Source organism: Lepidochelys kempii, chromosome 4 (assembly GCF_965140285.1).
Source record: "Lepidochelys kempii isolate rLepKem1 chromosome 4, rLepKem1.hap1, whole genome shotgun sequence".
NCBI classification, from domain to species: Eukaryota; Metazoa; Chordata; order Testudines; family Cheloniidae; genus Lepidochelys; species Lepidochelys kempii.
Genome location: NC_136383.1, coordinates 11,385,701 through 11,674,058, shown reverse-complemented (window position 1 = coordinate 11,674,058; position 288,358 = coordinate 11,385,701). Strand labels below are relative to the sequence as shown.

General features: G+C 41.9%; 1 protein-coding gene across 1 annotated transcript; it reads right to left on the bottom strand.

Annotated features, from left to right (window-relative positions):
* Window positions 1-49,562: 49,562 nt before the first annotated feature.
* Window positions 49,563-236,699, bottom strand: ADAMTS3 (ADAM metallopeptidase with thrombospondin type 1 motif 3). Its single transcript, XM_073340380.1, is given in 23 exon segments — window positions 49,563-51,921; window positions 51,923-52,356; window positions 57,694-57,811; window positions 59,285-59,492; window positions 61,526-61,658; window positions 62,470-62,635; window positions 63,316-63,479; window positions 65,779-65,859; window positions 70,451-70,574; window positions 71,435-71,568; window positions 73,561-73,736; window positions 74,714-74,859; window positions 75,959-76,072; window positions 76,488-76,620; window positions 78,964-79,107; window positions 80,152-80,257; window positions 81,546-81,702; window positions 84,499-84,582; window positions 98,105-98,304; window positions 168,933-169,089; window positions 224,535-224,941; window positions 234,780-234,807; window positions 236,542-236,699. Coding segments are annotated over 23 exon segments (3,630 nt in total). The 5' UTR covers window positions 236,611-236,699; the 3' UTR covers window positions 49,563-51,774.
* Between the last annotated feature and the right edge of the window lie 51,659 nt (window positions 236,700-288,358).

Sequence of the window (288,358 nt, the reverse complement as noted above, 5' to 3'; positions counted from 1 at the left end):
GGAACTCTCCCACCTTGTCTCTCTAATATCCTGGGACAAACATGGCTACAAGAACACTGCATATGGTAATGGAGTAATTTTTATAGCTCAAAGAATTTTCTCTTAGCCACACACCAGAGTCATCAGAATTAAGTCTTAATTAAAAACATTATACCTACTAATTCTCCCTATACTGTAACTTCAGTTGGTTATGGTGCTCTTCACTTTCAGAACTATCCTACTGAGTTGCTGTGCATTGTTTGGAGGGTGCCAAGTTCCATCCTAGATGAGGTTACATTTCACTGATGGATGGAATGATCTTTGCAAACAATATATACTGCAGGCTGCAATCAGTTTGTAAACTGAGAGAGACCATGGTAGAGGGGTTGTGGTACAGAGACCTGAGCTCTGTTCTTGGCTCAGGTTATAAAGACTTGCAATCAATGCTTCCATTTCCTACTCTGTAAAATGTAGATGATGATACAGTACTTACCTTGCAGGATGCTGGGATATTTTAAATCATCAATATTTGTCACTACTGCCAACTCTCATGATTTTATTGAGTTATGGAATACTTAGTGTTTTTTCTTAAGCCTCAGCTCCTGGAATCCTGTTGGGTTTTTAATTTATGTATATATGTATGTTTCTCACCCTGTATGATTGGAGGTTTTTTCCAGCTTCTCTACAATGAACCCATGGCTCAAACACCAGGTCTCTCAGAACCCCACATATATCATTTTAATCTTAAGACATTTTGACACCTGACTTTGAATGTTTTGTGAGGATTGGGGAATAGAAAGTGAAACAGTGTGCGCTTTGGAAGGCGGAGCTGCCTGTTTCCAGCCCTAGGAGGCAGGGGCACTTTTGTGTGGAGGCTCTGTCTGCATTAAAGTTTTTGTTGGATTTTGGACAATGTGATCTCACTTCATTAACTTGGAGACCTGGATTCTATGAAATAATGAAGCCTGTCAAGGATTTGGATCAATGGCTAAGAAGTTGGGGTGAGCTAAATGATAGATCCCATTGTGGGTGTTGTCTTGTTAATGTTTTGTGAAAGTGACCCTCTCCTAAGTGGGGTGGGTGTAAAACAAAGGCTCTATCTGCAGACACAGGCCAGTCATCTTTATTTTATTAGTAGATTAAGGTGTGGAAAGTAATGCAACTTTTTTGATCTGAGACTCAAGCATTTGGGGCATTTCTCAAGCCCTTAGGGCAATGTCCAAAAATCTACGTAAAAGAATAAATGGACACAAATCAGAGGTCAAGAATTATAACGTTCAAAAACCAGTGGGAGAACACTTCAATCTCTCTGGTCCCTCGATTATAGACCTAAAAGTGTCAATATTACAACAACAAAAAAGTCAAAAACAGACTCCAATGAGAGACTGCTGAATTGGAATTAAAACTGGACACCATTAAATTAGGCTTGAATAAAGACTGGGAGTGGATGTGTCATACACAAAGTAAAACTATTTCCCCATGTTTGTTTTTCCCTCCTACTGTTCCTCACATGATGTTGTCAGCTGCTGGAAATGGCCCACCTTGATTATCACTACAAAAGTGTTTTTTTGTTTTTTTTTTCTCTCTCTCCCCTGCTGGTAATAGCTCACCTTAACTGATCACTCTCGTTACAGTGTGTATGGTAGCACCCATTGTTTCATGTTCTCTGTGTATATAAAATCTCCCTACTGCATTTTCCACTGCATGCATCCGATGAAGTGAGCTGTAGCTCACGAAAGCTTATGCTCAAATAAATTTCTTAGTCTCTAAGGCGCCACAAGTCGTCCTCTTTTCTTTTTGCAAAAATCTATGGCTTTTGATGTCAGCGGAGGGAAAAGGATGAGCAGGTCCTCTAACATCAATCAATCAATGTGTAGGGATCGGGGAAATATTGAGTTATCATGAGGGACTTCAATGTGGGGGGGTGACTGCAGGAGGTCTCATGCTTGCCAAAACATGCTTGGTAAAACAGCCTTGGAGTTTCTAAAACAATTACAGGTAATTTTCTTACAAAAATGTATTGTAACCTTGTTGGGGTGATTCATGGACTCCAAGGCCAGAAGAGACCACTCTGATTGTCTAGTGATGTGAGGCAAATCCACAACCAAACCAGGGCTGCTCACTCAGGTGCCTCGCCAACAGGGGCCTGTAGATGCGGGCAGACTTGCATCCACCCACCCCAGAGCCTCAGAGGTGCCCCTGCAACAGACCTGCATCCAGCTGCACTAGTTTTCCCTTCCCACAGAGCCTGCAGTGATTCTGCTCTCAGGCACATGGGCAGCAGTCTGTCCTGGAGAAGAGCCTGTGTCAGATGACCCCCAAGGTCACGTATTTTCCCCCAAACTACCAGAGCTGCAGAGCAGTCTGTCTAGCTTCAAGTTCCAGCCATTGGATCATATTATACCTTTCTCTGCTAGATTGAAGAGCCCATAATTAACTATTGGTTCCCCATGTAGGTACTTAGACTATAATCTAATCACCCCATAACCTTCTCTTTAATAAACTAAATAGATTGAGCTCCTTGAGTCTCACTATAAGGTATGTTTTCTAATTCTTTAATCATTCTTGTGGCTCTTCTCTGAACCCTCTCCAATTTATCATAATCCTTCTTGAATTGTGGACACAGTATTCCAGCACTGGTCACACCAGTGCCAAATACAGAGGTAAAATAATCTCTCTACTCCTACTCGAGAGACCCCTGTTATGCATCCAAAGATCATTTGCCCTTTGGCCACAGTGTTGCACTGTGTGCTCATGTTCAGCTGACTGTGGCCCCCACCTGAATCTTTTTCAGAGTCACTGCTTCCCAGGACATAGCCCCACATCCTTAACATGCCCTACATTCTTTGTTCCCAGATATATACATTTAGCCATATTGTTTGTGTATACCAAGAGATCCATTCTGCATCTATATTGAACCTCATTCTGACGGATAAAGACAAGTTGACCACAGAACTAAAAGGTGATGGTTGCCTAGATGTGAGTGATCCTGAACTAATTTTCATTTGCTATTCTAGGTAAACTCAGTTCTGACCAGTTTAAAAATATATACACACACACACACACACACACACACAATTTCCCAAAGCTGAAAACAAGTCTCAGTACAATAAAAATGTAAATGATAGGAAATTGTTTAAGAATGCGTTGAGATGTCCCAGAATATTAATTTCACAATCAAAAAAAGAGAGCTGCTTTGGTTAAAAATTCATCCTGCTTAAAAAGGATGGTGAAGGCAGCAATACAAAATCACAGATCCTATGCCAAATGGAAAAATGGGGACTGTGATAGCAGTTGGTACAATTCAGCAGTTAGCAAAAGCATACAATAGTAACTGAAGCTAAAGGTATCAGTGAAAAATCTGTGGCCACAAGGGTTAAGGACAAGAAGAAGGAATTTTAACATCGGGAATGGATAAAACCTTAGTAATGGTAAAAGTCAGTACTAGCCAAGGATTTATCATAAGGCGGAAATGTCAGAAGTACTCAAACACTTCTGTTTTGTGTTTGGGAAGAAGCAGGATGATGATCATATCTTAGTGATACACTTTCTATTCCATCAGTATCTATGGAAGATGTTAGACAGCTACTAATAAACAGATTTAATCTGCGGAATCAGGTATCTTGCACCAAAAACTAGTCAGATGTAACTGAGGAGCTCTCTGAACATAACTTTGTTTTGTTCAAAAAAAATACTGGAACACTGGATAAGTTCCTGAGGACTAGAAAAAAGCCAGTGTTGTTCTTGCAGTGTTTCATTTTGAATTAAGCACTGGTTGACAGTTTGAGACTTGTAGTTGTTGGACCTTAAAATGCTACCTGACTTGCAGTGGGTTTCCCTATCACCCTTCACAGTGAATTCCATGCAATATCAAGACAGGTGAAGTTCTAAGACTCCATGATAGTATCACTGTCTGTGTTCACATAGTGGCAAATCCTGCTTCCCCTCCACAGCTGCGAAAGCTCCCCCAAAGCGAAACCAATGTGGTTCCATTGTACCATGGGGAGTGGGACAGGATTGTAGGGGGAGTTCTCACCCTTTGTGCTGAGCTCAGTTTGGGTGGGAAGGGATCCCCTGTGCACTAGCATGCTGGGAGTAGGTGGGGGTACATCCAGAGTATCCTATAATGGTTGTGAAGCTAATGCAGCCTTCTAACCTAAATAGCAGCTGCAGAGCCATGTATAGGGGGAAGAATTCTGACCTTCTGACTCCCCCATGGAGCTAGCTACTCAGCACTCTTTGCACTCAATGCCTGGCTGGATCTGTCCCTCAAGCCAGGGCACGCATTATTTTTACATATTCAATTGTATAATTTTGTGTAGGGGGTTTGGGTTTGAATGGCATAGGGATCTCATGGGAAGATGAGGAGGGAACCATCCCAAAGCAAGACCTCAGGCTCTTCAATTTCCTGTTTCTGCTTGATGTGATACTGGATGGGTCTAGGAATTCTGTTTGTTTTATGATCCAAGTAACTGTTGCTTTCATTTTGGAACAGACTCAAACATATTAAATGTCCTTGTATTGTCCCAAACATTCTTTATCACGGCAGCCCTTTAAAATATAAATATAATGGCAGCCCTGATAACTGGTTATAGATAGTATAGTAGGTGTAGAGATTTTCAGTGAGTTTTATCTTTAAATCACAATTTTTTTATACAAATTACCACTCCAATCCTCAAAACAGTTGTGCACATGCTTAGTTTTATATAGGTACCTAATTTTATAGGCTTATGAATCAGGCATTAAAGAAACAGTTTGTGGCTGTGGAAGACTGGCGGAGTTGTAACATGAAATGAGATCTCTCTCCAGGAAGTCAGTTCAGTTTGACTTCAGTTGACTTCCCATTATTGAGATCTTTGTGTAAGATGTAATTTTGTGTTTGGTTGGATTCCTGTGGTTAAAGAGGAAAGTCTATTGTAATTTAATGGACCATATCCAATTTATAAAAGGAAATAAGTAAAATTAACTCTAGAATGTTCATCCTAGCATTTCTGGTATTTCATGGGCTGAGGGCTATAGACAGCCATTGATCCACTCCTATTACTGGTACACACATTGGTACACATTAGCAGTTGAGTGGACCAATAAAGATGAGTATAGAGGAATAATGCAAGCAAGTAGGGACAAAATCAGAAAGGATAAGGCCCAAATTGGGTTACTGCATTTTCTGTTGCTTGTTAAGCGTAAGAAGAGGTTCTATAGATACATTAGGAGCAAGAAAAAGTCTAAGGAAAGTGTAGGGCCACTACTTACCAGGGAAGGAGAGCGAATAATGGATGACACCAAGAAGGCTGAGGTTTTTAATGTGCTTAACACAATATTAACAACAAGGGGGGAAGGAACATATTCCAGAATAGGAAAATAATAGATTAAAGAATACTGTATTTAGATGTATTCAAGTCAACAATGTCTGAAGAAATTCACTTTAGGGTACTTAAGGACTAGTTTCTCATGGTTCTGAGATTTCTTGAAAATAATTGAAGCACTCTATGGAGGACAGGTGAGGTCCCAGACGACTGGAGAAAGGCAGACATAATACCTGTCTATTAAAAGGGGGAAAAGGACCGGTGAATTATAGACGAGTCAACTTAACTTCAATTCCTGGAAAGGAACATTTTATCAGACAATCAATATATAAGCATCTAAAGGATAATAGGGTGATAAATAGGCTTGTAAGGAGTAAATTTTTATTGGTAAATGTCTATTTCACCTTGTACACACAAACCAACAAAATATTTCCTTAGATGATCTAAATTTACAGATAGGTAAAGTAAGAAAAATACTGCTTGAGTACTTATTGGAGTTTGAGTTAAGGATATTTACTTTGTATAATTTGATATGTCATGTTGACTATTTGTTTTAAAGTAGCAGCCGTGTTAGTCTCTATTCACAAAAAGAAAAGGAGTACTTGTGGCACCTTAGACTAACAAGCTTATTTGAGCATAAACTTTTGTGAGCTACAGCTCACTTCATCGGATAAGCTTACGCTCAAATTTGTTAGTCTCTAAGGTGCCACAAGTCCTCCTTTTCTATTTGTTTTAAGTTTTTTAACTTTTTGAAATCAACATCTACTGTCATTAAATAATTGTCTGACCTCTCCATAATTTTCCCCACCATTTAAATTGATATTATCCATCAATTATTTTAAAAAATTGAATTGTGCCACACCTAGTGATAAATAGTCAACGTGGATTTGTCAAGAACTGATCATGTCACGTTGACCTAATTTCCTTCTTGACAGGGTTACTGGCCTTGTGGATGGAAGGCTGTAAACATTATATATCTTGACTGACACAGGTCCACATAACCCTCTCATAAGCAAACTAGGGAAATATGGTAGAGATTAAATTGGTTGAAAAAACATACTCAAAGTAGTTTATCAATGGTTCACTTTCACTGGAAAGACATCTCTTATGAAGTCTCATTGGGGTCTGTCCTAGGTCCAGTGCTAATCGATATTTTCGTTAATGATTTGGATAATGGAATGGAGAGTATGCTTAAAATCTGCAGATGACACAAAGCTGGGAGGAGTTGCAAGCACTTTCAAGGACAGACTTAAAATTCAAAAGGAAATTGCTGAACTGGTGTAAAATCAAGATGAAATTCAATAAAGATAAGTTCAAAGTACTGCACTTAGGAATGAAAAATCAAATGCATAAATACAAAATAGGGAATCACTGGCTAGGCAGTTGTACTGAATATAAGGATCTGAGGGTTATAGTTGATCACAAATTGAACATGAGTGAACAATGTGGTGCAGTTGTGAAAATGGCTAATTTCTGGGGTGTGTTAACAGGAGTGCTGTATGTAATGGGAGGTAATTGTCCTACTCAACGCTGGTGAGGCCTCAGATGAGGAGTATTGCCTAGTTTTGGGCACCGCACTTTAAGAAAGATGTGGACAAACTGGAGAGAGTCCAGAGGAGAGCAACAAAAATGATAAAAAGGTCAGGTTTTCTGAACCATCAGGAAAGGCTTAAAAAAACTGGGCATGTTTAGTTTTGAGAAAGGAAGACTGCGGTGGGGCTGACAAGTCTTCAAATACATTAAGGGCTATCCTAGAGGTTGGTGTATTGTTCTCGGGGTCCACTGAAGGTAGGGCAAGAAGTAATGGGCTTAATCTGCAGTGAGGGCAATTTAGGTTTGATATCAGGAAAAACTTTCTAACTCTAATGGTAGTTAAGCTCTGGAAGGGGCTTCCAAAGGAGGCTGTGGAATCTCCATCACTGGAGGATATTATTATTATTTTATTTTTATAAGAATAGGTTGGACGAACACCTGAGAGAGATGGTCTAGGCTTACTTGGCTCTGTCTCGGGGTGGGGGCTGGACTAGATGACTTCTCGCGGTTCCTTCCTAGGGTGACCAGATGTCCTGATTTTTATAGGGACAGTCCTGATATTTGGGACTAGTACTCCCCACTCCCATCCCAATTTTTCATACTTACTGTCTGGTCACCCTATCCTTTCTTGCCCTACATTTCTATTATTAGTTCCAGTGAGATTGCAGAATACAGAGCAATGGTGGGTTACTGAAAGAAAAAGATATAATCCAAACTAAGGCCTTGATCCTGCAAGCTGCTCCATGCAGGGTCCATGCAGAGCTCTAGAGGCATCAGTGGGGCTTCCACATGGGCTCAGAGTTTGCTCCCATGGAACCATTTGCAAGATCCTAAAAAATGTTAAAAGTTTATGGCTGTTATCAGGAGAACCTCAAAAAATCCAGCTCAAAACAGCAAAAAGCTCAAATTAGAATTTTAACACTTTTAAAGTCATGGTTATTAAACTGAATTTAAAATACAAAGCAGATCATGTATGTACAGCATCTCAAGCCAGGATAATAAAAAAAGGCCATAAGGTGAGCATAGATCAGGGGCAGTCATCATCATCATGTTCCTATTATGCCTCCAGCGTTTAGGGCAGTGACAAAGATCCTCCACTCCTGTCTGCTTCTGGCAAGTCTTCCAGGTTTTTCAGCTCGGCTTCCACAGCTCTTTGCCTTGTTGTTTTTGGGCGGCCTCATTTTCGCTTGCCTTCAGGTGTCCTTCTTAGTGCTACTCTGATGATTTGGAATCAGTTTCCAGCCGAAGCACGTGACCAGTCCATCTCCAATGCCTCCTGGCAGTGATGGTTCTCAGATCCTCTTGGCTGCACTGTGTCAATAGGTCTTGGTTTGAGATTGTTCTGGGCCAAAAGATACGGAGGATTTTTCTGAAACCGGTTGTATGGAATGAAGACAGTTTGGACATGTCATACTTTCTCATTCCCCAGAATTCTGCACTGTAAGGTAGTGTTGAAAATACGCAGCTCTGATAAATCTTGAGTTTGGTTTTGGTGGTGGTTTTTAATGATTTCCAGACTGTATTTAAGCTCCTTTAGGTGTTCCTGACTTTATTGATTTTGTTGTTGTTGTTGTTCTGAATGTCCTGGCTTGTTCCACCGTCCTGGCTGATGGTGCTGCCTGTTAGAGAGCTTATTCCTTCACTCTCCCACTTCCCTGGTCCTTCTCGCATGAACAGAGAGCAACAATACCCGAAGTCCGAAGGTACAAACAATTCGATGTTTATTGGGGTGAACTTCCAGCAAGCTTAAATACAAGTTCCTTTTTCCTTATTTTCAAATCCCAACTTACTTCCTGTTTGCCCCTAATTTATATAGTAATATTCTTAGCTATACCTTAACCAATCATTCTACTGAAATTTAACTAACCAATCCTAACATATTGTAACATGATTAGCCAACCAATTATATCCCACCACCTTAATTAGTTCACACCCAGCAAAATTAATTATACAGCAGACACAAACAATCACAGAACCAGATAGAGACCATGCCAATAAACAATAGCAAAGTGGGAACTATAATGACAAAACAATACAGAAGTGAGGATTTCACAACTACATCTATAAAGACATAAGAGTTTCCCAGCTGTGTCTATTGATAAGTGAGTTCTTACCAGACAGAAAACTATCAACCTCAATTTCCTTTTACATCTTCTAGGCACTTCCCTTTCTCTGGAGGTGATAGGAATACAATCCTGTCCTGATAGTGCCTAACAGCCCAATAGCACCTTATTTCGGTGTGACTAGTTTGGAATGTGAGGATGTGACTGTTCGCTTCCCAGCTTATGGCTGCCTCTGTCGCTTAGCCAAAGGCCTTAGCCTAAGAACAGGGCCTCAGACTGTCACAGTAAGAGAAGGACCTTACACTGGCAGACAGTGATTTTGATTCTTTTATACCTCTAACTAGCCAAGTGATAAGAATACACCTAAATTCTTAAAGTACAGGCCTTTACAGACAGGCCCGAATATCTATATCCTAACACTGCCCAAGTATGTGACTGTTTCTACATGGGTGAGAACATAATCCTCGATCTGTGCTGGTGATGGCGAGGCAATATTAAAGGTCATGAGATCTGTCTTACTGCAGTTGATTTAGTCCAGTTTGCTGGCAGAATGCGCTGAGTCGAGTTGTTTTTTCTTGTATATGGTGTTGGGTATGTGATAGGAGAGCGATGACATCTGCGAAGTCCAGGTCTTAAAGGGATGAGAAGAGAATGTCCAGTTAATGCCTCTTGGCATGTCTTCTGTTCTAACGCCGCATTACCCAGTTGATGGCAATGCTGAAGAGATTTGCAGACATGACACACTTGGATCAGGGGCAGTACATAGGCTAAAAGTTGTCTAAAGCTAGCTGTGATTGCTTCTGTAGTTCATCAAACACCTTTATAATAACTCACCCTTTCAGTTTGTGGTAGTTCTGTTTGAAATAAAAATGCAATCCCACTGAGGGAATTTTCTGAGAAACTGCTTTGTATCTTGTTCTCGGAACAGAACTGCTGTGCTGGTATTAGTAGATTCAGATTATCCACCTCCTGCAGATTAATATTACATACGGCTACAATTAACCTGTTATCTGAGATGTTGATTGATGCAATGAATGCAAAGAAGTAGGTTCCAATAATCTGAAATAGAACAAACTGGCAAGTGTGGTATCCCTGATGTGCCTAATTTGCTCCCTGAAGGAATTTGGGATAGAGATGACATTCAGAAGAAGAGACGGAGGGAAAAGAGAGTGGATTTTATGGTGAGTTAAAATAGGAAAGGGGAATGAGAGCATGGGGTTGGGGGGACAAGAAATCTATAGGAATCTTGGCAATAAGACCAACTTTAAAAAAAGTAATATTGTGCCTGTCCTAACTATTGCTCATGGCTGAGATCATTGTTCCTCTTGTGTGCAGGTGACTCACTTAGAAGCAACATAAAAGGCAGCAGTAGGCTCAGCTTTATCACAGATACAGAAAGCAAAGTTCAGATGCAAAATTGGAAGGCCTCAATGATATTTTAGTCAGACTAATATACGGTCTTAATTTAGAGAGTAATTGTGCCCTTGTCTACATGGTAATGTAGCACTGTGGCAAGTGTCGCTTGTTACATCAGGATTCATAGAATATCAGGGTTGGAAGGGATTTCAGGAGGTCATCTAGTCCAACCCCCGGCTCAAAGCAGGGCCAATCCCCAACTAAATCATCCCAATCATCTTTGTCAAGCTGGGCCCTAAAATCCTCTCGGGAAGGAGATTCCACCACTTCCCTTGGTAACGCATTCCAGTGCTTCACCACTCTCCTAGTGAAAAACTTTTTTCCTAATATCCAACCAAACCTCCCCCACTGCAACTTGAGATCATTACTCCTCAGTGGTGGCAGATGACAGAATGAGAACAGTCTAGATCCATCCTCTTTGGAACCCCCTTTCAGGTACTTGAAAGCAGCTATCAAATCCCCCCTCATTCTTCTCTTCTGCAGACTAAACAATCCCAGTTCCCTCAGCCTCTCCTCATAAGTCATGTGTTCACTAGCGCAGATTCCTGAATCTCTCCAGAACACAGGGAGTTGCACTAGTGAATCTTGATGCAAGATTAGGATTATTGACAGTATATAACCTCACTCAAGTTCTGTCTGAATTATCTTGTTGTCTTGTGTTTATACTCGGACTTCTTCTGTAGGGTCAACATGAAAGGAATTGAGCACTGGAGGAGTGAAAATGGGGTAGAGACTGTAGAAGGAAAATGTGAATCCCATTCTTCTAATTTTCCTGACTCGCATGTGAGTGGTCAAAATGTTAAACTTATGCTATAACATAGGATTGGGGTTGTGTTGTTTTGTTGTTTTTTTTTAAACTGGGCATATGGAAATGCGTCGCTGGCTCCCTAACTAAAGCTCTACAAAATACACTTATACTCCTGCTCCAAAGGAAAGAAATACTGAACATACCCCTGGGGAAGCCAAGCAGTGTTGATGCCACTAAGAGCTGTGCACTAGTTACTGGGATATGCCTGCCCAGCTGTAAGGGCTTCAAATGAAAATTCTTAGAGCCAACAGAGTGTCACCCCAGGGAACTGAGACCCAGGGTAGGAAAGCTGTGTGTATGGTATCTCTAAAGAGAGGCTGGATCTTGGAAATGTTATGGAGGAAGAAGCAGTAGAATTGAGATCTAGCTAAGATGTCCAGGCCTAAAGAGGATGGAGTCATAGATGGCTCCCAGATCCTGCTTTGCTGGAAGACCGAGGACTCAGTGCTATTCCCACTCTCACCAGTTTTATATTATACAATACTATACTCCATTGACTTCTGATTTACACCAGTGTGAGGGGAATCAGGCTAAAATATGTAGGAAAGGCTTTTTAAAAAGCATCTAATACTTTCTAGACTCAGGACTATAAACCACCTGACAGATCCGAAAGTCTCTTTTGGGTGTCACTTCCTTGGCACCTCTTCCAAATCTGCACAGAAACACTGTATATATTCCACATAGAGCTTGGCAAGAGCCAAAACATCAAAAGCTGTGAACCTTTGGGTCCTGAGCCTCAGGTTTGGCTCAGATGTGCTAAATAAAGGAGTGATGGAAGTGGCTGCTCACCACCTTCGAATTTCGTTGATCCATGGTGCTTCCAGGGACCAATCTGAATCTGGCATTTTGTAGCCCCTTCTTCGGACATTTTTTCCCCTCCTCTGGCAGGTGGCAGCTGATGTTCTGTGCCTTGCTGGTCGGTTTCCCAGTGGGCCAATCAGTGATGTGGAGTATATACACATTCTGCATGTAACTTTTTTTACTTGCACATGTACACCAGTCTTAAAATGAGATCATCAAACAGCATTCACAGTAACTCCTTCTTCCAGGAATCTCTGCCAAACACCAGTGTCCAGTTCCCAGAGCGCAACTCTGCCTCAGAAATTGACTAAGGACTCCATTTGGAGATCAAACTCTTGTAGTTTCCATGCTACACGGAAAAGACAGGACTCGGGTGTGGTAAACAAAAGGCTTTTTTAAAAAATTTTATTTTTATTCAGGCAGCTCTTGGGCTGTCTAACTCACAGAAGGCCTGGTCCAACTCTCATTGAGAGCCTTTTCACTGAGTTCAATTTTTGAGCCAATCTTCCGAGGCAATCCAGTACCTAAAAGACAAAAATAAAATCAGTAATTGAAAATGCACACGCACCCTTTCAATACTAAGCTATGGGTGTGTACTCTGTACTGTTCTGTCTAGTTTAGGAGACCAGGACTTCTGCTTCTACATCTCTAAAGGCTCTAGGCTCCGTGAATTTTTGGCCCCGTCAGAGAGCTGCACTGAAGGCTCCAAGGAGACCCCTGGCATTAGAACAAATGGCTGGATAATGCGGACTGCAGAGAATAACTTCATGAGATAGAATGAATATAGTATGTATTCTTTGCACTTGTATAACACTGCTCATCCAAGGTGCTCTTGGTGCTTCACAAACATGAATGGATTAAGCCTGACAACATCCTCACCTGAAGGGGAGTGGCTTGTCCAAGATCACACAAAGCCAGAGATAGTAAGGAATATAACCAAGGTCTCCTGATTTCTGTCCCAGTGCTTTAACCACTTGACCATGCTTTCTGTCATGAATCCTAGGACACCTGTGCTAAACAGATCATGGTGAAATTCCACCAAGAGGGGAAAACAAATCCAGAGCGATCCAAGGAGAGGGAATGGAGTGATAACTGGGAGAGTGAGTGAGGCAGGAACACTGAGCTGCGTCCAGAATCCTTAGACAAAGGCCCTGTACAGGGCACTCTGGGGCAGAGTCCTCTTCCACAGTCACTCTATTGTGGAGCAGAATGGACTTGTAAAGACAACCTACTGGAATGGTGGGACAGAGGGAATTAATTACCATGATACAGAACATGGCAGCATCTCATCTACATAATCCTATGCCCTGCCACCTCTGCCCCATCCCCAAACAACTGCTCTGCAGGTTCCAAGCCCCAGAGGTCCTTGCCAGCAGCTGGCACATTGCATTGAGGGAACTGGGCAAGTCTGTCCCAGTTCCCTTGTGCAGGTGGCTCAAGAGCAGATTGAGCACTGGTTTGCAGTGAAGGAAAGTCTCCCCGGGGCGATCCCATATGTCTGAAAGGGAATGAGGAGAGTCACAGGACAGGGCAAGAATTAACATGAAGCCCCCTTTCTCCAGGATCCCTCTCCCTTGTGGGGCAATTTGAGGACAACCTCTTTTCCAGCTGCTGGGATTAAGAATTTGGCCAAAGCAACAAGGAAGGGGAAGGAAGCAAAAATTTGTTTGGATTTACCTATTCTAGAGCCTTAGTGTGGTGACGAATCATTTTTATAGGACTACCCAAGTGCGATGCATTTCTCAAGCCACCAACTCCAGGTGCACTGCTTAGAACTGAAGCCAGTAGCAGCAACAGGATAATAAAAATGCAAAGAAACCAAACTTTAGAGAACTCCTTGAATTGTTTACTCAAGAGATTCTCCAAGGGCACATTCTCACCATATGTGAGGTTCCTACTAATCCCAAAGGATCAAACACTTTTATCTCCAGGTCAATCTGAATCTCAGATCTTACCCAAATATCATGCTGTTAGCCAATCCTTGGTAAACTAACTAAAGATTTATTAATAACCATTTGTAACTTTTGTTAACAGATCACATATTAGGTTTCTAGTGGTGATGGAATAGACTGCTGGCTTGCAAAAGTCTCTCTCTGGTAACTTCCAAAAGATTGGAAGGTCCTCAGTCTACAGTTCAAAATACTCCTTTTTAGTTGTAAATCTCCTGCTCTAATCCTTTGGACTGAAAAGAGGCAAAATGGAAGAGTCTTAGGGGTCTTGTATATCCTTTGTCATGTGCATGGAAACTTGCTGTCCAAAACAAACCCCACAGACCCTGTGTAAGGGAAGTTCCTGGCTCATGATGGAGTCCAAGATCACATGACCTTACATGGTTTGCTGAATCACTGGGGTGGCCATTGGCTCCTCACTGTCTGAGGCACTGAGGCATCCACAGGAAGACCTCCTGAGTGAGATGAGTTTCTTCAGTGGCCCATTGTGAGAGTGGAGTGTCCTTAATAGGTTAACACATAGGTGTCTAGCCCTGATGTAAATCTATGGGGGGGGTGTCGCCCAGGAATACAACACATGTTTAAGATACAAGTATGTAGCTAGTATTCATAACTTCAGATATACAGGTGATACGTGCATATAAACAGGATAATCCTACTTGGCAAGTCATAACTTTTCCATTGATACCTTACATGACATACTTTGAACAAGACTTATGGAAATTGTGTAATCGGTAGGGTCCTATCAATTTCACAGCTGTGAAATGTCAGGGACCATGAAATAAGCCCTTCCCCATGAAATCTGACCTCCCACTGCTGCTGGAAGCACCCTATCTTGGGGGAGGAGGGCTCCTAGCTGCAAGCCCCTGCTGCGCTGGGGAGGGACAGGATTCCTTCCCCTGCAGGGCTGCGGGGAGGGGGCAGAGGTCAGACCTACCTCCAGGTACCTTTTGGGTTGGGACCCACAGTTACAATACCATGAAATTTCAGATGTAAAGATCTGAAAATGTGAAATTGACAAGTTTTAAAACCCTCTGGCTGTGAATTTGACAGGGTCCTAGTAATAGTGGTAACTGATATAGTCACCTTTCTTATACACAGCATCACACCTACATTTCTTCTGGCCTTAAAAATCATGAGTTATAAGGCCATCCTTCTACTTGCTAGTCAGGGCCTTTCTTTACAACACAAGTCTTCTTAGCCAAACTTAAACTAACGTTCTTTAATTTCATATTTATCCTACACTGTAAGGAGGGGCGCGTGTCTGTCCCCTTCTGACAGGGCAGGAGGCCACGCCTCTTCACTGCTTCTCAAGCAGGGTGCAGCTCACAGCTAGTGAGCCCTCCTGGTGATTAGTCCCATTAGCAGTTAGTCCTTCTGCCAAGTCCCTCAATCAGGGCAGTGAGCAGGCCTGGCCATCAATCAGCCCAGGCCTTAATTAGTCTCTCCACCTGTCCCTCAATCAGGGCAGTTCAGTTTATAGCTTAGGCGGAGTCTGTACGATACAGCCCAGCAGTTCAGGGTGAGGAATTAGCTCCCAACTGGGAGTGACAACAAATGTGCCTGGCACCTAGCTCTGGCTGGCCTGTTCACAATAACTCCACAGCCAAACCCTATTTGGCATTCCTGGACTCCTTCCTACCCTCCCCAGTTTGAGGCAATCTGGGGTGGTCCTCTGTCTCCATGGGGTAAACAGCCAATGGCAGTTCATCAGCGTTGCTGGTCTCCGGCAATTCAGGTAACTCCTCTGGTCAGTCAGTGGTCTCCTTCAGCTCAGAGCCCCAGCAGCAAGGAAGAGAGATCCTGCTGCTCTGGCCTTTTATAGTCCAGCTTCCTGTCCCGCCCCTCTGCTTCTGGCACAGTGGACACAGGTGGCCTGGCGATCTCGGGTTTATCCCCTTCTGACAGTGCGGGAGGCCGCACCTCCTTGCTACATACATGTTAACAGCACATTCTATACAGAAGTGATTCCGGGGCTTAACATGAATGGTAGACTCTGCAGTGTGGGGTTAGTGTATTGGATTTGGGTTTACAAGAGGATTGAATGGAAATGATCTATTGAAGTAAATGTTTCCTCTTATTTAGCTCTATCCCACTTATCTTTCCTTGCCCTTTCCACATCCACTTTCACTGAAGTTTTGTGTTTGAAGGAAAAGAGAGGACCTATTAATAATGATGGACTTGAACTTCAACTGGTAAAAATCAGCCTAGCTCCATTGAATTCAGTTCAGCAATGCTTCTTTACACAAGCAGAGGATCTTGCTCTGTGCTTTGTCCCCAAAGCTTTTGGTATTGAACACTGCTTGTAATTTGGTAGCCTGTGAGGAGGCGGTGAAGAGAACAGCTGCATCTATTGGGAGTGAAAGAGGGGAGTGATGAGTGACCTCAATGGAGTGCTGACCAATAGCAAAACTATTAGTTAGGACTATGGTGTATGGGCAGAGCTGGGGACAAGAGTAGGACTAGACCAGCAGGAGTGTTAGGAGTCCAGTTTGAGGGGCAGTGTCTGAGAGTGGGAAGCTTGTGCAATAGCTGCCCGTTTGCATTGGCTGGGCCCAGCCAATGCTAGGATGAGTCCTTCACTTTTGAGGGCTCAGGTCTTCTCTTACCTTTTCCCCCTCGGGATTGTCGTCATGCAGGTGGATGGAAGGTGTCCCAGGCTGCTCTTTACCTGCTTGGATAACACAGGGTTTCTCAATGAACAGACACCGCCAGGAAAGTGAGACTCATGCTGCTGCTCTCCTGCAGAGATCAAGCCCAAAAGGGTTAGCAATGAGAGGCTTTCTTCAGTCCCTGCCCAGAGTGGATGGATCCTACTTATGAGCTCACCCGCTTTGGAAATCCAGCTGTGTTGTTCTCATCTGACTCTGGAATCTGGATCTCCAGAGCCTCAGCTAGTCTGTTTCCTGGATCATTCTTGATTGCATTGGAACTAGATATGTTTTCTGGAGGAGCCAGACGAAGGATTTATCCCAATTCAATACGCTCTCTTTACTGCAAAACATCGTGTGACACCGACACAAAGGTCAAGAGCTCTCCATACCCCTTTGGAAACCGATGTCCCAGAGTGCAAGATGGCGCTACCTGCGCATGCAGCTGAGTTCCCTGCATAGATAGCAGGACACCAGTGCTCTGCAGTCTGCATTGGCTCCCATCTCATTCCAGGTACTGGCTTTCATCTGTTAAGCCCTTTAATGGGTGGGTCCCAGGAACCCAATACACAGCTTGCTCTAGAATTTCTGAGGCTGGGCAAAGGAGTTCTCAACTGGGGGCTTGGCCTCTAGAACTGGATCCCCCCCATCAGGCTCCGGGCGAGACCTGTCTATTTGCTGAGGCACATGGCGGTGGAGGGTTCAGCAGCAGGCAATTCTTACCAGTTTGGGTCTCAAGGTGGGGGAGGTTTCTTCTCTCTCAATACTTTACATGTTTGTATCTTTACAGTTTAGGGCCAATTCTGCCTTTGCAGAAAGGTCAGAAATGGAGGAAGAGGGCTGGGAAGGGGATTTGAGGGGGCTACAAAGGCAGAGAAGTTCCTGGCCACTGACTCTAGACTGGAGGAGGAGCTAAGTTGCTTCCCAGGGAGTGTTAGAGGGGAAAGAGGAGACCGAATGGAGAGTTTTTTTTATAGCAGACTCTCACAAGCCCTAGATTGCACCATGGCCTGCACAACTCCAGCAGGGCCAGATACATTCTCATAGACTCATAAGACTGATCATCTAGTCCAGTCCCCTGCACTCAAGGCAGGACTAAGTATTCTAGACCATCCCTGACAGGTGTTTGTCTAACTTCCTCTCGTGTCTGAAGCCAACATCCCAGAGCACAGGGCTGTAGCTGTTGCCACATGCTCACAGGGCAGCTCTTCTCCCTGCTGGAGGATCTCAGCTGCCTGTTGAATCCCAGAGTAACAAGTATTCACGACCGAGCAATCCAGTCCTTGGGAGGGTCGGGGGGAGCCCTGAGGCTGCTGACCCCGTTCCCCCCCTTATGTTGTTCAAAGATGCTCCGTGCCTGGGCAGCTGTGGCAGTCTGGTAGACGGGGCAGGTGCTTCAACGCTCCTACCGTTGCCTCCCAGAGGCGGCTAAGATTGTAGGATCACAACAGGCCTCTCAGGAAGATGTCCAGAATCCTGTCCGTGGGCTTTCTGACCTGTAGACAAGAAATTCAAACCTATTCTGTTTAATGTGACCCTCTGGGGGACTTCCCCTGTGAATCACCAGGTTCAGAGTGGTTCACCAACAACCTCAGCCCCCTCTTCCTCTCACATTATATGAATGTTTCTCCAGGGGCTCAGCCTGACAGAGCCCAGAGCAGCATCTACCCCGCACTGGGCAACAGGGGGAAGCAGCACCTCTGCTCTGTCCCCATTTCCAGGCAGGGTTCCCCTCTCTCTGAAACAGCCCATCCCTTAATCTGTTGCTCTGACTTCTACTATATTGTGCTACTCGGTGGTTGTGTAGCTAGAGAACCTGTCCAGACTCACCACCTTGGGACGTGCGCAGGTAGCATGGCCCAGCACTTGCAGCCTAGATATGTGCATGGAGAGACAGGAGGGCTTCAGCTCTCTCTAGCATGGCTTTAAATACCTGCTCCCTCACCACCGCCTCGGTGGTGACGACTAGGCTTACAAATGTACTTTAACTGTAAGTGCAATTGTAAAAAGTAGTATCTTATTGTATGTGAAAGTTCATAACCTATAACAAATCTTAAACTACAAGAAAGACAGACTAAAATAGTCTAAACAAGAAAGCCATGTTAATACAATGCTGAAATCATGTTTGGTAAAAACAGAATGTGGAACCAGAAATTAATGAACCAAAATGGGTGTGTTGGGTATTAAGCCTGTTTCGTGGACAAAATTAACGATGGTGGGTTATTCTACCAGTCGCTCCCTTTTGGGGACCTTAAAGAAAGACTTTAGAGGAACAGACAGATTACTGGAGCAAACTTCACCATCCTAGGTGTCACTCCCGCTGTCTCCTAGACCACCTTCATCCTAATCTGAAGAGATGTTCTGACCAGGCACAGAGGGACCCAAATAACTTCACCACCCCTACCAGCTACAGCTGACTCCCAAACACTACCCAAGATGAAACAGGATTGGACTTGAACAACAGCAACTACTCCAGCCCATCTCAATTAACTCCTTTTACCCAAAAGGACTGTTAATACCAGCTAAGAGACTGCCAAACAAGGGGGATTTCCTTCGAAAAACCCTTCAACTAAAGGGGAAAAATTGTTAAAATGAAACGCTTATTTAGTACTTTACATTTCAAATGCTTTAACTTTTTATTAAAGAAGGAAAAAGACAAAACCATAGTGTTTTCCATAACAGTAAGCAGGCTGAAGTCCCTGTGTACTGAACCTTGTTTACCGCTGTTTAATGTTAAATAACACCTTTATGGTGCTTAATTTTGTAATGAAAGAGGTACTAGTGCTCAATCAATTTTTTTATTATTATTTTTTTTTTGCTTAACTTTCATAACTGATGCAGCAAGCCCAGGGGTGCCAGGGCTATGAACTGCCCAAAGCTCAGCCCTGGCACAAATTAAGCACTGCATCTCTAGCCCATTAATTTTAGATGGAATGCATCCAACAGCTCTCATGAACTAGAGAGACCAAAATACAGCCCTCAAACAGGCTGCAAGCTGGGTAGGCCTGATCCCTGCAACTTTAGTCTCCATCAAGTTTGGATTAAGAGTTACTAAGGGATTGTCTTTATGAACACTTAGTTTGCAGTTAGCTGAGGTGTAAATCTACACCATACTAGCCAGCTGCACCCTAAAAATTCCCTAGTGCACTTCAATCTATTCGCATTTCAAAACAGGATAGCTAAAGTGCTCTACTGAACTTTTAGTACGTCAGCAGTCTCCTTCCAGACACTCACTACTCAGCAGGATGGTGGGTAGACTCTAGACCCCAGCTTTCTGAGAAATGAGCATTCATCTAGATGAACGCTCAGGGTCTAGAGTAGGATTCGACACAGAACTGCATTTTAGTCAGAGCTAACATGAAGTGAGCTCAACTGAGAGGACACAAGCTGGTTGGAGAGTGAATTCTAGCTCCATCTCTGTGCTCTCCAGCAAGAAGAATGATTTATACCCTTTTCAGCATCAGAAGCAATTCTCATCCTTGTGATCAGGCCCCCCAGACAAGTCACTCTTGTCACTATAATGACAAGAGTGACTTATGCAAGCTAAATTAACCCTTCCATGGCTGTCATATACACCACCAGACTCTCACCTCTGCAAAGACTGCAGCCAAGGCCACCCTGCATCCTTTCATAGCAGAGTTCAAGTTAGGAAGCCAGTGTCCCATTAGGCTTCTGGGGAAACTTTTTTCTCCATGGCTTTAGAGGGAGGAAAACAGTTCGGATGAAAGGGTTTTGGAGAAAAGTATGACTCGTCCGTTTCGATTCAGCTCTCAGCCTGCCACACCAACTCTTGACTCGATGTCTGACTGCTCTCCTGCTCAAAAGCACAAACCCAGCAGTCTCTGTATTTGACACAGTAACTGTCAAGCTGTCTGGAGTGGCTGGTGAATATGGGTGCCAACCTCAGGGTAGACAGTTACAAACCAGAGCATAAATCCCAAATTGGTTGTGGGTTCTGTACTTAGATTTCACCAACTAAGTATCAAGTGTGAACGCCTCAAGTACTAGAACAGCCTTACCATGGAGTCACAGACAGCCCCCTTGGGCACTCCAGTCTATCTTGCCACCCAGGCAAGCCTGCCTTTATGAAAGATGGTCCCTTGCACCAAAAATCGCAAAGAGTCCTGTGGCACTTTATAGACTAACAGACGTATTGGAGCATAAGCTTTCGTGGGTGAATACCCACTTCTTCAGCTGCATGTCAGGTTACTCCCAGTCGCAAAGAACCAGTCACTCACCCCAGCTCAGTTGTACCTCAGATCTCAAACCAAAGACAACGCTTGTAACTAATCCTGTAATAAACTAACCAAACATTTATTAAGAAAAGAAAATGAGCTATTTGCAAGGTTAAAACAGGTAAATGCATGCACACACAAAAAGTCTTAGGTTTCAAAAGGTAGTAGAAACTGCTTTCTATGTCCATTAGAGCTAATCCAATGTTACGTTAGGGATCCCTTGCTTATGCTGAAAGTATTGACCTTTCTAAATTCCTCGCAGCATAGTGATCCAGTTTCTTCTGGTCAGGGATTTTTATTCCCTTCCCCCAGAGTTCAAACTGATAGTTGGAGACAGAAAAAGTGTCTGCCCTTCATGGGTGTGGAGGGGAGACCGTCAATTTTTGGTTTCAATGGGCCTTCTTGTGTACAGAACCAGTACTTTACATTCATTAATGCTGCTTTCCTGTTTGAGTTACACAATTTTAGAGGTTTGCAATGGAAACGCTCCACATAACTTTACATCCTGGGCTACAAATGATATAAGTGAGCTCAATACACGCAGCATCCTACAAACATTTCATCAAATTTACATGCATTCATATCAACTTAACATCTCTTTTAACAATGCTAACACACAGGTGTCAGGTTGGTTTCCAGCTATGCATGTTGGCATGAGCTGGCACCTGGTCTGCCAGCATCATGGTAATTTTATGAAGGAGTAGTCCCACCAACTTCAACATGAGTAGTTACTCACATGGGTATGGGAGCACAGGGTCAGGGTCTAGGTTAGTAGTGAGTGCACTGGATCAGAAAATGTTTGTTGTGCTTTGAACAGATATGGTAAGGGAGATGCACAGTGTGCTGAGCAGTGAGGCTGAAAATTTCATCATGAGAATTCCAATAATTTAGACTTCTGAGGTTGTCTGAGTGTTTTAAAACAATTGGCCAGGTCCTCAGCTGGGTGTAGACTGATGTAGCTCTAGGGCTTTCAGAAAAGCTACATCAATTTAAAGCAAATGAGGATCTGGCCAAGCATTTTATAGGCAGCATTTGCAGCTGGTAGACACTGATCTTATGATCTAGTATTGGGCCTTTGTGTCAAAATAAAGACATTTTAAAATCCCCAGATATTAATTATAAATTGATATCTGTGTAAGTCTGCATTGCTTTGTCCTGATGTCAGTAATGATGGTCGCCGAGTCATTTAAATCTCTTGCATGTTGCACTGGCATTTTTTGGGGTTTATTTTATTTGTCATTTCTTTTCCTGAACTACATAAAGGGACACAAGGAATTTTGTTTTTTAAGTGAAGGTTAATAAACTGTTGCCCTAATATTTGCTGGTTCTCCAGCAAATAAACACCCAGTATATTATCAAAGCTCTGCATAAAGGGGAAACGACAAGCCCCAAGGGTCAGAGCTAAGCACAAAGAATCCATAAGCCATGACTATAATGTGCTAGACCAGTTTTAGTGCTTGTTAAAACTGAATGGTGTGGTCATAAAAGGTTATAATGGTAATTTAAAGAAACATACGCTGGATGAAATAATATTCATTTAATAAATCAATGTTTTTCAAAGGGAGGGGTGCACACTCCCTGAGAGGGTGGAGGGAACATAGACAAGCCAATCTCTTGTTCTCCAGAGTCCATTTGAAAATTAGTCTCTAGCCCTTATAACTGCAAAGAAAACCTTCAAAACATGAAACCAGTGTAACTGACACAGAGACATCTGCCGGAATTTGCAGAGAGCCTGAATCAACAGCTCTGAGGTGTGACCTGCCCTGTTTGTTTAAATGAGGGCCAATTCAGTTACCAGTGATGGTACTTACTTCATTGCTCATCAAAGCATCCAAGAAAGGAGCAGTCTCCTATTATGGTGATTTACAGCACTGTTTCCCAAAGTGAGAGGGGTGCACGAAAGAGTAGCTGGGGGATGGGAGGGACTTGGAGTATTTTGGTGTACGCGGTGTAGTTGTAGCTCTCCTATTAGAGATAGAAGGTGGGTGAGGTGATATCTTTTATTGGACTAACTTCTGTTGGTGAGAGAGACAAGCTTTGTGGCTCAAAAAGCTTATCTTATTTAAGATTAAGATTCATGCTAATTTTTATAACAATTCAATAAGTCTACTACGTGCATTCAAATGGTGCTGCATGATATTCCGAAGTATAATTGATCAGGTTGGTTGGACTCTTACCACAAGGAATAATGTTTCTCAGAGATCTGCTAGCACCATCAGGGATGGGATGAAAGCTCCCTTTGGTGTTCTGGACAGCTCACAGCTGCCCTACTTCCTTCTTCTGTGCTGTTTAAGCAGCAATATGAAACTTACCCAAGCTGATGTATTTACCTGTAAAGTCCCTCCGGTTGGTGAAAGCACAACTAACTGCTGGAATGGCTTAGGTTGGCGGACACTGGGTAAGCAGTAGCCCTGGGTAAATAAAAAGGAATCTGGGCAGGGAGTAGAGAGGCAAGGGGTAAGATGAGAGCAATGAAATGGAAGAGGAGGCAAAGAAGGAAACCAGGGGGCAAAGAAGGAAACCAGGGGAGTGGAAAAGAGTAAAGTGTGAGGAAAGGGGGCAAGCCAACATAAAACAGGGAGTGTATGCCCTCCTACCTGCCTATAAAACATGGCCAAATGCTGATCAGAAGATCGCTTGTGGCTCTGATTGAAAGATGCTGGCACTCTCCTCAGTGCTTGGGATCTGCACAATGGCTGTATCTCAGGTAGACTGGAGAAAGCTGGGCATCAGAGGAGCTCAGATGAAAGACCAAATTCAGATCTGATACAAATGGGTCCAGCTTCTTGAAGCCAAGAGGGTTGCTCAGACTCTTATCAGGTCTGGTTTTGGTGCACAAACATGCACGCTACAAGAAGGATTCAGGAGAAGGAGGAAGATGGGATGGGAAAGCAAAAGGAGAAACTGGAGCAACCAAGGAAGAAAAAATGGAGACTAAAAGGAAGGAGAGGGGGAATAAAAGAGGGATGAAATCCAAGCATGCCATTAGCAGTAGCTCTTACCTGATTTAATTTGGAATGTTACGAGTTATTTAATACACTACTGGTTAATACTTGATGCTAATGTTGCCTTATTCTAGGTAGGTTGCTAATCAATACTGCTGCAGTCTTCACAGTGAGATGGTGACCAGCCTCTATGGGAAACCAAACAATTCTTCCCCCGCCCCCATCAGACTCATATCTCACTATTGGGATATTGCAGTTTTAACAGTATTTGACTCCAGCTCAGAGAAGCTGTGAATCTGCTAGTGACTCTGCCACGTCCAGCCTCGCTCAATAAATCCTCCTAGTACTCAAATTATCCATGAGAAATGTGAGCATTTCCTTCGGGGGCATTGGAGTAGAACTGAAAGAGGCAAAGGGAATTTTACGTAATCACAGTGAGCTGGAATTAGAGATCTTACTGAATGCCCAAACCTGGAGGATATTCAATTAAAGAAGCCCTTGCTTGCCATGCACAATTTCCTCCGCTCTCATGAAGGTGATTGGTGCAGAATATGCTTATCCCCTCTACTCCTTGCCAAGCTTCATTTTCCTAAACCAGTGCCTTTCCATTTGTGTGCTAGCAGGCCCCAATTTTACTAGAGCGAATGAATTCAGGCCCCACCTTCCTGCATGCTACAGCCAACAAGGAACATTTTCAGAACACTCAAGTGACTCAAGAGCCTAACTCCCATTTTCAAAAGCTAATGGACAGATTTTTTTAAAGGCATTTAGGTGCCTAAAGATGCAGATAGGCACGGAGTGGGATTTCAGAAGGACCTAAGCAGGTTAAGTGCTTAACTCCCATTGAAATCAACAGGTGTCTAATTGATGCATGCCCAGCTGTTTTTGGAAATCCCACTAGGCACCTCTTGGCCTCGTTAGGCATCTAAATGCCTTTAAAAGATCTGGTCTTTAGGCTCTTAAGTCACTTAAGCACTTTTGATAATTCATGGATATCCACTGTTAATGCATTATGAGGATGTTGGTGCATAAACCACTAGACTAGCCTTATGGGTGGCCTGGTGTAGTTCAGTGAGCTGGAGGAGCTTGCTTCTGAGTGCACAGCTCCTCCAGGGGTGGAAAGTCTGCCCCCAACAGGAAGGGCAGAGATACCAGTGGGTCTGCCTGGGGGACAGGGCTCAAGGAGGCACAGAGTGGGTCAGAGGCAGAATGAGGGGGCAGGAGCTTCAGGAGGAACTGGCTGGGATGGACAGAATAGGGGTGCAGGTAACAGCAGTTTCAGAGGGACTGGTGGGCAGAATGAAAGGGACAGAGGCTAGAGAGAGGACAGAGTAGGGGGCCATTTTGGGGGGCAGGGTCACAAGGGGATCTGCCCTCTCTCCAGTGTGTCCCACTTGAACCTCCAACACCCCCATTCTGCTTTTTTCTCATCCTCCACTGCAGCAAAGCCCTCAGGCAGCTGGTGGCTGCTCCATCCCCCACCTCCAGAGTGGCAGGGCACCTGCAAGGGGAAGCCCCTCGAGCAGACTGTCCCCCTGCTCTCAGTGCCAGCATCTCCATAGCCCCTAGTGGCCAGGGAGATCATTGCAGTCCTGCTGAGTCGTCTGAGTTGGAATACGCACACGGGGGGGAATCTCTCAGAAAACCCTGGCAACTACTTATTGTAACTTAAACATAAAACAGTGCCACCCACAAGCTACCTAGGTGCCGTAATCTGAGAATCCTTGATGTGAACCACATCCTTGACATTCTGCACTGAATGCTCACCGATACACGATGGAGAATCATCTATAGTTAGAGGTCAACTACAGCTGACCAAGTAAAAGAATAAAGGTGCATTTTGTGTTGAATTATTTTTGCTTTTTTTAGTCTAATTACCAACACTCTGGTAGCTTGTAGGTCGGTTGCATGGCACTTTTGTAGCCGGTGTTGCAAGGTATTTTCGTGCTATATATGCTAACCATTTGTATGCCCCTTTGTGCTCAGGCCACCATTCCCGAGAACATGCTTTCATGCTGATGATACTCATTAAAAAAAAATGCATTAATTTAAATTTGTGACTGAAGTCCTTGGGGGAGAATAGTACGTCTCCTGCTCTGTTTTACCTGCATTCTGCCATGTATTTCATGCTATAGCAGTCTCGGATGATGACCCAGCACACGTTGTTCGTTTTAAGAATGCTTTCACTACAAATTTGACAAAATGCAAAGAAGGTTCCAATGTGAGATTTCTAAAGATAGCTACAGCACTTGACCCAAGGTTTAAGAATCTGAAGTGCCTTCCAAAATCTGAGGGGGACAAGGTGTGGAGCATGCTTTCAGAAGTCTTAAAAGAGCAACACTCTGATGCAGAAACTACAGAACCCGAACCATGAAAAAAGAAAATCAACCTTCTGCTGGTGGCATCTGACTCGGATGATAAAAATGAACATGCATCGGTCCTCGTTGCTTTGGACCATTATTGAGCAGAACCCATTGTCAGCATGGATGCATGTCCTCTGGAATGGTGGTTGAAGCATCAAGGGAACGTATGAATCTTTAGCACATCTGGCATGTAACTATCTTGCGATGCCGGCTACAATAGTGCCATGCGAAGGCCAGTTCTCACTTTTGGGTGACATGGTAAACAAGAAGCAGGCAGCATTATCTCCTGCAAATGTAAACAAACCTGTTTGTCTAAGTGATTGGCTGAACAAGAAGTAGGATGGAGTGGACTTGTAGGCTCTAAAGTTTTACATTTTTGTTTTTGAATGCAGGTTTTTTTGTACATAAGTCTACATTTTTAAGTTCAACTTTCATGATAAAGAGTTTGCACTACAGTACTTAGGTGAATTGAAAAATACTCTTTTTACAGTGCAAATATTTGTAATAAATATAAAGTGAGTACTGTACACTTTGTATTCTTTGTTGTAATTGAAACGTTTGAAAATGTAGAAAACATCCACAATATTTAAATAAATGGTATTCTATTATTGTTTAATAGTGCAATTAACTGCTATTAATTTTTTCAATCGCTTGATAGCCCTAATTACAAGTGATTCCAGTTGTGGCACACAGCAAGGTCAAGCTCTTGAAAAGACAGTTACTTGAACAGTATACACTGTTGCATCGTATTTGTCTGCAACATCTAAGGGCTACATAAATATTGCTTTTGGATGTTCATGGACCGCTCTTATTAAAGGCACTGGAAGTCACATTTGTGCAGCTGGTGAAGGAGTTTACCTCTTAGATAACATCGCTTTTAACCCCACTGCACTTTGTAACCATTTGCCGCTCAAACTGTGCAGCTTTAGAAAGAGCCATATGATTTTTACTCTATTCGGAATGATTTCAGCAATTTAGTTTATCATTTATTGCTTTCAAAATGCATTTGCCTAATATAAAACGGTCTCTGTTTTAGCAGATTTACTATTCTACTTTCACTGACTTATTGGGCAGCCTATTTCCCAAGAAAAATAAATCATGAGAACCTCGCAGGGTAATTGGCTCCTAAATTGGCTGCTAAAGAATAACATGAGTCAAGGCGCTGAGAAATGGGCATAAGGTGCAAAAAACATGGGCTTGAGTCTGATCATGCTTATACTGGTATTAAACGTTATTAAATTCAGTGAAGTCAATAGAGGACACAGTGTAATACTGGTGTGAGTGAGAAGAAAATGGGGACCTTCTGTCAAGCATTGGTGGCTTTTGGTAGTTTTGCTGTCTTCTGATTTTTCATGTTAGCATATTGCAAAATGTAGATAGTTTGCCACATGCTAAATGGATTCTTCATTTCTTAAAAAAAAAAAAAAGCTTGCCTATGGAAAGCTAATAATAATCTGGTAATACGCTGTCAGTTGGTAGTTTGGACCAGCAAACACCATACTAAAGTGTTTGAAATTAACTTAAGCAGTAAAAACTGTAGTCAGTCATGTTGCAGTGTTTCCAGAACTGTGCAAAAAAAAAAAAAAAAAAAAAAAGACACTCATTTTGGGTACCACTGTTTCACCTCGCTAATAGGCTTATGGCCCCATTTGACAGCTCCACATCCTACCTCATCTAAACATACATTAAAAATGGTTTCAAATGATATGTGCATGTAAGGCAGAGGTGGGCAAACTACAGCCTGTGGGCCACATCCGGCCCGCCGGACCATCCTGCCCAGCCCCTGAGCTCCCAGCCAGGGAGGCGTGCCCCCGGCTCCTCCCCCACTGTCCCTCCTCCCCCGCAGCCTCAATGCGCTGCGTCACCTGCGCTCTGGCTCGCCGCTCCTGCCAGGCAGCGTGGTGGCATGGCTGGCTCCGGCATGGTAAGGGGGTGGGGAGTGGGGGGTCCCAGGGGGCAGTCAGGGGACATAGAGCAGGGGGCGGTTGGATGGGGTGGAGCGGTCAGGGAATGGGGAACATGGGGGGGCTGGATAGGTGTGGGAGTCCCGGGGTGCTTGTTAGGGGGAAGGGGTGTGGATAGGGAGCAGGGCAATCAGGGGACAGGGAGGGTTGGATAGGGGTGGGGGGTCCTGGGAGGGGGCAGTCAGGGGAGTTGGATGGGTTTGGAGTTCTGAGGGGGGCAGTATGGGGGCGGGAAGTGGGAGGGGTCAAATAGGGGGCTGGGGCCAGGCTGTTTGAGGAGGCACCACCTTCCCTACCCAGCCCTCTATATAGTTTTGCAACCCCGATGTGGCCCTTGGGCCAAAAAGTTTGTCCACCCCGATGTAAAGGATGGGTACATTAAATGCCAAAAAGCTAGCCCTTTTTGGAAAATTGCCACATGTCTCTTAGCGCTTCTGTATGCCAGGTAAAGGGTGGGGGCAGGCTCTTATGCCCCCGCTACCCCCTGCACTTCGTAAGGGAGCAGGTGTGACCAAAGAGGAAAGAATAGCACAGTATACAGAAGGCCAGTGCTTAATTCATAATAAAACCCTGCCAGAATAACATTGACTTTTTTTCTGGTCCTCAGGAACTTATCCAGTGTTCCATGCTATTTTTTTTTTTTTAACAAAACAGAAAGTTTAAAATTGCTCATAGAAATGCAGAATAGCCTGTTAATTCAGGCCACGCCTCTCAGAATCCTGTATCCTCCAGTTCTAAAACTTTAACTGCAGACAAATGAGTGCTCCGTGGGCCAAATTCATGCCTGGCATTACTCCCCCTTGGAGATCAAAGGATGAACTTAGCCAGCCTTAACTTCTGGTCATCCAGAGAAACATTGTGCTTTGGAAGATAATTATTAATGAGATTTTTTGCATTCAAACTGAAGTGACTGGTGTTAGCTAGCAACCCACTGTCCATTTCTTTCAGTGCCATTACAGATTTACCCAGATACATGAAAATTTTCTCACGGAGAGCACAAAGTTAGTATTACATGCAGAGTTAGCTACATCACCAACACACTATGAAATCCTGAGCAGTGTAGTTCACTGAACAGTCACAGGTGCAAATTAATGCATATTAAAGTGCTGATTGCTGCCACTGGCATGGTACTTCAAAGTGAATTTAATCTGAGCAGATTCAGTATGAAAGCAGCTCTGCAGTATAGCAGATCAGGTCAGCAGAAAAGAAAAACAGGACTTTGTCACAAGGGAAGGGAATGTACAAACTCAGGGCCTGAGCCAAAGCCCACTGAAGCCAACAAAGTTTCATGTTGACTTCAATGCACTTTGGATCCGGCCCCAAATCAGTCGGCATCAATAAACTTCAACTTGGATGTTTGATTCAAAAAGAATTTCCTTTTCAGAAAAAGAACTGCCGTACTTCCAAATAGCTTGTTGTAAAAATACATACTGAGGGTGTGAGGCCCCAATCCTGAAAACACTTAAACGTGTGTGTAACTTTACTCCTGTAAGTAGATCTATTGGACTGTTTGCAGGAGCGGAGCCTAAGAGTATAAAATAAATAAATAGCCACCCTACGTTCATGAGAAAAAGAAGAGGCTGGAGCTGCAGTAAAGATAAGAGGAGAGTCTATAGGTCATCAAGGTTTAAAAAGCCTTTAAGATCCCTCCAGGGGATGGATGGATTGATGGGTGTAGACTTGATGAGGTAAGACTCCTCAGGATTGCTGTGGTGCAATTCCCTCTACAATCTACAGAAGAGAGTACTTTCCAGATGGAAATCAGCTCCAGCTTGTCAGTGCTTAGTGAGACCTTGGACTGATCTCAAAGGCTTTCTAAACCTCCATGACCCATAGAATCTCCTCTCGTCTCTGATTCATCTGTTATCAGTAATCCTAGTGCCAAAGAGAGAGAAGAGACTGTGACTTCACTACTGTTGCACTGTCTGACTGTAACATCTGCTCTCCCTACCAGGTTTATTATAGCTTCTCAATCATTTAAAAACTCTCTTACTTCTATCAGACACATTTGCAACCCTCTCTGTCATGCAGCATTGCTATAGGGAATGCTAGTGCTGAGGCCATAAGGTACCTCATATATCTCACCAAACTGCTTTGGTAAGTGATGGAGACAGCATGATTTCCTGGTATAAAATACCTTCCTGTTTAAATCATAATGCCAAATGCAAACAGGAGTTTTGTGAAGGAGTTTACAGAGGGAGTGAGAGAGGCAGATACATATAACAAACATACTCTAAACTTTGGCCAATTGTGTGCCCCTCCCCCCAAATCCATTCAATTACATCAAATGAAGGCAGAATACTAAGTATTGATACATTTTATAAGTGCTTTTATGCAAATGCTAGAAGTCTAAATGTTAACATGGGTAAACTTGAGGGCCTGATATTAAATGAGGATATTGAAACAACAGGCATCACAGAAACTTGGGGGGAAGAATGATAATTAATGGGACACAGTCATACCAGGGTACAAAATATATAGGAATGACAGAGTAGGTCGTGGGAAGGAGCACTGTATGTGAAAGAAAGCGTAAAGTCAAATATAGTAAAAATCTTAAATGAATCAAACTGTACCACAGAATCTTTATGCATAGAAATTCCATGCTTGAATAATAAGAGTACAGCAGTAGGAATATACTATTGACCACCTGACCAGGATGTTGATGGTGATTGTAGACTGCTGTGATTGATTAGAGAGGCTGCAAAAACAAAACACACAATAATAATGGGGGAATGTCAACTATCCCCATACTGACGGGGTACATGTTCCTACGGATAGGATGCAGATAAAAATTTTCTAGACCACCATTAATAACTGCTTCTCAAAGCAGCTAGTTCTGGAACCCACGAGAAAGAGGCAATTCTTGATTTAATCCTAAGTGGAGTACAGGATCTAGGCCAAGACGTGAATATAGCTGAACTGCTTAGTAATAGCGACCATAATGTAATTAAATTTAACATCCGTAAGGGGGCAAAATGCCAAAGAAACCCACCACAGTAGCATTTAACTTTGAAAAGGGGAACTACACATAAATGAGGAAGCTAGTTAAACAGAAATTAAAAGGAACAATCACAAAACATGGAAATGTTTTATAAACACCCTACTAAATGTATACTCCAAATTAAACAAACAAAAACAAAAGGACCAAAAAAAGCCACCATGGCTAAACAACAGAGTAAAAGAGGCAGTTAGAGTCAGAAAATGCGTCCTTTTAAAAGTTGAAGTCAAATCCTACAGAGTAAAATAGAAAGGAGCATGAACTATGGAAAGTCAAGTATAAAAATATACTGTAGTTAGGCAGCCCAAAAAAGAATTTGAAGAGTAACTAGCAAAAGAAACAGAACCAAGAAGCAACATTTTTTTTAAAGTACAACTGAAACAGGAACCCTGGCAAAACCCGGAGCTCTGTGGAGAAGCTCAGTGAATTCTTTGTGTCAGTCTTCAGTGCAGAGGATGTGTGTGGGATTCCCATACCTGAGCTATTATTTTTAAGTGACAGTTGAAGGAACTGTCCCAGATTGAGGTGTCAGTAGAGGTGGTTTTGGAACAAAGTAATAAATTAAACAGAAATAAATCCAGATTAATACAAGACCAGATTGTATTCACTCGAGATTTCTGAAGCAACTCAAATATGAAATTGCAGAACTACTAACTGTGGTGTGTAACCTATCGTTTAAGTCAATCTTCTTTCCAGATGACTGGAGGGTAGCTAACCTAATCCCTATTTATAAAAAAAAAAAAAAAAAGCTCCAGAGGCAATCTTGGCAATACAGGCTGGTAAGTCTAGCTATAGCACCAGGCAAACTAGTTGAAACAGTAGGTCCCACAGGAACGGCTCTAAAGCAAGGTAAGCAGTCATGGGATAAAAGCAAAGGTCCTCTCAAAGATCAGTAACTGGTTAAAAGATAGGTAACAGGGTAGGAATAAGTGTTCAGTTTTCACAATGAAAAGAGGTAAAAAGCAAGGTCCCCCAAGGATCTGTACTGGGACCTGTGATAGGTTTGGTCACAGAGACCCGCTTGGGACAGTCACCTGACATGCTGAATTTACCTCTGAGCCCGTTTTCCCTGCCAGCTTGGGACTCCAGAAACCTCCTTGTTGAGCCACACATGCTAGCCTGCTGCAACACAGACTCAGGGTCTGAACCATGCCCCCAAAGCTGCAGGCTTTAACTGGAAACCACTCAGCAGGTCACCTATCTCCAGCACCCAGACACCCAGTTCCCAATGGGATCCAAACCCCAAATAAATCCATTATACTCTGTATAAAGCTTACACAGGATAAACTTATAAATTGTCCACCCTCTATAACACTGATAGAGAGATATGCACAGCTGTTTGCTCTCCCAGGTATTAATCACTTACTCTGGTTTATCAATAAACAAAAGTGATTTTATTAAGTATAAAAAGTAGGATTTAAGTGGTTCCAAGTAATAACAGACAGAACCAAGTATTTCACCAAGCAAAATAAAACAAAACATGCAAGTCTAAACCTAATACATTAAGAAACTAATTACAGATAATATATCTCACCCTCAGAAATATTCCAATAAGCTTCTTTCACAGACTAGACTCCTTCCTAGTCTGGGCCCAATCCTTTCCCCTGGTACAGTCCTTGTCCGTTCCAGCAGACATCTTAGATGGAAACGAGGGGTTTTCTCATGATTGGAAGCTCCCTTTGTTCTGTTCCACCCCCTTTTATATCTTTGTCACAAGGCAGGAATCCTTTGCTTCTCTCTCTGGATTCCCCCCCTCCTTCTAAATGGAAAAGCACCAGGTTTAAGATGGATTCCAATATCATGTGACATGTTCACATGTCCTGTGAGACTTTATTACCCACTGGCTGGCACGCACAGTACACAGGAAAGCTTACAAGTAAACAGAGCCATTTACAACCAATTATCCTAGTCAATGGGAGCCATCAAGATTCTAAACCCACCATTAATTGCCCACACTTTGCATAACTAGAATAGGGGATGGATCACTCGATAACTGCCCTGTTTTGTTCATTCTCCTCTAAAGCATCTGGCACTGGCCACTGTTGGAAGACAGGCTCCTGAGCTAGACGGACCATTGATCCAAGCCAGTATGACTAGGTCCCTACCAAATTCACAGTCCATTTTAATCAATTTCACAGCCAGAGGGTTTTTTAATTGGTCAAGTTCACATTTTCAGATGTCCCATCCCCAAAAGTACCCAGAGGTGTGTCTCATCTCCCCTGTCCCGGAGAGCAGCCATGCTGGGAGATTGGACCCACCTCCGCAAGCCCCCTCAGCCCCATCTGCCCAGCCCCAGAGCGTCCTGCAGCGGGGGGCAGGTGCATCTGGAGGTGGGTCTGATCTTTCCCCCAAGAGCGGCCATGCAGGGGAAGTACAAGTCCTGTCCCTCCCCAGCCTGGCTGGGTCTCACAGCTATGAGCCCCTGTCTGGGGCACTTCCAGCAGCACAAGGGAGATCAGATTGCATGGGAAAGGGCTTATTTCACAGTTTGTGACATGTTTTTCATAGCCATGAAATTGGTAGGGCCCTAATATGACCAGTTTTATGTTCTTAATCTCTCAATTTACTGGGAATTTGGACAAATCAATCTAAGTCTGGTCTAGCAATCCCTTATTTATTATAAATCCGAAGGGTTTTAGTAGACAAACATTAGATCTCATTGGAAAACTTTATACTTCTTCTGAAACTCTAGCAGTTATAGTATCAGTCCACCTATGTTAACAATTTTGTTCCCAATGTAAAGTTTCCAGGCTCTGTAAAGAGCCCAGTTGAATGACAACATTCATTGCATATTTTGGCATTTATTCTTTAAATAATTATTAGTGAATACATTTTTCCATTGTTTGACCAACTGAAATTGTAAAAACAAACGTACTTAAAATTAATGTGCATTAGGAGTCACAAACATGTCTTCCTTGAGTCTGCAGCCCAGACCCTGGTTAATGCAAATTTCATCCTATAAGATTCTAAAGTGTCTCATTAATTTAAAAAAACTAACTACAAACAAAGACCGGTTTATCAGAGCACAGCTAACAGTCCGTAACAGCCTTAGCTAGGATTATTCTAAAAAATTGGTGCTTCATGATTTCAAAAAATTGGTCCTTTGATCCACAGGCCTTTGTAGCTGCAAAGGATTATGGGTTTGAGTCTTGGGAAGAAAGAGTGGGAGGTTCTGGGGCTTTGTGGTGAGCAGAGCTAAAAAGGCAATACATATTTTCCTGTTCCTACCTCAGAGCAGACTGGGGAACGAGGGGGTCAGTCCTGCTGATGCGGAGGCTGGAGCTTGTATGAAGCAAGGTGGGAGGCTGGTGGTGGTGTGAAATGGAATCTGCTTTGGTGAGTGTCTCTGCTGGGGAGCTGAAAGCAAGGAGAACAGAAAACCAGGTATAATGAAGAAAAGAAAGAAAGACAGTAGAAATGAGAGGCCAGATCCTCCTTCGGTGATTTCAGTGGAGTTAGGATGATTTACACCAGCAAAGAATCTGGCCCACTAAGGTCTCCCGCTGCCCCCTTTCAGATGGGCGTCTTTATGGTAAATAGATACCTTAGCAGAACATAGTTCACTTGAGGTTAAATGTCTAGGCGTGTACAAGGTGCTTTTCCATACCTCATTTAGGAATCACAGTCTAGCATTTTCCCCACAATCCTCGGCTTTCTGTTCTCCAGAGACAAGTTAACAATACAACATTACTTTTTCTAAACGATCCAAACAAGTTATTTTCTCTATCCCAGTCCAATCCATCAACCCAGTCTTATTAATCTAGTCCCTCTAATCCATCATACTGCTAATGTGCTTGTAACCTTGGCATCTAAAACAGTCAGGTTTGTATTTTATTCCGATATCATACACCTCATCCCTCATTAGAGCTGACACAACTGATGTGCATTATGAACTTGAGATAGTTCAAGTTATAGAGAGAGGGAGCCTTCTGTTTCAAGGACAATTATTGAAATATGGATGTTTTGCTTTGTAGATATGGTATAAACCCTTGATCCAGCAGAGGGATTTAATAATAGTTCTCTCTGCCATCAGTATGGGTCTCCCTAGCTCTTGATATTTACGTTAAGTCAGAGCAGATTTTGCTTGGAGTCTGGTCTTGCTTGAATGACACTGAGTGCTAGCATGGAAGAAAGACAAATGGCAGCTGTGAAATTGGCAATAAATTGCCAGATATATATTAGCACAAGTCTTGAAAAGTTCCTTCTTAAAACTTGGGTGGCAGTTAGTTTTTTTAAATGTGAACCACTAAACAACTGATTGGCCCTAAATACTGATATCAAAGAGAACCCATTTCCAAAGCAGTGATAAAACCTTAGTCCTCTAATGAAAGTAGAATATCATCTTAGATGGACTTTACTATACTGTGTGAACACATAGCATTTGAGAAAAAAATCTTCTGGTTAATTTTCAAAGGTAAAAGCAACGACCCACGTTTGTGCTGATGAAATGTTTTATCCCACTTAACTAATCTGGCAATTAATTCAATTTCATGCTCTTCTGGGTCTTTAATTACTGGAGGAGAACCTCAGAACTTTTGCCAGTGGATCTGAAATTATTCTAAGTAGATATAAAGTGAGTTAAATTGTACATTAGTGTTTGCCATCTTTCAGAATACAAGAACTCTAATACAAGAATAATGAAATTGAAAGGCAGCAAATTTAAAACCGAGGAAGTGCTTTTTCATACCAAAATAATCTGCTTGTGAAACTCATTGCCACAGGATATTCTTGAGGCCAAGGAGTTTATCAGGATTCAGAAATGGATCAGACATTTTATGGGTCATGAACTTCCAGATTTACATTAGTAAGAATTTTTTTAACCCCTTAAAGAACATTAAGGGTTTTTGTGGCCCAAAATTTAGGTTTTATGACAACATTTTAAGTAATATCTAAAGCCAATTTTGATTGATTGATTGATTAATATTCCAGTGGAAGAAGTTTTGTAAAATAAACAAAGCAGTCCCTGCACCAATTGCGATGCAAACTTTGTAGTATTTGTTGAGTACATGGAAACCCAAAAGTGACTGACTGGAAACTGATGAAAAATACATTAAACTTTAAAAGCTCTCCCTTTTGGTAAACTGAGGGTTATCTTTCGGACCTGGAAGGCAAGACAGCTTTTTAAAGATTAATGTGTGTGTGTATAGAAGTTATTACTAGTTCTCTCACATGTTCTCTATAGAATGGGAATACAGTGATCTCTTGTGTACTGGCAACAAAAGAAAAGAAAACTTTTTAAGAGCATCAAGCGTGGGTGTGGGTGTGTAGGTGTAGTGGGCATTGTTAAAATGTTTTCTTTTGCTTTTTAACCAGTAGATAAGTTATAATTGGTTCTCATGGATTTCTCCATTATAAGTATAGGAAACAACTGATTGAACCAACATCTTACTTCCTGGTAAAAAGCTATAAGACTGCTTTTCCCACTTTACCCACTTAGACAAACAATATCATTCTATTGGTGTATGACATGGAAGGATAGAAATCTCACTAGTCCTTCCCTTATGCCTGCTGAAAACCCTCTGTGTACACATTACATATTTGAGGACTTCTTGAGGTTGGGGAGACATGGCCACGAGGAAGGGGGTAGCAGGGGACAGCCCTTCTATACATTATCATCTCCTGTCAAGCTTGTGGGGAAATTCCTGTGGGATTAAGGTACTAGCTGTATCCACTAATATAATTAACTCCTGCAGATCCAGTTCCCAGTAATTTAGCCCACACTGAACGGAGTGATAGGGAGGCAATGGTATCCTGGCACTGCAGGGGCTCTATTACCGAGAGGGAAAGGATCTGGGAATAGTGGGATTCTCTAAGACCACTACGATTCCCCCACAGATCTCGGCCCAAGCCCCACACTCCTCCTGGATGTTGGCTCATGCTGTTCTCCCACCCCACCCCGATGAGACAAGTATTTGAGAACACCATGAACTTCAACTTGTTGAGTTTCTTGAATCATTTTCACCCTCCCATTAGCTTTTCAATGATCGGACACAGGGACTTTTATTATTAATTATTATTATTATTTTTAAAGCTACTGTTAGGCTCTCGGCCCAGTAAAGCACTTAAGCACATGCTGAATTTCTGAACTTTAAGCCCTGGAGTAACCCACTGAAGTCAATCGGCCTACTCCTGTGTTTTAAATTAAGCACATGCTTAAGTGCTTTGCTGGATCAGAGCCTTATAAAGTTATCTTTGTTCTGATTCTGTACTTCACACACTCTGATGCAGTCTACAGCTGAAGCTAGAGGTGTGATTCCCAGCTCTCATCCAGGTAGCGTGCTAAAAATAGTAGTGTAAGCCCACGGGCAGTGGTGAGCAGTAGCATGCTAGCTGGCTCACGGACAAACCCACCAGGGAAGTACTCAGGACAGCTAGCTTGGGGCACCACCACCCATGTTACCACGGCGACCCTGCTATTCTCAGTGCACTAGCTCAATGAGAGTTCGTCTCTGTGAGCTGGGAATCGCACCCCAGCTCCAACAGTCGACGTAGCCTGAAAGTGGAGTTCTCAAATCCGCTTTTTATTGATGTTTCTTGGTGAAGTGAAACCTGTTCACACTATTAGCATTGCCTGCAGTCCAAATTCTATAAAGTTATTCAGCCAGAGGCAGACCTGGGGCTTGTGCATAACACCCACACATTGAATAGTACTGGGATAAATTGCATGTATCAAGCCCTTTAGCTGCTTTACCGGCCCTCTGCCTATCTCTGCTGAGATTTTGTCTTAACATTCCAAACCTCTAAGCTGCTTCCAAGAACCACCATTTAAAATCAACAGAGAAGTGTTTCCTTCTTTCCCCCTGAATTACCTTGGTTTGAGGTGCTGACCTGTTGCATCCTGTCTGACATGCAGATTGTGAGTTCTCTGGGTCTTAGCCTGTCTCCCCTTTGTTTTTTGTACAGTGCCTAGGCCGCACTGTGCTATGTCCATGACTGGTAGCACCTAGGGACTCCATAGTAACTCCTTATGCTCAAATAAATTGGTTAGTCTCTAAGGTGCCACAAGTCCTCCTTTTCTTTTTGCAAATACAGACTAACACGGCTGCTACTCTGAAAAATGTCATAGTAACTCCTGTTACTAATAATGCAATACTTTTGGCTTTGGGTGGTGTTTCAAGGAAATAAAAATCTCTTCAACTGTCACCCTTATGCAAAAAGAAAAGGAGGACTTGTGGCACCTTAGAGACTAACCAATTTATTTGAGCATGAGCTTTCGTGAGCTACAGCTCACTTCATCGGATGCATACCGTGGAAACTGTCACCCTTATGTGATCTTGTTTTGGGATGGTTGAGAAGGTTCTGGTGAGGCAGGTCTGGTTCTATCTAGAGGACCAAGGTTTTCCTGATCCCTTCCAATGTGGTTTGAGAGGTAGTACTGTCTAGTGGGTAGGGCACTAGATCAGGACTCAGGAGATCAAAGCTCTGTTCCCAGCTTTGCCACTCACCTGCTCTGTGACCTTGGGTGAATCACTTTACTTCTCAGAATCTCTATTTTCTCCTTTTATCTGTCTTGCCTATTTAAAGGGACAGTGTAAAGCTCTTCGGGACAGGTATGGGCTCTTACTGTGAGTTTGTACAGCTCCTGACACAATGGGGCCCTGATCTCAGTGTGGGCTTCTACTGGAATACAAATAAATGATATTTATAATAATCCACTCTCTTGGACAATTGGTACCAAATAAGGGTTCTCTTTTTAAAAAAAAAAATCAAAAATAGGGGACAGTCGTTCATATTGTCAGGGCTAGAAATGGCAGATTCCCACTGATGAATAAATCACCCAGTGAATTTATGAATAATTTAAACAAACTATTCAAAAACTATGCTTTATTTAAAAAATTATTCACCCAGCTCCAGTCCTGAGGTATTGGACTGTAGGACAGTAATCTTATTACAGACCTATTTTAAGCTATGCTAAACTATTTTAGGTCATATTTAGAGGTTTTTAAAATTTACTGTTCTCTTCCTTCACCATTTGGAGCAATGTGACCATTGAAACTCATGTTAAAAAATATTTGCAAAACTGTCATGTATTTTTATGCCACATATTTTACACATCATCCACTATGCTACATACGGTCTTTGCTTATTCATGGGGATTTATATTGGAATAGAAACATAATATTGAAATTCAAATTCAAAACAAAACGAAATACAAGGGTATGAAGGGGGACACTCACCTTTTCAGTGTCTCCTGTCAGCTGGGTGCGGTGCTTTAATCTTTTGTTCCTACTCCTGGTGCCCCCGTTAGGTTGCCACCCACCTTGAGAAGGTCTTCAGTGGCTCAGGCCTCTCACCAAGTCACACGGTCAAAAATGTATGAACCTCTTCTAGGATGCAAAGAGTTCAACACACTGTCTGCCCTCACCAGGATCTTCAGCCCTGGCTCTGGCCCTTTAAATTCAGCTCTGCACTCGGGCTTCGAAACAAGCCTTGTCCCCTTCTTGGGGCTTCCGCCGCTTTCCCAGTGGCTGGTGGGGGAGTCTGGGCCCACCCACTACTCTGGGTCCCAACCCTGGGACCCCATAAATAGCAACCACATACCACTGCCTCCAGTTCGCTGCTGCTATTCCCTGGGCCTTTTCCCATGTAGCCCATTTCCCTTCACCCTGACCTCAGGACTGAATTTCTCAGATCCTCGCTGCATGCCAGTGCCACCAAACCCCATCTTCTAGTTCCCTATTGAGCTCCTGTGACCAGTAAGGAGCACTCTTCCTTGCCCTCTGGCTCCCAGCCAGGAACTGACCTCCAGCTTCTTTTATCTGAGCCTGCTGGGCTCTGATGGCAACTTCTGTGCATCCTTTCTAGGTATGCCTGGAGCAGCCACCTTCACATCTCCTTCCTGGGGCAGGTTGTAGTAGGACTGTGGGGCCTCCAGCAGTAGACCACGAGGGGCCAGGTACACCCTGTCATAAAGGGCTATTATATAAAACTAAAACAAAGCCTATTCCCTCACCCATACCAAGATCTCTATGCCTGAAAAAAAAATTAATCTGCCATTACATTGTCTGCATGTTTTACTTCTTTAATTAAAAAGTGAGAGAAAGGGGAAAACATAAACTTTCCTGTATTGTAGCTACTGTAGAAGGCTCTGATCCAGCAAAGCGCACATGCGTAACTTTAAGTATGTGAATTGTGCCATTAAAGTCAATGAGACTACTCAAGGACTTAAAGATATTCACGTGCTTAAGTGCTTTCTGGAACAAAGGGCCTAATTTCTCCATACATAGATTAAGAAGATGCATCTCACAATGGTTTTTAATGTAATTTCAGAGTTTTTAAGTTTGCAAAATTTGTAAGGGGGGGGGAGGAAATCCAGATTCTCCAACAAATATGCCTGATCAGTTTTTATATCTACATAATACCTTTCATGTAATGCTCAACGGAGTACATCAGAAAGTTTCATTCTCCTCAACTAATGGCTAAAGCTATCTTGAACCAACTGACATATTTGGTTTATAAGGAAACCATTATTGTACTATCTAGTGCAGCTGCCAAGTGGCTAATTGGATCCACAATGCTTTTCCTTTCCAACTGCATGCAGACTGAAAGGAACAATAAATTAGAAGGATCCTGCAATATAACACTGAGAAGAATGACCAAAGTAATTTAGAGCACAGTCCATTAACCATAAAGCAATCTATACCCAAGCATTATGAAAAGATGAGAAAGGAGCTGAGACGTGCTGATACAGAAAGCATTTTACACTACAGTTACATAGATTCAGCTGTTTCATTGATTTCTTCCTTCAAAGCCAGGGAGCAATTTTCAGAAAAAGCTTACAGTTCTGAATATAGTTATATTACATCAGGGTCCCATCTCTCCACTCCCTCCCCCCCCCCTTTGGTTTTGTTTTGTTTTACTTCTTTCAACAACTGCATGCCTAGAGACTAAGGCTTTGTCTACACTACGGGGGGAGATAGATCTAAGTTACGCAACTTCAGGTACATGAATAACATAGCTGAAGTCACCGTACTTAGATCTACTTATGGCAGAGTCCACACTACGTGATGTCAACTGCAGAGGCTCTCCCGTTGACTTCCCTTGGGCTTCTCGTTCAGGTGAAGCACAGGAGTCAACGGGAGAGCGATCTGTGGTCAATTTAGCGGGTCTTCACTAGACCTGCTAAATCGACCCCGATGCATCAATTGCTACATGTAGAATCCCCGGTAAGTGTAGACAAGGCCTAAGTCAGTATATTTACACCTAGTTTGGCTTTCCTCAACCTAGTTGAATAAGGTATTTAGTTAATGAGGACTTGATTTAACTTGCCTTAAAATGAACTGAAATTCAAACAGTGATGGCCATGCTTATGGGGAAAACTAGCCAATAAAAAGGGGAATTATCTAGGGGCAATTATCCTCATCTCTTGGAACTTGCTTCTATGAGTGAAACTCAGGGTGATCTTGAGGTTAAAGCACTATACTGACTTGGGAGATTGGAAGAACTAGGAAATGAACCCACAGAATTCCTATGACACCTTGGGCAAGTCTTAAGAAGTTCCGTCTATATAGCACATCAAAGATAAAGTTAAAAAATAACTTGATCCCAGTCTATAAGTACTTGCATGGGCAGAAGATTTTTCATAGTAGAGAGTTATTTAGACAAAGGCAGAACAAGGTGCAGAAGCTGAAGCTTGACAAATACAGACTAGAAATCAAGTGCATATTTTTAACAGTGGCAGTAATTAACCATTTACCAAGGGGTGTGGTGGACTCTCCCGCACTTGAAATCTTTAAATCAAGATGGGATGGCTTTCTAAAAATTAGCTTCTGGTTGAGCTACAGCATATGAGTTTGATTCAGGAATTACCAGGTGAAACTCTGTGCTATGCAGCAGGTCGGATTAGATCATCAGAATGGTCCTTTCTATCTTAAAATCTATGAATCTATAAATCTCTTAATCTTACTGTACCCAAGTCCCCTCCAGTTTCTAAGATGCTGCTCAACACCACAGGGATGCTGTGAAGATATGTTTGTTAGTGTTTGTGAGATGCTCAGAGTTCAAAGTGATGGGAACCATCTAAGTACCTAGAGAGATCCTGTACAAGAGTAGAAAGTCACTCATTGTCTACAAAAACAACGAGGAGTCCAGTGACACCCTAAAGACTAAGATTTATTTGGGCATAAGCTTTCGTGGGTAAAAACCCCACTTCTTCAGTTGCATGGAGTGAAAATTACAGATGCAGGCATAAATATACTGACACATGAAGAGAAGGGAGCTACCTTACAAGTGGAGAACCAGTGTTGACAGGGCCAATTCAATCAGGGTGGATGTTGTCCACTCCCAATAATTGGTGAGGAGGTGCCAATACCAAGAGAGGGAAAACTGCTTTTGTAGTGAGCCAGCCACTCCCAGTCCCTATTCAAGCCCAAATTAATGGTGTTAAATTTGCAAATGAATTGTAGCTCTGCAGTCAGAAAGTTGCCTTTGCAAAGTGGTGTGATCCCATTGTGTGGGGCATTCAAACTGAACATAAGAATGACCCTACTGGGTCAGACCAAAGGTCCATCTAGCCCAGTATCCTGTCCTCAGACAGTGGCCAATGCCAGGTGCCCCGGAAGGAATGAACAGAACAGGTAATCCTCAAGTAATCCAGCCCCTGTAGCCCATTCTAGCCTCTGGCAAACAGAGGCTAAGGTCGCCATCCCTGTCCATCCTGGCTAATAGCCATTGGTGGACCTATCCTCCATGAATTTATCTAGTTCTTTTTTGAACCCTGTTATAGTCTTGGCCTTCACAACATACTCTGGCAAGGAATTGCAGAGGTTTACTGTGCAGTCTATGAAAAAATACTTCATTTTGTTTGTTTTAAACCTGCTGCCTATTAATTTCATTTGGTGACCCCTAGTTCTTGTGTTATGTGAAGGAGTAAATAACACTTCCTTATTTACTTTCGCCACACCACTCATGATTTTATAGACCTCAATCAGATCTCCCCTTAGTTGCCTCTTTTCCAAGCTGAAAAGTGCCAGTCTTATTAATCTCTTCTTATATGGCAGCTGTTCCATACCCCTAATCATTTTTGTTGCCCTTTTCTGAACCTTTTCCAATGTATGTTTTTTGAGATGGGCGACTACATCTGCGTGGGTGTATTTTATGTGAGTTTATGTGGATTTATATAGTGGCAATATGATATTTTCTGTCTTATTATCTATCCCTTTCTTAATGATTCCCAACATTCTGTTCGCTTTTTTGATTGCCACTGCACATTGAGTGGATGTTTTCAGAGAACTATCCACAATGACTCCAAGATCTTTCTTGAATGGTAACAACCAATTTAGACTCCATTGTTTTATATGTATAGCTGGGATTATGTTTTCCAATGTGCATTACTTTGCATTTATCATATTATTTATCAATTATGGATCAGAAATTGGTAAATATAAGGGCGGGACTAATCAAACACTTGTAAATGGCCAGATCTGCCTTTAATTTCTCTGTTTGCAGTGTTCTTATAGCTGTGTTGGTCTGGTGATATGAGCAAGACAAGGTACATGGGACCATCTTCTGTTGGTGGAAGGGGCAAGCTTTCAAGCTTCACAGAGCTCTTCTTGAGGTCTAGGGAAGGTAACCAGAGTTTGTCAGCTAAATAAAAGTTAGGACAGATTGGTAAGCATAAGGGATTCATGCATGCTGTAGGAGACCACTTAAAGAAGAAGTAGGTAAATAAGGGATAGCAAGTAGTCGGCTGTGTTACAAATTGTTGTAATGAGCCATAATACCAATGTCTTTAAGTCCATATTTTTTAGTGTCTTACAGAGTTATGAATTTAAGTTCCCAGGTTCATCTGTTGAAGGTGTTATGCAGGTTTCCTTTGGGGACAAGGACTGGGAGGTCGGATATGGAGCGATTGCTTGGTGAAAAGTGTTCACTCATAGGTGATACTGTGTTTTTATCTTTCATCATTTTTCTGTGACTGCTCATTTGAGAGCATAGTGATTGTCTGGTTTCACCCACACAGTTGTTGTGGAAGCATTTAATGCACTGGATGAGGTACACCATATGTTGGGATAAGCATGTGTAGGACCCACGGATTTTGTAGCGGGGTATCGATCATCATAGCAGTGGAGACATGTCTGCAGGTGTTGCATCTGTTGTTCGGACAGGGTCCGATACCGCTTGGAGTTGGTCTGTGGGGAGCTTCCTTCTGATGATGAGCTGGGCAAGGGTGGAGGACTTGTTTGAAGGCCAGAAGAGGTGGTTTGGGAAAGAGTTCTTTCAGAATGTGGTCCTCATCAATTATGGGTTGTCCAGACCGTGGGCACAGCCTCTTAATGGGCCAAAGAATAGAATAAAAATAGGCAAATGTGCTAATTTATCATTGAAAAGCTTTGTTGTGAAGTACCCATAAATCCCATAACCAGCTTCAAAATAAAAATGTATCACCTAAAAGAAGAAAGCTGCTATAGACAACTGAATAGTTTAAAGCAGTCATGAGGCTCCTCTAATGTGCACAATAGACAAGAGCCTGCCTCAGGATCAGGGGGCAGGTACAAGGGATTCCTTTACACATGTGTTCTGTCCCTTGGTCATTGCTTTCTTTGTACTTTCATCATAGAATCATAGAAATGTAGGGCTGGAAGAGACCTTGAGCGTTCATCTAGTCTATCACCAGGTGCTGAGGCAGGCCCAAGTATGCTCTGTTTGTCTAATTTAGGCTGTAAACTATTTAAGGCAAGGTCTGGTGCTTTCATTACTTCTCTGAAAAGAGCCATGAGCCAAGAGTCTATAGGATGGCTTTCCTGGCCTGCCTCTGAGAAACATCCCGTGTGCAGAAATATTGCTGGAAACAACTGCACATATACACAGTTATAGCAAATGTGGCTGTGCTCTGAGGGCAGCTCGGCTGTAATCTCAAGGCTCTCAGGTACATCCTTATTACCCATGGTTGCTCACTTTATTTCTTGGCATCCTATTCATGGCCCTGCTTCACCTTATGGCACCACTCACTCCTTTCATGGAGGATTCAGGCTACAGCACATGGAGAGAAGTGAGGGGTTCATTATAATGGGAAAGCTGTGACTTCAAGGAATGCATCCATTTGAAAAAGAAGAAATCTGCCCTGGTGGTTGTGTGGCCCTCATCACTGCAGGGCTCAGTGCCTCATAAGCACCCATGAATTCTCTCCTCCCAGCACCCCTGTGAGATAGGAAAGTGTTCTCCCTTTCACCTATGGGGAACGTCTGAAGCCAGGGTAGATTAAGTGACTTGGCCAAAGTCACACATCAGGTCTGTGGCAGAGCCAGGAACACAACCAAGGTCTCCTGAGCTGCATTCCAGTGCTCTATCCACCGGACCAACCTTCCTACCCCAAACGCCTTTGGATGTTCCTACAAAACAGAAAACTTCTCTGAAGACTACAGTTCATTTGCCTACAAGGAAGTGTTCAGTCATCATGTTTGATCACATACCAGATGAGCTGCATCACGTAGTGGGTGGTGTCAAATACAGACAGACACTACTTGGACTGAGATTATTACTTTATTTTCTACGTACAGGGGAAGGGGAAACCAGTCCCAAATGAGAGACCCATATGTTCAGAGAAAGTTTATGGGATCCAAAAACCTTAAAGCCCTTAATATTCTCTTGCAGCCCTGCAAGTGTTATAACTCCACCAAGAATTAGAATAGCAAAACCAGCCGGCAGAATCCCTTCAGACACTCTGGGCTGGGCGATAGTCACAGGTTGATGCTGTTCAGCTGAGCTTCATGAGATGTGACTTTTCTTAAGCAAGGACTCACAAACAAAGATTCCTTTCCCATGCTGGAGCGCAAAAAAATATCTATTTGCTTTCAGCCAATCAGTCACCCTCCAGAAAGCGCCGATCTGGATAAAATAATGTTCCTTCTGATGGAGACTTTTGTCCTTTGACATCCAGACAGCACAGCAAAGGAAGGCGCACCATGCCCCTGCAGGCTGATGTTTTTACACAGACGTTTTCTCATAAAGCATGTCTGTCCCCTAAATTACAGATCGATCCTGCAGGCTGATGGAAAGCCAAAGCACTCAGGTCTCGATGTTTGCATGGTGTCCCTGCAGAGCGGCTTTGGCACAGTTTGGAGAAATGTACGCAGTGCTCAGCAAAGGGAGCAAACCTGTATGTGAGTGAGCTCTTGGGAGTTTGGCACTGGGGAGCAGAGGCGGGAAGGAGGGCAGGGCCGAAGAGGGCAAGAGAGGGCGTAGGTGTTTCACAGCAATCCAGTGAATGGAAATGGTGTGTGCAGGGAAGCTGACATTCTGCCTGGCCTGCCTTGCCCTGCAGAGTGAGTTCCTCTGAAAAAGCCTCTCCCATCCTGCATCCTGAGACCATGCTAGGCAGAGGATTCCTGCTATGTCACCTGCCTGCAATAGCCATACCCTTCAGTTAATGGATTGTGACAAAGCACCACATTCAGCAGCTTTACAAGTGTCTCACCGCTCTCACGTCCTGCAAGATGGAGTCTTAAATTAACATAGCTGGCACGATCACTCACAGAAGTGTAAACCCAGAGTGACTCCACTAAATCCAGTTTGACTCTGCTGACTTCAAACTGGTGCAAGTGAAATCAGTGCCCTTTGCCTCGGCAGCTGTTCTTCTGCCTAGTTCTGTGTTTTCACAGCCTGATGAAGACATGGATTTTCATCAACACTGGTGCCTTTATAATATTGCTAGTTAGTCCAGTAGACTCACTTGGTTCTGACGCCGCACTTCTTTACCTTAATAGTCTCTAATCATAGCTTTTCACATGGAACTTAAAGCTTTTGTTCTTTCTTCCACTATGGTTCAAGGTGCCAATTCATATGAAACCCTGTGATCCTACAGAAAGGCTACTTAGGAAAATATATGATATGTGATTTCTTTGGGGAAAAACAGGACTTTACATTAATCTTTATACAGCTTCACAGTTACCTAAAGCTGGACATGCTCTATGTAGCTTCAGAAGTCCTAAAGTGAAAGGAGTCTTCCTAAATTAGCCCTAGATGGTGCTCTGGTACCTTCCTAGGGAATCACTTAAGCTTTAGGGCACCCTGTTTACATAACCAGAGGGGAGAACATGGTCCAGGGGTTAAGTTTCAAGAATTTCTCTCTACTGCCCTTAAAGGGCCAAGAGCTAATATATCTATCCCATGGAAAACTGACTGCTGTCTTTCTGAAACTGTGACAGTTTGGGATGATAATGTGTGATAACGCTTTGAGGTTGCAAGAGAAATATTACAATTTATATTTCCCAATTCAGAAAGATGACAATTCATGGGATAGATATATTAGCTGTTGGCCCTTTAAGATGACAAATCCCAGCTATGACTCTGTTGGAGTCTCCACAATTGGAAAAATATTAAAACTTACCACCCTTGTTATTGCTAATTGCAGGTAATTTATCCTAACAGCTTGAGTGCTGGACTTTTATTAATCAGGCTTCTTAACATTCAAGCGAGGTTTTTAATGGGTGTGAATCCTTTTAAAATAAATCCTCTTTTATGCAATTGTAAATTCATTACTCTCTGCAGGATTTCAATTCCGATTAGATGCTTAGGTCAGACTTATTTGCATTGGCTTAAAACCATGAGGATCATATTTAAGAAACATCATTCATGACTGAATACAGTAGCAAACGCTTTCCCAGATGATTATATGCCGAAGTGAATAATAAATACATCAATCCAATGGTTTTAAGACTAAACCATTGCTAGTATACAACTAATACAATGACTAAGACATGACCTCTTGATCGTTTCTTTTTTCTGATTTTGGCTTTTGTTAAGAAAAATCAGAATAAATAATTGTAACCCAAATATCCCCCAGTAGAGCTAGCAAAATCAGGTGCAGATCAGTAAAGACTGTTACCATCTTTAATATATTCACAACAGAAACTTAATAGAATTGTCAGCTGATCTCACTGCTTACGTGCAGTCTGGCAACAGCCAGGATCTGTCTACTGGGCTTTGGGATGCAGTTCAAGACTTTCACATCTGACCATGTTACACCAAACATGGCTTGAGCTGTGTCTGCATTGCAGCCTATCGGTCTCACAACCGTGGCTACACTGTGTGTGTCCACACCTCTCATGCTGCCGAACCCGGTTTATTTCAGTGCATCCTGCAGAAACTCAGGCAACTGTCCGATAGTGCTCAGAGGCGGTACATATGGAACACTTGTGGCACACAAGGTAATCTCTCTTTGGGAAAAACTACATGTCAAATGAAATGCTGATTAGATGTCACACGAATGTTGAACTCAGGACTTTAGAAGTGAACATAGTTGTGAAAGATCATCAGAATTTTGCAGGACCCTCTTGGAATGCATAATTTTAGGACTTTTTTTTTTCATAGTTCATCAATCTAAACTCTAACAGCAAAGGCTGAACTAGAAATCTTTACCTCTGCAGTACTGCAGGATGCATACAGCAGTAACAACCTAAGTTTACATCTAATGCTTCCATGTTATGCTAACGCCCCCACTGTATTATCTGAATACCTGTATTATTCATTACTGTCACTAAAGAATGTATCCTCACAGCATCACCATAAGGCAGGGAAGTATTATCCACATTTTAAAAGTGAAGACGTGAGCAGCACAGAGAAATTAAGGGTTAGATTCACAATTGCAGTTAGAAATCTTTACCTGTCAACTGAGAAAGTTGGGGATTATAACATCTAAAAAGCCTCTGATCATAACCCTTGCGCACTGAAAGTATAAAAAAGGGAGAAGTGCCAGAAGGTTGAAACCTACAAATGCATCTGCTAAAAAATTGTGTGTGGGGGGGTGGGGGTGGGGTCCAGGAACTGTTCCCTGATCCAATGCCTGAGTGGTGCAAACTTAAAAGCTCTCCCTGGCCAGCTGAGAATTGTTCTGGCAGGGGATGGGTGGAGTAAGTTTAGAAGGCATGTCAAAGTGGTAGGGGTGGTACACTGGTGCTTTCCACAGACTCTCAGCTGGTAGATGGCCTAGGCTATGGCTGCATTGAAAAAAAAAAAAAAAAGGCAATGTCAGCGTGTCTCACAGCCCAGGTCAACTGGCTTGCAGGACTCTGGCTACAGAGCTAAAAATAGCGGTGTAGACATTTGGGGTCAGACTTGTCTGGGCTCTGAAACCCACCAAGGATGGTAGGTCTCTAGCCTGAGCCCTTGTCTACACGGCTATTTTTAGCTCTGTAAAACAAGCCCAACTCAGTTGATCCAGGTTCTGAGACTTGCTGCAGTGGGCCTTTTTTTGCAGTGCAGATGTACCCTTGGAGACCATACCTGGCTACTGTAAGACTAGGCTGCTCTGACTTGCATAGGGGTTGGGGCTGGTACCTGTTGGCCTACAGAGTCAGGGAGCCACAAGAAGCCTCGCTCCCTCCTGTGCTGAGCAGAACTTGGGATTGGAGAGGATCTGCCCCTACATCCTTTGTGACTGCCGTTTGGTATCCCCAGGCCTGCTGTCTAGTTCAAGGTGGCCCAGGAGGCTGGCTGTGTTTTTGAATCCATTTAAGTGAAATACGTTCAAATTCATATTTTACAAGAAGACAAAGAGCCTGATAAAGAAATAAATCTGCCTCCACTTTGTGGAGAGGAAGCTTAAGCCAAAAACCAAACCACAGTACAGAGTGGCATGTTAAAGTTTTTATTGCTAGGTGCTCCCCAATACAACAAACAGTATCAGTAGTGTACACTTTAATGAAGGAGAAATTAGCTTGGTAGAAAAGAAAGCAAAAAGGTACAAGGAGTATCTACATCCATATTGTATATATGTAAAAGATAAAGAGCGAGCGAGCGAATTTGGCTTCTGGGGAATTCCAAGAAAGCAAACACATATCCTTTTGGTCTGTTTGAGGCTCAGGGATTGTCTGTACACAATCTATCCAATGCTAATTTCTTTAGACCTTCAAAAGCCTTGCATAAAAGTAGCAGCAATTCTTTAGAGGCATCGAGTCAATACTTCAGTGGATTAGATTACAAACATCATAATGCAAAAGAGACGTGATCCTATTCTCTTTTGAGGGTTAATTTACCTACATTCTAATTTACCTTCGGGTCTCCTGAAAGAGATTTGCATTCTAACGTCATCTCTGCAATCCTGCCAAATTACTATACTCGCTTCTTGGTCTGTTTCCAAAATGTGATCCATGGAGTCCTCATATATTTCATAGTGTTTTTAGTGCTACAGATTCACTGTTTTATTACACAGTTTGCTCAGACAGCACAAAAATTGCACATCAAACTTTAGTAAACTATTAAAAAACCTAAAGATGCTTGTAATAGAAAAAAACATTTTCATAAGATATTTTTTTAAAAAAGAAATTAGATCAACAATTCATCTACAGTAGTTTAGTTAGCTTAAATTTCTGTTCTACGCATATATAGCACGTACATGTGTCTAATTACATCTCTCTATTTTATCTTGGCAAAAAAGTCACTGCTATTAGTGTAAATAGTTAGTACATAAAATACTATCAAGAATTCAACTTTTAATAAATATCTTTAGTTCTCAATCCTATATACAAGTACTTTACAGCAACACACAGGAGAGAGCATGACTGGTTGAACTGAGAAAGATGGTTATTGACATAAATTACTAGCAATTATTGCAGTCAGATGCATTGTGGTTGTGGAGATTTCAAGGTGAACCATGCTGAAAAATAAATATCTCTCTCCCCTTTAAATCCATGCTTTAAACAGGAAAAGCATCCATTTTAAATCTGGTTACAGCTGCTTCTTGTTAGTGCCTATTCTAGCTCTGTGATGCTCTTTCAGCTTCAGAAACAAACAGCTCATCCAGAACACACAACTCACATTTGTCTTGTGAACAGTACAGTACTTACAACATATACACAGTTACTTTTTCACTTACTACACTAGTCTGTCCCTCTTAGGCAAAAGGAAAATTCAGAGAAGGCACTGCGAGTTCTAGACCTAATGAATGCCTGCTAAGTAGAGGGTAGGGGTGTTAGCATTGATTTCACTGGCCCATTTGATCAGTTTCTTCTACCTGTGATTAAAGGTGTTATGCTGCTGAACAGACTTTTTGGTAGGTGACCAGTAGGTTTGGACCAGTCAGATGGCAGTGTCCCCCCACCCCCCCAAAAAGAAAGCATCACATTGTTGATATTAAAAATAAAAATCTTCCTACGGTCAGTAGCTGTAATCTATATTAAAATGGAGCTCCTCTTTTGATTAAAATGCTGCTTTGAAAATCAACTCCCGGAATGTAAGGAAGGCAGTACTCAATGGCAGGCACCTAGTAAACCTCCAGAAATGCAACATAGGTAAACAATTGTTTGACAGCACAAAACTCTTAAAAATAATACTGATTTTCTGCAATATACAGTATATACACAACAGCTGAAAATTTGCTCATACAATATTTGTTTATATAGATAAATTAGCAATACAAGTCTCGTGGATTCTGTTGTTCCACTGCAAAAATATTTTGTAAAAGTGTAAACTTTTGGTACCTCTTGTGGTGGTGGTGTTTTTTCCACCCCTACATGTGATCTTTTAAAAATAAAAACAAACAATTAGCTGATGTGCAAAATAGGCTCTGTATTAGAGAATGACCACCATACTCGGCAACTTTCCTTCATTGATGTGAATATTCTTTGGTGCTTTCCTCCCATGCATTCAAGCTAACCAGATAATGAAGTGTAGGAGGATGGCAGCAATTAGAAAGTGAACCAGCACTTTTTGTTTTTTATTTACAACTAAAATGATCTGTAGAGAGTCCTGCTTCTGGAAAGCAGCACGCACCATTGTGTCCTGAATAAAAGCTTTCTGTTACTATCCTCCTTTTTGCATTCACTTTTATCTTTCCACTGTAGATGATCTCAAAGCATGTCTCTTTTCAACATGCTTCTCATTTTCCTTTGAGGTTCTAGCTGGAGAAAGAGCACCTGCAGAAGTGTTGTTAACTGCTACCATGGGAACAACGGCTGCCAAGGCGGATGCATTATGGGGACAGATTGCCAATCTTGGTAGGTGACTGATATGGCATTGCGATCAGCCTAGAAGTCTGATTTCCTGCTTGGTAAGCTCTCCTCTGGGGAGACTCAGCACCTTTGGACTTACTATTTGATGTAGAAACAAGTACATCTATGTCCTCTTCCACAGGAGGCATCCTGCCTACAGAACTTCTGTTCTCATCAGCAACCTCTGCGTGCTGAGGTACTAAAGACGTCGGCTTCGCCAAAGCCCGATGTAGGTTACTAGGATGGAACATCACTTCCTCTTTGGTTTCAGCAGCTTCAGTAAGGTAAGGAGGCGGGAGGGTGCTGCTTCGCTTGCTACAAGACTCACAGCACAGCTTGTTGTAGCCGGGGATGGAGCAGTAGCGTGCGAGCACTTCCATTTGACAGAATATTGACTTGTCTCCCAGGCAGGGCTCATCTGCAAAACAAGCACAATATGGATTGTAAACCTGGGGAAATCATGCAGGGCGGCATTTCAAAAGTTCAGAGGCCAAAGCCTACATTTTGAAAAGTGACTGATGACCGGGGGCCCCAACTTGAGATGCTGAAAGGGGACCTGATTCTCAGAAAGTGTGCAGCGTCTTCCCTCTCAGAATCAGGCCCTTTAAAGTTGCGTACCAACAAACTGAGGTGCCCAAAATCACTGGACACCTTTGACAGTGTTGGCTCCCTTGCACAGGAAAACAGATCGCTCTGCATGTAGAAAAGCATGACCCATGCTTGGGGAAGGCGAGATACAGTATATGCAGAATATGCTATTGCATAAAATTTGGCAGCTCTTCCACACCATAGCAGATGCAGTCCTACACATCATCATAATTAGAGTTGAAATGATCCCTTCTGGTTTTGCCCTCTGTCAACAAGAGTTGGCCCAGAATGGACCTTCTCTTGAAGGAAAGGAAATCCCGGGTAGTATCTCTGAAAGATTCTTTTCATGTGTTCTTTAAAAAAAAAATGTTGGCAGTTAAATGAACCATGTTTTTGAGGTCTTCAGTGACCTAAATGTAACTGATAACCCAAGCAATCCTTTTGCCAAACATAAGCCTTAAGTTTCCTCTAGGGTTGGTGCATGAGATGTACGTTCCTGGGAGGGCTCACACAAGATGCCAGTTTTCCTTTGAGCATGCATGAGATATCTTATCAACAGAACAGGGTTATTTAGCTAGAAGTGCAAAGGCTGCAGACGCACTGGACAAAATCAGCATGATGGTTGTAAATTAGTGGAGGTCATTTTTTGTTCTCGGTCTAAGACCCTGACCCTGGAAACTTACGTGCGCTTTTTATTTTCAGAGTGGGAATAATCCAACTGAATTAAAAGAAAGAAAAGCACGTGCTTTAGCGTTTGCAGATCTGGGACTAATCCTGAGAGGTACTGAATGTTGCAGTCAGCAATAATCAGCCATATCAAGGTACAAGCAGCTCAGTAATTCTGTTATGCTGAGCTCGAATGGCTTTTAATGTTTTTGTCCTGTCTAGGGGCAGGAGCCAAATTCTTCCTTGGCTTATGCCTCTGGCAAGTCTCTGTGAACATAAGAGACAGACAGCAGGGCAGAATTCGGCCCAAGGAACCTGAAATTAACAGTACTCCTTGGGGAGCTCCAAAATCAGGAGATGGGTAATTCTCCCCCTGCCCTGTATATTAGACTAACATGTTGGTAATTTCTACTGTACTGAATTTATATATAATAGCTCAATTTCATATGCATTGATCGCATTAATATTTAGCTTACATGGATGTGTGCTGTGAAATTTCAGCCTTTTTACCATGCTGACATTATAAAATGTAGTCCTCTATAGCCAGAAAAATAATTTGAATTACACACTTCTTGAATAGGCACCGAAAGCCACAATCCTGCATTGAGAATTATGCACATAGACCCTCGGCGTCCACTGGCTTCAATGGAACACCATATAGGCCTGAGTGCAGCTCACTGTCACAGCAGGGTCGCTGGGTCTGAGCCTGCAGTGAGGGCATTCAGCAGGAGGAGTCCAACACCTTGCAGGATTGGATCCCCTTAGGCTGAGAATTTACAAACTTACTATTGTTCACTCTTGTGAAATACTTTAATGGAGAGCCAAATGAGTTGGTTGGTGCCCTAAACAACTATTCCAATGTTTTGAGAGTTACCAGCACAAAGTGTACGTTAACAGACTGCTTCCGATGTGCTACAGTTTATTTGCAATGATAGCGACAGATTTTATTTACATAGCAGAAGGCATAATTATAAGCTAGAGAGGTGACAAAGATAAAACTAAACCAAACCACCAAATAGGTGTGTTTTAGCTTTTGGTCCAACAGTCATAGTTAGTATTTATGTAGTTGGCATTTTAATAAGCAACAGATGGGGTGTACAGTCGCTTCTTAAATTAGCCAGCTGCACTGCGATATTTTTTCATGGGCGTGTGGAGGTTACCTCACTTCATGTCAACAGGGTGCTGAATAGCCATTTTAAAATTCAAAATACAAACTGTGGGCCAGCTCCTCAGTTGGCTTGTAAATTAGCTTAGCTCCACTGATTCCAATACTGGTCCGCCCACACTTACAACAGCTGAGGAGCCGGCTCATCATTCATAAATACAAGAAAATTATACAAAGTAACATCATTGACAAATTATGCCAATATTAGCATTTTCATTATTCACTGGGCTCAATCCTGACATCCTTCATTGATAAAAACTTCCTTGCTTCTAGGAAAACCTATTGTTCAATCTGCAACTCTGGCAGTGAACAATAACCCTGTCTATGAAGCACCATCATGCCTCTGAAAAGTTTTTTGAGGAGGACATCAGCATGGGAAATTAAAGGATCTTTTTTCATAATTCAAACTAGAACACTAATGTCAAAACACAAATCTTTGCATGTACACTAGCGTAGCATACACAGACCAATAATTAACAACTTGTGCTTCCATGTTATTTAAAAGCAGTTGTTTTGGAAAACATAGCAAATTTTATGTTAAGAATACATTTATAATTTATGTACTTATTTACATCTAGTTTAAGTGCAAGTTCCACAGACATCCTCGAAGAGGCTGCCAACTACATCAAAAAGTACCAAGCAATTAATTTGTTTTTACCTGCAGACAATGCACTTGATTTTTGTTCGAATTTTCTGACAGCTGATTTCACTGAAGTAGGTTTTAGAGGGTTTGGATTTATCAAACCAATTGTATAATGCAAAGATTTGATTTTGTACTTATCTACTTCCAGTGAAATAAGTACAATCTTTGAGCTGTGTACTCACGTAGTCCCTTTCTTTTACTTTTTAGGTTAATTCTGCACCACCTAGTCAACCATTTCTTATTCAGTATATAGGCTGTTGTATCCTTCTGCTGGTTTTCATGGTAAAAATTCTCCTTTTCACATTTTGTTATTTGTTTCATGATAACTAGGGGAGGAAGACGTGAGAAAGCGTATCGGCTCCCTAAGGCATCTTTATTGCTTCTATAGGATACTTTTAGTGCAGCCTAACAATTACCGTAGAAGTATTTTTGGGAATGCTACAGGTATGCTGCAGATCAGTGAAAAGGCAGCATTGTCAAAGTAAATACAATCCTCAAAGCTTGTACAGTACTTACAGACAGTGTCCCCAAAGGAAAATCTAACTAAATCCAGAAATAGGCCAGAGGGTATTTAAAGACCATGGGAGGAGAAAGTTGATGGCAGATGTCTTTAATTATGAAATACAGGGGAAGAGAAATAAAAATGTGTTACATATAGCACTGAGGTGTGTAAACAGAATGGTAATTTTCTATGTGACACCAAAAAAATCTTGAAGGGAACCCTCTGAAACTGCATGGCAAGAGTTTAATGCTCAGAAAGCGGTGACTGCTCCAATTTTAATTATGATGGAATTATCAGATATTTACGTAATAATTGCATCTATCAAAATGGCATGCATATAACGAGTTTATATCACATTCTATCATCAAATAATTGTAGTGCACAGAAACATAACTGCATAATGATTTGTAAACCATATTTAGAACTGGGTGGAAAGCAGAGATTCTATTTGAATATCTGACCCAGAGGAATAATGAGAACTATCTACTATAATGGCTGAATGAAAATTAATGGAAATTGGGCACTTAATTCCATTCTGAACCTTTGACAATCTTCCCCACAGTAAAAATTATGGTCCAAATCTTTGAGCTGGGCACACAGGCAGAATATGTTCCTGGGCATTCAGAGACCTGCAGCACGTGCAGGGCCGAGGAATAGAATCGATACCAGCTGCTTCACTTTTGCTACAGAGGGGCATGATTTGGCTGCATGTAATTATGTATGCCCTACCACTGTATAATATCTTCCTATAGTTCAGTGCTTAGTGTACATCTGCTGCTTAAATCTGTAGCACTGCCCTGTAGCTTTCCTTGCTAGTTAAGTTTTTGTTTAATAGGTGTTTCATCATGTTTTAATATACGTTCGGTCTATTCTACCTGGAGCATCAATCTAGGGATTTGTAAACCTCCCAGTGACTAACCCAGACATGCTTCATGTACTCAGCCACCTGAGTGATGGATGTATTTTAAACATTTATAAAATAAAAACAGGAAGAACTTTAACTGGGGGTGAATTTCACCCCTGCACAGATGGTCACTACAGAGTCCATTCAAGTCCCACATAAGCCCATTTATGGGGACTTATGTAGCACATAGGCCTTGGGCTGGGGATCTGCACAGAGGTAACATGTAGAGCTCAGCGTCCCCTTAGAATACAAAGCTTTTCCCCTCAACATTTGCATGTCTGACTCTTATGCTTTAAATGATCCACTTCAGAAACAGAAATGCGGTCCCCTGCTCTGCAGTTAAGTCACATGTTTAAGAAGTCACTGGAACTACTCTTGTGTAAATTTAAGCATGTGCATAAGAATTTGCAGGATCAAAGCTTCATTCTTTTATTTTGGAAGTCTCAGTCTCTAAAGAAAAAACTCACTGCATAAGGAAATATCTTTCCCTTAAGATACAGAAGAATTGTAATGCTGCTTCTCTGTACAGTAGCTAAAGCTCTGCTTCCCCCTAGTGTTTAAAGCAGGATTCCTTATTATCAGTGCGAAAGAGTCTGTAATGGGAACTTAGGTCAAAATTTTCAAACTCAATATTTAGGCACCCTCAGAGAGGAGCCTGATTTTCAGAGGCATTGAGCACCTGTAACTCTCTCTGAAGTTAACAGGAGATGAGAGTGCTCAATGGTTTTGAAAATTAGGCCAGACTTGTTGAGGAGGCTAGAAGTGGACTTTGGACACTGGTTACTGAAGATCTCAGCCATGTTTTTCCATATGGTCAGTTTCAGAGTTTAGCTGTTTTTATGTCAATTATGTGCAGGATTAAAAGTTCAGATATCAGGATCCCTTTCAAATGAAAGAAAATTCTGGTCTAAAACACCAGATATATTTTGTAGCATGAGACAATTGAAATACATGGTACCCTTATCATTTTGTAGCACCACAACACTGTATAAGCTAGGTATTCCCAAAATTATTCATCTATTCACAGTACCTATACTGCATCTTGTTTCAAAAGACCATGTACTGTACACAGTAGCCCAGAAAACACAGCTGTTAAATGAAAGCTCTGTTAGAACTTCAAATCTTTTTGTTTTGTTCTTTCAGTTAAGCCTAGAAGAATGAGATCTAGCCCTGGCATCTCTGTCTGCATCTGCCTACCTCTGTAGTATGTGGAAATCCTACACTGAAACAGGACTTCATAGATTGTTGCTCCCATTGCCCGTGCAGTTATTCAGGAAGTTTACTTACCATTACAGGGAGCAAGCTTACAAACCCTCACTGATTCAGGTTTTTCTCCATCACACTGGTCACCAGCACGGCATGTGACCTGCCTGGACTCAGTTCCTTCCCCACAGGTCACAGAACACTACAGAACAGATACAAGGTATTTTACTGTTATGCCTGGCTCCAGCAACATGCAATTATCTTACAGGTATGTCACAAAGGCGACATCGTCTGGAATAGCCTGATATGGGTGACCTTCAGGGTATGTTGTAAATTCCCTTTTTTGATAGGAGTTTTTTCAGAGGTTGACATTTGCCTCGGGGGCAGCCGTTGGGCAGAGCCGTTCCTCCTTTCCTGTAATGTTTAATTTTTACGGTCACATATTCTGAATTTTGCTAGTAGTTTTTGTCTGTTCTGAAAATCCAAGCATTAAAGGCTGGGGTACGGGGCAGCACAAAGCTGTACTGCCAAAGGGAGCAGACCGGGGCCAAATTGTGATTCTCAGAGTGAGTCCATTTGATTTTTTGTTTCCCCCTTGCTCTGGAGAAAATAACTTGCACCAGACTTTTACTTAGCACAGCTTTCTTCCCCATCTGTGCTAGCTACTACGCTAGGGAGGTGGGGGAGAGACATAACTCCCCTGTTCCTTGCACTACTCCCCCTCTTCTGTATGTTGTGGAGGAGTGGGTAAGTAGCAGCCCAACAGAGGTTGCTATATGTATCTGTGGTACTTATTTTGGCCGGCATTACTGTAGGATCTGAACATCTCACAATCTGTAATGTATTTATCCTCACAACACCCCTGTGAGGTAGGGCAGTGCTATTATCCCCACTGTACAGACGAGGAACAGAAGCACAGAGAGGCTAAGTGATTTGCCCAAGGTCAGACAGGAAATCTGTGGCAGAACAGGGACTTGAACCCAGATCTCCCGAGTTCCTAGTTGGCACCCTTACTACCAGGCCTCCTCCTCATACTGAGAGTCTCAATGTAGGAAGTCCACAAAGAGGGTAAAGGGGCATTCCCTTCCCAGGCATTTATTTCCAGCAGAAATGTAACTTCTGTTTGGTACGAATTTTGAAGAGAACAGTAACGCTGTGACCCAAACCCAGAAAAGTCAAAGGTCAAGATTATTGCTTCAGCCGTTAGCTACAGGGCTCGGTTGTTTCTTTATAAACCAAAAACTGGCAAAAAAAACTCCCAGAAAGTCTTGCTGCAGGCAAAAACAACTAAAAACTTCTGCTATCTCAAAAGCGGTGCTGAGAAGTTAGAGAACAATTTTTTTTCATGAAAATTCGTATGAAATTTTTCACCTAGGTTTGCAGGCTTTGATAGCTTGATTCTTTTGTTAATTCCAGGAGGAGTGAGAGCCCTTTTGCTTTTCAGGGTTATGGAGACCTCAAGCCCTGTGGGCTTCCAGGTCACTATTTGTGGTTAATTTAAGACTCTGGAATTCAATAAAGTTGCAGCCAGAGGCCCTTAACCCAAAGGCAGTGCTTACACTGCAGGCAGGTGGGGCCGACAAAGGTACAGCTGTTCATTTACTGCTAAAGAAAGGTCTGCCAGCTCCAAAGATATACGTATATCTGTATATACTGTAGAATACTGCTTTCCCACCTCAGCCCAGGGTCCGGCTTTCCACTGCGCAGGGCATGGCGTTCTGTTACATGGCCTGCGGCTCTCGGGGCGATCCCCACTACAGTACTTGATATGGACCGAGCGGTTTGCGCCGTCGTGAAGAGGTTGAATGCAGCGCACAGTACGGATCTGGTAACCAGAACTCCCACAGGTTTTTGTGCAGTATTCCCATTCATCTGCTATCCAGCTGGGTGGGTTAAAAACAAAAGTGCCATCATACATTAATCTATTTATCTACCACACTGTACAGTAACCAACTAGGGATTGTTTAAATTCTGCTCTGCTTGGCTTACATACAAGTCACACTGCCTCGGGGGCATACATTGGAATACTAAGCATCCCTTATGGAAAAATCCAGTAGAATTTAATAGAGAATCTTTATATAGAATTGTTAAAACCAACCTTTGGAATTCTATAGCAGGAGCATAATTCTCTTCCATCTACTGCTGCTTTCTGTTGGATTTCATTTTAGATTGGTTTCACCCCTGTTAAATTCTATGGCACTTTTCCATCAGAGTTAACACACACCCATTATTGTACTCAGAGAACAGAGCAACAGAGAAATGAGTGCTGCCAAGACTAGTTTCATTTTTTCAAGTGCTCATGAAAGAAATGAAACTGGCAGCCAGGGAGACTGCATGCATCTGTCTATTATGCACAGAGGCTGCAATCCACCCATTGTCAGCCAGCCAGCACAAGATCTCTGTACCATGTAAATCCCACTTTAGCCCCAGGCAGTGCCACAGAGGGGGATTTCATCCAGAATAAAGAAGCTTCCCAAGGCTTTCCCACTAATTTTCCTTAATCTTGACTTCAAGGGAGCACCTCTAAATGGAAGGGGATAGTTTAAACTCTGTGCCTATTCATCCTTTAGCCTCTGTACTGAGTGTGCCCCATTAGTGACAGGTGTCCATTAATAAATGAAATGAGACGACCATCAAATTCTTGGCAGCAAAACTGCCATGAGATGGAAACAACATTCTGTATCCCATCAGCAGTCCCCTAAGCCAGGCCTGGGCAAGCTTCTACCTCCACCATTTTTTCCCAGCCCATAGAATCATAGAAATACAGGACTGGAAGGGACCTTGATAGGTCATCTAGTCCAATTCCCTGCATTGAGGAAGGACTAACTATTGTCTAGATCATCCTGACAGGTGTTTGTCTAACCTGCTCTTAAAAATCTCCAATGGTGGAGATTCCACAACCTCCCTAGGCAATTTATTCCAGTGCTTAACCACTCTGACATTTCGGAAGTTTTTCCTAATGTCTCCTTTGCTGCAATTGATGGCCATTACTTCTTGTCCTGTCATCAGTGGTTACAGAGAATAATTTATCACCCTCCTCTTTATAACAACCTTTTATGTACTTGAAGAGTGTTATCATGTCCCCCTCAGTCTTCTTTTGTCCAGACTGAAAAAAAATTGTGTTTGTTTAATCTTTCCCTGTACGTCATGTTTTTTAGACCTTTAATAATTTTTGTTGCTCTCCTTCAGACTTTCTCCAATTTGTTCACATCTTTCCGAGAGTGTGGTGCTCAGAACTGGACACAATATTCCAGTTGAGTTCTAATCAGTGCTGAGAAGAGTGGAAGAATTACTTTTCATGTCTTCTTTACACATTCCTGCCAATATATCCCAGAAAGATGTTCACTTTTTTTTGCAAGTCTTACATTGTTGACTCGTATATAGGTTTTGTGATCCAGTAAAATCCAGATTCTTTTTTGCAGTACTCCTTCCTAGGCAGTCATTTCCCATTTTGTATTTGTCCAACTGATTATTCCTACTTAAGTGTATTACTTTTACTGAATTTCTTCCTATTTATTTCAGACCATTTCACATTCTAATCCTATCCTCCAAAGCACTTGCAACCCCTCCCAGCTTGATGGTATCTGTAAACTTTATAAGTGTATTCTCTCCTTCAACAACCTGAAATTCAAGAAAATCTCCTGGTTAAGACAGGCTGGTCTCTTACCATATTTCCTATCTATCCTAGATGTTGGGATCATTTGCTCTTGTGCCCTTAATGATATCTTTAAAGAAACTGCCAACTCTTTTTTTCCCTTAGACTTGCGCCCCACAAGATCTTACCTACCAATTTTCTGCGTTTGCTAAAATCTGCCTTCTGGAAGTCCATGGTCTTTATTCTCCACTTTTCCCTCCTACCATTTCTTAGAATCATGAACTACCATTTGAGGCACACATTTCATCTATCCATACTTACAGTGGCTGTGTGCATTCCTGCAGATTGCACATTCTACGAATAGGCTTTGGTTTTTTGCTGGCTTCACAGAAGCTGCGGTGAACCATTTTGTTATCACTTTTCCTGCGGCACCCATATTTCGTGTATTGGAAACCTAGAAAATATTTCAGAAAGTAACTTTGTGTGACAATTAGTAAAAATGTCCTGCCCCTTCTTAAACACTTTTGTTTAATTGCAATGTTTGTGGACTATTTTAGGATTAACCGTCCGAAAGACATTTACATTATATTTAAATACTACTGCTGTTCGTTACTATGTCAAGCACAAAATGGTTTGGGGATATAAAATTCAGAATTATCTGGAGTAACTCTACAGTATATTAGAGAGATAATGATGCTATTAAAATCATGGTATTTTCATAGATTTTAAGGCCAGAAGGAACCATTACAATCAACAAATTCTGACCACCTGGATCACTGAGGCAATAGAATGTTACTCAAGGGAAACCGAGGCGTAGAAAGGACTTACCCACGTTCACCCAGCAGGTGAGTGGCTGAGCTGGGAACAGCCCCCAGGTTTCTTGAGTCTGTCCAGGGATCTATCCACTAGGCCAGGCTGTAGTAATTCAAGTTACTGTGGCATTTATGATACTTCCCATTCGAACTGTCAGGAATACCAGCAGTGCCACAGAACGTTCATACTGCCGTGAAATAAACATCGAGATCTACATTTCTAGAAGTGATGAGCTGATTTTGGGTACCAGTGGTTTTTTGGTGCCCAATTTCACAGGACGGAGTGCAACACTTTCCAAAACCCAGACATTTAAAGTGTTTCAACTTGGGCAACCCAAAAATTGAGGCACCAAATATTTTTAATCACTTTTGAAAATGTAGGCCCCATCTTTTACTCTTTTTCTTCCTCCTAATTTAACATGAATCACGAGAAGCTGCTGCATCTCTGTTTACCTCCAGCACAAGGTTTGGAGCACTGGGACCAGCTCTTCAAAGCCCACTCAAAAGTATCTATTTCGTCCTGAAGAACGTTGTTACTGTTGATAGTGGGTACTGAATCCTCATGAATGATGTATTTGTAAGTCAGGCTAGATCTTGTGTCGTTCTCTTGAGGAATGACCTATAAAAGATCCAATAGAAATGGAGCACATATTTATTCTTTTCCGTGTCAACAAACCAGTTTCTGGACATGTGGGCGGTGCTTAGTAGCTGAAAAACGTATTGATCTTTACCTTCATATTTAGTACAAAAATTAGTATGATCAACACAGAAAAATATGCCTCTAATGAGTCTAAACTGGGAGAGTTTACATAGGACCAAATACTGACCCTTCCTAGCTCTGGATTACTGAACTGGAGCTGTGTAGACTGGCCATGCTGCATGGTCACATTCCTACTCTGCTTGAGGGAGGGGCTGGTCGCAAACACAGTTCTGACTAATATGGGGCCTGATCCAATGGCCCATGATGTCAGCGGGCACTGTACTATGCCTATGGGTAGCTTGTTACTGTTGTATGAATAAATGGGTGCTTATGATGCAGTAGTGTGGACACCGCACACTGCCTCTGAAAGTGAATGTCAGTAAAACTATTCTTAAAACTTGTTTTTCTTACTACTAGTGTGGACAGAGCTTCTGCCCATCGGCTTTCTCAAAAACCATTATACACATGCATGTTTTCCAATAGAGATTACATACTTATCCCACTCTAAGATTTAACATTATTTTTTTTAAATAAAAAGAAGTAGTTTGGCCACACACAAACACGACAACAATAAAAACCAACCCCTTGACATAACCTACCAATACAACAACAGCATCATGCAAAGGCCCATCAGTATGAAGAGTTTCTATGTCATCTTCTATGTTGTATTCCCACTCCACACCAAGATCAATGAAGGACCGTGACTTGGCCTCCTCCCCTTTCCCGTTCAGAATATAATGTCCAGTAGCCTGGTTCTTAATGGCTAAAAGGAAGTGAAAACAGTGGCAATTGTGCTTCCTGTCATGTAATCTGCAGTCACCGGGGTTCACATGAAATGAGACAAGCAGCATTCTATAAAGCCCTTTTCGCTTATTATTTTAAATGTTGCATTTTGCAGCAGGTCTTTGGGAATTGAGGAGTTTTTGCTATTCCTAATCCAAAAATACTCAAGTTCTCCTGTCTCTTCCATTCAGCACTCTTGAACCCATCTCTCTCTAGCATGCCTCCTCCTCCAACCCAAGAGTGGAGGCTTTGCCAAAAACTCATAAATCTGTGCTCAGGGAATGGATGATACTCCTTCCAAGGATCTAAAGCAGATCACCTTTGGCAAGTGCTACATTCCATCAGCTCAGGGACTGGAGCCTATACCCAAAGCTGTAATTCCTACATTAAACCCATACTGCCACTAAACTACAGTCTGGGGATACAGAGATTGACAATGTATATACTGCCAATATCTGTATCTCCTAATGCACATGGATCAGATGAAGTTAGATAGATGTAGATATACATATGAAAGATACATATTTTATTTTACAGAAGCTTAATTCTAGACTCAAGCCAAACCTTTAAAATGGCCAATTCTGTTAGTTTTCATAGAAAGTTTTGGAGGCGACCTAAACAAGTATTTTGGGTATTGAAGGGCATGTTAGCATAACAGTAACATTATACGTCTTTGTATTGCCAAGGTTGTGAAATCCATAGGTTTTGCAGCACAGTGATTAATATTTACTTTCCCTTTCTAGTACTTTTTGAAAGGTTGTTTTCTTTTGTATATTTATATTCTACCCATACATGCTAACTTTACAAACACACGCCATCTGATTCTGGGGATTAGAAAAAGGATGCAACAGATCGAACCACCATTACAAGGTAAGGGAGAACAGAACGCATAATAAAACATCTGATAACAAACAACTAAGATGTTCATGCACTTTGGGAGATATGTTTCTAGTTTCCTAGAGTAAGACGTGAAAGAAATAACCATGATGTGGATGTTATTGTTATCCTGGAAGTGTATAGTTTACAAATCATTAGTTGTTTAGAGTTTAAAAAATAATCAGAGAGAGAAAAAGACAAATCATTTTTCTAAACACACAACAAAACTATGACATAAAATTAGAGAAAAATCTTGTAAATTATCATAACTACAGTAAATAAAATGCAAAAGCCATGCATCATGTATTTATTAGCTCTATGGAGTCTATTTACTATAAAGGCAGAGTAGCTCTGTATTGAAAAGGTACACGGTCAGGTCACATCTGATCCAAAATCTAAGGTTTCTACAAATAAGCTTTCACAAGCCTGAAAACCAGCAGAAATGTTCCCCTACTTTTGCTTTATTCTAATGCAAAATTTGGTTTTTGTTTTTTTAAAACAAAATTTTCCCTACAATGTTTGCAACCTGGACACTGCAGCACTGTGTTAGGACCCAATCCAGAAACCACTGAAGTCAGTGGAAAATTCTACCTTTGGATCAGGTCCCTAGTGCATGAGAAAGGGACAAGTGACTGGACAAAAATGACTTGAAACAAAAGTGAAATTGGTAGTCACTTTCATTGTCCGAGAGAAATGTAAATGTAAACAAACAGCAAAAATATTTACGAGTTAAGAAGATTTCTTAACTTCTTTCCATGTAATGACATAAGGTGTTGCTTACAACCCACTCTACGTAAGAAATTAAAGTGTGCTAAATTATATTAATATAGTAATATCCTATATACTTTTTTAGCCTGACAGTGTCCCTTTAAATTGACTAAAAGAACAGGAGTACTTGTGGCACCTTAGAGACTAACCAATTTACTTGAGTATGAGCTTTCGTGAGCTACAGCTCACTTCATCAGATGCAACTCACGAAAGCTTATGCTCAAATAAATTGGTTAGTCTCTAAGGTGCCACAAGTACTCCTTTTCTTTTTGCAAATACAGACTAACACGGCTGCTACTCTGAAACCTGTTAAATTGACTAATAATGCACGTTCAATTTGATCAATAGCTCCTTGTTAGTGCAAAAAGTGCTAATGAGGATCAGTTTGAGTTTCTAGAAAATTCAGATGAGAAACAAACATAATTACTAAGTTTGTACAGTAGGATTCAGCCTCGTGAATGCAACTGTCAAATCACAAGGAAACCAGCAAAGCCTTTAGCTTGTTATTGTCTTACAATGCAATAAACACAATTAAGTTGACGGTTCTCTCATTTCTCAGGTTCTCCAATGCATGCCCAATTGTTTGACATTAACTTTCATGCACAAGGACCAAACCTGAGGCGAGAAACACTTACCAAGAATGTGAGGAGAAGCCTCGTCTTCTTGGATAAACACATGTCTAGCACCAGGGGGGATATCAAACATCTTAAGGTACCCTTTGGCATGTGTAGTAGTCATTGAAGAAAGCAAAGAAGAAAAACAAAAAGTAATAGCGATGGTTAGTAGGGCACTATATTATTCAGCTTCAGCTTGCAGAAGAGGGTATCCATTAACCTACAAGCAGCTTCAGATAGGTTTGTAATTGATCTGATTCGGCTGTCTTGCACTTTTTTCTCTTTTAGGGAAAAAAAAGAGACACGGTTACAAACCTTAGCCACTTACTTTGTTATGTTGTTTTAAGACCATAACAATTAACAAATTCAGGCAAAAATGTATGTTTCCTATGTTTCTCAGAATTAAAACAGGCCTTTCTGATTGCTTTTCTTTGTCACCTTTCAGCCTTATGACTCAATGGTGTTCAGGTCTCTTGTATTTGCTTAACTCTGTGAAACTCTAAAGGGTTGGTCAACCTGGCAAGGCAAAGTGCACCAGAGAGGTGCAATGTGTAAAGCACTCTAAAGTGTTGTGCTCAAAATCCCCCTGGCAGAGCCGCTAGCACACTCTAAAAGGTGCCTTAGTTCACGTTAACGTAGCCCTGTTTCAAACGGGACTGCATCTCAAGATGAGAACTGAAAATGTGTAAAATTAAAGCACGTTAATCCCAGTGTAGAGACACTCATACAGAAGTAAAGTGGTCTTCAGCCAATTTAAAAATCACACCTTAAGTTAAACTGGTGCCACTCCTCCCTTATTGGGATGCTACCTGATATTTAGAGTTAAAATTCTTTCCAAAATGATCATTGATGCTCTAAGATATAATTCCTAATTAAATCTAACCCCAAGTGAATTGTTTAGGACAGTGTTTCAGCAGGAAGAGTAATATTCTCAGCTTTCCACCAAGGGGGAAAAAACCAGTAAGAGTTATGGACATTTTTCTCCACCCATGATCAAGAAATTATGTTGCACCAGGGTTCAAATGAGAACACGTTTTATAAGAACTGAATGTGAACAAATTTTATCATGTTTAAAAATGTCAGGCATCAATGTTTTAATACATAGTATTTTTGTATTTCTTTGCCTACAATTTGACTGAGAGTTTGAACAACTTTAAATGGTACACTTGTCTTCATGTATGTACATTTAACCAAGAAAATCTTCTTAGTGTTAACATACAGCATATCCCTAAAACGTATCCATGTTTATAAAATATGCCATATAAGTAAATATATCTCTTGCTCACTCTGATATGCTGTGTTTCCAAATAAAGTATATCAATTCCAGTCCTACTACAGAATCATTGTAAACAGATGGGGAAAGAGTTGAGTTCCTAATTGCACTGAGCAAATAAAAGCTTAACTAATTCAAGTGTAACAATCAGGACTTTTGGTCCAAAGTTCCACCTGTACTCTTGATTCATGTATCTGTAGCATACCACAGATACATGGAAAACTGGTGAAGAAAACGAAGAGCTATGAATATATAAATTAACACTATAGGCTGATGGATGACAGGGTTATACTAATATGCACAAGCAGAATATACTAATCCTTTTACTTATCAGTGATCAAGCATATGAAACATAAAGCTTTTGCCTGTTCTTGCAATATGTGTAAGTGACTAGCTGGAAGTGAGAACTGTAGCAAGAATATTGCAGTTGTCGTTGATGCCCATCTTTCTGCAACCAGGCGAAACTTACCCAGAATATTTTTAGACTCCCTTGTTTCAGAGAGGGAAATATTGCGAGCTCCTTTGGGCAAAGTGAATGCTCCTCTTGTCTTCCCTTAAATAGAATGTCTTTAATTAGTGTTCTGGGAACTGAGTCTTGCTGTTTCATTGACTATAATGTCAGCCAGGTGCATTTTACAAATGCAGAATATAAATTACATGGTTACAGTATGTGCTGAAGTTCAAAATGCATTTAAAATATTGTTAGAAATATCCAGCAAATTTTAATAGTCAATGAAAGTGAGCCTAAGTATGAATGAAAAATCAGGTAGGTGATTTTAAGTTGGATACTTGCAGATTTCATTTTCCAGCAACTTGAATTCTCTTTGGCACCTCTTGCTTAAATGTTTCCCTGTTGGAAGAGTTTGATTAGTCTTTTAATAACTATATTGCCAGTTATTGTAAAGCACTAGATGTTACGCTAGCATTGAAACATCAGTTTGGGGTTGAATAATTGGCTGCCTTTTCCAAACAGCCACTTAACAACATTGATCACCCACAAGACATTTGCGTTTCAGACATCTGGAAGACTGTTTATGCTTTCTCACACAATCATACCCATGCCACAGAAAAATAAGTTTTTAAATGAAAAAATTGGGACAATTTTGACCATCTCTATTTCTGATTATTAAGAACTTAACTGTGCCAGAAATCATGAACTACTACTGATTCCAGAAATACAGAGGTTTACTTATATGGCTCCAATGTGCTGTCTTCCATCCCATTCCAATGCGTGTGTGTATTCATACAGTGTATGTATATTCCCTATGTCAATACCTTACACGTAGATTGATTTCCCCACATAATCTGTCCTGTCTTGGTTCATCCCAGCCCGCAAAAGAGGTGGAGAAAACAATCACATTTTTAAATAGCTTGTGTTTTGTAAGGAGTTTACAAAGCACGTCATTTGTTTAAAAAAAATAGTGTCTTGTCTCTCCATTGGTCTGGAGAACAGGTCGAATATTCCAAATAGATGGTGATAATTTATAAAATATTCACCAGTGGAATCCTTGCCCCATTTTATTGCCACATACACTACCTTATTTTCATCTAATTTTAATTGGGCTGTCTAGCTATTGACCAAATTCTGCAATCACCGATGCTGGTGCAAATCTGGCACAGTTTCACCGGCATCACTTAACAACATTTGAAATTGCATAGCTGTAGACACAGGTACACTACTCCTACCCCTCCTTCAGCTTCCTCCCTGCTCCTTCCCAAACCCCTCTGTGCTGCAGAACAGCCAACTGTGCTCCATGGCATGCTTAGGATACAGATCCCCGTGAGGCCTCCCTCTGCTCTCTCTGACCCGGAGGGGATGGGCAGGGTTTGCCACTAAAAGAAGAGGTCTTACCTCATTTTACTAAAATAAAAACAGTTCAAAAAACCTTAAGATGGTAAACAACGCACTGCATAATATACAGGAATAAAACTAATATTCCCTTCATTTCCTCATTACTCAGAGAACGCATCCTCTTTTAATCTTTAATTTGGTAACTTTATGGTTGGAGCTTACAATTTCACTCCCATTTTTAACACCTGGTTACAAAAAGAACTGAACCACTTGGAACTGACTTGATGCATCTATGTACAGCTGAACATTTGGTAATACTGTCTCATGTGTGCAGCAGTCATTATCATTTGCAATCATTATGCTATGAAACATCCCAGTAAAGTGACGGTCTCATTTAAATGAACTGAGACACTTCTGCACTTAGGTAAGTACAGCTCCCAGTGATTTTGGTATCAGGCATGAGTATTGGAGGACTGAATTTGGCCCATTTTATTAAGGGGAGTGCATGTCAACCTTGACATCTTTTCTGTTCAACTAATTGATCATTACCATACACACATTCCACTTCATCTCAAACCGCTACCAAAAAAATTACAGAAAACATGAAGGTGCCCCTGAAAAGTACTTGCACATTCAATTCAGAATTACTTCAGTTCCCACACAAAAATGGGTATGGGAATTTTGGTTGTGTTCATTTTTTCGCCCCTTGGCCAAGGCATTTCAATTTGGGAGTTTTCTACACAAAACCAACTTGACACCAAACACACACGTATTGACAGACCTCTGGATTTGTACACATGCCTTTTGCCACTCAATTTAAATTTCATTAGAGAAGCTTGTGAAAAAATATAAGCTCGCCCTGCTTTTTTTTTAATAGTTACCTTTAGAGAGGTTAGAGGGAAGTGTGTGTGATGAGGGAAACAGGTGCAAAAGTCACACTGAATAAAATAAATATTAATCATTAAATGGTGTTTTTCACCCCCTGAATAAATGTTCAGACTTAACATGCTAAAATACCTGTCACACTAAGGCCCCAATCCTCTATTACTGAAATCAATTGGGCCTGTTTCTCATATATACTAAGACCTCTGAGAGAGTAAAGAGGTGCTAAAGCAAGGATGATTATACCTATACCCCCTTTATGCTGCCAGAGTAGCGTAAAGGGGTGTTTAGTGTAACTGAGAAGCAGGCCCAACTGGTGGCAATGGGGCAGGATCTGTCCCTAAATCTGCTAACCAGAAATGGAAAATAATAGGGTTAGGGTCTTGATCTTTTTTCCAGGTTTCTCTATTAGCCTTACAGGTTATTTTTGTTTAGCAACGATCACATTTTTACCACTGATTAGAGCCATCTTATGACTGACTGAAAAACTAAATATGCCCTACATAGGGATATTAGATATTCTAGTTTAGCCAGGTTGTCTTAACAGGGCCTTCAAACAACAAAAACAATTCATATTTAATGTTTTTAAAACATGTGCATTTTGCTGTCAAAGAACGTCCTATTTTTGTATACAGTCTTGCAACTTTGTTTAAGCAGGCGAGGATACGTTTTTCTAACCAGTCGATATTAATGAACACTAATGACAACATGGAATATATCTGGGTGCATGAAAGTGCTCAGCCTACCGGGTTTTTTGGGAGTTCGGGTAAAGGTCCCTTTGACCGTTCGGCAATGAGAATTATCTCCACCGCAGACCCCACATTTATCTTCAACTTTGTTGGAACCGATTTCCTTGTCACAGCCCACTTTCTGGAGAGAGGAGAGGAAGAGGAGCATTGGGTTTTTTATTTTCCCCATTATAAATATCACTGTGGAAAGGAAAGTTCACCCAACAACTGATGTAATCAAATATAAAAATACTTGAAAGACTGAGATTGAATAACACAGTGAAAGCTATGAACGGATTCCTGTATTAAACCCACTACTAAAATGGATTATAAAAAAAGGAACAGGCAACAGAGAAATTCAGGCAGAATTTCTTTTCACTTAGAATCATAGAAACATAGGGCTGGAAGGAACCTCAAGAGGTCATCAAGTCTAGCCCCTACACTGTGGTGGGACCAAGTAAACCTTGACAGGTGTTTGTCCAACATGCTCTTGAAAACCTTCAATGATGGGATTCCACAATCTCCCTTGGAAGCCCATCCCAGAGCTTAACTGCCCTGAGAGTTAGAAAGTTTTTCCTAATATCTAACCTAAATCTCCCTTGCTGCAGATCAAGCCCATTACTTCTTGTCCTACCTTCAGTGGACATGGAGACCAATTAATCACCGTCCTCTTCATAAGAGCCCTTAACATATTTGAAGAGGACGGTGATCAATTAAGCTGTTATTACACACAAAAATGAATCAAAAAAGCAGTAGAAGCAACTGGCTTAAAAAGAATTATTTAGACAATCAGAGTATTTGTAAGAAATAAACCTGTAGTATAACTATGATTTTAATTAAAACTGGGGGCTCCTGGAAAATATGATTTGGTGAACATTTCATGTTCATAAAATCCATATCATATGCTGTTTGTTGAATAGTACGGTATTTGACCAGCTCTAATTATGATTATCCAATAACGCTGTACAATCAACAAAACAATCATAAGTAAATTTCACTCACCACACACTCTCCCCGCACACAAATGCTGTATGGATCTTTATAAGAACAGCGAGTCCCGTCATGTGCCAGCTGTTTCATATAAGCAACATCTCCAGTTTCTTTGGACTGGCAGTATAAGTGGCATCTTTTGTTGGCTGAATAACAGGGAAATAGTGTTAACTGTGTGTATTTCAACAACCCAAACATGCTTTAGAAAACAAACAACCAAACCCCACAAAGTTTTAAATCAGTAACAACAGGAATGCTGTATGGGGTAAATAAAAAGGAGCCTTAGACAGCTGTGAAACCTTGTGCCTGAATTCAGATGCTTGGTGCTCAATTCTCCGCATGAGGTACACTAATTATTATTATTAGCTTTCATATGTGTAATGTTTCTAGTCCTTTGAGAGGCTAAGCACCCTCAGTTCTCATGGAAATCAACTCCCTTGGACAGGATTGCACAGGACTAGGCCTGAAACTATTCCAAAAGCAGCTATCCGCTCTGATCCCAACTGAAAGGCAGGGTCAGTATAAGATATTGCTGAGTGGCAGAATAATCTAGGCCAGGAGTTTCAAAAGAGCCTATGGGAATTAGGCACCTAACTCCCTTAAGTTCCTTTGAAACCCCCCAGCTCTAACCATATTTCTAGATGTCATCTAATTTCATATTCAAAATACTATAAAACTGTATTCTACAAGATAAAACATAGAGAACAAATTGCTGGCAGCAACCCAGAGAGTTCTGTGGTACCTTTTGCTGGTCTGACAATCCAATTTTTATATTTGCATCTGCCATTGTTCACTATAATTAACCGAAAGGGGAAAGGTTAACTGGTGTTAATAATAGACAAGGTCTGCTAGGCTCTGGTTGGGGAGTATAGAAAAGTGGAAAAAATACTGAAGAGATTTTAAAGCAATGCCATTAGGACAGCACATTTGTTAATTTTAGCTAATGTGGACGAGAGCACCAGCAATGATTAGACAACGGGCATGGCTACACTTGCAGATGTAGAGTGCTGTGAGTTAAACCAGCCTTCGTGGAGCGCAGTAGGGAAAGTGCTGCAGTCTGTCCACACTGACAGCTACAAGCGCACTGGCGTGGCCACATTAGCGGCTCTTGCAACAGCCACAGAGAGCGGTGCATTGTGGTAGCTATCCCAGCATGCAAGTGGCTGCAGTGTGCTTTTCAAATGGGGGTGGGGTGGAGTGTGACAGGGAGTGTGTTGTGTGTATGTGGGGGGAGAGAGAGTGGGCTTATGGGGGGCCTGAGAGCATGTCAGCATGCTGTCTTGTAAGTTCAGACAGCAGCAGACCTCTCCTCCCCCTGCCCCCCCCCAGCATTCCAAAGTAATGATTGCTTTGTCTCAGAGCAGATAAGCAGCCGGCTGTCAGAAACAGAGCTTTCAAATGGCATGTCTGCATTCCTCCAGTGATTCCAAAACAATGAGAAGAGTGGCCACTTGACTTAAGGGGATTATGGGATGTTTCCAGAGGCTGATCAGAGCGCAGTAATGCAACACCTTGTTCACGCTGACGCCCGGGCGTTTCAGCCACTGTGCAACAAGTGTTAATCTTCTCGCCGAGGTGGAGTAAAAGGAGCGCTCAAGCCGTGGAGTCAGAGCGCTCTACGTGCCTTGCCAGTGTGGACAGGGAGTGAGCTAGGGTGCCCGGGGCTGCTTTAATGTGCTCTAACTTGCAAGTGTAGCCAAGCCCCACCTGTCACTCTCATGTAGATATGAGGGAGGGATGCACATCAGTGCTAGGAAGAGCCTTCGAGCATCTGAGCAGAACCTTGTCACACCCTAACCCTAACAGGGCTTGTGCTGAGTGCCCTCAATTCCCACTGGCTCCCACAGCAGGAGCTCAGAGCCCTCAGCACTGTGCAGAATCAAATCCACACCAACGGGAAAGCTGTGAGTAGGCTGGGCTTGGGGGGTTACAGCAGTGTCTCTGTGGTTACACCCACTATCACTTCATTCTGGACCATCATTTCTCCTCTTTTTATTCTCACCTACTTACATTTTAATACTTATTATTTCTGGAAGTGGCAGCGGCCCGACACCACCTTCAGATCCCGATGTGCTGTACAGCAGAGTGAGATCCCTGCAGGCGATGAGGTTTAAACACAAAAGTGTAACTGCACTTACAATCAGGGTGCTCATAGGGCAGCCAGTGGTGTTTGCTCGTCTGATACTCGAAATGGGCATTACGCTGCTGACACTGCTGTGCTCGGAAGTCCTCAAAGTGCTTTGGACATTCTTCTGTATTGCAAAGCTGATACTCAAAATTGACACTGGCGCAATCTTGACCACCATTGACGGGCCTAAGGGGGGAAAAGGTTTAAAAGGCTTTTAAAACCCTTGAACATCAGGAGTGGAGTGAAAAACAGCTACAGCAAGAGCAGAGGAGCGTCCCACAGCAAAGCATTCATCTTACTTTTCAGGGCCAAATTTTCAAAGGCCGGTGGAATGGGTGAGCTTGTAAAAACACCGGGAGAACAAGTAAATTGCAAAGCTACGCGTTCGCACTTGCAAAGTGACATGTGCGTGTGCTGGTCAGGTAACTAAACGTGCAGCAAGCCCATGCCCAAGCGGGAACTTTTTCAGATGCAATGGTGTGTGCGCATTTATAATCAGATAACGTAACTGAAACACAGAGAAAATTCTTGCATTAGTTGTCATCTAACAATAGGTCTTGCAGGCTGTAGATGCCACACTCCACCTTCTCTCCACTCTTTTACATTTCCTAATATCATGTAGATGTTTTTGTCAGTGATTTGTTTCTGGAAATTCTAGAATTCTCCAAAGATGATCCCATCCTCCCAATCCTCTGCAAAGAGACTGGTTGCGGGGGGGTTAGAGTCAATGGAATAAAAAGTCAGTCCAGTTCTTTGGACGGGGTACGTTGTAACTTTATAGCCCCTCTATGGTGCCCATACAAATAACTGGAATAGCCCCTCTATACAAAGGTTGCAGCACTGGCTCCAGGTAATCTCAGACCCAATGGCCACAACCCTGTGACTCCCTATGCCCTCCCCACAATGCTCAACTCACCCACTGTCTTGTGTGCAGAACTGGCATGGAGCCCAGCTCCACTGAGTTCAGGTGTGTGGCGTCCCTGTGTGCCCTATCTGCAGGTATCCACCAGCCCATGTACAGTAAAACCACTGCACTCCTGCTGCACTGCAGAACTGTGGCAGTCCCTTTGCCCAGGTATGAATGTCATTCACACTGCATCCTACACCTATAAAAACTCCAGACCAATGGGAAATGCCAGTTCAGGAGAGTCTTCCAGACTTACATTGGATTGTTGCACTGGCGTGTTCTGAAGCGAACGCCGGTACCACAGGTCCGTGAGCAGGAGCCAAACTTTGTCCAGGATCCCCAGTTGCCATCCTGTTTCAGCTGGTTAGCATTCTTCCACATACAGTGACCTTTATAGCACCACTGAGGAGACCCGGGCGAGAAATAAACAAGTGGAATTACAGCAACCTTACGAACAATGCTCAGGGCTGGATTTTCCTGTAACAATCACCCATTGTAAGGGGCAGCTTGTAGGTGCACTGCCCTAGGCACAGACTAGGCCTCAGACTCGCCGCTCTCCGATGGAGGAAGAGCCTTAAGGAGGAGGGGAGTAGCAGACCTGTGGAGGCTGCTCACCCTTTGTGCTGTGACGCGCAATACAGGTAGGCAGAGCGGGGCAGCGTGCATGCGCTGTACACCTGCTTCCTCCCTGGCTCCAGCACGTAGAGCTGGATACAATCCAGCCCTTAGTTAGCCTGACCAGACTCTTTGGTTGTTTCTTTTTGGCCTCCATTCAGCACCAGCATTTTAATTTTTTTGTTTTGTTTTGCAAGATACAACGCCAAAGAGCAGCGTAGGACCTTTTGCTCATACTGTACTGTTTCTAATGTCCATTTACACTGAGATAGAGGGTTAGTCATCCGACAGTGCACTTTTTGCTGCTGGCTATGGCATAAGCAGCTTCTCTGTATCTCAAAGTACACAGAATTTGCTAAACAAACATTTCTAGGCATGTAAGCTGCTAATTAAAAATGAGAGTTAAAAATCAGGGACCCACCACTGGAGATATTAAAAGAAAAACAGTTAATCCAGGCACATTAGTACTCCGTTAGCCACAGGATGTCTGGACCGCAAGCACCACCGTTTAAGAGTAACTACTTCAATCCCAGAGTAAGGGCAAAGTCTGCTACAGTGGCTTCCCACTGCTACTTTCTGGGCAGTTTTCAGATGAAACAAGACTCCAAAAATGTAATGCAAAGCCCACAAGAAGACACTGATGCAAGGTTAGCTCTAAAGTTGGGCTTCGATCTTCTGGCTTCCAACACCATTTCATAAAGCACACCACAATCTGAATTGCTCCTAAGATGAGCCCTGAACAGTGCACATTGTATAGTTCCTCCTTCTTCATGACCTTGGCCTCATTCCTCCCACTGAAGTCAGGGAACTTCTGGGATGAAGCCCCCACACGAGATCTATCCTGACAGTTTAAAATAAATAGATACTGAAAACATAATATACTCACTTTCCCAGGGGCACATTCTGTGCCATCGAGTGGAGGCCCTTTCTTAGTCTTACAGAAGTATGGATTGTCTGGATGGCTACACCACAACTGCTTACATGGGTCAAAGGTTCGAAACTGAAATGTATTAACAAGACCAAGACATTTATTCAATGAGATTAACGATCACGTTACTGATATTGTTCATAGCAGCAATCAGGGCATTAACTATCATCACATTTCATTAATGTTAAACACTGGTTAACACTAAGTTGACTACAATACTACCATGATTTAAACACACCACACTGATGTTCCTCCATGAGAATTACTATCAATTTTGGTAAAACTAGACATTATAGGCTCCTACATTTTCATGAACCCCCCAGAGTGGTCCTAAATGAGTCTGGATACACATTTTACTGGCACTTCAGGCTGTTTCAATTCACTCCGCCTCCCGCAGCCCTCAAAAAAAAAATTATGGCTACTGAAAAGGGTCAAAAGCAACTAGATAAAATGATTTTAATCCTTAGAACAACCACTCTGGACATACCGCTGTGCACATTTTGTAGCCAACACCAAAATCAAAGCGGCATTGTTCATCCATGGAATAATTGATTCCTGGCAGTTCAGGAAGTTTGGGCCAATCGTGTTCAAAGGGGTCATCAAGGAGACAGTCATAGGAGCTGTGGGAAGAGAAACACAGAAAGCCCATGAGAATACTCAGTGATATTTTCCAACCCACATAGTTATTACTGCTTGTTCTCATCCATTAGAATGTGTGTTCACTACAACACAGGACTCTAACTGAACAGGGGATAATAATATTGTGATGGTTCTTGGGGTACCCAGGACTGGGAGTTTCCTTGTTATCCCATTTTCAGCATGAGGGAGTCTTGCTTGGGCCTGGCTGGGAGTTAGCTCCCTAACACTACCTGCCTTTCAAGCGCTCTCCCCTGGGCTATGTCTTTGCCTTGCAGGTTAACAAGAGTTGCATCCCAGTCCTCAAGTCCCTTTGAATCATTCCCCTGTGATATCCAGCCCCTGACACCAACTACTCACAGAAATCCCAAATCCTTTGCCCTGAAGGGAGCAACGTATCCCAGTTTGCCATAAACCACTGCTTCTGTAAACCACACAGCACTTGTGAGCACTTACAATAAAACAAAAGTAGGTTTATTTAAGAAAGACTAAAGGTTTAATTAGAAATCAGAGAAAGTGGTGGAAACAAATGGTTACAACAGAAAACAAAATCATAAAATGCAAACCTAGGTCTACACTAATAATTACCTTTCCTACCTCACAAAGAAGGTTTTCCTCCAAGAAATGCAGAAATGGTTGGTTCCCCAAGAACCAGGATTCAAACATTCATGAAAACATCCCTGCTCCAGAATGGGTTTCCTCAGTGAATGGATACAGAGAGCTTTGCCCATCTCTGTATTATACTAAAAGCAGCCTTTAGTTTCTGTTCACAGGCAGGACCACCCCTGTCTTGTTGTGAAGTTCCTTTTCTTTATCTCCAAGGGGTTCTGATTGTTTGAAGTGGCCTCCGATGGCTTCTCATCAAAAATCCTAGTATTGTGCAAGGGGAAACAATTGTGCCTTGCACTGCATCACCAGCTAAACAGGCTGGGGTGACAACTCTCTCCTGCCTGAATGGGCCATCACCATGACACATTATCCCCTGGTGACTAATTTTTTACTCCCAAGTCCATAAAGCATCCTGTCAGTGTAAATACATGGTTCCTTAAATATTACCCATAACTACATCTCACAGTTATGAATCTTGACAAGTTACAAGCTTTCTGTAAATACCTTACACGGTACTCTTTATAGATAAATATCTGTAAGATATATTTGGTTTAGTGAGTTTGTCATGTCTCAGGTGAGATGAGTTTGCAGAGAACAGAGCCAATGGACCAGTTTGCGAAGCCCTGAATTAGTTCCCTCTCAGGCAACACTCCCATTTAGATCAGTGAGTCAGGACTGAATGGGAATTGTGTGAGGTCTCAGGTATGCAACAGTAAGAGGATAAGGAAAAATGTCAAAATGGCACTAAAAATCACTCTCCATCCTGCTGTGCTTTTATATATATTCATATATGTACAAATTTAAAGATTTTCCTCTTTCTCTAGCCATTTTGCAATTCCCCTTTTCTGCTTTCAGGGCTCCATACTGTCATCGTTTCAAATACACAAACTCCCACTGAGTCAAAGGGAGTATTGTATTCACAAAAATTTTAAAGTTTGCAAAATCGAGGAGCCTGACCCAAAGTCCACTGAAGTCACTGGAAAGACTCCCATGATTTCAGCGGTTTTGGATCAGGCCCTTTATGAGGAATTGTTGCTGTTGACTTAGCGCGTCTTTAAAAAAGTCAAGATGGAAGCGATGTGGCTGCCAGAAAGGAGATTTGGAAAGTGACTTTTTTTTTTGGTAAGAGATTGTACCTCGAAATGCAACTGTTGTTTTGGTTGTTGATGTTCTGTTAAAGTGCAGGCATATTCATTTGCAGTGGCACCTTTTAAGATTGAATTCCTATTTAAATTTAGAAATCACGAGCATGAATCCATCTCAAATGGAGGCCTGTTACTCTTCTCCCCAGCACAGAAGGGATCTAAAGGGCAGAAAAGGTACTGAATCTCTGGCAAGAGTCAGCAGAGAGGACGCAGCACGCTCCCTCGACAGCCATGCTGCCATTAGCCAAGTGCTCTCTGCTCCCCCCATGACATTCAAGGGGGATCAATATCCCACAGGGGGAAGATGGCATTGCAATAAGCATATCAGCCACACAGAGTGGCTCCATCTTCCAGTAGCCTGACATCTCTCCAAAACCTCAGATGCCCCAATTCCACTTGGGCCTGCAGAAAGGAGCTTTTGCAGCTCACAGGGGTCAGGGGATCATGTTGCTCCCTGTCCTGAGATTTCCCTCTTTCTCTCCTCTGCTGAGTACAATGGAAGGAAGCATGTGATCTGACAGCACAAAGTGCTATTTCATGAATAACTACACTTAGACACCAACAGGTCCTTACTGTATGTATCTTTTGAGCTCTTGGCCACTGCACCGGGACCAGTGGTAACGATGAAAGGCAGCCTGCACCAAGGGAGCCATGACGCTCCCCATAGCGGTCTCATCCCCACACCTGTTCCCTTGCCCGTCATGCTCCATTCCCAGCCTGAAACAAAGAGCAGCTGTCAGACGCTACAAAATCTGTGTTGTTCACACCAAAAAAGGCAGGGGAGGGGGGTTAAACAATTCACACACTGCATAGTTTTGTTAAAAAGGGATTTTGTTTTTACATCCTACAAATACCATTAAATGGGACTCTCTGCTAATGACAAAATACCCATGGATGGACATTAAAGAGTTCCTGAAAGACTGTTTCTTTAATGCATCTCTTCATTGATTTTATTTTTAATTAACTGAACAGAAACCAAAGGGCTTATCTACACTTGAAAGTTAATTCAGATTAAGGTAGGCTGTGAATTTAAAGCAAAATAAATATTCCTCAGTAACCCATGTGTGGACACACTTATTCTGGATTAAGAGTAAGTTATTCTAGTTTAGTTAAGACACAATGGAATAGCTATTCCTGAATAACTCCATGCGTAGACAAACCCTAAGTTTAGGATGATCCATGCTTATATTCTTGATGTTAAAACAAACAGGCAAATAGAGATAAATCTCCATTTATCACAAATAGAGGACCACTTGTTCCCAAAATCATGTGTCCACTTTTGCACACTCATTTACCACATGAGTGAGGAACCTGGACTACTAATTTTAAAAATCAGACTCTGAGTGACACTAATTCATCCAGCTGGCTAACGGAGATATTTTATTGAACAAACCATTCCAGACTTAATTCCCCGAAATTTGCCACAGCTGATAAATATATAATAGCATTTGGTGAAGCAACAGGTAGAAGTCTGTGTCGCTTGACAAACCAGTCACTGTTGAATGCAATGCATCAAAACAGTATTCCAATGCCTTCCATTTTTAACTTAGATATAAAAGTCCACCACATGGAATTTTACAAGATAAGATTTTGTCCCGCATTTACCTCTTCATTGATTAAAGCTCCTGTGAATGCCAAAGGAATAAGAAATAAAAGGAGATTTGCCATGCGCATAGCCCCCATGAGAATAAAACTGTTTTGTGCAAGCAGGAGAAGAAGCCCCGTGCTTTATGTTGCTCAGGTTGTAATAGTAAGACTTACACATGACCAGTTTCATGGGCAACTACAAAAGCTGAAGAAAACCCATCCTCATGGTTGAGAGTGCAGCTTCTTACAGGGTGACACATGCCAGTGACGGGAGCGTATCCTGTTGAGAGCAATACAGTTTGGGTTTGTTTCCTTTCATTTTTTTTTTATTAGATAACCCACAAGATTTACTGTTTTTGCCTATAAAGACCCATTGTGAAGGAGTAGTTAGCTATATGCTTCCCTGCAGCAAGATCAGGCTAGGTCAGCTGCAAACGTCCATCTGTATCTGAGTGGGAGAGGAGGTTGATGAACTTCTTTTGGAATGTGATCGTCTTGGATTCCTTCGTAGTTATTGTCTTGATGTCCAATTTCTCCACCCACTTTAAAGCAGTTTTTCTCATTAAAATGACTACCACACAGATTAAAGTGCTGTGACAAACCTAAAAGCCATGCCTGGTTTATTAGCAATCTACATTGTTCTCTAGACATTTACGTGTTTACCACCAAAATTCATGAAATGATGTTCCAGTCTAACTTGGAGGCAAAGTCTTCAACAATAGCCTTTTTTGTCATGCTGATATTAATATTTTCAGTTTTAGTCTAGGTCCCTTTTCGTGTTGTCTGTCTTTTTGTCAGCAACGTCTGAAGTCTTCCTCAAGGGAGAAAATCTCCACCTTCATCTATTAGGATAGACGTACAAATTTAGGCCAAATTTTTCAAAAGCACCTATTAGTTTTGGGTCTTCCAGTTTTTGGGAGGCTGACTTGAGACACCTTAGTCTTGGTTGGGAGAAGTGGTGAGAACTCAGCTCCAACTAAGGAGAATGGCAGATGTTCGGCTCCTTTGAAAATAAAGCCCATAGTGTCTCAAGTTGGGCATTCAAAACATGGTGCTTTTTTCATGAACAGCTATGGGTACTGGAAGTGTATTTCACCTCATGTGGGTTTGTGCTAGCCGATAATGTGAATTTTACAAAGGAATGTACAATTGACACCACAGTGGTCCATTACATAAACCACATGAAGTTGTTGCTGCTCCATGATTGGTTAACATATGTAACTAATACATATGTCTACAAGAGAAAGTTGCACTGTTAACTTGAGGAGTGATTTTAAACAGATTTAGTTGAACTGATGCAAACCACTCCAGGGAAAATCTTCTCTCTAAGTGAGGTTTGTTACCATTTAGCTTAAGTTGGTGTTGATGTTAAACTGGAATATGAGTGTCTTACAGGGGTTTGCACTGTTTTAACTAAATTAGTTCAAACACTTGCTTAAGTGCTTTGCTGAATCCTAACCTATGCTCCCTAATTTTTTCAGATCAATCAACACAACTTTCACATTTCCCCCCTTTCTTTCATGCATTATTAAAAAACAAATAATTCTGCTACAGACTGGTTGCTTTACCTTGCATACCAGCAGGCCCAAAATCTTGCCTGGTTAAAAAAATGGCATGATCATGATGCTCAGAATGATTGGGATCCGACTTCTGTTGCTGGTAGGCCCAGCGGCAAACATTCTCCAGGCTTCTTGAGGGGTTTCCCCTTTCAATCAAGCTGACAGACTAGAAGAGAGAAATAAATGCGAATCAAGAAGCTTAGCGGTGTGTTCCCTGAACTTGGCGTCAGGACATTTAAAACAATTATTTTCTCGTAAGGTTTGCCTACAAGGTGAGTTAGTGAATGGCAAGCCAGGGTGCAAATCTACAGCACACTGGCTTGTTATGCACTAACTCACCATTTGGACCGTGCTACAGTGCACTAGAGTTCTGTAGTGTCTCAAAGCACACCCTGGAGCCTTTAGTGCGCTATAGCAGGGTCCAGACACCGAGTTAGTACGCGGCAAGCTAGTGTGCTGTAGATTCACAGCCTGGCTTGTCACACACACCCTTTGGACAAGCCCCCAGGGAGCTCCTCTCAGAGCACTGAGCAATCACTCTTTTCACTCCTCCCCAGCTCATGCCAGCCTTTTGCCCCATCGAGTTGCTCCACAGCTCATGTACAATATTCCCCGTGGGCTCGATTCACCACTGTCTGCACACTGGTGCCGTCATTTGCCCCTGAGCAAAGTGGGTGCAAAAAGCCACCACATCAGAACAACGGCCTTTTACAAGGACTCTGCACAAGTGTTAATGACTACACAAAAGCCAAGGTCATGGGGAATCAGGGCAGTCAGAGAGAATCATTAACAAGGTGTTTCCTCCCAGCTGCCAGCACCCCTGGTTTGGTTGCAGGCCATCAGGCCAGTTTTGTTGGCTTGCACGTAAGGGACTTTTCAGAAAACACCACAAGTGTTTATATTCTTTATAAAAATAACAGTCTTTTTGTATAAAACGTAATGTGGAGGGCAAACACACAAACGATACAGCTAGTACACCAGGACAATTTTAATCCCACAGCTGGGAGCTGCTTACATTTTAAGCCGCTAGAAGAGAATGTGCCATTTGCTTAAGATAAACTAGAGTGCAGGGACACACACAGTCTACGGTAATCTGCAAAGAAAGTCTGAAATGATAAAAAACATACGGGACAGATCTTCAGCTGGGGCAAATCCATGTAGCTCCAATGGACCTACGCTGATGTACACCAGATGAAGATCTGGTCCCTCTGAGTCCTGTCTGGCTCCTGCTACACTATATACACAAGCTCTGTGTGTTCAGAGTAATATTTAACCAGCAAGGAAACACAGAAATGGTCTTTTCACCTACCTAAGCTTAATGCCCCATTGAAATGGAAGGATGGGAGCTTTACCAAACATGGAACAGACCTGGATGCTTCCTTTTGGCTTTTGAATAATGTAATAAGCATTTGTTGCAAAGCCCTCTAAGTGCTTTTTAAGAGGAAAATCAATGTAAAATATATTAAGATTACCCAGGGCAGACCATGGGGGAGCTCAGCATGATCTGGGGGGAAGGGAAGGAGGCACAAACTGTTCTTGTAAAAAGGAAATAACTTCCTAATTATCGACATGGCGAGGATATGCTGGCATGCTGCAAATGGCAAAGAAGACATCCTTTGCTTTGACAGCAATTGGCTTGATTCACTAAGGTCTTCTGCTGGCAGAAACTCAGTGTAATGGCGTAGCACCTACATCTCACAAGTGCCCCTTCTGGTCATGTGTCTGCAGTCTTTAAACAGTCCCAGCTCTGGTGTTGGGCTTACCCCGAGGGCTTCCTCCCTGGAGGCAATGGTTTTCCCCTCTTGGTATGTTCTGGCCACAGTTCTGCAGCTGGGCCTCTTAACAGTTCAGTTCCTCTTCTGGGAGTTTATTGCTCTCCGATTATAGGCCACTTCCCCAGTGGCCTATGGGGGGCGGGGTCCCCCAGTCCCTGCCAGCACTGAGCTGTCCATGGTGCTGCAGTTCCCTCTGGCCAGCCAGGAACACCAGCTGCACCCCTCTGGCTCCAGCGAGGGACTGTCTCTGGCTCTGCAGCTCCTTTTTATATGGCCCTCCTGGGTCCTGACTGGTTACTGCCTACAGCTTCTCTGCTTGGCTAGCCCTTTGCAGCCTCCTTCTGATTGGCCTCCCCTTGTCTCGCTAGGCTGCTCAGAGGACTTCCCTCCACTGCTCCTTTTCTGGGATGGGTGTGGCAGGTCCCTGAGGCCTCCAGCAGGGGACCTCTGGTCGTAGTCTACCCCATCACACTCAGGCAGTGGACTCTGATGAAACAAAGTCCGCCCAGAGGGGTTTGCAATCGTACAAGGCATCAGCAACCCATTCTGCCAAGGGGGCTCTTCTGCCCATCCCTAAAGTAGGTGGCACTGGCAAGGGAAGGACATAGACAGAACACATATTAGGAGAATCTCTCATGCAGCTGGGCTCCTATGAAGACTGTTCTCTCCTGGGGGGCATATCTCCTCAGTCACAGCTGCCACCCAAGTATTAAGGAGGATGCAGACTAAAACCCTCAGCACCATGTAGGCCAAATCAAGCCCAGCATACGTAGCGTGAAGGAGAATTTGAACAAAGTGGACTGGTATCACAGGAGAAGGGATATTCTGCATAAGGAGCATTTCATTGGCTTACATCCTCCCAGCTTGAGAGAGACCAAAAGTTACCCTCATCTTCCAGCTGTTGGCGTTTGGTGAGAAACGAGTCAGGAAGGGGCACAAGAACAGGTGTGTCAGCATCACAACAGGCACTCTTGTACGCGGCCTCGGAGAAGAGAAGAGAATTCACCAGTTTTGGGCTGAGGCAAACAGGTGACGTAGCTCTCAGAAACTGCCCTGCCGCTACCTGCGGTGCAGGACCCCCGTCTCCACTGCTGCCAGTCCAGCAGAAGCCACCTGCACCAAATTAACTGACACTGAAACAGAATTGTGACGATTAAGATGCAGCACTCATTGACATGCCTTTTTACCTTCGCATACCCCAGCATTATCATTCGCACCAGCACCACATTTATGTGGACACCAAGGGATTCATCGTGGTAAATTTCATTCACCTAAGAATGAGGGGAAAAGAAAAAGATAGATAAAACAAGTCACAATGAGAGGATATTAAAGTGCATGTACAATTATAGAACTCTCACACTTACAGAGTTATATTTGCTCGTAAGGAAGTAGAATTCAAGTCTTAAAATGTTTCCATGCACGTTACAATTCCAGTTGTAACAAACCTTCTCATAGAAGAACTTGATCAAAACCAACGGATGTCAATGGGATGACTACAGTTGACTTTAATGGACTTTGGATCAGGCCCATAGTGAAATTGTTCTTTGAAAAAAATGACTTGTCTAAGTTCTGAACCTGCGAACACTTAAGCACATGCTTAACTTTACTCACGTGAGTAGTCCCATTGAAGTAAATGAGATTATTCACATGAGAAAACTTCGGCATGTGCAAGATTGGGGCCTATCAGAGGGTATCACTGAGGATATTTTTTATTTTCTTTATTTTGATTTAAAACTCACAGCGGGATTGTAAAAGAAGTAAAGTTTGCAATGATATAAAACAATTACAGTCCACGGCCATAAAAATGGTTCATGTCACTCATCACCCACCAGTGCAAAAAACCCGTCAGCTGTACCTTATATCCCACAACCACTTGGTCCCCAAGCATTTTAGAGAATTGACTGTGTATAATTCATATGGCACAAAACACCCCTGGGTATATTTATTATTATTTCCTGGGGCTTTCCATCATCGTCAGAGTGGCTCTTTTGCTGCCCCATGATTTCTTTCCCCTTCCAGTCCACATGGATACCTCAAGTGTGCCATCTGGCCATTTGAACTGAGGATGAGTTCCAGCATCTGTCCCCAATTGCTTTGTCTAGCGAACGTCTAACATCAGGTCAAATGCTTCGGATTACTACATGAGTTGGGAAAAAGCTGGGGTATTTTTTATTTTAAAAAATGCACTTTATTAAAATTCTACACCCAGTGGGCCAAACTCTGCAAACCTCACTCAAGCAAATCTTGTCAATGTCTGTGAGAGGTTTTCCCTCAGTAAATACTTCAGGATTCAGCTTACTATCTGCTTCTGTCTGGAGAAAGACATGAAAAACTAGGCAGCAACCCTACACACACTTATGCATGTGCTTAATTTGAAGGGTCTGAGTAATCCTGCTGACTGCAAACTAAGCTTAAACTCAATGGGAAAAGGACTTTCAAATCCCTTAAGTGGCTTTGAAATTCTCAGCTGGAAGTTTTAAAGTCAACAGCATTGCCAGAAGAGAGAGGCATAAGCACTGCACCACAGCTGGTCTATCACTGATACCCTCAAATATACTCCATTTCTCTAAATCAACATGTTCCAGCTAAAAACCCTTTAATCGTATGAAAACATACAACATCTAAGCATTCTGGTTGGGGCTGGTCCTGCTTTGAGCAGGGGGTTGGACTAGATGACCTCCTGAGGTCTCTTCCAACCCTGATCTGCTAGGATTCTATGATTTTGGAAGATGAGTTACTATATAAAAACAACGTCTGTCAATCTATGCCAACACCATAGGCACCAACTCTGTGGATGCTCCAGGGCTGGAGCAGCCACGGAAAAAAACAGTGGTGCTCAGCACTCACCAGTCACCTGCCGATCAGCTGTTCAGCAGCAGGCGCTTGGGGGAGGAGGAGCAGGGGCAGGAAGAGGCGGAGTGAGGGTGGGGGAAGGGGCGGACTGGGGGCAGAGCGGGGATGGAGCACCCACCTGGAAAAATGAAAGTCAGCGCCTGTGACAAACACCCACCCAAAAGTGAATCTCATGATACCACAAGACTCCAGTTCCAAACGGCAGTAGAAATTACACAGGGAAGAAGTAGTTGCATTGCTCTTAAGCCCCCTTTGCAAAGCAATTTATGAATCTGCACAAAATGCCAAATTTTACTCTTGGAGGACTCTAGTGGAAGCTGCACTCAAGGGTGGGATTTTGCCCTAATAATTTCTTTAGAAGAATCTAACACTCCTGTCCATGGTTAAAGGTAAAAGAAGACAAAAAATTGGGGACATGTTATGAAAGGGATCGAGAATTATATAGGTGGGTCAAAATTTCCTTTTTCCTGAACCAATGGTATGTCTGCGAGTGTAAGGGGAGGAGGTCAAAGAAAGTCTTCTCCCACAGGTATAAATTATGGGTTAGAACATCTGCAGATCATAAATAAAGTTACTCATCCTCCTCAAATGAAATAAATAAATATGTTATGGACTAATTGATGCAAAATAAATAGCAGTGCTCAGAAGGAGATTGATATATTTGTACATAATTAAAGAGGTTTTTTTTAGTCAGGCTAAAAAGAGACATTCCTTGCACAGGGGGAAAAGAGTGCCATTCAGCGTTGTCCAGTCTGTGGGACCTGGCTCAAATATACAGTATGTGGTTCTAAAAAGCAAGACCTTTTAGGACCAGCGGAGAATGAATTGTTGGCAATGCACACAACTCACACCACCTGCCTTATGAAGCAGTTATTGAGGAGTTCGGCGATTTATTTCTCATATTCTCTCTCCTGACGAGGTGCAATATTATAACTCCCCACAATGGATTTTTGTAGTGGAACAAAGAAAGTGTCCTAGTTTCACAATCACTGATAAATGCACCAGCTGATGAACACTCAAGGAATCAACAAACAAAAAGTGATTCATGCCCTTATGCCAGTAGGTAGCAGGCCTCCCTTCGCTGACTCTAGTACTGGTGCCAAGTTCTGGATTGATCTAGAGATGCAAGACCTGTATTTATCTACAACATAGATTTAGCACGGCCTGTCGTAGTTCAAGGTCTCCTCCCCGTGTCCCTCTAATGTACATTAAACTAACCTGAAGACACACCTGGAAGGCTGAGAGATTAGTTTGAGTGTCTGACCTTTCTGCTGAGTCTGTCAACAAGAGAAATAACTAGTGCCAAGCACAGCAGTGGTTTTGGTCATGTAAAACCAGTTCTCTAGGAAGTGAAGTTTTCTCACAGGCCACCAAACACCCATGAGAAACTAATCTCTTTCTAACATTACGGTTGGGGCTGAGAGATAACCTAGTCACCTCGAGATGAAAGACTGCTTTGTCCCATCACTAATTCTTGGATGCATCATCCATTTCCCTAGAGCATGGGAAACGTTAAAGCCTTTAAAATGTACGCAGTGCTGTTGTAGCCATGTTGGCCCAGGATATTAGAGAGACAAAGTGGGTGAAGTTATACCTTTCATTGGCCCAACTTCTGTTGGTGAGAGAGACAAGCCTTCGAGCTTATCACAGAGCTCTTCTTCAGGTCTGAGAAATGTACTCATTTTAAAATGGGGCACTTTAACCTGTGGAGGATCCTTCTGATATGTTCCTTAAGAAATGTCATGCATAGGTCACTTCACACTGATTTTCCTGGTTTCCTCACACAGTTATTTTCCCTGAAAGTTCAGATTTTGCAAAAAGCTGTTGCTTTATTTTGTACAAAACATCTTTCCTATACTGTCCAGTACTCTGGAATATACGCTGAATTTAGATTAATCCCCTTTGTTCATTACTCTGTTAGGGCCAAATTCTCTACCCTTGCTCCTGTGGAGTGGTATCTTAGTCCACGCGCTGTCTCATTAAAATCATTGGGTAAAGTATTACTCCACATAAGCCAGAATGGCAGAATCTGGCCCTTAGAAACTTAACAATAAAGAGCCAGGTTGGACCTTTAAAACGTGTGCTTAGCAAGGGGCAGGAGTAGCTCTCTCCCCAGGAGCAGAGCAGGAAGGGAGCTGTGATTTGCCACATGAGTTGCAGATTACTTCACCCTCTGCTTTTGTTCAAGTATTTTAAAAAAACAGGTTCGACGGATTGTAGTAGCAATATACAGGGTCCTCCCGAAGCACTACTTGCTGGATGTCCCATGCCTCTCCAAAGACAAAGAACAGGAACATCTCATGTATGACTTAGAAACCAGTGGGAGATTCCAAAAAGGCCCCTGGACTAGCGGTGGGCCCCAGTGATCCCCTGGCCACCCACTTGAACGTACTCCCACCGAAGGTTCCTTAGCAGGGGAGGAGTGCCTGAGTGGAGAGTAGTGAGAGTGGCTGGGAAACACAGGCCCCAGCCTGACTCAGAGTCGTGACTCTCTGTCCACTGACCCAGGCAGGGCTGCTCCTGACAGTGCTCGAGCCCGGTGTCGAGTTGCAGAAGGATGCAGTGCAGCCAACGTTGCAGGCTTTCCCCTCAACCATACCGATGGACGCGCAGTTTGAGGCCGTGGAGGCTGACCTGGTACCAAGCGCTGCACTGATGTTGCTGGTACCGAGAGCGTCGTCCACCGCACCGCGGTTGACATTGGCACTGCAAGGCTCAGCAGATCTCTTGCTGCCACAAGCACCTCCAGCGTGGTCGCTAACGAGATGGTCTCAGGACCATATGGTGCTACAGATGTAGAAGATGCTCCCTCAGGCTCTGGACTCCCTGGGGCCTGCCTTGGTGCTGGGGTCAATGGTGCTACACAAGAGGAGTGCTTAAGTCTCAGTTGCAGTCTGCTCTTATCCCCAGGCCTAAAGGACCCTGGGTGGTCTGCTGAGCGGTCTTATGCCTCTTCTTCGGCACTGGGGAGGGGGAGCGGTGTCAGAACTCAGAAGCAGCTTGGAGATGACATGCAGTGGTGACATTAACACAGTGGACACAGAAGGTAAGCAAGAGGAGACTGAATACAAGATCCTGTCTTTGATCCGTGCCACCAATTCCTGTTCAAAGCTTTGTACAGTAAATTGGGATAATTGTTAACCTGTTGATTAGATTTTACCATCCAAAAATATTTAATAGATTTCAATTGGTATTCTGTTTTTATAAGTGTGATTAATCGTGATTAATTTTTTTTTTGAGTTAAGCGCAATTAATTGACAGCCCTAATATATATTTATCTGGAATCCACTTTGAGATGCCCATTTCCCTCTGTACGAGCTGAATTTTGCTAAATTAAAGCTGACTTTTTTCATGGTTATCATGGTACAAACACTCTGAAAGCTTGGAAATATACAAATAGCCCAGTGGTCCCCAAACCTTTCAGGGTCACACCTCGCCTTACCCTTGCCCATTCCTCCCCTGGAGCTGGGGCTGTGGCTCCTGGGGGAGGGGAATGTGGATGGGGTAAGGGAGACGAGGCTGGGGAGAGGGCTGGATCAGAGCTGGGAGCAGAGCAGAGCTGGGGGGCGCTCCCTCCCCGCTCCCCAGTGGTGGCCCCCGAACATTCCTCTCTGCCCCCTGGCAGGAGGCGCCTCACAGTTTGGGAACCTCGGGACTAGCCAGGCTTCATGAGAATATTACAGAGAACTTTTGGTGCTACTTGACATGAAGGCATCTTAGTCTGAGCTGTGCCAAGCAAGCACATTCAATTAAAAAATGGCAGATTAACACCCCTAATGCCTAGTATACTTACTCTGTACTCTAAGAATAGTTTATGGTCATAATGTCAGGAATGCAACTTATGACTTAAACATGCTGCCTCACAAGGATTTTCCCTACCATGCTGCTAAGGCGCTCACATTATTAGAAAAGGCTTCTCAGTGAGAGAAAAGGTTAAAGTGCTGGATTGTCATGTGAACTCTACACTAGCTGTTGAGGAGGGAAGCAAAGACTCTTGACAGAGAAATGCTTCACAATAATTAGGGAAATTCAAGTACCAGTGGTACAGAGCCTGATCTCCAGGGCCTTGCCTTTATGTAGTCATTTACAGTCGTGTAAAGAGAGTGTAAAATACTCAGTGTTTTACGTGCACTTTGTACAGGTGAACGACAGGTGCAAGGCAGCAGAAAAAATCAGCCCCACCATATTTTGTTCTCAGCTACTACTATCAATAATACAGACCACTCCCTAATATAATCTATACAGAGGCCCTGATTCTCTGGCATTGGAAGCGTGAAGCATTCAGCCACCTGAGTGTCTCTGGAATGCTCAGTGGTAACATGGATTACAGCAGCATCAGGGCTGCCATAACTTTCACTGCAATGCCCCCCCCAGGGACTGACTGCCAGCTGAGAACAGCAGGAGGAGAGTCAGTTCTGGTTCTGGCCCCTTCTTATTCCTGGCAAACCCCCTAAACTGGGGTCTAGGAAGGGGGCCTGAGCAGAGACACTTCAAGAGCTCTACGCCAGCGAGGGAGTTCCCCTTACACCAGGGTCCATTTCCAGTCCCTTTACACGGCTGGAGCAATAAAGGAGCTAGGGTGGCAAAGAGAACCAAGCCCATAGTACATCTCCATTACTGATCACCTCCTTGCCTTTTCACTTACAGTTCCCTGTGTGTACCCACAGTTTCCCTGGCACTGAATTCACAAGTCTAATCTCCTTACATCTCACCTCAATAGTTTGGGCCACCTCCAAATTATCAAAGAGGTGGGTGACAGACACCTCCCACTCCCCGACTTTCACATTTGTCCCAGGTGAAGCAAGGCTATACTGATAAGACAGGTAAGGCTCTCAAAGAACACAGGCCTATCAATGGTATCTAACATTGCATTAACCCAACACTCTTCTTTCTGTCTTCACTATACCTGTTAGGGGGCATGTATCTGTCTTTAATCCTCTGTTCTCCAGAATGAAGATGTGGCCTAGCACCTAAAGCACTAGATTGGGGCTCAGGAGAGCTGGGTTCTATTCCTGGCTCTGCCACTGGCCTGCTGGGTGACCTTGAGCAAATCACTTCCCCTCTCTGTGCCTCAGTTTCTCCATCTGTAAAAAGGAGGGAATGATACTGGCCTTTGTAAAGTGCTCTAAGATTGACCGATACAAAGCACTTAATAAGAGCTAGATATTAACAACTATCAGCCCTTCATTCCTTTCTGTTGGGCACTCAGACTCTGATCACTTTCCCAATAATTAACTTACTCTGAGGTTACATTCTTCCCCTTTCCAAAGGAAATTGAATATACGGAAGAAATCTACAAAAGTAACTGTGTTGAAGCATTCCTACTTCTATTAATTTACAACCAATTCCACTCTGGTCCATTCCTGTTTCCTTTGGCAGTTTTTGTCTGACGACTTGGGAAAACCCAGCGTTAATGACTTTCAGTTCTTGAACTGTAAAAGCTATTGGCATTTCCTCCATATCCTCAGATTCCTTTCAGATAAAATACTGACGTTCTCACACAGAAAGGCATGGTTATTAATTAATAGGGTTAACTAAAGGATAGTTGGTGATTCATACATCGATACCATCATTTAACTTCCTCAGTACAGCTCATGGCATGATGACATTTTTAAGAGGTTTTGACCTAATGTTCCTCTCCCTACCATCCCTATTTGACAGCTGTTAATCACCGAATTAATACAAAAGGCCGAAGTTGACCCTCAGGTACACCCACACAATGCCACTGGCTTCCATTAGTATGAGTGGATGAAACTGACCCACAAATATTTAACCCAAGAGTTTCCATAGTTGTGATAGATCATGCATTGTACATGGGTGAAAAACCAGTGTGAGATGACCCTGGGACTCTCACTCCCTTTACCATGCTGGTCTAGTATTTGTACTGGACAACACTGTCCATTTTTAGAAAGCTAGCTCTGAACCTGGGAGAGCTGCACAATATAACCAAGTACATTAGCAACAGCAACCCCCGTGCATCACCGGAGGGGATGAAGATACGATTACGATGATCAGGATTAAACTTCTGCATCTACAAGACATTCCACTTGGTTGTAAGTCTGCCCATGTGTCAAGTTCAGAGTACAATACCCCACAGTGCTGATCAAGATGTGGAACTGTGAAAAGCAAAAGCAGAGATTTTTTTTTCTAAAATATTCCATAATATGTATCCATCTTATGCTTACAAAAAGCCTGGCTGAGAGACAATATTTCAAGGACTTTTAGTTACTGAACACAAATGCCTTCCTTTTCAAACTGTTGTACATTTCGGGCTTTAACCAAAGACTATCTAAGGCCATGAAAAAACTCCCATTGAAATTTGACTTCAATGAGGTTTGGATCAGGCCATCACGTGCTGATCCTGCAAACACTTACACATATGTGTTTAACTTTAAGACACAAGTAAACCCCACTGAAATCAATTATGCACATGCATAAGTGTTTGCGGAAACAGGCTTTAGTTTGGTAAAAATTTTGCAGTCTTAGCTAAATTATGAGGAAAAAAAATTGAAGTTTATCTGGGCAATTAAAAATTACAGAAAGCTACACTGGTGTCCTCGTAAGCATTATTTTCAACACTAGAGTCTATTGTAAGTGAAGCTTTTATTGCAATTTCCAGTTTCAGCAGCAAGTTGATTAAAAGGTTCTTGTGACACTATTGTATCTTGACCTATCAAAATCTTGACTTCAAAGACAAGACTATTTAAAAACTATGTACTGTATATTATAATACAGAAAGAGTCACAATATTTTGTATTATTTACATAAAACTTTAAGACAATGGTAAACATTTTAGTTTAGATGTATTCTGTATTAAAAGTATACTACCAGCAGATGGAGCTATCTACATTTTAGAAAACATGAAACTTGAAACTGTTTTGAGATATTAAAATCTGTTTACAAAAAGTTAAATGTGTTTGTTTTAGAACTAAAAAGTCAATGTTCTGAAGGCATCTCAAATTAGTATTTATTATGGAAAACAACAGAACAGAGATTATTTTCTAGAGTTCATCTGTGCCAACAAGGCACTGCTTTGATTATTGCTGTAAACAAAATAACAACTAAAAGATTCCTTAGAACACTTCATATTTAATAATTAACTTCACAATATCATCTAACTAGCAGCTGAAATTAAGATGCAGAGGAGATGCCAAGGTCTAAAAATGCAACATACCAATATTGCTTATTTCAAGAATCCACATCTGGTAACATAACCAGAATAAAACTCCACCACCCATCAGGCAAGTTCACATTAAGGCTATCTAAACCATTTGATTGTAAAAATGAACCCAGGCAAGCATTGTAGGTTCTGCTAACTTAAGGAAACTTTTCAGACTGGTAACCATGTTAGTCTGTATCAGCAAAAACAAGGAGTCCTTGTGGCACCTTAGAGACTAACAAATTTATCTGGGCATAAGCTTTTGTGGGCTAAAACCCACTTCTTCAGATGCATGGAGTGAAATACAGTAGACAGGTATAAATAAACAGCACATGAAAAGATGGGAGTTGCCCCCCACTTGGTAAGGCAACTCCAACCTTTGTTACTCACTGGACAAACGCACTAGTTTTTCATCTCAGGAGACCCAAATCCTAACATGGTCATACATTTGGCAAAGTCTTCCTAGTTCTTATGATGCATTTCTCCGCATCGCAAAATACCCACGTATGTCAGCATGACTGGGAGTTGCTCCTCCAGAGAAGTCTGGGATTGGTATTTCAGAATGGTTTCAGCTCTGGTACATTGGCAGAGCTATGAGGAAAAGCTTGGATTGTACCTGCCTGCCTGTTGTCTGGCTTTACCCGTTCACTACCACTAGACCTTACTGTCACAAGCAGCAAATGTATACAAAATTCCATATAAAGGAATGAGTGCTGAATGGAATACTACCCTTTAACTCAGGAGCAAGTGGGCAAGAGAACATATCAAGGGCACTTGTCCTCCATGTCGGGATGCTGAACCAAAGAGGAAATGTAGAACTGAAAGTGTTTATTGGGCAGGGGTTGGAAATACTGGGCAGTAACTAAGGGAGAAGTGCCTTAGGTTGTGGGACCCCTTTCTGCAAGGATATCAAGCACTGAAAGAACACAGGCTACCATCCTGGTTCTGATTTAATTACATGGGTTCCTGCGACATGTTGCTATTCTGCAGAACACAAGGTAATCCAAGTTTTCCCAACCACTGTTATGTAGGTACAAACTTAGAAAGCAGATTGTCTTATCTTACAAATAAAAGGGCTGAAGAATTGCAAGTGTACATGACTGTCTCAACACAAAGCAAGTAGATGGCAGAAAATTTCAAATACATCTGATAACAGGAATTTTATTTATTCTTTAAAACCTATGTATTGAAGTGTGGGAAACTGTCCAGTGAGGTGTCACAAGGATTAATTAACCTTTTTAAGCTGGTTTTAAATACTTCTATATTATCTGATTTTTTTTAAAAGTACATTAAATTTAAGGTTGTCCCTTGTCCTTTTTCCACTGTAACACTGCAAGCTGTGGTGAAACCTGGAAGTGAAGAAAGGAATCAGTAGTAAGGGCAAAAATAATAATTCACAGAGATCTAAGGCGGGATTTTCAAAAGCACTCAGTGTTGATCAGTTCCCACTGACTTCATTAGGAGCAGAGCTGGACCAACACTGAGCACCCAACTCTAGAGATGCGAAGAATATTTGAGCAGGAAACACAATAAAACTGGGCCCAGAAAAAAGTCCTTGCTAATACATCTATGGAACAATAACCAAAAGTTATTCAGGAGGAAGGAGATACTCAGAAAGCAGCAAAGCTGATAAGGACCTAGAGTGGATAATTATCACCAAAATGGGGAAACTGGCAAAAAAAAAAGGGGGGGGCATTGATTTTGGTCAGAGTACACAGAAAGTCACCTCACTGCCCAAGGAGCTGGCAGTGCAAAAAATGTGCAAAATAATATAAATCCAGACACGTCAAAATCTACTCAAAGGTTGCTCCCTGAAACTTGAAACCCTGCATGTATATCGTTCTGATCTGAGTTACTTTAATACAGTGATACTTATCTTAAGTAACCAACCACAGAGTAGCAAGTATCAGTTGCCTAATAGAGGAGGCCTTTAATTACAGATCAAACAAAATTGCATTGAAAACCTTAAGCTACTTCAAAGCATTTATTTAAGATAACTGCATTTGCTGGTTGCTGGAAGAGATCATTAATGAAGGTTTCACTGTTCTGTATTTCATTAACTACAAAACAAACTCTTACTCATTTCAGCATCTAAAATGTACCCGATGCCCGAAAGATCTCTTTCCCCTTGGTAACAGGGTTCTTCTATGTGGTGTGGCAAGAGAGTTTAGCAATGTAAACTGAGCTTCCCCCTTTATGACATTTCTGAGACATACTAGAATATCAATGAAGAATTAATTATAAAGCATCTGGAGCACTGACCAAATCACAAAGTCCTGTCATGAAGCATTAAACAAACTAAAGTTAGTGAAACAGCTAATATGGACCATGTTTCTCCTCCTTCAAAAAGTAACAGTCAGTTAATTTGGCCACTTCCTAGGGTATGTGCAGGATCGTAAAGTCCATAAAGTTAAATCAATTAACAGTGTGCTTGGCAGAATATCTATTAAAGGCTGTCAATCAATACATCCTTCAGCATAGCTCCTAGTCTTGCTTTCCAAGTCAATCTCATGTTTATATGCAGCAATCACCCATTCAAGTGCTGTGCAGTGTCTGGATCCAGTGGGCCTTGGATCAGCCCATTACTGCATGAGTGCACTAGGAGGGAAGAGCTTCCCCTTGCTTTCTCTCCCTGCTCCACAAAACAAGGCAGTACAAAACCATCAACTCTCTGAGGGACAGTGAGGGTGGCCAATTCACTCCTGCACCAGACAGCACACTATGGGCCCAGGAAGGTGTGGTCTGAAGGTTAAATGTGTGACCCCCCATCCCCAGCCAGTAAGTCTATAAATTGCTGTCTGCAGCAGACAGTGGCTAGGGTGAACAATGCTGCGTTTCAAAGGAGCAGGAACAAGCACTTCATCATGTAGCTAGGGCTGCTCACACTGAGCTGTCCGGACTCTACTCACTGCCACACACTAATTATGGCTCCTCCCGTGAGGGGGGCGGGGGGGATTTTGCCGGTCAGAGGTAGCAAAGAGAACTGTACCAGTGAGATTAAAATATTTTGCAGGTGTGTCCAGTTCACTTTTAAACCCTTTATGAGGACCAAACATTCAATATGGGCCTGATTCTCCTCTCACTCTGTTTACATATACTGTATGTAATCCCATTGGCTTCTGCTGACTTGTACTGATGTAAAAGAGAGGAGAATCTGGCTTAAAGGCCTTCAATACAAATTTTGTACCAATTTTTTTGATGAGTATATTATTATATGAGAAATAAGAATATTAATAATTTTTATTATGAGAGAATATTAATAAATTCAGCGCGAGATTTGAGTGTTCAGTGCCTCTAAAAACCAGGCTATATTATAGTTGCCATCGCTAACATAGTGAGTCGATGGAAGAGCCTGGATTAGAACCTAGAGACCCAAGTTCTCGACATTGACTTTATACCAGCAGATAATTTGGCCCCAGAGCTCTTGGCTCCCAGTCCTGTGCCCATTGCCATGACCCACTTTTTGGTGAACACATCTGTTCCTGAAAGATTTCCAATCTAGTTTCTAAGCAAAGAAGTTTGTATAAACTTCAGATAAACATCTAGCCTTCTAAAGGTTCCTTTAGCTGAACTGAATCATTGGTCATGGGACCCACTACTGAGAAGTCTGTTGATTCCTCTCCTTCGGAGGGAAGACTCCCAACCATTTTATAAGTGAGCTGCAGTCAGGCCTTACTCAGATAAACATTTTTGAACTCTAATCACATCACCAATTCTTTCCTTCACTTGCACTTCCAATTTTTAAGGAAGGCCGTTGGAAAGGTGGTTAGAGGAATGGATTTCACTGTTTCTTTGATCTCTTCTCATTTCTATTCACATCGGAGTACTAAAGTGATGGCCAAATTCATCTTTAGGGTAAGGCAGGTGCAGCTCCATTACATCAATGAGGTTGTGCTTGTTTATTCCAATAGGGAAGATGTATTTTTCATAGGGTTAGAATGATTCACGATCATAAACTGCCACCTGGTAAACAGAACACTCATTTGTTTAGCACGTTTTATTGGGTTTTCCTTTAAAGATGTGTTGCTGGAAAGGACTTGTAGAGACAGGTATAGTCATCATGACCTGTGGTAAATAAGATAAAAGAATCCTTACAATATTTATGGTAGTCCTATGAATGCACTTAATCGTGCTACTTGTCAAAACCTGGATTCCTCTTTGGACAGGTCAAAAGGGCTCAGGATGGAGGACTTTCATAATTATTAAACTTAGTCAATTTTTAAAAATGGCTATTTTCCTTCTAGATAAATTGATAGTAAAAACAGAGGGAAGCCCTGAGGTCCTTGGCTAGCTCTTACTCAGACAAAGCCCAACTGCAGTCAGTGGGAACTTTTCCGAGGCTTTGCATTGGCACAGGGCACTTCCTGCGCGAACTGACTTGTAGAATTAGGCCCAATTGGTTATTTTGTGCATAGCAGACAGGTGCATGCAGGATCAATTTTCAGCAAGGCCCCAAGCTCAGAAATTCGTGGAGACTTGGCAGGAGAGGCATATGCCTGTAGAAAAGTTTGTGATAAAAAACGGATTAAAAGAAATGTCCACTGAAAAAGGAACCAACAGTTTGCTTGTTTTTTAAAAAGGCAATCAATTCTGATCATACAGCAGATACAAACGACCCTGTATAAGTCTGTGCAGCACCCTGCACAGTAGGCCCCTGGTTCATGACTGGGATTCCTAGGTGCTACAGCAATACAAAGAAAAAATAAATGAACACTGATAAATATTTGAAGGCTCATACTACATTTCAGAGGAAACAAGGAGGACCTGTCATAGATACTCACTATATTCATAAGGGTGAGGAGGTAGTTTTGAACATGTTCTTTGCCGTGGAATCGGACGACAGAATCATCCACTCCTAGAAGCACTTCGATGTTGTAGTCATTGTCTCCTGCATGCCTGCGTCGTCTCAGCGTTTCATTTAGCTGCTGCTCTATGTTGCTGTACATGGAATCCAGACCATCCAGTCCGCTGAGAAGAGCCGCTACAGAGAAACAATCAGGTTTTTAAATCTTTGCTTGATAAACACCCTCCTGTAAATGGGGTGTACACAAATGTCATTCCTCTGGTTCGAATAGGTCCTGAGGAAGATGTAATTTCCAGCTCAGGTAGATGTACTTGAGCTAGCTTTCATCAAGTTACTGTGATAAAAATAGCGGTGTCACCACTGTGACTTGAACAGCAGGAGGCGCTAGCTGCCCTATGTATGATCCCATCTGATACCCTAGGTATGTATTCAGGGTGACAGCCTGTCCCATTACCTGTGCTGCCATGGCTACACTGCTATTTTTAGTGCAGCGGCTTGATCAAAGCTATGGGTATGTCTACACATGCTGGAAAGTACACCTCTAATTCCAGGGTATCCTAGGTCCCAGTGGAGATGGATCATTTGGGCAGCGAGTTGGTGAAGTGGTCAAAAGGTACATGATGAATTCATCTGCCACGTGACTCTGCAATTCGTCACATGGATCTCCCCTCCTCCCATCACCACGGTATCTGAGTGTGTGGTGTAAGTGAGAGGAGATTCAGGCCAATTTTTTTTTTTTTAAACTCCGTCACCTGGAATCATTTTTCTGAAACATGAAAGCAACTCACAGCACACATGATGGTGCTGGGGTGGTGTAATGGTTTTGTTGGCACTAGTCTGGGGTGGTTTGAGCAACTCACTTGTGGCTTCCTCACGTGTGAGTAATGTGGTCATGCTGAAAAAAAAATTAATCACTCCATCGTGTATTCCCTTACACTCCCCTCTCCCCAAACATGTGAGGCAGAACCTTCCCCCTGCACTGGAGCAGCACTGAAGATCCCCTGTCCCAAATTACAGAACTGTAATATTACAGGTCCTATTTGGCCTATTAAAGTGATGGCCAAATTCATCTTTAGGGTAAGGCAGGTGCAGCTCCATTAAATCAATGAGGTTGTGCTTGTTTATTCCAATAGGGAAGATGTATTTTTCATTGCTGTTGGACCCTGTAAGAGACAGGGGAAAGAAGGAAGCATTTTTCTGACAGGCTTGTTGTTTTCTCTTTTTAAACTGCAGCTCTTTGAAACGGCCCTGAAGAAGAGAGCATTGAAAGTGTTTCTGGAAGAGATGGGTTAGTGGGCAGAGGTTCAGGTGAAGCAGACGATAATGCATGAGACAGTCTGCCATAAGGGCAGAACCACCGCAGATGGTATTATGTGAATGGGCACCTACACACACAGGGACAGATTTTTGAAGTGCTCAGCGCTGAGTAGCACCCACTGCACAGAGCTCTTTGGAAAATCTGATCCAGCAAGAGCCAAAAAAAAAAAAAAAATGCAAGGAATATGAAGACAGTAAGAGTTCAAGTCCTCTCCAAACACTGGCCACACAATATAGTATAAAATGACTGATGACTGTGACATTTCTGAAGTTAACAAACATTAACACTCCTATTCTTTGTAGAGACTGTGTATTTAATGTTTTTAACTCTATTGTTTAAGGCATATGCTCGTATGTTAGTCTTCTCAAAAAGAACGAAAGCTTCTACTTGATTTCTGAAGGAGGCATTGGTCTGAGCCAAGGTTTACAGAATCCTGTTGATTGAGGTTTTACAGAAGACATATTTTATAGTGCATCAGGCTTGCAGGTGCTTCAGCTAATGTCTGAAATCACCACAAAGGTATTTCTGCCCCCTCTTTATAGTAAAAAGAAACAACAATGGATTTTAGAAAGTTAAGGGAAGAACATGTCTTGGCTGACAACATAAAATATCAAGTTTTAGCCATATGGCTCCATCAAAATCAACCCCAGCAAATCCCTAAGTAAGAAACAAACCTATAGCAACTTATCTGATCTCTCTCAATGCAAGTCATGGGCCAAATCTTGCAGTTCTTACTCAGGATTAGATTGTTCCTGGCTCTGTGGCTCGGCACAGTGTCTCTCCTGCCCCCATCCCTGCACATATGTACGCCGGACAATCGGAGTCCCTATACTCCAGAGATGGCAGGGAAGGACTACTTCTTCTGAGAGTCTCCAGGGGTGCAACCACCCTAGAGCGGGTGGAGAGAAGAGAAGGGTCATGTCCCCTCAACTCCGGCCTGAATGTACAAGGGGAAGCAGAAGAGAGCAGGCTTCACTATCCCAAAAGATGGTACAGCTTTATGATCTATCTGTGTGCAAGGGACCAGAGAAGAGATTGTGCTTCCCTCCCCCATTAGGCAAACAAGCTGGCCTTTCACATACTATTCAGGCCAGACTTCCAATGAAGTCAATGAGAGTTTTGCCTGAGTAAGGACTATAGGATTAAGCAAAACGAAAAGGAGTACTTGTGGCACCTTAGAGACTAACAAATTTATTAGTCTTATTTTATTAAGAAAATAAATTTGCTAGTCTCTAAGGTGCCACAAGTCCTCCTTTTCTTTTTGCGGATACGGACTAACACGGCTGCTACTCTGAAACCTGTCATATGGGATTCAGGCCATTATTGCTAAATGTGCTGGACACGTACGTATACTGCTGTTCATCTTGAGCAGATTCAAATACTGGCTCATTAGTCGAGAATTCTCTCCCTCCTAAGCATCACAGTGGTTCAAATAACACATAAATAACTCTCCCCACACCAAACAGCAAGGTTTCCCCTGAGCTGTTTTCAGAAGCTGTAAACCATCAGTGTGGGTGAGAGACCAGACCTGCAAACAGCTTTACAATTCAACCTCAAGTCCTTTCATTCTCAAGAATGCAAACACTGTGATAGCACACAAGTGGGAAATTCATACACAAGCTCCGGTTCTAGAAATTGCTTCTGCTGGCAAAGCTGCCAGTGAAATGTCCAATGGAAATATACGCATAATGCCATCATATCATTATACCGGCTGCATGAATGGAATAGTCTGAATAATCATTTCAGAAAGAAAGAACTTTCTGCTCTGTACAGCACCTTTGGTTTGGCTGCCACTTCCCTCCTTAAATAGGTGGTTCTGTGGTTAGGAGGAGGAGAATCCCTTTTTTGTGTGTATGTGAGCAAAAGGGCTGCTTTCCCCCCTCCTACTTTCTGTACAGTGGATATACAGTATGTGCCATTATTCTCCCCACAGAGAATTTTCTTAGTTATGCAACCTCCTACAAAGCAAGAACAAACATCTCCCAGTCTAGAGAGACATCATCTTTGACAAGAATTGCAAAAGTGACTAGTGATTTTGGGTTCCCAACTTGAGACGCTTAAAGGGCCTGATTCTCACAAAATGCTGAGCCTCCCACCCTTTGAAACAAAACAGTGCACGGTGTCTATATGTTTCTCTGTGTTTATTTGGTTCTGTCTTGTGAATATATTTTTTTAATTGTCCCATCTGCTTCATTCCTGTCTCCTGGACCTGCCTCAGCGGGAGTCAGTATTTCTCACAGATCCTAGTTACCGCACGACTGCTCAACACAGGAAAACACAAGAAGGGAAAACAATAGTCAAAAGGAAGGCTGAATTTGGCCATTCATCAGCTAATAATGATGTAGTGAGCATTGAACTTTCCACTGCACCCTCACCCTCCATCTCTGCGAAGCTTAAGACATGCATCCTCAGCGATGTCCTTAAATGCAGGCTCTGTAATTTGCCATATATTCTTTAATAACTATTGATGAAACAGAAATTGTTCATAGATTTTCTCATTTGTTTCCCATGACCCGGAGTTTAATAACTCAGCAGACAAGAAATGAAAGCAAATGCAGAGCTCCACGTATCCAGGAAAACCCTGTGTTTACTACCTTTGTGCACTAAACTTATTGTCAACCTTACAAAAGGCTGTTACGGCAAGTGTCATGGGAGTGTGATGTGTGAGCAGGCTGTCAGAGAGAGGGAGTATGTGACTGGGTATTCCATTCAGTAATTCTGTTTCTTCATGTCACAGGCCTTGATTCAGCAAAGCACTTAGTCACATGCTTAACCGTAGGCATGTTCGGAGAACCACTGAAGTCAATGCTTCAAGCTACTCACATGCTTAAAGTGTTAGACATATGCTTAAATACTTTGCTGAGTTGGGGCCATGTTTACTATCATTCACTTCTGGTCTGTTTGTACAAGGCAATGAGTTCCTTCCAGGTCCACTGACTACAACAGGAGTTGAGGGCCCTCTGCACCTTGAAGGACTGGGCCCTCTGTGGTCAGTACAGGAGCAGTTCTTTTGAACAAAGTGTAACTGATGGCATTCCATTCAGTAGATCACATTGACGTGTTCACTACACAATAAGTAGGAAATATCCAGGCTGCATTTTGAGCATTCTACACAGAAAGACACAGACAAAGGTTTGCATCCTGACTATTCCACTGAAAAAAAGGGCCAAGTTGTTTACATTTTGGACTATCTATCATATTGGAAATAATGACAAAGCTTTGTGACAGCTATGCTTATTTTGAAGCTAAAATGAAAAATGTCTTCCACTTCACTTCTGTTTTACTGCCTTCTCCCTTTATTAGGCTGGGATTTCCAAAAGGCCACAGCATGTTGGGTTCCAAGCACTTCGGAAAATCTGGCGCTAAAGTGTCACAATGAGAGTCTGCTGGATGCTGAGCATTTGGGAAACCTGGCCCCGAATATTACCTGCAAGACTTGAATAGGTACAACCAATAGAGTATGTAAACATAATGAATTTAATTAATGCAAATGTGAACATTTTTCACTTTTACAGATTACTGGTATTATTGATTATGTGTCCATTGTCAATAGCACTACTGGTATTCATAGAATAAAAAGGGGCAAACTCAGTTTAGTATTTACTGCCCACAAACATTATTAATACAAGTTAAGGCTGACGGGCAGTGCCTCTCCAGAAGCTAAAAGGCAGCAGAAAAGAGCAGGTAGTAGCATGTTCCTCTCTTCTATGGGCTGAGGTCCAAGAGGAAATGCACAATAGTTAGAGCAGGTTGGACCAGGACCAATTCCCCTCCACACCTCCTTCTTTGGAGTTTGGGGAGGAGGAGATTTAAACTGAGTGGAAACAGTGAGTGCTTCAGTCTAAGACTGAAGATTCTGGATGTACTCACCATGAATGGTTGAATGGAAGCTCCTAGATCTCTGGGATTTGATTGTTGCAGTATCTCTCATTCAAAAAGTATTATTCCTTAGATTTGCACTGAAGTTTTGGATTTTGCCTGTGGCCTCAGTGTCACAATCATTCACCCAACTCCTGGGACAGGTACCTCAGTTAATGATAAGTGTACTGAACTGGTTAGACCAGCAGAGATCAATAAAGAGATCAAAAACTTCACCGTCTAACTTCAGACTAAACTGTTTTCTCACATTTTATTTCTGATCTCATCAATAGCAGATTTCTCTTAAAAAATTAATGAACTTTTGCTAATCGATAAAAGCCCAAAAGCTCTTGGGGCAAATCATACCACATGCACTGAACACTAGGCAACCATGATAAAAACACGGAGCCCAATTCTCATTTATACAAAAACTTCTTTACAAAGCTGTGGCAGAGCTAAGGAGCCTTAAAATAACCATAAATGCCAAAGCAACATAAAGGGACAGGGGGTAAATGGCTGTAAATGAGAATCAGGCACAGTTTTATTTTAAGTATCCTTTTACCTCAGAATAGGAGTCGTTTTACATCAGCTTTAAAGTAACCCTGAACTTTACTAAAAAAACCTGTTAGACCTCCCCCCCCACCAACTTTTTAATGCATCCGTTTAAACAGTGCAGGCAGATGGCCCCAACCACCATAATAAAGTGGCACACGAACGGGATAAAAACTGGAGTTTCATGTCACTGTATGGTACAGACAGAAGAAAAAATGTACTATAAGCAGAGTTTTCCCAGTCCTACTTCATTTTTATGTTAGAGCAAATTCATGGTTATAAACTGAAAAACCGAAACAATACATACATACATTTCCAAATTCTGTACCTGCACAACCCCAGGAAAGTCATGGGGTCAAATTAGTATGTATTTGTTTCTCTGCCAAATATCTAGCTTAATCAATTGCTAGGGTCATAAAATGCACACCACAGAGCATCCAGACTGTACAATGCAGCCAAGCTAAAGTTGCCGTTGGACCTGTAATGCTTTAGGAAAGGCAGCGAATGCAGGGTTTCACATTTAACAGACTTTAAAGAAAGCCATCGTCAAAGAGCAGAATGTCACAGACAAGCCTGGCAGCCCCTGTAAGGGCTATGGAGGGCCCTAAGTGCAGTGGAACCAGTTACACTCCCCTGCACAGACAGGAGGAAGGCTGCATGGAACATGCCTGTATCTAAACACAGAGGAGCTTTTAGTGGGGAGACAAGGGAGCTGGTTGTCCATCTGAGGCTATGTGGATTTACTGGCTAAGTCCTCCCACTGGAGAGTCCTACTGGCACCCAGAGGCTGTGGGCGTCTCTGTGGAGCAGCCCAGCTATGGCTCTGCCACCTGGTAATGGGTGGTGACAATTGGCAAATTCAGTTTCCCTCCAGAACTCCAGCTGACCTCTCCAGAGCACAGTCCACATGCTTCAGACTCAGGCTGGAGGAAGGACTTGCTCCTTTCAGCACAAGAGAGTCACAGCAACTTAGTCTAGGTGAACCATTCTAAATCCATCATCTAGAGGTGAAGTGTCTAAGTGGAGAAAACAAGGGCAGTTGAACGAACATGAAGTACATTTCTAAGGCAACGAAGTGATGTGGTGCTGCCGGAGGGTATTTTTCTCACTTACCTGTAGAGAAGACTAGTATGTTTGTAGGCAGGTTTGCAGTAGACAGACTAATCCCATATAACCTCATTCTGGAATTAGCTAGTTCATTATCTTTTTATTTTTTTGGTGATTCATCTGTCAATCAGGTATAGCTAGGCTCTGTGAAACTGAAAGGGCTCCCTGCCCATAGACCAGCTTTAAAAATTCCAGCTCCCAGCCTCATTTACATAAAGATTGCCCCTGTTGGGGAAAGCTAGTCCCTGCTCTTTTATCTCTTTCCACCCCATGAAAGGGCTATACAAGCATTTTGATAAAGAAGTAATATACATTGCAATGTGTGTGTACAAATCCATTTATCAATAGTACAGAGTAAAGTAAATGAGATTCTGTCTCCTCTGCACTGTGCAACAAGTTGGCATGGCTGGAGTGCGACGGGTGCGGGCAGGTACGTGATGGAACCTATCCTGATCAGGGAATGTGATGGCTGAGCTGAGTGCTGGCCTGGACTCCAGCGCTGAACAGCAATTATGGAAACACCTCGTGTGCTGCATATTTGGCATCTTTCCTGCCCAAAGCGGATTTCGGAACAGTAGGCAGCCACAAATTTCAGACTTTCCAGTAGTGGGCTGAACTTGTAGGTCAGTTGTAAACCCAGGTTTTTTTCTGGGCAACAGACTATTCTCTTACATTTGTGAATGGATTATAAAGTATCCAGCTGTAACATTAAAAAAACCTGATGAATCCTTTCTCTGAAAGCACAGCTACCCTTTCAGTCATCAGAATTGAAGGATGCTCCACATCCACTATTTCAGAAGGGCAAGGATAATGGGAACCTCAGTTTGAAACAGAGGTAAATCACTTATCAACCAGCGTTTTAATATATAAAATGTTACAGTGGATGGCATTATTCTGTACAAACTGAGAAACTTCATAAAAATCGTTCAAAGAAAACCAATTCATGATGTCACTTCTGAAGTTGCAATAAGTAACTGTTGTATTTTTCTACTTGTTACCATTACACGATTTTGAGTTTCCATGATCGCTTTCTGCCCGTTCTGGTTCCGTGATACTTTTTCAATTTTTTTTTTCAATTTTTTCAATTTTCAATTTTTGTTTTCAATTTTTTCAATAACTATGTTATTGGGGTGGCGGGGGTGGGGGAGGGATGCATGGCATTTCCATTAAAGTTGCCCTCTGCTTTCTTTGCAGTCTTAATGTTAGAACGTTTAATGCTGGCTTAGGACCTATCCAAGGAAATTCTTTTCTTGTCAGCAGTCGGAGTGTCTGAGTCTATTCTTTGGGAAAGGCAAAAGAGAGAACGTATTGAAGGCAGAAAATTAAGTTGCAGCTGGTCCTGCAATCAAACGCTAGGAGGAAGGTGGGGGTGGGGAGGAGGAGGGATGACTCACTTAGGAAAGGTAGATGTCAATGCCAGTGGTTATGATATTACATCCTGTAGATAATATGTTCACAATCCTTGCAGACACACCAGACACCAGCATGCCTTGGGCATTCGTCAAGGTACAAGGTCAATGGCCAAGTGCATTCATCAAGTTGAACAGTGAAGGTACCTAGAGTAATGACACATTATTTTTATAAAATATTTTTCTGTGGCATACACTAGATACCTACACAATGGGAACCATCATGGAAAAAGAACACATAAAATATACTGCGTAGAACAATTCTTGCAAGGCAAGACATTGGACTAGATATCTAAAAGAGTCTTTTAATCTCTGATGTCTACGATCATCAGTAAATTGGGTTCCTTCCTTTATATAATGTCCATTTTCAAATGAGACCTGATTTTCAAAGGTGCTCTGCACCCACGATTTCCAGCTGCCTCCAATGGAAGCTGCACCAATAGGAAATGCTCATAACCTTTGAATATCAAGGCAAAATGGATATGATAAAAGGCAGAAATATGATTTACTGATGATTATAGAAATCAGATGGAAAAGTCCCTCTAGATCAGCTAGTCTATGGAGTCAGATCAGTTAGCTACAGACCTTGTGTCAGTTATCAACCACACACATTCTATCTATACCCACATTGCACCTATTCCTACTACACTATAGCACTTACCACCACAAAATCTCTGCATTGATTAGAGAAAAAACAGAAACATAAGCAAGTGAGGTGATTTTAATCATAAGAAAAAAAAAAGATCCAGGAAAAAGCGAGATACCTAACTACTCCACATTTTATCTATGCTACATAGGGTCAGCTTTCCAAAAGTGCTCAGCACCCACAATTTAACCCAGATTCTCATATTTAGGTACCACAACACAATTTGGCAAGATTTTAGAAGAGCAGAGAGAACAATGGGAGCTGTTGGGTGCTAAGCACCTTTGAAAATGTGGTCCATGACAAACATAAGAATTGTAGTGGGTTGCGTAGATATAAAAAAGATCAACATATTCACTGAAATAAATATGTGAAAATACAGAGTTTTTTTTTTCTTATGAGGCTTATGTGGACCCTTGAACCTTAAGGAAGGCAAGGGAAGGAAAAAAATCATGTGAGCCTTATCCTGAACCCATGGAAGTTAACACTCCCTTTTAATAAACTTCCTACTGATTTCAGGGAGGGCAAAGTTTTGATGTTGGTATCCAACTAGCAGCAATCACATTTGCAATTTGCAAACACACACACACACAAAAGCCACACCCAGTTTGCTGTATGGAAGGTGTTACTAGAGGTCTGTTCTGTTTTCTTATTAGTGAATTGCCTTGGAACTTGTGCTCCTAAATCTCTTAGGTGCTTTCAAAAATCTCTGGGAGTTAAGCTTTCTTTTGTTGTGCCTCCCTGGAGATTTGCATGACACTGCACAATACTGCAGAGGTACCATAATGAATTTCTAACAGCATCTCCACTGTTGGCTGCTTAATCAGAATGAGTTACTTTGCTGATAACTGGTAAAGTGTTGATAATGCCCTGGTATCTCTCATAGTTCTTAAATTGCATTCCCCATCCCACTGTTTCCTCTTGGAAACTTGAAACTGAAAGCCAATTTCTTGCTGAATTTTTACTTTCCTTAATGGCATGTGATTACATGTTTGTTGCTATTCTTCATTACTCAATTGCTGCCAACAGAGTGCGAGGGTTGGGTTTTGTTGTGTGTTTTATAACCAAAGAAAAAGCTCTTGTTTTGAAGCTCCAATCACCAAAGGAAGGGATATAAGAAAAAAACAAACAAACAAAAAAAAACGAGGTGGGAACGCATCGTGAGATCTTACTACACCCTCCAAAGGCATGAAGGTGAGGTCGAGAACCAAAGGGGCACATACAGGGGGCTCCACACACAAATCCTATATATAAAACAGAGATTGCTTAATACTTAAACAATACGGAGATTTTTTTCAATTCTTAGAAATCTATTGCAGTTATGTAAAGGTTGGCTGATAGAGAGGAAGCTGCACTCTCTCTCCTCCCCAAAGAGGGCCACAGACAGGCTCCAGGAGCACCACTGTAGGCCTGGGGAAAAAACCAAGCTGTCAAGAAGATGTGGGGCAGGACTGCACTGCTGGTGCTTTTTATAAAGCCTGGTCCAAAGCCGTGTGAAGCCTATGGAAAGACTGCTACTGACTTCAGTGGGCCACGCCAGAGGAGATGGGATTGTCAAAAGTGCCTCCACAGCTTTCAGGGGGAGCTGGGCACCCAACTCACCCACCCCAAAGAAATACTTATTTCTTTCCATTATGCAAAATGTTAACAATTGCTAGAAGCTCTAACATCCTGTCAGCGCAGGAGACAGCGTGGAGGAGGTTTCAGAGAGTTTCCTCCTTTCCAGTTTTTTTACGGTCTCTACCATAGTCACTCTCGGCACCCCATAAATTGCGGGGGTTTGTTGTTGTTTTAAACAGGCTTTTAAAAAGAGCATTTTTCCCCCATCGGAGAGCGACTGTTGTCCGAGTGGCAGATACAGTATTTCAGAGGCACAGAGAGGCCAAACACAAGCTAACACAAACTGAAAATGCTGTGTGGCCACGTCTAAAAAACAAAAAAACTCAACTGTTGTTGACAGCTTTTCCCAGCCAAGTTTTTGCATTCATAAGAACTCAAGTTTGGGGCGCACATTGCATTTTTGCCCATAAACCACACTATTAAGACAAATCAATTGCAGGTTTTGCATAGGCACATGCAGATAGTGTACAAAAATCTATGTTACTTCAGAGATACAACCTCCTTGAGGAAAACAGTGTACAGAACTATTACTGGCTATCAAAAGGCCAGGTGGAAGACTCTTAGAAAATTTAGCCCTGGATGTTCAGCCTTGTAATACCTCCTGTCCTTTTCATTCCCTTCCATTTAAATTACAATTAATTACAACATTAAAATCAAACAGCAGGAAACGTCATGCAGTCTTTGCTCAGAAGACTATACTGGGAGCCTTGCCAGAGTAAGGAGTGCAGAATTCGGCCCGGTAGTTTTTTGGATAACAGCTAGGATGTGGATAAGAGTTTTAACCAAGGCACCCTAATTTGTCACATAACATGGGCTGAAGCTTTTATAAGCTAATTAGAATGCTCCCTTTTCTTCATCTTTTATTAAAAGAATGACATAGATAAATGTGCCTATCAACAATGATAGAATCTCTTGTAGTGGAATATTTTGTGTGTGTGTGTGTGTGAGAAATATTAAAGCTATTTGCCTGTGTCCTTTGAACACACAGTGCAGTATGAGGCAGAGAGCAATTTAAGGTTCAATGATATTTTGTAAACCTCAAAATAAAATATATTCACATCTATTTAATAAAAAATGTGAACTTATTTGTATGCCAAAAGTTAACTGAGCCAAAAGGTAATGTAAGTGTGTTTACAGAAAGGAACCTTCACTCAAGAGCAGCCAAAAATAAATAAATAAATAAAGCAGCTTGTCACATAGCACAAACATGGAAATCATTCAAAAAATATTTAAAACCTACATAAACATAGGTATCACTTTACCGTCTAAATAACACAGTGTTTAAAGTATTAACTGAAACCATTCTGTAGTTAAAATCATTTTAAAAAATAAAAACTTGAAATCAATAAAGTTCCTAAAAAAAGACAGCAGAACAGTGGACAAAACAAGAAAAATCAAAGAAAACTTTCCACACAGGAGATATTCATTTTGACAGATCTTGTAAAACAGCATGGCACAATGCCTTTTGAGTATTTGGAAGTCTTACCGAAGACTAGGGTGAACCAAGGAGGAGGTAGCAACCGTTGCTCTGAAATGCTTATGGATGTTGATTCGCAAGGTGAGAGGCTATTATTTTAACATAACTTTGTGGTTGTTTTCCCTTTAAAACACACACACACACACAAACAGAAAATACCCATCACATGCCTTCCTGTGTGGGACTGGATAAATCAATCTCTCTCTGTGCCTCAAGTCCTCCTCTCTAAAACTGGGATAATAATCCTTCCCTTCTCCTACTCTTTGCCTACCTTGTCTATTGAGACAAAGCTCTTCAGGGAAAGATCTTGTAGCTTACTGTGCACATATGGCACCTAGAACAATGAAGCTCAAACTCAGACTCTAGAGACAATACACATGTAACAGTTCAGTTCTGATTCCAGAGGTAATGACATTAAACAATATTCACCACACATGCTGAAGGAGAAGTCAACAGGAGGATGGAAGGAACCATCATTAATGATGTCTATTGTTATAAGAATTGATGGATGGGACGTGGCATCGTCACTTGGGTCTTGTTACAAACAGGAGGCAAGGAAAAAGTAGAGGGTCTATGTGGTACAGAGCACACAACTCCATACGCATTACCCATTGCACCTTCTGTAGGAGTGGAATGGGCTTACTGAGATGGTGGTGAACAGAGAACAGCAGACCTAAGTAGTAAGGTTTGAGCCCACATTTCTAAGTCTAATCTTTCCAAATGTAGAGACTACAAAGAGGGAACAGACAGTCTACAGGACAGCTTAGTTTTCTTTATCATTTACATAAAGGAATGATTACACATTAGACCAAAGGTGATGGGTCTGATACAGGAGCTGTTATAAGATCTGGGACAACACAAAAGGTAAGAAGACAGTGGGGAAAATGTGTTGGGTGAATTCTAGAATAAAGAAGGAACTGAACAGTGGAAGGGAGCCAGCCCCTCCCAACATACAGCAGGAGAACCTGAGTTTGCTAGGCAAGTCTGACTGCATCTAGTAGGAGAAATAAACATGATGTCTGACAGGCCTGGACACACAACACCACTTTGGCAGTAATAATAAGCATGAATTGGGAATTCAGAGGAAAGAGGAACTTTCTTGAAGATAACTCCAGATAAATTTAGGATCATACTATTTGTCTAGGGTTGCCAACTTTCTAATTGCACAAAACTGAACATAATTGCCCCGCCCCTGTCCTGAGTCCCTGCCCCTTCCCAGCCTTTCTTTGAGGCCCCACCCTCCACTCACTCCAGCCTGCCCCCTCCGTCAATCGCTCTCCCCCACCCTCACTCACTTTCACTGGGTTGGGGCACGGGTGTGGATGATGGCTCCAGCTCAGGGTGTGGGCTAGGGATGAGTGTTTTGGGGTGCAGGAGTGGGCTCAGGGCTGGGGCAGGCGGTTGAGGTGTGGGGGGAGGGGCTCAAAGGGGGTAGGGGGCTGCGGTGCAGGCTCCAGGAGGGGGTAGAGAGTTGGGTGCGGGAGAAGGCTCTGACCTGGGGCAGGGGGTTGGGGTGCGGGGTCTGGGGGGGGGGGAAGTTAGGGTGTGCAAGAGGGTTCCAACCTGGGGCAGGGGGTTTGGGGTGTGGGCTCTGGCTGGGCTTATCTCAGGTGGCTCCTGGTTGGTGGTGTAGCGGGGCTAAGGAAGGCTCCCTGCCCGCCCTGGCTCCGCACTGCTCCCGGAAGCAACCAGCATCTCCAGCCCCTAGGCGGAGGCGAGGCCCGGCGGCTCTGTACTGTGCATGATACCAGCGCCACCACAGCTGTGGGTGGGGGCAGCATGCGGAGCTTCCCTGATTGCCCTTGCACCTAGAGGCCAGACATACTGGCCGCTTCCGGGGAGCTGCGCAGAGCCAGGGCAGGCAGGGAGCCTGCCTTAGCCCCACTGACCAGCCTTTCAACAGCTTGGTCAGCAGTGCTGACTAGAACCGCCAGGGTCCCTTTTCCACCTGGCGTTCTGGTCGAAAACCAGATGCCTGGCAACCCTCTGTGTATCTTTCATCTTATCTGAAGGATTCGTTAGTTAATTACTGCTTAGAACCTTATTTCTATTGTTAGCCCTGCTCCTGTAGACCTGCTGCAATTGTCAGAGTTCAGAATTCACTTATACATGTGATTAAAAGAGGGTTTGAAGTGCTGTTCGTAGAAATAAAAGGCCAGTGTGCTAATCCAATGGGCCATCTAAACACATATTATGTTACTTTACAACAGTGAGAGTTTACTCTGAAAAGTGACTACAACATGTGACAATGGACCTTTCTTCCCCAAGAGATTTGCTCCCTGTGTATGTTCAGAATCATCATTGCAGACTCTAGCGACTAGTAAGAGTTTACTATTTTATACTCCCAAACAGCTCTGGAGAGCCAGTACAGCTCAGAAAAAAACAAGGACACTTTTGTTCTGTACCATCAGCAGAATTGTTTGCTCAATTTCATTATATAGCCAATTGGTTATAACTGTGCAAACCCAATGAGTACAATATTGCTCCAGGTATAACTGAAGGCATAATCTGGCCTACATAACCTTTATTATTAGTGATGATGGGTGAAAAGGAAAGACCACAGCTTGACTTTTAGGTCTCATTTTGCCGGCTGGGTAGTTAGAAAAAAAAATAACTTGTGAACTTCATATATTTTATAATGAAATCAATGAGAAACAACTAACGTGGAACCCATCAAAGCCACTTTCACACAGTAGCTTTTCAGAACAGAACTTCACTTTCAATTCATCAGAAGCAATTTTGGCCATTTAGGATGGATCTCTTTGGAATCAAGTGTAATTTTCATCACAAAAATGTCAGGAATTACTCAAGAAACTAATGTACTTAAGTTCGCAAATTTATTGAGACCCGTTCTAGGGCCAGGTAGCCACTTGGGCCAAATTATCCAAAGTGGACGGCTAAAGTTCTGCCCCATAACTTGTATTTATGCACCTAAACAGCTGATATGTATTTTCCCACACAGCTCCCACTGGTGAATTCAGCAGCTCTGAAAAATCAATGCAGTCATTATGGTGCTTAAATATAGACGTAGAGGCTTAACTTTAACCAGCCGTGATTGATCAGTTCAGCCTTGGTGTTTGTGGTTAAATTTTGTATGTTCCTTTTCCTTCCAATATGCAGACTGGTAATACAGGAAGCCAAAGAAAAACTTCACCCACACCCAGAAGTCTGTGTGACAGGTCATGTGTGAGCACTTGTACTTTATGTGCAAAGATGCTTGTTAGTTCCTCCTATGGTGCTGCTACAGTCAGACAATAAATAAGAAAAATAATTTTAGATTTATCTATAATGTAGCAATGTCCATGTCCTGTAGTGATTCCCTAGATCGGGGTGGGCAAACTTTTTGGCCCAAGGGCCACACTGGGGTTGTGAAACTGTATGGAAAGCTGGGTAGGGCAGGCTGTGCCTCTCCAAACAGCCTGGCCCCCGCCCCCTATCTGCCCCCTCCCACTTCCTGCCTGCTCACTGCCCCCCTCAGAACCACCGCCCCATCCAACCCCCCCTGCTTCTTGTCCTCGACTGCCCCCTCCCAGGACCCCTGGCCCCTAACTGCCCCCTAGGACTCCACCCCCATCCAACGGCCCCTGCTCCCTGACTGCCCCACCCCCATCCACACCCCTGCCCCCTGACAGGCCCCCCAGGACTCCCACACCTTTCCAACCCCCTGTTCCCCGTCCCTTGACTGCCCCCACTTAGAACCCCCAACCCATCCAACCGCCCCCTGCTCCCTGTCCCCTGACTGCTCCCTGGGTCCCCTCGCCCCTTATCCAACCCAACCCTTACTATGCCGGAGCCAGCCATGCTGCCGCGCTGCCTGGCAGAAGCGGCGGTCCAGAACACTGGCAGTCCGGCGAGGTGAGGCTGTGGGGGAGGGGGGATAGCAGGGGAGGGGCCGGGCCTAGCCTCCCCAGCCAGGAGCTCAAGGGCCGGGCAGGACGGTCCCGTGGGCTGGATGTGGCCCGCGGGCCGTAGTTTGCCCACCTTTGCCCTAGATAGTATGTGAAAGATTGTTGGAAGCGTGACTGCCATAGGGAACAGCAGTAGATGAATCAATGCTAAAAATGGAAGCTTCATATAAGATTTATAGGTGGGGAGTATTATGAGGCACAATATCACTGTAAATAAGTGGATATAAAAGTCACTAAATAAATCTGCAGCCTTTACCTTCCAAACGCAGTGTGGGTCTGGTTAATGTAGACCTAGCGGGAGGAGTATGTGTGGGACATGCCAGTGTTAAAGACAGGAGTTGTTTTTAGAAAAGAATGAAGCACAGAGTATGTGCCAGATCTACAACAAAGAATGCCTATGAGATCATTTCTCAAAGGCCTGCTTCCATAGTCCTGACATGATATAAACTGGTTTGTTATTTATGCCTGCTGGAAACTCCTTTGGCACATTTTATAGCTCTAAGTAAAAACAGCTGGCACCACTGCCAACCTGCAATCCGAAATACAACAAAGATTCGTGCTTTTCAGGTTCTCTTTCTCTCTTACACACACACACACACACAGCTTCAGGCGCATTCAGAATTAAAATACCAGTAGTCTCAGATATGTGAGGTTGAATTAATGGCAGTCAGAAGCATGACAAACAAGCAGTGAGGTTTAACCATCTGTTTGCGAGTATGTCATCATCCTTTATTCAAAGGGTACAGATCTCGCCTCCACAGCCAGGTGGAGACTCCAAAATCACAAGAGTATGGTAAGCTCGTCTGGGCTAAGAGTGCAGAAAAAAGGGGCAATAATAGACAGCAAAAGTGAAACCATCCATTTCCTGACTGATCGAAGCGTGTGCATAATACACACCAAGTGCCTGTGCACCCAAGTTCAAAGCTCCTACTTGAGAGATCGCGTCTGCTGACAATGAATCTCCCCGTCCACAGCAAGATCCTTGCAGCCCCCCCGCATAAAAAAGCAGCTCTCTAGTCAGATGCATGCAGGAATCGTTCCACAAAGAACTTCTCTCTCTTCTTGCTTTCAAACACCAAGCTCCCCTACCAAAAGGCAGCTTTCCCACAGAGACATCCATCGCAACTGTGCTCTTTGGCTTATTGGCAACCTCCTCTTGGTCTCATCCACTGGAAAAGAGACTTTCCCCCAAGTCAGGAGGCTGAGCCGCCTTTTGAATGGCAGGAATGAAGATGCAAGTGAAAGATGTATTCATTGCAAAGATGAACGTAATTTGTTATTGTTTCCTATTTACAATATAGAAGCCATACACAAAATAAGGAATACTGTTGCTTTTCATTTATTTTACAAAAAGACTCTTTCCTGGAATAGGTAAAAAGACACCAGGATAGAAAGCATCACACAGCATCACATTGTGACTAACAATAGCATTGACTTTGCTGTGACAGAACAGAGCCCACAAAAACCAGACTATTTCACTTGGGTAGCTAGATATTACTTAGAAGCAGCTTGGAGATGACATGTTCCACTTGCAGTGGTGACATTAACACAGTGGACGCAGAAGGTAAGCAAGAGGGGACTGAATACAAGATCCTGTCTTTGATCAGTGCCATCAATTCCTGTTCTAAGAGTTGTACAGTAAATTGGGATAACCTAATCTGTTAAGTTTTTTTTAAATGACCCCGAAAAATAAATGTAATAGCTTTATCAGCTTAATGCAATGAACTGGATTTATTGCCTGTAGTAACTAGTAAATTGGAACACTCATAATTTATGCAGCAGAAGACCACATTAACAGCTAGCCAGGTCCAGACTGCTACACTTTATGTGCACAAAGTGAAAGATTACTTACATTTTCTTTGTAGTTTTTCAAATGATGGAACTACAAACTCGGTGTTGGAATGTATGTGGGATGCACTAATAAGTTTCACAGTACAATGCATCCAATGAAGTGAGCTGTAGCTCACGAAAGCTTATGCTCAAATAAATTGGTTAGTCTTTAAGGTGCCACAAGTCCTCCTTTTCTTTTTGCAAATAGAGACTAACATGGCTGTTTCAGAGTAACAGTACAAAGTGGTGAGCTCCTAATACAAAAGTGTTGGACTATTCAAAGCATAGTGTAGAGTGCATGACTTTAGAAGTGAGACACTCTCGTTAATGATGACGGCAGTACTCATGGCTTTTTGCAGCAGTGAAGCCATTTAAACATTTCATTTTTTGTTTAAAAAGATCATATTTGAACAAAGACATAAGAGTGCTTGGATTTACATATTTTAATGATACAGGAGATTTCAAAAAAGGCCAGTGCAACTTATAATGTGGGCTCCCGTTAAGACTGCCACACTTAAGATGTAGGTGCTCTACATATAGAATTCATGAAATCAAGAATATTCAAAAGTGTTCACAATTTTGGTTACTCTCCATTTTTGCACTCTTGAGATACCCACTGTTAGGGACTCTGAAGCCTCAAGTTGGTCACTCAAAATATCAGGCACAGAGCATCAGTCTCTACTTTTGAAAGTTTGGCTGCATGACAATTTTGTCTTCAACAACGTGCAAATAGAATCACAGCCAGTACAAATCATTGCTCCTTATATTTAAGGTTACTCTGAAAAGTAACTCTGTAAAAAGAGCATTTAAGGGGTTCCATGTTTTTTGTGTCTCAGTGATACCAGATCAAAAAAACTGTACGTTATGTTTGTTTTTTTCTTACTGTCAGCCTTTCAAAATCAGCCTGGGTTCTGATAGTCAAGCTGGGTTCTCTTCTTCTCCTCATACACTTCCCTGTTAAATGGAAGGTTTTGTGGGACAAATTATGACCTCAATTACTGCTTCACTGGAATTGCACAGCAAACTGATTCGGCAATGGGGAACAATTCTGTTGGAGACAGATAAGAATTGATTGACCTTACTCAAAACAAAGGGATTTAGAGTACAGTGAATATGCTGACAGACTACTATTAGTACTGACTGCTGAAGTGCTGCTATCGTAGCAGTGACCAAGACAAAGCAGAGTGGAGGTAGATTAATTCTGTAACATCATTTTAAAATGGCTTTTAATCACTGTTTGGAGAGCTACTCTTACATACCCTATACAATTTCTGCTAGCTGTTAAAAAAATGCAGATAAACATGACCTCAAACATGTTAAAAGAAAAATGTGTACAACCAATTTGCTATTTACCTTAAATTGGTTGGAAGACCTGCTATTCCTTTCTTGCACTGATCTCAGCCCAACTTATGTAACATTTTATTACAAATGAATCCCTCCTGCTATTATCTGGCTCACCATCCCGATATCAGAGTTTCTTTCATGGTCACTGAAGCACGTTTGTTTTTAAGCACCTGTTTCCTGTCAGATGATGGATTTCTCAGCTCAATCCAAGTTGGTCTTTCAGTCGGTATTTTTCATGTATTAAACTTCTGTTTGTGAGCTGATTTGTTTTAAGGAAAGTATTGGCAAGGGTCTTTACACTATACAAGTTGTTTCCATTTCCTCCAAAAGGACACTTCTTTCATTAGCTGTGGGCCGCAGAAGAATTCTCCAAGCAAATTAAGTGTAGCATCTCTGAAGCAGTGACAGTTGGCTGTTTTCCATTCTATTGTTTAAAACCATCTCCAAGTCAGAATGTCCTTTCATTATGATGTTTTATTAGTGCCACACGAGATCTAAACTTCTCTGCCTCTACACTCTCTGCCTAGACGGATATCCATAGCTGCACATTTTGTGCACCTGGAAAAGACAGTGATGAACACACTCAGTTACCGGATATACCCGGAACAAGGTGGTGTACAGCCATAATATTGGAAGGACACAATGAATCCTCTTTTAGGCTCACTATTAGTCTTGAAGTTTGTGAGCTAGGTGAGTTTCTGGGCCTCAAATGGTTGTATTCTCAGATATAGCAGGAGTAGTGAAGCAATACAAGAAAATTCGCTACCAGACAATAATTGAAAATGCCAAGCAGCACTGAGAAGTGGATAACTCTAGGTAGCAAGAGAAAGGGGAAAGCTAAAGTTGGGAAAATAAGACTTTGTTAATCTTAAAACTACCAAAGTATAAAAAAAAAAATTCTTGGCATGGATGTTCCTGATATTTTTTTTCCTTATGCATCATTTTCTCCCCTTGGTGTGGTTCTTCCACCCTGTTTTGCTGCACTCTTTATACGTCTTCAGTTATTTGCTTTGCTCAAATGAGGTGACTGACATGTTTACGTACAGTTGCTTAAAGTGCCGTGAAAGGAGTTTGTTTCTGAACATGTGGAACCTGTTACTACAATATTAAATGTGTAAACAGTGGTATGGAATGGGACTGTTTTTATCTGTCATTATCTTTAAGGAGAGGCTCACGGTCTACCCTCAACAGCAATTATTTCCTAATCATCTCTTTATCTGCCCTAAGCCTCTAAGAGGCTGCAAAGCCAACTAAACTGTCCAGACATAACAGCAAGACATCAAGACAGAATGTAACCACACCAGACTTTTAAATGTTTGGAACAGAGGGACTTACTCGGCCAAAAGCAGAAGAATAGTAAATAAGACAAAAATCCGTTCAGTTCTTGTTCTGCAAGAACTTGTGCTTCGATAAACACCTTTCAACACTTTTGTATTCTATAATTTTGATATTTAGCTTTCCCTCTAGAAATAAACATCTTAAAAATCTCTACTTTGGGCTGGATCCATAAATGGCGTATGTTTATTGCAAAGGGACTCCATAGATCTAAAGCAGCTCTGGATCTGGCCTTTTATGGTCAAAATCCACCACCATCAGTTCAAGAAAGGTTGGGGTCCTTTTAAGGCACATTTTGTATGACGTCCTTCCCCATTTGGAGAAACAGAAGAAATGGTTTCCCCCAATGTACTTTTGTTGTGGCAGCAACAGGCCTATGCATTTCTGCCACAGACAGAGCCAAAATCCTGCACTTTGCTATCTAGCTGGAGAGAGGAGTTGTGAAAAGCTGAGATAGTGTGACTAGGTTTTTCCATTAATGTAATTGCGAATAGTGAAAACACACACACACACACACACACAAAGAATCCCAAGAGGAAAAAAGAAGTCAAATTGTGAAAAAGTGAAGCAAGGTAACATATAAGAAAAATCTACATTTCTAAGAATTCCAAAGCACAAGGACATTTAACTTGACAACATATTTGAAACCCAGAAAAGTACTTGTGTTGTGAGAGGAAACAAATATTCCTGAACATACTCAGTAATTTATACCATTGTAAAGTCAACTGCAAATACAACCTATACCCAGATAACCTCTGAAAACACGATTAAAGCAATTCAGAAAATGCCGAGCTTTAAACATGTGCATAGTTAATGTTGGTCGTTATATATTTCCTCGTATCTTACATGGCTTCCTCTGATGACTGTTGTCAAGAATTGTGATTGAACAAAGAAAGGGCCAGATCCTTCATCAGTGAAATCAATGAGAGTACTCCTATTGACTTCTCTAAGCACAGGTTCAGACCCACATTTTATCCCAGATCTCAAAGGTATTTAGGCTCCTAATTCCCGTTGAAATCAGTGAAGCCTAAACACCTTTGAAGCTCTGGGCCTTTCATCTTAATCATATCCTAAACAGAGATGTGTTTTAGAGCCAACCTCACAAGGAGTATAAAGATAAAAGAGGACATTCCACCCAGAGCCCAGTTCACATGTAATGGTGAGGCTCATGGCTCTAATTGCAATGAAAAAAACTCAGATGCTTCTTTTGCAAGAACAGTGCGACACACAGGAAGAGTTCTGAGAGATCAATGACTGATACAGCTGCCCAGATGGACAGGCTACATGGAGAAGTTAAAAACAAGGAACTTAAAGAACTCGAAAGAAACTTTGATGCTCAGTGTTAGTGAGACATAACTAATGCCACGCACTGAGAACAAGAAATATTCTATATCCCCAAATGTAACAGAAATTCACTAAGGAACATGTCTTGCTGCATAGATTCTCTGTAGTTATCAAATTTTCCCTTTACATGGACACAAACTTCTAGGGAGCAGCAGAAAAATTATAGAGATTAAAAATGAAAGAATGTATTAAGTTATGGCACTCTATCTGCCTTAAATGTAGAAATAACATGCTCAAGACTCTAGTTACTGCTATCCATGATTTTGGCTGAAATGTTTCCTGTCATGCAGTCAGAAAGAGGAAAAAAATCTCCGTCAAGGAGTGAGTGCTAAAAGCTTTGCATACATGGAAGAAAAGAATCTACATTAATCTCTCTCCAAATAATTTTTGTTGTTCCAGATTTGTGCATTCATCTATCAAACAAGTACAATATGGGCAGTGGCTGGGTATGCTTTCCCACAATGCCCTATTAACATGCTTCAGTCCTGTGCGGAGGGATCCTTTTATAGGGGTAAGGGAGGAACTTAGTCTCCATGACTGTGGCCTCTTTTCTGATCTTGCTGTAACAGGATACAATCATAATGGGTTTTTTGACCAGAACCTGCCCAGCATCCAGCTGGACACAGTTGCAGTTACATGACATTCCCACTACATTATTCAATAAAGACTCTCTGGCTCTCCAAGCAAAGCCTATGTGTGTGCTGAAGACAATTGCCGTGGATCAAATCAGAGGTGCATGTTACCTCTGTATATTTTATTTCTTATGTACCTTCTGAGGCAATGTTTGTATTATCTTGAATAATGTCATTACAGAAAGTTAGTATTTACAACAGTGAGATAGCTTCAAAAATTAGCCTTTTTATTGGCAATACATATGGTAGTGATAATTATTCATAATGATGGTCCAGGACACCCTTCCTGTCATCTAGCAAGCTGTTTATACCACTAGTTCAGTCATATCTAATTCTAACTAGTAGTGAATTTCTGCTTAACCAATATTTTTTCCACCTATAACTGGTCGCATGTAGATTTCATAGTCTAATCTGACCTCCTCCCACTTTTCTATGGGATTTAATATAACCGGTGCAGCCTCATTTCTTAGGAAAATTCTCTTTCTTAAAAAAACAAACGAAAAAACAAAACAAAAAAACCCACAAAACCTTCATCAATAAGAAAAATAAAAAGGGAAACATTCAGCTGAATTGGGTGACTGATAGAAAACATTTAACAAAGAAAAAGCAAAGTTATCAGAAATCATGGTACTGTGCTAAGGTGCCACAAGTACTCCTTTTCTTTTTGTGCTACAATATTGTAGCTTAATAAAGGGTCCCAAAAAAGTCATTCTTGAGCTTTTTTTAAAAAAAAAACAGAAGGACCTTGACCTAATTACTAATACACCTTTGCAGATTTTCAGACTTTCACAAACTTTTAGCAACTGCTTCATTCCAGCCACTGTGAGTGAAGAATAAGATGAATATAAGGAAGTATCTAATTAAGAAAGTTTCTTCTCTGAACAAGTTCAATAAGGATCCATTTGAGCATTCCGCTTGAAATACTCAATAGCACATTAGTCTCAAAAAAAGAAAAGACAAGGAAAAAAAACCTTGTAAGACCCACCCAAAGTAAGTCATGGAATTATGACATGGAAAGTACATCAAAGGGTTTTATTAAAATTCATCATGTCCAATATTTTTTCACTTTCTCCACGTATTTCACTTAATGACATAATTTTTGAGAAAAAGTTGGGTGTAAAGTAACTTGGTTGGAAAAGTTCAGGTCATATATCTGGATTTCATGCACTGGTGAACTTTACCTCACTGAGTCTGATTTGCTACTTCATTACCAATCAAAGCTCCATCCCAAAGAATACTTTTCCAGAGTAGATTGCATGTAAACTGGTATTTTCACTTCATGACTCCAAGCATGTTTCCCTACCATGGCCATAAGGGTAGCCTAAAGGTGAATATAATGAACAGACTCAACTGTCAGATGGCTTAGGCAGAGATAAACATTTAAAGGAGACCAGAGAAAGGAATTCACAGTATTCGGTTCCATAAAAGAAATAACTGAGTGTGTAAAACTAGGGAAAAAACCACACCTGTGGGGAAATATTTATGTTGCCCATGTTACCGAAACAAAGAGAACTTCAAACACCCTTCCAATGATGCCATGACTCACAGATTACTCCGGTGCTCAACAATGGCTCATTTCCTTCCAATGTCCCACTACTGAGCTCATCATTCGTGTAGTTGAAAGCATCTTTGTCCTTAGTTGTTCAGTTGTCACTAAGTGGATTCCACCCTTCTGACATTCCAGAGCTCAACAGATGTATTTTGGAGATTGGCCTTTCAATGAGCCCATGCACCTGCAGAGACACTGACCTAACTCAAGATATGGGTTCCTCAATTTCTAACAACCAACTGCCAGTCAGCATCAGGAGCCAGTGCTTAGATAAAAGTCTGCATGCACGACAGGTTGTGGAAGGTTACAGAGGTGTTTGCTCGGAACATGTACCCCATCACATGGCAACTTAGAGTATTTTTGGCAACAACAAAGCTAAAAATTTCCTGAATAGCTGAAAATCAGTTTCTCGGCTGTTTAATCTGGGATGTGGTGATTTCTGCTTAACAGTCCCCAGCAAACGAAGGGCTAGATGAACTTTTAGGTCTGTGGCCTTACTCCAAAAATCTACTGAAGTCTATATAAAGCCACCTGCTGACTTTGGGCTTGTCATCATGTACAGTGCTAAAGCGACGCAGCTGCACTGGTGTAGCACTTTAGTGAAATGGTGCTACGCCGACAGGAAAGCTGCCCTCCGCATAGTTAATCCACCTCCCAGAGAAGAGGTAGCAATGTTTACGGGAGAAGCCCTCCTCTCGACATCCTGCCTACACAGAGGTTTAGGTCAGTATAATTACACTGACCAGGGGGGTGGATTTTTCAGACCCGTGAGCGATGCAGTTATACCGATATAGGTCTGCAGTGTAGACCTGGCCTATGTATCAGGCCGTATATGGATGTATATTGTAAGGTATAAGTGCTGCATTCAGGGGTGCTGGAACAATTTTTATAGTGGGGATGCTGAGAGCCATTTAACCAAACTGTAAACCTGTATATAAATGAAACCACTTCAAGCCAGGGGGTGTGGCAGCATCCCCAGCACCCCTCGTTCCAATACCTATACCCAATCCAAGAAGCTCTCATTCTCTACTAAATCCTGCATGTTGTCACTATTCTTCCATTTTACAGAAAGAAACTACAGAGAGAGAGAGAGATCGTGTGTATATATGAAGAAAAAAATCTAGTCTACACCCCACCAGTGGAGGGCAATGGTAATCTATATACACACACATGCACTTTTTTGGTTCTGAAGATGGTTTACATTTGTCCTTGAGTGCGTTAGGGATTCTAAACCCACCTTTGTCCTTTAAGAGTCAGTAGCACGAACCTGACTTCCTTCTACATCAGTGGTCTCCAAAGTGGGGTGCGCAAGACCATCCTTGGGGGTGCATGGCAGGAGCAGCGCTCCTGGACCTTTGACTCTCCTGTGGCATGCCAGCTGCAGCTCTTTTTTTTAGTTTTTGCTTTCCTAGAGCTGGCCCTGGGGGGTGCGTGATCCAAAAAGTTTGGAGACCCCTGTTCTACACTACCGGGCATGGGAATATTCTGCTGACATTATACATACACACATTAGAGCTGGCTCTAAAAAAAACTTGTATGGAACCATTTTCTATTGGAGAAAGAAGTTCTGTTAACACTGAAACACTGTGAAATAGTGTCAATTTTGCTAAAATTTTGTTTCAGAGAAAAAAGGGGGAAACTCCTGTTTTGCCCTTTTTTAGAATGAAATGGGGTTTTTTGTACAAAATCAGAAGTTTTCTAAAGATGCTTTTGTTTCAGGTTTTGTTTTGAGTTGAACCGAAAAGGAATTCCACAATCTCAAAATCCTTTTTGAAATGAAATTTCCATTCTCTGCACAGCATTAATACATATAAAATGAGAGAACAACAACATAAATATGAAAAAATATAGTCACATTATATACACACTGAGAGGCATGTTTATAGAACAAAATAACCAATGGAGAAACAGAACAAACGTGCATAGTAATCTTGGTTAAAACATTAAAGGACAGGTGTAATGTATTAGCAGACAAGAAACCAGCTCTGTAAATAACAGATTCATAGAAAACTCTTGAGAAAGCAGATTTGTAAACAAATTAGTTCTCTACGACTCTTAGTACTTTTTACGGTGGAGATAATCCACTAAAGGTCCCAAACCCCATGACTCTCAGTGGGTACAAAAGGAATTATTTAAAATATGGGTTCATTACAAAATGGCATATTTTCTCCTCCACGATAGACTTTTACACAAGAAAAGCACTTTTCTGCCAACTCACCAAATTCCTACGAGTGAGTCAACCTTGACTGAGCCTTGCACAGATGTGTTATGAATATAAATCACAGTGTTTCACACAGGATATTTTGATCAAACCAGGTCCCCACACCCCCTACCAAATGCACAGCATACAGTAATAAATTCTCCCATTTCAACGTTAGTGTTTTCCTGACCTAAAAGATGGTACCATTTAGGTTTGCTGGAGAAAACAATATATACACACAAAGTCTATTTTCTGATATGCCTATATTATCGTCTGTGTGTTGTGTCTCTAGAGGAGACATAGAAAGTAGTTTGTCAACTGCAAAGAAATCTGTTAAGAACAATTATTTGAATACTGCATAAAAGGATATATCTTTTATCTGCAGAATGAATTTTCTTCTCCTTTACTCTTGCAGTTATTTTTCCAATTAATAAGTTAGTTAGTTTTAAGCACACTCAAAATTGCATATTTCTAACTAACTGTTATATTCAACCTAATAGCAGGAAATCTCACCACAGCATGTGAATATCTGCTGTCACATTGGAATTCTGCTCACTTGTGTCACAACATTTTTAAAGCTTTGCTTGCCCTGCATGGCTCTTAAATAGTGCATGCTCTCTCTGAAGCTGTTCCTCGAAGCCAAGGAATTTCCCTATTCGAGGATAACTGGCAACTTTCCCTATTTGGCCAGGAAGGTCCCATTCTTGAGACTCCCTCTTGATTTCCTGTACAGTATTTTATAATGAGACCTCTAGTCTGGTGGAAAACTGTCAGACAGAAAAAAAGAATATCCTGGAATGGTAGGAGACTTAGGAGAAATTTTCCATGGATCACACAGTGGACACATTTATAAATACAACAGAAAGGTCCGTCCCCTCCACCCCCAATGAAAAAGGAAGATTAAATGCCAGAGGGAAACCACCCATAAAAAATATATTTGGGGAGAAAAGTTGGCAAGCATATTATAGAAACATGGGTTTTACTTTTTTTAAATGTACATAAAAAAAAAAAACTGACCTCAGGGACCAAATATACAGTAGCTTTTTTAAAGCAAAGGCAGCCGGGTAAGAGAATCCTTTAATGAGTGTGAACTGTAAAACTTACAAATATGTTTTTCTAAAATATATGTGGTGGGAATTATTTTGGAGAAGTTCCAAGGCCTCTGTTATACAGGAGGTTAAACTAGATGATCACAATGGTCCCTTCTGGCCTTGAAATGTAGGAATAGGACTTAAAAAATGTACAGATCACCTCAAACTCAAAAAACTACAGGTCCGGTTTATGTATCATTTTAGCAAACACCACTTAATCTGGCTTTTTGTTACATTAATATATGAAGTATTAGACACATTGAAGAGTTTGTTATATTATTGTTAATTGACAATTAATTGTTGATGAAAGCAGGTGATCATCAGTCACCAGTAAACCCCACAGCAAAATTATGGAGAGAGAAAATTATTTATTAGTTGGATATTTTGTATTACAGTAGCACCTATCAGCACCAATCAGGGACCAAGGCTTGTTTCCATATTGGGCGCTTTGGGGCCCCTGACCCCAAAGAACTTACACTCTTGGTTAATGAAAAAGATGAAACAGGTGGAAGAAACACTCAGTTTGGAGAGGGAGAATGAGGTAACTGTGAAGTGACCAAGATTTACAAATCAAACAGTAGTCAGAGCTCGCTGCCTGCCTAGCCATATTACAAACTGTAGAGTAAGTCATGGCACCATGAGGCAGAGAGCAACAACCTGGGTTTCATTTTAGGTGTTTGTTTTTTTAATATGATTGCCCACTAACTTTTTCAAATACAATGCAAGAAAAATTAAGGTACAAATGCAGCCTTGTCTCAGGTATCTAGAAGCAGTGAAACGTTTGCCACATACAGGGTCTGATTTTGGGACCAGGTTTCCCAAACCAGCAGGGGCCTGGGAGTGCTGAGAACGCAAAGTGCTTAGTCTCTTAGGGGCACTGTCAAATAGCTTGAAAACTGGCTATGATCATACATTAAGGGTAATGATAAATAGCAATGCACCGACGCACCAGATTAAGGGGAGGAGGATTAGTGCAGGAATAAATGTTGGGACTTTTTTAACATCTATATGATCTGTACCGTGTATCCCTCATGCTTAAGTAAAGAGCAGTAATGTGTTAGAATCCTCTGCAAAGTCTGTGTGTGCTACATGCTATGCCTACCACATGCCTCTTGAAGAGGTACACCAGAACTGCTCACACCTTTGGGTGGAATTATGGGGACAGTGTGTTTACAGTACTGGGAAGTCAGAGGGGTCAGCACTGGTTCTAGGAGCTGGGCAGGGGACTGCATAGCATAAACTCTCAGGAAGGGCTGCTAGACAGAGGATCTACACCCTGAGAACATGCCCGGGGCCCCTAAGACTGGGACAGTGTCTGTGCTTTGTTCAGTCTCCAGAAGCATAAAAGATATGCAATTCAGTGGCTGGGTCCCCTTGTAATAGTCTGGGGAGCCCAACCAGATCCGTGATGAGGGCAAAGAGCATGTTAATAAAATTCAAAGGTAATAATAAATTGGAAGCAGTTGAAAAGACCAGCAAGGACTGAGGAAAAAAAGAGATTAGGGAAATTTGAAAAGGGGGCAGAAAATAAAAATGAAATTCACACTAGAAAAATATAAGCTAATACATCTGGGGAAATACATCTGAAGCATTTATACTCAGTGTGAGGGAGAGTCCCGGGAAAAGTAATGGTGAAAGAAACCAAGAGGTGATAGTGGAAATGATCTAATTAATTTTCTTAGTCCACAACATAATGATCATAATTTTTTAAAAATTAGAAATCCAATTTCCTTCAAAAAATTTGATATGGGTTTTGGACAGTCTCAATGCAAACAGCAATTGTACTGCAGCTTCTATAGCTTCATATATCGTATTTAATGACAGACTGAAATGATCTCTAGTGCATCACTGCTAAACAGAATATATTACATTAAGAAATATTTCTGATGAGTACAGAAATAGAACATTTCTCACTCAGCAATTCATGATGCACTTGCAAACTGCACACAAAGTACGGGGCTAGGGGATGCTGAAGAATTCAACTCTGGTGACTTCTTTTAAAATCTTTTAACTCATCACTGAAGCTAGAGAGCTGAGCTGCTGTAGTATGACCATGTGCAATAAAATAAAAAAAAAAGACCTCGTAGCTCTGTGTGTCTGTTTCCCCTCCCACCCTTTGCCAGTCTTGTCTGTTTAAATGGGAAGGTCTTTAGGACAGACGGTCTCATTTTGGGTTGCTACAACCCCCAGCACAATGAGGCATAAATCTTGATTGAGGCCTGTAGGTGCTACTGCAATACAAATAATAATACTAATTTAAATCAGTTTAGTGTCCCCAGTCTGCCCCTTCAAGTAGCCCAGGGATAAGGGACTAAGATATTTTTAATCCATCGTTTCCCCCTCTCAATTCTGGGCTGCTCCAGGGGTCCTGAACCACCCTACAGCATAATTTAGACAGCCCTGGGAGGCTGCAGAAGTTATGACAGCTGCACTGCTCAGAATCACAGCAACATGAAGTGATGTAGCTCTTTCCCTGGCACCTCCACAACAGCCCATACATCTGGCTTTGCATGGCAGTCCCTGAAGACTGCCTGCATCTGTATTCCTTACTAGTTATGCTGCAGGAAAATCTCTCCTGGCTGGACCTAGGGCTTTCAGAGGCCCTTTATACTTCTGTGTCCTGCCATAAAGGATCCACAGTGAGAGTAAGAATCTCACCCCTACTTTCTCTATTGAACATTTGTTCACATGACAAAAGCACTGCTCATACTGTAATTTCAACAACAGGAACACTTTGCTTAGGAGAAGTTTAAGTGCTAACTGGGATTCTATAGATCAGGAGAACGTGCACACAGCTGTCTGTTTCACTATTTGGCTTTTGTCAGTTTTATCAGTTTGTCACTTTTTCAAAAGCATTGAGATGTAGCCAATAAAAAAACAAGGGATAGCATTAATTTGTTGCTAGCCAACAGAAGGCAAACTTTTCTGCTATATTACAACAGAAGAAACTTGGCCACATTTTTAACCTCAATTAAAATCTAAATCAGATTAATGAATTGTAAAACATCTCCTTTTTCAATCCATTACAGAACAGCATAGATACAAGCAACAATACTCAGATCATGTAAAAAGAAGTAAAGAAGGCCCATAATTGGAATTTCAGTTCTGTCTCAAAAGTCGCCAAAATCTTCTGACAACCGTTGACTTTTTGAGACTTCTACCATTCAAAGTGGTGTACAGGAAATGAACTCACGAGAGTATTACAATATTGCTGCTCGTTTTGTGTAATACCTCAAGATTTCAGCACTGTCAACTTCAAACTCAGATCCTAGCCCTGATTCACCTGCAAATTAAAATACTAGCCTCACCTTAATTTCAATCTGGATTTGAAAATCCACCCAATTTAGCCAGTCTCTAAAAGCAAGCTGAAAAAAGTTGAGTAACATAATAGTGACAGGTTTCAGAGTAGCAGCCGTGTTAGTCTGTATTCGCAAAAAGAAAAGGAGTACTTGAGGCACCTTAGAGACTAACATTTTTTTGAGCATAAGCTTTCGTGAGCTACAGCTCACTTCATTGGATGCATCCGATGAAGTGAGCTGTAGCTCACAAAAGCTTATGCTCAAAAAAATGTTAGTCTCTAAGGTGCCTCAAGTACTCCTTTTCTTTTTGATAATAGTGACAGCCACTGGCCCATTCTGCAAGAAGAAAAGCCTATTTAATTTGACCAAATAATGCAAGAAATCAAAGGAGGTAGAAGTGAAAAATAAAAAAGGTTGAATTGTATCAGAGAATACTTGGTGGGGGTGGGGTGAGCCCACATATTTAAGTGTTAGTCATCATATATAATAAGCCTCCCTCTGTCTTACTCACACACACCCAATCTAAGCCAATTTTTGTTTTTAAAAATTCCACTGGCATAAATCTAAAGGAAAAGCTCCAACTATGAACTATTACTGAAGGCTGCTGAATTGTGATCCCTGCTTTTTTCCACAACTAAACTGTAAGTTAGCAGTCCAAGACCAACAAAAGTCTCCAACCCTCAGCAATTTCCAAATCATGTATGTACCATGTTATCATCCAAGATAATGGCAAAAATATGTAAAAAGCCATTTTTCTCCAACACCGGATAAGAAGAAAATGTCAGTGCACCAACAAAACACGTTGTTCAGTTCAAATAAGGTCTTGGTTTGAACAAATAAGGAAACAATAGATTCAGTAAAATGACTAAGCAATATGCTAATTATACATTTGAACTGAAAAATAAACACTGAGAATCACATTCTGGTCTCAATTCTAACAGTGTACGCACAGAGTAACTGTTAACTCCAATTAATCACATAGCAAGGTGCAGGTAATTACTTACCAGGTCATACAAGATAGCCTTTCCTTCATTTCCCCAACAACAATGTGATGAGCTTTTCATGGGTTTCCTCATTTAACTGCATTTAATTTAATGAAATACTGGCTGGAATCTCCTGTCCAGTTAGTGGGAGTGTTACATTTTTTTCGGAGATCAGGACTAACTTATTCTAGAGTGAAATCCTTCACGGTACAATACTTTTAAACAAACAATGTAGATTTATTTTATATCAGCGTTGGAAATATAAATAAGCAAAATCAAATCAAGGAGCACAGAGCACATGTAGACCCAATATGAAACTATTATGATAAATGATTTTGGAGTGCCCAATACATGGGATGTACAATGGCATCACAAATTATAGTAATGTCAATAGGAACGTGTAACTGGCTTTTATATTTTTTTCTTCAACGGACAACATATTTTTTAATATTCTAGGAATTACAACAGCAGGCGGTGACTGCGATCTGGGTCAGGATGGCACTGTATAAAGAAAGTAAAAGATGAGGCTAGGCATGAACAGGTAACCAATGCTTACTTATATTAGGGCAATTTTAGCCCCGGTGTAACTCTATGGGCACAAACCTGTAGAACGCTCTCAAAGTTGAAGGAATTATTTGAAAAAATTCAGCCGAGGAAAACAATTAAAACCAATAGGTATGCAACATTAACAAAATCCCAATGAAATCAAAACTCATCCTTTAGAAAGTCTTGAAATTGGCTCTAGAGATTCCAAGCACATCAGCGAAGTCCCATTAGTCTTAACAAGGGGGAATTGGGAGTCCTTAAAACTGCAGTCTAACCACTTTAGAGCATGATATGAACACCTATGAGCATGTCTCAGATTTTATGAGCAAGGCGGCAAAGAAATCTTCAGAAAGTTTCCAGCGGGAGGGCAATAAAAATTATTAGGGGGATGAAGCACATGACTTATGAGGAGAGCCTGAGGAAACTGGGATTGTTTAGTCTGCAGAAGAGAAGAATGAGGGGGGATTTGATAGCTGCTTTCAACCACCTGAAAGGGGGTTCCAAAGAGGATGGATCTAGACTGTTCTCAGTGGTACCAGATGATAGAACAGGGAGTAATGGTCTCAAGTTACAGTGGGGGAGGTTTAGGTTGGATATTAGGGGGAGGGTGGTGAAGCACTGCAATGGGTTACCTAGGGAGGTGGTGGAATCTCCTTGCTTAGAGGTTTTTAAGGTCAGGCTTGACAAAGCCCTGGCTGGGAAGATTTAGTTGGGGATTAGGTCCTGCTTTGAGCAGGGGGTTGGACTAGATGACCTCCTGAGGTCCCTTCCAACCCTGATAGTCTATGATTCTGTGGAAGTTGGAGAGATTATGGGAAATCCTATGGGATATTATGGGACAGCACCCATGATATACCAGGATACAGTCCAGACCAGTGGGAGGCTGTGTCACCCCTGCCCTGCAATCCCTTGCTGAAGTAGCTCTCACCTGGGCCGCTCACAGTCTTCCATCATGCAAGCCACACCCTGAGTGTCTGTCTGTAACTGCAACCTGCCAGCTACATTTGGGTTACATTCCGGCTCTCACCAGCCTTGGTTATACTGCAAGAAGATCCCAAAACACCCCCCATCTCAGATTTCCCCCCCAGAAATATATGTCCTGTACTGCTCAACCCTCTCTTAGACGGTACAAATATTTTAAGTCTGTTATTCCTTTAAGGGATTAACATGCCAGCTTATTATCTCAAATAGTTATTCAGACACTTCAATTTAAACACACTGGTGTAGATAAAACAGTAAAATAAGTTTAACTACAAAGTGAGAGATTTAAAGTGAGTACAAGTAATGAGGCATATAAAATCAGAAATGGTTACAAGAAAAATAAAAGAGAAAACATTTATCAATGCCTAACAAACTAAAGATGCTCACCACATTCTTCCAGCAGGTTACTGACCAAACTCTCAGGTCAAGGCCCGACCCCCAGAGTCCAACGAATGCTTCCTTTTTTCCCTACAGGTGTAGTGAAGGTGATGGGCAGGAAGAGAGAGAGAGAGAGGGGTCCCTTGGGGTGTTTGTCCCACATTTTTACAATTTCAGTCCCCCTCTTGAAAAACATTTCCAGCTGGGCACTAGGAGACAAATAATCTTTGTGGAAGGATGTTCCCTGCTGGCTTCTTCCTCACCTGTCTGAGCTTTCTTTGTTTGTTTCCCTTCCTGCTTGATGACTCTGTTTACTGCTTAAATGCAAATTAAGCAGAGCACACATTCCTTTGTTTAGTTTCTTCGCTAGGAGGGGAGTGGGTGCGCCAATGTCCATGATCATCCTATGGTCTGAGATGACTGTGCTGGGGGAAGTGATGCCTACGCACTTTCTGAACAGGTGATACAAGGGGCATTTCCCAGCACACTCTCCCCAGCGTGCAGAGGGTATTATCGCATTACAAGATATAGTGTGAAAGTGTCACAAGTGCCATAGAAGCCTAACTCACATTGGAAGTCAAGAGGATTTAAGCTCCTAAGTCACTTAAGTGCTTTTGAAAATTCTACCCATAATACTTCCAGGCACTGTGATCATACACCTCTTCTGCCTTCCCAGTAAAGCAAAACTGACTTTTTCATCATATGGAAGGCCACGTGAATGTCTTTGCAAGGGCTACTGGTTGTCATATCAACTACCAGAAATACCAAAGCAACATACGAGAGGATTACGGTGTCACAGATATTCAGATTTATGGCCAAACCCCGAAGCCTTTCCCTGAAGTCAAAAGGGTTGTGTCTGTGTAGGGACATAGGAGGTTGCCTGGTTCTACTCTCACACTAAATGGGACATGGTTGCCCTACATTGCTTTCAACTGAATCATTCCCAATTTACCCCCAGTGTAACTAAGAGCAGCAACAGGCCCAGTACATCTCCGTTATAGGAGTGAACTATACTTGATTTTATTGCAACCCAAAACACAGGATTAGATGAATCTCAACATTTCCCCACAAAAGCTCCCCAGTGATTAAAGCGCTTTTGTTTCGGCCCTTCTTGTCCAACACTCCGGTTCCAAGGAAAAGTAGAGAACTGAGTTTCCCTCCCTAAAGAAAGGAAAAAAAGACTGGAGGTGGAATAGGCAAAAGTTGCTAAGAAGAAAATGATTAATATGTTCTCCTGGAGAGAGCTTTCTACCCATCAGCAAAGAAACTGGCTCTCTGTGTCGGAACTTAGCTTTCCTCCCCAAAGAAAGCCATCTGCTGCCTCAGTGTCCCCTACATTTGGGCCAGTGGAAAAAACCTCCACTTCCCACCCAAACAGAGCAGTTTAAAAGAGGTCAATAAGCAAACCAGCTCACCCTGTGAGAGAGAGAGCTGATCAGGTTTGCACAACTTACTTCACGTGGCAATTTGTACAAATTTTGAATGGGTTAATGTGCATAGTTCTGGCAGAGACTTTGTTCATCCTCTCAGTTATCTTATTTCTAAATGGAAAAGAATAGTAGTTACCTATCTCTGGAGGTGGGGATAATAGGCACTGGTCAAGAATAAGGGTTGTGAACTGTAAAAAAAAATGTTAAAGCTAGTTAGAAGAGATGAGGCCAGACTACATGGGTTCCCATCTCCTAATTCACTGCACCTTTTCTTAGGTTAAAGGGTATTCAGTGAAGGAGGTGCTCTCTCTCTCTCTCACTTCCGATTGGATAGGGATATACCTCTCAAAATGTACCTCTATTTGAGGACTGTCACTCATTCAAGTCCCAAAGTCACCTATATTCCACAAGAACATTGGTGTCCCTTTGCTTTTATTGTTGAAAATTGACATCAGGAATGGAGAACCACGAAATTAGACATTATTTAAAAAGGATTTACATTAACATAATGACTCTCACACTATTCTGAATTTGCTGTATGCCCTCTTCCTTGGGTCTTTGTCAGATACGGTGTCTGAGACTTGGGATGAGACCTGGGCAGGTGTGATAGGGCTGTCAAATGCAGACTTGTCACAAAAGATGCAATGCTTGAAATAAAGAAAGATATCCTCTGGTAAAAAGTGTTGTCTATGTAATCACAGATATAAATATTTCTCTTGGTGAGTCAGAGGGAAATGTTATCATCATCAAACAAACAATCAGAGAATCTCATATTCAAACATTTAGAAATCAGAATCAGTGCAATAGAGTGTGGTCAAAGCCATTGCAAATGTGGAAGATTCCATTCTTTGGAGCTGAAGAAAGACTGAATAATTGGCTACAGTTTATTATATGGAGAAATGATTAACAATAAACAGCAAAAGAAAAAAAACATACTAATTATCATTGGCTGGCTTCCCCTCTCAGGGGAAATGGGGCCAGTCCTGCCTGTGCTGTGATTAACTGCATCTAAGCATGAGGGGACTGGACTAATGGGGTCAGCTGTTAAAACCTGAGTCTCATGATAAAAAGGTTTACGGGAGCATACCCAGGGGGAAGCCATGATAGGAACCACAGGGAGCTGCTTAAACTCCTGTGGGAATCCAAGAAACCAGAGAGTCCCTGGGAGAAGCTGCTGGAGTTCCCAGAGAGGGAAGCCAAGGGAAACCTGCTAGGAGGAAAAGCATCTCCAGGAAGAAGGCTCCAAAAGCAATGCTCGGTTAAAGAAGCAAAGAACAACTCTGCAGATCCACAGATGCAGGGGCAAAGTGCTGTGATGAGGACTCTAGGGAAGGCAGTTTGAGAGTCAGCTCTCTGTAACAGAGCTGGCTGGATGTAAAAGATAGCCCAGAAGGGGTAAGAGCCGATCCCAGGAGATGGGCTGCAAAAATAGTCCAAGAGGGACAGAAGTATGGTTTGTCTAGATGTTGTGTTTGACATTTAGTTGGACTTTTGTTCTCTCAGAAGGGAACGGAACTTTAAGCGGGTATGTCTGCCCAGACCATGGCAGCAAATTTGGACAGACTCTTGAGACCAGGGCTCGCATGAGTGCTCTAAAAATAGTTGCACAGACAGTGATTTGAAGTTGCAGCTCAGGCTGGAGCTTGAGCTCTGAAGCCTAGGGAGGAGGTATTACCAGTGTACCCTGGCCAAAGGGATAAGTACCCCAGAAGAGGACCACTACAGAACCAGATCAACCAACAAAAGGAACCTCTAGAAAAATTCCTGCAGCACTGCATTCTGGCACAAGGGCACGCCAGTGGTGAGTCACCCCAGGACACTAATTGGTAGAGCAGGAAATAAAAATTCTAGTGAAAAGTTCAAAGCCCTTGTTTGGAATAGATTCTTTTTCGGGGAGAGAGCAGGGACAGAGCTGTTGCATGATTTAAATTAAAAGGCCAAACCCTGCAAAAATTGGCTGATAGTGCGGTTCCCTTGATAGAGAAGGGAGATCCTACAATAACAGAAATTAATGCTAAACAGCATCAAAGTAAATACTGAATTAAGAAATACTTAGTATGTTTGGTTTTAAAATAGACTATTGAATTTCTATGAAGAAATATTAATACTTGAAACAAAAAAAGAACTTTGTATTTAATTATTTATGGCCCAGTCACACTTTAAAAAAACCAAACACATTAACTTCAGTTAGAATTGAGTGTGCATGCAAGAAATTCAGGACTGCACTCTAAACATACAACTCTAAAATTAATCAATATTTCTATTAATCTAGTTGCTTTTTTCCACTTGCAATGTAAAATTCCCTGTATTACATAAAATGACAAACAAATAATTCTTAAAAAAGCTAACATAAGAGGTGCTGTTATGGAAGACAAACAACAACAACAGAACCAGGTAAAAGCTAAAATTAAAGTAGCAGAGATTTTAAAACTTCAGCCAAATAGTAAGTGATGATCTAATTCGGTACTGTAAGCAGAAATCTACTTCCACATCTAAGGCTACGTCTACACTACCATCTATGTCGGTATAACTTATGTCACCCAGGGGTGCGAATTAGCCACCCTCCTGAGTGACATAAGTTACACCGACCTAAAGCATCGGTGTGGACAGCGTTATGTTAACAGGAGAGCTTTTGCCACACCCCTAGCCCCACCTGGGGCCTTCCCATTTTCTGGTGGCTGTCCAGCTGCAAATCCCAGGAGACCCCTGGCAGATCTTCCTCCAATAAGCCCTCATCAATTCGGGAGCAGCGGATAATTTTATGGATGCAGCTACCACTCAGGCTCTATATATTTGCTGCAACACAAGGCCATGCCAGACATGACAAACTATTGAGGTTCCCCACTATCTTGAGGTCCAGTTCTGGAGGAGACTGTCCCCCTGGTGGTCATTATTCAGGGGCACAGAGAGAGGATTCAGTTAGGCATGATCCATTCCCCGCATTTTCCCCCGATCCTTGGCATCTCCTGACTAATCATTCAAGACCCTTTCATTCAGTGGTGGGAAAAGAAGATTCTTTTCCCATTGAAATTCTGCCAATGACATAGCCAGGGACCAGTGAAGGTTGCACCCAGACCCAAGACGGTCCAACTAGGTTTGGTCACCCACATCGAAACTCTTACTGGGACAACTATCAAACTGCCCCTGATACTGTGACTATGAGGACAGCTTCAAAAAGAATGCAGAGAGCCCACTACATCAGAACTATGATGGCCCTATAGAACTCCAGCCAGTTGAGAAGACACTATTTGGGTGGATCTATGCAATGTCAGAACTTGAACTGGCAGCACTGCGGGAATACCTCCAAGAAAACCTGGCCTGGGATTCATCCACAGGTCAGCCTCCACTGCCAGTGCCCTAGTTCTTTTTTTACAAAAAGGAAGATGGCAGCCTCCATCTCTGCATTGATTACCAAGCCCTAAGCTAGGGTACTATCCGGAACCATTATCCACTATCCCTACTCCCCAAGTTGTTGGACAGTGTGGGGGCCACCTGCATATTCACTAAATTGGACGTCCAGGGAAATCACAATCTCATCTGTATCTGAGAGGGGGATGAGAGGAAGACTGCTTTCTGAACCCACGATGGTCCTTTTGAATATTTAGTCATGCCATTCGGACTGACCAATGCCTCAGCAACATTCCAGCGCTTCATTAATGACATACTACAAAGCCTACTGGACCAGTTTGTAGTGGCACACTTGGACAATGTATTGATCATCTCAGACGATTTGAACCAACACACCACTCACATCCGCACAGTCCTGGAGAGACTACAACAACATGGTCTCTACGCTAAACTCTAAACATGGGCATTCAATCAGACTTTGACTGAGTTCTTGGGTTCCATCCTGTCCTGAAAGGAATCAAGATGGACCTGCACAAGGTCCAGGCTATCCGTGACTGGGAAGCCCCCTACAATGTGTGCAACCTACAATGTTTTCTAGGCTTTGCAAATTTTTACCAGAGATTCATCCCAAATTTTTCAAAACAAATTGAGCCACTCACTACCCTACTCAGGAAGAATGCCCAATTCTTGGTCACCAGAGGCACAGCACACACTCGAACAGCTAAAGCTTGTCTTCACCACTGCTCCAGTACTGGTCCACCCAGACAGGATACGTTTTCATAATGGAGGCCGATGCCTCACGGATCCAAGCAATTACTGCACTTCATTGCCTACTTCTCAAGAAAGCTTACCTCGGCTGAGAGAAAACTATGAAATTTTGGACAAAGAGCTCTTGGCAATCAAGACTGCCTTTGAAGAATGGCAACACTACCTGGAATGGGCCCATCATCTGTATATTTACTGATCTCAAGAATCTGGTGTACCTGCATAGGGCCAAGGCACTAAAACAAAGCTTCAGTTGCGTCCTGTTCTTCTCCTGGTTCCACTTTACCTTGACCTACCACCCTGGAACTAGAATTGGCAAGGCTGACACCTTGTCCCAAAGGTATGGCCCTGATCCACAGGGCCTCAGTCTGGAATCAGCTCACATTCTCAAGTCCCATAACTTCCTCAGTGTGACTCACTGCCAGAACTTGCTCACACTAATCCCCTCTGCCTCTGGAATTCCACCCAACGAGATGGTCATTATCAACCAAGAACCACGTGACACCTGGGAGACGATCATTTTCATAATGGACGGCATCTATGCGCCCCCCAGTCCTGCGAGATTGGCAGTTCTTCAACTGTGCCATTAATCCATCCTGGCCAGACACTTGGGGCAACATAAAACCTGACAATTAACATCTCAGTACTTATGGTGGCCCTGTATGCACCCACAATAAAGACCTTTGTTGCTTCCTGTCAGGTGCGTGTCCACACTAAGCTGCCACAACAGAAACCCTGCAGCCTTCTTCAACCCCTAGGCATCCCGTCTCCTTGGATTTTGTGGTGGAACTACCTGAATCCAATGGCTTTACAGCCATCCTGACATTGGTGGATTGCTTTTCAAAGATGGCCCATTTCATTCCCTGCAAGGGTCTACCCTACGCAGGCAGTGGCGTATTAATGCCTAGGCCAACAAGGCCTAGGCCGAGGGCGGCAAATCTGCAGGGGCGCCAAATTTGTAAGAGCAGCCAGAGGCGCCAACTTCCCCCGGCGGGTGCTCGGGCCCCCTTGGCCCCGCCCCAACTCCACCCCTTCCCCGCCCCCATTCCAACCCCTTCTCAAAAGTCCCCACCCTGCCCCATTGGTCCCCTTCCCCAAATCCCCGCCCCGGCCCCGCCTCCTCCCCTGAGTGTGCTGCGTTCCCCCCTCCCTCCCAGCCGCGCGAAGCTGTTTTGCGCACAAGCACTGGCAGGGAGCGGGGAGAAGCAGGACCCAGCGACATGCTCAGGGGAGGAGGTGGAGTCGGAGCGGAGGTGAGTTGGGGGGGGGCGCGGGGAGCTGCTGTGGGGGGACGGGACACAATTATTTCAGGGCCTAGGGGTGGCAAAATCATTAATCCACCACTGTATACAGGGGAAACTACCTGGCTCTGCCTAACCAATGTAGTCCATCCTCATGGCCTCCTGGATCACCTCACCTCTGACCAGGGACCCCAGTTCACTGCCTGCTTCTGGAATGAGGCTCTATGCCTGTTATGAGCCTCTGTGCACCTGCCCTCAGCCTCCCACCCTCAGTCAAATGGTCAAACAGAAAGAATCAACGAAATCCTAGAGCAATAGCTACAATGCTATATCAACCATCACCAGGACAACTGGTCTGCACTATTACCATATGCTGAGTTATTGTGTAGTAATGCAGACCACACATCCACAGGCCACAACCTCTTCTTTGTTAGCTATGGATATCACCCCCGATTTCACCCATAACTACCGACATCTTCCCCCAACACGTCAGCCTTGGACTAGTACAGCACATCCATCACACTCAAGAAGAGGTGAAGGAACACCTTGAGCAAGCAAGGGAGGACTACAAAAGGCAAGTGGACATGCATAGGCAACAGGCCTGGCATACTCCGTGGAACAAAAGGTATGGCTTTCTAAAGAACAACTCTGCACAGACTGACCCTCTCGGAAACTAGATCACAGGTTCTTTGGCCCGTATCAGATTAAGCGACACATCAACCCGGTCACTTCGAGCTCCCACTCCCTCGATTCCTTAGGTCCACCCCGTACTCCATGTCTCACTCCCAAAACCCTACACTGAGAACACATTTCCCCATAAAGCCCAATCTCCAGCCCCACTTATGGAAGTACAAGGTCAGGAGGAATATCTTGTCCATGAAGTCCTTGATTCCAAGATCAAGCAGGGCAAATTGTGGAACCTGATTGACTGGGAATGTTACAACCCAGAGAAATGCACTTGGGAGCCAGCAGAAAAGGCTCACGCTCCTGCTTTGGTTCAGGCCTTCCATAGGAGTCACCTTGAGAAACCTGCACCCAGTTGCCTAGAGGGTGCCCCTAGGGGAGAAGGTGATGTCATGACCGACATGCCTGGAACCTGGGTTCACAGGTTTACAGGAGGAGTCATGCTGCAACCCTCTATTTGGCTGCCTGCTGACAACTGCTGACCCAGGAAGCCCAGCCCTAGTTTGAGGCTCTGCCCCGACATCCCACCGGCAGATTCCGTGAGGATCCAGTTGGACCACTGGCCCTACTTAAACCAGCAACAGGAACAGAAAGCTATCTGAACAACTGGGATTCATCTTGAGCAGGAAGCACAAGATACACAGTCCAGAGCCTCTGGCATCTTGATCTGGCTTGGCTCTGGATCTCTGTCCTCCTGGTATCCTGACCTGGCCTGGCCTGATGCTCGTTACTGACTTGTGGTTCTGATCTCTAGTCTGTCTCCGGCTTCTGACCTTCCGATATCCTGACCCAGTTGACTCCTGACTGTGGACTCCAGCTCCGATCACTTGGTCTGGCTGCCCAAGACCAGCCCTGACACATGGGGACTTCAAACCAGGAGGTTACTTTTCTCATTATTTTGGCTGACACAGAGAAGAGAGGCTATGGAACCGACTCTGATTTCACTTTTGCATTGTTGTGAATGACATTGACCTCATTGAAATCACTCCTAATTTACACTGCCGAGAGAGAAGAATCAGGCCCATGCTATTTAAAGTGCAGTTCTGTGCTGAAAAATAAAAATGGTTTTCATGAAGTTCTCGCTCTCAATGACTTCCAGACGCAGTCTGCATCTTTTTCACTTGTAAAACTGAGTTTATTCTGACTGCCAGCGCTGCAAACTCAACCTGGATTCTTTCTGGTTCACTCAGCATTAACAATAAAGATTCTGAAATTTGAACTGGGCTAACAATTCTGTTGATGATGTGGAAACCAGAATAGAATCCAGATCACTCTCCCATTGCTGTGCTGGCTCTGAAGAGCTGACAGGAGCGAAAAGTAATGAAAACATATTTTAGCCAGTAGAATAAGCAGGTAAGATTCTGAATATACACAAGGAATGGGTTCACTGAGTTAAGAAGTTTTCATTTGTAGACAATCACTTTTCAAGTTAAAAGCACACTTTAAGTTTGCAATGGAACAGTAAATTATCACCTAAAAAGGGGACAGAATGTTTGTTCCTAGAGGTAAACCCAGTTAACTCAGGGCAGAAGAGAAGCCAAACACTTTCGTAAAGAAAAATATTGATGAGGCTTTGTTTTTGTATTCTGTAAAATTGGAGAATCATTACTTGGAGAAGTCTTGTATATATATTGAGATGAAACAGCAGTTAAAATATTTATAGAATAAATAAGGACAGGCAAACGTCTGCAGGGCGGAGTCAGTGAAGACTCAGGTGGTTAACTCTTGATAACATGTAACTAACAGAACAAATACTGAAAACACTTTCTTTTTATTTAAATATGGCATTCAGACTTATAGCCCAAGAATACTTCACTTAATTTAGGACATGATCCTGCAAATCATTACCTGTAGGAGAAGTTCCATTGAAGCATATGGGGCTGTTCATCAGCAAAAGGACTATTTCCCAATAATACAGGTATGCAGGATCTGGTACCGGGCCCCAATTCTACTCCCTCTAGAGTTTATAGGAGTGTGACCACTCAGTTCAACGGGAAGAATATGAGCCTCTTTGTTTGCAAAAAGAAAAGGAGTACTTGTGGCACCTTAGAGACTAACCCATTTATTTGAGCATAAGCTTTTGTGAGCTACAGCTTTCTGTTCCTGTTGCTGTCATGAAAGCTTATGCTCAAATAAATGGGTTAGTCTCTAAGGTGCCACAAGTACTCCTTTTCTTTTTGCGGATACAGACTAGCATGGCTGCTACTCTGAAACCTTTTGTTTGCAAAGTACCATGTAAATACAGGGTGCTAAGTAAGCAATTAATAATAAATACACCAACTATATTATTAATTGTGCTGTGCTCTTCTAAAGTTAAACTGGCATTTGTCAAATATCTTCTTGCTGGTTTCAATGATCAATTCAGAAGCTTCAGCCTGGTCCATTTTTTAAAAAGAAGGCTCAGATTCAGTGTGTAGTACTTCTGAGATCAGTGAGGATTTCTTTAGCTCGTGAGTACCAGTCTCCTGCTTCAACAGGAGCTACAGCCTGAGACAGAGAACCAATCACGAGATTTAGACAGGGCTCCACATCTGAAGAATAATACTGAACCAACCTGAGTGGCAAAGAGTCAAGAGTACAAGTGGTTTGCTTTGTAAGTATAACACGCTTACTCGGTGAAGTAATAAAAATTCTGGAAAGCTAATTCAGACTTATTAAGATAAAGAGGACCCATAAACTATGGAGGAATGATGGATTCATTCTACTTTTTAATTTTTTAAAAGAAAAAATACCAGAAAAGGTATTATCTCACAAAAGGATAAACTAAAAGAACATTATAGATCTGTGGCATCAAAAGGCTGAAGAGTATGGTCAAAACCAGATATCTGACTTACAACGTATCTAGAATTTCCTTTACAACCAGCGATTATAATTTAGCTCCCCCACCAGGGGCCGGGGGAGGGAGAGGAGGAAAGAGCATGCCTACACATTTCAGCACCAGTAAGAGGTTCCTAATAATGATGTAGATGTTTCCAAACAGAAAATTGATTGGAAGCCCAGATGTGTTTTACTGTCATATTTTTCCAAGAAGCTTGATACGTTTCAGTTTTTAAAAACTAATATAAATACTGATTCTGCTATGCCAGCAGAAATAAGAAGCATTTTTGACAAAATAGCAAACAGCATATCTACAGAGATAAGAGGTTTGCAGACTTTGTCTAATTGAGCTAGCACATAAGCAATCCTCCAAGAACATGTAACGGCACTATAAGGAGTTCCTTGGGAATTTAACTGTCATTCCCTTAAATATTAGTCTCCTTGAACTGATTTATTCCATCCCCTGCTCCCTATTAAAAAGCAATTGTCAACTAAAAATAAACAAAATTAGTTCCAATAATGAATGTGTTGGGTACTATCAACTTGGAATCATTGAAGTGCTGGAAGCAATGAAAGTTTATGTTACCATGATGCTTGTTGTGTAGTTTTGCCAGGGAAAACTTTGCAATATGATTAGGACATGGACAGAGGCTCTTAAATGAGTCAAGAGCCATCTGAGTAGTAGCAACTGAGGACTAAAGTTAAAAAACAAAGAGCAAATAGAAATGTAGACACTTGAAGGTGTGTATGTATGTGAGTGAGAGAGATAGAACTGGATTGAGTTATGCAGGACACCACATATAAGGTCTTTTGAGGACAAACTCATGTTTGAGTATTTTTTTTGAATGCTCACAAACAGTGGCTTGGTAAACTGAGTTTCAGCCTATATCATATCTTTTACAAAGAAAACTAAACCTTACAATGAAAACTAGCAGAATCTCGTCAATATTAGAGTGTCAATATAACATATTAACTGACATATCTGCCATTCATGCTGCATTATCATTTCTCTTATTTATTCAATTACACTGTATTTTTCACACATTTGCAAAGTGCCTCATACCTAAGACTGAACTAAAGCAACAAATGTGCCTTAAAATTAGTCTAAGTTTGAATGTAGCAATTGGATCTACTGAAGATGTGCTATGCTGGCATTTGGTGAATAAACTAAAGAAGATTTGAAACAAGCACAGGACAGGTAAATAGAGAATAGAAAACACTATGTGGCAGAAAGGAAAAAAAATGTAAGCAAAAGTTGCAAATATGCTGCAAATATATTGCACCTGACACTATGTATATCTTGTTCTTTTAATGAAAGATGATTAAACAAGTTTAAAGGAAGGCACCTGACATGTAAGTCAGGCTCCTGAGTTCTTTATCAACTGCAAAACCAGGAAGTATAAGAATAATCAAACCAAAAGTGTGTTTCAATAGTCAAATCGTAGCACAACTTCGATTAAGGTTTTTAGAAGCTGAAGTGTCCAGAAAACCCCTATATATTTTAGGAATATTGAAATAATAAAGTTTAAAAGATTTCAACATAGATTTAGGCAAAGACCTAACTTGATCTAAAATATAAAAACATAAAGAACTATTTAGGTGAGCAAAGCAGCAGCATCCCCATACTGGCGTTCTGCAAAGATAGCATAACTACAGTGAGGAAAGAACCAGGACAATTCACCGTATTGCAGCCCACATACATTCACGAGTAGGATGTGCGACAAGCTGTACACCCAGTTTCCCAGAGTGGAGAATGTCACATCTATGATGTTCAACTCCGATGATGGCACTGGGTATGAAGGATCAAGGACCACAAACTCATTACATAAAAGGAAATACGTTACCATAACATGAGCTTTTGTAGACTAAGCTAAATTCCTTCAGTTCTGGAGAAAATCTTAAAGACATTAGGATTAGGATGAAATTATATCTAAGATTAAAATTATTCTGAAGAGGTAATGCGAGATTTTTGAGTGCAGAGAATGGCTTGTGTACTTATCAGGCTAACATGTAACAAACCTGTTTTACTCAAGGAAAGGAAACCCTGAACTGGGAACTAATCTTACAGAAAAGAGAGTTTCAAACCTAAGTAATCTCTCCCACTCTGGCCCCTTTTGCCTCTAGGAAGCAAGGAGCAATCCTCAAAGCACAATATCTCAAAAAACCCAAAATCCTAGAGCAACAAGACGACACTTCTTTTCTAGCTGAACTCAGTGAGTCAGAGCTCAAACTGACAAACAAATAATATAAAGGAAGACAAAAAAAAACCATCCACATTATTATAAAGGTAAATTTTGAAACAGTATGAAAGAGGGATCTATTCATCACAAAATGCTTGTAGGTGTCATGAGAATCGTAGTCAACTATAAAGGAATCAAAACAGCCACAAAGGCATGATAGCTCGCAAGAATTAATAAAAAGGAAGTAAGTGTTACCTTCACAACTTTACAAACTAAGAGCACGCTGTCAACGAGCTGCTTTGAACAACTCTGGAACCCCAGTGCAGGACTTAAACTGGCAACTCTTCCATTAACTCTTTATAAGATACATAAATGCTGTTTCAGTATTTTACAACACCTGGGCACATATACAGAGAGGAGTAAATACCTCATTTAAAATAAAAAATATACTTAGCTGAACATGTTTTAATAAATCTACTGATAAAACATACACTCCAGTGATTTGCTACTTCCTGTAACTAAAGATTAACATTTTCTGTTTGAGGAATAATAATTCCATTTGTATCATTACCTTGCTAATCAGATTCCATAATTCTTAAAATATAACCTATTAAATATTTTTATACATATCTTGCTTCTGGTCTCATCGATCAAATTTCTCAATAATCCTTCATTATAAGTGGCATTCTGAGTTGAGATTTAATCTTCCCTTCAGCTCATATAGGTCAACTGTACTCATTTTTATTGGTGTAAACACAAACTAGAAATGCTAGATTTGTAAGATGTTACAGGCTAAGATGTTACAGGCTAAAGAAATGAATCCCACAAAAATGCCAAGGTCTCCATGTTATTATTGTTCTCATGTCCTTGTTCTTGGGTCTTTGTCCCATATTTGGGAAGTTGAGACACATGGGACTGACATCCACTTCCGTGGAGTATCTGAAAACTGCATTTGATAAAAAGACAGTGTCATGGTTACAGGGCTAGCTACACCTCTGATCCTTTTCTGGTCTTTCTGAGTGCAACACCTGAGACATCAGACCTGATGTCTTCATCTTTCCTGAGGTGGAATTCCACCTTTCTCCCAAATCCCAATCTTAGAGAAGGGCTCTACTTACCCAGAAGGTCTGACTGAGTCTAGAGACCTATAGTTCTTCCCTTTGGGAATCTGCAGCCAGGGGTATACCATGACCAGACAGCCTTCTTAAACCAAAAACTGATTATTTTGCAGTAAGAGCAACGCATTAGAGCCAAAAGTATTTTAAAACAAACAGTCTACATACACATCTATCTTACCTAAAGGCTACCACGCCCTAATGGTAATCTGGTCAGGCCTAACTTCTTCAGGCGCCCTGAGTGGGTGTCTGTGTCTTAGTCTCGTTCCCCAGAACAAGTTCCCCCTCTCTTCAGAGAGGGACCCATTTTGAATTTGCCAAAGTTCTTTGGAACTCTGTGTGCACAAGCCTTTTCCTGTCCTGGAATTAACAATCCTCAAGTGTTTGCTGAGAAGTGGCTTATTTTGAGCCATTCCTTTTCCTTTTTGCCCAGTTTTCCTTACAGCTCCCTACTAAACTAAACCAATATAGTCACACAGTAAACATCCCAATAACCAGGTCAACAAACAGTATTTGTAAATTACAGAGCAGCTCCCATTCAACCACACAAAGCACATGGGCATGATCCTGCCTTGAAGAGAATAGGCCCACTCTGGTCACTATCAGCTACTGGCATGAGCAAAGATTGCAGGAAGGGACACTAAAATCTTTTATCTAGGGGAGAGTGTGAACAGCAAACTTTTCCCCAGCCAAAGACACTCTAAAGCGACAATCTCCTCAAGGCAATGGACAGAGGACAGACATTGCTACCTAGAGTTCTCTGCCTTCCAGAGGCCTTTGACACTGCTGATCATGAGGTGCTGCTGAGATGACTATTAGTTGTCACAGAAAGTTGGAATTGTCTTAGAGTGGTTCTTCTCATGCTGTTGTTACAATTCCCAGAGACTGTGATGGGTAACAACTACCCCTCTTCCCCAAAGCCGTCTCAACTATGAGCTCCCCTCACCTCTTCTGTCCCCCTCTCTACATAAAGGTGCGGAGAGAGACTGGGAGCTGAGACAGGCTGAAGTGCCAGCAGTATGCCATTGACCCTCAGTTCTGCATCTCGTTATCTGACCCACACACACGGCCTTTGCCAGGATCGCCTGGCAGAGATTGAGATCCAGCTGAAAGTTTAAATCGGACAAGATGGAGATGACACGGATGAACATGGACAAACCATTTTGAGAGTCCAGCATAATGTACAGCTAGCCCCACATCTGAGGCTCTAAGAGGCCTATGCAGCCAATGCTTTCTTATGCAGATGCCGGTGGAAGCCTATAACAACAAAGCAAGGGGTCAAGCAGTAGCAGCAGAGCTAGGGAGGAGCCTGGAGTGCCAGTGAATGAACAAAAGATGCCTAGGATCTGGAGGGTTTTGGCAGCCTTTATCCATGATTCCATAGCCTAAATTTGAATTATAAGATCATGCCCACTTCAATATGCTTTGTCTCCTAATACAACCAAGGGAAAGAAGCAATGTAGTCACCCATCTTTCAAAAGCCCTGGATCTTTTAAAATAGGCTCTCCCATTTTTGCACAGTTGGATATGCTGTTGCCCTAAGAGCTTGGCTATTGGTCCCAAACAAGAGTTGCATTGCTAAACGACATGTTAAATCAGCTGCTGTACACTTGTATCTCTATTTAGTAGCACACTGGTCAATTTTACAAAATACATGGACACTGTTATTTGCATTTTTTGGTCCTGACTGAGCCCCAGAGGTTTTTCATGAATTATTAGCTCATCCCCACTAGATCAATTGCAGCAAATAAAAGTGGTGAACTATGAAACTCAAGGGGAACTGACTACACAATAAACTACTGCTAAATTAACCTTCATCTGGCAGGGGGTAAGGGGGTGGGGGATCTCAACATGAAGCCCAAAGGATTAATGAGTGCTGCAGGGTAGGAAACAACCTTAAATCTGCCATTGCCTATTGCACCACTGTTCAAATTTCATAAATAATTAACAGAGTTGCTACCATTGCATTAAAATCTGTTTACAGATTTATTGGAAACCATTTTTTTTTCCTGAAGTTACAGCCTTTTCTTTTGCTGGAACACTTATTCTGCCCCAAGACAGCTGGCAATCAGATGGTATCAGCACTGCAAGGGCATATGCGTGATTATTACAGAGATCACACTGGTTATATGACCACTACACTTAACATTGTTTTAAGAAAGTTCTGAGCCCATAAAAGTGTTTTGCAGTTACCTTTTTAGCTCAAGCTTTTCGTGCCTGTTGCCTGAGTAACAGCTATTTTTAAAAAAATCTGATCAAAATCTCTTTACATATGAGAGGGTAAAAAAAATTATTCCCACTGTAAATAACAACACCTTCTGTTCATATCGCGCAAAAGACGACTAAAGGGACAGCGTCTGATGCCCTTACTTTGATTTAATACTTTACTTCTCAACTAGTTCCACTGATGTCAGTGGGACTGCTCATGACTTAAGGTTCTATTCAATGTGGATAAGGGTATAAAAAGCTGACATACATTTCAAATTTCAAAACGAGGGACTAGAGTCCAGCACTTTTACACATGCTGACTGCACCTTGCAGCAGGTATAATCCCATGGAATTCAGGGAGACTATTCATGGGGTCACTCAGTGTGAGTGCAGGCACCAAAATCTGGGTCCTGGCTGGTAAATAGGTTTTAATGAGCTGCATGTTTTCTTCCAATTTTAAGTTTTAAAAGAAAACTCTGAACAGGACTGGGAGAGGCTAGCTTGGGACTTTAGCACAATCCTGCACCATCCCAGCAGCATCCCTCCTGGTGGTGGTGGGATAATACACTACTGTCCTGAACCAGCATCAAATTATATGGCTTGCTCTGGCTCAGATGGGTGAGCGCACCTTAGGGGAGTATGTGGACTGACAAACCCCACTTGCTCCTATGTGCCTGGACCCAAAATTTAGGTAGCCCACACAGGAGCATGGGGGGAATCTTGCTCTCCTTTATGCCCTTTTGTGAACATACAGCCCAAGCCACAGTCCAGTGCAGAATGAGCAGTAACTGCAGAGAACCCCGTTAAACTCTTGCCAACACACTTAAGCCCTTATCCTGTAAGACCTAGGATAGTGTACAAGGTTGTTGCACCCCAGCACAAGGGAAACCCCAGCTGGCTATTTAATTCAGCTCTGGCAGTGCAAAGGGGATAGAGAAAGAGCAAAGATCTGGCCCAAGGACTATCCTTTATTTTCCCACAGGAAACAGCATATTCAAGGGAAGATTCTTGTTTCAATCACAAAGGCCTCTAGATTGGGCTGCAGTTTACATAGGAAACAGTCACATAAATAAAAGTATAAAATCCACGAAAGGACAAGAAAGATAAACACAACCAGACACCCTACTCAGAGCCTCTACTCACAGCTCTGCAAAGACTCTTCCAGGGAATTTTTTTAAATGCACTGTTGATCAGATTACAGAAAGGAAAAAACAAGCAAAAAAGCCCCCTCACATTTGTTTAATTTCTTAGGGGGGAGGGAGGGAAATGAAGTGGTTAATCTTCTCCAGTCCATCTGAAGGAAATGGGATAAGAGCCACAAACCTCTCCATAACTCAACATGGAGCAGCTAGTGCAGGGGTTCTCAAACTCGGGGTCAGGACCCCTCAGGAGGTCAGGAGATTATCACATGAGGGGGAGTCATGAGCAGTCAGCCTTCACTCCAACCCCGCTTTGCCTCCAGCATTTATAATGGTGTTAAATATATAAAAACTTTTTTTTAAATTTATAAGGGGGGAGGGCGGACACACTCAGGGGCTTGCTACGTGAAAGGGGTCACCAGAACAAAAGTTTGAGAATCACTGAGCTAGTGTCTTCCTGACCACATCAAATTGACAAAGACAGACACAACATCATCACATTTCGGCTTTCCTTCTGCATTCTGAAGTAAGCACAATGACAGCGATGCCCTTGTAGCGGCAGAATCCTGCTTCCTGAGACGATGAGTCTCTCTTGTCCCACAAAGACCGCAGACTCAAACACCTTCTGATAACCTTCAGAATACTAACCATCTTGACATGATTACCCCACGTTATCAGAATACTTGAAAGAATTGTCCAGTAAGGCATTCTGGCAAAAATTGCTATTTTCATAGCAAACAACAGCTGGGTCATGCTGTTCCGCTGTCGTGTCTTACCCTTGCGTTTCAGAAAGATTTATGCACTTCTGTAACCTACAACATGGAGCTGCAGAAACAGCCCACTGGGAGCAAAATAAACTGCAGAGATGATGTTCTCACATTAGTAATTTCCATATGGATTCCTATGGGTTTGCATTGCCCAATACTGTGATATCCCACATAAGACAAAACAAGATACATTTGCTCTTACTCGTTATCAATACACAGCTTATAAAAAACAAACTGAAATGTCACAAGAATTCCAGGAGATAGCTTAGTGAAGATATGCAGATCACAGTCAGCCGTACTGTACAAGAATTCTGTGTGGCCCATCCAGCAATAAAAACTGGATTACAGATGAGGGGCCAATCTCTTAAAATACCTAAACTGCTCATCTGCCAAGTCTGAATAAGTAAATCTTAAGAACCTAGGTACAAAACAGCACAAGACTATGTGGGGAAATGGAACAGAAGTGATTTTTCTAGTGACCGACGTTAAGCACAGATTTTCAAAAGTACAAATGGAAGTAAGGTGACTATGGGAACTGGGAGCCTTTATAAAACTCCCTCTTAGCTACATTATCTGTTGCGCTATAAAATTATGTAGACAATAGCTCTGCAGGGTGAAAAAAAAATAGAAATTGCCACAGAATCACAAGTGTAGGGGTAAAATTCCATGATATTGTCATTTCTGCTAACAGATGATGCTCTCGTGCTACTATATAAACAGCTACGCCTTGTATAAGTTTTCCATAAAAACGCTGCTCCGCTGAAAATACTTGAACTGTAAAATAGAGAGTTTGACAAGAAGACTGTTTTCTCTGTGTGGTGTACATTTATATGAGACATGTATAGTATTACCACATTTTAACATTAACGCATATGATGCCCTGTAAAGATACGAACAGCTAGTCATCACCCACAATCTGCTTGAGGCGTATTTTCTTATGTTTTGGACCGCTGGTTTAGATACATTCATGTTGATAAAGAGGTTTTTTTCCCCCTTCTTCTAATTTTTGTTTTCCCAGGAAGGCTCCGCACTGATACATGGTTTGTTTTTCAGCAAAGCCCTGCTTTTTGTCTTGAAGTGACTGAGGCACATGGGAGGTCAAATGACTGGCCCGAGGTTAAGGAATGAATCATTCCCTCAAGCATGATTGGAAGCTGGGATCCCCCTGACTCCCAGTCCTTTGCTGTATCACCCAGCAAACTTCAAAGCATTTTCTACTTATAAAGCTCAGAGAGCAGAGGAAATACTTCTGGCTTTCAAACAGGGGCAGTGCTTTTTTGTCCAGAACTATTTAATCTGACAGCTCAACTGCATTTATATCATCCCTCTATACAAGGCATATTAAAATAAGGAAGTACTACTCTTTGTGTACGCATATACACAATTGGAGTTGCACAGTATTGCCAACCAGAATTGTTCAAAAAAGTTAGACAACCCAAAAAATAAAATTAGCTTAAAAAAACAGTCAGGAGATTTTTAAAATATAACCAAATTATTTGCTTCCTGGTGTCTGAACTATCAGAGTATGTGCAGGCCACATTTTCAAGCCTCTCTTTACAACCACGAGGACTAGAAAGGTACTTTTTTTAAAATTTGTAATGAAAGCTGGGATTTTCATGTAATCACTTGCCTCCCAAAGCTGAGGGGCTTTAAATAAAAACACCAAACACTGCAAGACTTGCAATAAAATGACAGGAGTTGGCAAATGTGGGAACAGATTGTGACGGGCTCTTGTGCTGTGTAAGAGCCAGTCGCAATCACAGAATCTGCTACCACAGTGCAACTGGGGCACCCAGCATCCCAAAAGAAGCAGGAATGACTTGGCGGCACATGGATCTATACTCCCCTGCGCAGAACAGTGGGACACTTGGGAAGGGATTCAGCCTCTGCCATTAGCAATCCACCTACCAGGTCTTAAGAATAACCATATGAATACCACATTGGGAATTATTATGCATTAATTCCAGCAGAGTCCCCTCGAAAACAACAAGGAGTCTGGTGGCACCTTAAAGACTAACAGATGTTAATTAACCAGACTCCTTGTTGTTTTTGTTGGTACAGGCTAACACAGAGTCCCTTCAGTAACTATCAAATATTGAGAACTGGCACAGGTCAGGTGTGTGGTATACTGTGTGGTTTTGGGGGAAAAGTATGAAATCACAGTTAAGGTTTTGGAGCATACTGTGAGGAAGATCACCTATTGTGTGTACTGTTTCCTTATCAGTCGGAGGAAAAAGGAAGTTGCTAGTGACCATGTGGAATCTGTCACAGTCAGTGAAGACATGCTGTGGGAGCAACAGGGTACAGTTCAGAGGTATCCCATAACCTGGCATTTCCTTGCTTATTAGGGTTTGTGTGGGAGGGATGTCACACTTAAATCAAACTTACTCCCTTTTAAAAGGAATTTTTGTTTATGGAATATTTTAACCACCCACAATTCTTCAAATATTTTCTCCTTCCTTCCTATCTACTTTGGGAGTTTGAGGGATTTTATCAGAAACAATATTAACCCTGGAATTGCTGTTGCTGTATCTTTGTATTTGGGTTTTCACTTTTCGCCTCAGACAGATTTCTCCTTTAAGTTTTTCTACTCTGGCTGTGGGTACCTGGGGCGGGGATCATGTCTTTATCCTTGGTCTTATTTAAGAATAATTTTCCTTTGTTATTGCCAAGAATTAAAGATGACTCAAACAGATGGAGCTCCCTATTTGTATCCTGGGGAGGTAGGATTAACCTATTTGAGATGGAGATGGCATCCCAGTCTCTTTCCAACACCTTGAGTCACATCCATGCAACAGATTTTCTGGGTTTTTTTTTGTAAGTTTTATTCTGCTATGAAGTCTGGATCTTCTGAGACTCCCACTGCCTTGAGTGGGAGCAGGCTGACATAGAAGAGGGAGGAGATCTTACACTTATTGACAGTTTTATTACTGGGTAGTCCAGGGGTTTCTTCTTATTAGTGTTCAGTGACGATCTATTATTATCGCCGTAGTTAAATTAAACTAGAGCTGTAACTCTGATGTGTTACATCTGATTAATCTGATCCTTTTGGAGGAATCTGGTATATAATTTGTACATGGCTTAATGTCTACAATACAGCTGGATACAGTCAGTGATGTATTCTCTGAACTGACCAGGATTCAATTCCCACCTCTGCCACCGACCTCCTAGGTGACCTAGGGCAAGTCACTTACTCTGTGCCTACCAGGAATAGGCAGGCATTTTTCAGCTCTTCTCCCCAGCAATGCACATTTATCCTTTCCTGGTGAATAGTTTACAGGATTACTGAATGTTTCCTTTTAATGTATACTCTTTGTCTTCAAAATTATTAAATTATTTTAAAAAATGAATATGAGGAGGTCTAGACTGCTTAGCCCTGTTTGTGTGTGAAAAGAAGTAGCAAAAGAGGGGACAATGTGTTCACCCATTTTGTGCCTCAGAGAGAAGCTAAACAAAATCTTGAGTCTTGTGCACGAATGGGGAGATATTCACAGCAAGAGTGATGCCAGCTTCCCCATATGGGCCGAGGAGGGCCAGGTAGGGAAGCATGCACAGAACCCTTTCATTGCAGGAATAGAAGCCAGGAGAGAGAGTACCTGATTCAAGGACTACAGAACCAGGCCTTCAAGCTTTTATCTGTGTCTCAAACTTATACTTATAAATGTAGGGCTTGGATTTTTTTACAAACCAATTTAAGGAAGGTTTTAAGACATATTTTTGGAGTGTGACCTAAAAACATGGTAAATACCATGATACCAGCAGTCATCATTAAAATATAGCTTCACTGAACTATGGCAAGTCAAGTCACCACTAAGCTGTGTTGGTTCCTGGCATATTAGTGGGGATATACTAAGTCTGTCCTTCCGGTGGATCTAATATAGGATGGCAGGGAGAGCACCATATTACCAGTCTTCCTTGGCCTAGTCTCACAGTCCACACACCTGCCCCTGACAACGGTTTTCTTTATTTCAGGTTTAGTCTTGTCTTGTTTTCTTTTCTAAGTGCTAAAAGCAAACTAAAAACTGCATGCCAAGTGCGAATCCAGAGCAAATGTGTAAAGCCCAGCAATGAATTCTTAGTGAGAAATGACAGAAACCCATAACTGCAACATACTGGGTAAGGATGCTGCATTCTTGACTTAAGTGTGTTGCTGATTGGGACTTAAGCACATGCATAACACTTCACAGCGTAAATAGTCTTCCACTGTAGTCAGCAATATTTCTACCATGCTTAAAGTTACACAAGTCCTTAAGTGCTTTGCTGGACTAGGACCTCACTGCATTTCCTTTTACCCCTATTGCTCATCTTCCCTCCCCCCGCCATACTTTCTGAATATGCTTTTTGTCAATACACATTTTCCTTCTCATGGACTTGAGGTGCGCCTATTTGGAAAATACCTCTGTTGCCAATCTTTCCTTTGATAAAGTAAATGCTAATAAAACCAAAACACTAGACTAACAACCTCATTGTATCTTGTAATAAATGTTAAACAAGGTTTACTTGTAAGTACCCTTGGAAAAATTAGATTTTTTTTATTGGTAAAAGGTCAATTTCACCATACACAAACCAACAAAACTTATTTCCATCAATAATCATCTAAATTTACGGATAGGTCAAGTAAGAAAAATGCTGCTTGAGAACTTGCTAGAGCTTTCACTTTTTGAATCTTAATGTCTACTGACAATAATTATTTGCTGACACCCCGATAATTCTGCACACACATGAAAATTTAAAATCAATTAAAAAAATTAAAATGCTTAACAATAAACATAGATATTATCCATTGAAATTATTAAAAAAGAAAGAAAGTGGAATTCTGCCAAGTCTACTTATAAACAAAGTTCTAGCAGTTCTAGATAATGGGAAAACTAAATAAATTGGATCAAAATTGTTTATAGTATGCCACAACTACAATCATAAAGAACATGTGAAAAATCATTTCATTGCACACGACACTGTGCTGTGTCCTATAAGAATCAATTATATCTTTCCATTTACTGTTACTCAGTATTAAGTGGTATGCTGTGCTGTATCCAATGTGTGTGTTCTCGAAAGACGGGCCATGAAAAATTCTGCATAGAAAGAGTTAAGCCACCTACTGGCCCAGCTATTCCTTTACGGAACATTGGTGTGCCTGAGAAGACCCAAGGCTCTCAGAAGTAAGCAATGTTTCTTCCCGTTCTTCCTACTTCTGTTCCATAGTTTCATTCCCCAGCAACCAGGAGCAACTCCCAAATCATTTCTTACTCCTACATGTTTCCCACCTGGACAAAGACATTCAACCCTACTGCCATAGCAACCACAACAACCACACAAGCACTTTTCGTTCTTTAGGGAAAATGAAAATCTTGAAAGGAAGCTGGGAGATAAAAGCTCCCAATCCCTTGTTCCTCACTGTTAGGAAGTAATTACAAAAATTACTTTAATGCAAAGCGCTTTGTGGATGAATAGGTTGTGTGCTTTAACAAAAGAGAGAAAAGACTGCAAGTGAGGGTAAAAATATGGAAATAACTTTTACGGCATTAACATGAGTTTCAAACTAAAGGTCAGAACCACCATTATTCTTATTAAAGAGAATCAGCACCCGAAAATGAATGAATCGAAGGACATATAAATCAAACCCTTTGTGAGCAGCTCAAGGAAAGGATGACCCAAAGCCCACCTCCATAAGGGTTCAAAGCTCACTGAAGTAAATGTGAATCTTATCCACTGACTTCAACAATCAGAGGAGTAGCCGTGTTAGTCTGTATCCACAAAAACAACGAGGAGTCCGGTGGCACCTTAAAGACTAACAGATTTATTTGGGCATAAGCTTTCATGGGTAAAAAACCCAATTCGTCAGATGCAGGCATAGATATACTGACACATGAAGAGAAGGGAGTTACCTTATTGGGAGCAGACCACATCTACCTTGATTGAATGGGCCCTGTCAGCAGTGGTTCTCCACTTGTGAGGTAACTCCCCTCTCTTCATGTGTGAGTATATTAATGCCTGCAACTGTATTTTTCACTCCATGCATCTGAAGAAGTGGGTCTTTTACCCACAAAAGCTTATGCCCAAATAAATCTGTTAGTCTTTAAGGTGCCTCATCGGACTCCTCATTGTTATTGATTTCAACAAGCTGTGGATCAGGTTCCTAATTCCTGAAATCTATTACTTGGATTCTGTTTTGTGAAACTACTGGTTTAGGTTCAGAAGAACTTATAAAAAAGGACTTTATGGCGAAGCATCATGGATATTTATCCTTTCTGCTTAGGTGTGACATTTTCTGAATCTTTGATTCTTGGCCTCTCTCTGTTGTTTTAATGTGGAAAACAACTAATACGCAATGAGGCTGAAAGAAAACAAATCTGCGTATGATAGAATAGGGCATGAACTTTCATTTAACCCTGAAATATGGACCTGGGAGAGTTAAATGCACAGTTAAATGCTTCCAAAAGGAAGAGGTGAATAAATTCATATATCATAGCCATGTTTGTTTGTGTTTCAATGAAGAAGAGGATATTCCTTTCACCCAATTCTGGCAGAGTGATTTTATCATTACTCTTTCAAATCTGCCAAGTCTGTAAACATTACTTTCTGTTCTCAACTGAAAAGCTATTTTGCTGTCAAAATATTAAAGATTAATAATTTGAGGTTTAAGATTTTTTTTAATGCAGCAACCTTATAAAATTCTTGTCTGCTGGTTCCTTTATCTTTTTGTGCACAGACTATGAAAACAGCTGATATTCTCTTGATATCGCTCTCTTCTTAGCTTCATATATTTTATAAATTTTGGATTAAAAAAGATTTTGGAACACCTTTCCTGACATAAAACCAAGGGCCTGACCTTGGGAGGTGCTGAGCATTCACAAACACTGACCCCAAACAACAGTTGCAAATAGTCAAGAGTCTCTTCAGATGAAGCCCTAAGTTGCTAAGAAAGTCAAGCATGCCTACACCATATCATCCTTGGACCCTTGCTATGGAAATGCCTACAGGAGTAGAAAAATCCTTCTGGAAACTCTTCTCATGGAGTTTCCAACATATATCACCTCCAAATGGAGAGCAGGTGGCCTGCAACATCTACCGAGTGTGAGGACCCACATAGTAAACAAACCCCAGTGGCACAGATTCCCCGTCATCCACAGTATGATGAATGCAGGGCCCCTCTTCTTCCCCACCGGCATGTGCTCAGTACCCCCTGGACCACTCACTAACCTGTCCGGGGGGAGAGGGGGGACAGAGAAATTTGAGCTGAAGAACACCTATTGGGTAATAGCTCATCCTGCAAGAATCTCTCTCAACTGAAGGATATATCATCCAAATACAGGATGCTTCTCATTTTAAAATATTACACTTTAACTACGTCATTGTTTTTTCATGTTAAAGCAAAGGTTGTTACACAAATCCAAAGTACTCTACATAAAGTTTTCTGTCACATAGACAACTGTTCCAACTGCATCTTTTATTTTTAAATACAATTCTACTTTATGAAAAAATCGATTTTAAGTAAAAATAATGTTTACTCCCCAAAAGGAAATCCTTCCATATCAGGAATGGCTACAGTATTGAAAAGCAAAGCAAAGTTCTCACCCATCCATGTGTGGAACTATTCTAGAGGCTTCTTGCTTGATCACTCCCAGCAGACTGATGATTGACTTTTTAGCACTACATTATACAGCAGTGTCCTTAGATGAATAAATACAGTATTTTTGGCACTCAGTCAATTTCTGAGCTGTTTATTTGATACAAGAGGGGAATCTTTATTGCAGATGTGGATTCTTGAACTGGCTTGAATTTAATACCAGGACTAAATGCTTTTAGATTTACCAACAAGATTATTATGCTACTTTCTCTCTCAGGGATATATTCACATCATGCTGTATAGGGATTTAAAAACCTGACTCCCACTGAGAATCAAGGCCCTGTCTACTGTGCACATTTCACCCAAGTATTTTAACCAGGTTGTGGCTGATTCCACAAATGGTTAGTATGGTCCTTAACTGTGTGGCTTTGTGTTTCAATCCTGTTTATGAGGGCTCTAAGATGAAGGTTTAACTAGGGTCTTTCGCTTTGTGTATCTGACAGCCTAGCCATTTTGGTGTAACTGAGTTAACGATCTTCCAATCCTCTTGGACAACATCCAGAAGTACATCAATCTACTACTCATGGCTTCAGTTGTGGAGGCAGTATGGGAAAGCTAGGTGCCTAGACTTCCCAGAATGCAACGACATGCAAACGTGGCTGTGCAGCAGGTTGGGTGTCAATGGGCAAGCACAGCTGAAAAGTGGATGAACTGAATGCTGTTCATGTCAGCCTTGTCCCATCCCGGTTACACTCAGTATAGTTCTCGCTGCAATGTAGGTGGGGGCCTGAGAGGGCTAACTTCCCATGGATCGTAGTGAAAGTGCCCCCCTTAGAATTCCTGTTCTGAAGCAGGTTTGTCAGTGGGAGCCTGTGAAGTTGTAAGGAAACCGCCTTCTGGGCTGGCAGAGAATCACAGAAATCACGATTCACACAGTAAATTCACTTTAACCACAAGACAGACCGACCAAAATGACATTTCAAATTCAGCCACTCACAGCTCATCACTTTAACTGAAGCTCTTGATGTACATATTCTATACAGTGCCCGAAAACAAAGCTCCATTAAGCTCTCTTCCAGAGACCCTCAGTGCCTGTGAAAGTCACAAGCCGCCGTTTTGCTCTCCAGTCTGATGCTTTATGGACAGTGAAGAATTCCCCTGAAGTTTTGCACTTGGTAATACACACTCCACTTTTCCTAGAGATAAATTGAGCTAGCTGAAGCCATTTTTCTTCTGGCCATTTCAGTTTTGGATACAGCCCTTTTATAAAATGGGACTTCCCAGTTCTTCAGCCTTAGCTATCAGCCTGCAGGAAAGGAAATTTCCTTCAAGGGCCCTGTTTCCTTACATGTGGATAAAGGAGTTTCTCTAGGCTGTTTTCCCTCCCTCTATTTCTCTGATAGAAAGAACTCACCTGATTTCCTGGCTCTGATCTGGCCAGTGTGTGTAGCAAGCAGCGATTCTCTTCCTAACCAGCTACTCCCCTGGGGAGCAGCCTAACCCAAAACAATGGAGACAGCAGAGTCTCTTTTTTCTTTTTTGGTTACATTTTAAAATTAATTTGTGCAGAGGGAAATCCTATCTGAGGTTTAACTAGACTAGTGAGGGGAAATAGCCCTGTTGGTCCAACAATGATTAATGACATCCATCCACTGCAGTAAAACAATGGAAGACAGTGGAAGACAGAGAATGGCTGGCCAGCTGAAAAACAGAAAACAAAGCCTTGCATAACTAGAAAGATTATCCATACAGTATCTAAGTCCATACATGTACCCACAGGTAAAGGGAGCAGGACAAAAAAGCATAGGGGGAAAGAGTTCTGTGGTGATACGGTCATATTGCTTTTCACTTTATCCCTGCAGCACACTAGGAATTCTACCTTACCACGCCCAAAACATTCCTAGGAAGGAAGCTCAAGTCACAGGAACTCCATTCTGTGGCTGGAGAGAGGCAAAAGGCTAACCTCTTTGCTGTCTGTATTGTAGGCCCCCAAAATATGCCAGCTTCACTTCCCCTCAGAGAACTAATTTCTTCCTCCCATTTTACTTCTACTTAAAATAAAACCAGCTGAAGAGATATTTTGGCTAGAGACATTGAAATACACTTTTGGTCTAAGGCACCTCTCAAATGTAGAGGTGATATCCTGGCTCCACTGAAGTCAATGGCAAAACTCTGATTGACTTCAGTGCGGCCAGAATCTCATCCATAATGTTCACACACAGCAGAGAGGCCCCTGATTTGTAAAGTCGCATCTGGCAGTCCCACACGAAGTGAAATGCTCTGAGCTCAACATCTACCACTTAAGGACAAAATGCCTCAGGCAGAATTCAAACCTGGGGCCCCACAAGTCTAGATTTTTCAAAATTGATTCTTAGAACACTAAATCCTCTCTCACCCATCCATATGAAAACAAACAGTAAAGTTGTAGAGTAACGTGAACATCTTGCAATAAAATTAAATTCCAATAATCATTCAACATCAAATTTTCCAAATAAAAATAATACTTTTCATTTTTATATTCGAGGAGATCAAAGCACTTTGCAAACAATAAGCCTCTCAATACCCATATGACATACCACAGGTAAATATTATGCTACCCATTTTACAAGTGGGTAAATGGAGGCACACAGAAGTTAAATGACTTATCGAAGGTTACACAGTTGATCAGTGGCAGAGTTGGGAATGGAATCCAAGAGTACCAACTCTCAGTCCCCTACTTTATCCACTGGACATTATTGCCTTACTGCATTCAGAGGTTTTATGTTACACATGTAAGTTATTAACTGGAAAGACATATCTATCTACTGTAGGAAAAACTGTATATTTTATTACACGATCTTAGAAGCAGGTATACAAACCTTTAAAAAACTGTGTAAAGATCCATCATTATTTTGATAGCTCTTCCAAACACACTACCTCAGTAAACATAATAAAAATATTGTTCTACAAATATAACTACTAATCACAGGTTTAGGGGTAGGAGACTCCATCTGCCTAGTATAATCAACTTTCAGATGAGTAAACAGCTTTTCAAAATGCTCAGTACAAAACTCCCACTCATTCCTCCTCAGGTGACTTGACCGCCTTAATTACAATGTCTATTACCGTAACCCAAAGCTGGTCCAATCACTTGGCACTCTACCTAATAAATAAAAATCTGCTTATAATGGATTTACCCTGGGGACATTTCAAATGACTAAGGTAAATGCCGGTACTGAGGAAGCCTATTTAATAAATTCTTACCTTTTCACAGACCTGGTAGTTTTCAGTTGCTTCTGTAAGAGTACTGTCTCATGCATTTAAAATTAACTCAAACATTCAGAAGCAATATGAACTACTCTAGATTCCAAAACATCCCGCCCCCCAACCTAGTTCAAGAAAAAAAAGCATGGACATTTTCTTTAGGGTTGAAACACTAGGTTTGTAAAGCATTGGCCCCTGAATTTGAATTTTTTTGGGGGGTGGGGGGTGTCAAGCTTTGAAAGTGAAACCAAAACATGCAATAACTTTAGAATAGGATGAGCTTGAATGATAAACTAGATGATTTAGGACTGACACCAAAAGCGACAGTCCTGTGTTTGCAGTGGAGAGCTACACCGCCCCAGGGGGAGCACGGGAGATGTTGTGCACCAGAGAGGCACTCCCAGAGCTTCCGAGTTACACCCAGAGGAAAAATTTCCTACACCTCCTTGAAGAGTGCAGCATAATTCCTTCAACAGCCAGTCCCTGCTGGCTGACACAAAAGGGAGGACAGAGCCAGGACTACAACTATGCCCCCATCATCCTCTTGTTCAGCCAGTTGGTCCCAAGGGGGCAACTGAGTAGCATCCCTGATCATAGAGGTTGTGATTTTTGTTTCCCCTGACAAAGGTCACTCCTTATGCCTTCCTCTCCCATTGTGAGCTTTACCCGTGATCTAGGTAAAAAATATGCATCTTACACTGCTAAAGGCACATTGGTATGCATCTTACATTGCTTAATCAACATACAATTGCCTGACCTCCAGCTCCTTTGCACCTCTCTCCCTCCGGGTTCTGGGGGAGGTGGCTGTGACAAGAAAGCCTAGGTTGCCTCCTCTTCAAGGGAAAAGTGAAGGAGTAAAGGATTTAGCAAAGATTTTCAAAAGCAGCTAAAAGAAAAGGAGGACTTGTGGCACCTTAGAGACTAACAAATTTATCTGAGCATAAGCTTTTGTGAGCTACAGCTCACTTCATCTAAGGTGCCACAAGTCCTCCTTTTCTTTTTGCGGATACAGACTAACACGGCTATTACTCTGAAACCTGTCAAAAGCAGCTAGTGATTTTAGTTGCCCATTGGGACACCTTAGAGAGGCCTGATTTTCAGAACATGCATGCTCAGCTTTTTCTGAAAGTGAGATCCCTTCAAAGAGTCTGAAGGTGGGCCCCCAAAAATGGAGGCATCAAAATAACTGGTCACTGTTAAAGTCTTGGCCTTTGTTTATTCTCCTTTTCTCCCATTTTGACTCGAGAGAAGACTGGCTGGACAGAGGGAGCACAATCCATTCTACCAGTTGCCAATTCTCTTCCCTGCTCTAGCACAGGGATGCAGGAGAGGCACACCTGAGAATTTAAACAGGTTTGTAACTCTAAAGCATTCAGCAATTGCAGTATCTTGGGTGTTCGATAGAATTCAAAAGAAAGGGATTTACATGCAATGATCAAAATACTGTTATGTACAGCATATCATGGCACCGCTCCCCAAAGAGGCTATTCAGCGTAAATAGGAACCAGCACAGGGTATTGCTTCAAGGCTTAACATTTGTGAGCACTCTTGCACCAGTAATCTATTAGCATTACACATCATCAGTTCTCCTGTAGAAACACTTTTTGGATCGAAGGTTCCTACCTTTCTAAGAAATCTGATGATTGCATCTGAAACCCAGTGCACCTGTAGGGACTGTACAAAAGAACAGACACACAGATATATCATGTATTTATGCCTACTAGGATGAGAACACTATATAGTGACAGTTGCTAATATCATATACTCACAATCTCCTTGTGAACTTTGATTTATATAGCAGGCTATGCATTAAGCACCTTACCACTTGCCTTGTATTTACTTCATTATCAGAATAAAAACTAAAAATTTAAAATTCTATATAATATAAATACAATGCTGTTTGCACTGTATCAGGTCTGGCAATTTATTTTAAGACATTTATGCTTGAATCTTGTCCCCCTTCTCCCGAAATCAGTGGGCATTTTGCTACGGACTTTAGTAGGGTCAGTGTTTTACCTTCGGTCTCTTGATAGGTTCTAGGGATACACTATTCTAAATGGTAAACTTAAAGCTATTATCATGACAGCTGTTTTATGTTTAATCACCGGCACCTTAGTTAATCATTCACCCATCAGCTGGATATTCTCTAACACCAGGGTGGGGGGGGTGGTTGTTTCCACAGGACTTTGAAAAAATTAAAAAAAAAATTATTCTGTTTTTTTTTAAAGCAGATTTGATATTATTTTCTTAGATTCTCTTAATCTAAAGGGTTTTAATTTTCATTACTTTTCCAAAATGGACAAATGTTCACATTTTGGAATACAGATTTTGGGGGGTGGAGGTAAGAGGTCTGAGGAGGTTTTAAAATGATAAGTTTTCAGTTGAAAATATCCTTCCATGTGAGCAAAGATGGCCATGCAAAATCCAAACCAGAAAATACCCCCATCAATGGACAGTCTTCATTTTTTGCCAATAGTTTCCATAGAAAACTATCAAAAGTTATTTAAAAAATTTAAAAAGTCTTTAAAATTAGAAAAATGTTGACCAGCCCTCCCAGTATCTTTTTTTTTTAAGCTGTAACATTGCATATTTTACTACAAACATGTTTATTGCACGCTTGCTTAGTAGCTTTTATTTTGAACTTTTTATACGGTTAGGGAAGTTGTATCATCTTTAGACCAAAAAAAAAAAAAAAAAAAAAAGTGTGGTAATTCGTCCCACAAAACCAACCGGTGGGAATGCATGTATGTTAAAGGTTGAATTCTGCCTTCGGATGGGTAGATCTGAGAAGCTTTTAAGGAAGTCAGTGGGAAATGTGCATGCAGATCTTCGGGTAGAATTTGGCCATTACAGTTTAACTCCACACTACAGTCTCTTAGGCCCATTTCAAAGTTGGGGGCCTAAAGTGAGACCATCGCTGAAATAGAGAGCAGCCTGGTTTCACAATGAACATACTGAGCGCCAGCAGTTCCAAGTGCAGGAAAAATCAGGCTACTTTTACATCAGTGCCTAAGCTTAAGCATTCAACTTTGAAAATGTGTTCATAACCTCAAACTTAGCAAGTTAGCCACCAATAATGTACCTTCCAGTTCTCTCTGATGAGCCATAAGAAACAATGTCAACGCAACTCCCAAATGCTGCGAAGTACCCCTGTAAAATCAGACGTCCAGCAGGATTAACAGTGCTTTTCATATGGCTGGACTTGGCAGCTTTTATGACAAGAGCATCTTCATCTTATGTATCAAACAGAGTGCGGTTCCTCACAGGGAACACACTGGTGTATCTTGCTTTATTATATATGAGAGTGAATTTTACACAACATTCTCCCCAGTTTTTATAATAATTTGACTAACAACAACAGTGACCTAAATAAATTTCAGAGTAGCAGCCATGTTAGTCTGTATCTGAAAAAAGAAAAGGAGTACTTGTGGCACCTTAGAGAAACCTCACGAAAGCTTATGCTCAAATAAATTTGTTAGTCTCTAAGGTGCCACAAGTACTCCTTTTCTTTTTGCTAAATAAATTTATAATTCTTGCATTGTTTAAGCTACACTTATTTCAGAAATCTCAGGATCTTGTCTGCTTTGGATAAACATGTAGATATGTTCCTAATTAGTTAATAGACTTTACTCCTGAGTTCTTTGATCAGAGTGAATCTTTGATCAAAGAATCTAAGGTTGAGGGAAAATTTCTATGTAATATATTGCTAAATTTCCACTTTACTTTACATAATGACCTTAATGCAAGTGATTCTTAAACTCTCAAATGTATGCTAAAAGTTTTGTATTGTGAAATGAGTTATCTGAATACACTTTCTGCTAACAATGGTATATTCACAATACACTTAGGACAGAGTGTCTGGTATGTTAACCCACCACATGGTTCATTTGATATATAGTCGACTCCTAGGCAGGATGGAACAAATTCAGACCCACTGTCAGGAGTGCACCTCCACTGGCTTCAACAGAGTTGCAGCAAGCTGAATTTAACTTTAAGAAAGCCTGCTGGCAGGTATGAGCAGGATTAAAGAAAAAAACAGCTCCAACAGATATCAGGAAAATGATAATAAAACTTTATATTTTTCTATGTGTACACTCAGCCAAGGTAAAACCTAACAACAGAAGTAAAGAATTAGAGAAGATAAGACTATAGTAGAATTATTCTTTATTTCATTAGGGGATCTTCTAATTGAAAAGGAATGAAAACCAAATCACGCACAGCATACACCAAAGGACTAAGAGACAGAAGTTAGCCAAACTCCAGCAGACTTTTTCACAAATTTACAAGAGGGATCCCAGTGAGAGGAAAGTTGCTTACATCACAATACTGTGAACAGGTGGGCCATGAGACACATCTGGAAATGACAGGCCGCTTGAAGTTCAGTTGTGGGGGAAAAGTCTTTCTAAATATTTTGAGAGATCTACTCTGAGGAAAGACCAGGAAAGTCAAGTCGATTAAAACAATCAACATGTCTACAGCAGTCTCACAATCTTGCACGCATGAGATACTGTTTCAAGATATTACTGCAAGGCTCAGTAAGTGGGTTGATATTTTCTTCTTATGCTTTGACTGTTGAAGAGTAGAAGGCCAAGTTTACACTGAAAATGAACAAAATTGTAGGGCAGGAAAGGAAGCAAACCTTACCAAGTATAAACTGCCTAATAGAGGTAATTAAGGGTAGTTATAAATACAACGTCAAGCTAAGAGGATGCTGTTAAAGGGACACTGTCAAGATTGACAGACTTGCAATTAGACTTACTGGCATGTAGGCAAGTCTGTACCTCAGATAGTCCTTTTGGTGCTGTCTACCAACCCATAAAAAAGAAACTGACTGGCAGAACCAAGGTAACAGCATGACACATCCGTATACAGGCAAAAATAATCCCCACACTCCATGTTGGCTCATCTTGAAGACTAGTTGAGATTTGATGCATGCAGGCTGCAGTTTGGAGGGGATGGTAGTGTTTTCACTATCAAGGGAACTTTATTTTAATAATTGGGATAGGGAATTATATTTCCTGGATCCATTATATTTAAAGAAATGCTTATTACGGGCTGCTACGATAAAAGTGTCCTTTTATAAATAACATATGTAGGAAATATAAACTCCTCCAATATACCACAATGAATGACTGTATGCTCTCTTGAAAAAAATCGCTGCTCGATCATATTCTGGCAGCACTGAAGAGCTTGCTACTAAAAATGGTTGCAAATGTTCATTAAAAATATTTTGGGTCCCCCCAAATTAAAAATTTGAAATTCAAAAAATGTTGACAAGCTCTAGTTGAAACAGTACAGTATGATACTAAGTGGCAAATAGAGTTGAAGCATTTTAGTGTTATTAAATAATGGATTTAAAATTATGGTACTAAAGGGGGAAATATTTTGCAGATGACATCATAAGAAACAAAAAAATAAGGTACAAAAAGGTATACATCCTAAAAAAAAAAAAAAAAGTCAAAACATGTATTAGAAAGTGACACAGAGCACAACAAGATCTTCTAAATTGAAAGGTTTTGCACCATCCAAGAGGTGATAAAGACAATGTATACGGTACACCAAGAAGGAATCTCTGCCCGAGTGATCAGTATGTATAGATTCTGAGTACCACCATGAAAGAGGTTTTATTTGTTTTGGTTTTTTTGTTAGGAAAGGACCAAAATATGGGACCCAGAACCTCCATGGCACACTGATGTTGAGAATGTCATGATCCAGCAAGGCTCCATGGTCTTCTCATTTCCAGAGAGAGACCACCACACTGCACTCAGCTGTTTATCGCCAAGGTTAGATTCGGCTGGAACCTCTTCCATGCTGCCTTAGGCCTAGTCTACACTGAGGTGGGGGATTGATCTAAGTTATGCAACTTCAGCTACGTGAATAACATAGCTGAAGTCGACGTACTTAGATCTACTTACCGCCGTGTCATCACAGCGGTAAGTCAACTGCTGACACCCCCCTGTCAACTCTGCCTGCACCTCTCGCTCCAGTGGAGTACCGGAGTCAACGGGAGAGCACTTGGCGGTCGATTTACCGCGTCTTCACTAGATGTGATAAATCGACCCCCACTGGATCGATCACTCCGGAGGTAAGTGTAGACATGCCCTAAGTCTCCAGATCGTAAGTTTTCATTTTAAACAGAAAGGCAGTCTCAAGCTGTTATGGTGGGTGACAGGCTCAAAAACAATGAGCTGAGTGTAATTGCTACAGTGATGTCTGCCTGTGTTTTCAGAACCTGAAACAATCGTTGAGAGGTGTGACCTGCTCCCTTCATCTCCCTGGGCACTATCTCAAGGTACCCAATGACAACCACTTTGGCTTTTAAAGTATTATCTGTTTCTTGGATCATAAAGACTTGTAAGAAAAGGAATGGGAACAATCATTTTATGAAGGGAGGATCATACTGTGAAGAGCTGCAGACGCTATTGTAAGAGGTGGCAGGTTCTGGCAGCACAAGTCAGTGGGCTTGGGAGTACCACCACTTTCCCCCAGTTCCCAGTCAAGGAGGACTCAAACTCAAGGAGCCTAACAGAGCCTTGGCGCCCCCAAGGGGAACCAAGCGCAAGAAGCTCAGTGGAACATGCCAGCCTCACTGAGGGGAAGAGAAGCATGAGGAGCTCAGTACAGCCCACATGTGCATTCAGACCCTGCTGAGGAGAAGCGAAGTTCAATCAATGCAGATAGCACACGTGGTCATGTTTTGAACATCTGTGCAATCCACTGTGTGTGCCATCTCATGTGGGCAGAGCTTATGTTGTGGGCGAAGCTTGGAAGAGCACTTTCTCTCCCCACCATGTCTGACCCCTAGATCCTACTTACACAATTGCCCAACTTTTCCCCTCCACTTCCTATGGGAGTAGGTTTTCATTCCTCCCCAGCTGGGGACTGGGGCTGCTGAGAAGTTCTGAACATACCAAGTAGGAACTTCACTGGGGGGGGGGGGGAGAGAAAGGGATAGTGGTTTTCCCTGTCTGACTGACACCCAGCTAGAGGAATCTTAAGTTAGGTAACTCCATCACCACCATCTGGCAGTCAGAAAGGAGGCTGCAGTACCTCACTCCCTGTTGTCCCTCACTGCCTCCAAATGAAGCAACCAATTTTCCAGTCTATTTAAAGCAGAGGAACCCCAGTCTCTATCCCCATTTCCCCTCCCCTGGCAGCAGCTGCATGGAGTGGAGTTTACCGCTCTCCTAAGCTTGCAACAACCTGAGCTGGCACAGGACTTGCATGGATCAAGGCTAGCGCCCTAAGAAGGCTGCTTGGAGACTGCAATGCTGAGCTTGTTTCCAAAAGCTCACCAGACCAGATCCAGCTGCTCCGCAGCTTGCTCCTTTTATCATCAAGTATGCATTGGCTCTGACCCTCTTCAGATTCAGTCAGACTGGTTTGCAAATAGGTTACAATACAATAAGGTGCTGCTGAGCCCAATACTTCTGTGTAACTCAGCCTGTAATGCTTGCTAAGAGGTAAGGTGCTGTTCAACTTGGTAGAAACTAGCTGGGCTTAGGTATAAAGCTGCTATCTTTTGGAGAGAAGCTGCCAACCCAAAATGGACAATTTAAATCTGTGATGACTTGCTGTGGAGTAATGTTTGTTTTCTGCCTACCAAAGATTTTACCTACCTTGGTGTTTCCATTTCCATAAACAGTACCTCTCAAGGCTTGATTAACTGCAACCACAGATTTATGCCTTATTATTGGGGCAGGAGTGCACAGACAATTGGCGGAGGGTGGAAAACTGAAAGATGGTGGGGAGAAAAGTTAGAGCACTGAAGAGGGAAAAAGTTTTTCTACACTTCAATAAGAAAACCTGTGGTGTCAAAATGAAAATAAGAATCTCTTGACGTTTTCAAGGGGGTCAGTTTGAGATCACCACGACCCTCCCATTCAGCCCATGAACATGTATTCCATTGCTTGACATTTCAACAACCAGTGGCTTAGAGCAGCGGGTCTCATCCTTTCCATACTGTACCACCACCCAACTTACAACAGGAAAATGTCTGGGCCCTCCCACCTTCCTCTAAACATGAAGAGAAAGAGTAGGGTCACAACCCCTTGAAACCTGTTCTCAGGTTGAGAAGCCCTGGATTAGACAGTTCACGAATATCAAAAAGCTGTTTCTCTGATGCATTTGAAAAACAAAAGCCTTTTTTAAAATCTCTCACCCTGTGCTGCCCCTCAACGTGTCCAGCCTTATTTGAAGAAAAGTTGCTATTTGCTCCTCTATGTCTTGGGCCCTCAAGCATTTGTAAAAAGTTAGAGAAAAGAAAGTCTAACAGACAAGACTGCACAATAATTATTTTCAGATGGACCAACCACATTGGCTTGAAAACTGAGGGCAACTCTTGGCTATGTCAAAATGTATCCTATCAAACCAATTATTTTGAAATTGCGTTAATCACATTCAGTAGACAAGGGCTTAAAAAATCACAGCCATTTGTACAACATAGCTATTACTGGGAAAAGAAACAAAACCCCAGAAGTTTAAACAAAAGTTGTGTAAGCTGTGTGTGATATTAAATTCATGTGAGTGAGCATTTCTAGTTACATGAAATATCCCACAATATCTTCTCAAATTATGTAGAGCTCATTGTTGCTTCCACTAAAGTCAATAGGAATTCTGCCATTGACTTTAATGAGAGCAGGATCAGGCTTCTAAAGAGCTAAGTATTTTGCAACATTTAAAAAAAAAAATCATGGCCAAGTTCTGCTCTCAGATATGCACGAACACCTGTTGTTGTCATCAGGGCACACTGTGTATATGTAACCAAGGAAAGATTTCAGTGACACATTATTTTATTTTTCATCTATCTTAGTCAAAATTGCCTTTTTCAAAGGCTAATGGAAGAAGCTACAGCTATCTGGAATAGATTTCTAAGCAACCATGGACATCTGCTGTACCTTCCGTATGGAAGTCTAGGAGCATGTCGCCGGGATCTTGTGTTACAGCTGATCTCCTGTAGACCACGTGAATTCTTCCTCTCTCTTCTTCCATTTGTTTGCCTCTTTCCAAAGGTTCAATGAAATATTCATCTTTATCAGTTCTTATCATTCCAGCCTGGTGAGGAGGGAGGAGAGGAAGAGCACAAAGTATGTCAAAAATCCATTTTCCTGACTCGATACATTGATAAGCTTCTACTGACATTTTAAAGATGTGTGAAAAGTACAACAGCCAGCAGCTGACCGTAACACAGGCAGATTACTTCACAGTAAAATAAAATCAGTTAGGTTTTTTTTTTATTTGGGCTTTACACAGGACCCAGAATATTTCTAGCTACAGAACATTTTGACCTGTGCATAGACTAGCTCTCATAGGCATTAATGGGAGTCATACATATGTAAAACACACACACACACTCCCAACAAAATACATGCCTCAGGCACAAGTTTTATAGGAATTCTAGCATTTGTATGTAATGAGTAAAACTGATATTTTAATTAGCTATTAATACAGATATTTATGACTTGAGGAATGCAGTGCCGGGTGTCTTCCATTTGTCTGTGCTCAGCGTCCCACAGGAACTGCTCAACACCTTACAGAACTGGGCCTTAATTTTACTGGTCTACAGTCACCTGGGCACTCCCCCTAAACAACTGCATGCCATTCAACCCTCTAATTATTGATCCCTGTGGATTAACAGGTCATTCAAACCCCTCTCTCTGCACCTTTCTCTTGGGAGGGCTGTGAACTGGACTTTACAGATGTACAGGTTAACTCTACTTTCACTGACACTGGTATTAACTGGGACTAAACTCACTGGAATAAGTTACATCAGCATAAAACAGGCAGGTAGGAGTGAAAGGAGACTCAGGTTTATGATCATGTGGCAAAATGTCATCTTCCGATAACTTGAATGTAAATCACAGCAAGCAATGGAGAGAGAATTAAGCAGTGTAATCAAGGGGAAGACCGTCTTAAAAAAAATCCTCTTAGGGGGAAAAAAAGAAAAAGCTTTCATACTTCCTTTAACTCAGAGCACAGCAGCCTGCATTCTGTGTGGCAGAGTGACTGGCCATGTGCAGACTATTTGGAGATACCAGTGAAAAAAACAAAGGGATATTCTATTTTGAGCAATCTGCCACCTACTTTTAAAGGCATAATATGAACACCTATATACAAACGTATGTACCAGGCAAGAAAGGGACTAGAAACAATCATTATGCAACCACTCTTTCTGTAATGTTGCTCAATATTCTCTCCCCTATGGTATGATTTAGTCACTTTGCATCCAAGTATCTGAGTTACACAGAGACATCCAAATGTGGGAATATTGGGCAGGCCGTGCACCTCTCCTTCCAAGTGCAGAGGGGGTTCTCTGCCCCTGGATCACAGTGCTTCCTTGGGGAGTGAGGGGTAGAGTGCAAGACAGCCATGTCAGCAGCACCATCTCCCCTCCCAACTGAACTCAGCCCAGGCCTCTCCATGTGGGCTGCATTTGCTGTGGGGGATAGGCTCCAGACTAGTCAGGGTTCAGGTGGCAGGATGAGAGAGTTAAGAAAAGAATACAGGGAATACAGCCCCAAGTACAATCTTTTTTGCACAGCTTGTCGAGCATCCCTCGGAGCTGCTGGGGCTGGTATGTGCGTGACAGGCAAACCCCTAGCTGCATTTCTGAGAGCTCCCCTCTACAAGTAAAGCCCCAAATGCTAGGCTTGCACAGAAATGTACAGATAAGTACAGAAGCAAACAAGCAGCTGAGCAGAATCTCTTATATTATTTCCCAATCAGTCAACATGGTGCAGCCTTCTTCATCAACTCCAGATATCAGATTAGGATGAAGCGCAACCCAGTATATAAACGTGTAACATTGCTGTGATCCAACCATAAAGTCACAAAGCTATACATCGCCAAGTGTCACATCAGAGTGCAAGAGGAAAGGCATGGTGGCATTCCTAAAATGGTAGAAATAAGCGTTGTCTGAGGCTAACACCTGAGTACGGGTCCCCCCTAGAAAAAGAAATATAGTGTGACAAAGCCTTTCACCAGTAAGACATTTCAAACTCTCACGCTGACTAACATGCATTTATTTCAATGCATTATCCTTCTTCTCTCTTTTCAGAAACCAAATAAATTCAGGGCAAAAGAGCTTTTCAATGTAACATTCTAGCAGACGATTTAAATGCATGTAAGCCATGAATTTCAAAGTTATGGCCCTGCCTGTAACCACACTGTACATATACTGTGTGGAATAAGATGAGATTTAGTGCCAGACTTTCGAAAGTGCTCAACACCCACAACTGGGTCCAGATACTCAAAAGATCCTGGTGCATCGAATGGGAGCTGCTGGAAGCTGAACTCATAATCTGGGCTGAGCGCCTAACCCCTGGTCCAAGCTGGGCAAAAGGGCCAGAGCAGCATCAAGAGGCTACAAAAGCCCTAGGTCCCACCAGGGATCTGCTTACAAGGCCTGGTGTGAGAAGTGCATCAGGGCTGGTACATGCATTGAAGATTCTGGATCCCAGGAAGCTTTAAGTTAGACAAGCCTCAGGGAGTTACATCAGGTGTCTCTTCAGCCGCTGGGGCGGCACAGTATTGGGAAGGCTCAAAGGCAGCCCCTCCACATCTGTCCCCATGCAGGTCTGCAAAATCACTGAGTTCCAACACACACCAAAGCTTTGCATTTCAATTCTGAATCATAACTACACTATGTGTTTTCTGTACAAAATAGAAAAAATTATTTCAACTCAGTCTCAATATGTCAGATGTAAATGAACTGTGAAGGTTTAAAATGAAAAAGTTACAAATTTGAGAAGTCATCAAAAAAATTCCCTCAAAGTGTCATGAACACTTTATCACCCACCACAGCTTTTTTCCTTAGAATTTGAAAAATGGGAGGTGTACTGAAAAGTAGCATTCTTATATCCATAAGAATGTATAGCATGCTGGATCTGCTACTTGGTTATCACTGCTATACCTTGACATCAGTGGGTTTGCCTTTAAACAGCAATAAGTACTGTCTAAGGTCACCAACCCTCCAGGATTGTCTTGGAGTCTCCAGGAATTAAAGATTAATCTTTAATTAAAGAGGTCATGTGATGAAACCTCCAGGAATACATCCAATCAAAACTGGCAACCCTTGTGTGCAGTAGTATCAGGATTGGACCCTACGTTATAAATTATTAGAGAGAAATGTCTAAAGGAAATGAAAGGGGATATCAATTACAATCATCAATAAAACTTACCTGAAATATCTATGATTTCCAATAGCATTCATACTGAGCAACGAAGTCATTGTGATTTTATTACTTCTTAAAGATAGCTTTAGTTTTCAAAATGCTTTACTGCATGAAGAATATTTACTTCAGTGCCTAAGGGTCAGGAGCCAAACCACAGATTTTGCCTACATCATTTTTTCAGGAGGGTTTTGAAACGGTTTGACTGAATTCACTTAAATCATAAAATCATCTGTTACCATCATTTATTCATTTTTATGGTTAACACCATTTCTTAAATATTATGGAATTTAAGTAACTATAAATACTACTGTTTCATTTTTCCTTTATTTTTATTATGAGTGGCAGTAATCATTGTGATTTTTAGGTTGGAGTAAGTCAAGTAACATCACACAGTTTTTTCCCTTTCATGTGGATAACCAGCATTATTAGATTGGGAATGAACAAGTCCCTTCGCATGTTAATGGTTTATTTTCTTGCCATTTGTCTGGCCAAAAAGTGAGTTTGTGCCTACAGTTGCTATGTTACTGGTGTAAAACCTTATTCTGGCACACAGATTTTGTTTAAATAACCCACTTTTTACAAAGCTGTTTGCCTACAGTTTGAAAGTAGCTGTGTCCAAAGGCAGTGTGAAGTCCAGAAAGTAACTCTGGCTTCCCTTCCCAGCTTTAATATGTGCTTTCTTCTTTCCTGTGTTAAGTCTACAAAAAAGAAAGGAGCCCATAATTATATTATTCATAATGTGGGTGCCTTTTTGTACAAGGAATACCAGAATAAGTTGCAAGAATTAAGTGAAATTTCAACTTTTTTTTAATATGCACTGAATATAAACCATGTTTTTAAGACAGACCTATCACAAAAAACCCCAACTCAGTTACTGTACCTAATAACACGCCTCTTCACTTAACCTTCTGCCACCCCAGTAACTCTGCTATTTAAAGGGGGGGGGGGAAATGTTCATTTAAAAAAAACAAAAACAAAAAACTATTACTCTAAAGCGAAGAGTACCCAAAGCAAGTGTCCAATTTCATGTAAGCATGCAAAATTAATCTGAGTTGATATTATGAAATGCAAATTGAAACAGTATAAACACAGAAACAAAAATGGCATCGGTTCAGGATGACTTGCCATGCAAACATACCTGGCAAAGCAGAACAGCTGCTCAATTTAGAAAGCATATTCTACTCTGACTGCATCATCATCAGGTGCAAACTGCAGCACACACCAGATTTTCCATAAAAGATGCATAACAGTGTTCTTGCCTAGACATACATCTGGATTGCACACAAATAGTTAATGCAGTGTCCTTGATTTAGAGTTAGTCATGCAATCAATGAGAATGTTACCTTTTTAACAACAACATTTCCTGGCATTTAATGGCATCCTATGGATGTGTTCCTGATCTAACAGTTAATATTGAATTACAAAGTCACAGAACAACTGGAATGGGTGGCAATAAACACAGAACCTGGTAAGACTTGTATGCATTCCTCGCTTAACAGGTTCAGTATCCTGTTTTTATAACTTGATACTGTGTCAGACTGTGATTGTGTCACAGTATTAGTAATGGGATACAGAGCCTTTCAGCCCTGAATCAGTTTCACATCCATCCTGGGTCAGTAGTAGCCAAAAGCCATTACCATCTAATTACCTACGAGAAATGAGGTCAGAGGCTCAATCCAGTTTCACATCAAAAAACATCTTTGTAACCAGCACCCTCGCTGGCGACCTCGTCAGAGAGGCTAAGAACTGAATAGCCAGCCACTCGCCCGGGAAGGGTGATCATTCCAGAGAAGGTTTGAGGTACATTGATGGAGCCCATTGGAGAAGCTTATATACTGCTGCTACGCACTTATTCCGTGGATGAACAATGGGCTTCATTCTCCAGCATTTTCAAGTGTTTTAAATTCATTTTTTTAAAAGTGGAGGCAGACCCCTCCCATGCCAAAGCCCTTCAGCCACCTCGACACTAGAGAATTCTGGGACTGCAAGCCTCTGCCCTGCTTGTTGTAACACACCTGGTGCCCGCACACAAAAGGGCTTGTATCTGTGCCCAAGAGTTCTGCACCGTGCTAAGGCCCACCGATCCATTATAATGGTGTCACGATGGCGATGCTCTGGAACTGCTCCCCATGAAGCCAGTCAGGACTCTGGGGCAGTAGCCTTCCTGTGAGGAGCCTGTCTTCAGGAAACAAAGCTCACACAGCTTCCACCTTCCTGAGTCTGACCTCGGAGCATTCAGCATCCTCTGCCCCTCCGTGCACTTCCCACAGCGAGTCCGCTCAGGCGGGGCTCCTGGGGAAGCCAGAGGGTCCTGCACCCCAACTTCGCAGTCAGACGTGACTCTCAGCCAGCCAGTAAAACAGAGGTTTATTAGATGACAGGAACATGGTCTAAAACCGAGCTTGTAGGTGCAGAGAACGGGACCCCTCAGCTGGGTCCATTTTGGGGGGCAGTGAGCCAGACAACCACGTCTGCCCTTCACTCCATGTCCCAGCCAGCCCCAAAACTGAAACTCCCTCCAGCCCCTCCTCCTCTGGGCTTTGTTCCTTTCCCCGGGCCAGGAGGTCACCTGATTCCTTTGTTCTCCAACCCTTTAGCTCTCACCTTACAGGGGGGAAGGGCCCAGGCCATCAGTTGCCAGGAAACAGGGTGTCGGCCATTCTCTGTGTCCAGACTCCTGCACACACATGCCCTCTAGGGCTCTGCAGTGATTATACACCCTTACCCCACCACCTAGATACTTAAGAACTGCCTAGGGGAAACTGAGGCACCCCCACACTATTCAGAGGAAACATTACAAACAGTCCCACTTCGTCACAAATGGTACTTTGGATCACTCGTAGCTTTGGGGACAAAAGCAGCCCGGTCATCAATGGCAGCACGGCAAATGTCCCACCTCTGAAGTTCCCAACAGCTCTGATGGGGCTCCACAATAGGAGTCAGGCTCAATCAGACCTCTCTGTGGCAGAGCCTTTTCTGAGAGAAATTATAGTATTTTCCCTCCAGCTTCCAACAATTCATCTGAACAATCTGTCTGCCTCATTCCCAGTCATGTTACTGCATTTGCCTTTTAGGGGATTTTACTCCAAGGCACTGCAGAAGCTGGGGCCGAAAAAGTCAAAGGCCTAAGGAAATGTCTGCCCCCTGCTTCCTCCCCAATACAGAGTCTCTTACTGCAGAACTCAGCCTTTTCTGCGGGCAGAACACAGTTTCACCCTCACGGCCCAGTCCAGGTGGGGTCACTCAAGCCAACCTTCCCTCAGGAAAGCAGGGAGCCAGGCAGGACTAGAGAGTCCAGCTCTGGGGTGGCAGAATCCAGGATTTACTGTTTTTGTAATGGGAATTAAAAAATATTAATTAATTTACCAAATTCTCTCAGGGAAATTCTCTGTGTCTCTACAAATTTCAGGCTGTATTACAAGAAACAGGGATTGAGAAACATGGTATCAAAGAGTACATATCCTAATGTCATCTTGCTGCCTAGCCACTATGGAGGAACTTGGGAGGAGGTCATGGGATTGCTTCAAGCAAAGATGAGATGCTGCTGCTGGGTTGGAGATGAGCAGATTATATGGAAACCAGGATTAAAAAGGGGGGTGCTTCAGTGTGGTCACCCAAGTCACCCCTCACGAAATCAGGGCAGTCGACGACCAATGGGTTATCTGGTCACCATATACAAAACCAAAATGCAGACCTGGGAAAACACATTAGGCTCTATTCTGTGGTAAGGTAACAAGCTAGTTGGGGGGGGGGTCCCAAGCATACAAAGACCATTTGCACTAACACATCTGGTTGAGATTCCACTGTGGGGCAAAAGGCATAGAAGTTCAGTGCAAGGAGCAGTGCAAAGCCAAAGGGCACATGGCAAAGCCAAAAAAAAGCACGTTTTAGGCAACATGGGTGTACGCTTACACATTAGCCATCCATCCATCCCAGGAAAAAATTCAGATGGATACTGTAGAGTAGTGTCCTAAGCACTGATCACAACAAGCTCTGATGTGTGGTTTCTTTTTATATATTCTATGCTATCAAGCACCTACGTCTATCTTCTGCATTTCCCTATTGATTTACCTTTCTAGTCTGATCTTTCTGCCTCTATTGTAGCTTGAAACTGATTTTTTGCTTATGCCTTTGGGACACTTGTGTGCTTTGCATCTGGCCCTGCACTGCCCTGAGTCTCACCATGTTGGTACAAATGGGAAGATATTGCATACAGAAAAGTGGGGCTGATCCATTTGTATACCTGTTACTCACATGTCATTCTCCACCTACCCCATTAAGATATATCCCCCAAAGACTACCAGTATCCTACAACCTGTATGTGCAGATAAACTGCATTATAGTACAGCCAAAGAATCAAAAATCCAAAAGATCCACTTTTGTCTATTAAGGAAAATTAAATTATTAAAATATTGGCAAAGTTCCCATGAGGAATTTCAACCTTCGAAACTGCAATGCAAAAGAGGAGGGCTAAGAGTTCTGTTATTCTGATGTACTGTACAGTTTACGGTCTGCACTAATTCCTGATCTTCTCCCCTCTTCATACTCCCTTTTCTAACTAAGGCAGGGGTTCTCAAACTGGGGGTCGGGACCCCCCAGGGGGTCGCGAGGTTATTACATAGGGGGTCGTGAGCTGTCAGGCTCCACCTCAAACCCCGCTTTGCCTTCAACATTTATAATGGCGTTAAATATTGTATATAAAGAAGTGTTTTTAATGTATGGGGGGGGAGGTGCACTCAGAGGCTTGCTGTGTGAAAGGAGTCACCAGTACAAATGTCTGAGAACCCCTGAACTAAGGCATGCCGTGATCAGCCAGCCTCACAGACAGAATGGATTCCCAACCATTCAAGCGGTAGTTACAGAACTCCACAAAAAACAGACTCCCCTCCATGCCAGAACTGCTTGAAGTAGGACGTGGTCCCCATGTTTCCCTTTCCCTGATATGCTGGCTGATGAAAACAGGAGCTGATGGGATTTTAAGCAGCAACTGTCACTTGCATGGCCTAGACAAATTACATGTGAACCTGATTATTTTCTTCAGGTCTCATACTGACCTATGCTTATTCATATAGATCTGGGGCCTGATTCTCCTCTGACTTTGACCAGCTTTATACTAGTGGAAACTCCACTGGACTTCAGTAGAGTTAACCCTGATCTATGCTGGTGTAAATGAGAATAGAATCAAGCCCTTAATCTTGAATGATGAAACTAAGTGATATTCAGTAATGCTATTACATTAAAATAGATGTTAAGTTACGGTAAAGAGAGACAATCTTCTCTCACTGACACTGCTGTAATTTCACTGAAATCAGCGGTGCCACACTTGTGAAAGAAATAGACCCGATTTTTTTTGGCTCAGAGCTAGATTTCCAAGTGTTTACCATCTACAATTAGCCAGATTTTCAAAAAAGAGTAACATCTCCTAAGGGACCTAAATAAGAGGCCAGAGTTTCAAAGCTGCTCAGCATCCAGCAGCTGCTACCATGACACCTCTGGTTAGATTTTCAAAACAGCTCAGACCTTCCCTCCATCTTCACATGCCATGAACAGATCTCTGGCACAGCTGAGGAGATAGTCCACAATATCTGGTGGAGCTAAATTACCTGCAAAGCATTAAGGTTGGGTGCCTGGAATTTTTAACACCCATAAAACTGGGCCATTTCAAGCGTTTTATTGTCCATGCGCCATAGAAATAAAGGGAGTTTAACAGATGTAGAGTATGAGTGAAGAAGAGGGGAATTTTGTTTTGGTACCCAACGATTCTTAAATATTAATGGTTTGAGATGCTTTAGCAAGTGACACTTAAAACCCCACACAACAAAGAGGAAATTAGGGCTGCTGAAGCAGAATGTCCATGGATAAGAACAGAGAATTCACAGCTACATAAATAATTTGCAGAACCTGTTTACTCAGTACTCTCTCTCTCACTCTCTCTTCTCTTGATTCTTTTACAATAGGAATTTTACTTGGATGGGAACTGATCATCCCCACACATCTTCAGAAATATCTACATTTTTCTGAATTGTTGCACTTCTCTCTAATCCAGATCTTATGGTTCAGCCAGTTTTACATAGACTAACGTGCTATATATGAAGCTCAACTACTGTACTAAGGTTTCCAGTTAACTATAGGGTGTTGGGTGTAAATGGTATTTACAACTAAAGAATACCATAAGGTGAATTTGTAAATATACAAAATCTCTCTTCTAGTGGAAATCATATATAGACCATCAACCTTGGTGTTTTAGCTACATTTTTCCAGTCTACTGTCAGTGCAAATAGAGAATCCAGCTTTTGTTCCTGAGGAACCTTTTCCAAAAAAGGATCAATAAAAAGAGCTTGCAATTTTCCAAGCACATGGAGAGGGAGGAAGTCGGGTTTACATGGTCCACCCTTATACAGCCATTACATTTTCAGCTGATCGCCACTGAAAACTCTGCATTCCAGCATAGAACATTTCACAAACCCCTAGCCAGTGGAGAAAAGCAAGCAGGTGCTTACAACACCTTTTGTAAAAGGCTCATTTGAAGAAAAAAAAGAGTGCAGTGGAGTTTCAATGAAGTAGTATGTAGTGGAAAAAGTTCTCCACAAAAACATATTAATGAGGAAATACAGGAAAGTATAGTCTGAAGCCCTGGACCGTTGTTAATTTTACTGCTTTGCTTGTAAATTAAACAACATCTTAATGTATACAATGATTCCGCCAAATTAATGCAAATGTTTAGTTTAAAGATTGTGGTTCTAGTAAGTTTACTGCTTATTATTACTATTTTCTGTAGTATCTAAAATAGACAAACAAAACCACAACAAAACTATTACCACAAAACGAGGAAGCTTTATAACCCTTACCAACTTTGTGAGAGTAAGGCCTGGAAATAAATATCAGTCCATTACCTGTGCGGTTTCATATTGGACTGAGACTGGAGGTCTGGGTTCAATTCTTGGCTTTCCTACATGCTTACCATACAACCATGTCCAAACCAGTTACTCTTGTGTGCCTCAGTTCCCAAGCTATAAAATGGAAACCACCATACCCTACCTCAAGGGCTGCCACAAGTACAAAACTCATTAATGATTGTAAAAACAATGAGGAATGCCTCATAAACTTAGGCCCAAATAAATTTGTTAGTCTCTAAGGTGCCACAAGGACTTCTCATTGTTTTTGCTGATACAGACTAACATGGCTACCGCTCTGAAACCTGTCATTAATGATTGTGAGGCACTCAGATAGTACAGCGACGGGTGTCATACAAACTAGGTAGATAATGCAAAATAGATCTATGCACCAACACCTCCACATGTCGCTCTTCCATCCCACCTCAACCCAAACTCAACTGGGCATGTGTAGTCTTGAGTCAAGAAGCTTGAGGGGGTCTTCATAACAGCCTTCATGTATGTTAAGGGCTGTTATAAAGAGGACAGTGATCAATGTTTCCCCATGTCCACTGAAAGTAGAACAAGAAGAAATGGGCTTAATTTTCAGATTTAGAAGGAGATTTAGAAAGTTTTTGTAATATCTAACCTAACTCCAAGGGTAGTTAAGATCTGGAATAGGCTTACACGGGGTGGGGCTGTGGAATCCCCATCCTTAGAGGTTTTTAAGAACAGACTGAACAAACACCTATCAGGGATGGTCTAGGTTTACTTGGTCCTGCCACAGCGCACGGAACTGGTTTAGATGACCTCTTGAGGTCCCTTCCAGATCTGTATTTCTACGTTTCTATAATCCAGAGGTAATGACGAAATAAAAACTGAAAGCAAAACTCCCAATTGACTGAAATGGGAGCAGAACCAGGTCCTGAGTGCAAAGTAAAAGGCCACTAGGAAGGTGGTCAGTTTTGCTCTGGTACGTATGGCATGCAGAGGGATCGCTCTCAGGCTAGGAGCAAATGTACTACTACATAATATTGCTGGTAAAGTCAAACCCGCAATATTATGCACATTTTAACCTCAAGACGACATTGAGAGAATAAAAAAAAAAACAAGAAGAAAATCCAAAATGATACAAAGACTAGAGAAAAGAACCTAACAAGGAAAGTTACACTAAGCAATTACATTTATTTAGCAAAAATCAACAGCATTTAAGGGGGAACATAATTCTATACAAATATGCAAAGGATAGTAATGTAAGAGAGGAAAGGACAATTACTGACTTGGAGCAGTAAAACAAGGAGATATGGACTGAAGATTAAATACTGATATACTTAACTTGAATATTAGCGGAACTTTCTGGGTGGAACTATCAAAAACATTTGCGGAAGTCTGATGTTCAACTTCCCTTGATTACAAAGACAGGTGGGAGCATAATTCTTTGAACTTTTAGAAAAGCCCACACTCCAGCCTCTGACAGTAAGGACAGCCAGAGAGCGGAACAGCTCACATAGCTAGCTACCACAGTTATTGTGGCTGCCATTACAAAGCCAAGATTTGCCAACGGTATCTATGATACCCGGTTTTCCCTAGTCTTAGAACAGGAAAAAGCAGAAGTGGATGGAGGCTGGTTTGAAGTGTCCATAATGTGTCCATGAGATAAAAGTTGTTTATTTCAGCTTACAGTGTAGAAACTGTTTGTAAGGGTTGAATGTTTAATGGTGAGCATATGTTTGGATCAGTGAGTTGGCCCTTCCAGCCTCATCACTCTACGTGTAATAAGCTAAATCCAGAGAAGAATCACGGTGTCCAAATGTTCAATCATTAATCACACAGGTGAGTAGTATGCGGAGTAAGACTGGCGAAAGTCAAGATTCAGGAGAGACCAAGTTTGGTGTGATACCAGGAGCTCAGCATTGCAAACTGGTGCTCAGTCTGCTAATGGACAAAAACAGGCCTCTCGGCATGTAACAATGGCCTCTGTGCAGGCTCACTAAAGATCTATTTACTTCAAGTCTGCCTGCGTGCCACATCACCTATTTCTAATGAAACAGTGAGCAGTGCTACCAAAGGCAAGAGGAGGGCTCATGTGAGTAAGAGCTCCTCGAAGTCAGAGCTGCACTATGTGACTGGGTCTCACACAGGCTTTTCCTAAGAGAGCATTAATCCTCCTCTTCCTCCATGAAGAGCCAACCAACCCTGTTGCCCAGGATGGTTACGTCAATAGATGTTGTTTGTAGGAGAGCTACTGAGCAGTACTGAGGAAAGGCAGCTAATTCTTAAGAGGTGCAAGATATAAACCGCAAAGAACTGGGACACAAGACAGAGAGATGGAGGCTAGAGGAGAATCAGAAGTGTTTTTTTGCTGTCTCATCACCCATGAAGGTTGAAGTAAGCCGTGTCTGATAAGTAGTTGATGAAAATCCTGCTTTATTTTTAACATCAGTTCAGCTGAGGGCAGTGTTGTTTTGGGGGGTTGTCTGTTTCTTTTTTGTTCACTATGGATGACAAAAGCCTTTTGTGTCTCTATTTGGCTTTAAATGGACAAGATACTTTTCTATAACATGTTGTTTGTGAATTAAACTGCATCTCACCACTGCTTGAACTCTATTCCATGAATGCAGAGTCTGTTGCCTTAGCATACACTACACTAAAAAAGGCTATAGGAAGGATCAAATCTGAGCACCAGAGCTATGCATGGTGCTGATGTGCCACTGAATTCTGCACTGACATTTCCTATGCACATCAATTTTATGTCACTGACAGCATACTGTCCAGACAACTGGAGTGCTCCAGAATTGTATTTAATGCATCATGTAATAAGAAACTATTTTCTGAAACTCTTTTCTCCTCCGAAATGGGTGCATGATGTTAAAAATTATCTTCGGTGAAGACAGCTAAATATTAGGGCTGTCGATTAATTGCAGGTAACTCACGTGATTAACTCAAAAAAATTAAAACATGATTAATCAGTTTTAATCACACTTGTTAAACAGAATACCAATGGAAATTTATTACATATTTTGGAATTTTTTCCCTACATATTCATAGTTATTGTATTCTGTGTTGTAATTGAAATCAAAGTTTATATTATTTTTATGGCAAATATTTGCACTATAAAAATTATAAACAAAATAGGTTAATTAAAAAATGCTATTTAATACAAGTACTGTAGTGAAATCTCTTTGTCGTGAAAGTGCAACTTACAAATGCAGGGTTTTTTTTCTTCCACAACTGCACTCAAAAACAAAACAATGTAAAATTTCAGAGCCTACAAGTCCACTCAGTCCTACTTCTTGTTCAGCCAATCACTAAGACAAACAAGCTTGCTTACACATACAGGAGATAACGCTGCCCTCTTTTTATTTACAATGTCACCATAAAGTGAGAACAGGCATTTGCATGGCACTTCTGTAGCTGGCATTGCAAGGTATTTACGTGCCAGATATGCTAAACATTTGTAAGCCCCTTCGTGCTTCAGCCACCATTCCAGAAGACATGCTCCCATGCTGATGACACTCATTACCAAAAAAAATGCATTAATTAAATTTGTCACTGAACTCCTTTGGGGGAGAATTGTCTGTCCCCTGCTCTGTTTTACCCACATTCTGCCATCTATTTCATGTTATAGTAGTCTCGGATGATGACCCAGCACATGCTGTTCATTTTAAGAACACTTTCATTGCAGATTTCACAAAACTCAAGGTACCAATGTGAAATTTCTAACGATAGCTACAGCAGTCGACCCAAGGTTTAAGAATCTGAAGCGCCTTCCAAAATCTGAGAGGGATGAGGTGTGAAGCACGCTTTCAGAAGTCTTAAAAGAGCAACACTACGATGCAGAAACTACAGAACCCGAACCACCAATAAAGAAAATCAACCTTCTGCTGGTAGCATCTGACTCAGATAATGAAAATGAACATGTGTTGGTCTGCCATACTTTGGATTGTTATCGAGCAGAACACATCATCAACATGGATGCATGTCCCCTGGAATGGTGGTTAAAGCATGAAGGGACATATGAATCTTTAGCGCATCTGGTACGTAAATATCTTGCGATGCCGGCTATAACAGCGCCATGAGAATGCCTGTTCTCACTTTTAGGTGACACTGTAAACAAGAAGCAGGCAGCATTATCTCCTGCAAACGTAAACAAACTTGTCGACTTGAGCAATTGGCTGAACAAGAAATAGGACTGACTGGACTTGCAGGCTCTAAAATTTTACATTGTTTTGTTTTTGAATGCAGATTTTTTTTGGTACATAATTCTACACTTGTAAGTTCAACTTTCATGATAGAGAGATTGCACTACAGTACTTGTATTAGGTGAATTGAAAAATACTATTTCTTTTGGTATTTTTACAGTGCAAATACTTTTAATCAAAAATAAATATAAAGTGAGCATCATATACTTTATATTCTGTGTTGTAATCAATATATTTGAAAATATAGAAAACATCCAAAAATATTTAAATAGTATTATATTAACAGTGCAATTAATGGTGATTAATTTTTTTAATATTGCAATTAATTTTTTAATCACTTGACAGCCCTACTAAATATGCACCTACAGTAAAAATACCACTACAAGCAAAAGTAATCCAGATAACAGCTATTTGGATCCCTAACAATGCCAGTCTTCAACTGTTTTGTTTTTTGAAAAACCAACTTAACATTTTCCCGGAATCTTGGAGTCATCTGCACTCTTGTGGGTTTTAATGAACCTGTTCCAAAACCAGTGGTAAAGCCCAAGGAAGCTGCATGTCAATTGTGTTCTTAAAACTGACCCTGTTCCTATATTACTGTATAGAAGCATACTTTGAAATTTAAAACAATCCCCAGTATCAAGTTCTATGGAACTGAGATGTTAACAACTAATAGCCTTCAGTTACCATTCTCCAAAGCTGGCTCAGAAATAAAAGGAATGTTTATATACAAACCAGAAATACAACATTATTACATTATGTCATGCCAAGTCCCCAACACATATGGCATGCCTTGGGGTCAGCTGCAAAGACATAAGGGCTAAGGTCAGCTCTGCAGCCAAGATAGTGCTACCTCCCGGTCATACACCGTCTCTTCTTTTTCCTAAATCCCTTCATTGCTTTTCTCTATAAAACAACAAAAATAATTCCTTGCCATCAAGGTATTACACCCAAGCCTGTATTTCTGCTCTCATCACTGCCTACCAGCCCTCCTGCTTCCTGTGCTCCAGAGGATTTGTCAAAAAGAATAGTCTCCTTCCCATGCCAGACTTTGGACCTGTTGCATATTGCCTTATATGCCTGGAATGCCAAACCCAGACACTCTCCTAAAAAAAGTGTGTGTATAGACTACACAATACTTCATGCTTGTTATCTTTGTGTTGCTCTATACAATACCGGCTCACACTCTTAGACTACAAACTCACTGGGACATTACCACCATTTGGTTGCACCCAGATGCCTCTATAAGAGCACAGATTGTGTGAGGGAATATACAATAAATGGAAAGGCACGGTCCCGGACGTCTCTTGTTACTTCCACGGAATGGAGCACATTTTTAAGATGTCCCTATCATCTAATATGTACACTACCTTTATACTGACTCTGTGCTGGTGGATGTGAATGCAGAGGATTCGGTTTCAAGGTAAATGTATAGTATGCCCCCACATCCCTCAAGAGAGCCTCTATTTAACGTATAGGGTTTCTCATAAACAGATCTGCAGAGCAAAGTTGTTAGGTCCTCTCCTGGATGCACTGAAAATGAGACACCCTGTAATCCAAAGAGGTAATTTTGGGGCACCAGACACGGTGCTTTTATTATGAAAAACTGAAATATGAAATGATGAGCAGCTAATGAAACTCTAAAATTCAAATAAAAAAGAAGGGTGCTCAGTCCCCAAAAACTAACCTTAAAATGGAAGAGATTATTCTTTTTTGTAATTGATGTGCTAAAAACGGATTCACAAAGGAATAATACAAAAGGGACTAGAATCAGTCAGGAAAGTTACATAAATAGAGCGCATTATATATGAGGTCAAAGTGCAGGATCAGAAGAGAGGGGGTATCTTCTACCAAGAAGCCTTCAAGAAGCTTAAATGTGGGGCCCTAACTTCCCGGGCCCAATTCCTCACAGGACCAAAGTCCTTGGACCTCTCCAACTACAGTTTTAGGATTTGTCAGGTATCCAAGGAATACTACAGACCCTCATTCACCGGAGACAGGTGGAGAGAAATTGGATAAAGCAATCTTCTGATTCATGCCAGAGGACAGCATTTGGAGAAAGCCTCCAAGTTAAGACAATGGCTATTAAGGAAAAATTTCTGCGTTAAAGTTTCCAACAGCACTGAAGTGACTACGGAGTCTAAGTCCAATGAAACATTCAATGAAACTTGTGTTCTTAAGCCTCTTTTGAAAATGGGACTTCAACGCTTTGAAATTTTTACATGAAGGTCCTTTTCCTCTCTTTTTCTCTCTTCACCTGCCTCTAATGAACATACTCTAACGGAAATCCCTGACATTTTGACTGAATGACTGTTGGTAAATTTACATGAAATATCTTTATGCTAAAAGATTAACAACTAACTGCCTCTGTGAGATCACACTGATGAACTTGGGGTGGCTCCAGTACCTGTCCGTGGAAAGCGGAGTCTATGAGCTAAAGCAATCAGAACATAACGAGACGAGACAAGAGGGCTGGTGGTTGGAATCTTTGAAGGTGAGGGGTCAGGGAACCACAGTTCCATCAGATTGCAAAACCATCTGTGAGCTGCCTGAGAAATCAGCAATTAGAGACAGGCCAGCATGGCTTGACATTCAAAGAGATGGCAAAACAGATCTGTGGAAGAGCGCTCCCCCATCTTGACATCAGAACTTGGAACATAGAGAAGGAAGCTCTGTCCCCTGCGAGGAATGTACTATGACTCAGACCATTTGTTAGCCAACTTTTTCCCCTGCTTGTGAGATGACTGATCCCCAAGGCAAGATTCTCTGACCAAGACAGTGGAGGCAAATAGACCCCAGAGGATTTTGAGGTTTGGTTGCTGAGTTTTCTGACCCATTTGCTTTTCAGACCAGGAAGAAGAGAAGCAGCATACTGTAGCTGGCTGTGTGCAAGTGACAGCATTTCCTGGGACAAAGCATGATGTGGTATTTAAGCTTGCAATAACTGTCGTGTATGGTTTTAAGAGATTTTTTTCCAGAGGGTCTTCCAAGTCCCTCTATCTGCCTCCCCCCTTACAAGTTCTTGCTGTTTTGGCTGAGGGGGGCTTGTCGTGGTTCTCTCTGGAGAGTATCCATAGCACAGGTTTGGTCATAAGGGTCATCAGATGGCAAAGGAAGGCACTCCTAAAGCCTGCACAGCACACTCACTTTCTGCCAAACGAGAAGTGAGGAACCAAACCTGACCCCCAACATTCTGATTTCCCTATATGGTAATAAATGTTGATACTATCAGACCACTTCACCTGCCTTACAAATGAAATAGAGATGAAGGAGATTATACATATTGCATGAATTTTACAGCATAAGCCTGAGAGTTGGGAAATCTGGTAACTATTCTCACCTCTGCAAACCACTTAACTACCCCACTCCCCAACCTGAGTTCCTGTAAAACTGGCATGATGATAATGGAGGTTGTAATCTCATACTGAAGTATGCAAAGTGCTTTGAGATCTTTGAAGGGATGGCTGGAACTAGGTAGCTGCAAAACTTTGTTGTATAGAAGCGTTCTGAATACAGCTTTACTTTGTACAACAGACGTATATTTTGGAACAGCACATTTTACATATCCTCATTCCCAATATACGACGACAAGACAGAACTACAAAACTGGATTGTTTGAACTTAATTAGTTACACCCACTGCAGTCATTTATTTCACCTTCTGCAGACATTGGGTGGAGCCAGAATACAGGCAAACAGATGCCACAATAATGTAGATGGGTCCAACCTTTTAACAAAAATGTCACTACTTCCCAAAAAGTGCTTCCCTCGACCATCATGTAAGAAACTGAAAATGCTTTCAGGACTTTTTCCTCTTATTTCTCCCTTTTCTCTCCATTGGACAATTGCAGGTGGCTGACAGAACTCTACCCTGCCTCTAACTAAATAGAAGCCCCAATGAAAAGCATCAAGAGCTCTGTGTTCCATCAATTTAATATCCCAGCGCCAGCCAAGCAGACACTGCAGTCCTGCCAAGACAAACATATGGGACTTGGCAGAAGGGGGGGGCCAGTTTCTGGAGACAGCCCTCCAGTCTAAACTTCTTAAGGAGTTGGTATAAATGTGCTTTTATAGAAAAGGTGCTGCCTCGTCTAAAAACACAGAATCAGCTCAAAACACTACCACCTTTCACCCTCTGTTAGTTTAAGGTGTGTTCAGTTCAGTGACTGTGCAGAACCTGCGTCACCACTACCTGCTGCTCGCTTTTTTAATCCAAAGACGAAAACTTTTTGGAGCCACACCGAACACTGGCTGATTTATTGAAAGAAAAATAAAAGCAAAGAAGGATGCTTTGCTGCAGCACATTTCCCTCTGCCTGCCCCCACCAGAATAGAGCTCCAGTAAGTGAAAAATTGATTATAGGTTTCCTGAATTTGTACCTCCAGGGACGTACCTTAAATTCACTGTGTGGATATTATTTTTCACCCCACATGGATATATTTTGTCAAGAGTCAACTGCTTCTGCTAATTTCTTCTTTGAAGACATGGGAATTTAAAGAAGAGCGAAATATTCTGGAACTATTTGAAGCTATGTAGTTTGCACTAATTAACCCATTAGTAAATAATTAACAAAAAAAGCATATTTAAAGAGGCACTTTCCTGTAATAGGTAACTATAAAATATGTCCTCCAATTAAGTCCGTCAGAAACACTTTAAAAAGGAAACAAAAATGTGTGATTTCTTTACCAGTAACCTCCAAATATATTTATGATCTTTGGATGATTCCATCCTCCGTTGTGAGGCACAGACAGGATGAAATATCAGCCACAGTGCACATCTTGCATATAAAATGTAAACCTTAGTTTTTTTTATGGCATACATTAACAAGGGGGAAAGCAATAGAAAAGGATATATGGGTCTGATCCAATGCCTAATGATGTCAGTGGAAAGCCTGCTACTGACTTAAATAAACTTTGGATCAGATCCTTTGTGTGCAATGTGGCTGAGTTAACATGGCTGAAGCAACTTTACATTTTGCAATCTCCAGTCTTTTGAGTACTTAATGCAGCATTAAGGTTGTGAGATCAACTCTAGTTTTTTGCATTCTTTAATTTTAAAGATAAAATAAAGATAAAAGGGGGGGAAGAGACTAGAAGCAATAAGCATTTGCAGCTCACAAGTACCACTGGCTTGACCAGCAGACTCTAAGTTCATTCACTCAACAAATGCACACTTATGCCTCGTCTGCATTAGAAATGTAGGTTGACATAAGCCACCTTGCGTTGATCTAGTTGTATGCATGTCTACAATTCAATTTGTCTCCACCAATGAAAGAGCCCTGTTATGTCAACACAGCAACACCACGCCCCTGAGCAGCACTGAGCCATGGTTATGTATTGCAGTCCATGCACTGCGAGCATAGACACTGTGTTACCTGTGTTGACCCGAACAGTCCTCCAGCAGCTCTCCCACAGTGCCTGTCTCTGACCACTCTGGTCACAACTGTTAACTCCACTACCCAGGGGGTCACCTCCCTCTTTAAAACTCTGAGCCTTTTTGAAACGCCTCTTCCTGAGTTGTCCAGCTTGGCGAGCACGTCTCTAGCAGCTCTTCACTGTAGTGCAGAGCTGCCCAGCTGACCATGCTGGCTACATGCTCCAGACACACTGGCCTGGAGTAGGCAGGAGATACTGGATCTCCTGGGCCTGTGGGGAGAAGAGGCTGTGCAACGACAGCTACAGACCAGCCACAGACATCCACATGAATAAGCAGATTGCATGGGGGATGCAGGAGAAGGGGTACAGCAGGGATCAGCAGCAGTGCTGAGTGAAAGTGAAGGAACAGCAGCTGCAGCAAGTATATCAGAAGGCCAGGGAGGCCAACAACCAAACTGGTACCAAGCCACAGACCTGCTGCTGTTTTGAAAAAGAGCTGCCTGCCATACTTAGCGGAGACCCCACCACCCCATACACCACAGGGGATACCTCCAAGGATCCTGAGCCACAGGTCCCTGGTATGAATAAGAAGGAGGAGGAGGTGGTGGAGAAGGAGGGACATGCGACTGCAGGGTCCTGCTATGCTTCAAGCCAGGACCTGTTTGAGACTTCACCACAGTTCAGTCAGTCCCTGCAGTCAAGCACGGGTGACCCCAGTGCAGAGGAAGGAATCTCAAGTTAAGTGTGTACATTTATTTCCATCAACTTAGCAGGACGCAACTACTGACTTCTCATTAATTTATTCATACTAGAAGAGGTACAACAAAGAGAGGTAGAGTTGTTATCTGGTTTTCATTTCTCTCTAGAGAGTTAGGCAGGGGAGGCCACATGGACCTGTTTGTTTATGCACAGATGGATGTCCCTTGAATCCTCCAGAAAGATCTTGATGAAACTTCCATGGAGGTACTCTGCAATCTTCTGAAGGTTTCTAGGGATGGCAGCTTTATTTCTTCCTCTGAAACAGGACACTTTCCCACACCAGTCAGCAATAACTCTGGCAGGAACCAATACAATACACAGGCTAGCAACATATGGGCCTACGAGGCTTTGGGATGCCAGCAGCAGCTGTCTTCTCTGTGCCTTTGTTACCCTCAGGAGTGAGATATCTTGTAAAATCACCACCGACTGAGGAAATTAACCTATGTACAACCATTGACATTACATTTGTTTGGAAATTGGCCACCTGCAAGTGGTTGACGCTGCAATACAATTTCCCTTATAACTCTGTGTTCCAATAGGGTCTTAAAGGTCTTTCTTGAGGTGAAATTTTCCATGTTTGGTCTCAGCCCAGGTGTGATTATTTTTAAGGTTTATTTTAAATGGGGAAAATTTAAGCAAAATCCCTTCAGCCATTTTGGGGTCATAAAAGAGTTGCATGAAAGTACCCTGTTCCCACTGTAAAGATTCTAACTAGTTTTCTTTTTTTTTTTTTTTTTTTTTAAGAGCGCTAAAATGAAAGTGGATGACGTTTCAAACTTTAAATTTGGATTGAGAATAGGTGCCTGGACTTTGTTTTGGGGGCCAGGGAGAATCATGAGTTATTGTAGCTTGTACACTGAGCATGCACAGTGGAAGGTTTCCTTAAGTATCTAGGGTTATATGTCTATGCTACAAACTTTTCCTGGTGCAAGCTACGTTGGCAAAAGCCAGTGCAGTTAGTAGATCACTTGCGTCATGCATATTCATAACAAGTGCTTGTTTTGTTGAGTGCAGTGCACCATGGGTTTTGTTGAGTGCAGTGCACCTCTGTGCCAGTATCCGGTGCCATTGCCCTATACTCCCATATGGTTTCATGCAACTGAGCAATTCCTCCTAATTTCCCTCACCCATGGCAGGCCAAAGTCACTGTGGCTGGTGCTGTGAGTGGCACCATGAACAATCACTGTGAAGCAGAAGAGTCAATAAGAAAAAGTCTTGTTTAAAACCTCTGGGGAGCAATGGAAAGGAGTTATGAATTTTAACTTCAGATTTCCATTATGACTATACTGACAATAGTACCTGTTATCTGTAGCTGCAGCTGTTGCAACCGTGATGGGTTCCCCTTCCACATCTGCATATCATCTGAGCCAGAGAGGAGATGACTCAGGATGCCATGTTCAATGAGATCCTGCAAGCCGCTGCTGCATCAGACCATGAACAGCAGGCCTGGAGGATGAATATTGCTGACTGTATGGAGAGGGAAAGTGGGCAGAAGGAAGGTCCAGGAGTCCCAGCATGAAAAGGAGAGGAAGGGAGATGCACCAGGGCATAATGAGGCTTTTCCAGCAGCAAACACAGATGCTGAAGACTCTTGAGTACCTACAGGTTCAATAATCCCACACTTGCCTCCCTCTGCAGTGCATGGAAAACTGCAGCATCACCCCTCCCTACATCCCCCCCAACCACCCCACATGGCATCGGGGCCACATCCCTACCCCTACCGCTCTACCCCGAGGGACAGTAAGGACAACCACAGCTTCACATACATCAACCGTGGCTCTCACAGGTCAGTGTACATATAGCTAAAATGGACATGAATGTTCCTTCCTCTTCTTTACATTCTGTCCTACATTTATTAAGGTTTTAATGTATTTATTATTAACTTGTACAGATTTTTTTTCTGAGGTGTTTTCATTACTCAATAAAACTATTTTCCAAACAAAAGAATTAATCTTTATTAGTTCCCAATCGATGCTGACACAACCTGTAAGTTCAATGACGAATACAGAGAAATAATTAAAAATTTACAGCAAACGCCACAACATTAAAAAGGTGCACTGTCAGTGTTATATTCGTAGATGTGCAGCGAGCACCACACAATTCCTAACAGGCTCCAAACTGCATGCCCAGGTACAGCACAGTACACCATAATGCATTACTGTGGCTCACTGTCAAAGTGCTCTTTCAAAGACTCTGTCAGACAGATATAGTGCTATGCACTGAGCTCTTCTAATAGTCTTGTGTCTGGCTGTTCAAACTCAGCAGACAGCTGCTCCACCTCTGCCCTCCCTTCTGGCTGCAATTTCCCCCCCTTTGCTTCACAGATATTATTCAGGACACACCAGGCAGCTATAACCACTAGGATGTTTCTCACTGAGATCCAATCTGATGAGTAAACATCAGTGTCCCTTCAATCTACCAAAAGCACACTCAGCTGTCATTCTGAACTTGCTGAGCTGGTAGTTGACTCTTTCCTTGGTGCTGTCGGTGTACAGTTTTATGAGCCGGGGTAGGCTGTGTCCCCCAGGATATATATTGGCATTTCAACATCACCACCTGTAATCCACTGGTTGGGAAAGAAGGTCCCTGCTTGTAGCTGTCTGGACAGTCCCGGGTTCTTAAAGAGGTGAGCATCTTGCACCTTCTCTGACCAACCCACATTCATGTTGGTGAAGCATCCCTGGTGGTCCACCAGCTTTGCATAACCATAGAAAAGTAGCCCTTTTTGCTGATGTACTATGTGGCAAGGTGGTCTGGTGCCAAAATAGGGATATGCGTGCTGTCTATCACTCCACCACAGTTCAGGAACCCCACTGCTGCAAATATATCTATTATGTCCAGCATATTGCAGAGAGGCACAGTCCTCCATAGCAGTAGACGATTACTGACCCTGCACACTTGTATCACAATGGACCCCACAGTGGTTGTCTAGTAATCTACTGCTTGTCATCCCAGGGCTGCATTATGATGCAATCTCACCAGTCAGTGCTTGTTTCTTGGGCTCAGAAGAGGCTCTCCACCATTTGCAGCTGTTCCATGAATGCCACCAACAACCCTGAATTGGGTCTCACAGTGTCCCACAACAATCTGCCCTCCAGGAAATCAGCGAGTCCCCCATGGCTCTTCTTGTGGCTCTTCAAATACTGGAGGATGATTTGTGCTCTACTTGCAACGCTCATGGCAATAGCGCAGAGCTGTGCAGGTTCCATGATTCTGTCAGAGATGGTGGACAGCGACAAGTCCTGCACAGGGCCTTTGGCTTTTCAAAATGGGTGTGAAAATTATGGACTAGTGATGGGCTTTTGGGTTGGAGAAAACTGCATGATGGGAACTGGACTCCACAGTCCCAGTCATCCCTGTGCTACTCATTTCTGCCCCACAGTGCATTGCCCAAACTTTCCAAAACACAATGCGAGGGAAGGTGTTCAGTTGCACACTGGGATACCTACCCATGGTGCACTGCACTCAACAAAACAAGCACTTATTATGAATATGCATGACGCAAGTGATCTACTAACTGCACTGGCTTTTGCCAACGTAGCTTGCACCAGGAAAAGTTTGTAGCATAGACATATAACCCTAGATACTTAAGGAAACCTTCCACTGTGCATGCTCAGTGTACAAGCTACAATAACTCATGATTCTCCCTGGCCCCCAAAACAAAGTCCAGGCACCTATTCTCAATCCAAATTTAAAGTTTGAAACGTCATCCACTTTCATTTTAGCGCTCTTAAAAAAAAAAAAAAAAAAAAAGAAAACTAGTTAGAATCTTTACAGTGGGAACAGGGTACTTTCATGCAACTCTTTTATGACCCCAAAATGGCTGAAGGGATTTTGCTTAAATTTTCCCCATTTAAAATAAACCTTAAAAATAATCACACCTGGGCTGAGACCAAACATGGAAAATTTCACCTCAAGAAAGACCTTTAAGACCCTATTGGAACACAGAGTTATAAGGGAAATTGTATTGCAGCGTCAACCACTTGCAGGTGGCCAATTTCCAAACAAATGTAATGTCAATGGTTGTACATAGGTTAACATTGAATGCACATTACAAATTTAGAATGTGTTGGCCTTGATATTCTCCTCTCCAGTTCGCTCCTTGCTTGCATGTAGGGTAGCTTTCATCCCACAAAATCTCCCCTTCCAAGGCCACCATTAACCTCTTTCTGGCCAAATCCAAAGACATCCTTCCTCAATCTATCCATTGCCTTTGACACACTTGATCATACATTCCTCTTGAGTTCCATCTCCTCCCTGATTGCTGTGACTTATCCCAGTTCTCCTTCTCCAACTCCAGCTTCATTGTCATCTCCTCCACAGTAGTCCTGAAATGTTCCAGTCTCTTCTCCCTAGGCAACATCTCCTCTTGTAACTGACCTGAGCAGGATTTAACACCAGGACCTAAAATGCTACAAGCATGAGGTTGCGCTAAAGGAGTAACTCCTTTCATTAACAGCTGTAGTAGACTATTAACCTCTTATGTGGACTAACCATTATAGGGAGACAAAGTCCAACACTCTCCTACTGTGGGTTACACTCTCCCTGCTATCACCACCACTGTGTTCAATATAGAGATAGCCACCGCTCCATTCTTCACCTCACCCTTGCACATCTGATTCTCTCTCTGACATCTCATCCTGGATGTCCCACTGCCAACTCAGGCTGGACATAAAATAAATCTATCTAGATACCTATATCACCATAGAGGATGTACCTCCAAGTTTCCAGTCACCTACTTGGACTTTTCATCAATGAGTATACAAAGACGGCACCAATATTTCCTTTATTCAAAAAATTGCACTTGGGTGAAATGGAACATTACAAAATTGGTGCACACTGCAGCACATTAAGTGCTGCTCCTTTAGAGCAGCCGCTAGTGTAGACGTGCTAAGTCTGCTTAGAAAAAGTTCCCTCCTTTACTATTAAATGGACCATGAGTAAAGGGGATGAATAAACTGACTTTTCAGAGCAGAAGTGCACTTTAATGCTTCTCACAAAAATTGAAGAAAGGGAGGTCCCAAAAAAAATCAAACCACCACCGATTCAATCCTGCAAGGTGGTGAGAAACCTGCTCCCAGTGAGTAAGTGCTCAAACTTAAGCATGTGTTTCAAACGTTTTGTTGGATCAGGGACAGAGGGCTCAGCACCTTGGAGGATCAAGCTTTAAAAAGGGTTACAGCTCAGGAACAACAACAAAAAAGCGAAGTGCAGCACTCAGATAAACAACTCACTACAACTAGAGGGAAAAGGAACTCACTTTTAACAAACAAAACCACCACCACCATCTCAAAGTGATAAAAACAAAACAAAACATGCTACTAAAATAGGAACAAACAAAACAGAAGGCATCCTTTCCATCCCAAATGTCAGAGAAAAATAGCAAGCGGGTGTATTGTGTTGGTGGTAGTCTTGTGGATCTATACATTAACATGTGTTGAAGGACATACATGCATAGGTCTATACAAAAAAACCCATATCCATATTTTGTGTTACTGGATGATCTCACAGAGATTAAAAGCCTGTGACAGAACATCCAGAAATGTATACATGTAGGATTTGACAGCTTCGCAGTGTATATGTTCTTGTTGGCTAAAGGACTTTTCTACATCACTTCAATGGAAAGAATTATGTTGCAGAAGAAGATAACTCTTCAAAACCACCTTTCAGCTCTGGACAAAAATGAAAGGTCCTGTCATTCTCCCAGGATCAGCACATGGCAGAGACCCTCCATACACAGACCTCACCACTCCTGCATGGAAGGAGGGGTCAGACTCCTTCACATCATATGTCCCCACCTTATAACTCATAATGGGATGTCCACAGGTCTGGGTGGTGGGACACTCACCATTCTCCCAGCAGGGAATACTTGGGGAAGTTAGTACAGCCAGAAGCTCTAACTTGTCTGCATGGCCTCTCTCATGCTACCAGCTCTCCGTTCCAATGTGGGTCCTGATGTAACTGCTAATGTGGGGCAGGAGGATCCAGAGTATACGACTTTACCACAGATAGCTGTGACTCACTGGAGCATCCTCGCTGACCTCTGAAATTTCTGAGGACAGATCACCTGCTTCTGACACTGAGGATCACTAAGGACCTCCACTCCTGCCCCCTAATATAATAACTCAGAGGATGGCACAGAGAGCATACTGCTCTTCCACAAACTGGGATGTTAACTGCAGTTAACATGGACATGATCTCTATTTCGCATCACAGATGACCACTGATGTGAAACAACATATTCTATTCATGCCTGATCAAAGCAAATGAACTGTGACTACAGTTAAAGCCCCCGATTCAGCACAGCACTAAAGCACATGTTCAAATCCCACTGAATCAGGGTCATATAATCTAATATATACATACATTATTCTATTATCTACTTTCAAAACAACTGCTGGCAAACCAGGGAATGCTGCCCTCCCCTGAGGTATAATGATAGATTTATTTGTAATGCTCACTTAGTTTTTAAACTTTTTAAACCCAGAATGTATTCTTTTCCTTTTGTCATTGCCTAATTTGTTCTAGTTTGTCTAGTTCTTGTTGCCTAATTTATAATCGGTCCAGCTATATTAGTAAAAACCATGTTGAAAGCAGTTACGCAGCCAAGATCTGTGATGACATTCCATACAGGAGAATGCTGAATATTTTTGGACAGCTTAGAGATAGCAGTACAATTGTACAGGTCAAGGTACGTTTGTCCACTTGCGGTGCTGGCTCACTGAGACGATGCCCACACCCACTGGTACAAACAATACAGTCTTCTGTCTTTTGTAATGCACAACAAGAATACAGTGTTTGGCTCGGCCAGCTCTGTATTAATTTCATCTATGTTAGACAAATGCAATAAAGACATTTTAAAAATAGGAACTATGCAGCAGATGCTGTAAAATTATAAAATTTGAAATGTATGTCATTTACAGCAACATTATGAATTCAGACCACTTCCATTAATGACATTTGTTTGAAAGTGCAAGCAATTGGACATGCAAAACTCTAAAATGCAGAAAATGGATGTAAAACCTTAATCTCGTTAAAAAAAATACTAGATGGTATAATTCCCTTTTCTCTTGGAGACCAGCCACAAATTTAAAGAAAAGCAAACATCCAATTTAACAGAGATAACTAGTTATCGTATTGTTCTCAGAATTCCAATTCAGGCAGTATAGTTTATCTTTTATACCCTATTAGAGACCTGCAACTGCTACTATGCGATCACTTACATTACCAGCATCACTCTTTGCACTCTCTTTGGAAGAGCAAAAAGATCATGAGCTCTCTGTGAAAACAATCCCAGGAGGAATTCTACACTCTACATGAGTTTCAGTAACCAAAACTAACTAAATAAATCAAGGTGTCGGCAAATTAAATGAACAAACAACTCAATGAAAACACAGCAGGCAAAGTAACTGAAAAGAGAATTACAAGTATGAAGCACATACAAGGAGCTAGTGACACAAACCAAAGACACACACACAGATATTGACAAGACTGAGCCTTGCTCCATAGGAGCCCTTCCTCTTCCCACAAACATTGGCTTGTTCAGCTAAAAATATTGTGTGTCAAGTTTTCCATGATGCTGATAGAATGGTGTTCCCAGTGCATTTTTTCAATGGTTCAAGGTGCACACTGAATAGAGCAAGTTCCAAAGAAACTCTTCCCTCACAGAGTAAGCAGAGTGCACTCAGGCCCAAATCCACAGCAACAGTGCAGAGCCAAATATATGTGCTGCTCTGAGACACAGGGAGGAAAGGTAAAGGTGGTTTCATCAGATTTGTAAAAAATCTACAGAATCACAATTTCAGTGGTGTCATCCTCTGTGGTGTGGCAGAGGAGACTTGCTGATGTGCCCCCACCTCGCTCTCCTCTGGTTGGTGGAAATTTTGATAATACAGTGTCATCGGAAATGGGTTGTGCTCGAACTGAGGCCATAAAGGGAAGTGCAGACTAACTGCCTCTCCAGTTCCTACTCTATCGTGAGCATTTAGTAAAGGATCCAAAGCAGAGAGGACGGAGTCAAAAATCAAAGTCCCCCCCCCCCCAAGTCAACAGTTCATCAGGGCTGATAGTATTAAGGCACATCAGTTTCACAGCCAGTGGTACACAAGGGAGTGATGCAGCCAGCATCACATCTGACCACCTTTAACTGCCGTAACCAAATGCATCAGGTACCAGTTTTGCATCTGGGTGAACTGGAGGTGGCATTTCAGTGTGTGATCAAGTGAGACTCAAACCTACAACCTTCAGGACTGTGGTCAAGCACCTTAACCACTGAGCCACTATACTTTGTGAAGGAGGGTGAAGAAGTGGAAGAAGGGTGGGTCATAAAATATCCATAGGGACCACACAAAGAATTCCAGTTTCCATAAGAAAAGTAACCTCTCTTTCCTCTTTGACTGATGGTCCCTACAGGTGACTTGCAGTAGTGCTCACTCAGGAGGGTGCAAGGAACTATGCTGCACCACAGACCACAGGACTGTGGTTCTGAAGAAATCATCTGCAGATGAAGCTTATACAAGGACATAATACCTCGTCGAAGTACGTACTAAGCCCCATGTCGCCCCGCCACAGATTTCAAAAAGGGGAATTCCTTGCAAAGAAGCCACTGGCATAGCTTGTGCTCTGGCCAAGTGGGCCGTCACATCCTTGGGGGGAAGGGCTTTCCATTCATTCATAGCAAAGCAGGATGCAGCCCCAAATCCATTTAGAGACTTGGTGGAGTGTTCCTCCTCATAGCACTCCTAGGGATCCATGACTTTGCAGCCAGAAGGTCTCACATAAGGGTTCCAGGAGCCCCAATACAGCCAATGTGTGGGGTCATATGGATATAGCCAGGGTGCCCAGGGAGGGTACCATTGGTCCCAGGCCCAGTAATGTACACTGTGGGAGTGAGAGGGTACCCAGAAAACTCTGGAAATTATTGGGACTCATCTCATGCCTCAGGACCATCAGAGGAACCCTTGCTTTAGCCTCTGCTTGTCAGACGAATACACGTCCTCTGACTCCAAAGGCAGGGCTAATGGTACTGCGTGTCTTACGAAGCCATGACTGGTGGAAGGGATTCGTAAATAGCACACTGATGATGTAGGTGCATCTTTGCCGCAGCTGCTCGGCGGGAGCATCAAATAACGTGTTGTTGGTGTAAGAATGTCTCTGGACACTATCGGACCCGCTCAGTGCAAATCACCAGGTCCTCAAAGATGGTATATTGAGGCCTAGCCGAATGGAGGAGCAGACAATGCAGGTTTGGGTTGGACAGGGAGCCCTAGTATTGCTGGGTCAGTTTTCTTGCGGTGAAGTACTGTCAGTAAATAAGGAGATTGTTCCCTTCTTTCCCTTGGTCCAGAGCTTGGTCATGCCTCTTGCGCAGGCAGTTTCAAAGCACCCGTGGCTCTTGGTACCAATGGTGCAGATCCATGCTCCCAGTGAGTTCCAGACAAATCTGTACTGGGACATGGAGTGTTAGTAGATCCTGAAGGTACAGGAAAGGCAGTCCTTATCTTAGAGGATTTAAGAGTTAATTTCTCCTGTTTCTTACGCAGGAGCTTGCCCTTACCTGCTCACATCTCTGTTTGGACAAGTCCTTGGGCCTGAGCTCTGATCATCCAGAGCAAGACCACACCAGGGCCAGAGGGGCACTATTTAGTAGTTCCGTTTGGTGCACTGGAGAGCCAGAAGGCCCAGGGTTGGATTGGGCCCCCAGAGAAAGCTCCATTAAATGTCTATGGAGTTGGAGCTCATGAGACTGCAGGGATTGAGGACAGAATGACAGATCTTGCACTTAGAAGAAATGTGCAACTCCCTGAGAAAGCATAAACAGCTCTCCTTAGGATCACTAAGAGGGAAGACTCAGGGGCAGCTCAGGCAGAATTTGAAGCTGGGGATCTTGGGCATTTGAGGTGCCCCTAATGTTGGAGGTAAAAGGGGAGAGAAACCCCAACACTAAAAACTATTTAAACAGAAATTACTTACAGCAAAAAACATGAATTAGAGCAGGAATGCTAGCAAAGCTACAGACCGAGAAGTTCCATATCATACTACAACCGGCAGAAAGGAATTGGAAAGATGGTCGGTCTGCGCCATCCTGATTGCCTTCTCGTGCTCTGAACCGAGGACACAGAGTACAGGCATGGAGCAATGGACACTGCTGGTGAAAAATCTTCTAGTCACAGATACACAAAGCACATGTGAACCCACAGTGAATACCCACTAGGACCATCGCTAGAACCACCATCTTTTGTTTTGATTTTTAAGTGGCTATTCAATACCTCCAATCCCTAAATCATTTCAGCCCCAATTCAGTAAAGCACTCAGGCAAAGGCTAAAGTCCATCCATATTCAGGAAAGCATGTATGCATGTGCCTAACTTTTAGTGTGTTTTTATATCCCACTGATTTAAAAGTGATTACGTGCTAAGTGCTTCACTGAATTGGGGCATGATAAGATAGACCAAAAAGTGTCCTCATTAGGTCTGCATGAACATGAAACAATATATCCAAGGACCCAGAAGTGTATCAATGCTTACAGAAATTAAATGGAAATGGAACATCATTTTATATGCTTATAAGAGGGGTCACACTTTTAGGATGGGTCAGTAGCTTGGAAAGCAGTGACTATGAAAGGGACTTACTGATCATGGCAGGAATTGACTGAAAATATGCTCCCAGTGCTAACAGAACACATGTGATCCTTGGATGTATAAGCATCAGGATATCAAACAGGGGCAGGGAAGTGGTATTACCTACATATGTGGCATTAGTGAGACCACTGCTGGAATGTTGTTTCCAGTTTGTGTCCATACTTTAGAAAGGATGCTGACAAACTGGAAAATGTTCAGAAAAGAGCAACAAGAATGATCTGAGGTCTGGAAAATCTGCATTATACAGACAGACTAAATAAAATCTATTTAACCAATTCAAGAGAAGATTAAGAGGTAACTTGATCATGGTCTACAAATACCTACATGAAAGGAAGATGTCTGACAGTGAACAGTTGTTTCATTTAACAGATTTAGACACAAGATCCAGTGGCTGCAAGCTGAAGCTAGACAAAAGCAATCTAGAAATAAAGTGCAATTTTTTTTAAAGTGAGGTAATTAGCCAATGGAACAATATACCTAGGGATGTAGCAAATTCTCCAGCACTTGAATTCTATAAATGAAGACTGGACGTCTTTCCAAAACATATGCTCTAGTTCAACCAGAATTTGACACAGGAACCGCTTTGTGAAGTTCTGTGGCCTGTGTCATGCAGGAGGTTAGACTCAGTGATCAAAACGGTGCCCTTTAAAAATCTATTAATCTATCTGGAATGTAGGATTTGGAATTTTGGAATTGTAATTAGCAAGATTATGTTTGAGATGGGATGCTGTAAATTAGAATGACCCCTTGTTAATTTCTTCTTCACATCTGAGCAGCCTTATGAACCAAAAAAGAAATTTTCTCATGCTCTTATTTATTTTGTGTATGCAGTGAGGGACTCCCAGGATACTAGTTAGATTCACCCTAGTGATAATATTAATAAAAAGAAAAACAGACCCTTATTCTAACACATGGAGTTACCAATATTTTGTTATATGTGCATAAGAGAAAAAGAAAACTGCAGTATATTACTATGTCATCCTGCAAGGCTAAAATTAAATTAAGATGATCACGCTGCTACTCTCCTACTGGGAAAAAGAAAAGGAGTACTTGTGGCACCTTAGAGACTAACCAATTTATCTGAGCATGAGCTTTCGTGAGCTACAGCTCACTTCATCGGATGCATACCGTGGAAACTGCAGAAGACATGGTATGCATATCTACAGTATGCATCCGATGAAGTGAGCTGTAGCTCACGAAAGCTCATGCTCAGATAAATTGATTAGTCTCTAAGGTGCCACAAGTACTCCTTTTCTTTTTGCGAATACAGACTAACACAGCTGTTACTCTGAAACCTCTCCTACCGGGGACATTCATAATCTTTACAACACACACACACACAAATTCTTTGGACTGCAATTTCTCATAATTGGTTTCAATACAAATGTGAGCTTTTTTTCTTTTGGAAATTCCAAGAAAAATCCATTGAATAATTGTTAAGAGTTATGTGAAAATAAAAAAGGAGAAAGGGGAGAAGAACTTTTGTTTTTATGTGGAAAAAATGACTTTTTTGTGCTTGAATAACCCAAACAGATTAATTTTAAAGCTACAAATATGACACACACATTGTCCTCGAAAAAGGAATTTGGTTTTAAGATCTCAGAGTTAGGAAAAATTGAAAACTATGTACTGAGGTTGCTCACTAAAGTCAGTTTTCTTACTGAGCCCAGTATCTGTCTATCTTTACAGAAGTATGTGACAAACACAGTACCTCTATGTGACAGATATGGCAATTTCATTCAATATCCTGGACAAACTTTACTGAATTAAGCTGAAGAGCAGGTCTACATTACAAAGTTGTGTTATGCCCTGTGAGTTACAATTAAGCCATCCTAAGCCCTAGCATAGACAACGCAGGTCTAGGGAAGAGCTACTGTCTCTCAGAGAAGTGGATTTACTACAGCAATGGATGAACCCCTAGGCTGGTGTAGCATTTCTAGTGTAGACATACCTTACGTATCTTAGAAGTACATTTCCAAAAAATGCAAACGTTGTGTGTGTTATTGTGGGATTGTATATAAACTTCTTTAAGGGGGAGACAGGACTAATGTAAACCCTGCAACATGTTATGACCGTCAACGGATTCTTTAAAACAATGGGCCAAACAAGACTGAACTTTTAGGTGAGTGGGTTTCCTCGGAAACAGGGGAGAATGCAAAATTACCAACCTGTGGACTCATTCTTTTGAAGCTGTGCCCTGAGGATGCACGTAAGTTCTTTTATAGATTTTAAATAGGTTCTCTCTATAATGCTTTTACCTTAAAATAAATGTTTCTGCTTAGAAAGAGATGTACGCTAATTTATAACAGTGGCAATTACACTATGTATCGCTTCTGCGGAGAAAAGCAGAGCAGGCCTGCTTCGGCAGTCTGACTTTGCTGGGGAATTTACAGTATAGGCAGGGAACAGTGTAACCTAAAATATCCCGGTCAGGAGGGAGACTGTCGTGTGTCTGCCCAAGAGAGGTAATAGATGGGGAGCCAGAGGCCTCAGAGTGGGTGCCCTGGCCTTACCATGGAGGAGGAATACAGACGTAGTTACCCCGATATTGTGAAATATCTAGTGATGTAGTGTAAGATGCTACAAGTCTACACATTTACAGGCAAATGTCATCCCATGCAGAAGGCCACTACAAGGCCTATAGTACCACCTCCCACTCAAACACTATCCTATACATGGGCTGTCTGCACACAGGGTTGCCAACTCATGATTTTATCAAGAGTCTCGCCATGTTTGGCATTTTCACAGCCTCCAGACTCATGGGATTGTCAGAGAATCGTAAGATTCCATTTCAAGTATAAAAAAAAAAAGTTTATGGCCCTCATGGAAGCAGAGAAAATCTTGAAAACATGAACTTGAAAGGTTCGAAAACTAGGAAGGATCAACAAATCCAAAAATATTATTTATTAAAATCTCAATTATTTGGCATAAACTTGTGATCACTTGGGGCTAGCAGTACCAGATGTGGGCCCTTGGCACAGGGGTGAATTTAATCTCTTGGCAGTCTACAGACATCTGTTCCCCCACGCTGGCAATGAGTCGGGATGTTCCATCATTTATCTGAACATGAACATACAGCCTTGCAGCCTTAAAATTCCTCCTGTCCTGCGGGAACCCAATGGTATTCACTCTGTAGGGCAGCAAATCTCATGCAAGACAGGTAAAAGTGTAAGGCTCCAGGACTATGCTGACATACTGCATTATTTTACAACTTGTGGCAAGGATTTTCTAAGGAAGTTAGGCACCTCACTGCTTTGGGCTTCATTTGAAAATCCAGTTCATATGATTAATACATATTCTTTTCATATCTTATATCCATATAAAATTTCCTGGTAGCATTTTCATTGGCTTTGGAGGAGAGCCTGCTGCATACAGGCTGCACCTTGGCTCTGCCTTCTCCATAACTTTCCATTATTGGGTTTTTTGCCCCTGCCTATGGAACAGCTATTACTGGCCAGATGATACAGGACTAGACAGATCATTGAGCTGATCAAGCATGAAAATTACTATTATTAGTATTTGTATTACCGTAACACCTAGCAGCCCCAGTCACGGACCAGGACCCCATTGTGCTTGGTGTTGTATAACCTCAGAAAAAAAGGATAGCAGTCCATGCCCCAAAGAGAAATTCTTATGATTCTAAAAGACAGTGGGACAGTGGTTAATTTTGCTCAGTGGTTTTAACTGATCATTTCACTTGTGTCAAATTACAGTGTTTGTATCCTCTTCTACATGACTTGCCCCTGTAAATCACCTAGCCTTCCAAGAATATAGGAAATGAAATCCTGGAAGGCTTCAAAAATTTGGCTCCTTTACCACATAGTACTTAATGTTATCAGTAAGCTTCTGACTCAGCTAACAGACTCAGTCTTGAAATATCAGACTTTCAAAGATACTATACAAGTTCATTCAAAAGTAGGGGTGAAAAAAAAAAAAAAAAAACTTATCCCATAAAACAGATTTTCTTACCATATGGAAGAAATAGTAAAACCGTGAAATATTTATACTGAATGGAGGAATCCCAGCACTCAAACAGCCAGAATGCCAGGAGTCGGCAATATTTATGAACCCACTAGTATTGTGTACTTTTCCATCTGCTCCACCTCTTGAAAAAAGGGCTTTTTTCCCCGCAAAGGGGCCAAGAGCAACACACCTACATAGGTTTCTGCCCCCTCCAAAAGTAACACAGTTGTGCACTTTACAGATTTATAACAGATTTAATAAAATAAAATGGATTATCAAGACTGAAAGGAAAAATAGGGAGTGAGTAAGGCAAATAATGTAGGGAAGTTAGTCTTCTGTATGTTTGCTGTTGTTTTAAATTAAAAGTCTTTGTAATTTATCAAGTTGTATGCAAAATTCCAATGGCATCTACCAAAAATAAATGTTGGATTAAAACCTACAGTTGAAATTAAACTCTCACCGTATAAACAGGAACTTATTGCTTTCTTGCTTCCTCCCCAAATAACCCAGCATTACATTTCCTGCCCATTTCAGTCTTGTTCTTGCTCCCTTTATGTACCTCAAACCATGCAGCTCTGAGGTCAAATTCCAGATACAAGCAAGTACAGCACTGAATAAACAAGGAACATCAAAAAAAGCTATTACTGAATATGGCTTCTGTATCTCTACTCTGCAAAATGCAGTTTCAAATTCAGTGCAAACACTACAGTCAATAAGAACTTTGAGAGAGGTTACAAGGATTAAGTTGTGAGAACATTGACTATTTCAGGATCTATTTACTTTCTTTTACTGGGACACATACTTCACCACATGTGATATGTGAAGGAAGAACGTGAATGAGTGCCCAATTCATGTGTCGTATGCGTGTATGCGATCGACGCCCCACAGAAATTACACAAGCTGTTATTTATTACTGAAACTATTTTAAAAAGTTGTACTTACTCATTTTAATAAGCCTGGCCTATTTTACTGCTACTTGTGAGTTTAGAAAAGGACAATTTAAGAAGCAGATGCCACCTTTTGTAACGAAAGCAAAGATTCAGAAGGGAAATGTCAAACTGCCCTAAAACCAGTGTTCTGAAAAGACATGGCCAAGGATAAAAGGTGTGATTCAATGATAGCTCCTAAACAAATACCTAAAGAAGCATCCAATAACCACCCACTTATTCCAGTTCATTTTTTGTTAAAGCTCCTGCACCAAAACCAATTCCCCTTCATGAGCTCAGATGTATTATTACGCTACCACCACTCCAGAAATGGGCTATTCCGTTACACCATATTCCAGGTGGAATGTATGCCAAATGCTGCAAATGGTACCAGATTTTTCTTCTTTTGAGTTTCATGTAGATTTTGCACTTTGATTCATGCATTAAAAGGCGGGGGACAGGAGCACTGCTCCACCATGCCTGGAGTTTAGAGCTTGTGGACAAGGGTGACAGTGGGATTAGCAGCCTAATTCTTAGGTTTGGCGGAACACTTTGCTTTGCTTTAATGAACCAATGAGTGTTTCACAACATACTTTAGTCAGTTCAAATAGGACATCAGATTAATGCATTAAACTGACTTTGAAGCAGCAAACAAAATCTCCAGATCTAACCATGAAACGGTCGGAATGAGAAAGCAAACCACTTAGTCTAACTGGGTAAAATTTTCAACTCGCCATCGGGGAGGTACGAGATGAAATTCACAAAGGATTCAAACAAACACTTTTAACATTCAAAACTTACACATTTATTTTTGTGATGGAGGTGGCTATTTTTAAAGTACACCAGATAGCTCATATTGGCTCCAGTTCCAAAAAGTCCATCGTATAATGCTGGCAATATTGACCTGAGAAGAATAACTTCACCTTGTGGATTATCATAACCATGGCAGCCAGAGCTCACCTTTCTGTCTATGCGCCTCATCCCCATCTATCCTGTAGCACACTGTTTGCTAAGTCTCTTCATTTAGCTGCTATTTCTTCTGTCCAACGCTAAATCCAAAAGAAATGCAACAAGGGGATCGTGTAGCATTATTGCATGTGCCTCTTTGCATGGAATAGTAAAGTAGGTTTCTTAAACTGCACTCCTTTTACCAAAAACACTCCAAATGTCACAGATTTTAGAACACTATTATTATTTGAAGTAGCATCTAGTGGCCCCAATCCGGATTGCAGCCTCCTTGTGCTAGACGCTCTATATACGCACTTAATGAAAATGCGGTCCCTTCCACACAGATCTCCTTCCTTTGTGGCAAGTTCAGAAGAAAGTCTAAATTGCTGCCATTTTCACCACACTGAGGGCTAGGAAGAAGGCGAGTCACACTGACTAATATTCATTGGACTCAAACCGACTTACTGGCATGCCCCATATATATCACCTCACAATTTGTCTTACTGAGTGTAAGGGAGGGGAGTCCAGGTAACTGATCTGTTCCCAGAAGAGAGGAGCATGGCAGCAACTAACATGAGGCTGCGAGTAGGTGATCAACTTCCTTCTTTAATCTGCATCATCTTCAGACCCCTCAGCATGCAAGCTACAGCAACTTACATTGCCTTATGCCTACGTGCAAAATGTCACTTACACCACCTTATGCAGCAGTTCTGAATTCAGCCCTGTGCCTCTGGTGGACTATTATTCAGTTAGACAAAAGATGCGCCAGTTATTTTAAGACCATGTTATGCACAGACACTCATTTGGGAATTTTAACTTTTTATGCAAAGCCCATTTATGGCCCATCAATCCCCATTTGTGAATTTCACACAGGACATCTGTTTTGCAGGTTTCCAACAACATGCCTTTATTGTTCTTATTTATTTTGGAAAAAAAAGTATTATTTTTATTATTTTCTTCAAAACACCCCTCAGACCCCTTCTTGCTCAGACAAGACGTACCCTTTATCGCTAAAGCTACCGTAAAAGACACTGAAATCCTGGGGGGAAAAAATCCACACTGCCTAAAACAGAGTGCCGAAAACAGTTTTGAAATCGGCCATCTTATCTCCTCTTAATCAAGGGACCAGGACTTGTGCAGAAGGGCTGTCAAAGGGGAGGGATCAGCACTACCTTCAGCCTTATTTTTAATTATTTAAATATTCTGCTGCCCCCATCCTGAAAGGAGAATAAATAGAGACCCTGTTTCAAGATAAACCTCCCAGGCAGCATCAAACTTTTCTTTGGTTTTCCAACAAATGTCCTATAAACATTACCAGCAGTGCCCTGCCCCTTTTTAGCCTTTCACCATCCACAACCTCCGTGTGAGTGGTTCCTGCAACAGCCGTAGCAGTGATTAAATGTCAGTATGTCGCAATGACTGTGGAGTAGGCACAATCCTTCAGTCAGGGGTGACCCCCATCAGACATGTCGCTCCTCTCCGGTGACCAGATAGGTGACCCGTCCACATGGGCTGGACCAGGGCCTAGACACAGACTTGGAGAAGAGTGTACTCAGGCAGGGAAGGACTGACAGGTCCCCGATTTCCTCTCAGAGGTTGGGTGGACCTCCTTAAATATGCATGTGAGTAGTTTAGCTGAGGGGATAATGAGGGAGCCACCCATTCCAAACTTCAGCTCACGTCTAGAGTGAGGAACTAGTCTGGTCGTTTGGGACATCAGAGTTCTAGAATGCGCTGCTGGGGGTGGGGGAGCTAGTCCCCCTCCGGTGAGGCAGGACCTGCTCCCCCACAGGAGCGACCTAGGGAAGCAAGTCTCCTGCTGCTGAGAGTGGGCAGGGTCCATTTCACCACTGGCAATGAGAGCAAATCAAAACAGACCACTAGGCAAACTCTGTTATCTCATCAGGATCCTTTATGGGTTTCCAGTCTTCTCTGATTTCCCACAGACTCTCCCGTCTTCCATCTCTCTTCCACAAGAGAGCTGGAAAGCAACAGGGCAAGTTATACATCCTCAGCTGGACATCAAACCTGTTTTAGAATGTGCGCCAAGAGCTCTTGTAAGGGGTCTACTCTCTGCTGTTGGTGACGCCAAAGGATTCAGGCAGTCTCTGGCTAGGCACTAGATCTGAAATCGTTCAGTTCCTTTGTTGCCTTTAGGAAATTTAAGATGGAGGAAAACATTGTGGTGACAGTGGAACCATGGAGACTACGTTACATCCATATGTCTTGGCAATCCCTACCTGCATGTACCCATTGTGTCTACCATTCTTGCACTTCCTCCTGCACCAAGAACATTTTCAGGTGTTGCTTTATCCTTGCATTGGCTCTGAGGCTATCATAGTTGTGGTGTGGGTGCCTTTTCATTTAAGGAAGCTGCATGCTTTGCCCTGCCTTGATGACTGGCTCACGTAGGCTTCATCAGCTCAGATGGAGGTTTGGGAGTTGGTGGAATTGCTTCCTCACCTGTTTATTATCACCTTGAGAAGAGTAAACTAGTCCCCCTCAGCAATAATTCCAGCTGGCTGCAGTTGTAATCGAGTCCCAGGAAAAGATTGGCAAGGAAGTTTCTTAGCAGCCCTGATCATGAAGTCAGATGCTTATCTAGTCAAATAGGTCTTCTGGCTTCTGTGTTTTGTGATTTTTACAGTTCTGGTTCATTGGGCCAAGAAACACAATTGACCTCTGCTTCACTTTCCGCTGGCTCAGAACTGCACATGGAGATGTACAGGGCAGTATCAGCCTAACTTTGGCTGTCCAACTCTTCTTAAGATAGTGGCAGGACCACTATGAACATCTCCTGGATCCTTAGAGAGAAGCCCATCTCTCTGGAATAAGGGGAGGACAAAGTTTATATGCTTCCCATCCTCACACCAAGCCTATCAATTTGGGCTTGTAATTAGGGAGAAAAGAGTTTGTCCTTTAGTGTCAGTCATTGGTTAGGGCTAGAATGGATACAAACAGGAAGAACAGAAAAAAGAGTGCCCAGAAATCCAGCAATCCCTGTCCTGAAATTCCGAGCCATATCTGTGCCTTTAGCCCTCTTCAAACACATGACAATCAATCATTCTGTAGAAACACATGGCGAGAGTTTTTCATCAAAATCACCGAATTCATCCAGGTGAATGAGTCGTTCATCCTCAGGTATTTATGTCCATAATTACCTGTTTCATCTTTGCACCACATTTCTACTATGTATTCTGTTTTCCAGTGAACCAGCAACAGGTGATATGAAAAGGATGACTGAACCATGTTTCATGCAACTCATAGGAAACCTCTAACCAAGAATACATGAAATTGGGAATAATACTTGAACACTGAAATTTCTAGTGAAGCAGATTAAAGAGTGTGAGATGGCAGTTCCATATCACTGAAACTGATAAATACTATTTAAAATTTTATTTGCTATACAACACTTAAGAAACATAGCAGACTAGACTGGATTATAAAAGTGTCTCTGGTGCGCTGGAGTGTGGAAGTTGGAATGAATAGAGCCTAGAAAAAAATACCGCATGTTCCTGCCCCAAACTGAATATCAGAATAAGACAGAGGATGAGACCAAGGAAAGAATGATAAATCCAATGTAATTAGCTGGAACTGAGACTATATTGGGGGTGGTCCCTGAGGTAGGACGTTCTGGACTGGATAGGAAATTGCTCAATATGTTAGTACTTCAAGCACAATATTCTCCAATAATGAAATGGAGACAGAACTCTCTTCCCACCAAGAAAAGCTAGTGGGCATACATATGGAGATGTAAGATTAGTTTTAAAACGTAAAATAAAACAAAAACCTACAATCTTCATAGCAGACAATGATTTTTATAACACGTGGTCAGGACAGTTATCCAAGTTTGAAAAAGACTGCTGTACAACTTAATCCTGTATGTTGCTTATGATTAAACCTATGCTACCCACTGATTCAGATCCCATTCCATAGAAGGAACTGTTTGTGCTGCTAAATGTATTAGAGAGAGTGTGAGTGCGTGTACACTGCTGTACACACACTCACGATAATACATTTAGCAGCGCACACGCACACTCAATTATTAATGTAGACATGTTAATAAAACAGTTTTCTTCTTCTAATGGGATATTAAATACTAAATGAGTCACAACTACAATACGAACAGCCTCTGTTCATCGGCGCAAACAAGCTAAAGGACCATTCCAAAACAGAAGTCCCTTGTAAATAAGTGGTTACAAAACAATCAGAAAAGAGAAATTTCTTTTTTAAAGAAACAGCACTTATACCACTGACATAAACCAAGACAGAATCTGAAATACTCAACTAGAACTGCTCACACAGGGAGCTACTAGATTCTCCATCACCTTGAAGTATCTTTCTAAAAGAACTTCTGTGTTAGCTATATCATATATTGGCTTAATATAGGAATTACTAGGTGAAGTTTTATGGTTTGTGTTATGCAGGGAGTCAGAATATATAATCATAATGGTTAAAACCTATGAATAAGGCCCCAATTCAAGAAGGCATTTAAGTACATGCTAAAGTCTATCCCTATCCAGGGCAGCAGTTAAGCACATTCTTAAATGACGTCCTGAATAAAAATGTTTTCCTGAATTTATGCACATTCTTAACTTCACTCACAAGAACAGTCCCACTGAAGCCGCTGGGGAACTACTTGTGTGAGCAAAGTTAAGCACGTGCTTAAGTGTTTGCATAATCAAGGCCTGAAATTTTTCATTTTTAGAAATTACAGCAAAAAAAATAAAACTCTTTCATACTGGAATCTTAACAGTACTCTTCCATATTTACAATGATTTTTTAAATAATAAAGTTTACTTCCACACACGCTTATAAGTGAGGTTCCTCCAAACAACATGCAAGGAGGGTACTTGGAAACTGTTGTATAGGAACTTGTTTTGCCATTGTCTGGTGCTTGAAGTACACTGTACTGAGTTACTACCTAATTATTCCAACTGTCTAGTACAACCACAACACTTCAGAGAGGGCAAGAAGTCTCTCTTGTAAAACAAAAAACTGGATAGCAGATGGGCACAATTTAATTCCAACTTTTGGTATCAATAAATATTTGTACTGCCATATTTTTAAAAGACCAAAACAACAAGCATCATAATTTTGTCTGGTCTGTGAGTTAGTAATTTGCTTTCAGACCAGTCACAGAAACGTTCCTGTGGCAATGAGGTTTGTGTTAGTATTTGACAATCTACCATTAAGTGATAAGAGGCCAAAGTAATTATGACTCTATGGCTTTGATATGCATTTAGGAAAAAATTAATGAGAAAACCAGAAAGTAACTCTAATAAATCCAATTATTTCCCCCAAAAGGCTAAGAATAGTTACATACCCTGAGGTGTTTTTAGATCACTGATGTGGAAAAATAGTGAATCTTTTCAATCCCTCTGTCAGGATAGTTTTCAGATTAGGAAAATAATCCAGTAAATGCTTATTCTGCGTACAATAGTTCATCACAAGTGAGCTTGCAATCCTTACTCAGGCGAGGCTTCCATAAGGAGGGCTTCAGGATCAAACCTAAATTTATTAATTGCTTTTGACACCCAACATTCAAATGTTTGAGATATCAGTCTACAAAAGAAACAACATAGTAAAAAAACCCACCCTATGCTGAAGTCCAGGGTGGATAAAAATCAATGATTTTTTTTGTATCAAATTTTTTTTAATTTAAAAAATTGGATTTTTTTTTTAATAAAATGCTTGAGGAAAAAAACCTATCTAAAGATAGTTTTAATTAAGATACATTATAGCTCAAAGATCCTCTCAGCATGGAATAGGGATTATATATTCACGTAAAGTTTTGTAAATGAGTTTCAATAGTTCATGGATTAGGGACCCAATCTTTTGGGGTTCCACAGGGATTTTGTATTGATTATTTAGGTTAATCTTTCTATCTACCCAATGGGACTCAGTTCGCGGCTTGTTCAGGGTAAGCCCCTGGCAGGCCACGAGACACTTTGTTTACCTGAGTGTCCACAGATAAAGCCACTCGCAGCTCCCAGTGGTTGCAGTTCGCTGTTCCCGGTCAATGGGAGCTGCAGGAAGCGGCACAGGCCTGGCCACCACTTCCCGCAGCTCCCATTGTCCGGGAACAGTGAACCGTGGCCACTGAGAGCTGCAAGCGGCTGCACCTGCAGACACTCAGGTAAACAAAGCGTTTTGCGGCCCACCAGGGCTTACCCTGAACAAGCCGCGAACCAAGTCTGGGAACCCCTGGTCTAGAAGATACCATCAGAGATGCTTAGTTTCGCAGTTCTCAAACTGTGGGTTTGTGTCTCCAGAGGTAACATGCTTGTTCACAAAAAAAAAATGTTTTAAATAAATAAATAAATATGTAGAGATGAGAAAGAAAAGACCTCAACTCTATTGTCCCTCTGCAAATTTGTGTACACAGAGTCAACCTCTTACCTCTCTCTAAAAGTGCAAAGTTTCAAAAAGTTCAATGAAAGAAGATTGTTGGGGGAGGAATAGATCTGGACAAGGAGAAGATGTCTGGAGATAAATGTGAGAAGCGAGGGACATGTGCTTTTTTTTGTTAAAATATTATATGTTTGCTGTTGAAGGAAAAAATCCAGAATACTTAACGTTGTTGTTTTAGTTAAATAAAACAATTTAAATGTCTGTCTGGTGATGTTCTCCTCCTAATACAGCATGGCAAGAAAATCCTCCAAATATTGATTAACCTGTTGAATGGGAGATATTTATAAAGTCATATCTGCTTCAATTACCTTTGGTAAATGAAATAACCAAACAATCATTCATTTTATGGTATAGCTGTAAAACTAATCTGAAAAGTTTTCAAAATAAATCACTGTTTAAAAATGCATAGTGTGTATCTTCTAAAAATGAAATTACATCTATCTCTGAGTTGTGAAGAATATGCATTAAGATTATAACAACCAACAAGAATGCACTTTTATGTAGAAAACCATGATTAAATTGAGTCTTCCTGCCAAGTGATTTACATCAATTTGATTTAAATCAAATCCACACTGCTAAAGTCTGGCACATTGTGATGGAGTGGTCAGCTCTCTCTCGGCTCCTAAAAGCATTTCTCTGCTACTCTATTTATGGTCAAACTTTATTTCAAATGCACACAAAACTAAAAAGAATATTGCATCCTACATTCATAAATGTTACTGGTAGGCTGGACCACAAATGGACTGTTTGGGATTTCTCAGAATTTATACCAGTGAGGTGCACGTGACATAGATTTTTTTTTCAAAGCAGATTATAACTGTCACATAAAGAGCAGCATATCTGGTGATAAAGAGGAAGTGCACACTCCGAAGAGACAAGACAGCAAAGGAGGGAAATCACCAAAACACACAAGTTGCTACTCAGACTGAGCAATTCAGCCTCACTTGCCCCATATATTGGATTTAAAACAAAATCAAGCAAACAAACAACAAGGGACCAGTCACTCTAAACTACACTCAGCAGTCACACACAGCCAGGGAGACACCTGGAAACATATTATGGGTATGATCCTCAGCTGGGAAGTCAGTATACCCCTAACCATTTAGGCTGATGCTCAGTTCCCATTCATCTTAATGATGAATCCCTCAGAATCTTAAGGAATTCCAAAATCCCTTAAGAGGCTTTGAAAATCGCAGCCTTTGATATTGCAAATATAGTTTTTAGGTTCTAGAATTATAAAGAGGATAGTTTCCATTTCAAAATCACAGCAGCTTTTATTTCATAAGATTTAAGTAAGGCCCATGTGACTTTCTAGAAGCATAGTTTTGCATTACAGTACATCTTTATATTTCATAATAGTGTTACTAGCAATACTGCATTAAAGTACCATAAAGCTAGATCTGTGCTGCCAAGATGAGCATTTTCAAACACAACTTTATTATTTCTACTACCACTTTTGCCCCAGTGGGCTTGCATAACTGTTAATCTTCTCTACATCGAGTTTTGTGGTCCTGCTCAAGGCAGTTGCTTTTTGGTCTCCCCTCTTCTCTGGCAAAAGAAACTTTTGAATGTCATGAGGAACCTCAAAACTCTATTAATTATTAAACATTCATTAATAATTAGGTACAGTTTACTGCCTGACAGGGCCTGCTCCTGCTCCACCAAAGTCAACAGAAATTTTGCCATACACTTCAACAGGAGCAGGATTATTGCCCTAGGCTGCAACTCTGACTGGGACCAAAACGGCCAAAACAAACGTGGTACTAGAGGAGAAGTTACAATAAATGCTCTCAGGACCTGAGCACTGCAAAGGAAAGGTAGGGGTCTCAAGGTTAGAGGGAGAGCTGGAATAGTGGAGGACCAGGCTCTAGAACTAGGAGATGGACATTGCAATAGTGAGTTCTATTTTAGAAGGCAGGCATCCTTTATGCTCCTTGACAAAGCTATTCAGATGCATGGAATGAATGTAGGCAACATGTCCATAATGCATTTTACACCACTGCTGTCTCTTGCAGCCTTTTCCCCAAGCCTCCTGCATAAAGAATGAAGGGGGCGGACATCCTCTTTTCTTGATATCTGTCTCCCTGGGTTGATGACTCAGGTATAACATAAAAACCGATTGTCAGAACTGATGAGGAAACCTTGCAGACAGGTGAAAAGTAATACCCGTGACCCCACTGTTAATTCCAGGCCATTTAAGTACACGTACATAGCCAGCCCACACGTCCTTACATGCCCATGTATTTCTGATACCAGAGGAGCGGAATACTGCACAGACTGCTCATTGTGCGTTGAACAGGAGAAGATGGTGTATACATAAACACATTTTTAAAAGTCAGAATGGAGTCACATCTATTTTTGTATGCGACCGTTAACACTAATGTTATTGTGTAAGTACCCCATTATCTTGAAGAGGACTGTAGAAACTAAAGCCAACCTGAGCTGGACTGTAAGCTCCTCTATGCAAAAATCCTGTCTCTGCATGCATTTTGGCAAGCGCTGTGCACAATTTTGCATTCTATACTGTGTTTTTGGATTAAGACAAACCTAACATACCTATCATATTGCCTCTGTGTGCTACAGAAATGAATCAAAATCTACCTCTGTTTGGTATTTTTAAAAATATGAATCGTATTTTAGTTAGCAATGCCAGCACCAAAAAAAAAAAAAAAAAAACAAAAAAATCAACCTATGCTCATTTATAAATGGTAACAGGCCCAATCTTCACCCTTTCAAACCAAAGCCTGAGTAAACAGTAAGTGGGAGTTTCAATGGTAAACTCCCACTGATTTCAACAGGAGCAATTACACAAGTACTGAATGCTTTTGAAAATCTCACCCCTGGGCTTTATCATGTGTGGTGAAGGTTACAAACCCAGACTCTTTCAGGCTAATGGTGGAAAGAAGTTCCAGAGGCCAGGGCTTTCCAGAGTATAGTCTTCCCAAGCAAGGCTTTAGAGAGCAAGATCAACCATCATGAGGTCAGCATCTTATAAGGAAAGTTGCACTCTCTTGGCCAGCCATTTTGACCACAAACAACAATAGATCCAATACAACAATGACTGCAAGCGATCTTGACAATTGATAATCTGTGCTTTACAGTGAGGCAACAATAACATTCCCTTCCCACAAAAGAATCATCTTGGTCGTAACCACGTGAGTCAGGAATCTCTTCTGATGTTTGCTCCTGAACATGTTTATATATTAAACAAATATTCTGAAGTGTGAAAAGAAACACATTTGTTTTTTTTTTAAATTGAATAATCCTAATCATTGTTAGCCCATTATCTTTACCCCATTACAAAAGGGTAAAACTGAAGCAAGCACTGCAAATACTTCCTCCGAGTCGGTCTGTGCCTCCCTCTCCTCCAGAAAAGCACACAGAAGAGGATCAAAGGAGAGGAAATCTCCTCTCAGATTTAGCCTCAATCACTCTCAGCTTTGTCTGCCTTCCTTGCCCAGAAGCAGGCTGCTGGACCAGTTCCCAAACCAAATGGCTATCCAGAGGCTTGCCTGCGGCTCTGGCCCTGCTCCTCATCTCCATAGGAGCCATGCGCTTAGGGCTCCTGCAGCCACTAGCTGCCTGGGAGGCTCTCCACCACAGGGGCAGTGCAGCAGAAAAACACCATGGTCCACAGGTGGATGATGCTCATGATCCCTGGTTGCATCCCTGACATGCCCACTCCCCACCTGTCCTTAGTCTATGCACTCCCCACTCGTGAATCATCACATTGGTCCCTATGGAGGTGGGAGGGATACACTGCAGCAGACCATGGCTGACCTCTTCCCTGTCCACACTGGAGGGCTGGGATCTGTGCAGAACGGGTTCCATCTGCATGCAGCTCAGAGGATACAGCCCATTGCTATTATGCTCCATTTTAAAACTCCACAAAACTGTTTTCCACTTGCAAAAACAATTATCTAAATCGACTATTTGTTTAAATCGACTGCACATTTCAATGCTCAGAGACATTTATGCAGTTCCCCTATCATCTGGCCTGAATTAATCTAGGAGTAAGATCACAGCAATACTATGGTATATCAATTCAGTTTTTCCTATGACCACACAGCTCCTGGAACAAACAGGGGGAGGGAGAGTTGCCCCCTAAGGTGATCATTATTTCAGAGGACAACTTGGCTGGTGAATAACCCTTGAAAACAAGAAGAATACAGCTAGGTAGAAACTCTGAACATCTTTCCTTTTCACGACATAGTCCAGAGGTTTCCCCAAATCAACAGACAGCCAGGAGATTGCTAAAAATAGGCTTCTATACCCACCTGCTATAATAAAAAGTCTCTCCTGCATCCCCTCAGAGAGGGACTTCATTTAAGTTTTGGGGTTTAATTTTATTTCTATCGGGGGCTGGGGAACAATAAGCTACAGGTTTTTTTATTATTATGCATATTATAGTGATATATATTACTTAGATAGCGCTACTGGCATGCACATCAATTTAAAGACCAATACTAGAAAGACTGGTTTCAGAGTAACAGCCGTGTTAGTCTGTATTCGCAAAAAGAAAAGGAGGACTTGTGGCACCTTAGAGACTAACCAATTTATTAGAGCATAAGCTTTCGTGAGCTACAGCTCACTTCCTCAGATGCATATCGTGGAAACTGCAGCAGGCTTTATATATACACAGAGAATATGAAACAATACCTATTCCCACCCCACTGTCCTGCTGGTAATAGCTTATCTAAAGTGATTTCCAGCACAAATCCAGGTTTTCTCACCCTCCACCCCCCCACACAAATTCACTCTCCTGCTGGTGATAGCCCATCCAAAGTGACAACTCTTTACACAATGTGCATGACAATCAAGCTGGGCTATTTCCTGCATAAATCCAGGTTCTCACATCCCCCCCACCCCCATACACACACAAACTCACTCTCCTGCTGGTAATAGCTCATCCAAACTGACCACTCTTCAAGTTAAAATCCAAGTTAAACCAGAACATCTGGGGGGGGGGGGTAGGAAAAAACAAGAGGAAACAGGCTACCTTGCATAATGACTTAGCCACTCCAAGTCTCTATTTAAGCCTAAATTAATAGTATCCAATTTGCAAATCCTCGGCTATGAAGAGTCCATCTCAGCATTCATTTAGGCATGCCCAAAATTCCTAGTCAGTGGAAGTTTGTTGCGCAAAGAATGCATGATCAAACCGTAATATAGGGCTAAACATATACAAACTGATTTACAGAAACCACAGTAGACAGGGGGCAACATAGCTCCACTGATTTACCTTAGCTGAAGATCTAGTTCAAGGTTCCTGCCCCCTCAAGGGCTTATAGTCCAACAGACATGACTTCAGGTAACCATTCAAAAGACTGGCAGGTGGCAGAGAGGGCTAAGAACAGGACTAACGGATAGCAGACCTGGGTTCTTCTCCCAGCTATTTAACTTAACCTTGTGCAAGTTCCCTCCAAAAGGTGTATATTTACTCCCCATGGTACCTACCTCATCGGGGTATAGCAGGTGCACAGTTTGCAAAGTGCTTGGACATCTTCCTCTGAAAGAAGCTATCTATGTGTAGGTTATCATCACACATGCCGATGTGACTGATGAGGATGTCAACGTTGGATGGCTTCACAAAAATACATTTTAAAGAGTTCTTTGGAAGAGAGACCCATAGAAACGTAGGACTGGCAGAGGTGATCTAGTCCACCCCACTGCACTGAGGCAGAACTAAGTATTATCTAGATACTGACAGGTGTTTGTCTAACCTGTTCTTAAAAACCTTCAATAAAGATATTCCACAGCAGCCATAGGTAATTTGTTCCAGTGCTTAACTACCCTGACAGTTAGGAAGTTTTTCCTACTGTCTGACCAAACTCTTCCTTGCTGCAATTTAAGCCCATTACTTCTTGTCCAGTCCTCAGTGGTTAAGGAGAACAACAACCTTTTGCATACTTGAAGACTATGTAATGTGTCATGTCCTCCGCCCCCGCCAGCTCCCCTGGTCTTCTCTTCTCCAGACTAAACAAATCCTTTTCTTTTTTTCCCCTCAAATCTTCCCTCATAGGTCATGTTTTCTAGACCTTTAATCATTTTTGTTGCTCTCCTCTGGACTTTCTCCAGTTTGTCCACATCGTTCTCAAAAAGTGTGGTTCCCAGAACCAGATACAATACTCTAGTTGAGGCCTTATCAGTGCTGAATAGAGCAGAAGAATTACTTCTCGTGTCTTGCTTTCAACATTCCTGCTAATACATCCCAGAATGATGTTTGCTTTTTTTTGCAACAGTATTACATTGTTGACACATATTTAGTTCATCATCCACTATAATATCACTTGGCATGCAAGTGGTAGGCATCTGTTCCAAGTGTAGGAGGCAGCAGGCCCAAAACAAAGTGAGAGAAGGACACCAAAAGCCAATAATCCAGGTCCCACTAAAGTCAATGGCAAATCTCCCACTGGCCTCAATGAGATCAGGATCTGGCCCAAAGAGAACAACAAGGAAGCAGCAAATACAAAATCTCAAGAAGAGGGAAGCTGGGGAAAACACATCTACATACATTTGTGGCTGCTCTATCCACAGGTTGCAGTTGGCCTTGAATGACAAAAGGAAGAAACCAAAACAAATGCAGGAGCCTCTTGTATTTGTCCATTCTCCCTCCCCCATCACCCCACACACTCCCTCAAAAGCATATTTAGGGTAAAAACATGAAGTTATCCATCAGCAACATGGCAGGACAATGGATTTCTCCAAGTATAATGGTTTGCATAAATCTTGGATGGAAGCTGCTAAATATTTAGAAGGCTCCTTTGTGCCAGATGTTAACATACTAAAGAAGCCTGCATGGATCTGTAGAGTGTATGTCACACGCTGGGGAGACTACAGGGGTGAGAGTAAAGAGCTCCAGACAAGCCAGGATGATGGTGACCCTAGGTATTTGCTTTAGTCAAAGTTTATTACAAAACAAACCATTAAAAACAGCAATTGAAAGTCCATTTTTAACAACTGATTTAAGTCATGATTAAAACATTTAAATCAATCTACCTTGATATTTCTACACTTAAAGTCTAGTGAATTCCATTACTTAGAAGCTTACACGCTTAGAAAGCTGTATTTAAAAAGCACAGGAGTTATTCAGCTATACTTTTTCCACCATGCAGATTAAAAACACTTATTACACCAGGCACAAATAAATACGAGAAACCTGTCTCCTGCAAATCTGCTTTGAACTGATTAAATTGCACCTTTTTGAAAGTCTTGCAATTATGTTCCAACTCTGTTGCACCATGTTTCTCCATCAGAGAATGATACTCTCTTAGCAAAAGATCTTACATGATCAGGTAAGGTTCCATCATTTTTGGATGGTTGGACCATTAAGGCTGCTGTAACTGCCCAATTTCTTAGAGTCAGACCTGTCAAATGTATAAAATGACCAATACAACCTCAGGGGCATATTTCGCGTTTAAAAGGAAGTGAACTTGTAACTACCATACTTACTAACATATGTTACAGTCAACATTTCATTTAGCCCAGAGGTGCGTTAAATATGTCCCCACAGGGGTAAGCCAGAGGTGAAGGTACACTTAACACAGTTCGACGGATCAGATCAGCTATGTCTAAATTAAGCATCTCCTGAACACTTATAGGGCCTGTTCTCTCTCTTCACAGACCAGAAAAGATGGGATAAACAGAAACAGAGGGGGATAGGAGTTATGGTGTCATTGCTGACCTGCAAAGAGAATAGAGAGAAGGGAACGCAGCAAGAATAAGGGAGTATGAACGTGTGATGGGAAATTATGTGTACTTGTCTTAGTAAATGTAGCTCTGGGAAACATTTCAGGCCTCGTTAAACCTATTCAGTAGTGCACCTTTGTTGTAACCCCATTTAATTAATTTCAGCTGGTTCTATCTTTAAATCTTTAGTAAAGCAAGGGAACTGAAAGAAAAAGTGAGGCAACACTTCTTCTAGAAATGGAGTTAACCTAGACTACAGTCAGCGCAACTGTAACTTATTGATCCAAGCTAGTTCGGGCTTTTCTGCTTTGCCCTTCTCCAGTGACAGAGATCACAGGCTTTGATTTCTCAGACTCACACAGCTGAGGGATGTTGTTATATTCAGCTGATTAATGTCAGCCTGGCAGAAGGATATAAAGTTTTCCCGTAATAGTCTTCCAAGTTTATCCCTTCTTCCCACTGCTCCTTCAACATTTCTGCTTTAAGGCAACTGAATTCTAAGTTAAGACCTCACTTTTCCAAACATTTTCCACTAAAGCTTGTCCCTGCAAAGGCAGACAGTGTTAGCTATGCTGAGGATCTGCAGGCCAAATTCTGCCCAGACTTGTACCCCCAGGCAACCCCACTAAATTCAATAGGGTGGCATGAGGTATAAATCAAGGCATAATGTGGCTCCATGCTACTATGCAAAATCAGAAAAGATTTACTTTGCACTGTGAAATCCCTTGGTGAGTAAAACACAGTTATAAGCTTTGTTGTAACTCTGACAACAGTATTTGACAAACTATGAATACTACAGTTTGTCACAGTGATTGAAGCAACATAGGGAATATATCGTCAAAATTGAAGGAAACTATGTTTCCAAAAACAAGGCCTCAGCCCTGCATTGTGTAGCAAAACTAGTGTTAGACAGTATTGTGGATCCATTTTCCCTCCTAAACACATCTCATTTCCTTTAAAATCACTCAGAAATTTCATTTTCATGTCAACAGGCTTTACAAGTTACAGATTCCTCATTAAATGCTCATATTTCATAGCACTAGCCAGCCAGTCACAAACCTAGAATTATAAAATATAACTTTCAAACATGGTCATAGAAAAAATGTGACAGCTTCTACTATTACTCAGGTGCTTTTTTTCTAAAATTACTGGTTATGCATGCACTTCTGGGAACCAATTAAAAAAAAAAAAAAAAAAAGGATTACCTTAAGAGACATTACATAGATTTGTACATAAGAATTTTCCTTGCAATGTTAAAAACAAACTGTTAATATCTTAATTATTTTATGCAATGATAGCCAAATAAACAGTTTTGTATTGAAAGAATTCTGATAATTTGTCAGGTTTTTTTAAAATGCAAATTCAGACATAGGAAAAGTCCAGAGGCAAAGTTCTGCTTTCAGTTCACCAGTGTAAATCCAGAGTTCTCTATACATTGATGTCAATGTAACAGAGCACAATTTGGCCACATTATTTTCTCAACAGCAATACAACCTTACTGCCAAGTATGAAACCTGGTAATAAGCCAATATAAATTCTAGTAATATATATACACAAGTACAATTTAATGAAATACAGAATGTGCCCAACTACCAGCAGGTATCTTACAATTTATGTTGAAGTTTTTATTAAAAACCTCCTTATTTCAGATTACTTACTCACAAAACAAAAATTTGCCAGGATTTTCATTGACTGGTAGCAAGCCAAGTATTCCATTCTAGCTACTCAAGATATCAAACTTACCTTATAAACTACACAGTCAGTGAATTGTTACCATAGTGATTAATTCCCCCCCTACCCCTCCCCAGGTGATAACTCCTTTCTGGAGGCCAGGGACTGGGAGTGGCAAAGCAGCTAAGATACCCAGAGATTCCCCTTACCCAGAGGGAATCCCTACGTAGCTGGTGAAGCCTGTTTTGTAGAGTAGAGCAAAACAGCTGGAGGGGAGGCCAGGATCTTGTCCCTGAGGGTTTAAATAGACAGCACAAGCAAATGAGGCAAGCTGAGTGGAACAGGAGCCAATACTGACAATAAGTTATCAAAATGGGGTGAGTGTCAAAAAAAGGGGTAACAACAAGGAAGCAGAGTAGAAATAGTTACTTTCACATGCTCTGTGCAGCACGTACCTCACATCAGAGATAAAATCCCCCTGTTCTATACTGAATTGGCAATGCCCTGCATTTTTTATACTATAAATTAGATTTTTTTTTATTATTAGTTACTAGTAATAAAAAAGTCCAAACACACAGAGATACATTTAATCAATTAATCCATACTTCACCGCCAGCTTTACCGGAATGTCACAAGCTAGGCCTTCAGGGCTTCATATTTCAGCTCTGTATTTGAAAGCTAAAAACTACTTTCTCAGTCAGATTTCAAACATGGGTTGAATACTATAGCTTGTAAGGCAGTGGTTCTCAAACTTTCGTATTGGTGACCCCTTTCACATAGCAAGCCTCTGTGTGCAAACCCCTTATAAATTAAAAACACTTTTTTATATATTTAACACCATTATAAATGTTGAAGGCAAAGTGGGGTTTGGGGTGGAGGCTGACAGCTTGCTACCTCCCATGTAATAACCTCGTGACCCCCTGCGGGGTCCTGACCACCAGTTTGAGAACCCCTGTTATAGGGCCTAATTTTAATCCCATTAAACTCTATAGCAAAATTCCACAGACTCCAATGGGAAAAGGATTTGGCCCTATATTCACAATGAGGAATTTTGCAGAGTTCACTCGAATTTCCCCACTCCTGAGGGATGAGTTTGGGAAGGAGGACTACACAAGCATCAGAACGTGGACTCCCTACTACATAGCTTCCCAGGATCCCAAAAGGTAGATACTGAGGGCAGCTGCTCGGTGTGGATCTCTGACCAGCCCCACCTTGGCAGGCCACTCACCCCTCTACAGGATCCCAGGGAAAGAGAGATGCAGGCACGTGGCCTGAGTTACTACTGCTCAAAGCCGTGGCACTTTAGGTGCAGTTATTCACTCCCCACCCTAGGTTACCTAGGGGGCTAAATACCATTTAGAGCATTTCTTCTTGGCCCATCTCCCCCCCAGAAAAACACATCATCAGCCTCCTAATTTTTCATTTAGGACCCCACGTTACCTGCCTTCCTCTGCTTATAGAAGTGGAGGTTAGCAAGGACAGGAACTACTCCATTCCAATTAACGCAACACTCAGCAAGGGCGTCTTTTCAGCAACACGTCTCTCTTTGCCTGTGCAGCCACACACCTAAATCTAACTCTGTCTAATCCAATGTACTGTCTTGAAGCGTTACCGATAACGCATAGCTCCCAGCCTCAGCAGCTCATTTAGAATGAGAGCACCATAGCCATGGCTTATATGAAGACACATACTGGGCTCAAAAATCTGCACGTTATCTTTGTAAATTGTGCGTACTATTACCAAACTGGATTTTAAAAAAAATAAAAAAAATAATTAAAAAAACCCACCAGCAAATCGATCATATCAGCTATAAACAAATGTCAATTATGAAGATTTCCTTTCTTTAAATTAACGAAAGTTCATTAAACCAGCGAGTGGTTTCCATGAAATAAACTAATGTACAACTTCACATTGCATTCCAGAAACAGAGGAGCATAGCTGGCTAGTACTTAAGGTAGAATGGGATCAAATCATTTACGCGTCTGGCATCCAAGATGGGAAGCTCTTTCAAAGAAGGGACATCTGTTGTTGCAGGCCTGCTCATACCATTTCTCTCTTGAAGAGCAGTATATAAAAGCTCTATATTAATCTTCCAGGAAGTTGCAATTATGTTTATGTTACTGCTTCTACTACTTAAAGAGTACAGTGCAAGTATTATTAGCTTTCTTTGACACATGAATTGAGTTAATGAACTGCATATGCAGTCACTATATGTCCAATCTTTATGTACGGCATCTGTGCACCAACCCAGTCTATCTTTACAGATAACGCTGCTGAATCTACACTGACATACTTTAGTCTAACATAATAACCAGACCAAAGTACCTTCCGAACACATCACCTATAAGTACTGTGATCCAACTGATGCTTTTAAAGTGTTAGAATAGTATAGAAAAAGAGGGGTCTATTTTTTTCCTAAAGAAACATGCCTGATTATTTTTAAACTGTCATTGTTATTTTGGGGGATCAGTCTGTGAATGTGCTGCACCTCAAAATATGCATAATAATATTGTACATAAACACATCTATTTATTTATATCGTTTGTAAGCTCACGGACTATAAAACTGCTAACGATAACTTTGTTACATTTATTTTCCCTGTTTGCAACAGATCACAAAAACCAAAATACCACACTAACAGGTTTGATTTGTATCTCTCCTACGATGTCAATAAGGGATAAGTCCTGCAGTGGAGGTATTCCAGCATGAGGCCCAATGACTCCACATAAAACAAGGGTGCAATTTCTAATGGGTTTAGAAAATGAAGTTAACCAAATTAGATCATAACTGTTGGATACTTAAACAGTAACTAAAGCTTTGTGGAAAAGGGATAAAGATCCAAACATATATGCCATGGAATAAATCTTACCAGACCATCACAGTTGCTAATAGCAACAGATGCTCCTGGGATATCAGTGATGTCTCCAACATATGCACAATTGGTCCACAGAGGCTCTTTTTTCCATATCCGCTCTGTTGTGCTTCTAGTCTGACTTTTGTTATCAGCCTCAGTTCCATTTCCAGTTTCCACAGCGTCTTCATACCATTCCACTACAGCCTCCGGAGCCACCAGATGGGTGTTAGGCTTCAGCCTGAGATGGAATTCCCTTCCAAAAGCTGTGATGTTAAAATACAGTTGTTTGGGGCTTTGGGATACATCCCTTGTTAATCTTCTTTGATGGCTTGCGGAGAGAATATTGGAGATGAAGCTTCCATCCGCACCAGTGCTGATCGGAGTCACTAGCCCATACAGCCTCGGTCTGATTTTTGGTAAATCTATCCAAAAAACAAACACACAAAAAAACCAAAATTGGAATGAGAGTATAAGAACAAGTTTGAAAAATGGAGAACAGATACGTAGTTACAGAATAGAAAACCACCAAAATAATGATGAGCAAAGAAATTCACTTACAGCTGTGTCATGGACTCATCCATTGTATGTAAGTATTGCGGATTCTTCCCAACCATGATTAGTATTATGCAGTAGACACCAGAAAACCAAGGAGATATAAAGTGAATAATGCACTTGAGGCCTAAATTCAGAGGCGATGTAAGTTCGAACCTTACGCACTAACTTAAGAGCCCTTAGTACTACTTACATTCACTCCACTGATGTATAAAGGAGTCTACCAGAGGGGCCAGAAGATATAAATTAAAGTAGGGTTGGAGGTATTTTAATTTACATCTATGAAATGGTTGTGCTTCCCACACCGGCCCAGAGAGAGAGCTGAAGTAGGCCAGCTGGGCCCAATCAGCCAATTCAGCTGCAAAGAGAGGGAGATTTAGGCTGTGTGGAAAGCACTATATTAGATGGGAGCTCACCTGTGAAGGAACAGACAGGGCTTCTATAAAGCCAGGAGGCTGGCAACACAGCAGAGAAGAAGCCTGCACTCTCTCTCTTCTTGAGGAAAGGGAGAAGGAAGAGGGGATAGGAACCCAGGTGGAAGAGTTTACCTAGTAGCCCCAGGAGAAACTACTGACTAGGAAGGCTCATGAAGGAGAAGCTTAAAGCAGCATGGTAGGAAGGAGTCCAAAAAACAGAGCAGTAGGTATGGTGAAGTCCCAGACCTTAACTGCTCACTGTAGGGCCCTGGACTAGAACCCAGGGTAGTGGGTGGGCCTGGGTTCCCTACCATCCACTGCAGAGTGGTATTGCTAGGTGCAGTGAACGGGAAGACTGCCCCACTCACTGTGGAATGACACAGCCAGGGGAACGGGCATGCAGACTGCCTGATGCAGCTGGTGCAGAAGGACTCTGAAAGACTCCCCCAGAAAGGGAAATCACAGGGTGAGCTGGCCAGAGGGCTGAGCCACGAAGCAGCCGTACCGCAACAGAAGGGAGGTGCCACCCAGTGGCGAGCAGAGGACCCAATGACCAACTGCTTACAGCACTTGAGTTATGCCAACTTAGTTTCCCTTTTATAGAGATAGAATGGGTGTAAGCAGGCCTAGTTAGTGTAAGGGAATCTAATTTATGTCACCACCCTGTTTGACCTCAAAGTCAATCCTGAACTTCCTTCCTTTTGTGCCACAGTCAGGTCTTTACTGTTATTCTGACACAGCAATTTTAACCACAGAATTATTTCTCCCCCTGTAAATAAACATGAAGAGATCCAAACAGAAAGAGAAAATGTATTCGACAGAATATTGCCCATCATGTTATGTATTTAGAAAACAATTTCAGCCAAAGCTCAGGCTTACAGATATCAGTTGCAAGATTTCCACTGACTTCAATGCAACCAGAAGTTGGCCCTTTAAATGCATCATATTTACTCATCTTATTACATCACTTCAATTCTAAGCACAGAGATATTATTACAATGATCTGTATAAAAAGCCACAAATGTTTAGTACCTTCATGTGATAGGAAGGATGTTTAAACTAAAAAAAATAAATAAATAAAATTGAACATGGGCCCAGTTTTCAAAGTTGGTTGAACATATGAAGATATGCCAGGATAGGCACCTTGACTGTAAGGCTCTAGGGCCTAAATTAGGTAGGTGCAAATGTATGTGTCCAATTGCACATGACCCCCATATGATTTAGGCTTCATACATAGTGGAGACCAAAGGCCTGAATTTTTTCCATTTCAAAGTACTCAGGAGATTCCTTGCTCTTTATGTGTAAGTGCCAAAAATGAGTGAACACCTATTTGCTCGGATTCTCCTTTACAAAACCCCATGTGATTGTTCTACATGTGCATTAAACAAAGTAGTTTGTTTCCTTGCATGGCAGCTTCCCAAAGAAAGTGTCATGTTTTGTACTGTAACTCGGCATTCTCAGAAAACTGATTTATAGTGTAAAAATAAAACCCGAGGGATTCTTAGCTAGAGTCATCCCAGCAAATGCCACTGCAATGATTCAACATGTCACTGTATTAACACAGCCGAGCGGACGGGAATCCTATCGGCTCTGACATGTCCCTCTGTGGCTCTCCAATGGAGGTCTTTTTTACCCACTGACCTACTCTTTCCCTTCCTCCTCCTGAAACCTGAAGCAGGATATGGTAAAAGACACAGGAGAATGGAGAAGGTGAGAAAACCAACTTTGAGAGATGCTGGGCAAGATCCTGGACCCTGCTCCAGTGATAGGGCACCTGTAAAGCCAGCACATCCAACACCCTGTGAATTGTACCTCCATAGGAGGGATCCTCAGGTGGTGTAGGATCTGCTTTGGTGGCTCTGTGTCATCACTGTTCCCTGCCCTAGGCACAGGGGAGAAAGGAGGCATAATTAGGATGCCTCTATACATTGCTGAAACCCCCAGCTGCCTAGCTGTTGAGGCTGTGTAAATCAGCGTAGTCCTGGGGCAGATCTAACTTAGCCCAGGCATCTAGCAGGTAAGCATGTCCAGACTGGAGGAAGAGTAAAGGTGGGTTAAAGCCACTTTTGCCTACCTGCCCTCTATCTGCCACCACTGGTCAGAACAGAGGATTTGAGCCACAATTCCTACCTGATAAGCAGCAAAAGTAGCTGATCTGTAGGCTTTAAATTGGGTCCTAGATGCACATATTTGCAGGAGTGAATAGAATGCTCGAAGCGTGCCAGAATGACAGTCCATGAAATGTAAGTCCTCTGTGTGCTGTGTAACAGGTACAAGACAAGCAATGGCAGTGCATGCTACCCCATAGTTCCTCACCAGTCTCCTGGAAGAGCCACTTAGTTGGGAGAGGGCAACTTTTTTCCTCCCTTCCCATGCAGTCCATCTTCTAGGAGACTGGCAACAAACTTGCTTTTTAGTGGTATATGGATAGCGGTCTCGTAGGAAGTTAACTGTTAAAGGACAGCTATGATTTATTTCAAATAACCACCTAATGGCCAACCATCCTGAACTTAAGCCTCATGTGGACTATGGCTAAGTTACCCAAGGGAGGGTCTCTGTTTCTTTACTTCCCACCATATTTCCTCAACCAGGATATACTGGGGCCTGCTATTTCTCCACTTTATACTGATTTTACACCAGTGTAACACCACTTAAGTCAGTGGCGTTAACTCTCAATTTACACTAAGCATCACTGAGAGGAGAATCAGGCTATTAGATGTCCAGGTCTCTTCCTGTGCTGGTAGAAGGAATGGCATTCCCTGTGCAAGGGCAATGATTCTGGACCAAACTGCTGCAGGATATGAGTCTGAGCATAAATCTTACCACCTATGGAGCATGCTGTGAGGCACACTTGGCTCAAGGCAGAATTTCCTCAAATGATCATGTAATAAAGACAGCCAATGCAAAAAGAATTAACCAGTCCCGATTCCTATAAAGTGGGTGTTGGGGGGAGGGGGGGTAGAGGGCAGTGCTACCTTCTTGGTAGCATTTGATATATCTTTACTATTGAGTGGCTCAGATACCGATGTGTGCGCCACAGAAATACCTCTAAATAAACATACTTAATTAAACGCATTAAAACTTATCCATTCTCAACCTAAAACAGATTTGAATGTATGACAGAGGTAAAAGGCTCTCGTATCCAATATCAATCCACTGAATAATCCAGAACCTATTTATGCAGACTACCCAGTACTGATAATGTAATTGGAAAATTCTCAATTGCTACATTCAACTATTTCTCCTAATTATAATCTATTTCTTACCCTCTAAAAAACCCTCCACAACCCTATCATGGTAAAACACAATCCTGGCTTCAGAACACAGGCTGCGATATACAGTTTGGCATCTTCACCCCTTTCCACCACTCCAAAGATTGAAATAGTGCCCCTTCTATGACACTTACTGTCGCTGACAGCTTCACGTCTCAGAACACTAACCCATTCCCCACAGTTGGGATTACCTAGTTTTGCAGCCGAGTTGATTCTGCATTAAATTTCCTCAATTTCTAACGGATATTACTAACAGTAGAGGCAGTCAGGAAAAATAATGTACTAATAGCTGGTGTATGGAAATGGAAATTTGTCAAGCATGTTCTGGAAATGTTGCAGTCAAGGTTAGTGAACATACCCCCTAGTCATTCATACCATTCATTGTGCTGAAAACTACTATGCATACCACAATTAAAATTACCAACTCACAGTGGGATCTTTCCTGAAGGAGGCATTCACTCTCACCCATAATCAATACAGTCACATCAGCATTAAAAATGCTTTTAAACATTATGCGTACCATTTTAGGGCCTGATCCTGTAATCCTTACCTCATGCAGGACTCCCATTTAAAAATCACTGGGAATTTTATGTAAGGATCAAAAAATTTTATCCTGAGAGTTAGAGATGGAACCAAATCAAAACTCCAGATTCCACTTTTTCCTGAGAGTATTTGTTTGCTTTTTGGAGTAAGCAGGGAATAGGAAGCAAAGAAGTTCAAATCTGAACACATCCAAGTTTTGTCACTGGGCCCAAACAAAACTCTCAATCCTAATATCCCCCAAATTTCAGTGGGGCTAAATATCCAGATCCAAATTTCACATTTTAGGACCATTTCTACTTAAAATTCACTTACAGATCAGTAAAACACAGGTGATTTCTTACTTTTACCCACAACAGAATATGTGTATTTTTCACACAAGCAGACATCCAAAATGCACAAATGACAGCCTGACAAGCAAAGCCTGAATTTGCAGCACATCTGAGAAGTTACTTTGTACTTTTTATGGTAATGTTCCCAGATTTCAGTTTGTGGGGGCAAGCAAATTGCAGTCATTAATAATGAGAACAGCCAGCTGACCACAAGGAGGTGGGCATGAAGGGTGGGAAGAGACATATTAAAGTTTTTGCCATCAGCAGAGGACTTTCCAAGGTCTGTAAATGTTGAACTGGAAAAGGAAGTCTCATTTGTTCAAAGGCAATCAAAATTAAATGTGACAAGCTTAAATACTGAAGAGAGCCAAACTCTTCCACTGACTTCAGTCATCTTTTTTTGTAGACTACAGTTTATGGAAATGCTATTCCATCTGTAGGGGTTATTTTTTTCAGATTCTCCATTTTCAAAGCTGCACTGTTTTGCTAATTCCAAGTCTTACTAATAATCAGTGAAAAGCATGAGGAGAAAGAGGTGAATTTTATGTTCAAAATTGTTCATTTATAAAAATATCACATTCTTTTATTAAGCGTTCCAAAACACAGTCAGGTAAAAGATGCATCTGTAAGAAAAATATATTCATAATATTTTTTTAAATCTAAACAATATTAAAGCATTAGCACGTCTGAACCACACAAGTTGACGTTATTTACCTTATTAGAACGAACGATAATTAAGATTCAAATGTCCTACACTTTCTTTGCACAACTGCATTTGAAAGAGGAATTGTTTCATTATGGGAGATTTTTTTCTTTTAATAGAATGTATTGGCCAAATTTTGGAACCTGGGGAAAGTAAAGCACCAAATACACAGATAAGTCAACTTATTTAGGTGCTTATTTTCTGAAATGCTGAATGCCTACAAATTCTACTGAAGGCAATGAGTATTTTGCACCTCTGGAAATCAGGACAAGTTATTTAGATGTCTAATTAAAGGTAGCCAGTTTGTAAAGTTTTTGGTTTAATATTTCAGAAGTTTTTCTTTGCTAATTATTACCAGTAAATAAGTATTTAAACAAGGGCTTCTATCCTCCAACTTGAATCTGCACTGAGGTTGTAGGGCCACGGTCTGCCACCTGAGTAGTATCTGACTACTTGAGTCCCTTCACTGATTACTTTGAGCAGTTGTACAGTGTATTTAGTGCCAGTCAGGGTGGCAGAATCTAGCTCATAGTGATGAATTAATCATAGCATGACAGCAAGTTATAGCTTCTCTGCAGGATGAAATACAATAGCTACCATGTAATATTCCAAGGCAGAAGTAGCAGCTTGGAAACCTGCAGGGATATGACATGACATCTGTATTACTTTTACCACAAAGGTATGGCTCCTTTGCTTCCACCATAACTACTGTTTGTTACATACTATCTAAGCTGACAGTATCCAATACTGGAGAAGGTAGTTATTTGGTCATTTCATCAGTAAACACACTATACCCACATCATATGAGAAGGATAGTGGTAACAAAACTTGGATTCGTGTAGAATAGATACCCTCCAAGCTGAAAGGACCAGCGTAGCACATTATCAGCTTATTGGGCACAAAGGGGCATACCATTTTGCATACTGTAATATATCTAGGGTGGGAGCATCCAGAGCCAATTTTTCAAGGGAAAAACTGGGAATGAGTGTTAAGAATTCTTACACTTTCAGAGGAAGTAAATGCTTAACTCCTAATACATCTGTCACTTTTATCATGGTAGAACAGAGACTGTGATAAGCCTTATAAAGGGCAGAGGCAAAACTGCTCCAGTCATTTAGCAAAAGTATTTCTCAACACTGAGAAGGGTAATGATACAATCCAAACTAGGGACTCAATCTTACTGCCCTTGCCTGTGTTAAGTATTGAGAGCCCTAAGAAGTTAGGAAGCAATTTTGGTTGCTCTCTTCTGAGCAGTCCAGCCAATTCAGAACCATCACATACATGCTTCAGAGGGAGCTGTATCTGGCACTTTTTGGCCAGAAGCAAGGTCTGAGTGAGTGGAAGCAGAAGATGGAATAAGAAAGGTACCCTCAGGAGTCCCAAATGGGTCGGACATCAGTAGGAGCTGTGGTTGTTTAAGCACTTCTAAAAAAAATCAAATTCAAGTTTTCTCAAGCAGGGTAAACAAAAACTGAGGCTCTCCAGTTTAGTGGCTAGTGAATTATTGCCCTCAATGACTCCATTTCCTGTACTGTGAACTTGACCCAGTGCTATTAGCAACTCAAGTATTCCTTTCCTGAGTGGCCATACAGGATGCTCTCTGGTATTTTCACAGTTCCTGTAGCATGACAGACCCTTTGCATCACTCCAGTGAAACTGTTTTATGCAGATAAGACGACAAGCTGTTCACTCTCTCCAAAGGCAGCCTGCCAGTGTCATTTCAGAGTTGGAAACCAAAGCATCCTTCAAGTGGTAGCAAGAACAGCACTGTCAGCTCACAGCACGCACACATTGTGGAATTCTGGAGCACACAGAATGGAGAAGCTGCACCAAATCAAGTTCCGAAACCGTCTCACAAGAATGCTTTTCTAATTCCAACATCTGAAAAGTCATATCATTCACAATAAGATTTCTGCTTGACAATTATTGTGCACCTGCTCATTGAATTAAGTTATGTAGTAATTTAATACATTACTTTAGTGCAGTTCACTGTGTTTATACATTCTGTGTGGGTGTATTTAAAAAAAAAAAAACCTACACAATTAAACTCATCTTAAATGACCACTCAGGGTACAAGCAAAGATCAGCTGCTTAATAGAGGCAGCCATAGACTAAAGGTCAAAGAAAAGTGTACAGGAAGCTGCAAGAGGATACTTGAAAGTGGTTGCTACCTACTTGGAGACGGTTCTAAGACAGATTCCACTGTACGTATTTCACAGCAAAAACAATCAGATTTCACAGGACCAAAGACATTTTAAAAATAATGGTTTAAAAATGCCCTTTCAGTACAAATTAGGGCAAAAACCAGCACCAGATATGTTTTAAATGCAAAAGTGTTTCTCCACCAAGACACTATCTATTCAGGAAAATGCAGTAGGTAAAGCAAGTCACTTACAATCGTGTTTGGTAAGCCTCCTCAAAAGCAGAAGATCTGAGAAGCTTATGGGCCAAATCTACCTGCCCAAGAAAGAGTCACAGAGGAGCCTGAAGGCAATGAAATCAATGTAGTTCTACTATGCAGGAGACAGTAGGCTGCAGTGAGCTCTCACAAGATGTCAAGCACTATGCAGCTATGCTCAACAGGAGCCCCAGCCACACCACTGTGAAAATAGGCTGGGGTACAGGCGCAGACTGTGAGTAGGACCAGAGTCAACCCTTGGGTATGGCAAATTGAGGCAACCGCTCTGGGCCCCACGCTTCAGAAGCCCCGCAGGCCAGTGCTGTTGGCTGAAGCAGTTAGTCCCGGAAGGGACGGGTCGGTTCCAGAGGTGACGGATTCGTCACTTCCACTCCAAGCCCCACACCCACCTAGGGATGGCCTTGAGTAGGACCAGTGACTCCGCAATAGATTACTAAGGAAGCAATACAGCAACTGCACAGGCTCCTATTACCACCTCAGGATTAAAAGGAGAATTCTATCCTGATCTATCCCCTATGGAGCACACAGCCCAGTTATGCCCAGCTATGCACAGAGACACACATTTGCCCCATGTATGCAAGATTGTATCCCTAGCCTCTGTGGGTGTCTCAAGAACATTCTCAAACCGTGGCAACTGAGACATGAAAAAGACAAAATAAAGAGAGAGAGAAAAGATCTATTTTCCAGGATAAGGATTTTTTTTCCTGAAGTACGATATAATTTCTAAGAGCAGCATTTCCATATAGCTTATGGTTACTGAAATGCAAAAACAATCCAAACTGCATAGAAACAACCAAAAACAAAACACAAGGTCAGCACACAGTTGGAAAAAAAAAGGGTTTGCCAATTAAACATAAACCCACACAAGTGCCTCATTTCCCATTACTCAGAGGTAGTATCAGAAATTAACCTCAACACATTAGAATTCAGTGCCAGAATTAAAATTAAGAGAAAGACCTCCACAACTCAGGAAAATGCTTGAACTTGCTTTCAGAACACCTGGCATATGCTGGAAGGTTAAAACTTCAAATTGGGAGATTTTGCTGGGGTGGAAGCATTACTCTCCTATATAGCGACCTTTCATTTGAGAGTTTCAAAGCACTGTAACAAACATTAAGTAAGCCTCATAACATCCCACGGAAGTATTATAAACACCCTTTTCACAGATGGGTAAATGGAGGAATGCATACGGTTACACTCCCCAGGTCAAATACTAACCCAAGAAGAGAATCCAAGAGACCAGACACCTATTCCTATATTCTGCTAGCTAGAACACATTCCCTTCCATAAAGATAGAGGACCAAATTCTCAGCTGGCACAGCTGTACTGAAATCGATGGAACTGCTCCCATTTGCACCAGCACAGTATTTGTTCCAGAATTTCCAGTCTCTTCTTTTCACCACTATCCCTTGAGAAATGCAGTAGTTCAAAAACAAAGTGATTTAAATTTGTAATAGAGATGGCAAGGTTTTAAAGTGACCAATGGATACTGAGGGAGAAACCTTTTCTTCAGGTCCCTTATTCACCCTGTATTCCACACTGTCATCATAACAAAATATGTCTTGCTAAAAAAAAAAAAACGTTAAATGCTTACACACGATATCAAGACTGTCCAAAAACATGTTTTGCCCTTCCCAAAACTGAGTAAGTATTGCTTCCTTTTTTCAGGAAAGTACTCAGACAAAAAGAATCCCACATATCTGATTTACCATGAGATTTGAACGGCCAGTTTAACCGTGCTCCAGTTTTTAACTTTTGTTGGTTTTGTTCTTTTAAAAAGGAAAGCGTAGATTTTGTTGAAGTGTGAGGGTGAAAATGAGAGGGCATAAAGACAAATTACATTACTGCAGATCTATACATTTCTGCTGGAAGGAAGAATCTATGGTTCAAGTGTGAAAATGTTGTTAGTCTGCACATGCACTAACAGTGTCTTCTTCAAGAAAAGAAGTTTAAATAAACTGACTTATTGAGCTTATTTACTTCACTTTCCTTTTCGGGGGAAAAGCAAAACAAAAACGATTCTTACCTATTTGGATCGTTCCTTCTTTACCAGCCTGCAGAGGGGAAAAAAAAAAACACACACACACACAAAACTGTTAGTTTAATTATTATGTGCTGTGTTACTTACTGCAAAATTTGTGTTTCTGGAAAGTGGAAAATCACTTGGTTTGTACTGCACTGTTGGTAGATTTCTGCTTTTGGTTTTCTGAGGTGGCGTTTTTCCCTAACTGAATAACCAGCTGTTCCCACCAATATACGAATAGACTCCATAATAAGTTTAACATAAATAGAGCAGCTAAGAAGTCCTAATTCTGAATGAACCATTCTATAAATTGTGACACTGTGCCAAAAAATAATTCCAGTGGCCAAAGAAAGGCCTTAAAATGAATTAACGCTATGATTCCTGAAGAGTGGGCGTGTGAAGGAATAATCGGGCATATATGGTGACAGTTTTGATACCAGGGAAACCAAGGAAAGCAAACTACCCTTCCCTACATACAGGCAGTTAGGCATCAAGCTGAATAGCTCATGCAAAGAGATGGGAGAGCTACATACACAGGATTCAGACAGAGCAGCCTGCTGCACCCTGCTGGAGTCAATGACAAAACTCCCAGCTGGCTGCGGGATAGGACTCAAGGTAGCTGCTGCCAGACTAAGGACTCATTCAAGTTTGTGGTTTACCTTGCTGGGGACAGAAAAGGGGACACTAAACTCTGCAAAAAGAAGGGGGTGGGGAGGGCAGCGGAGAGACATGCTCAGAAAGGGAAAAGCCAGGAAACGCTCCCACCACTCCTCCCCCCCCCCATCTGTCAAAGCAAACTTTGCAGCAAAAGGATTGTGCAAGCAATTCCCTTTTGACACGTGCATAATGGATCGCTCTCCCTTTAAGCCGAATGATTTCCTCCGCAGCCCACGCGTTTCCTCACTGGCATGAGAGAGACCAGAAGACAATTACAAGCACCTTGAAAAGAAAAGCCCGCTTTGAATGGATTTCTTAAAGGATCAGAATGAAAGGGGGAGAGAGAGTAGTTTGAGCATTGGCCTGCTAAACCCAGGGTTGTGAGTTCAATCCTTGAGGGGGCCATTTAGGGAGATTGGCCCTGCTTTGAGCAGGGGGTTGGACTAGATGACCTCCTGAGGTCCCTTCCAACCCTGATAGTCTATGATTCTATGAACAAGAGAGCAAGCTTCCAGATTCATTCATGATTCCACATGCCCCGGGGACAGAGGGACGGTGAGAGCTAAGCAAACGAACAGATTTCAGAGTAGCAGCCGTCTTAGTCTGTACTCGCAAAAAGAAAAAAAGGAGGACTTGTGGCACCTTAGAGACTAACCAATTTATTTGAGCCTAAGCTTTCCTGAGCTACAGCTCACTTAAGTCTTCTCTCTCTCTGCTGAGATTATTAATCACCGGAGAGACTAATCACGGTTTACGTTATGGGGGAAGCGCCTAGCTTCGGTAGCAATCATTCCTCTGAGATCAAGCCACTTAACAGTCAGTCCATTGAAGAAAACGCGATGGAACCAACCCCAGCGTTAGCAGGGGTCGGTGGATGTAGGTGAAAATAAAGGAAGGCACTGCTGCTCCGCGGCACGGCGATCTAACCGGAGGGAGCAGCCCGGCAGCAACCATCCCTCCCCGAGCCAGCCCTGGAGCGGTTAGCCCCTACGGGCCAATGCCTACGGACCAGCCACCCGAGCTCTGCCCCCCTCCGCCGCTACAGAAGCCGGCGGCATCAACCTGGCGGACAAAGCGGGGGGGGGGGGGGGGCGATGTAGCCGCTTACCTGTTCCTCGGCGGAAGTCCTCACCTCTCCCAGGGAGGCTGCAACGAACAGCAGGGGCAGGAGAAGCATCACGAGTCCCGAGCCCTCCCGAGAACGAACGACCCGCGCTCCGCCACGCCGCACGCGCCCTCCCCCCGCAGAGCCCCGGGCAAGTCCCCGGGCTGGCAGCGGACAGGCGCTCGGAGCGCTCCCGGGGGCGCCCGCCCAGCCGCCGCCGCCGCCGCTGCTCCAGCCCGCGGGGCCCGGCCCCGTCTCGGCTCCCTCCGGCCGGGGGCCGCTGGGCTGCCAGGAGCCGGGGCAGGGAGAGTCGCTGCGCGGCCGCCCGTCGCTCGCCGAGCCCTGCCTGAGCCGCTCGCCTGGCGACCTGCGGGGCTGATAAAGCCGCCTGCCCCAGCCCGCCGCGGGGCTCCTCCCCTGTGCGCGCCACCCACGTCAGGGGCTCCCCTGGCGCGGGGCCGGCCGGCCGCCGCCTCCCCGGGCTGCCGGCGCCGGCTCCGCTGCAGGTTCCCCCCCCCAGCCAGCCAGGCCGGCCGCCCCTGCCCCGGCTCTCCGGCGGGCCCTGGGGCAGCAGGCAGCAGCCCGGGCGCCCGCCTCTGGAGGGAGAGGCTGTCGGGCCCCATCCCGCACACGCTTCTGGGCGCGCTTCCCTGCTGCGCCGGGCGGGGGGGGGGGGGGGGGGGGCAGGAGCCGGGTCCTGTGCTGCCCCACCCCTGCCCCACCGCCTGTTCGCTGGGGGGCTGCAGCCCTCACAAACCAATACGCGGAAGGGAGATTGCGCTTAAAACCAACAGAGCAACAAATAAAATGCAAACGCGGCAAAGAGTCCTGTGGCCGCTTGTAGACTAGCAGACGTATCGGAGCATAGGCTTTGGTGGGTGAATACCCACTTTGCCGGATGCATGTCCGCACTGATCAACCCCAGAGCATCTCCCCTACTCTGTATTTAATGACATGGACCCATGAACGTGTATAAGCAGTTATTTGATTGGTCTGGCACTCCTACCCTAGGGGATATTTTTTATTCGTATTGTTTTGTCACTTACCTAGCCCTTTCCTTACTTTCAGCGAAGTAATAACTCCACAAAGCAAACAGCCTTCAGGCTGTTTAGCATATGGGCCCCCGTCTCTTCCATGCTCTGATGCCCTTTCAGGGCTTTTTCTTTTCTTTTTTTTCCTTTTTGTTTTACCCTGCAAAGATCTATACATCTGCTTAACTTTATGCACGGTAGGCAGTCTTGTTGAATTCAAGGGAATTCTACTGTATTGTGAGTCTTATGGAAGGTGACTTCTATTGAACTCTCAGGCTGCAAAGTTAGGCATGTGCATATGTGTTTGCAGGCTCAGAGTCTAGTTCCCAGTCTGGTAGGTACAAGGGTCCACTTGCACAGGATTGGGGCCTTAAAGGGGTAGACTCTTTCGCAACAATCGCTGTTGTGTTCGGTACGCTTGACCTTTATAGTTGCCTGGAAAATGCCATGCATTTAGAATCACAGAATATCAGGGTTGGAAGGGACCTCAAAAGGTCATCTAGTCCAAGCCCCTGCTCAAGCAGGACCAAAGCAGCACTTGCCCCTATACAACACCAACACATTGATTGATAATGTATGCAAGCAGGTGCATCTCAAAAGCAAAAAGATCTACTCCACAGAGGTAACTCTGAACGAGAGACAGGGATAGAAGTCATCCCATAAGTGGCTCAGCAATAGTCAGAGAGGGATGAATTCCACAAGAGTCAGGATTATTCAACCTGCTCACCCACCTTCTGCATTTTAAACATTGTGTGTATAAACATACCACCAAGGGATCTTATCACCATTTCTTGATCCTGCACAGAAGAGGGAAAGACTGACATGTCTTTAATAGAGCGGGTCAAAATTTGTCTTTATTTTCATGAAAAGTTTTAATTAAAATTAGTGATTTTTTTAAACAAAAATTGTCTTGAAAAATGTTTAGGTGTTCAATAAATCCCCCATGACCCCAAAAGTGGTGGTGAGGGGTGGGATTGCTGAAAGCAAAACAAAAAAATTAGTCTGACCAACACTTTTGGACAAAAAAAATCAGTTTTTCAGTATTTGGAGATTTTGATGAAAACCAGATAAAGTTAATTTAAAATAGAGAAATGTCCATTTTGAGATAAGACATCTTTGTTGAAAAAATACTTTGAATTAAATAATTCAACCAGATCTATTTTTTTTTAATTTTTTTTTTTTTTTTTTACTATCTTTCAGGAGTATATGCTCAGAGAATGGGCTGGGTTTTTGTTTATCATCTATTTACTTTAGTGTGTATTTGGAAGAGTTGAAATAAAAATGTTAGATTCCAGGTAGTCTCATCATCATACTGTTGTGTTACATTCTTTGGTATTAAGTCCTGTTTACTGTTCATATGATGTTTTAATTATACAAACTAACTGCTTACTACTGGCCTTGATTTAGCAACAACTCCCATGCAGGCAGATCCTCATGCCTGTTTGGAGACCCAATGAAGTCAGCGCATGGGGCTCATGGCTAGATTGGAACCATGGTAAGTCTAACAGGTACCATGCAGGTGAACCCCTACAAGATGGGGCCCTAACTCTATTAAACCATCACATTTACTTTAAAAATGAAATGTTGGCTGCAACTTCAGTTCTGCTCAACCCAAGCTGCTTTAACACCAGCAGTTAAGATACTTTAGGACTATTGTCTATGCTTAAGCCCCTTTGTTTTCAGGTTAAGCTGATTTTTACTGAAAAAATTCTGGGTTTTACAAAAGGTATAATTTCCCCCCCCCCAATTTACATCCTACTTTTGTATCATTCAAATATATAAAAAATAACTTATTGTAATACATATACCTCATGCAATGTATTGTATTATCCTAATAAAATACATTGCATGAGGTATATGTATTACAATAATAGTCTGTGTGTACATGCAAAGCTGCCTGTTGACATAAGACTATGGATTAGTGTGTCTAGAAGATACACACAACAGGCATGCCCACAAGCTCTGAAGCGCATGCACATCTGAACGTACTGATGAATCTTACGCCCACCATGTACACATTTCAAGCTGTTAGCAGATAATGGTTTAAAGATCTGACATTAAAATGGGAAGAAAATGAAAATCTGTGTCAGAATAGGTTTCAGAACACAAGGAGATATTCAAAAGTTTAAAAAAGAGAAACAGGAGAAAAAGATGAAGTTGAGTGTATGCGCTGAAATGGTGTGGCCCAATTACAAAAATGTAAATATTTATAGGCTAAGAGTTCTAAGTCTGCAACAATAAACTGTTTATTCAAACGAAAAGTTTTATCTGGGGATTAGAGATGTATTGTTTTCTTAAACTCAGGAGGTGTCATTGTGTTCTGAGTTCCGTTTTAGTTCTGCAGTAAACCACACTGAATTCCATTCATCAAAGTATTAATCTACTGAACACTTTTCCCTGTCCTTCCATTCACCAAAATAAACTCCAATATTTACCCAGAAAAATTATTAATAGTTTTTCCTCCGATTTTCACCTGTTTCTGTTGTTGTAGTAATCGACCCTGATATATTCCCGGGAAAAAATAAAATAAAAACTGAAAAGGAAGGGCCCTGTTTCTGCTGTAACTCTAACATACGGACGATCACACCTCTCAATCCCTAGTCTTTTTTTTTTTAAGTGACATCTTTGCTAATCCAGACTCCAGCGAGAAACTGCTGAATTGGAATTCATTTGCAAATTGGATACTATTAATTTAGGCTTAAATAGAGACTGGGAGTGGCTAAGTCATTATGCAAGGTAGCCTATTTCCCCTTGTTTTTTCCTACCCCCCCCCCCGCCCCCGACATTCTGGTTAAACTTGTATTTATGCTGGAAATGGCCCACCTTGATTATCATACACATTGTAAGGAGAGCAATCACTTTAGATAAGCTATTACCAGCAGGAGAGTGGGGTGGGAGGAGGTATTGTTTCATGGTCTCTGTGTATATAATGTCTTCTGCAGTTTCCACAGTATGCATCCGATGAAGTGAGCTGTAGCTCACGAAAGCTTATGCTCAGATAAATTGGTTAGTCTCTAAGGTGCCACAGGTACTCCTTTTCTTTTTGTTTCTACAGAGCAGCCCTGGCAGATTTCTACTTTTTCAGGGAATTATTTACTGAATATTATAAAGCTGTAATTAAACAAAGCATGCCTGCCCCATCACAAATTCAGATGGTAGCTTCCTCCCCCCGCAAACCGTATTACTTCTTTTCAAAGAGAAAATAGTAAACAATGGGATACCTTTGTGGGCCAACAAATAATTTAGGATACACAGACTTTATACTGCTGCAATACAATTCTTTTCTGCATACTGTCGTTCATACAAAACAAAAACAACAGCCACTAATTATAGTCTACACATACTGATTCAATACAATTGTATATTACACAATTATTCTGCCCTACCACTCAAAGGTGATGGGACAAGTAGCGTGGCCACATTTTCTGTATATCCTCTCTAAATATGAGTACACATGTGCAACCTTAATTCAGCCTCCTCATGCATATGCATTATGATACAGTCTTTAATTACATAATCATATACTTTTTCCTACAGGACCCCTACCTTATCCAGTGCACTGAAGGGATGGTACTCAGTTAATGAGCAGTTATTCAATATTTTGTTTTCCCCTCATTCTTCAGCTGGTGGCCCCAGGCCTTATTTACTGCACGCTATTCAAACCCTGCTCTGAAGAAAGAATTATTAATTTCCCCATAGGCTTTTGTATGGCACACACTACTTCGGTATTCGAGCTTTGGAAACAATTTTCACAACATCCCTTGAGATGAGGGGGTGTTATTACCCCCATTTTAAGATGGGGAACCAACCCACAGAGATTATGGTCAAAAATAACCACTAATTTTGGGTACTCAATAGGCAGCCCCTACACCCTGATTTTTCAGAATAATTAGCTTTCGTTAGCACTTTATTTATTGGAAGCCAGCTTCCAGCGACTTCAGTAGCAGCTATGAGTGCTCAGCACTTCTTCAAATCAGACCCCAGGCAGGGACAGAATCCTGTTCCCCAGGCCAGCATTCAGTTACCTTAACCATAAGATTATTTTCTTTTCCTGCAATCCCCTGCCTCATTCATTACACACATTCCAACACCGAACTGTGCTGTGAACGTCTATCCACACACATGCCCCATTCAGTTCACTTCCTCGCCCTCATGTCCTGCCCCAACAACAAGTGGTGGGACCTGTTGCCACTTAAACAGGGCGAGGAACCCTGGTGGACCAGTCTATTCCACACCCTGCCAGGGATATTAGCTGATGGCTCCTCTGAAGAGCTGTGAGCACAGACATGCACCTGGCACGGTTCACGAACTCCCAACACCTGTCCCTTTGGTGGTAAGAGGGAGACCCATGCACATCTACACAGGGTACATCAGGTTGCAACCCTTCTTCTGGCTTGTCAAGGTTCCTCCCCCACTCTGAACTCTAGGGTACAGATATGGGGACCTGCATGAAAACCTCCTAAGCTTACTTTTACCAGCTTAGGTTAAAACTTCCCCAAGGTACAAATTAATTTTATCCTTTGTCCTTGGAATATCCACTGCCACCACCAAACTCTAACTGGGTTTACTGGGAAACGTACTTTGGACACGTCTTTCCCCCCCAAAATCCTCCCAACCCTAGTACCCCACTTCCTGGAAAAGGTTTGGTAAAAATCCTCACCAATTTTCATAGGTGACCACAGACCCAAACCCTTGGATCTGAGAACAATGAAAAAAGCATTCAGTTTTCTTACAAGAAGACTTAATAGAAATAGAAGTAAATAGAAGTAAAGAAATCACCTCTGTAAAATCAGGATGGTAGATACCTTACAGGGTAATTAGATTCAAAACATAGAGAATCCCTCTAGGCAAAACCTTAAGTTACAAAAAAAGACACACAGACAGAAATAGTCATTCTATTCAGCACAGTTCTTTTCTCAGCCATTTAAAGAAATCATAATCTAACACATACCTCGCTAGATTACTTACTAAAAGTTCTAAGACTCCATTCCTGTTCTATCCCCGGCAAAAGCAGCGTACCGACAGACACAGACCCTTTGTTTCTCTCCCTCCTCCCAGCTTTTGAAAGTATCTTGTCTCCTCATTGGTCATTTTGGTCAGGTGCCAGCGAGGTTACCTTTAGCTTCTTAACCCTTTACAGGTGAGAGGATTTTTCCTCTGGCCAGGAGGGATTTTAAAGGGGTTTACCCTTCCCTTTATATTTATGACATGGCTCCTCCAGAATCTTGTACTGAGGTTCTGGCTGCACTTCTCCCCACATCTCCAGACCTATTCACACACCATCTGTGGCTCCATAAAGTCACAGGAACTCCTCATCTATCTCCTCCTGGTGCTGGTTAAGATGGCCATCTATCACTCCAGGAGAAGGATGCTGGACAGAGGGGTGCTCTCTGACCATAGGGTCTATTTCTGTTCCCTTGTCCATTCACTGCTTCAGGCTGAGTTCCTCTGGGAAGAGTCCACTGACTCCTTGGGTGCCTCTGAGGAGCAGTGAGTGCTGTCTGAGCAGAGAACTACAGTGTCCCCTTCCAGTTCCTTGATTTTCAAACTTTGACTTCACTCCCATTCCTGTTTTCTCCATTGCTATGTCCTGCAATCAGCTGGAACCTGGACTTAGTGTTCCCTCCCCTTTGTTGAGGGGGAGGGCCTTTAATTTTGGGCAGGAATATACCAGTACTTCAAAAAGCACATGTTCCCGATGCTGAACTGTGCCCTGTGAACATCTGTACCTGCTCACTCGCCACACTATTCACTACCTCACCCTCATGTCCCACTCCAACACCAAGTGGTGCCACCTGCAGAGGGCGGGGATGTCTGGTGTGCCTGCCTGTACTCCAACCTAGTCCTGTGGCCCACTAGAGATATCAACTGGTAGCTCCTCAATAGAGCTGTGAACATGGGCATGTGGTGGTATGGTTCACAGTGTCTCCCCGCACTTGCCCCTTTTGCAACAAGAGGGAGATCTTTGGCCCCTTTACTTGAACCCACATTTAATACAGATTTCTACACATTAATAGTTTTTCAGACAACCACAAAATGAACTGGACTACAGTCCATATGAGAAGATCTGTACTTTAAAGGAACCAGGTAGTATTTTTTACCTTGTACCTTTCAGAGATGACATATACACGTATTGTTGTTGTTCAATAAATATTAAATTCTTCAGTGATAGTTCTTGTGAAATATGTATTTAGAAATCAGCTTTCCGCTTATCACCAATTCGATCTTTGGAGCACTGCTGTGTTCTTTGACATTCTGACCATATGCTTGTTCTGTCAAGATTGGTCAATTTGAAAAGCAAATGATTCCATTGTTCTTAGATGTAGTTATCCTATTAAAACAACAGGCCATTAGAAAGAAGGACAAATCTTTAAGACTATGGTTCTCTTCTTGGAGGTCAGATTTGGAGATGGAAGATGCTTTGTGATTACAGAAGGTGGTTGGTTTCTTATTGTACTGGAGTTGCCATAGCAGATCAAACCACTGGTCCATCTAACCCAGTATTTCTTCTTTAGCAGGGTCCAATAGAAGCTGGCAGAGAAAAGTGCAAGACACCCTGCAGAAGGGCAGTCATGGATTAATTTTCCCTCAAGTAGCACATTTTTCATTAGTTAGAGGTTGATTTGTGCTCTGAAGCAAGAGGGTTTATAGCCCTTCCAAAGCCGTGGTTTTTTGTTGTTGCTGTTGAATCAAGGCCTTAATGTCTAATTCCCTTCAACCATTTATAAATTAGGGTTTTACGCTTCCTTTCCCTATGAAGCAGAGCGAACCAAAAGGAAGTTCAGTGTCAAATTTTGCTCTGATTTACTTACATCCAGTGCAGAATGACATGACCTTTAACTCTGCCCCGGAAGGTGAGACAGGCTCCTCAACAACATTCAGTAGAACTTCAGAGTTACGAACACCAGAGTTACAAACTGATCAGTCAATCACACACCTCATTTGGAACCAAAGTACACAATCCAGCATCAGCAGAGACCAGAGTATAGATATCTATCTATGTAGATATGTGTGTATGTTATATATGAGAGAGAGAGAGAGAACAGTTCTGTGTTAAACGTATACTACTAAAAAGGGGGGGGGGGGTTAAAAAAAGATTTGACACTCTGTTTCATTTAAGATGGTTAAAAGCAACATTTTTCTTCTGCATAGTAAAGTTTCGAAGCTGTATTAAGTCACTGTTCAGCTGTAAACTTTTGAAAGAACCACCGTAACGTTTTGTTCAGAGTTATGAACAACTTCAATTCCCAAGGTGTTTGTAACTCAGATTCTACTGTACTCCCTCATTGCAAGGAACCCACAGACCACCTCTGTGATAGCTCCATAGGGCTAAGGCTTATCTGGGACCCATGCTGTCATTTAAGGAGCGGGAGAGCCCACAGAAGAGCAGCCTACACTGGAAAAAAAACAACAACAAAAAAAACACACACCAAGACCCACAGTAAGGGGGAACGGTCTCGGTGCCTGGCCCCCAATTCAAGGTTGAATGTCTGCGCAGCTGTTTTTAGCCCTACAGTGCAAGCCCTACGAGTGTGAGTCAGTTGACCCAGGCTCTGACACAGGGTTTGGTTGGTTGGTTTTCGCACCGTGTAGACTTACCTTAAGTTTTGAGCCTATTCCTTGGAATTCACATGTTTGGGGGCTGCAGTTCCCCTTCAAGGGTGGTAGCCACAGCTCTCTTGGCCCCTCTGTCCTCCACCATATAGGCTTTACCATAAGAGGGCACTATAGAGCTGGGTGTTAGATTAATGCATTTACTGACTAAGCTCACTAAACACACTTGGTCAACTTTTCAGTCTGCTGGAAGCTTGTATAATTAACAAAAACAGAAAGATTCCTTTGAATGCAGAGGTTTAGGAGTTATACCTTTAAAGCTAAGTTTCCATTAAGATAAAATCGCCAGCTTATACACCGTGCAGTATATAGCCCATGAAGAGCAGAGATAATTTTTTCATATCTAATCACAGACTGGGGCCTTCTTGTGCTAAGCTCTGTAAACACATGAAATAAAAAGATAGATCGTAAGCTCTTTGGGGCACCATCTAAGAGCTGGTCTACAGTAGCTATACTGGTGCAAAAATCCTTCATCTGAAGAGGTGCTCACCAAATGAATGGTTTTAAAATAAATGCTGACTCTTACTATGTGTTTGGATAGCACGTAGCGTATTGGGGCCTCAGTCTTGGCTGAGGCCTCTACACACTAAAGCAATAATCAATAAAATAATATCATCGTTTTGGGTCTGTAATTGCTACCACCATTACTGTTAATTTTGGGCTCAAATATCCCACAAAAGTGGCAATACATTCATTTTACTGAAGAGATTCAGATGCAAGGCATTTCCCCACACCTTTTCATTGCAACTCACTACCAGAGCCCTCTCTTATTTGAGACCCAGTTGTCCCACACAAACTTCAGGTCCTCTCATTGTAAGTTGCTTATGTCATGAATTGGGTCTCAAAACTAAAGAAATCAATTATTTCCTGCAATAGGAGTTAATCCCTGGTCATTTAAAAAAAAAAAAAAAAAAAAGAGGTGTATTGTTGTGATATGGCCTGAAACAAATGCTATTAAAGCAATGGAAAAAGGAACTGGAGAGAGAGGACCAGGTTTCAGGAGGAACTTAATAACCAGGGGTTAAGGGATGAAAACTCGAGATGAAAACACTAGCCACTCAACAGAGTCAATAAAGACCTCTTTCCTACATCTCTGCCTTCCTGCTAACGAAACAATGGACAGTTGGTATTCTCCACCATTGTTAAGGTCACAAGAGTTTCCAGGATAGCCCGTTTTAATACGTTTCTATCTTTAATTTCAAAATTCATCCTATTTTCCATTTGCCCCAGTGAAAAGTGACTATAAAGTGCTAGCATGTCAGAATGGTACCACTGTACACTCACTATGCACTAGAGTAAATGACTACACAACATGCCGGACAATGGTGAATTATTCAGCTCATTGTGTCTCTATTACCAACTACACTTGCAGCTAGGATGCCTCCCTTGTGGCCATGTCTAGGAATTAGCTCCACTTGAGGTCCAACACCCCCTTCTGCTCCTCGCTGCACACCCTGCCACTGCTTGCTCTTTCACTCTCTGCGACTCAGGCTGATTGATCTTCATAGCTTGGCCCTCCAGCCAGCTCAATGTGTGCTTTCCCCTTCTGAAGTATTAAAGTCTCTTCCTCCCAAATGGCAGTCTTCCCTTCACTGCCCAAATCATGCCACTTCCCCAACGGCTGGTAGAGGAATCTGGGCCTGCCCTCTATTTTAGGTTTCAGCTCAGGAAGCCTCTAATCAGCAGCCAAGGTCTGCACCCCCTTAAATCTTGCTACCTTTCCCTGAGCCTTTTCCTACACCTTCTCTACCTAGTTTCCCTTCTTTCCTTCTCTACTGTCCAAAGAGTAGCTACAGGCAGCCCCATTCTACTGCCAGCTTCCTGACTTTATCTTACCACACTTGTTCCTTCCCAGCTGGGTTATATCATCATTCCGTGGTTATTGGGGCCAGCTAATTTCCCTCAGCTGTGGCCTATCTGGTTAATTGGCTTCTCCTCAACCTCATTAACCCCTTCTAGGCTGGTGTGGGGGTGAACACTGCATCACAGTCTCTCCGAGGTAGGATGTCTCCTCATTCTCTTGCTGGGACAGGGCAGTTCCACACCACACCCAGTGTCAGACAGTGAATAAGTTACACAGTCTGTTCCTAAATGTTTGTTCCCCAACTCTTCCCAAAGTTCCAGGGGCCGCACCAACATTTTAAATCTAAACCACAATGTGTATGTATGTGGCATATTATGCTGTTTAGGCTTTTCAATAAGAACCATATGAATTAGGAGAGATTTACTTACATGAGACCACAACACATGGAAGCACATAAACCTCGGTTTGAAGTATCTCACCTTTTGATGATTTTTAGTAATAGTTGATTACTTTGTTTTAAGCCTGAATATTGTATGGTATTTTTGGCCAACAAATAGGCAAGCTTATTTAAGCTCAGTATTAGTAACACATTATAAACTACCAAAATAGCCTTTGTTATCATGAAAGCATAGGAGTTAGAAATGAAAAGGATTTACCAGCTTATGGAGTCCATCTCCCTGCTAGTGCACAACTGTTACCTACAGAACATCATTTAGTATCCACTGTAGTTTTAAATGTCTCTAGTTGGGAAGATTACATCACTTTCTCTGCAAGACTATTTCAAGCCTAGCAGATCGCAGAGTCAGGAAGTTTTTCTGATATTCAGTCCCTAATTTTCCCTTTTTAATTTCACTCTTTTTCATAGTTATTCCTCCAGTTTAAATAATTCCCCTCATTTTATACATTAAATACACACCTCTTAATTTTCCCTCAGACAATCCCTCCAACCTCTGATTGATTCCCCCCCACCATCCCACTTCTTGGCAATTTGTCAATGTTTTTCCTTCTAATGAGGTGCCCAGAACTGAACAAAATATTCCAGGTCTGGTTACTTCAAACATATAGGACCTTATCTTGCTGCCATTAAAACCAATACAGAGGGACAACCTCTCTGCTGCTTGATATGGCAATTCTGCTCATGCTTATGTAGTTTCATATTGCAATGGCCTTTTTGCAACATCACATTTAATATTGAAATCTAATTTGCTTTCCAAGCATCTTTAGGCTTCTTTGTTATGATTTCCAAAACTGCATAATGTAGCTTTCCTCCCCTGTACCCCCACCCCCAAATTACTCTTTTAATAGGTTTACTGCAGGAATACAAAAAGGGATTTCAGTTAAGGGGTCAGACAAGGATTACTAAACACTTCTAATGGAAGCACATTGTAAATGAAATGCATATATTTTCTCTTTCCTAATATATTAAAAATGAAAATATTACACTGCATGACCTATGCTTAATTGTTTTTAAAGATACTATTAATCTGACAGATCATTAAATCAAGAAACATAGTAGACCTATTATTTTACAACAACAGTACAAGATTTATGGGGTAGAGATTTAATCACAAAACACGAAATTGCACTTCAACACTGGAGAAAAATGTCGGCCATGAAAACTAAAGTTGTAAAATATTTTACAAGAAATAAAAATTGGGGAAATGTTAAGGTAATTGAAGGGGCAGGGCATGGGATCACTTTGCATAATAGTTTCATTTCATAAAATTGTTCTTATTTTAAGATGGTTTATTTGGAAGTGTGTGCCAAATCAATAGTTCAATTAACACAATCTAATCATTAAAATAAATGATTACAGCACATAAACACTTATTCCAAGAATAAGCTGGAACAGAGACCAAGCAAGTCAGTGCCAGAGATGCTGATATATCAAAGCAAAGATTATTTTGTGTGGTATACAAATAAGAAAGGACAACAAAATTTACTATTCCCCACCCAAACATAGAGTATATTGTAAAATGATAATTGCCCCTGGGCCAAATTCAAGAAACAGATTATATACTGGCATAAACTCTAACCTCTAGGTGTAAATTATAAGTGTTACCACTGGGGTCAGCAGAAACTGATGCCCTATCATTTACAACCCTCCAGGTGTCTAACGAGGACATGGAATTTCATACTCTTCAGTGAGGACAGACTAGATTACCCTTGCAGTCTCTTCTAACCCTTGCATAATGACAGATTTCAGAGTAACAGCCGTGTTAGTCTGTATTCGCAAAAAGAAAAGGAGGACTTGTGGCACCTTAGAAACTAACAAATTTATTTGAGCATAAGCTTTTGTGAGCTACAGCTCACGAAAAGCCTATGCTCAAATAAATTTGTTAGTCTCTAAGATGCCACAAGTCCTCCTTTTCTTCTAACCCTATGATTCTATGACTGTTTGAATATTATGTATGCAGCACCCGGCATGCCAAACAATCACAGATAAAGCATGGTGCAAGTATTCTGGTTCCTCAATAAGAGGCTGCAGTGTTCAGGATGACCACAAGGGGGCTGACCTCATTTACTTCAGAGGGTCGGGGCGGTGTTTGTGTGCAAAATCAGGGTGTGTTTGTAGCGTGAAAATAACCCCTTATGCAGAGGTACAGCATGAGGCCTATGCAACACTTAAGGCCTCATAATAGATTTTAAGTGGGGTAATATTCTTTGTATTGACCCTTTCCACACGAGCTGTGCATACACTCACCTTCTGTTTCCCACATTAAGTGCCTGGTTTTGACTAGCACACAGGAGCCCTGCCTCATAATCTATACAGCAGATCCAGTGTATGGGATGTGTTCAACTGAGTGAATACTCATGTATTCCTTTGTGATTATTCTAGAACACACAGCTGTAATAACGGGTTTGTGTTATCTATGCCCCGCTCCTAGCACCGTCCTTCTGGCCACCAGCCTTGATGTCTAACCCTCTTACTTTTCATCTACAAGCTCCTCATTCTATATAAACACAGTGCAACCAAGTGGCAAGTTGTGTAGCCTATGGGAGTCTATCACAGTGGGTGTTTGAATACTGAGATGCAAGTGCCTACACAACTCTTTACCCTTGTTCCACAGACATGAGCCAGTCAGCAATTACTGGTCTGCATAGATCAACATTCAGAGGTCTCAACAGGAGTTGTATTTACCAAGATTTTTTTTTCTCAGTTGCCTGCAAAACTCCCAGACAGTGGCCTCTCTGCATGCCCATGATCCTGCATGCTGCGACAGTCTGGTTCAAACCGTGCCTCATTCCATCCAGCTGGCAGCTCAGGGGGGTGGAGGAATTGTCCTAACATCCTGTGTGTGAAACTGTGTGGAGGGGCACATGGGAGCTTTGCAGCATTGGTTGGGAGTGTGGATGGGTGCTTTGTGTCACATCGTACGACGTAGAGAGTTGGAGATTTCTGGTTTGTGGGAAATTCTGATATTTTGAAGTTTGATTTCTTTCTGACTTGGAAGCCTGTCTGTGATTTGACAAAAAATCATCTAACCCAAGATGTTTTCATGAGACATCACAGAGTGTCATCAGAAAATGCTTTACCTGGAAAATTTCTCACGAGCTCTAGTGAACTATAGTCTGGGAAAGCTGTACTTCCCACTGATCATTAGACTCTGCTCTGATGGCTAGGAAAAACAATGAACTACCTCATTCTCAACCCGCCCCTTACACGTTCCTTTTATTTAAGTAATGTCCCCTTTCCTCACCCCTTACACAACTTTCCCTGCCCTCTCTAACTCCAATTATATCTGTTTGTGCAGATTTTCTTTCAGGGGCATTTTATACCTCAGTGCCCTATCACAGGTTTGTACCATTATATTTTAACATGGCAATTTGCACTCACCGTTGTAGCAATTCTGAATATGTCCCATTAGCGTTATACTCCCTTGAATGAGCAGAGTAACCTCTTCCAATGCAAAATAATAATAAATAATAACAAAAAACAACTCTTTAGAAAGATGAAAAAGGCAGAAATAGCTGCTCAACTACATTCATGACAAGATGGGATCTAAGTCAACAGGGGGATGTGAAAGCAACAGGGAAGAGCACAGCAGAGAATAAGCAATGGAGGAGGGGGTTACTATATCTGAGGACAAACAATTTACTTTGGGGATAGAAGTAGAAGGCAAAAAGACACCCCTTTAACCTGCACCTAGGCAGTGCAGTTACATTCATGAAAACAGGATCTCAACCAGGTTTAGCTGAAATGCTGCAAAGGACATTTGGGGTGAGATTAACTTCCTCAGACAGGCTAGTTTGCTAAATTAAGTTTAATCTCTTTAGAAATCATGTTGAAATTTTGTTTTATATATAACCCTTTTGTTCCCATTATCTTTACACACTAGCTCTTGAATCTTTAACCTTTGATAATAAACATTGTTGTTTTCATTATAAATATATCTCAGTGCTGCAGTATTATACAAGTTTGAATAATTTGAGCTGGAGTGTCCGCCGTTCCTTTGGGAATGGAAAACCTGGACACCCCTGGGGGAAAAAGACTGGCACTTTTCAGCTTGGAAAAGAGATGACAAGTGGGGGGAGGGGATATGACAGAGGTCTATAAAACCAGGAATGGTGTGGAGAAAGTGATTAAGGAAGTGTTATTTACTCCTTCACATACACAAGAACAGGGAGCACCCAATTAAATTAATAGGCAGCAGATTTAAAACAAAAGGAAGTACTTCTTTACACAATGCACAGTCAACCTGTGGAACTCGTTGCCAAGGGATGTTCTGAAGGCCAAAACTATAAGGGATTCGAAAAATAATTAGGTAAGTTCCTGGAGGATATGTCCAACAATGGCTATTAGCCAAGATGCTCAGGGATGGAACCCCACACTTTGGATGTTCCTAGCCTCTGACTGCCAGAAGCTGGGAGTGGATGACGGGGTGGATCACTCGATGATTGCCTGTTATTTTCATTCCCTCTGAAGCACCTGGCCACTGTCGGACAACAGGATACTGGGCTAGATGGACCATTGATCAGACCCAGTATGGCCATATTTATGGCATCACTTCAAAGGGGTTTGGCTGCTGGGATACACCTAGTATTAATCTACAAGGTAAAGTGAAGGCTTGCAGAGCCCAGAGGAGACTATGTAGCTAACCAGCTAGCAGGGTCAAGGAGCTGACACCCAGTTACCCATAAGCAAGTTTCCCTGTTGCTGGAGGCCAGCATGAGGAGGAAGGAGGAACAAGGTGATTTACAGTTCTCGGCACAGTGAGAATTTTGTTTCCTACCTATGCAAACATAATAGGAGTGCTATCATTATTCTGCCTACAAAGTGACAGTTCTTTCTGAATCATTTACTGTAAATTAAGTAGAAGAATGATTGCACATATTTGAATTTCAGGAATTGCCACAGTAAACCATTCTCTTAGGTCAGCCAACCAGGCTTTGGGACCTTGATTTCAGCAACACTGAATTCCCAGGACTTCATAACTGGTGAAGGTCACATAGTGACGAAAGTATGACAAATGTTGCAATGTTGCTAAAGTCTTGGAGCAACCATTAGAGATGAACATTTCTGATCATTACTAGAACTGACTAATTATTGCCAAATCAAAAAGTCTGAATGTTTCAATAATAATTTTTAAGCCAATTTAAGCAGGAATGTTTGCATAAATAGCACATTTAAAGCAATTATTGAAACAATTAGTGGAAGCATTCGGAATATATAAATGTAAGAATTTGCACTGGAAACCTGATTTTAAGAGTAATGCTCATTCATTCAGGGAACAGAAATATACCATGTAACCTGAATTCTGTGTGCAGTCAACACAGCTCACCTATTGAATATTCACACCAACTGCTTTTGAACAAGCTGCTGACAAAGAATAAATATGAAAAAGAAAAACAATCCAGAAAAAAAAAATCACACTTTGCTTTCAAACAATTCATGAATAGATAGAGAGGCAAACTTTGATGAATAATTGTTCACCCATCACCAGTCTAGGAAAGACTGGACACCTTGATGTAGAAGGGAAATGCTTAATAGCCCACTGCAAGTTCACTTTCCCCTCCAGTTTCGCTTTGATTTTTGTTGAGCCTTTAAAACAGTGCCACACACTAAAATGAAGTTGAACTATGCCCTAGTCCCATAAAGTATGCAATGTAAATTCAAGTTGACAACTGAGAAGGGTCGTCAGCTGACAAAAAGGAGGGGAGAGGCAGGACCGGCTCTAGGCACCAGCAAAGCAAGCATGGGCTTGGGGCGGCACAATTCCAGAGGCAGCGTTCTGGCCCCCCCTTTTCTTTTTGGCTGGGGCAGTTGCGCTCTCGGAGCTTGGGGAGGCAAATTTTTTTTGCTTCGTGGGGGAGGGGGGGGGAAAAACCTAGAGCCAGCCCTGGGGAGAGGGAGGACAAGGACAGCAATAGTAATGAAGTCACAAGGTTCCTCAGTAAGGGCCAAGTTCTAATGCCCTTAGCCATGTGATGTAGTACTTTGTTCCATGAGTAATCCCAGGTACATCAAGGAGACTACCAATACGATACTGTGAGTGAGGCCATCAGGATCTGACCCTGAGGCATGAACACATCTGGCTCACTCCAACTATGCTTTTTACCCTTGCCATTAAAGCCAAAACCACTGTTTAGAGGTAAGTAATCACATTTTTAACTGAATGTTTTGAGGGGGGAGGAGGAGGAAATGCTCTTGTATTTTGCATGAGCCAGATTTCTTTTCAGCCACCAATTCAGAAATAAAAGGCCCTATAAGGAGATGCTTTACATGAATCTAAGCAGCCATTTACCAGTCATGAATAGAATGAAGATCAACTAGTCAAAAAACCAAAAGCCCCTAAGAATAAAAAGCTACATTCTTCATTTCCATTTTGAAGTTTAAAATCAATAGTATCAAGCTAATTGGCTTCCTCTACATTAGGATGTGTCTTTCAGGACAATAAAATGGAACTTCCCAGTGACTGGTTCAGCTGCAATTTGAACTTCCCTATTCCCAAGGGTTAGGATTTTATCGAAAAAGACAAGCTCACTGGATACACTGGATGTAGCCACATCAGTCATTTTTGTTGCTCCTGTTTCCTTGATTTTATTACCAAAGGTCATGTCATAAGTATAAAAATAACCTAAGATGAGTGCCAGTGCTCTTTTATTTTTTAAGCATTTTAATATTGACCACAGCAGAAGACAATTATTCCTGTAAACTACTAATGGCTCAAAGAGCATTTTAAACAGAGAGAATGCAAATCTGCAAATTATGCTCCATACTCCAAAGTCTTTCATTATAAGATGAGTGTGTGTTTGTTTAAAAGAGATTCAATCATTTTAGAAAGTTATTTTTGCACTTAACAGACTATGCATTCTGGCTCCAATCCAGCAAAGCATTTACCCACATGCTCAATTTTGAGCACTTGAGCACCTCCTTTGAAGTCAATGGAGATTTCAGCCACTTAAACCAAAAAAAAAAAAAAAAGAGAATAAATTTAAATCAGTTGCTGATAACATTTCACGCTGAACCAAATCAACTAGGACAGTGGGGTGGGAGGAGGTATTGTTTCATGATTTCTGTGTGTATATAAAGTCTGCTGCAGTTTCCACGGTAAACATCTGATGAAGTGAGCTGTAGCTCACGAAAGCTCATGCTCAAATAAATTGGTTAGTCTCTAAGGTGCCACAAGTCCTCCTTTTCTTTTTGCGAATACAGACTAACACGGCTGTTCCTCTGAAAGTTACCACCTATTATCTCACCTCAGTGTTAGAGAAGAAAGCACAAAACGTGACATTAGCTGCAGTTTAAGGAAACAAGAACCACCTCAGAACATTAATGAAGACTCTGCCCTGTTTACACATTCTCAGCTTTGAACTGATTACCTACTGTAAATCTCTCTCTCCCAGTATTGACAACAAAGATGGACATAACACAGCCAATCAGGGCCACTGTGACTCTGGATGTTTATTACTTTTTCATGGTTATGTGACATTCAGCCACACATCTTTCATTGACTTCAGGGGGTATTGCATAGCTAAAACCTGTGTAACCCTTTATAGCTCACGAAAGCTTATGCTCAAATAAATTTGTTAGTCTCTAAGGTGCCACAAGTCCTCCTTTTCTTTTTGCAGGTACAGACTAATACGGCTGCTACTCTGAAACCTTCACAATGTGAAACTCTATGTAAAACTCCATAGTTGGAGTGAAACTAGCTTTACTTTCAGTTGCTTAAAATATTACAGGATAGTCCGTTAAAGAGCTGATTTCTTCCCAAAGTGCAATATGTCTAAGCTACGTTACTGCAGTTGCAAATGTTCGTTTTCATGACACATCCATTTTAAAACGATACTTATTTGTCAGGCATATTTGAAGTGGGACTTTCCATAGCAAATGATTGAATAAAACAGCAAGGACAAGCTCTGCAACAAGTGAAGGGAAGAAGGGGTGCCTCTGTTGCACACTTTCCCCCCTTCTAGGAGTCCACAGAAGCCCCTCCTTGGGAACTCCCCATCTTGTGAGTGAGTGGGGTAGTCAAACAAAGGCTGGGGCCATGGAGCAGTCACTGTACACAGTATGTTCCCCTGCTTACACAGCAGAATTCTACTGAATTTTCAGACAGGTGTTGATGATGTTAGAAGCAGCAGTAACTTCCAGCATACAGCAGTGGGGAGTAGGACACAGGCATAGCAGTGATAGCTGAGGCCACAATCCTGCAAACAATTATGCACATGCTTAATTTTAAACATGTAATTAGTCCAGCTGACGTCAACAGGGCTACTCAACATGCTTCAACTTGAGCATATGCAGAAGAGTTTGTAGCATCAAGGCAAAAGTCAGCCAGCTCCTTCAGGAGCTATGTGACTGGGGGAGGAGTTCCAGAGAACACAGTGGCTCATGCCCTCTTTATGGCTGTCCTGAGATCCATCCGGTTAGGAGTATGGTTCTCTCACTGATCCACTGGTTTAAAAGAATTACACTCTTGGCCTCTCCATGTACAAGTAATCCACCCCATAGAGGGGAACGTACGAAGGTTCAGACAGGTCAAAAAGGCTTCAGCCCAGAGAATCTCCAGAGGCTTTTTTGCCCCGCTGCAGAACCATGCATATGGTCCTACATCATTATCTACATTTTTTTTAAAAGTTACAAAACGTGGTAATTAAACTTAAGAGTACTGTACTTTTATTTTAGGATAGTTCTGGATTCATTTCCTTTAAATTATAGTTTACTGTCTATTAAAATATAATGGTGTCTGTGCAAAATTAAATTTATAAAGTTAGTGGTGTGCGCACATACACATGGGTTTAAATATAAACATGTATCTATAGCTATATACACATGCACACATATATACGTAAACACATAAATTCATACAAAGGTACACTCTTCCTCATGGTTTCTTTCTTCTTTACTGTCGCTTAACACAGTGTGTACATATTTATAGACCACATTCTGCCTAACACATATACACAAACACTATGTAAAGGGACAATAAAGAAGGAATAAGCAGGGTTGGTATTTCAGGTTAGTTAAGGATTAGGAGATAAATAGCGTTTTTCAAATTCAATATTTTAATGTACCGTCGTTGACTATGTCAGGCAAGTGAGGATTTTCATTCAAGAGAACAGAAGTTGTGCTGTCCAAATAAAAACTTATTTTCAAAAACACAGAATGGACCTGGACTTTCCATTGCCCTGCATCCTATATAGGGAATTACACAGTGCAAAGCTAATGTAAAGCAGGTTAAATGCTTCCTTTCTGCACTACTTTGCACCAGCATAAATGACTACACAAGGCCACAGAAAATCAGACCCCGAATTACCATCCATGTTTAGATATCAGTGATAGGGGGCCTATTAATAACATCAGCTTGGGTTTTCAACGGGAGTCTGAATTTCAATGGGAGTTTGGCTCTTAACTCCCTTAAACTCCTTTGAAATTGCCAGACATCATATATTTTAGATTACCCTGGGTGACATAGGAGGAGTTCCTTTCAAATTAGGCTGGCACCATACACAGGTCAGTCTGAGAAATGTGGCCTTGCTTCTGTCTTTTCTGGAACTTTTCAAGAACACCACATTCATTTTCACAAAGATAAATAAATGAAAACAAAAAAAAAATTAATGTGCCCACAAGTAATTTTCTTTTCATGCTTTTGCCAAACACAGAATACCATCATAAAATGCGTGCAACACTTAATTTATTAACACATGAGTCACAGGTAACATTTTACCATGGAAGCGAAATACAGCACATCATTTTAGAACCAGTAAGAATACTGAAAAGTATTTCTATACTGGTGAGAACTTCAGGTTTGCTTCTAGCCAACATTCTTTTAAGTAGCCCAGCACATGTCTGGGTCAACACAGGTTAGGAATATCAATCTGTCTTCTATCTGCTTCATATTTCATCGACAGTAGTCAGACAACAGGAAACTTATTAAAGAGTCTGGGATAGTTATTCTCTGTAGGAATAGCAAAAGAGGATGGCAAATGCACATCCACTATAAACTGCATTCTGTGAAATATTCATTAGCTACAGAACAGTTTTCACAAAACCTTTAACTCCAGCTCAGAAAATCCTGCACAGGTTTGCAAGAGTCCCCCAGCTAAACTGCTAAAGCAAACTAGTTGCAAAATATTTGGTCTTTATGCTTCCAACAAGGAGGCCCCTTTTTTACCCTGTGCCAAAGATCTACATACTAAACCTACAAAGTAAAAGTTTTTGTATGTGTGTTTATCCTGCATAACATTTTACAAACTAATCCATGAATGACCTTTTTACCACAAGTTTGATTTGTCCTTCGTTCTGAAATGTGAGGCTATTCTAATAAGTAGGGACAAGGGAATTCATTTTCTCTAATTTTGAATCCACTTTTGTGCTCGAAAATTTGACTCAGACCTTTTCCACTCCACTTAAGAACCCTGTGAGAATAGCAGCAAAGAATGGGGAAAGAGAACCTAAATAAATAAATAAATAAATAAATAAATAAAAAACCCCAATGAAAAATAGGGTGAAAACAGAGCAGAGGGTGGACAGAGTAAAAAGCTCTAAGTCATGCCCCCCCCTTCACCCCCTACAAAGCATGCAGGATCGGGGCAGATGTCACGTGGATGAAGAAGTGTGTTTTTTCACTCCGCAATGATTCTAAGAGGCTGGAGCTGAGGCACTAGCTGGAGATGTTCTCAGCTGACTCTCAGGATTGGGTAGAATATTGACTTTTCAGTTAGGCTGGTGGGTTCACTTCTTTGAAAGTGTCGTTGATCATCTACATTAGCAATGGGCACAATTGCTCTTTGGGGCTTTCACCAGCTAAGATGGGCTCTCCAGGTGGTAGCTCAAATATTTCTCAGGACTTCTTGAGTTTCATTCATTATGATAGGGGTAAAACTGGGTCAGGTGTTGCACTGTGGATAATGCCAAGGTAGACAACTCTCACCCTGACAAGATGGCAAGTTTATCCTGCACTCAGTGGATCTTTCTTCAAAGCTAGATGAGAATTCTTTGTGGTAACATACTTGGGACCCATGTTTGGATTATGCAGCAGTATATACAGCAACCACTTATGGCAGCCTAGTTTTTAGGGTGGTGTTCTAGCTACTATGGTCAAATTCAGCTTGTTATTCTAATGCCACATGTAGCTCTTTGAGGTCTTGAATGTAGCTGCCCTAAAGTCTGTGGTCTGATGAGTGCCCCTCTCAGTTGTACTCTGCAGATCTTCAAGAATGGGTATTGCATAATATAAGTTTCCTTCCAGCTACAAAAGGAAGTTTAAGTGAATCACCTGGGGTGGATGGGGAGAAACATGGTTTTAAGTAACAGGAAACCGTAAGTGTCCAGTGAAGGCATCACTGTGCTCCCAAGGTGAAGTCTGTAGGATGGACTCTTGTAATGAAATGCATGAGTCCAGAATACAAGGAAGAATCTGTATTGTAAGCATAGAGCTCTCTTTGCTCACAGTAGCCTAGTAAGAGAAGAGCATTTCTTTGATGCAGAATATTCCTACTGGAAAAGAGCTTTGAGGAAAGTGTCTAGAAGAAAGACACAGAACAAAACGAGACGTAAGAAGTTTGGGCTCCCAGTGGGGCTACTCATGTGCACAAGTGCTTTTAGGACCAGGGGCTCAGACTGTAATCTCTTTGGAACAAGGACAGTGTGCACAGTAGCCAATACAGCTGGGCCTCGATTGGTGCTTCTGGGCACTACCACAGAACAAATGAATAAAATAATGTTAAAGTCAAAATCTCAGTTACATACAGTTTTTCTTTGTTTTCAGAGTAGCAGCTGTGTCAGTCTGTATCCGCAAAAAGAACAGGAGTACTTGTGGCACCTTAGAGACTAACAAATTCTTGGCATCTACATAAACTTTAACTACTAAAGATACTAAGTGGGTCCCCTATGACTGGCTGAATAAGCTTCACCTCTACAAGCAGATCAGGAAACTTTTGCTGAACATATGTGGACTGTTTCCATAACATATGAAAGCATCAGAAAAATCCTGCTACACATGCAACAAACACTGGGGTTGGAGGAGTGGTCCAGCTATATGAATAGATGTAATTATTAATTGTATTATTTCTATTACAATAGTGCTTACAGGCCCCAACCAAGGTCCCAGTTTGCTAGACTCTCTGCAAATATACAGTGAGAGACAGACTCTGCCCTGAAGAGCTTACAGGCTAAATACACAAGACAGACAAAATAGGGGGTATGACACTGCACCCCATATTCTTCAGAGAGATTATTATATGAATATGACAATCAATGTATCTTATGCAAGCTAGGTCATGTAAGATATCATTGTAAAGGTTAGGATTTACTAACTACGATTATCTGATTTGTATGCATGTATCATTTTTGTATCTGAAGTTAGGAATATTGACTATATAGAAAAGTGTTTACACCTGGGGAACGCTCACGAGGCAAAAGGCGGTCAGTCTAGATGGCTGGCTGGGAAGGACTCATTCAGGTTAAAGGGCCATTAGGAGAAAACAACAGGCTTTAGAAGCAGCTAATCTCCCACCAGGAAGCCTTCCTGAGGACACTCTAAACAGCCTCTGACTCATGGCTGCTATGACACAACCAGGTCACCTGGTACTGGACTCCATCTTGGAATACCAGTGTTTTTCCACTGACTGGTGTGGGAACCGAGCTTTGAGACAAAGGGTTCCTGCCATATGCAAAAGCTATTTAAGGCAGATGAATGACATCATTGTGGCTCTTCACTAACTCCCTGCCCAAAGAGACTCCTGAAAACACCTGAGAAACAAAGGCTGAACTGGGGGAAGTACTGGACCCAGGCTAAAGGGATTTTTAGCCTGTGATTGGAACACCTGGGGTTTCTAAGCTGTGAGCCTGCGCAGCTTGCCCCTTAAGAACTTTCAGCCTGCTTTAATCATAATTCAGGGTGAGAATTTTGCTTTGCATATACAATCTCTTAGGTATATTAAGGTCAGTTTGCCTGTTTTGTTTATTTGCTAGGTAATCTGTTTGGACCTGAGTGCTATCCCTTATAATCACTTAAAATCTCTCTTTCGTAGTTAATAAACTTTTTTTTGCTTGGTCTAAAACCAGTGTGTGGGAGTCATAACTTGGGGCAAAAAGCTGTGTATATTCCTCTCCACTCTGAGGGAGGGGGAAAATTCCATGAGCTTACGCTGTACAGTTCCCTGTGCAGCGCAAGGCGATATAATTTTGGGTTTACACTCCAGCTGGGGGTGCGTGCCTTAGGAATTAGGAGGTGCCTTAGCTGTGCCTTCTCATGCAGGGGGCTGGTTAAAGAACCTGTGTGTATGTAACTGCAGCTGGGTGTGTCCCTACCTGTGTGTGTGTTGGAGGGGGCTTAAGTGCAGTGTAAAGGGAGCCCAGACTGGTGGGTGAGGCAGGCTCAGTGGACCCCAGTTCCAGGTGGCACCCCAGGGGGGGGAACCAGTCACAGGGAAATGGTGACACAGAGATGAAGAGACTTGCTTAAGGTCACACAGATGATCAGTGGCAGAAGAGAACCCAGATCTCCCAGTCCTGCATCCTAACCACAAGACAGCACTTTATTCCTGCTAGTTTTAGGTCTGTTGCTAAATACAGGCATTATCAAGGTCAGTAGCTGAGCTGAAAATTAAACCCAAGTCTCCTGAGTCCAAATCCTATGCCCATGCCCCCACACCATGCTCTCTCGCTACATCAGCTCTCAGCTAGCATTAGAGACGCTACTTAATTTTATACTTCCCCTATTCCAAAGAATATAATTTGCCTTTTCAGAGAAGGAGGTGGGCATTCAGAGATTTTGGCTGGGACTGTCAAAGGAGCCTAAGGGAGTTAGGAACCCAAAATCCCATTGAATTTTGGTGGCAGTGGGGCAGCTAAACTCCCTTAGACTCCTTTGAAAACCCCGGTGTTTGTATATCCCTCTTTTTAGCCATTCATCTATAACCCCACAGCTATCAGAAAGGTGCACTCTATCATTGTCCAGGCTTTCCCTAGGCATGTGAATAACCTCATCCATATTAATGGTGGGAGTTTAATTACTAGCCAAAGTCTTGTCCTTGTTATACTGTACATTGGCCATCCATTGAAAGCTTGCCCAATATTTCATTAAATCATTGACACTGCCGATGGAAAAGATCTATCAGACCATTTATGCATGCATCCCATTAAAGTAGAATTCTATCTCGCAGAACGTTCTTCTAATGGATTGTCCAGTCTATTCTTAAAACCCCACATGCTCAGGGTTTCCCTGGGGCAACTATTCTACAGCTCACTAAATCCTGTTGTCACAAATGTGATCCAGCAATGGGGCGTATAGATCCCACACCGAAGAGGGAGTTGCCCAAGAGGCTGCAAGAGCAAGGCTAGCCCCACCCCTCCAGCCTTGTCAATCATGTAGGATAGGGAGGAGACCTTTAAAAGGAAGTAAACTGCAGTCAGCTGGGGAGGGGAGGAGCAAGACTGCCCTAAACAGGAGACTGTTGGCATGACTCTTGGACCCACAGGAGCAACTCCCATCCAGGAGATCTTCACTCCAACCCTGCAGGAGTGCAGCGAACTCCCAGGAAGAGACTTATGAATGCTTGCAAGGAGTAGAGGCCCCATGTAAGAAATAAGGGTACTGAAGCCATGCAACGCAAGTAACTGGTCGTGGGCAGATTCTCCCACCACCATTTGGGAGACAAATCTCAAGGGATTCCTTTACATTGTTATTCATTTCTTCCCATTACTCCTAGTTATTCCTCTGTGCTCCAAACTATGTGATTTCTCTCCCTCTTTGGTGTTTACACCCTTCAAATAGAGGTCTTCTGTTATCATGTCTCCACTTTGTCACCTCTTAGTCAATCTCCATCTATCAGTCCCTCCTGCCCATCATCTCTATTGCTCCCATAAATTTTCCTTATTAAGGAATCATCCACATGGCACCTTTTCTTCCTGGCTCTGCCGGCCCTTCAGTTTTGTGGCCAAATAGTTAGCTCACATACCCAGGCAAATCAAAACATGCAGAGAAGCAGGGTATTCATTTGTGAGTTACACTGCCCACCCCTGCAACCACTAACTCATACACCATGTATTCAATTACTTTAATAAACCTTAAGGGCCATGAGTTAGGCCCCATTTCAGCTGAACAGTTAAGCACATCTGAATTTAAAGGACATGCTTAAGTCCTATGGGATTAAAGGATATGCCTAGAGGTAAGTGCATTCTTAAGGGCTGAATCGGCACCTATGCCATGCTTTGATATCAGGGTTTCCCACATGATCGTTAGGTCCTCGTGTTCCAATAATGTAGTAAGTCCTATATGGATCTTTTCTCTCAGGTCGCTAACGCAGAAGGTGTGCATTAACTTCAGTAGGATAAGGCACAGGAGTAAGACCTACATTCATGAGTTAACAAGATCCAGCCCCAACCTGGCAAGAATGTCATCTAGGGGTAGTCAATATGAAAACCTAATAAAATGTAAATAGCTTGTTATGTGCAACTGATTCATTCAATCCCTTCATCACTAAACCATGCCTTCCTTTGTCTGTTAGTGTCCCTTCAGATCTGTGTTCAGATCCTTTCTGTGTGTTGCAAGCATACATAGTGTTGCTGTTTACTGGATCAGAAGATTGACAATCTGTAAGTGTCTAAATACACAGAACTGTCGAAAACCTGGGTTTCCCCACAGCAGAATGATTCTGAGTCTCAAATACAAAAATGATAAGATTTGCAGTAAACAAAAACAGTCCTGATGGAAGAGGATGAGATCAACCAGTAAATACCTGACACACAGGATCCTCAAAGAAAATAGTCTAACTTTTCTTCCCAAGGAACTAAAACTATCTGACATCTAGCTTGAATCATGCAGGAGAATTCAAATTCTTTGTTTTTCCCATTCCAAATATATACCACCTTCCTTCACAGGTCTCATTCTTTGAGAATCTACGTTGCCATTAGAAGTGCGACTGCAGCACATGTAGACATATCTGAGCCAGCTATAATCTAGCAGCTCGAGTACAATAGCATTGAAACCACAGTGGCATATATTTCAGTGGGAGTTAGCTAAAAAAATTTAATTTGTGCACATGCAGACACGTAAGCTTAACACGTCGTCCTTCTCCCGTTTTCTTCTTTCATTTGTTTCAATATTTCTCCAAACAAAAGGGAAGACATTTGGGGTTTTATTTTTGGCTAAGAAGGTTGGGAATTGTATTGGGTTCCAGAAAAATCGCCCAGGGAGGTTCACATGAATCTGAAACTAATAGTAAATGCTGGGAAATAGCTCCAAAGCTGCCAGGAAAAATTCATGAAATCCAGATCACCCCCTCACAGAAGGTTTCAAAAATTTACACACAGGCAGCAAAAAAACACCTGGTTTCACTTTCATTGTGGGTTTCATACACCTCAGCTTTTCACTTATGGCTGATATTGGTAAACTGCCCATTTTATAGTTTTTGTGACTCACCTAGGTGCTCACTACCGTCAGTTTATGCTTTTCAAAGACCTACCTTTCATTAAAAGCCAACCAGCCAAACAAAACCAAGATACTTTGCTTTTGATGCCAGAGCGCAACTTTTTTTTTTTTGTCCATGGTGACATGATACTAAGTACAGAATGTGCCCTATAATATGTATTAACAACCAAATCTGTATTTCATTCACCAGCTGAAAAGTATCCATTCATAAATACAGCGATTCACTTTTTCCTCTTTATTTTTCAGTACTTGCCTGTAGAGGTCTCCGAATGACTAAAATCAGATGTCTATTTCTTTATAAACCCAATTAATTAATTGAGGGTGGTGCCCTATGAAAACTAGAGAGACCACGGAGACAGATATTGCAATCACATGCAATATCTTTGGGGATGATATTGTATTGAATCTATGAATGGTTTATTTTGGATTGTGTTCTGTTCCATGGGGATGGTTACCACAGCTCCTACAGGAAATACAAACAGTGGGAGGTGATGAAGGTGAGTTACTGAGACTAGACAATTCGAGAGAAGTACCACCCCATAAAGTGGTTTGCTTATACTGGTTAAAGATGGGTTTACAAGAGACTAAGAGACAAAGAAAGGGCTTTTGCTATAACAGAATGAGCTTGAACTGAGGGCCTTCTTTCTCATCCAGCAAATGAACGGGACACTCTGTCCAAGGGCGGGGGGGGGGGGGCAACCCTGGCAGCAGGGTTGGAAACACTTTGATGTACCAGGGCTAAGACTCATGGATGACCACTGGTAAGCTTTCAGCATGCACACACAAACGTTTATTGTTTTTAATAGGTTTCCTCTAATGATTTTACCTTCAGAATAGTGCTTGCTTAGAAAGAACTGTGTGGTAACTTGTAATGGCGGGCAATATACTCGTCATAGCCCTCAGAGAGAAAGCCAAGCACGTGCGCTTGCAATTAGGCAGACTAGGTTGCTGGTGATATCACAGTGTATAGCAGGGAGTTGTGCAGCCTTAAAATCCTGGGTTAGGAGGGAGAGATGACAGCTGGGAGCCAGCTTAAGTGTGTTCCTTTGAGGGACCATGGGGGGGGAGATGTAGATGCAGTTACCTTGAAACTGTGACAACCAAAATTTATAAAGAACAGCACACTTTTTTGCATTTTCAACCCTTGGGAACTTTTGACAGACACCAGCTGGACATTTAAATTATGTACCCATTTGACATGAAGACCAATCCCTTCAAATAATTATTTTCTTTAGAAAGAAATAATTCTGACTCTACTATGAAGAGCAAGTATCCTAAATTCTACTGTGAGCGTTGCATACCTTGGGAGAAAAAAGGAAGATTCATCTATCAGGAGATTTCTAGACATGGAAACCTTATATTATAGGTATTAAGAATAACAGGTTACTAACTAACACACACCTTACACAGTGCACAAAGTTCATGTTTTTACTTTGTAAGGGATCATGGGCATGCCTAAAGTTTCACTTGAGTTTCAGGATCCATGGAATCTGAAAATATAATGAAAGCTGCAGAATTTCAGCTTATTTCGCATTAAAACCATGCAAAACCACAGATTTTATCTTATTTAAATTAATCAAACCAAGGTTACTTGAAACGTTCACAAATCTTAGCACACCTTTTGATGAACCTGGTCTGAATTTTGAGTTTGTAATGTGATCTAAAATAAGGGCACATGGTTTTGAGTTTCACTGTGAATATTTTGCACATTTCTAGTTGCTAACAGCTAGTCAGAGTGTAATCTTTCATTTTATAGAAACAAACTCCTGTATAAATTCAAAGAGCCAAATGTTCACAGAGTTTTTTTTAAAATGTAGGCAAACCAGCAGTTGCTTGCATAAACTTCTCAGCCAATATTTCCAATGAAAATTGAATCGGTGCACTTCTATGTGATTTATGTGCACAAATACAGCTTTTGATTGTGTAAATAAGGAGGCGTACATGCCAATTTTGCATATACAGAAACAGGTAATGTTTTATTAATTTGGTGATAAAAGTCTAATGAAAACATAGAAGGACAAAAAAATTACAAAATTTAATTCCTTCCATGTACTAGAGAAAATTAGAATTTGCACCAAATGTTGAAAGAGTCCAAAGCCAGCACGCAAAGATATACGCACAACTGCACGTTTACATTTGAGAATGCAAATGGGGTAGTGTATATGAGTTAGTTGCATGACCAGCCATCTCCTTTGCAAACATGGTTGTGGTAAACTCAAAGCCAAATGAAAGAAACAAAACCACACAGAAACACAGGGAAAACACAGATGAAAGTTTGGGGAAATTCTGCCCTCAATCCCCAACCTCATCTCACCCCTTTCTTAAAGAACTATAGAGATGTAAAATTTCTAAAAAAAAAAAATATGAAAATTGTTTTCCTTTTTACCATTATTTTTTCCATTAGCTCATCAGGCTTACCAAGTATTAGTGACACCTGAGATGGACGTTTCCCACTACCAAAAAGAAAAGGAGTACTTGTGGCACCTTAGAGACTAACCAATTTATTAGAGCATAAGCTTTCGTGAGCTACAGCTCACTTCCTCAGATGCATATCGTGGAAACTGCAGCAGGCTTTATATATACACAGAGAATATGAAACAATACCTCCTCCCACCCCACTGTCCTGCTGGTAATAGCTTATCTAAAGTGATCAAAGTGATAAAATGGTTTCCCACTACCATTACCAAATTGATCAGGTTAAGTTTCCCACAAGCTCTGTGAATTCATAGTGCTTCTGTATTCGACATCTTCATTATACTTCCAGATTGCAGTGCACATACCTTGCAAATCCAGTGATTCACCTCCCTAAACAATTAACAGATGGTAGATGGAGCAACTTTGAGAGATTAAACTGTTTTTACTTTGGTAAGTATTATATGGATTTGGGCACCAGTATCCAGTTTAAACTTAACTTACAGTTTGCTTCTAGTTGATAGAGAGCTGGTATAGTAATTCAATTCCATGACCAGGGGGCAGCTAGTGAGTGGTGGAAGTACAATGTTATCAGATTTCCTCATCTTGCAGCCCTGGCTTTGTCTTCTCTTGTCATTCTACCCAGCAGGTTACCCTCCCACAGGCTCTGGGGCTATGCTGAGGTGCTGATATCCAATGACTAACACTGGCTCTTGCAGAGAAGCAAAAAGGCTTGTATTTAGAGCTGGCTGGAAAATAGGTCAACATTTCAGGAAATTTTTCTAAAAATGTCCCTTTTTCATCAAAATTCCAAATTTAAATTTTTTTCCAAAACTTTAAATTTTTTGGACCAGATTATAGCTACTCAAAAATAGGGTTAATTTGTCCTGAACTTTTTCATGAAAACGCTACTTGTTTTTCTTATCATAATTGAGAAAAAAAATTGAAAAATGTCATTGAAATTATAGATTTCAAACTATTGTTACCAGCTCTATTTGTCTTTACAAGTACACTCTCCCTTATCTGATTTTGTGTTACATTGGGGTTACTATTTGTGATGATCATAGAAAGATTTGTTTCACCTTACTAAACCACTTGTAAGGCATCAGATAGTATTAAGCTTGTTTAATTTTGAACTAATCATTTCTACAATGCCGATTTCAACTAACATTTTAAAATGATGACATTCTCACAGCTATGCTTTGCAGAAAATAAATATAATGTTTAGTACTCTTTCCAGTTAAAATGTCACTACTTTATACAAATCGCATAAGGCTTTTTTAATTTAAATTTGGACTAGGTATCTGTCAAAAAAATTATCGCACTATTTAAATATCTGACAACTACAGAAAAAAGATGGACGCATCACATTTAAGTAGCAACTTCTAGGAAATTAGTTACTGCTGCTGCCTGTCCAAGTATGTAGCTGATTTACCAAGGTATATGCCAATGCAGATTATGTACAGGAGAATACTTCATGAAGAAAATGAAGAATTGTGCAACTTTAACTGGAACTTGTAACAACAAAACATGTTGAGTCAAACTCAGACCTGGTGTAACTTGATTTCAATGGAGTTGCAGCTGTTTACTCCAAGGCTGAATTTGTCTAACGTCTTGTCTTGCTAGCATTCTAATTTCTGTGTGTCACATCCCTCTTACTGTAATAAGGCTGAGGACGCTCCAGGTTTTACTATCCAATACTTTGTGTGTGAAATAATTTTGAGGACATCATGGCTGCCACATGTTCCCTACCAATTCATTGCTCTATATTGAACACATTTCTGCATAAAAGCAATTAGGGAATGTCTCAAGCATGGAAGTTTCCATATAAAATTAAATTCTAACTTAGGTCTTCCTGGAAATAAATCTCATCATCCTATTCTTAGAGGCCTAATTTCCCCCTTTGCTTAAACTTCCAGTAAGAGAACAAAATATATTTTAATGGATCAGGACAGAGTCCTGTGGTTCCATCCCTTGCACTGAGGACATGATTGTGCCGTTTGCTTGGACATGTGAAGTCTCTACCTGCAGTTCACACTGCTGTGCTGCCAGTCAAAAGCCTTAGAGAAATGAAATTATGGTTTGGCATCACAGTAAGTGGTTAAAAAAAAATATTACAGTCTATAGAAGCACTAGCTTTCAACTAGCAACAGTGAAAAGGAAACCAACACTGAAAATATGCTGGACACCAACAATTATGTTTGTCCAATAAAATATTTGTTCTCATGCTCAAAATAGTTTCTAAAATAGCTGAAGAATAAGAGATTGCCTGAAAATACAAAAGCCCCATTTATGGCTGCCTATGGAAACTAAATTGGGTACCACGCTATGGGCCTATGAACTTCAGTAGGCTTTGGGATTAGTCCCACTCACCATATTCAGGTGCTGACAGTACAATAATGTTTTACTCTCATTTTTATTTGTTCTACTTATCATTCACAGACCTTTTCCTGTCCTGATCCAGCATCCTCTCACTCATTTACGTAAGTATTCCTTGATCTCATCCACCCGCACTTCAGTTCTCTTCCAATTGGCACAGAAGTACTTTACAGACTTAAGGGCTACCCCAGAGTCAGCAATTCCTTGCTTGCATACAATTTGTTTTTAATTAATTTTCCCAGGATCAATACAGTTATGTGGGCCAAAACTACAACATGAAAAACAAAACATCACTGAATTATACTATGCTAGAGGGTCAGATCCTGAACTGAGGTAATTTGGCAGAGCTCCATTGAAACAAGCTGGCCTACAGAAACTGACAAGATGTGACTTGCTACACTGATTTCAGAGTAACAGCCGTGTTAGTCTGTATTCGCAAAAAGAAAAGGAGTACTTAAATTGGTTAGTCTCTAAGGTGCCACAAGTACTCCTTTTCTTCTTCCTACACTGAGGGAATAATAAGACTTCAAGTCAAGCACAAAACCCTGATAAGTAAAACAAAGCTACGATTCCTTCAAGGTTATTGAAGGATACAGAATAAAGAGAAAATCAGGTGGCAGTAGAGGGTAGAAAGAGAAGGAAAGAACAGTACCCTAATTTAACTCACCCACATCCCCCAAAGGCCTTGAAAAGTAAAGCAATCAGGGCCCAATCTAAAACCCATTGAATTTAATAGGAATTATTCCACTGATTTCAATAGATAGTGGATCAGACCATCATGGAAAGATGCGGTCTTCTTAGTATTAAAATGATTGCACATCTCATCAGCATCTTCTATTATTCAGAGCTATTTTCTTGACAGTAAGAATCTTTCTAAGCAGTTATAACATGGTAGCATATTGTTTTCAAGATATTATGGGAGAGATTATACCTTTTCCTTTTTGCCATTAATACTCAAACTATTTGTAGAATACATTTAGTCTAGGAACAAATTTTCTTAGTATAATATTAATATTGGGGAAATATTTCCCCAATATCTCCCAGTGCCCAGAAAACTCTAAAACCTACACACTGAACTCCCAGAACTGGGACTGCATCTTCAACCATTTGTCTGAGTCAATGATTTTTGCTTTCAGCATCTTGTAAGGGGAAAGTAACTTCTGTTCATGATTTTGAACTGGAGAGGTCTCTGTCTCGCATTAAGAATGGCTGTTATTACATTCCTATTAACTTCTTTCCATAAGCCATCGCCAGTATTAATTTTTCATTCCTTTTCCCAGCCTTCTCTTCCCCTGTATTTAACATTCATGTGGGTTCTCAGTTGGACATAAAACGTGGTTAAAATATGGACATGCAAAGTGGTTTTCTGGATGTTTTTTCAAATGTAATGTCCCCAAGCCTTAAGTGAGCTGTAGCTCACAAAAGCTTATGCTCAAATAAATTGGTTAGTCTCGAAGGTGCCACAAGTACTCCTTTTCTTTATGTCAGTTATTGAAAGCTTCAGGCTGACTTGTGGAAGTCCAGTCAGTCCCCTGCAAAGGGGGAGGGTCCCAGACCATGGGCTCCAGCCCAATTGTCTACACCACAGTTAAACAGCCCCTTACCCCAAGACCATGAGCCAGAGTCAGCTGACATGGACCCATGTTTTGTTTTTTTTAAACTGCAGCGTAGACATCCTTACTGCTCTCCCCTAGGCATCGTATGAAGCTGTACTGCCTCACTGGAAACACTAGGAGGTAATGTGCTTCAGGGCCGAAACTGCCTCTTGGAGCTCCTGGGGGTGCGGAGGGAGAATGCCTGCTGTGTCATCACTAAGGCAGGCACAGTGGGTGATCCCCCATGCAGACAAACTTTTTGCTGGCCAGTGCAGGAAGGAGAGGAGTGCATAGCCTACCTGTTCCCTGCCCCTTCCCACTGCTTTTGGATGGCTCTGTCAAGTTTTAAAAACTTAAAATTAAGAACATATATAACAGGGTGATTTTCCCCTTAAGGGCTGGAGGCCTGGAGCCAGCCAACACCGATTTCTGAAGGAATTACTCCAGCCCACCTGTGCCACCTTAACAGGCTGGTTGGAGGACAGCAAGAAGCTGCAGAGAAGCAAGAAGCCCACAAAGCTGTGGCAGAGACTGTGAAAAGGCTCCTGTAGGGAAGGCCCTGAGACCAGGAGAATTGAGAAGTCACACCTAAGAGGCTGAACTGCAGCTAGGAATAGCCTGGCATTGTCTGTCGCATTAGGAGAGGTGGTCTGGAAACTCCGCACCTAAAAGGAAGAGAGACATTGCCCGTGCAAGCTCCAGATGAAAATAAAGTGAGACCTTGAATTGGAACCAGCTTGGAGAAGAAGGGCTGAGGACTCCTTGCCAAGGGGAGAGAGAGAGACACTGAGCCAAGAATGAGGCCTGAAGGGTCGGTGTTTGTGAAGACTAAATAAACTGGGTTCCAGAAGGGGAGTGTTTTAAATTACCTTTTGGACTGTGATGTGGAGTTATAGAGCAACCAAGAGGGGAAACAAGCAGGATGCTGCAGTGTCCTCTGGCCACGAGGGTGTGCTGCAGAATTTGGATGTGGATCCAGATTTTGGAAGCCTCCCAGAGGGCTTTGGGAGTGCAGGGACATGGGGCTCTGGTTCAGGCTCATCACTAATTTAAAGTATAACATCAATGAATCTTTACAAATTACATTCCCACCACCACCACCACATCATACACTAATTATTCAACATATAATGAACACTGGATTTACAGTTCAAAGATCATGTTAGTAAACCCAAATGGATACATTCTATCTAGAAGCATAAAATTATCTGGAATCTGTTTGTTCTGGGTACAGACTATGCAAGAACTAGTTAAATTCACTGTCCTTATAAATCTAACACCTGGTCTTTGGTTTGAAAAATATGGGGGTGGGGGGAGGAAGAGGATGACTAAATTGCCACTGACTGTTCATAAAATATATCAAGTATTTACTGCAGCTGTCCCAGATTCAGGAAAGTGTGTGAAACATTGAGATGTAAGCACATACTTAAAGTGAAGCATGTTCTTAAGTACTTCCTGAATACTGATGACGTCAGACCATGCTTTTGCTGCTCTACTGAATCATGGCCTCCGTGTGTTGAGAAAATATTTAGTAAGAGTAGTGATTCAACCCTACCTATTGTAGTTACTGTATTTGGCACGAATTTGATGTCCCAGATTATGTCCTGTGAGAAATAGGGCATTAAGATTAACCAAGAGGGAAACATACTCCTTTGAGTGTAGATTTGGAACCCTGCTTCCTCAATCAGATTGACAACACTCAGGAGGCGGCAGAACAGCCTTTGTTGCCCAGCATGTGGGGGATCCATCTGCAGATCTCCTAGACAGCTGGATTTCATCCATATAATTGAATATGAATAGCAGAAGTGACTTGTCCCTTTGATTCAGTTCATCGCTTCTATGGAAAAAGGCTAAGCAGGAATGACATGCAAATCTGCCTTCCATATATGGCTCCACAAAATACTCCTTTTTCATTTTTATTCCTCAACATCTCTTCTGCAATCACATCACAGCATTTGCTAATACCACTCAAGATTTCAGGTTAGGACAGGGACAGGTTTTCCAGCTAGAGAGATATACAGAGCCAAGGAGACCAACTACAAAGAGAAGGCCTCTCCTCCACTGTCTTCTAAGCATGACTTGTGCATCAGATTCTGTTTATAAGCATCAGAAACCATATTTTCTTGGGCCACTTGTTTGCATTTCCACATCACGGGCAATGAGGCAAAGATTTATTGATTTGTTTTTAAAGAGACAGCTACCAGAGGGCTGAATAATAAGGGATTAAAACAGTGGTGCCCAGAAGCTCAGTCAAATATTCTGATCTCAGTTCCACCTGGCCAAGCCCACTGATTTAAACACAACTGCCAGTGTCTAACTGGGAACAGAATTTAGGTCCATGACTGAAGTTCTCTTAGCTATGCAAACAAAACACACTTTGAGTCATGAGGAGATCCCCCTTTCCCCACCCCCTGCAGATGTTTTAGATGTACTCGGCTGTAGTAAAGAGAAGAACAGTCTCTTTACCATAAGTCACTAAGCCTACTGGCCTATGCAGGTTAGGTTTTTGTATCAGGCATTTTATTCATTCTCAGGCATATGCCATCTCAGCAGTTCACCACAGACTAGACAGAAACATGAACTCCCCACCATTGTACTGTTGATGTTGGCTGTCAGGCTACCGTGAAACCAGCTCCACAGGAAAGTCTAATATTTGAACTTTTCACTCTTATTTCATTTTATTAGACAGCAGTGAACATTAGCTTTGTAATAAAGGCTGAGCTTCAAATGGTGGTAGTCAGACCCAGCATTCCTATTCCATTTCTCCTTAAGAAATGTTTCCTCCAAGTGGACCTTGCTTTTTAATACATTTATGGGATAATTAAAAACTTGCTGGATGAACAGGTGCAAAGCCTGGGGAAAGTTAGGAGTACAAAAAGGGACCACCCATATCCTTCTGGACTTTCCCCCACTCCTTTAACTACATATTCACCCTGCAACTAGTATGACAAAGCCAGAGCTGGGATTTTTAAAAAGGTGAGTAGGAGAGATAGAGCCCAAATCCTGTTGAATTTCAATGGGAGTTGGGCATCTAATTCCCTTCAACTCCTTTGAAAATCCCAGCCCAAGTCCAGAGAGGACAGGATACCATACTAGCCTTTGGAGACATCTCCACCCAAAAGAGAATGGCTAAGATTTTCAAAACCAACGAGCAAAACTGAGCACTCACAGTCACAACCTGAGACTCCAACAAGTGGAGTGATTTCTCGGAGGACAGGTGGCTCCATGCTTTCTTACAATCAGGCCCTCTATGGTGTCCCATGTCAGACACCCAAAAATGGAGAGAGCCAAAAATCATGACAACTTTTGAAAATCTGGAGGAAGAGGCTTCGCCCCTTTGTGCTCTAGTTCATTTAGGTGAAACACACACTCCTATTTATCTTTGTAGGGAATAAGATAAAAAGACCATCACCAACTGAAAATCAATACTGAATGGAAAACGACAAAGCACAAAGGTCCAACCTTGATTACACAGAGTGTTATACAACATATTAAATAAATGGCTAGTCAAAGGGTAATTAAAAGATATTAGGGACAAGACCCATGCTTTGGATAAATAGGATTGTATTGTAATATTTATTTGTCATGGGTATTTCTTGCTGATCTATTACCTAAGAGATTAAGACCCTAGGGCAGAAAAAAAAAGTACATACAGAACTTGAAGTACACAGGGTTTGATGGGACTGTTCATGTCCTTAAAGTGCTTTTCAAAGTGCTTAAGTGGTTTGCTGAATTGGGGCCTCAATGACTATGCACACACATTTTTTAAATTCCATTCCAACTTGGCATTTACGTGGAAAAATAAGGGGACAGAAAAATGAGTTGTCATTTTTAAACTGTCTAAATTGCATCCATTAAAAGGGATTTTTAAAATTTGCTTTTAGAAATATAAGTATTTCCTTTTGGAGACCAACTATAATAGAATCTGAGGTCTATACTTAGTTATGCCACATATACTCCCAGCCTCTGCAATGGCAGAGAGAACCAGAAACTGGAGCAGCCCGGCAGGGAATTTGTATGTGCAGACAACACTGCTGAAGATAGGAGACGAGAGTTATAAGGTATGCACATTTAATGTGCCATGACATATCCTCTTATTTATTTTCATTCAAATTGATCCGGAATTTCTTGCACACCCAAAACTCCTCAGGAGTTCAGAACAGGATTTGGTTGACTATTTATACTTTGTAAATTAGAATTATTTTCAATTTTATCAGGTCTCTGGAACCTGAAGCCTTTCCTTCAAAAATAAAATAAAAATCAATGCATGTCCAAGTTCCAAATACCTTTGTGTTCCTCTTACTCCAGAAACATGCATTGCAAGACACACCGCATTTTGTTTTTGTTTTAAATCCATCCACTGGGATGTGTCAAAATGTTCTCAATGGCCACTATCACAGTTTAATTCTTCTATTCTTAGTTTTTTCTAAAAGCACCCTCCTTCTGTCACATGTACACACTTATACATTTATAAGGAGTGGGTATGCAAAGAGGATAAATGGATGAAAAAGATATGCTAACTGGCATTTCTAAGTTACTACTAGCTCTCAGGAGAGCCAGTCTTCAAAATAAAAGGACTAATTCACTATCAAGCAAAATTCTACTTTGTTATATCTATGAGACCACATTGAATTCTAATGACTTCACTAGGCCTGTACTGTTCTCGTTAGCCCCCCCTCTTTTCTAGGAGAAATTGTATCCCGGATTAAAATGCCAGATTAATCACCTACGTTTCTCTAGAGATGGACAGTATTTTGGCCCCTTCTTTCCAATCACAGAAAGGTTAATGAAGTTTGGTTGGGAACCAATTTCCAACCAGTCTAGTGAGGTCTCTGTAACTTAGAATTAATGGAAGTACCTGATGGTCAAGAACAGCTTAATATATCCCTTAGATCTATATTTTTCTCAGATAACAGGGTTTAAACATTTCCCCTCTATTTCTATATACTGTGGTTAAGCTGTTCAGTGTTCATTCAGGATCCAGCACCTGATTAGCTTATGTGATTGTTTAAACATCAAAGTATGCTATTCCTTTGCATAATGTCATTACCAGTACACAGAACAGGGCTGGGCTCTCTCTCTTCCTGCAGTGAGACTCCTGGGTAGTTTGTACCAACATACTGATCATTCCTCTGTGATTTTATTTGTTTGATTGCTGGCAGACACAGTATCTGACTTTCTCATTGCTATCAACAGACTGTATGCAACGTGTCTTTCAGCTCAAACTCGTCCTGCTTGGATGGGGGACTATGTAATATGTTGCCATGTTTTGGTAAGGACTTTCAGTTCCCATTCTGGAGGTGTTTAAGTGTCTCTTGGGGAGGATGCTGAACAATTCAAGGTAGTTAAATACAGAGCAGACTGCGAAAAGTTACAAAGGGCTCTCACAAAACTGGGAGACTGGGCAACAAAATGGCAGATGAAATTCAGTGTTCATAAATGCAAAAAAATGCACATTGGAAAACAATCCCAACTATACATACAAAATGACAGGAGTCTAAATTAGTTGTTACCACTCCAGAAAGATCTTGGAGTCATTGTGGATAGTCCACTCAACGTTTAGGGGAAATCAAAACAAGCTAACAATGTTGGGAATCATTAGGAAAGGGATAGATAGTAAGACAAAATACCATATTGCCTCTATATAAATCCATGGTACTCCCACATCTTGAATACTGCATGCAGAGCCAGTTGCCCCATCTCAAAAAAGGATGTATTGGAATTGGAAAAGGTACAGAAAAGGGCAACGAAATGATTAGGGGTATGGAATGGCTGCCATATGAAGAGAGATTAAGAAGACTGGGATTTTTCAATTTATAAAAAAAAAAAAAAAAAGAGATAACTAAGGGGGATATGATAGGAGTCTATACAATCATGTTTCAGAGTAACAGCCGTGTTAGTCTGTATTCGCAAAAAGAAAAGGAGGACTTGTGGCACCTTAGAGACTAACCAATTTATTAGAGCATAAGCTTTCGTGAGCTACAGCTCACTTCTTCAGATGCATATCGTGGAAACTGCCAAACAGTTTCCACGATATGCATCTGAAGAAGTGAGCTGTAGCTCACGAAAGCTTATGCTCTAATAAATTGGTTAGCAGTTTCCACGATATGCATCTGAAGAAGTGAGCTGTAGCTCACGAAAGCTTATGCTCTAATAAATTGGTTAGTCTCTAAGGTGCCACAAGTCCTCCTTTTCTTTATACAATCATGGGTGGTGTGGAGAATGAGTAATCACTACCACCTTATTTACTCCTTCTCATAACACAAGAGCTAGGGGTCATCCAATTACATTAATAGGCAGCAGGTTTAAAACAAACAAAAGGAAGTATTTCTTCACACAACGCACCGTCAACCTGTAGAACTCCTTGCCACAGGATGTTGTGAAGGCCAAGACTATAACAGGTTCAAAAAAAGAACTAGATAAGTTCAAGGAGGATAGTTCCATCAATGGCTATTAGCCAGGATGGGCAGTGATGGTGTCCCTAGACTATTTGCCAGAAGCTGGGAATGGGAAGCATAGGATAGATCACTTGATGATTACATGTTCTATTCACTCCCTCTGAAGCACCTGGCATTGGCCATTGTCAGAAGACAGGATACTGGGCTAGATGGACCATTGGTCTGACCCAGTATTGCCGATGGAGACATCTACATTCCTGGCTGGAAATTAGGTTGCATAATGGTGGGCATCCACGATAGAATGGGCAAGAGTATTAAGGGACAGAGAGTTGGAGATGCAGTTTTGAGCTGCTCTCTCTCTCTCCTGAGTGGTGTAGTCAACAAAAGATGCCATGCTAGGAAGACGCCATGAAGGGACTAGATCAAGGGATATCTTCTTGTATAGAATACTTCAGCACTTAACTGACTGAGCGGAGATGAAGAAGGCATTACCCTTCAGCTGTGTGTGTAAATGCAAGAAGCTATGAGGATCATAGGCGCTGACTCTGTGGGTGCTCCGGGGCTGGAGCACCCATGGGGAAAAATTAGTGGGTGCTCTGCACCCACTGGCAGCCAAGCTCCCCTCCCCCACCACCCCACCTCCTCCTCTGAGTGCACCATGTCCCCATTCCTCTGCCTACCTCCCAGTGCTTCCTGCCTGGCTGCCACCAAACAGCTGTTTGGCCACTCCACGGGGGGAAGGGGAGGAGGCAGAGCTGTGGCAGGGACTTTGGGGAAGGGGTTGGAATGGGGGTAGGGCAGGGCCTCATGGAAGGGGTGGAGTTGGGGCAGGGGAGGGTCGAGCACTCACCAGCAGGAGCAGAAGTCTACACCTATGATGATGATGATTACTACTAACAATGATTATTTAGGTATTTTTAGAATTAGCTTATGTGTACAATTTTCAGAAACATCTAGGTGACTTAGGAGCCTAAATCCCATTCCCTTGTATGATACTTAGGGTACGTCTACACTATCTGCCAAATCAGTAGGTAGTGATCGATCTATCGGGGATTGATTTATCGTGTCTAGTGTAGACATGATACATCGATCCCCAATTGCTCTGCCATCAACTCCTGTACTCCACCGTGGTGAGAGGCAGAAGCGGAGTCAACGGGGGAGCAGCAGCAGCAGTTGACCTTGCGCCGTGAGGACACTAGGTAAGTAGACCTAAGATACGTCGACTTCAGAGGCACTCTTCTTGTAGCTGAAGTTGCGTAACTTAGGTCGATCTCCCCCCCAGTATAGACCAGGCCTTAGGCTCTGAAGTGCTCAAGTCACTTTTAAATCTTGATCCATGGACTTAAGCCTCTTCGGCACTTTTGGAAATTCTATGCTAGGTCTCCAATTTTGTCTACAGCTACATGGACCTAAACTTTGAAGTGTCATAACTCAACTAGATAGAGCTGAAGAAAAAAAGTGTGTAATTACAAGTCAACCTCAAAAAGGAATCATTTTTAAATTATTCTAAACCCTAAAGTTCTGGGCAGATTTATTACCAACTTTACAGAAAACTAACCGAACTCTAAAAGCGGAGGTGGACTCTTAACATTCAGTTAACATGCATTGCAAGACACTCTACTTTAAAAAAAAAAAAGTATTCTAAATGGTCACTGTCCCAATGCATTGCTTGAGTTTTGTTCCCCACCACACACTATTTCTAAAATATCTATCAACTGCTAGTGGCGCTCAGAAAGAACTAGTCTTCAAAACAAGGGAACAGACCATAATTCTACCCTCTGTTAGATGTGGAGTCATGGATGTATTGTTATATGCTTGGTGCGGATACACGACTTATTTATAAACAAGATTTGAGAATCTTGAGTTCAAAGTGACAAGTGATTGTGTGTGCCCAACTTGAGACAGCTTTATGGGGTCTGATTTTCAGAGGCTCAACAGCTTCTGAAAATCTTAACCTTAACCATTATAACGACAAGTCTCAATACAAATTTAACAATGGTCACTACGAACATCTTCAGAACAGACACACCAAGAGGACCACAAACATGGTTTGACTCTACTCTACACATGTACAATTAAAACAAAGTAGCATAAGTTTCAGCAACACCCACACAGGTCTTTCAAATTCTCATTTTATCTCATTTCAGTAAGAGCCATGGATCAAGATTTTTAAAAAGGGGAGATTAATGTGAGGCCTCTAAGTAACCAACCCAATATTTCTATAGTGTTAAGCACCCTGCAGTTCCCACTGAAGTCAATGGGAGCTCTTAGGTCAACTTTTTTGCTCAAAACTTCAGAAAAATCAGAGCCTAAAATTCCAAAAGTAATGATTTTGAAGTTCCAGGGGGCAGGTGGTCAGCACTTTCTGAAAATAAGACCCTTTATAAAACATGTCAAGTTAGTCACCCAAAATCTGTGGCACCCAAAAATGACTCGTCACTTTTGAAAAATCTTGGTTCTCAGTTTACTAATTTAGCCATCCAGATAAGGAATTAGGCTCTGATTTTTTACTGTCTTGGCCCTGATTCAGCCCATCTGTGGCTTATTTTCTTCAGGTACAGCTATATAGCTTGCCAAAGCATGACAAGGTAGCTTGCACCACAGCCTGTCCATTTCAGACTGAAAAAAACAGAAGGGACGTGATTTCCACCGTTTACTTATCCTTTCCCTTCCTGCTCTGAAATCTTCATGGGACAGGGATGGCTTGCACAGTTTCATCTCTACAAATTCCTGCCAATGTTCCAAAGAAAGACTAGCTTCTCTCAAAGTGCTCATCAAGACAGAGTCCTGACTTACAGCTGAGGGGGACACTGCTGACACCATTTCTGTGGGTATATCTACACTGCAGTGCAAACAAAAAACAACACCAAGCCCAAGGCTGGCATGTGTCAGCTGACTCAGGCTTGCAGGGCTCAGGCTGTGGTGCTATAAAACTGCATCTGGGTTTGTGGGGTCCAAGATCCTGGGCACCAGCCTGAGACCAAACATCTACACAGCAATTTTATAGCCCTGCAGCCCAAGCCCAGTGAGCCCAAGTCAGCTGATATGGGTCAGCTGCAGGTATTTTATTGCAGCCAGGGATGACTGGTGCCCGCTGATGGGGGGGGGCATAATTTCAAGGGTTGCCCCCTCCCAACAGCTTGAGTCACACACATCCTTATGCTCCGTGGCCTCTTCTTGCAGTTCCTAGCCGTTTGCTGCTGCTTCTTTTCCTCACAGAGCTAAAGCAGCAGCCCCTCCTCGCAGTCCCCAGTGTGCCCCTCCCCACAGGTCACTTCTGATGGCAGCGTGGACATACCCCCAGTGTCCTGACATGCTACTCTCATGACAATTTTACATCCTTTCCTTCAGGCCAGAATGAGAGTTAAGGGAAACAAGTTGTTCAGCGGGGGAGTTGGGGGGGGGTGGGATTGTACAAAGCGTCTCACAGGTAGGCTGCAAATCCTACATTCCAGGCATAAAGCAGCAGTTATCAAATAGAAAAATCAGGCTATGATTTAGTCACGGAATCAGTGACTTCCAGCAACCTCCGTGACTTCAGCCTGTGGTGGTCAGGAGCTGCAGGGTCCCCCTGCTGCCTCTGGTGGCCACCGCAGCTCCCAGCAGTGCGGGGAAAGAGGGAGAACCCCCTGAGCTCCCAGCTGCTGCAGGCCCTGGAGCTGCAGGGGCACCCTATAGCTCCTGGCCCCCATGGGCAGCAGGGAACCCCGAGCTGCAGGCAGCAGGGGAATCCCATAGCCTCCAGTTGCTAGAGGCGGCTCCTAGCCTCTGCGCAGTTGCCCCACTTCAGGCAGCGTGGGGAAAAGCAAATCCCCATTTTGTCAAGGAGATATTTAGTAAAAGTCACAGACAGGTCACGGTTTCCATGAATTTTTCTTTTTTGCCTGTGACCTGCCTGTGACTTTTACTAAAAATATCAGGGACAAAATTTTAGCCTTAAATAGAAGGTCCTGAATCATTGCTGTATAACTCCAGTGTGTGACTTGATTGAAATAAGTTGAGTGGCACCAACATAAAACTGGAACAACATAGTTGTGAATGAGATCCTAAGATTCAAAATTCTAAAATGATGCCAGCCTTCCAACTGGTTTTTTTTTTTCTTGCTATGTAACAAACATTTTCTAAATTGCTACATAGCTTATGTAGCCACGTGATGCAGCCATGAAAAAAGGCAAATGCAATCCTAGGATTCCATCACGCAAGGTGTTTCCAGTAGAGATAGGAAAGTTTTAATGCCTTTGTACAAGGAACTAGTAAGCCTCATCTGGAAAACTGTACAATTCTGGTCACCCATATTCAAGAAAGATGAATTCAGTAAGGAACAGGTGCAGAGAAGGGCTATTAGGATGATCAAGGGAACGGAGAGCTTGTCTTATGAGAGGAGACAAAGAACTTGGTGTGTTTAGCCTAGCCAAATGGAGGCTGAGAGGGGATCTGATTGCTCTCTATAAATACATCAAGGGAGTAAGACATCAGGGAGGTAGAAGAGCTATTTAAACTAAAGGACAATTTGGCACAAGAATAAATGGGTATAAACTGGCCAGGAAGCTAGAACAAGGTTTCTAACCATCAGAGGAGTGAGGTTCTGGAAGAGCCTTCCAATTAGAGTAATGGGGGTTTTTAAGATTGAGCTTGATTAGTTTTGTGAATGGAATTATAGGAAGGGGTTGTCAGAGATAGCAAAGGAATGGATGCAATGACCCAGGAGGTTCCTTCTAGTCCTAGAAGTTTCAAAATACATGAATGGAGAAGGGGGATTTATACCACGTAATACGTTTCGGAGTCATGTCCCATCCCATGTTTTGATGTGATTGTTTGTATTACAGTAGTCCTAGTGGCCACACCAGATATTAGAGCTCCATTGTGCTAGGCACTGTGCATAAACAATCAGATTGTGTCTTGTCTATTTAGGTAGTTGCTGCCACAAGGAATTTAGACAAAGGACAAAATGGAGCACTATCCATAAGGAACGGCAATATAGAAGGATTAGATGACTTGGCCAAGGTCACTTATGTAATCTTTAACAGAGCTGGGAACTGAAATTACACCTCCTGAGTCCCAGTGCTTTTACCACAAAGAGCTTTCATCCTCTCTAATCTGAAATACACACTCAGTTTAGTTTGTGACCTCACTTTGAATGGCAGTGTGTGTTCATGTTCTCATTGCAGGTGACAGCGGTACACATTCTTCTTACTGCTCGCAGTGCCTCACACTTCGGACGTCTGTCCGCCATGCAACCCTCCGCTGTTGTGCTGCTAATTGTTCTGGTTACCTGCCTGTCACGATGCTGCATGCTTCTGTGTCAAATTAATACAGGGCTGGAAAGGAGAAATGCCTTGGCAGAAATTAATTTCGTCATAGAAATGGCCTGTAGAGACCAGCAGTGGGAAAGTGAGGTTGCAGACTGTTTTATCATTAGTGTTTAAATGTGGAGGTGGAGCCTGAGCAGGGGAATCATGGCCCGGCACATCCTTTTTTGTATATAAAGCAGTATGTGCACCCTGGTGAGTTCTCAGAACTTGTAAAGTTTGATCCCGTGCCCATTTCAGGGGAACAGACTTGCTGTTTAAAAATAATTAATTCTTCTCTGACCCGTCTGCACCAGTACCAAGTGTTCTACTAACGCTAAGTTTTAGCCCACGAAAGCTTATGCTCAAAAAATTTGTTAGTCTCTAAGGTGTCACAAGTACTCCTCGTTCTTTTTGCTCTTCTACAGGTTGTCGTATTGTTAGCATTTTGTGAGGACAGTCCAGTGACCAAAGAGTTCACATTGACACCCATGCTCCTGTTATTCTTAGGTCATTCAGCTTCATCCCCTTTACAGGGATCTATTTACAGGGTCTGACTCAACCTCCATTGACATCTATTGAGCATCACTAAAAAATGCCTGCTATTGGGGTATTATGTGCAGAGTAACACTGTATTAACTACCACAATCCTCTGGCAGAGGACCAGTCAGAATGAGAGTGTAATGCCCTCACAAGGACTTTGGTAGTTGAGCCAGTGTAACATCAGTGAGCTATTTTTTTATGGTCACATTACGCTCCAAACTTAGTTTTTGCTTCTATATCTATTTTTTAAATGTGATAGAATCACACTACATTTGTCTGTAAAGGCAAAGCATCAGAGACACCGTGTTAACATTAACTCCTGTGTCCCTCAACTTTTGTGGCTTTCAAATCTCAAAGTTAGCAATGCATTCATGTAGGACTGTGTTTATATATAAATTAACATAGTGGCTCAACTTTAAATTAAGTGTGGTCTCCTTGTTCTTCAGAACAGAGGAGAGGGCTACACCCACCCAGAACCACACAACTCAAAAAAGTTGGAAAAAAGCAATTTAAAATATATGCCTAATTAAACTCCCCATTTGTTTAGCTGCTGTTTTATTAATTTTGTTTTACTTAGGAGATTCAAAATTAAATAGAATCAAAAGAATACAGGATGTGACCTGACCATGGACTCTGGACAAGCTCCTGAGCTGGGCGATGCACTAGAGTTAGGCCAATTTACATCAGTTGAGGATCTGGCCCTATGGTGTTACGTTATTTTGGCGATAACTGCTAAACTCAACCTCTCCTAATGATGGCTTCAGGCCACAGGGTGTGCAGTTGGAGGGAAGCAAAAAGCAGCCCTGGAACAGTCTGCTTCAGAAGAGAATGGGATTAGTTGTCGGGGGGGGGGGGGGGAATCCTGACAAAGCACATCCAAAGCTAGACAATCATTGGGTGGTTTCAGTCAAGTTCTCAGCAGACCCATGTTTACATCAGGGAAACCATCACCACAACTGGAGCTAACTAGCACCCTCATTGGCAGTCTTAGAAGAGAAGCCAAGGATTGACCTGGCAGGGAGACTATGCTAACCTCTCAGCCCTGCAGAGAGTGAGGAGCATTTTTAAAATGCAAGCAAAACTAACAGATACAACGGTTTTCCTTACTGGATCAAATTCATCACTGGTGGATGCAGGCGCCACTCCAGCTGACCTAATTTGGTATATAGTTAAAATACAGTAAAAGTCACCAATACATTCACTAAACACAGGCTAACTCGTAGCTTTGCCACCAGCCACGGAAGAAGCAGTACATAGTTGCACTACCCCAGGACCACACCAGGAACCCTACTGGAAACAGAAGTTGCCACCTTGTTCCTGGGTGAAGTAATCTGCATCAGCCTACATCTGGCACAGATCTTCCCCTCCACACTAGCACTCTTGTGATGGGCCACACACTGGGAAGCAGAGCCAGGGCTCCACCCATTCCCCACAAATAGGCCTGAGATGGGGAAGCAGCAGCAGCCCAACAGAGGTTGCTCTCCCCTATGTAAAAAATGATACATTTTATGGACGTTCTTTTGAAATGTTCAGTATTTGCTTTTCAGATTTTGTTGGGGAAAACCTGAAGAAATGTTGGGTTTTGGTTGTTTTCAGTCTTTCACTGAAAAAACCAGAAAAATGAAAATTTTTGGAGAAAAGGGGCAAATTTTCATAGAATTGTTTTCATTGAAATACCAGTTTCCTACCCGGTCTAGATTTAGAGGTGTGGGAATGGTTTATGTTATAATAGTCCTTAATGAACAGGGACGAGATATAGATATAGGACAGCTGGGAGACAAAATTCTCCCTTATGGTATTTCTACAGTATCTCGCCAGTTTTAAAAATAAGGCTTATTTCTGCAGACCTTACTCATATTTGACTACCCACATGAGTGAGTGCTGCAGAACTGGACACCATGCTTAAATGAAAGGGCAGAAAATGATAATTTATATAATCTTAAAACTAGTCTGCTGAACTGGATTTAGATGGGGGGTGTGTTTTCTTGTCTAGTCAAAATTAAAGTTAGATCTCGCGTTTGACTTGGTGTGCCCACAAACTCAACAACAGGGCAAAGCATCAGTCCTGATTAGGGTGATATGTACATTATTGGTTGATAGCTGCTTTTGCAGTCACAACAGCTAGGAAACTTGGATTGTGGAGAAAGAAGAAGAATTAACAGGAAGAATGGAAGACCCTCTGGGTCCTTTCTGAGCCCATAGTGGATTTCAACTCTTATTCCACTACCCTTTTATCAGTGATTCTCAACCTGCGGCCCGCAGGCTGCTTGCAGCCCAATCAGCACAGAGCTTCAGCCCATGTGACATCCTCAAGGCCATACAGGTAGTATTGGATGTGGCCCACAATGATAAATAGGTTTCAGAGTAACAGCCGTGTTAGTCTGTATTCGCAAAAAGAAAAGGAGGACTTGTGGCACCTTAGAGACTAACCAATTTATTAGAGCATAAGCTTTCGTGAGCTACAGCTCACTTCATCAGATGCATATCGTGGAAACTGCAGCAGACTTTATATATACACAGAGAATATGAACCAATACCTCCTCCCACCCCACTGTCCTGCTGGTAATAGCTTATCTAAAGTGATCATCAGGTGGGCCATTTCCAGCACAAATCCAGGTTTTCTCACCCTTCACCCCCCCACACACACAAATTCACTCTCCTGCTGGTGATAGCTCATCCAAAGTGACAACTCTTTACACAATGTGCATGACAATCAAGTTGGGCTATTTCCTGCACAAATCCAGGTTCTCTCACATCCCCTCCACCCCCATACACACACAAACTCACTCTCCTGCTGGTAATAGCTCATCCAAACTGACCACTCTTCAAGTTTAAATCCAAGTTAAACCAGAACATCTGGGGGGGGGGTAGGAAAAAACAAGAGGAAACAGGCTACCTTGCATAATGACTTAGCCACTCCAAGTCTCTATTTAAGCCTAAATTAATAGTATCCAATTTGCAAATGAATTCCAATTCAGCAGTTTCTCGCTGGAGTCTGGATTTGAAGTTTTTTTGTTTTAAGATAGCGACCTTCATGTCTGTGATTGCGTGACCAGAGAGATTGAAGTGTTCTCCGACTGGTTTATGAATGTTATAATTCTTGACATCTGATTTGTGTCCATTTATTCTTTTACGTAGAGACTGTCCAGTTTGACCAATGTACATGGCAGAGGGGCATTGCTGGCACATGATGGCATATATCACATTGGTGGATGTGCAGGTGAACGAGCCTCTGATAGTGTGGCTGATGTTATTAGGCCCTGTGATGGTGTCCCCTGAATAGATATGTGGGCACAATTGGCAACGGGCTTTGTTGCAAGGATAAGTTCCTGGGTTAGTGGTTCTGTTGTGTGGTATGTGGTTGTTGGTGAGTATTTGCTTCAGGTTGCGGGGCTATATGTATGGATTGCCCACTAATGTTAGTACATGAACCAAGGAGAATTATACAAGGAGAATTTTGTTTTAAATCTGACATTTCCATGTATTTTGATTGCTCATATGAACAAGTCAAGATGTTTCTTCCCAATCCCCAGATTTTATCCTTGCTGTATATGCCATCCCTCTGTTACCGTTTTATCCCTGATTTATCATTTTGCATCGTGAAGCAGTTCAGTCTGAAAAATGCATTCTTAAATGGAAACTCTGCATTTTATTTCTGTGCATATTTCTGTTTGGAAAGCCAGGCTTCAGCGAATTAGGCACGTTACTTAATGGAGTCACTTATCAAATGGCTACATTGATTAGATTGCAGCAAGAATGAGCTGCAGAGCTGAAAATAGCCAAAATGCAGAGGAAATAGGAAACCTCTGAGCTGTTTGACATTGTGGTCTAGTTATGGACCCAGCTAATAAACCTAAAGGCTAGAAATGCATTATCCAAACTCTAACCCCCACTAAACATAATTATTTGCAGGATCCGAGTTTGAAAAGACTGAATCTAAAATAGTTGTTAGAATTTACAATCTATTTATTTTATAATGAGTGGATGTTGCTTCCCCATGGCACTGTCATTATGATCCATTACAGGCCTCTTCGTTGAAGGATACTGATTTAATCTATTTTGCTGTTGGTTACATTTGAAGACAATTGCCTGAGGACATTATCCTATTTAAATACAATTCTTGTTGCTTCACTTGTTTCTGTGCTAGGTTGCCAGATGCCCAGTTTTTGACCGGAATGTCCAGTCAAAAAGGGGACCTGGCAATGTCAGGTCAGATGTACTGACTGGACACCAAAAGTCTGGTTACTGTGGAGCGGGGGAGGCCCCAGGTCATTAACCCACACCAGCCCCTGCTCATCTGGGGCTGCCTCCTACCTGCAGGAGGCTACTTGTCAGGCTGCAGCAGCTCCCATTCCAGCCCCGAGCAGAGGGAGCCCGGGTGGAGGACTTGGGGCAGTGGTGGTGGTGGGGGTTAAGAAAATGGAGATGGGGAGGGGGTAAAAAAAATGGAGATGGGGGTGAAGGTGACAAGTGACAGGGAGAGGAGTCAGCGACAGGGATAGGGCCTTGGAGGGGAACAGGCAGAGCAGGAGCCTTTTGGGGGAAAAAGATGGAACACAGTTGGGAGCTGGGAGAAGAAGTGGAGAAGGGGGCAGGGCCACAGGGATCTAGTTACCAGCAATTAGAAAGGTTGCAACCCTAGTCTATTCATCACTTGACTCTAGTCTTCTACTAGTTACCATTTATAGGAGTGATACTGCCAATGTGGTAGGTAAAGCTGGGTGAATAACCGAGTTTTCAGTTCCTCGGCAGTAAATTAAAAAACTATTTTTTAAAAAGAAAAGGAGGACTTGTGGCACCTTAGAGACTAACCAATTTATTTGAGCATAAGCTTTCGTGAGCTACAGCTCACTTCATCGGATGCATACCGTGGAAAGTGTAGAAGATCTTTTTATACACACAAAGCATGAAAAAATACCTCCTCCCACCCCACTCTCCTGCTGGTAATAGCTTATCTAAAGCGATCACTCTCCTTACAATGTGTAAGATAACCTGGATTTGTGCTGGAAATCATACACATTAAAGCGATCACTCTCCTTACAATGTGTATGATTTCCAGCACAAATCCAGGTTATCTTACACATTGTAAGGAGAGTGATCGCTTTAGATAAGCTATTACCAGCAGGAGAGTGGGGTGGGAGGAGGTATTTTTTCATGCTTTGTGTGTATAAAAAGATCTTCTACACTTTCCACGGTATGCATCCGATGAAGTGAGCTGTAGCTCACGAAAGCTTATGCTCAAATAAATTGGTTAGTCTCTAAGGTGCCACAAGTCCTCCTTTTCTTTTTGCGAATACAGACTAACACGGCTGTTACTCTGAAACAACACATTTTTTGGTGACCGGGGGGGGGGGGGGGGAGAGAGTCAACAAAAATTTCATTTTGATCCAAAAAATATTAACTGGAGCAGGGACTTCAGCAGGTCTCCCCCACATCCTAGTGTCCTAACTACCAGGCTAGAGAGTCACTCTCTCTCTCCTGCCCAACAACTATTCAAGCATTTTATGCAAAGTGGAACAGCTGCAACATGAGAGATGGAAAGAGACCCACCCAGAAAGACTAATATCCCGGTGGTTACAACTTTACCCTTGGGAGAGGTGGGTTCAAGTAGGGGGTTATTCAGGAAAAAGGCACCACCAACTCCTCCTCTAAAGATGCCCAAGGCCCCTTGCGAATCTAGCTTTCCCCCACAACATGTTTTGACCAAAGCTATTCAGCAAATTTGGGTTAAATTTGGGTTCTGAAATTGCAAGTTTTAATTGAATAAATTTGTCTGAAGAGTTTTGCCCAGCTCAAATGATAGCTAATTGAAGGAGTCCACCCAATGCACTATTATTAAACAAAGGTGTGGCCTATGTCTCAAACAAAATTAATAG